The sequence below is a fragment of the Callorhinus ursinus genome, unplaced genomic scaffold (assembly GCF_003265705.2).
Source record: "Callorhinus ursinus isolate GAN/ISIS: 27379988/994484 unplaced genomic scaffold, GSC_fseal_2.0 scaffold7, whole genome shotgun sequence".
NCBI lineage: Eukaryota > Metazoa > Chordata > Mammalia > Carnivora > Otariidae > Callorhinus > Callorhinus ursinus.
This window is the reverse complement of record NW_027397069.1, coordinates 53,991,595-54,231,644: the sequence shown is the minus strand read 5'-3', so window position 1 is coordinate 54,231,644 and position 240,050 is coordinate 53,991,595. Positions and strand designations below refer to the sequence as shown.

Sequence of the window (240,050 nt, the reverse complement as noted above, 5' to 3'; positions counted from 1 at the left end):
GGGAAGCCTGCTTCTCCCTCTCCCACTCCCCCTGCTTGTGTTCCCTCTCTCGCTGTGTCTCTCTCTGTCAAATAAATAAATAAAATCTTAAAAAAAAAATAAAAATCATGATAAACTTTAAATAAAACTGGCAATAAAAAACCAAAAATCAATGACAAAAATAAAAAAGGTAAACATTTATGATACTTCACACACACACGCAGAAACTAGACAATGTTTTATAATTTTAAACTTTTAAATATAAATTAAAAATCTAAATATATAAGTGTATGTATACATACATAGAGACAGTTTAAAAAATATCTTTTTGGGGGCGCCTGGGTGGCTCAGTTGGTTAAGCGACTGCCTTCGGCTCAGGTCATGATCCTGGAGTCCTGGGATCGAGTCCCGCATCGGGCTCCCTGCTCGGCAGGGAGTCTGCTTCTCCCTCTGAACCTCTTCCCTCTCATGCTCTCTATCTTAAATAATAAATAAAAAATAATTTAAAAAAATATCTTTTTGGTGCCTTATGTGTTGCAGGCACTGTGGACTCAAAGCAGGAATGTAGACTGGAAATTTTTTTTAAGATTTATTTATTTATTTTAGAGAGAGAGAGTGAGTGGGGGGGAGGGACAGAGGGAGAGAATCTCAAGCAGACTCCCCGCTGATGGCAAAGTCCAACATGGGGCTCAATCTCATGGCCCTGAGATCATGACCTGAGCTGAAATCAAGAGTTGGTTGCTGAACCAACTGAGCCACCCAGGTGCCCGCCCCAGTAAACTTGAAGTTTATAAACAGTTACATGCCTTTTATACCTACTGCAAGTTCTTGTATATAAGTGTTACATTAAATGCCAGAATTATTATTAAAAAGCAGCATATGATTCTGGGCAGGATCCTTTTGCTCTATAGAACATTGGGACAACTGGTGAACTTTGAAACCTGTGGATGAAACAGCAGTAATGTATCAATGATAATTTCCCAAGTTTTGTTGTTGTATTATGGTTTTGTAGGAAAATCTACTGTTTGAGGAAATATATAACAAACTATTTGAGAGTGATCTGGTTATCGTGTCAACAAGCTACCCTCAAAGGTTTCTGGGGAAAAATAAGTTCTTTGTAGCATTTTTGTAACTTTTCTGTATGTTTGCAATTGTTTCTAAAAAGAAGTTTTTTTTTAAAAACCTACATAGTGAAATAAAGTTCTGTTTCCCATGAACTATCTTAGTACTTTTTTAAAAATATTAAATATTAAATCCCTTCTTTCTCTGATTTTTTTTCCATGAGAGATGTGTGTCATGAGTGCCTGCGTGTGTGTGTGTCCTTGTCTTTTGGGTAATCCTAAACTATTTTCACCTCTATTTACCACCCCAACCGGAAGAGCGAGGGAAGAGGTAGGTCAAGGATTTTCTTTTGTTAGCCACCAGAGGGCACCAGAGGGACGATTAATTCAAGATCTCTAAGGTCCAGAATACGCAACTCTCTAGAGACATATAAATTCATTAAGACAGAGATGTTAAGCTGAACATTTGTAATCAGGTGAGTGCTTGCACACAAAAACAAACTCAGTGATAATAGTTTAAAGTGTGGTAATCACTAATTTAAAATATTCAGCAGGGTACCTAACAATATAATAGAAAATATACTTGAATAAAATGTGTATCTACTTACTGTAAATTTGCTAACACCCTCAAGTTCCCCAAATCTCATGTAAGAGATGTCTGCCTTCTTTTTTCCAACATCTACGTCCCCGGCATAGATCTGTTTTATGCCTGCACCTTTAATTAAAGGTACACACTCATCACATGGGCACTTGGTGACAAAAATCATAGTTCTTTCTTCTGGTTTTATTTCTTGACACCTACAAAAAATTTATAAATATTAGAAAGGTAGCTTCCAAAAGGGGAGTTATATTTTAGAGAAATCCTTAAACACTAAAATTGAGCTGATTTTAAAACAGATTTACATTATAAACAATAATAAACTTTATTCTTGCTGAATTAGTGAATATACAAAATATATAAACTCACAAAATGTTAATATACAATCTGAACATGACAATTGTTATAATTAAAATTCATTTATTTATTCTAAGCAATCAGTAAGATGTTCGGTATTATATTATAAATAAAAACGGGAACAGACAGACACTGAAAGAGAGAGGAGGGAAGGAGAGCAAGAACAATGCTCTCTACATGAAGAACTTTATAATGCCACTGTTAGGGGCTAGAACGAACATCTTCCTTATGCGTTTACCGTGAGAGATTAGACATTAGCTCATCACAAGAGCCAAAAGATCTGACCCTTATCTAGTAGCTACTGGATATTTAATAAATGCTTGTTAAATTGATAAATTAATAATAAAATTCTGCTTTGAGTTACAGTTCCTTTAGCTCCTCCCTGAGATAGGATACTTTAACAAATATTTGCCTCCATACAAATGAAGCAAGTAAATCTGTAACAAAGAGCACAAGGACAAGAACAGAGGAATTGTTTGCTGGGGTAGTGTAGGACCAAGGAATGGCTCTCTTCTGAGGCCACAGGGGTTGCATTTGCCGGTTCTGTGGTTTCCACTGTTCTCAGTCAGCTGTCTTACACCACCTCCAGGCTTCCAGATCCATCTCCCTAGTTCAGACTCATTCTGTTTGCCTAGACCCGGGCAACAGAATTTTATGCATCTGGTCTATTTGAACAATATACCTGCAACCTAAGTGATCAGTAGGGTGGCCATCTCCCTACGGCCTATCAAATGGAGTATAAACTCCAAGTCCTCCCCCATCCAGCCCCAGCCTACTCGCATGTGCTCCATGGTCCAGACTAACTGGAACACTCATGTTCCTAAACACACAAGCATTTTCCTCCTTCAAGATGGTCTTGAAGCATCTGGTGCTATCTGACGCAAGAATGGCTTCCCTTCAAGTAAGCAACTCCAATTGCCACAATCCCACCAGACCTTCAAACCTCAGCTCAAATGCCAGTTTCTCCTTACAGCTTTCCCCTCTCACTGCCCCTCCGTCTGCAGCAGCCCTTGCATTCCCACAGGATTCTGTGTTGGCCTTGCCCAGAGAACCTATCTTCTTAGCTTGAATGCAGCCTTACACTGAGGAGTACTATAAGCTCCTCAAGGACAAAAGCCATGTCTAGCTCAGTTTGAATCCCCTAAGATCACTCCTTTAATAGTAAATGCTGAGAAATGTTTGTGGAAATGATCTAGAGTAACATCAGAAGGGAGGTAGTAATGCCAGTTATAATCTCCAACAAAAACCACATTAAAGCAATTTGGTTCATAATAAAATCTATATATTCATAGATACATGTGCTCTAGATTTAGAAAATAGAAGACATCTCGGGGTGGGGGGATGGGTCAGCCTGGTGATGGGTATTGAGGAGGGCACGTTCTGCATGGAGCACTGGGTGTTATGAACAAACAATCAATCATGGAACACTGCATCAAAAACTAATGATGTAATATATGGTGATTAACATAACAATAAAAAAATTTGGAAGAAAAAAAAAAGAAAATAGAAGACATCTCACAAGATGTCGTTACAAGACCCTAATGACACACTTCAAGCAATTTTATATTGGAGACAAGGAAGACAAGAAAAAAATAGGCTCGCTCAGCAAATTTGAAGGCCCGGAGGACATCTGACAATGGCCTCAGGTCTGGCAGCAAATTCCAGGTATAACCAAAATTATACTTCTGAAAAGAATATTTCTTAGAATTTAAAAAAAAGGAAATAAATTAAGGTAAAAGAAAACTAATTTCAACTAACCCTTGCTATATTTTTTTTTAAAGCCTTGCTACGTTTTCAAGAAAAGACACACAAACGAATTTCATACCTAAATGTCAAGGCATTCTGCTCCGCATGTACAATGTATCTGAATTTCCTTATTTCTCTGTCTTTCTGCTTGTCATCCATGTGTGGGAAGTCAGCATACTCAGATCCGACAGGAAAAGCATTATAACCGCATCCTATGAAGTACATCGCGCCTGTTCCATCACAACTTCTCTGTGATAGTGAGCAAACCAACAAAGGTGAGTTGTCAACACTCTAAAAAAAGGCACCTGGCAGTGTATTTTAAAGCCTCGTATCATACTTTATATAACTAATTCCATTTTCTATGACCAAAAAAAACACAATCTTACATCTTCCTACTGCAGTATGGTCTTGTCAAAGCTAAATTCCAAGAAGGCTGATCATTTCTAATACATAATCTCAAGGCAGTCCTTGGTTTTGGCTGCTAATTAAACATTAACTTGTTTAATTCACAAATTACTTCAGTTGATTCAGACATCTCTCCCCAAATAGGTTATAAAATCCTAGAGAACAGAAACATGTTTTATGTCTCTTTTCTATGCCTTAAAGTACACCTGTTAGAGTGTCCCATACATAACAGGTCCTCAATAATTGTTAATTTTGTATATGCTGTTTTCTACTGGTTAACAAGTCAGAAATTGTAAAAATATTTTGAACATCAAAAACTAATGATGTAATGTATGGTGACTGACATAACATAATAATAAAAAATATTTTGAACAATTTCTACTATTGAACTAAAAATATACTATTGTGATACAGTTGAAAGATAAAAAATGTGCTTTCCTTTTTAAAAATTTTTTAAAAGAATTTTACTTATTTGTTTGAGAGAGACAGAGCAAGAATGAGAGAGAGAGAGAGAGAGAACACAAGCAGGGGGAGGGGCAGTGGGAGAGGGAGGAAACAGATTCCCCACTGAGCAAGGAGACAGACTCTGGCCTAGATCCCAGGACCCTGGGTTCATGACCCGAGCTGACACCCAACTGACTGAGCCACCCAGGTGCCCCTCCACAAAATGTACTTTCCTTTAATCTTCATATTTATTGAGCCTCTATTGTACATTTATATATATATATGTTATATGCATATAATATGTATATATTTATAATGCAACTTTTTACTTAAGTGGCTCTTTTTTAAGTCTCATAGTCAATGGCATATTACATATAATATGAATGCTTTCTCAGTTACTAGAGTGAACTATTTTATAAATCATAAGTGTTTATAGTAATTTGGAATATGCTGTAAACCTCAGTAAATTTCAATATATTATATCTATTCATGTGATAGTTTCAAAAGACTCATTAGTATGGCAACTCGATAAAAATCGTTGTTATGATAAGTCAACAAAAGCTTACAAATAAAATGTTATCTCACTGGTAATAATAATAAATTATTCTTGAGCATTTACTACATGTCAAACATCATGCTGAGTTTTATATGTATTATTTCATTTAATCACTCCTCACAATGACCTTGACAGTAGTACTATTAGTTTTTCCATTTTACAGATAAGGAAACTGAGGCCCAGAAAGATTAAAATTATCTAGGGTCACAATGCTAGCAACATAGCCAGAATTCAAGCCCAGGTTGCTGGACTCCAAACCCATGTCTTTCTACTTCACCATGCTGCCCACTACAGTTAGCCTGACTGGAAACTTAAATTCTTACAAGCACTTGAGAACCAGATGTTAAGTCGAAGACTGCTGCTGGGCATTCATATAAACACAAATGAGAGTTCCAACCATAGGCCAGGCACTGTGCTAGGTGCCAGGAATATAGCTATAAATAAAACAGAGAATCCTTGCCCTCATGAACCTTATAATCTGGAGCTAAGAAATTGTGCATGTAATTTCAACTCTGATGAGTGTCACAAAAAAGTTGCACAGAATGCTATGGGAGTTTTTGGTAGAGGAACTTATTCTGGTAGGTAGTAATAGTTGGGGTAGAGATAAGTAAAGTAGAGTCAGATCTTTTGAAGGTGGAATTCACAGCACTTGGTGGTTGATTATATGTGTGTAGTAACAGGGAACGGGATGGTGACCACTGATGAAGGAATAGGTTAGCAGGGAAGATACTAGATTGTTGGCCAGGTTGAATTTGAGGGGCTACGATACATCCAGGAAAACAGTCAAATTACTTGCTATAAAGTCTAGTGAGGCAAAACCTAGGCTCCCTACTCATCTTTGAGTCAGCCTTACAGTTACTAAGTGTCTCTTGATTCCATGCCCTTCCAACCCACCCCCACAACTCCAATCCTCATCACCTCCTTTTTATTAACTCCCTATTTGCTGTGTAGCCCCACTTCATTCCCCTTATAGTGTAAATCTGGTCAAATCATTTTCCCACTTAAAATATTCTTGGATTGTACTGTCCAATACAGTAGCCACTAGCCACATGTGGTTATTCTGAATTGAGAGGTGCTGTAAGTGTAAACTACACACAGGATTATGAAGAGTTAATAGTCCCCCCAAATGCAGAATATTTTATTAATAGCTTTCATATTGATTACATGTTGAAATAATATTTCTGGACATTTGATTAAATAAAATTATTCTTAAAATTAATTCACCTGTTCCTTTTTATTTTTTTAATGTGGCTCCTAGAAAATTTACAATTATGTGTGTGACTTGCCTTTTATTTCTACTGGTTAGCACTAGAGTATCCCACTGTTAAAAAGATAAAGTTCAAACTCTTTACATGGTATACAAATTTCTTCATGGCCCAGTCTAATTTTTTGCTACTCTACTATAGAGTACAGTACGTAGAGTACATACTATACACCAAATCACTTGAATTTTCCCACATTCTCTCTCATACCCTCTACCTCTGCATATTGTCATCCCAGTCATGCTAGTTTACTCTGCCTGATGCCTTCCTATGCATTCTTCAAGACTAATAAATAGCACCTTACCTCCTCCAAGAATATTTTATTCATTTCTCCAAGCAGCATAGAGATTCTTCCTCCATGCTCTCCCAATGTCATGTTACAATTATCGTTATATGCTAGTGTCTTTTTTGTTCCACAGTCTCCATTAATAGACTAAGGCCAGCAAGAGCAGAAAATGTGGACTTTAACTCCCCACTGCCCACTGTGGCACAGTGCCTACCCTGTGGAAGATGTTTAATAAATGTTTGCTAAATGAATGAATCTATCTAGACAATTGTTGAGGGAATGATCAAACGTTTATAAAATTTAGTAAATGCACCAATACAAAATATTAACCCCATGGGTCAAAAAAAGGTAATGCACTTAAGATCAAACTATGTTTAAACAAAATCAAGATTAAACGTCTAGAGAATTATTTTCAGGGGTGCTTGGCTGCCTCAGTCAGAACAGCACACAACTCTCAATCTTTGGGTCATGAGTTCGAGCCCCACATTGGGTGTAGAGATTTCTTAAGCAAATGAAAACTTAAAAAAAAAAAATTCTTTTCATACTTACAGATTTTCCTTCTGCCCAGATGACTGCTCCAACTCCAGTTTTATGATCCTCTGAAAGATAAATGTCATTTAACTCAGTAAAGATCAATAATTTGTTAGTTTCAGAAATACACTTCCAAAAATAATACATATTATTGAAACATAATTCATAATGTGGCAACAATCCTTGACATCTTAACTAATTATAGAAATAAATACATTTTTTTACTAAATAAATTTATTTAGTAAAAATTTACCACTAAAATAAATATTTTAAGCATGGAATATGGAACTAGGTGCTAAATAACTAGGCAGTGTCACTATCGACCCAGTCACAGATGATCTATATGCAGAGCTCATTAAAATGGCAGTACCCACAGTCAGATCACTTCAAAGCTGTAACTAGAACAGAGTGTAATTTTATAGATTCTCCACTAAGTCAGCTTCTAAAACATTATTGCTAACAGATGATGAAACTGATTTAAAAAGAGATTTCCGAACTAACGAATTTAATGTTACAATAATTCACAACACTCAAATCTGTCTTCTACCATTTTTTTAACAGTATAATCATGGAAAACACATTTCGTGGAAATGTTCTTGCTAAGAAAAAAGTTCAAACTTATAATACAAAAAACAAGTTTTTATGGGCTTTCATATATATATATGAAAGTCCTTTCCCTGACCTTCAGAGTTTACCTGAAGGGGAAAAGCATGCCAACTTAGTGAATGATACTCATTTCTGAATCAAGTGGCAGAAGTTATAAACATGAGATTATAATTTCCCTGCAGAACCAAAACCTCTGCATCAAATAAAGCTGTATTTCTTAAAACCATTAATCTGAAACAGAAAGCTTCAAAAAACCAAAATAGAAATTCTGCATATCAAGGATTGACTTTTTCTTTCTACTAATACAAGGGTAAGTTTCAAATTTCTAAGATAATTATACACTAATTATGAAAACATTATTTATCAAAATCTTAATAAGGGACTGATATAGTTAATTAAGTAGGTACACTTACACAGAGACAGTACCAATCATCTGTGGAACTTACTCTAGGGCATTTTCATATTGGTAAGGATTAAATGAAACTGTAGTTTCACCCTACAATTTCCTAAAAGTTAATCCCCCCCAAGGATAACTTTACCCTACCTAGGCATTAAAAGCGAGTTTGCCTTATAAATAAGTTTTAGAAGTTATGATAACATAATGAAATCCTCCATCTTCAGTTCAAGTAAGCTCGAGTTTTCAAAATTGTATCACAAAGCATCTGTGTAATTTATTTGAAACATTTTTGACCCCGTCATCTCATTTTTACCCTAAAGGTAAAGCAGCTATTTCCTTTTCTAGATGAGAAAACAGGCAAAAGAAATCAAGTTACTAAAATTTAGCTCTCCAGATGGAACCTACCCCTCCCTTTGATGTTAAGAATTTCGTAACAAGGATTTCCCTCTACTGAACTCGCAAGTAGACAGCGGTGAGGGAAGTCCCTGTATTCATGAAATGTATAGCCCGATGTGGGAGGGAGACAGGAAGAAGCAAACACAGAAGCACCTGTGTGCTGTGCTGTGCTAGGAAGGAAATGAGGAATGGAGGGTATGGGAAGGCTTCTTCTAGAGTGGAGATTCATGAAAGAGATTTTGGTGTAAACAAAATTTTGTTCCTTCCAAGACCTTCAGATCACAATATGAAGGGAAAAGAATACAATTATGGCTTTACGCTTATTTCTAAGGCAAGTGGCAGGAGTTAGAAACGTAAGATTATATTTGCCTGAAAAACCAAAACCTTTAAGTAAAATTATCCTTAATACATGTATAAACCTGAAACAAAAAAATGAGACTGAAATAGAAATTCTTCATATTAAGGGCCTATTTTCCCTACCATTGACACAAGTGTTTTTCATGTTACGTTTTTTTAGTCTCAGGAGCCACTTTTCCTGTTTCAGTCTGGGGACAGACTAAAACCTTGTCAGGAGGGGGAAAATGTAATTTTCCATCACTATGTAGCCCTACTGCCTAGCCAAGTTTAGTTACACCAACAGAATATTCTTTACTCTGTCTTTTAAAATCAGAATAAAATTTTATCCATGTTAGATGGAGTAGATGTCACACAGCTCCAAGGCTGGATGACAGATGAGGTAATTTCTCAAGAATCTTTTCATGTCTGTAATTTTTACAGAAATTGCTCCCCCATGATCTGCTCATTCACAAGGTTTTCTCTGTATACCTTTGAAGGAAAGGTCAACTTGTAATCACTGAGCCAAATTCCTGAGACTCTGATCACTGAAAGTCAGAGAACTCTTTATCCCATGGTTCTGGAACACAGGTGTGGTTATTTAGCTCCTGATTCTGTGGTCATTTGTCCGAGTGTGGTCCACAGCCCACTTCCTCAGAATCACTGGATGCTTGCTAAAAGGGAGGCCTCCGGGCTCCCATGGAAATCTCCTGAAGCAATCTCTCCAAAGGAGTCAGGCAGGGCCCAGGAACCCACATTTTTCATGAGCATCCCCTCTGATTCATAGGCATACTACAACTTGAGAATCATCAAGTTATGATTTGAAACGGTTAACTTTTGTGGCTACTCCAACCTACATTCATCATCAATGTCGTGGTTTAGGAGGAAGGCATAATCCTCAGCTTTGGAAAACACGTAGTCTAAGGGAAAAAGAGGACCCCCAAAAAGATAAAAAATCACACTTGAACCAAATAGATAAGAGGCAGTGCCCTCCTCTTTTTTCCCCTCTAGAGTCTAAATGAACATTGTCATTTTTTTGCTACCTCAGAATGTCCTTTAATGACATCTCTGTGGATCCAATTCATCATTCAAAAAGCAATTAATAAGCACCTACTTCTTAGTTACTTTTAGAATTCTGTTGTTAGAGGTTTTGGAATTCATTTTACTCCTATGTATATTTTTAAATAAAATGGATTAATGAAATGGTGTCTTTACCTCTAGAGTGAAATAAAGTCTTCGAAGAAACTGAACAGCGTGAAATTAAAAGTCTGAGTTATTAGGAGCACACCCTATCATGGGGATCTCTACCTTGCTGGATTAGCCTCAGTGTTAAATGAGATACATATATAAATTGCCTGGCTCCGTGCAAGTGTTTTTTGGGACAGCCTGATGTACTTATTTTGTGGCCACACCTGACTAAATATTTAGTGCAAATACTCATACATTTTATTCCACATGTATGTGCTTGATGACAATGTACTGCCTCAGGCCCCTCCGGAGTGCTGTGTAATATACAATATATGTAACCATATTACCTTTCTAAAATCTGACAAATTCTGGACTCCTTTTCATCTGGCTCCAAGAATTTTGGATAAGGGATTGTGGACCATCTACCTTTGGATGTAAAAAGATTTCCTTTATCCATTCAACACACTATGCTTAGTGCTAAGGAAAAACCAATGATGAACACATGGTTCTCTTCCCTGGAAGAGTGGACAGTGGAGCGGAGTGCATGCCAGAGAGTTGCATCCTATTCAAGATTTGGGTTCCAGGCAAAAAGTCATATACAATCAAAAAATTAACCTTGAAAAATCTTTTAAGTTACCCATCAAGTGCAGAAGCACACCTTTAAGTACAAAACTCTGCACAGAAATAAAGAACACAGATGCATATTTGTATCTATACATTACCACACCTTTAAACACTGGAGTCATACGTGGTATGATTCTCCTATGAGAAGCAGGAGGTACTGAGATCAAGTAAAAGAATAGCACATTCCTATCTCACTCTGGAATCAGTTGAATTCTTATTAGCAAAGGGGAATTAGTGAATTATAGCCATAACAGCTATACCCATTTATGTTTCTGTCCTTCCAGAACGGTTTAGAGAAAAATTCTTTATAAAGCTGGTTTTGGCCAAGACACTAATGCCTAGCCCACGATACAACATAATGACATTAAATCAGACTTTTACATAATAGTTGTTTGGAGTCATAAATTTGCGCCTGTAGTAGAACCAAATTCTTTAATAAGAATTGAGTGATTATTAACCCTGCTGAACATCAGAATCCCTTGCAGAACTTTAAAAATACATTAGCTAGGCCACATCGTTATGGACTTAGTTCAGTAGGCCTGGGTTTGAATTTAAGCCTTGGTACTTTTAAGAAAAGTTTTAATGGTGATTCTGATATGCTGTCAGTTGAGAATCTCCATTCTGCTGAAAGTACTTTGATTGTGGTCTTTGATTAGAATGCAGACCAGTGGCATTTGTATGGACCTCTTCTTAAGATTTTCTTTCTTCTCCTTCTTTCTTGGGAAAAGCTAAAAAAAAAATCCTCCATTCACCAAATCTTACTCTACTGCTCCTCCTCCTACATTTTCCCCCCGTATTTCAAAGCTGCATTTAAAAAAGTCATCAAGATTCTACTTTGAAAAATCTTACCTCTGGTAAGGTGTGAAAACATTGTTCTATAATTGGAAATACAGATGTCATCTTTCAACACAAAAAAGAAAATTCCCAAGTAACATTTTCCTTTTTCACATATACCCTCATGCTCAACTTAATAAAGTAAAAATGTCTGATTTCTCAACTTGCTGATTAAAGACATACCAGCAATTGGAAGAATTTGTCAATATGCCTTTACTTTAATGCTGTTACTTTGAATTCATATTTTTATTGTAAAGATTTTTAAAGTTTTTATGAAATACTGAATACATACAAAATATTGAAGAGTTAACTAAAAATTAATGATTTTGCTTCTCTCTCCTTTCTCTTTTTGTCCCATCTCTAGTGGAGGGCTCAGTGATCAATGAGATGACAAAAGCAGGAAGCAGAAGGGTCTAGATAATCAGGCCCTGATTTATAAATGTAGCACTGAATATAAGGCCACAGGAACCCAAATACTGCTCTAAGAGGTGTCTACTCAAGGATCTCACTAACTTCTACACATATAATGACCAGCAAAACTCTACTATCTAAGAGTAAATGAACTCTACGATAGAGGAGATGAATACCATTTTACTTCTGAGACAAATACAACCCAGTCAGCCCCAATTTATGCACTAAGCATATAACTCACCAGTTCGATATGCCAATAACCTGGCCTGAACCATGCAGTGCCTTGCAATTTCTTGTGGCAAACTTTGATTGTGAATTTCATTAATCTGTTCGGTATTACCACAATAAAATCCGTAGTGCTTAAAGTTGGGCACACTGGAAGCTACTGTGGCCAAGAGTAGGATAAGGTCTTTCATGTTCTGCCTTAGATTGCTAAAGTATGGATTTTCACATAGGTTCTCCAAGCCTATAGTCATCAGTATTTGCTTATGCATTTCTTCATTTGAAACCAAAAATAACATTTCATATTCCTTTATTCTTTCTTGTTTACATTCAGAATAAAAGTCAACGTTAGCATCCGGCAATGTTTTTGCAATTTTTTGAATAAAGTCACATTTGTAAGAGGTCTCCTCTACAAACTGCACCATATAACACACCAAAGGCTGAAGTAACACACACACATGGGCCCGACTGTTTGACTTCAATCTTTCCACTGCTTTGGCATCTAACTTGGCATCTTCAGAACTAGAAGCCTCAGCAAGCAAACTTATTTCTGGATCAGCAGGCCAGTATGAAATTCGGTTAACTCCAGCTGAAATATAAAATATGAAAGGCAGTTATCAGACACATGTTGAAATTAAGGGTTTTCTTGACAAGTCCACCATATTATTGTGGTAGATCCAGAGGTCCCAGTCTGATAAATGTTTATTATGAAGTCAATTATAATATAGCCCAAGGGTTGGCAAACTATGGCCCACAGGCCAAATCTGTCCCATTGCCTGTTTTTTTTTTTCCCCAGCTTGCAGGTTAAGAATGGATTTTATAGTTTTAAATAGTTGGAAAAATCAAAAGTAGTATTTTGTGACACATGAAAATTTTATGAAATTCAAATTTCAGTGTCCAGACTCACCCATTCATTGACACAGTCTCTGGTTGCTTTTGCACTACGATGGAGTAGCAGAGTTGAGTACCTGTACGCACACCATATGGCGTGCAAAGCCTGAAAGATCTGCTAACTAGCCCTTTATGGGAAAAGATGCCTGACCCCTAACAAAGCTCAAGGAAGATATTTCTGGAATCAAATCACGGGCATTGCTCAGTGTGGTCCCAAAGCCCAGTGCCAGGACTGGAATTCCCAGTACCGGAATCTTCCAAGTAATCAAATGGCTGCTTTTAGAAATATCATAGCCGTCAACTGATATTGTTGAGAGTTTTGTATTTGAAATAAACAATTCATCAATGCATTAAAAATGTACCTATGCTCTGAATTCTTCCTCTGGGAAGCTATTTAAAAAAAAAAAATCCTAAATAGAAACAAACAAAAACATCATGCATGCATATATCTAGTGCAGCACTGTCTAAAACAGTAAACACATAGGGGTGTCTGGGTAGCTCAGTTAAGTGTCTACCTTTGGCTCAGGTCATAATCATGGGGTCCTGGGATCGAGCCCTCGTGTTGGGCTCCCTGCTCAGCAGGGAGTCTCCTTCTCCCTCTGCTCCTCCACCCTGCTCATTCCTCTCTTGCAAATAAATAAATAAACAGTAAACATAGGAAAAAAACCTAAATGGCCAAAATAATGTGAGGGCAGCAGTTTATGTGTGTGTGTTGGGGGTGGGGAGCAATATCAATTTTTTTAAGCCCACAAAATTAAAGACAAAACAATAAACTAGAATTTTCAATTAATGTGACAGAAGGTTAGCAATCTTTAATATACAAAAAAGATTTTAATTCATTAACAACACATATGAATTGACAAGGTCTCAAGACAGACAAAACAATATGATCAGACAATTTGCAAAAGAGAAAACAAAACTAGATAACAAACAGATAAAAAAAATATTTTGTATTCGAGAGGGAACAATGAGATGCCTTATACAGGGTTAAGCACCCAGATGTTCATCAATTAATTAGTGTTTTACAAAGAGACCCATTTGCTAATATCTCATGCAGTTTCAGCTAGGAGACATTTTTATGATTGTGTCCAGAACGGAAAAGACAGATGGCCCACAGGGTGTCCTGCATTCAAAGTAACAGATGAATTAAAAAGTCTTAGTTGAATAAACCCACATTTCTATCTACTCCCTGCTCCTCCTGACTCTTACTGTAGCTTGGGTTATAAATCAGTTTTGAAGGCCTTAAAGCTAGTATCAGAATGTTTCCTCTGGCTGCATTTCACCTTCCCTCTGTTGGAGTTCTCACAATCCATTTCCTACTCACTGGTGATAGTCCATCTTTCATCTAAGCATCTGGCTTGCTTCTAGCAATCCTGATTTAAGGAGAAGAGGGGATGACTAGTCTTGGAACAGATGTTCATGTAGCAGTGGCAAATGCTACAGCAGGCGTTTTCAAATTTTTTGGTTTCAGACTCTGGTACACTCTTAAAAATTCATGAGAACCCCAAAGATCTCTGTTTATGTAGATTATACCTACTGATATTTACTGTATTAGGAACTTAAAACAAATTTCAAAAAATATTTATTAATTAAAAATAACATCAGAGAATCTACTATACATTAATACAAATAACATGGTTTAATAAAAAATAACTGTATTTTCCAAAACAGCAATGAAAACTAGTTGAAAAGAATGGCACTGTTTTAAATATTTACAAATCTCTTTATTATCTGGCTTAATAGAAGACAGCTGGATTCTCAAATCTGCTCCTGCTTTCAGTCTGTTGTGATACGTTGTTTTTACTGAAGTGTATGAAAAGTATCCAGCCTCACACATGTGTATGGTTAAAAAAGGAGTATTTTAACAGACATTTTAGATAACTGAGTATTTTTCTTTGACACTGCGTAAAAATTTGACTAGGGATAATTTCTTAAAAGTTAGTTACAATGTGGAATCTGAAATATATCAACAAACTTTTTGTATAATTATGTTTAAGTCCATTGGTTTATTGTGCAACAGTCTCTACCAGGCCTGAAAATAGCCTTATCATATCGGTCACAAAAATCAGTTGGTAAAAACTCCTAGTGCTGTTTCAAAAGTAAACAAGGCCCTGCATTCCTTAGCAGAGATAAGGAGCCCAAGAACCCATCCTGTTTATATCAGCTCTAGGTGCATGCCCGTAGCCCCTTCACCTTGTCTGACGGTTACCTCTGCCTCATTATGTTAAAATCTCTGCCCAAGGAGGAGCACAACCCTCATTAACAACGTATAATGTAAGGCTTGTCTCCTTAAAACCAATGCACAACCTTATGCCCGCCTTTGTATATGATGACAAAACCCCCCTTTCTGAATATTCATTCTAAACCTAAATAAAAGGAGCCCATTCACCCAGCTCAGGGAGTCATGGATTTGGAAGTTATTCCCCATGATCTCCTTATTTGCTGCAAACAAAGTTTCCTTCCTTTTGGAGTGACAACTCCACCTGGTGCAGCTCCTATCTGTAACTCACCAAGGCCAACATGAACCCATGTTAGTTCGGTTACAATAACTCAAACAACTGCACACGTAAATGGTTTTCCTTAAGGCAACCTTTATACTTTGTAGCGAAAGTGCTTTAGGTCCACCTCCTACTATTTTTTCACACAGAATATTAAAAAGATGTGTACTCAAGGTTTGGGATTTATTAACATTAATTTTTACTGTTTCATCAAGGGCATTCTTACATGAAACCCTCTTTTTTTTTAATATGTTATTTTTCTTTTTTCTTTTCTTTTTTTAAGATTTTATTTATTTATTTGAGAGAGAGAGAGAATGAGATAGAGAGCATGAGAGGGAAGAGGTTCAGAGAGAGAAGCAGACTCCCCGCTCAGCAGGGAGCCCGACGCGGGACTCGATCCCAGGACTCCAGGATCATGACCTGAGCCGAAGGCAGTCGCTTAACCAACTGAGCCACCCAGGCGCCCTGAAACCCTCTTTTTAACTCCAAGTTTATGGCCATAAAGAGTACAAGGACTACTACTGTCTTGATTCATAATACAGGTAGTTTTACTCACCATTGTTTGGTACTATTAGTATAAATGTACTGTTATTATGAAAATAGTCTGACCTTGTGGACCATCAGGAATCCACAGACCGCACTTTTTGAGAACCACTGTGCTTTAGAAATGCTTCCCTTGTAACTGACCTAATAGTAATTGTTGTATGAGGTTAAACCATGACCCTGAACAAGGTCAAATTTATAAGCCTAACATAACAGCAATTGTATTTATACATGGGCCTAATATTAACATAAAAGCATCTCTATTGTAGGTCCTTCCTGATTTTCCACACTTCATTATTTGCTTTGCAAAGTTCAAATGTCTTAAAGACATCAAGCAGTGCTGAGTTACTTGCACTCCCCTATTTTTCTAATTCTTCCTCATTCTGATTCTCTAATAGGTCTGAGGCTATAGCTTAGCCTCATAGTCAGCTCAGCACGAAACACAGCTATGTTTTATTCATTTTTCTCCTTTGCTCTAGAAGAGATCAATCAACAATGTTTTGGTCCTTTCACATTCTTTTTCTATTATCAATGCCACCATCTCAACCCTATTTCACACCCTGCCTAATGCAAGAGTCTGCTCATCAAGCTCTTAACCTCTTATCTTTCCATGTTCCAATTCAATAACAAATAACTAAAAAGTAATAATAATAAATTTAAGCATGTTAACAATCTGCTCAAAAAGCTTCAGTGGCTCCATATTATCTATAATGGGATTTATAGGTCAATTAACACAAGTGATAAAATGAATATCCAATCCGCACAATTAATTGGTAAAAAAAAAAGAAAGAAAGAAAGAAAGAAATGTCCCCACCACTCAAGTAGGTATCTTCTCTATCCATAATGACAGGGAAGACTATGGAAGCCAGCAGTATCCGGGCTCTACCTGCTTGAAATACCTGTTGCAGGCAGGAGGCTCTAGCCACATGACCATTTCTCCTGGAAGTGCTTCACTTGTGGCTCAAGGGCACTGTCTTTACTATGGATCTGATCACTGCTCTTAAAACTTTCATGTAAATAAAAATCGCCCTTCCTCAAAATAAGTTTAGGAACTCTGGTCTATAAGATAAAGCTCAAAGGCCATACAGTTTTTCAAAGTCCTCCACTTCAGTCCCAACGATCATTATCATCCATCTGCCACTATTCTTTCCAAGAGTAATTCTCCATTTCGAACACTGACCCCCCAGAACCTTGCTTCTCATAAACAGATGTGAGAAGGGGACATGTGCTGTCCCCATAACCTAGGAATGTGTTCTTCCTCCTTTCCATCTGACCCGTCAGGATCCAGCTTAAGCTCCAGCCTTTCATTACATGCCAACCTGCATAGATCACTAGTTCGCCTCTGAATTCATATAACACTTAACAGCCTTTGTCACTCATTTTGGTACTAGATGATGTGTTACATTAAGTTGTAACACAAATAACCCAAGTAGCAAGTTGAGGGAACAGATTAAAACGGCATAAGCCTTTTCTGGGATGCTTGGGTGGCTCAGTCGGTTAAGCGTCTGCCTTCGACTCAGGTCATAGTCCCAGGGTTCTGGAATTGAGCCCCACATCAGGCTCCTTGCTCAGCGAGAAGCCTGCTTCTCCCTCTCCCTTTGCCTGCTGTTCCCCCTGCTTGTGCTCTCTCTGTCTCTCTGTCAAATAAATAAATAAAATCTTAAAACAACAACAACAACCATATAAGCCCTTTTTTTCCCCAGAAGCTCTCCAAACCCCATCTTGGGTTTTTAAGGAGGCCTCATTACATAGGCATGATCGATTAAATTATTGGCCACTGGTAACTGAACTCAAACTCCAGTCTCTCTCTCTTCCCCAGAAGTCTCAGGAGTGAGACTGAAAGCTCCAACCCTCTAATCACCTGGGTGGTTCTGCTGGCAAGCAGGCCCCCATCTGCGGGGTTTTCCAGAAGTCACTTCACTAACACACTCAGGTGTGACTGAAGGGGGCTTGTTAAGAATAACAAAAGACACCTCTATCACTCTCATCACTGAGGAAATTCCAAGGGTTTTAGTTGCTTTGTACCAGGAATGGGATGAAGACCAAATATATAACCCATATTCTAAGTCACAATATCACAGTGCCTATGTAAAAGATGCAATATTTTTAAAATGGGAGAATGGGAAAAAAAAGGGTATTACCTGGGTACAAAATAGAATCATAAGCATAAAGAGCTTTAGTGAGTAGGCTGGTGTAGCAGAGATGGCTAGTTAAACATTAATAATCTGTTCTTCTTCTTCCCAAGTACAGAGCAGTCCCTGGGAGATAGCCGCTCAGCCAGGAGCTACAAGCCCACAGTAGATGTGAACAGAAATGATGCATGTGACTTCCAGGCCAACGTTTTTAGGAGCAGTGTGCCTTCTCTATTCTCTGTCTCAGTCTGCCTCTGGATGCAGAGGACTCAAGGCTCTAGAAGAGGACAGTAGCAACATGACAGAAGATGCCTTCACCCATGAAACAGCCACATGGAGAAAAACCACCTGCTGTTCAGCAACACCTATGTTGGACTATTTACATGGGTGATAAAGGTCTAGTATATTAAGCCACTGAAATTTTATTGTTTGTTATAGCAGCTAGCATTAGTCTATTAATACACGAAGGGTCATCTAATTAGTGACAGGGCTGAGACCAGAATCCATGTTTTTTGACTCTTCTTACAGTGTATCAAACTATATTCTGATATGTATTTATATTTCTAAATGATCTCAGTGGTGTTTAGGCAATTTATCTTGGTTATTCTTAAATACTATTAATCCCCAACCAAGCCTTATCTACACTTACCATTTACAATCATTTTCAAACAAGCAGAACATGGTTTTCTGGAAAAATAAAGATCACAGTTTTTCAGCCTTGACCCATGTTTTATAAGAGCAATTTTTCCAGCATGTAAATCTTCACTAGAACAGTGGAGACCAACAATTTTCGTGTTTTTCACCACCACAAGACCAGTTCTCTTCACCTACATTGAAATACAAAATAATAATGTATTAGTTATAACATCTGTTAAAAAAGAAACAGGCCCCAAATGGAGTCACTTGTGCTAAGTCCACATTATCAGACTGAGACTTAATACCTAATTGCAGTTTTGGCCCCTCCCAGGAATATAACATTAACCAGTCAGACTGTAATTTCCTGCTGAGCTAGTGAGGAAATCCACCTGATAAACTCCTGTAGTCCCCAAAAGGAAGGTCACCTTGCCTGAAACAATCCACTTTTACTAGCAACTTCCTTTTCCTGCCCCTTCTGCCTATAGAAGCCTCCCCTTTTTGCAGCTCTTCAGAGCCCCTCTCTATTTACTAGATGGGAAGCTATATGACTCATGAATCATTGAATAAAGCAATTAGATCTTTAAGTTTACTCAGCTGAATTTTGTTGTTTTGTTTTGTTTTTTTAAACAGATTTGGTGGCAGCATTTGGACCCAAAGGAAAACTGATGGCTTCAGGGACAAGAAACACAAGCATGGTACCTGTGAACCCTTTGAGCTCTCTGTCCTTCTTGCCATATCTAAGGGCCATAGATAAGTTCCTCTTGCTTCTGAGCTCTGCTGTCTTTGCACTGAGCTCCTAATCTGATTGGCTTTCCAGTCCAAAATTCCCCATTTGATTGGAACTCCCATTCCCTGATTTAGCCCCCAGATTCCACATTGTGGAATCCCAGGCTATGGTCCCCATTTCTTGAGGTCTGCTGGTTCAGTCCTCTCCCCAGTCCCAGATTCCATGTTGAGAATTGGTAGTGGTGTGCACAGGGCCTTCTCTTGGCCAGGCTAAGGTAACATCTTTTGATTACTGCTGGTGTGTTAAGGTGAACATGTCTCTATTTTGTGTAGGTAAAGGCTATTGCTAATTGGAATCTTGGGAGACCAAAAGCCACAAAATTAGTGGACGCAGGTTGAGCACTTAAAAGCTATTACAGCGATCGCCACTTAACTCTAAGACTCCTGTGTTAGGATAAGTTGGTCATAGAATGGGTTAGATTGACACTAGGACACCCACCAACCTCAAGAAAATTTTGATGCAACTAGGTACAGGGTAAAACACTGCACAACTCCCAACCCCAACTCAGCAGCATGTCCCTCTCAGGTATTAGTTTGGCTCTGAGAAACCCACTTGGCTTAAAAAAAAAAAGAGGGGCATGACTCAGTTGGTTAAGTATACAACTCTTGGTTTCAGCTCAGGTCATGATCTCAGGGTCGTGAGATCAAGCCCTGCATCGGGGTCCACGCTGAGTGTATAGTCTGCTTGTCCCTCTCCCTCTGCTCTCTCTCTCTCATAAATAAATAAAATCTTTAAAAAAGAGAGAGAGATCTTTAAATTCCAAAACATACCACCTTCTGGCATACTTATGTAAGTCTAAAAATTATAATCCTGGGAGCTATAAATATCTACAAAATGACAAAATCTTACTAAGCCTTTTTGTGTCCTAAGAAGTTGGCTTGGTAACAATCATCAGGTTGGGGGCCCCAAAATATGGCCAGACAGAAATGTGGGTTGTACCTCCTTTACCACTAGCTACGGCTGGATAGAAAATATGGGTTAAACTCCCTTTCTGGCTAGGGCCATACCAAACTGCTATAAGCCCTCAAGTAAATAACAGCCTAGAATGTGATGGACATTAGGAAGTATGGTCCAGTTAGATAAGATCATTCAAAAAGCAAGGGTCCCCAGGGCGCCTGGGTGGCTCAGTTGGTTAAGCGACTGCCTTCAGCTCAGGTCATGATCCTGGAGTCCCAGGGAGCGGGGAGCCTGCTTCTCCCTCTCCCCTCTGCCTGCCACTCCCCCTGCTTGTGCTCTCTCACTCTGTCAGATAAAGAAAATCTTAAAAAAAAAAAAAAAAAGCAAGGGTTCCCAAATCAAACAAACAGAATGGTATATACCTGTTTTAACTGGCATGTAGAAGCCTCCAAAAGGCTTCAAAATTCCAAAATACCTTCATTGAAAGATTTGTTGCAAATCACTTATGAAAAATTAAAGACACAAGAGGCACATAAAACAGGACTATAAAACTGAGGTAACTCCCACCATTATCCTCTAGCCTCCTTTAATTGAAGATTCATTCTAGTAATCCTCTGTCTGAATCTTTCCACTCTGAGGAGACTACAAAACCATAAACAAAAGTCCACCAAGTTAGTGGCCTTATAGACACCCCATATCCAGCCTTGAAGGAGGGTTGACAGGGCTCCGAGGGAGTGTCAGGTAAATTGCTACCTTATTCCCTTAAATGGCCAAGGGAAACTAAAATTAAAATGAATGGAAATCCTTGCCAAATTTTGGTAGATACCAAAGCTATACCCTATTTTACACCTCACCAGGAGTCTGCAGACGGGATCCTAGGAAAAACTGGCTGAAGCCGGCTAAGAGAGAGAACTCTTACCAGAGTCAGTTCTCTGGATATCTGTCTACAGTAACTGGTAGAGACAGAGAGAGAGAAAAGATCTTTTGAACCCTCTTTGGGGATGCCTTTGAGTCCAAGGAGTTATTTAATACTGCCAGGAATATATACTGTTTGTCTCAGCTGAGAATTGACACGATATTTAAAAGGATTTTTTTTAAGTAGCTTGTCCTGTGGTCAGAAGTTGGCCAGATTAAAAGATGATATTCAAAGCCTGATCGGAGTTTTTCTTAGGCATCCTCCCCTAAGCTAAAATAAAAACTATGAACCTAGATGGAAAGAAAAAAACCTTCTCACACTTTTGTGGAAGGATTTACTAAAACATTATAATGATAAGCAGCTCTAAATCTGGAACACAGAAGTCTTTTGATTTCTATCTTAGTTGGAAATATTTTCCTTGATATATAAAAAAGCAAATTGAAGATAATGTAGTTGGATGGGGGGACCAACCTATGATGTCATTTAAGTTACAATCCAATTCCTTGAGAAATTAAAAGCAACTGTTCTTATCTTACAGATCTTTGCAAAACCAGAAATGCCGCTCTAGAAACAATTCAAAGTCCACCTATTCTTTTTACCAATCCCCAAACCTCCCATATTTATCTCAAAAGGCTTATAAGTAGTTTTGGAGGAACTTAATGTTCTCTCCCTGTGCCTTTGAGATGTACATGTTTTACCAGGTCTTCCCCAGGAACTCTAATCTAAAGCATTCCCAATTCCTAAGACTGAAGAAAAAAAACTGTGTGTGGCAGGGTTCGGTGGGGGGGGTGGAGTGGGGGGCCTTTTTATAAATACAAACTGCTACAGAAGCTCCCTTGCCCAAAATTTAGTTCACAGCTTTCATAAAATGCTTGTCAAGGACAAATACAAATCTTAAATGTCTTCTCCACAAATATTATAGAAAAAGCCTTAACCATCTGAACAGGTAAATCTAACTTATTCCAACTGTTCTTTCATAAACCAGTGAGTTTTGCATTATCATACCCATCTCATGGCTAAAATTTTATTTTTATTTTTATTAATTGATTTCTTTTCATGGCTAAAATCTTCAAATGAAAGCTCTAAGGTCTCCGTTTGCATCTCCCTATATGTTTATATGCATCTATGTAAATGTGTTGTAGATGTGTGGTATTTTCTACCTCTGGATAGTATTGCCAAAATTAATTTGTAAAAAAGCTCCATTTAATTGGCTTAAAGAAAATTAAGCACTTAAATGGATTATTCATAAAATTCTCCAAAATATAATAGAAACTAACCCAAATGCGTTTCAGGTTCACATGATCTGGAAAAATATTCAGTATTAAGGCTAATTTAAGCTTGTTGGTTTAATTAAAATAGACATGCCTTTAGAGTTATCAACACTGAATGTAATGCAGGCATACAATTTTATTCTACCTGGCTTTACTAGTCAAAAAAAGTTCATGTTATCTCTGTTACAAAATCTGACAGGTAGAAAAATAACTTGGAATGATGAAATTTCATAAGCAATCTAAATATAATTGTTCGAAATAAGTGAACTAAATAAATGTGAGATAAAAGTTTTTAGGCAAACTTTTTAAATAATTTCCCCAAATCTTATTGGTAACCTGAAACCTTAAAGTTTTGCTAAGTTAAATTAAATGATGGATAGTCACTGAATATCTAGATTATTTCCAATAACATAAAAGACTGAAACAGTAATTACTGAACATAGGTTTATCTACTTTTTGGCTTCCTTTTACAGAGGAACTAAAAATTTTAGGGTTTGTTATTAAACATGTTTTTTGCTACCGTGAAAAATTTACTATGAGAAGGCATATATTTCTAGAAATAAGATTTATAAATTTGCCAAGTCACAGAAAGCTAATGTAAAAGATAATTCACAATGGTTACTTCTTTATTTTTATTAGAAATTAAGGTTTTTAAGGGTTAAACATTCTAATATATTTAATTAAAGCTACTAAAAAAAAAAAACCCTCCATATGCAAGGAGAGTAGGATGTGTATTTCAGTAAAAGAAGGCATTAGGAATTAGGAATGCATTTTTTTTTTGTTGAGGAAAAAGAAAGTAATTTTGTCCTAAAGTGAGATTGGTTATTTCAGAATGGGAAAGGGGAAAGACATAGGACAAAATCTGAAGGGCTACTAAAAGGGTTGTAGAAGATTTGTGGAAAAGGAGTCTTTGGAAAGGAATATTGTGCGTGATCAAGCTGGCTAAGATAAAAATAAATTAAATTAAGGATTTTTTTAAATGAATGTATTTTAATAGCAAAAGTAAGCTGGCACAAAATTAAAATTTAGTTTTCTCTGTTAAAAGGACAAAGTTTTCTTGGACTACTGGTCTGTTCTTGATAAGAGATTGTAAAAGGTTTTTCTTTACCTTTTAAGTAATCTGCTCATAAAACAAAGATTTTGTGTCTTCTCAAAATAATCTTATGTGTTTCATGTTGTCTTCATCAGGTCTTTGATTACTTAAAAAAAAGGATTCTTCGCTATTAAAAGAGCTAATTTTTTTTTTACAACGATTTAACTTTCTGTATTTGCCTTTGAAATCTTTGTCACTATGGTTAAAGTAGATAACTAAGTATCGTTTGACAGTGACCCATGATCCTATCTGACCAAGTGTTTTAAAACTTTTCAATATTTCTGACAAAGCTGGAGGCCTCAAAATCCAATTCACTAAGAAGAGGAGCCAACACTGAGGTACACTGCTTTCTCTCCCAAGATGTGGGATCAAGAACATTTCATTCCATTCCTTCTTCCCTCTCTGACCATCCTTTTTCCTAATTCTTACAGCATGAAGGTCTTTATGATTTGGTCCACATTTTGCCTTGTTCTGGCCTTGAAAGATAATGGTATCTCAGGCCATTACAGAGGGGTTAAATCCAACTTCCAAACAACTGTTGGACCTGCCTCGATGCTGGTGATTCTGCAGTTCTGCCTATCACAAACTTCTCCCTGATTTCCAGTGCCTCAGTTTCTCCGGAACAAACCCTGTCTCATTAACCCCAAACCCAGGGAAACTTGCATCTAAGCTCTGCACAAAGAGAGGGACATGAGGCAAGAGTAACCAGAATAAAAACTGCATGTACAGTCTATAGACTCTGAAATTGTACTGGCTTCCATGGCTGTCACCTTTCCAGTTCTGAGCCACAGACTCAGAAAATTAGCTCCCTTCCCTGGTTAGGAGTGAGTATGAATAAAGCTATGATCAGGAAACTCTCCTTACCTCTTTAAAATACTACAGAATCTGCTGCTTAAAAAAACAGCTGCCCAACAAAATCCTCAGACCCTCTAACCAAAGTTTTCTCTGTAACAGGATGGCCCTTGATTATTTTTTGGCTGAACAAGGAGATGTCTGTGCTGTGACCAACACCACTTGCTGCACATGGATTAAGGCTTGTGGGAAAGTTGAAACTCAACTATAAAACTACTGAACGAGCAACTTGGCTCAAGAAAGTGACTCCTTCAGCAGGGTTTTCCTTTAACTTATTTAATTTTGATTGGTTTGGGTGTTGGGACCACAGCTCCAAATGCACTCTAGATATTGGGGATTACCCTGCTTGTAATAATCCTAGTGGTCTCTCTGGCATGCTGTATTCTCTCAAATACAGCTTTAAATGTGTGTTTGCCGCCACTAACCACCGAACAAATCATCTCCCTAAGACTGGAACATCAGAAAAGGAATGAAGAGAATGACCGGTTTTAAAAATGTGAACCTGAAGTCATGGTCTGTGAATACCACAAAGATTCAGGAAAAAAACACCAAAAACAAAACCAAAACTCATGACCTGTGAATACCACCACAGAGGATCAGCAAAACTGTAAGAATTTTCAGAGCAACAGCCAGGGGTGGGGCTAATGCCTTAAGTTTTGATCACATCTCTCAGGCGTAGGGGTCGGGGCAACTGACAACAGGCCTCATATGGAGTCACTCATGCTAAGCCCACATCATCAGACTGAGACTTAATGCCTAATCTAACTGAGGTTTTGGCCTCTCCCAGGAATATAATCTTAACCAGTCAGACTGGAATTTCCTAGTCAGTTAGTGAGGCAACCCACCTGATAAACTCCTGCAGTCCCACAAAGGAAGGTAACTTTGCCTGAAACAATCCACTTTTTGCTAGACACTTCCTTTTCCCACCCCTTCTGCCTATAGAAGTCTCCCTTTTTTGCAGTGATTCAGAGCTCCTCTCTATTTTCTAGATGGGATGCTGCCTGATTTATGAATCTTTGAATAAAGCAATCAGATCTTTAAATTTACTCAGTTGAACTTTGTTTTTTAACATATCTAATGATTTATATCATAGATTATACTTGATTTATTAATAAAATGAAAAATTTTATATAGTTCTTTATCTGAACATAGTTTGAACAAAAGCACATTTCTCATTAAGTCCAAAAACTTTTCTGAAAGTTTAATGTTGGCTTTATACCAGAAATTTTCTAAATCTAGGCATTCTTAACTGAACAGTGAAGCATTTAATTATCCATTAATTTGTCCGACTGAAAAATAAATACACTTTAACCTAGGAAAGGGCGAGAACCAAGTTGATTTGACTTGTTTCTTACAGCATCCAGTCTGTAACTATTTAGTATTAAGCTTCTACGTGGTAATAATGAAAGAGGTAGAAAATCCTCTGGTTTTATACATGGATAAGGGAAGTCCAAAGAGATCATGTGACCTTCTGAAAGACCCCACAAATGGTAAAAGGCAGAACTAAAGCAGAGGTCATCTTAAATTTTAAAATATTTTAAATACTGACTAAATAAAGATAATTCTCAACTTCTAAAAATTGGCTCTCCCAATTTTTCGCACTATGGCAGTCTAGACTAACGTAGGTAGGTCCCACCTCCCACAAATATATAGATTTACAAAAAATAAAAAAGTTTTAAAGGCATAGTCAAGCTCAAAAGAAGACATCTGCTCAGGTGTTAAAAATGAAGAGAACTCAAAGCCAGAGCAGTAAGCCTGAGCTACCTCAGCAGTATCCCACCCACAGGTAGGGGACTGGGCTGACTCTGCTTCTAAGCCCTGGAGACTGGGGATGGGCTGAGATTCTAAAGAGGTGTTACTTTAAACCTAAAGTGTCCTAACTTACACAGATACTAATCGAAAAAGTTGGTGTGACAATATTAGTATCAGATAAAATAGATAAAAATCAGTTCTATGTAAGGCACAACGTAGTTTATGCCGTTTTCATAGGAAAGGGCTCTGAGGTAAGGAATGTAAACCCAATCTTTGGGTTTGGGACTCATTGTTACAGTATGTGGGGAACTTGGGCTGAGAATAGGGTACCTGTTATTCCCTACTCCCTTTCAAAGGGATTTTATTCTATAGTTATCCCCAATAGGACACATCTTGAAATTATTTTAAAGATCGGACCAGAGCTTTATTAACTAAAACAGTCAAGTTTCAGTTTCAGTTACAAGTATAAATGTTTGCAACTATGGAGAATGATATTTTGTAAAATGCCTAAAACGACAGAATAGAGAAAATTTTATAGAATTCCTTCTCTGAGTTAACCAACCATTTCCTAAACTAGAAGGACATTTAAAAGGAATACAAAAAATCTTTCCTTTACAAACTATACTTCCAAAAATATATCTAAAACATGAAAGATCTATATTGGCTTTTAAAACAAGCTTTAAATTTACTGTGAATTTATAAGCCCTTTCCCCTTCCCATCCCAAAATTTCTTAAGAGTTTTATGTTCCCCAAATACAAAGTATATGTTAGTATTTACTTCTGAATAGTTCCAGTGAGTTTTTCTTTTTAAATTATAACTTTGGAAAAGAATTGATCATGCCTTATCAAGAGATCCCAACATGCTAGAGCTCATTTTATTAAAATGAACCAATTGTGGGGCACCTGGCTGGCTCGTTTGGTGGAGCATGCAACTCTTGATCTTGGGGTTGTGGATTCAAGCCCCACGTTGGGTGTAGACATTACTTTAAAAAAATAAAATGTTTAAAAATAAAGTAAAATAGGGGCGCCTGGGTGGCTCAGATGGTTAAGCGACTGCAGCTTAGGTCATGATCCTGGAGTCCCGGGATTGAGTCCCGCATTGGGCTCCCTGCTGAGCAGGGAGTCAGCTTCTCCCTCTGACCCTCTCATGCTCTCTCTCTCTATTTCATTCTCTCTCTCTCAAATAAATAAATAAAATCTTTAAAAAAAAGTAAAATAAAATAATAAAATAAAATGAACCAATTGTGACAAATGAAAATGGCTGCAATTAAATGATTTTAGCTTTAGGTTTTCTCAGTAGTTAAGCAGACAGAAATAAAGCCAGAAACTGTGGCCACAAAAGACTTTTTTTTATTTTTATTTTTTTAAAGATTTTATTTATTTATTTGACAGAGAGAGACACAGTGAGAGAGGGAACACAAGCAGGGGGAGTGGGAGAGGGAGAAGCAGGCTTCCCGCTGAGCAGGGAGCCCGATGCGGGGCTCCATCCCAGGACCCTGGGATCATGACCTGAGCCCAAGGCAGACGCTTAACGACTGAGCCACCCAGGCGCCCCTTAATTTTTTTTTTTAAGATTTTATTTATTTACTTGACAGAGACAGTGAGAGAGCACAAGCAAGGGGAGTGGCAGGCAGAGGGAGAAGAAGAAGCAGGCTCCCTGCCGAGCAAGGAGACCGATGCGGGACTCGATCCCAGGATTCTGGGATCATGACCTGAGCTGAAGGCAGACGCCTAACCATCTGAGCCACCCAGGTGCCCTCCACAAAAGACTTAAAAAAAAAAAAACTATTCCTAGGGTGCCTGGTGGCTCAGTGGGTTAAGAATCTGCCCTTGGCTGAGGTCATGATCCCGGGGGTCCTGGGATCAAGTCCCACCTTGGGCTCCCCACTCAGGAGGGAGTCTGCTTCTCCCTCTCCCTCTGCAGCTTCCCCTGCTTGTGCCCTCTCTCTGTCAAATAAATAAATAAAATTAAAAAAAAAAACTATTCCTAAAAAAACCTCCGAAGACCCAAAACTATTCCTAATAAGCGGGAAGCATACTCATCAATTTATTATCAGAACAATCTTTTACCCCTCCCTTTCCCCTCAGCACAGGCGCAGAGACAAAACAAACAAACAACAACAAAAAACGAACAACCTTTTAGGCCAACTTTAATTTATCACTTTTTTGTCTAGAGTCCTCTTCACCTCAGAAAATATCTTTTATCTTTCATTTGTTTTTAGCTAAGGCCAAAATGTCAAGTTTGAGACAAAGATTTTTCCATCCCAAACTTAAAACAAAGCAAATAAAAAAGCCTAAGTTGCATTTCATTTTGCACTTCCACTGACTGCAACTCCCAAGAGACTAAATCTTTTTAGTGAATCACTGTTCTGGATCCCGACTGCTTCACTTCACTAACATCTTGGAAAGCCCTCTGTATTATCTTAGTCACAGGGATTTACAGTAAAATGTAAGCAAAAGAGGACAGTCTGTGTTTTGGTAAACAAATTAGTATATTAAGTGGTGAGTCACTATTTTTTTGCCTTCGCCTTTCCTAGAATTAAAAACATCTAAATATTCGGAGACAAATTATTTCTATATTCTTGTTGGGCATTTTAGAGACTCACTCTCAGAACTTATCAGGAGATCTCCAGGAATGCACATCAGAATCACGAAGGTAACTTTTTTCAAAATATACATGTTTTGTCTCCACTAGACACCCAATAAATCAGAATCTCTCTGGAAAACTCAAAAGATTAAAATAACAAGGAAATACTGTGCAATATTAAAAAGAACAAAGTTCATCTTATCAGGTCTGGGTTTGATTTTACCCTTCTTACAAGCTAGTAAATTAGCCTGCTACGGTTCCATGGATGCTGACAGAACACATGAACCTCCGGGCTCAGAGACTACTTGATCATTCACAGCCCGGCAAGCAGTATGAGTACCATGTTTGTGATGTTTCCCTTGCCCACAAGTACCACGGGTGTCATGCAGATGGCCCAGATGGATTCCTGAACAGGAAGCGGGTTGTGTTATAGGAAAGGAACACCAAGCCTGGGGATTGCTGTTTTATCATAGACAGTAAGCAAACCTCCTTTCTGTCCCAGAGGGAGACATTAGCTCAACCCTCAAGGTTGCTTGCTGCAAACACAACTCTGAGAAATGGCCTAGATAAAGAACAGTTAGGGCCTTGCATTCTTCAAACCAGCAGGATGTGCTGGAGTACGAGAGAACCGTGTAAGAGTGTTTTTCAACACATTTATGCAAACTAAAATGGAAATGTATCAAGAGTTAACTCTGAAAGTTAAAAAAAAAAGATGTAGGAGCATATTATAAAATAATCTGGGTTTGTTTTGTTTTTTAGAGGAGAGACATGTATAGTCTTGTAAATACATAGAAAACTTTTAGAAGGATAGGAAGGGTATATAAGAACCTGCCTTGGAAGTGGAAATGGGAAACTTGAGTATAAGAAGGACTTTTAGTCTACTTTATACCATTGATTTTGCTTTGTTATTACAAACACGACTTTTTAAAAATCATAAAAATTCACCTGTTTTTTGTCAGTAGATGTCCTGGCCATCTCTTCATTATCTCCTAAGGGTCCATGCTTTCCCTCTTCCTTTTCCTAATTAAAAGCGGATTAAGGGGAAAAAAAGATTAGTGCACAAAACATAGAATTAACTCAATATTTCCTATTTGAAGGCTGGTTTTCTTGGTTTTGGATCATTCATTTTTTTTTTCCTGATGAAAGTCTGCATTGACTTCACGCTTTGTTCTGGCTCAAGTTCAGACTATTTAAGTTAGTAAATAAGGCCCCTACATACTTTTGCAAAATCAGGCCCCTACATACATTTGCAAAATACAAAAGGACTGAAAGTTGTGGTCAGAAAATAAAATTCTGTAGTTTAAGATTTTGGAGTTGGGCAGTTTTAAGGAGCAGTCCAGAGTGTGGCCATAGCTAAAAAGGGCTAAAGGGGGGTAGGGGTAAATTAACTGGAATTGGGAAGATAAGGAACTATCTGTAGATATGGACTGTGGTAGGCAGAATAGTGGTCCCCCAAAGACTTGCCTGTCTCACTCCCTGGAGACTGTTATGTTACTATGTTACTATGGCAAGATTGTAAATGGAATTAAGTCTGCTAATCATCTGACCTTGAGATGGACCCAATGTAATTACAAAGGTCCTTGTAAGTGAAAGAGAGGCAAATCAGTGCCAGTGTGATGCAACACGAGACTCAGTCTGCCACTGCTGGCTCCAAAGATGGAGGAAGAGCCTTGTCCAAGGCAAGTGGGCAGCCTCGAGAAACTGGAAAAGGCAAGGAAATGGAATCTGCCCCGAGGCTCCAGAAGGAAAACAGCCCTGCTGACACTCTGATTTTAGTCTGGTGAGACCCATTTCAGGGTTCTGACTTCCAGAACTGTAGGACAATAACTGCATATAATATGTGCTTTAAGCCACTGACTTCATGGTAATTTGTTACAGAAGCAAGAGGACACTAACGCATGGAAGTCCACGAGTCTCTTCTAAAAGTAAAACTTGAAGTAGAAAGTTTTGAACCAGGGCAAGATTCCCTCATTTATTGATTCCACAAATATTTACTGAATGCTTGCCATGTGCCAGCCAGAGACCTAGTTGCTCAGGATGCAGCCCTTATCGAGCTTATGACACAGGAAAATGACTATGAAGTGAGCAGATAATTAAGACAGAATGATACAGCAGGCTTCTGGGAGCCCCAAGGTAGGTGGGCTATGTAATAAACTGGAGAAAGTTTCCCCAAAGTGGGAATGGTAAACTTGGTGAATATTGAACTCTCAGTATTATGAAACAAATGCTGGATGCTAGAAAAGGAACAACCTCTAAAAAGTTTACAAGAAAAGCCATGTCCTGGGAATCGCGTTTCTATTCCAGCAGAACAGGAAGTGGAAGAAGTGATGATGCTGGTAGTGGAATGGTGGGAGTGAGATGGTAGTAGTGGTGGTGAGGACGGTAGGAGTGATAATAATAAAGTACCTAAGAGTGTTTCCCAAGCACCAGGCTCGAAACTATCTCATTTAAGCCTCAGAACTTTACAAAGTAGCCCCTATCGTTTCCATTTTAGAAATGAAGACATTGTGGCTGAGAGAGATTAAATAACTGCATAGCAGTCAATGGGAAAGCCAGGACCTGAGCCCCAAGTCCATCATCTTAACCATTATGCTACCCTGCTACTGTTCTGGAAAAGTACAGTGAGTACACAGTGGGAAGAATTGGGAGAGAGGGACAGTACATGATGTGTAAAAAACGAGGCAACAATACACTTATTCTAATTCTTATACTACAGTACCATTCAGGCAATTTTGATATGTTTAACTTAACTAAAAACTATGAACCACTGGAGAGATTATTATTTTAAAACGATGGCCATTTTTAGTAGTGCCGACTTCTATTCTGAAACTTTTAGTTAACTGTGCTTTTCCCAAGTCTCATAAACAATTAGTTTCTCTCCCACTCATTTATCTAGTTTTGGGCTGGATTCTTAAAAATGCTTGGATTTTATACTTAATGTAAACTTTGCTGAACAATCTTCAAAGAGCATCCATACAGTGTAAATATTTGACAACACAGAAAATCTCAGATCTCAGTCATATTTAGAAGTGGTTGTAAGTTAAAATACACTGAGGGGGCGCCTGGGTGGCTCAGATGGTTAAGTATCTGCCTTCGGCTCAGGTCACGATCCCAGGGTCCTGGGATCGAGCCCCACATCAGGCTCCTGGCTCAGTGGGGAGCCTGCTTCTCCCTCTCCCTCTGCCTCTCTCTCTGCTCATGCTCTCTCTCTCTCTCTCTGTATCTCTGTGTCTCAAGTGAATAAATAAAATCTTAAAAAATAAAATAAAATAAAATACACCGAGGTTGGTAAAATGAATGACAATCTAAATGTCCAGTGCTAAGGGAATACACATGGTACATCAATACAATGGACTGTTATGCCAACATTAAAATGATAATAACAAACACATATAGTACATAGTTTGTGCCAGGCACTATCTAAGAGCTTTACAAATACTAACTCAACCACTTTTCATAAAAGCCTCCTGTAGTATGTACCAGTAACATTCCATTTTATGGATGAGGAAGTTGAGAGAGGGAAAGTAACTTACTCAAGATTACACAACAGTAAGAGGTGGAGTCCAGATTTGAACCCAAGCAGGCTAACTCCAAAACCACTGACTACTCTTAAACCATTAGACTAAGTTGCTGCTCCAATGTGTATAATAATATTACAGCATAAGCTTTTTCCTATGTTAAGGGAAAAAGACTAGATCCAGATGTAAATGATCTCAAATAACTCAGAGAGAGAGAGAGAGAAAAGATTGAGAAACTGTACAACAATGTCAGTAGTCGCTAGATAGTGAAATTGTGAAAAAAAATTTTTTCTTCAGTCCATTTTGTAAATAATAGACATACATTAGTTTGGTAACAAATAAAAATGTTTTAAGACAAAAGGTTGGTAAAGTGTCAAAGGCAGTATTTCCAATATAATTACATGTCAAATTGCATCTTAAGAGTTTCTGTGACTTACTTTGTATAGCAAAAGCAGAATAAAGAATTTAAGTGAAACAAACTTAATATTTTAGCTTAAAGAACATTTTTCTTCTCTTAAAAGGAAAAAGATCTTACTCAACCCTGTGAACATAATGTGTAATTAATACTGAATTTATTTAATTTAATACACATCCCTGTTGAAAAAGAACTTAATATCAGCAGAGGATTTATTCTTGATATATAAATATATACACATATATATACACACACATTTAAATATCTAAATATATAAGTGTGTATATATATGAATTAAAATGAGATCAAATCTTCATATTAAAAAAAAAGTGTCTTCAAAATTAGTACTCAATCTCTAAGAAGCCCAGCTTTTTAAATGTGCTTTTAAAAAGTCTTAAATCTCGGGGCACCCGGGTGGCTCAGTCAATTAAACAACTGACTCTTGATTTTGGCTGAGGTCATGATCTCAGGATCATGATCGCAGGTGAGATTGAGCCTCACGTCCACCCTGTGTAGAGCCATGTGACCGGCTCCATGCTCAGTGGGGAGTCTGCTTGAGATTCTCTCTCTCCCTCTCCCTATGCACCATCCCCACTGTCACATGCATGTGTACTCTCTCTCTAATAAATAAATAAAATCTTCTAAGAAAATAAAAAGTCTTAAATTTCTAAGCATTTGCTTCTAATCTGTCTCTTCAAGACAATTTTATCTGCAAAAAAACAAAAACAAACCAAAAAACCCAAACAGTTTGGAAAATCTTCCACTTTCATAAAATAATATTAAGCTACTAAGAGGCAGAAAGAATAAAAGACTTCAAAATCATGAAGGAAATGACGACTTTCTCAAAGTCATTAATAATATATGGAGCCAGGGTGGAGGTTGAGGGAGTGATTAACAGGACGTAAAAATGCAAAACATTTTAAATAATGTTTTACTATTTATTAAATATTTCACATAGTAGCTGAAGAAGAAAACTACTCCAAGAGATATCATTTTATCAGGAAAAGTGAATTCTCTATATACACAAAGACTTTACACCCTTCACAAAAATCAACTCAAAATGAATCATAGACCCAAATGTAAAACGTGAAACTAAAAAACTCCACAAAAAATTACAGAGGAGAAAACCTAGATAATACTCGGTATGGCGATGGCATTTTAGATACACAAAGGAACAATCCAGGAAAGAAATCAGTGATAAACTGGACTTTATTAAAATTGGAAAACTTCTCCTCTAAGATACTGTCAAGAGAATGAGAAGACAAGCAACAGACTGGGAGAAAATGTTTGCAAACACACATCTGATATAAGACTGTTATCCAAAATATACAAAGCTCTTAAAACTTAACAATAAGAAAATAACCTGACTAAAATATGGGCCAAAGACCTTAACAGAAACCTCACCAAAGAAGATATACAGTTGACCAATTAGCATATGAAAAAATGCTGCACATGTCATGAGAGAAATGCAAATTAAAACGAGATACGACTACATGACTATAAGAATGCCCCAAATCCAGAACACTGACAACACCAAATACTGGAGAGGGTGTGAAGCAACAGGAACTCCATTCATTGCTGGTGGGAATGCAAAATGGTACAGACAGTTTGGTAGTTTCACGCAAAACTAAATATACTCTTCATCATACAATCTAGCAATCATGCTCCTTGGTATTTACCCAAAGGAGTTGAAAACTCATGTCCACACAAAAATCTGCATACAGATATTTATAGCAGCTTCATTCATAATTGCAATAATTTGGGAGCAACCAAGATATCATTCAGCAGGTGAATGGATAAATTATGTGTGGTATATCCAGGCAGTGGATCTTACTCAGCACTGAAAAGAAGTGAGTGATCAAGCCATGAAAGGACACGGAAGAACCTTAAATGCATATTGCTAAGTGAGAGAAACCAACCCTAAAAGGCTACGTACTACTGTATGATTCCAACTATATGATGTGCTGGGGAAAGGCAAAATTATGGAGACAGTTAAAAAAAAAAATCAGTGGTTGCCATGGTTGGGAGTGGTGGGGGAAAAATAAATAGGTGAATCACAGAGAATTTTTAGGCAATGAAAATATTCTGTATGATACCATAATGATGGATACATGTCATTATATATTTGAGGTACACAGTATGTACAGCACCAAGACTGAACTATAATGTAAACTATAGTCTTTGGGTGATCATGATGTGTCAATGCAGGTTCATCAACGGTAGCAAATGTACCACTCTGGAGAGGATGTGGTTAATGGTGGAGGCTATTCATGTAGGGGGGAGCAGGGAGTATACAGGAAATCTGTGTACTTTCCCGGAAATTTTGCTGTGAACCTATAAGTGCTTTAAAAAGATAAAGTTCTAATTATTAAAAAGTTAATTCCTTAATTCCCTGTTAAAATTCATCAGTGTAGTCCCTACTTATAAAATCTAAACTCTCTTGCAAGGCATACAATATTTTTTATTTTCTGATTCCTGTATATCTTTCCAAGCTCATCTTCAGTCTCTTCCCTTCACCCAACTTCACCCGCCCCCATGAGGACCACAAGTTCTCTCACTCCTTCAAGCTTTTCCATATGGAGTCCCCTGGCTTGGTAAATATCTACTCATTCTTCATGTCTCAGTGCAAACGGAGCCTCCCTGTGCATCCTTCCCTCACTTCCCCATACAGAACCCGGTTTGCAGTCTTCAGTCTTGGTAGCATCTCTGCTTATTGCATCTTGTTTAAATACCTAACTTTTGTCTCCGTTTAGAAAATAAGAACCAAATCTCTCTTTTTGTATCTCCAATGCCAAGCACACAACCTTATCCACCATAACGAAGATGCCAAAAAGAAAAAAGAAAAAGAGACTGGTTATGAATGACCTCATAAGAGTACAGTTGTGTTTAAGGATTTACAAAAAGTAATTTTGTAGAAAATGTGAAGCAATCTTTCAGCACAATTATTGGCAAGTTGGAAACTTCCATAAGCATATGCAGAATACAAGTACAATTTTGTAAGAGAAAAACAAGCAAAAATCCTATGCTTAAGAAAAGACTGAAGGAAAGTACCAAAATGTTAAAAGTGATGTTGTTAGAATGGTGAAAAGCCATGGGTAATTTTTCCCCCTTTCTCTTCTTCAAAAAATGTCTTAAATGCTTAAACAACTTAATACTCTTCTCCCTATATGGCTTTGGCCCCCTAAAACATTCTAAACTTACTAATCTACCAAACCAACTGGTGAGAACCTAACACCATGCCACTCCAAGCATGGAGGAAAAAGATGAGAAGGTAAGCACCTTGCTGCCCAAGGGTTGGAGAAAGTAAAGATGTAGGCTTTCATGATTATTCTTTCTATATATTCCTAACCTGTTTTGATCACCTCTTTTAGATCCAAAAAAGAGACTATTTACATGGAACAAGAAACCAATTAGCATTCACAGATTACCTATTCCAAGAGTAGATGCTAAGGGGGTATAAATAAGACATGGTAAAATAAGACACAGTAATAAAAATAAGGTAAAATAAGACATGATCTCCATCTTCATGTAATTTACGGTTCAGTGGGAGAAGGGAAAAACTACTCACATGAAACATCAATAGTATACAACTGGGTGATAAATTATGCAATCTAATTGTCCAAATCAACAGATAAATACCATTAATACCTGATAAACATGCACAGTCTGAGAAAGTAACAATTCTATTTTTAGATTAGAAAGATGAGCTATTACAGCTATGTGATATATATATGTGATACAAATATCACACTAAACCACCGAAGTATTTTGCAAATTTTAAGGTTTTTGAGTTTGCTTTTAATGTGACAGAAACTGGAAAAACCAAATTTAAACCACGGCTCAGTGGGAAAAACTAAGGAAACAAAATATACCTGAGATTTTTGTCTTTGGGCTTTTACTGCTGGGAAGAGCTCCATCCAGAGACTGAGCAGAGTGAAAAGGTTGACTTTAGAAAGCCTTGGTATTTGACCTACAAAAGAGAGGGCAGACACTTTAAAATTTTTACTAATGATGAAAATAGGAACTCATGCTCAGTGCCACTTGGGTGCTGCAGCCTTAACTCAGCTGCTTTAGTAGGAGACAGAGAAAAAGGTAAGAGGACAAGGGGAGAATCAAAGGGAAGGAGCCTGGCTCCAACCTCACTTTCGGCGACCTCCTCTGGCACTTTTCAAAGTTGGGCCCTTTCTCCAGCCATCACATGACAAGGAAAAAAAAATGGTACAACTGATACATTTAACTATGGGATAATCCAAAGGAAGTTATGAAAAGTCCTTGCGTCTGATGTTATCGTGGAGCACGCTTTTCTTTAAATTGTGGTGTGGCAAGAAGGGCAGTGCGGTGACCTTCGCGGGGAAGGCAGCTGAAATACAGGAAAGCGTCGTGTGTGGTTAATTCGGAAATCAAGTCAAAAGCACGGAATTTTCAGGCTCAATACCTGAGATTCCAGCTCTAGGTCCTGGGAGGAAAAGTAAAGGGCGGGGGCGTAGGGGTGGGGGGTAAAAGGGAATGAACGCGACTTCAAAAGCAGGTGTTGCCAAGCCAGGGGTTCCTGGTGACCGAGGCGAGAACGCGCCTAGGGCGGGAATGAGACATCTCGGGGCAGAAGTGCGGGCGAAGAGGGGTAAGCAGGGAAAGCGGGAGTTACACGGAGGCAGAGGCTCAGGGCAGAGCGAAAGGCTGGGATGGCAGCAGCAGGGTCCGAGGCACTCACCAGTCATGCTGCCAGTCTGGGTGCTGACTGACCGCCCGGCCCCCGCGCTCTCCAGATTTTGCATCTGCCCTGCTTCTTTCATCCCAAGCCTAGCGGCCTCTGCTGCCCAGAATACCTCTCGCTGCCTGGCATGATCTTAGCCCCAGCGGCTCCACCTCCCGCCTCCTCCCAGCAACTATACGGCAACAGCCAACTGGGCGCAGCCAATGACGTAGGAGCCCGACCGCCACTTCCGGGCGCCTCGTGTGTCGTATTAGCTAGGTGCGGGCGCGGCGGCGCGGGGCTGCCAGTCTAGGGGTGGCTGCGTAGGTAAGAAACTGGGCAATAAATCATTTGAGGCCTGACTTTAACTGTCGATGTTTTTGGCCTGGAAGTCCCAGGTTGTGCGGGCTCTGATACAGAGTGATGAGGCCTGCGCAGACTTGAGAGTTTTGATGACAGAGTGACGGGGAATTGGAATGGAATGCTGCCCCATCTGTCACGGTGGAGATCTTAGAGAAGGGGGAGGTGGAGTTGCAAAGGTAGGACCTGGGCGGTCCAGGTGGTTGTTACCATCAGAGATTGGCCAGCCCTTAGGAACTCAGTGCCAGGCTACCATAGGGACATTCTGCTTCTCATCAAACGTATCACCTCAAGAAGTCCAACTGTAGGGGCACCTGGGTGGCTCAGTCGGACTCTTGGTTTCAACTCAGGTCATGATCTCGTGGTCGGGGGATCGAGCCCCCTGTCGGATTCTGCACTCAGCGTGGAGTCTGTTTCAGATTCTCTCTCTCTCTCTCTCTCTCTCTCAAATAAATAAATAAATAAATAAATAAATAAATAAATAAATAAAGCCTTAAAAAAAAAAAGTCCAACTGTGATTATGAGAAAGGTGGGGGTAGGAGGAAGTAGCAAGTGGCCCCTGGAAAATATGGGGAGTGCCATTTCGACATTGTAGGTTTGTGCCCAGTGCATTTTATTTGATTATTTTGTAAGTGTCCCAGGTATTACTCAAAATGAAGTTCCTCCCCAGTGACTCAGAGCCCAGTTTCCCTCACCAACCCGCTCTGTTCTCACAACTTGGAATACTGACACATACCAAGGCATGAAAACAGCTTTTGTCCTATTCTTTTTTTTTTAAGATTTTATTTATTTATTTGAGAGAGAGAATGAGATAGAACATGAGAGGGCAGGTCAGAGGGAGAAGCTGACTTCCCTGCTGAGCAGGGAACCCGATACGGGACTCGATCCTGAGACTCCAGGATCATGACCTGAGCTGAAGGCAGTTGCTTAACCAACTGAGCCACCCAGGCGCCCCATGAAAACAGCTTTTTGAAAGCAAAAGCTAAACGTTATTAAAAAGGCATCATTTTGTAAAGGACTGAAGTGGTAATCTTTGGTGATAATGGATATGGCTTATAGTTCCTTAATTTTCACTTCTGTATAGTATTTACTGTAGCTATATACCACAATTTATTTTTCCATGTTTGAGCCAAGAAACATTTGGACCATCTCCAGTTCTTTGCTATTGCAAATAATACTGCTATAAACATTTTTGTATGTCTCCTTATGTTTAGGGACTATACTTAGGAGTAGAATTGTTAGGTTGTTATTGTCACGTTTACCAGATAATGCTGAAATTTTTTACAAAGGAATTGGACCAATTTATATAGCTCTACATCACCACTAGCTCTTGGTATTGTCAAACTTATAATGTTTGACAGTTGGGTTGGCATAAAATGATATCCTGTGGTTTTGATTTTCCCTGATTTCTACTTTGGTTGAACATCTTGTATGTTGGTTGGCCATATGTGTATCCTCTATGAAATACCTGTTAACCATTTTTCTCTTTGGTTGTTTCTTATTTCTTATTCATTTGTAAGCGTTCTTTATATATTCTGGATATTCATTCTCAGTTGGGAGTGTGTATGATAAATATCTTCTCCCATTTGCCACTTGCTTTTTCACTTACTTTATTATGCCTTTCAGTGCACAGTGTTTTATTTTAAAGTACCAAACATACCAATAACTCTCTTTAATGGGTTTTATATTTTAGTATCTTTATAAAATGTCTTTCCTACCCAAGGTTATACAAATATTCTTTTGTATTTCCTCTAAATATCATAAGTTTTTCCTTTGACATTTACATACACATGCATGTAGAATTCATTTTTGTGCATGGTCAGAGAAAGGGATCCAATTTTATTTTCCATTTGATAGTCAGTTAACACCATTTCCCCATTGATATGCAATGTCACCTGTGTCATATATCAAATTTCCATACACACATGAGACTGTTTTTGGGCTTTGTATTGCATATCATTTGTTTATTTACCTCCCTCCCCCCAAAAAGGATCTTATTTTCTTCAGGAATATCTTGGCTATTCTTGGCCCTTTAGAATCTAGGTAAATTTAGAATCATATTGTCACATTCCTCAAATATCCCACTGGAATATTGACTGGAAGTGCATTGAATTTATAGATCAATTTGAGATATATAGGCTTCCTGTCCCTGAACATAGTACATGTGTGTGAACATGGCATACTGGGTTTTCTGAAGGTTTCAAAAGGATTTATGATTTTTTCCCACAAAGATTTTACATATATTTTATGATTTAATTCTAGGTTTTTTGTTGGTATTGTAAATGAAAAAAATTTTTTTAAGATTATTTATTTATTTAATTAGAGAGAGACAGCGAGAGACAAGTGGGGGGGGTGGGAGAGGGAGAAGCAGGCTTCTCGCTGAGCAGGAAGCTTGATGTGGGGCTCGATCCCAGGACCCTGGGATCATGACCTGAGCCAAAGGCAGTCACCTAACCAACTGAGCCACCCAGGTGCCCCAAATGAAAAAATTTTTTTAAATAAACTCTACCTGCAACATGGGGCTTGAGCTCACAACCCCAAGATCAAGAGTCACATACTCTACCAACTGAGAAAACCAAGCACCCTGTAAATGAAATCTTTTTAACAAATTATATTTGTATTTGTGGCTAATATATAGAAATGCAAGTAATTTTTATATATTTTATATTGAGCCATCTTGCTAAAATTTCTTATTAATTTTAATACTATTTATTTTTAGTTTCTTTTGTTGTCTAGGTGGAAAGGATATCATCTACAGATAATGACAATTTTACTTATAGTTTTCTAATATTCAAACCTTTAATATTTTATTATCTTACTGCAGTCTAGGATGTCAGAGAAATATTGAATAGAATTTATGGTAACAGGCATTCTTTCTTGTTCCTGATTTAAAAGGAAATGATTTTTTTTTATTTTTGTAAAGGATTTTATTTATTTATTTCTCAGAAAGCGAGAGAGAGAGAGCACACAAGCAGGGGAGTGTCAGGCAGAGGGAGAAGCAGGCTCCCTTCTGAACAAGGAGCCTGATGCGGGACTCAATCCCAGGACCCTGGGATCATGCGTGACCTGAGCCAAAGGCAGTCACTTAACTGACTGAGTCACCCAGGCGCCCCAGGAAATGATTTTAATGTTAAACTTTAAAGTATGGTTTTGCTGTAGGCTTTTGGTAGCTGTCCTTTTTCAGATTATGCAAATTCCCTTCTATTTCTGTTGTTTTTTTTTTTAATCAGATGTTGAACTTTATTAAATGCTCATGTTAGGTGCCTTTTATCCACTTAAGAAAATTCTTTCTCTGCTGGCTTGCTGAGAATTATTATCATGAATGGATGTTGAGTTTTATCAAACATATCTTATGTCTGTTAAGGTGATCCTATAGTTTTCCTCCCTTAGTTAATGTGGTGAATTATACTAATAGATTGCTTGATATTAAATCAACCTCGTCTTCCTTTGGTAGACCCATCGTGGTCATTGTGTGCTACTTTCTTATTCACTGCAGGATTAAATTTGCTAATATTTTAATTTAAGGTTTTTTAATCTATGTTCATCAGTGAGTTTAGTATATAATTTATCATGGTCTTTTTGTTTGGTTTTGATGTCTTGATTAGGCTACCCTCATAAATGAGTTAGGTAGGGTTTCCTATTTTTCTTTTCTCAGGAAGAGTTTGTATAAGATTGAAATTACTTGTTCCTTGAATGTTTATTAAAACTTACTTGGAAACGCCATTTGAGCCTAGTGCTTTGTAAGGTGGAAAGACATTTCACTACTAATTCAGTTCCTTTATGGGTTAAGAGACTATTCAAACTATTTTTTCTCAGTCAATTTTTGGTAAGCTATATTTTTCTTGAATTTTGTTCATTTTATATGTTTTAAAATTAATTGGCACAAATTTATAAACTTTATAATAAAATTTTCTAAATATACAGATTTATGAAATGTTCTCTTACTATCTTAATTTCAAGAACTTCTAGGGGCGCCTGGGTGGCTCAGTCGGTTAAGCGGCTGCCTTTGGCTCAGGTCATGATCCCAGGATGGGATCGAGCCCCACTTTGGGCTCCCTGCTCAGTGGGGAGTCTGCTTCTCCCTCTCCCTCTGCCTACTGCTCTGCCTACTTGTGCTCTCTATCTCTCTTCAGATAAATAAAATCTTAAAAAAAGAACTTTCTAAACTCAAGAACAAGTAAACAATCCAGTTAGAAAATGGGCAAAAGACTTGAATAGTCACTTTATCAAAGAAGGTATAAAATGACAAATAAGCACATGAAAAGATGTTCACCATCATTAACCATTATAGAAGTACAAATTAAAACCATAATAAAAAAAACATAATGCGATATGGCTGCATACATATTAAAATGGCTCAAATAAAAGGTACCGACAGAACCAGATGTTGGCGAGCATGCAGACTGCCGGATTATCTTACGTTGCTGGGGGGAATATAAAATGGCACAGCCACTCTGGAACAGCGTGACGGTTTCTTACAAATGTATGCTTATCGTATCACCCAGCAATCACACTCCTCAGTATTTATACTAGAAAAATGAAAACTTAGGTTTACACAAAATTCTGTACATGAGTGTTCATGGGAGCTTTATTTGTTAATAGTCAAAAACTGGAAACAAACCAACCTTCAGTGAGTGAATAGATGACAAACTAGGGAACATCCTTGCAATGGAATACTACTCAGTAAAAAGGAAGGATACATGTGTCAACTTGGATGAATCTCCAAGACATTGTGTAGAGTGGGAAAACAATCTTAAAGGGTTATGCACTGTATGATTGTATTTATATACCATTCTCAAAGTGAAAGTATTAGTGATGGAGAACAGATCAGTGGTTTCCAAGTGTTATGGTTGGGAAAAGGATACCACTCTTAAGAGGAAACACAAGGAGGGGCTCTGGCTGGCTCAGTAGGCAGAGCCTGCGACTCTTGATCTCGGGTGGTGAGTTCAAAACCCCCTTGGGCAGTAGAGATTACTTACAAAAAAAAAGAAGAAAAAAAAGAGGTAACACAAGAGAGTTTCTTTGTGTTGATAGTCACTCATTTACACATGTGATAAAATTTCATAGAACATACACCTAAAATAAAAAATAGAGCATTAAGGATTACTGAACTCCAAATAAGGTCTATACCTGAATTAATAGTACTGTGCCATGTGTTTCCTGGTTTTCCCAATATACTATGAAAATGTAAGTTATTATCATTGCAGAAACTTGGAGAAAGGTACATGGGAGCTCTCTATTATTTTTGCAACTTGTTTGAGTTTTAAATTCTTTAAAAATAAAAAGATATTGGTATCTATCTTATATATATGCATACATACGTGATTATATATTTAATATATACAATATATTATCTTTCATCTCTGTGAGTAAAATCTACCCTTAGAACAACCATTAGCTTTGTGGCTCAGCTCCTTCTTTTTGGATTGCTGTTTTCATTCCATTTTCAGTCCTGTAGTATTTCAGAGTTGTTTAAATGCTCTGTTCCCTTTACTTTCTTGCTGGTTCAGCCATATTTGATCTAGCATTTTTGGGTGCTCTGTAACAAATTTGTTTGGGCTCTCTTATCTACAGTATAACAGTTCTGCTACAAAGAATAAGGACTAAAGAGGAGTATAAGACAAATGCTACCTAAGTGCTAAGAAATGGACAAGCTCAGTTCAGGTGAGCACAAAAAAAGCCTAGCTTAATCAATAAAATGGTTTTAAAATCAATAAATAATCGATGGAAAGAACATGGACTTTGAGGTCTGATAGACAAATTGACATCTCTAACCACCCAAGCTATTTACTAGTTAACTATGAGTTAGCTGAGACAATGTTAGCTGTGGGTAACAAATACCCACCAAATCTCAGTGGCTTGCCACAACAAATCTTTCCTTCTGGCTCACATCACATGCTACAGCACTGTTCCTGTGGATTGGCTCTGGGATCCAGGCTAAAGGCGCAGCCCTTTGGATATTCTTTTCTCCTGGCAGAAGGAAAAGAGATGGCAGAATTACATGATGACTTATTTAGGGCAAGTCTCATGTCAAGCCAGACACCCATGAGATGGGATGCATAATCCTGTTTCAGGGATGCTGAAAAGGGAGGTACAGCAAATATCCCGATAATAATGCAATATTAGTAAATTGGCTTTACTAATCATGGATCCTTTGCCTGTTACTTCGTGTCTTGTCAGAACAAAGAACTCCATACCCGTTTTCCAGAATCTGCAGTTTTCAACATTTTACCACATTTGTACCATTTTTTGTTATTCTTTCTGTTACATTTGCATACCTCCCCATCCCATTCTTTTTCTGAGTCATTTGAGAGCAGGTTACAGACACTGTGCCCAACCCCCCCTAAAAACTCCAGTATTTATTTCCCCAAAACAAGGACACTCTAACACATGCTAATCCGACAGTCCAAAACAGGAAATAAGTGTTGATCAGTCACTACAAGGCAATCCACAGACACCATTCACATTTTGAAAAGTGTTTCAACATGTGTCATTTCCGTTCTGGTTCAGCATCCAATCCAGATTCACTGAGTTTTGACCCTCGTTATTTTCCTTCAACCTGGAACATTTCCTTGGCCCTTCCCTCAGTCTCACAACATTAAAAGTTTTAAAGGATCTAGGCTTTTCATTCTGTAAGATTCCTCTCCACCAGGATGATTCTGCTGTTTCCTCACAACCAGACTCAGGCCATCCATTCTTGGCAGGAATGCTACAGAAGTGATACTGGGCTCTTTTCCACAGATCCCATGAGGGGGCAGCTCAGTGTTCACATGTCCCAGCCATGGTGATACCAGCCTTGTTCACCTGGCAAGTTAGCGCCTGTCAGGTTTCTAAAGTCACTAGCAAAGTCAGTATTTTTCCCTCTGTAATTGGTCAGTATTTTGTGGAGAGAAATTCCCCCAATTATGCCAATGTCCTATACCCATTAAACCTCCACGTACCAACTTTAGCATCTGTTGGTAATTCCCATATGAATTAACCACCATTGTGACGGCTGTCCAGTGGTGATTTCTTATTTCCACCATTCCTCCAACATATAGTTGTCATTCTAAAATAAGAGTTTTTCCCTCTTCCTCATTCATTCATTCATTCATTCATTCATTCATATGTGTATGGACTTGACTTTCCTGTTTTATTCAATGAGCTGTAATCTGATATCATTTATTTTAGTGCTCAAATTGTCCCGTATTTGATGAAATCCTCAAGTTGTCTCTTTTATCCTTTTGACACACCCCCGTAAGTCTTTGAGCACTTCCTTACATTCTAGTGCAACAAGATGCTTCAGACTCATTTTCTACATTCCCTGCACCAGATGTAGAGCCGACCGTTTCTCCAAAGAGCCCTGGTTCCTCTTAGTGTTTGAAAACTAAGATCTAGGCAGTAAGTGTGCTATGTCATTTCTACTAAACCTTCTGAGAAGCTAGATCTAGAAAATATATGAGTATCTATATACATATACACACATACTCATGTAGCTCTTTCAGTAGCTATCTAAGAGTTCCCATTGGTACCTTCAATTCCAGAGTCCAGCACATCAGGGTTATTTCTAGCCTCTACCTTTGTTGTATTTGTAAATCTCTTCTCAAACAGCAAGAAACCTGGTTCCCATTTTTCTTCTTCTTCTTTTTTTTTTTTCTCTTTTCCTTTCCTTCTCCCCTGCACCCAATTCCCCTAATCTAATTTCTCTAGCACATTGGTTGCCTCTTTGGCTGCCCCACCCCTGTTGCTGCTGCCTCCACAGCCCCTTTGGCCTCCAAGGGAAGGAAAGGGAGGAGAGGGGAGCTGTAAAATGGCTTTTTGACTGAATTATTCAGAGAGGGAGGAAAGAAGACAGGAAGGGAAGGAGGGAGGAAGGGAAGTAAAGTGGTAATAGGTTTATCACAAATTTTCCTGAAGACTAGGGATGCCTGAGTGGCTCAGACAGTTAAGCGTCTACCTTTGGCTCAGGTCATGATCCCGGGGTCCTGGGATCAAGTCCTGCATTGGGCTCGGCAGGGAGCCTGCTTCTCCCTCTGCCGCTCCCCCTGCTTGTTTGCTCTCTCTCTGACAAATAAATAAATAAAATGTAAAATTTTTTTTTCTTGAAGACTAAGTGATCCCAAGTAGCACAGTGCTTGGCAAAGAATAGGTGCTCAATATCATTAATTATTGTCCTTCCCTTCTTTGTGTTTCATTTGCTTATTCTCTATAGAAAACCTGAAACTTATTTTATCCTAGGTCCTATGTTGGGAATATTAGTCCTAGCAGTGTGTTTATTTGGACAGAATCTTCTCAGCAAAACAAGCTGGGGTTCCATGGAGCTGATCATAAAGACATGGTATCTATACTGGATTTGTTGATACTGTTGGTGTTGGCAGAGACCACATACCCAACTTGCAGAAGAAAATGTACCTCACACTCAGTCTTGCTCTCCGACATGGAAGGCACATCATGACCAGTGACTGTCCTGCAGGCCTGGAGAGAAGGTGGCTGCAGGACTGCTAGGGACTGCTGGTGGTCGGTACACCCCTATGGACAGGATTGGCCCTAATTTGGTCATTCCAAGCGAAGATGTGACCATAAACACCACCCTGAATCCAGAAATTAAGGTTTCCCAAACAATTCTCAGAAAGCAGTTCCTGGCAGCACTTCAGCCCAAGGAAGCAAAGAGAAGCCTGAAACAAAATCCAGATGCCCTTCACAGAATATTCGCTTTATTACGGAGGGCAGTGCTGCCGAAGAACAGTGACTTCTCAGGCTTACCGTATATTGTCCCAAATGGTGTCCTCAGAAAAGAAAAGTTGGTGCCACATAGACGAGTGTGCTACAAAGAATGCCCAGGAACCTTGGGAATATCTGTGCTCCCACGAGGTGGGAAGGACTAGCAAGCCCACTGCCCGCTCTGTCCTGAGGCGCTCTGCCACAAGACCACCCAACGGAGATTGGGTAGGTGGGCCCGGCCACCACAGGCCATATCTTCGTCACTCTTGGGTCCCCATTTGTGTGGCGCCCTCTGGACTGGTTTGAGTATTTCTCAATCAGCACCCCTGAAGAGGTTCTGCAATGAGGCGTGTTAGAAATCAACAGAAGACACTAGAGGGACCAAACGGGAGGGAGTAGAGAGGGAGCTGATGGAGTATGAGTAATGGTAACAGTAACAATAGTATCTTACTGTTTACTTTACACATATTATTTACACCTTCCAGCAGCCTTACGAAGTGGGTATCATTATTATTATCGCTACTTAGAGGAACCAAGACATGGAGTAACTTGCCCAAACAGTATTGCTTGAAAGATGTGGGAGCAGGATATAAGTGTATACTACTTCATTTAATACTCCTGACAAGGCTATGATTCAGACTTTCATCCTCTCCGCTTTACAGGTGAGGGAATGAAGGCCCTCGGACCACCAACATCAGTGTCCCTCAGGAGCTTATTAGAAATGCAGAATCGTGGGCCCCACTTCAGACCTATGGAACCAGAAGCCGGACAGAACCGCTGGCCAGGACGAGAGGGCTCCAGCAGGTCTCAAACTTGCACATGCGTAAATGTCACCCAGAGACTATGTTAAAACCCCGGTTCCAGGGGCCAGCTGCCAGAGATTCTGAGTCTCTGGTGTTTAGCAGTAGTATTTTGGCCCTCTGTAGAATTGCCTCTGCCAAGTAGTTTTTGATACCACATTATCTACCAACATTAGCTGATGTTAAAAAGCAAAATTTCCATACTGGTTAAGGCATAAGTATCAAAGTTTTATTTGACTTGGGGTTGACATACTTTTTTAAAGGCCCAGAGAGTAAATATTTTAGGCTTTGGGGACCATTCAGTCTGCCATATGTCATGAAAGCAGCCACAGGCAATACGAATGATTGACTGATACAGCTCAGTTAACTCTCCCCTTCATTTGGCTCATAGCAGAGAACCTCTCGTGATCTCATTAAGACCTAGTTTGGCATGTATTTGAAGAGTGGAGATTTAAATTCTTGGAGAGGAAGGGACTCTTAAGTAAAATAGCTAATACTGTAGGGGAAGAAAAACAATTTTCCTCTACTCTTCTAGGTTCTTGGCTGAGAACCCTCCCACCCCTGTAATAAAAGACAGATTAACGAGAGAAAAACAATTTTAATTATGTATGTAAGGGAGACCCACAAAGATATGAGACTCAAGGCCAGCCAGGCAATTGAGACTTATGTACCATCCTGAGCTAAGGAAAGGAATAGAGGTCTGGTGCTTTAAAGGGGAGAAAGACAATTCACAGGAAGATGAGAGGAGCAAATGTTTGGGAAGCAAATGTTTGCCCTGCCATGCAGGTAAGTCACTCAGATGAAAAAGCTTTCTCTGGTTATAGCTCTCTTCCTCATATGGGCCCCCTTTCTAATTTTTTTAGGTAGTTAAGAAGTAGTAAAAAGCTTTTCCTGAGACTGCTGGGCCTTGATTATCTTCAGCTCAAAGTAATCCACATGCCAAATTAGCACATTCTGGGGGGGCTTATTCTGAACCCCCTCAACACAGTATTCCCGGTTAACTTTCTTCAGGCTGAATCATAACACCTTTTCCACTGGGCTATAAAATCCTGATCCTTTGTCAGTTTCTGCAAGGTAACTTCTCACCTGCAGGTCTACAAATTGACACTGTTTCTATCAAGTATGTGCTATTAATTAAAAAAAATGGTGACAAGTAATCCCCATTTTATCATTTTCCAGGTGTGGAGTAATTTTTGTCATTGGCATTATAAGAAAAAGCCCCGTCCTGTTTGCTGTAAAGATTTTTGTTGAAGACATAGTTTTCTAACTTACAGGAGGTCATCTTGGAGTACCCACGGGATAAATTCTCCTTTCTGCTGTGAATCATGTAACCTTCCTAACCAGACACTGGGAATGAGTTTTGTGTCCTCACTTTATCCCTGGTATAATCTTATTTTATCTACCCTCATTTGTATTTATTTCCTAATTTCTCCATTAACTTAATTTTTATCTTATTTTGGGCATTTTTGTAAATTGCCTTATGTTCTTTTTGGAATACAAATTTATTTAAATAAAGAGTATGTTCAGATTGGAGGATTCTTTAGTTTAATGTGCCTTGAGAAGGAAGAGGAAATGAAGCTGATATTTGCATACTCCAAAAACAATACATATGATGTCCTTGACAACAACCTAAATGTAATATACTCACATTTACATCATCCATCCTATGACAAAAGTTGTCTGTTCTTAGTTGGCATGTGTATCACACATACCTCACCTAAAGGGATCTAAATGATCTAGACAATCTGCGGTATTTCTCTTTTGTTTTGTTTTTCAAACAAAATTCACATTTTATTAGATTGAAATAAACTGTGAAAAATGCCCTCACCTAAAAGCAATATTTTCTGCATTATTCCTAGGTAAACCGCAAAACTTATTTTTGCAATAAGACCCGTTTTCCTGGCTATGTATATAAATCAAGATGACACGATAGATGTTGGTCATGAAAAAAAAAAGAAAATAGGGAAAACCAGACAAATCAATTATCAGTGTCTGTGGACTCAGGTTCTCTCATGCCTGGAAATTAGTGCTTACCATACATCTGCTACAAAGCTGATGGCGCGGTTAGGGTGTGGGCGCAACAAAGGCGCACATGCAGCAGCAACGTGCGGGAGGCAACAATGGCCCGTTCTTCCATTTAACAGTAAAAGTAATTTATGTATTTACATCTCAATGACGAAGACAAAATCTACACTGAAATCCTCTTTAGGTGGGGACACGGTTTCTTACACTATATAAACAACCATTACAGATTTTTAGCAATATACTGAAAACACACTGTACTTGCATTGAAGTCAGACACTTCATTACATTTTATAAATTATTTTCCTCCCCTCTTACCCCCTCCATCCTCAACATTTTTTTCTTCCAAGAACTGATGACTCAAATCCTTGTCATTAGATCAGTGATCATAAATGTCATGCCCCAGATGACTTCAACCCCTCCATTGTGCCTCCTGAAGGAATCACATAGAAATGAAACTCTGCATTTTTAATACTGTCTTCTTGGAGAGCACAGGACATGTGTGAGTTCAGACCATGGCCATTTACAGTGACTTAACAGGTTAGTGGGAGGCCTGTAGGCAAATTTGCCTTCAATGACTAAGTGGCCTGGATGTATCTTACAGCTTTACCTGCTAATAACTAGCAAAAGGCATCCTAAAACATTCTCTTAGACATTTTCAGTGGTTTCTGAATTAGCTTTAGGATGCTCTGACACATTTATATATGTGTCTATCATGAAATCCAGGTCATGTTCTGTATTGAGTTATAGCCACAACTGCAAGACTAGACCTCTGTTCAGTCGATGTTTGGGCTATGTTTTGTGATGCTTACATCCATGCTCCTCAGTCTTCATCCTGGGAAGAAACCACAGGACCTTAAGCATAACAGAAACATTAGGAAAAAATACATAAGTAACAGGTAGATATAGAGCATCATAAATTGTGGACAGAAGCTCTTTATCTTTCCCTCTGTTTGCACTTGAACCTCTGACAATGAGGCTCCACAGAGAGTAAGTCACTTTCTACATGTTGGAATGGTGTTTCTCTGAGATCCCATGTCTTCATGTGAAGGCTTTGAGATGCTGACCTGGGAACTCTCTTGTAGTTACAGAATAATGTCTTCCACCATGAGAACACCGACCTCTTCCACCTTAGAACACTAAACTCAAAGGTTAGTTAAGATTCTAGGTTAACTTAGCAAGTCCTGGAACTTAGCAACTTCCTTAGCAACTTCCCAGAAAGTTTCACTTGAATTTCATGTTTCGTGGCCAAATTTGTGACATCCTCAAACCAAAAATCATAATAAAATTCACTATTTTCCATCAGTTCACTCATAAATGTGACGCCGTAGTCAAGCTGCTGTGAAGATGCCAGACATTTCCTGCTGGGTCCCCACCCCCCCCACCGCCCCCAAAGGGCTCTTGTTAAGATAGGACATTTTTAAGAATGACAAATGAAACCAATGCAATAGAAATCTGTTAATGTACCAGAGAGCCAAATGCTTGACCTTCCATAAAGCTACTACATCCAGCATGTGTGTCATTCTTCATACTGTCTCTAGATAAAACAAATGCTTGCAAGAGCTCCACTTAAATTTTGAAAGCATCGTATCTGCCTGCCTATTGAGGAAGGCCCATTTCCTTCTGTTACTCTACCTTTCTTCACTTCTCCGCAAAAAGGCAGACACTACATCACTACATTGTCAAATCCGAAAAGTAGTGGCAGTGACTGTTGGAGGAAAAAGAACAGTCTTCCCCAGTTGTTCTCAATGCCACAGACAATAAGCCCTGACTTTCCAAGAAGCGCCGAGTGTGTTGATACCTTGGGAATATTCTCTAAAAGCCTGGTGCACAGGGCTTTGATTTTGAGAGGAAACTCACTGTACCTGACCGCATCATTGCTCCATAAGCAGCCCCCGCTGTGTGTGTATATGGAGGCCACCACACATTTTGGACAGGGAGAAAGACTGATTCTAACAAGTGAAAGTTAGTAGGATATGAACTGAGGACAATAATGCTAGCTTACACTGACAGGATTACTGCATGCCCGACGGTGCGAACCAAGTACATTGTATTATTATATAGTATATATACGTTGCAATGAGTATATAATTAAACATTCTATTGTAATAACGGCAATGCACTAGTTTTTAAGAAATCAGTCTCTCGGGACACCTGGGTGGCTCGATCGGTTAAGCATCTGCCTTCGGCTCAGGTCATGATCCCAGGGTCCTGGGATCGAGCCCCAAGTCAGGCTCCCTGCTCCACGGGGAGCCTGCTTCTCCCTCTCCCTTTGCCTCTGCTTGTGCTCTCTCTCGCTATCTCTGTCACTATCTGTCTCTCTCTATCAAATAAATAAATGAAATCTTAAAAAAAAAAGAAATCAGTCTCTCTCCTTGCCCAAAATGTATAGTATCCTCCATAAACACATAGGAACTTTGATCAAGTCCCAGGACATGCCAAGCAGTGTGCTAGGTGCTTTGCATACATTAAAATATGAGTTCATTATCATCCATGGTCTCAGTTGTCATACAGAGTTACAGTTTTTCAGGAGAATCCCCCTCATTGTGAATTAATCAGTCACTTGACTACTTTATTTCATTCAGTCCTTTTTGCAGAAAAAAAACCAAACAAACCAATAAAGCCTTACAAAATTGTCTATGTATAAACACCCAGGAGCAGGTTATATATAAATTAACTTACTCAGCCCAACACATTTTTATTACACACATGTTCCAGGAGGTTTGGACTCGGATGCTTATTTCTTCAGTTTTGTGATTTAAAAAACATCAGTGTGGGTTACAATTACCCAGCAGCTAGGTGGCAGGTGCTTTCCCACCGCAGGGAGGTTGTGCGCAAGACAGCAAGACGGCCTGGCTTCTGGACACCCTGCACACGGCGGCCCCGAGGCTGGACCAGCCTAAACCCTGTTGCTCAGCAACCGTTTCCTGTGTAACTTACCATTGTCTGAATCCTGCCCCAAAGCTCTGTTGAAAGGCTCTCTGGGTTCTTTCCTTTTGCCATATCCCATGGCCTTTCCATTGCCCTCATTCTAGGATCACCAGATTTAACAAATCAAAACACAGTGTCCAGTTAAATTTGAATTTCAGATAAATAATGAGTGATATTTTGAGTATATTAAAGTTATACTAAAATCATCGTTGTTCATCCAAAATTCCAATTGAACTGGGAGTCCTGTATCTCATCTGACAACCCTACTTTATTCTGTTTGTGTTCTCCATGGTGTGTGTGACCCTATGGCCTCCGATCCTCCTCAAATTTGGGTCATCTCATATTTGTCGCTTTTCCTTTCTCTCCTTCTTCTGCCTGCTTCAGTGACTTCTGGAGCCTGCGTTGGGACCATTAGCAGTAACCCTAGGCCTCTCCTTTGATCTCTGTAAGCTTTCTCTTTGGTGAGGGCATTGATTCCTATCACTTAGATCAGTGGTTCCCAAAGTATGATGCCAGAGGAGCGGCAGCACCAGCACCAGCACCAGCCCCTGGAAACTGGACAGAAATGCACATTCTTAGGCTCCAACCCAGATCTACAGAATCAGGTCTTCTGGAGTGGGGCCCAGTAATCTGTATTTTAAGAAGCCCTTCAGTTGTTTCTGATGCAAGCTAAGGTTTGGGAACCATTGGTATAAGTGATGACTTCTATGCTCTGGACTCCCAAATCTTTATTATTGGCCTTGATTTCACACCCAAACTTCCCACTAGCATTTCAAATTGCAGTGTTCTGTGGAATGTTAATATATGAAAGAAAAGGCAAAAATAAGCTGTCTGGTCAAATGGGGTTTACATGGTATTGCAGCATATCTTAAAGGTACTTGACTATCGGGACTTCCTTCCAGGAGGTTGTAGAAAACACAACAGATGGATGGCCTTAGTGCAAACAGAGCAATCAAAATGGACTTCATTATCGTCCCCTGCTAAATCACCTCTACCTCTGACAACCTGTTTCTTTCACAGAGCCCCAGTGTTCTCCTAGTTAAGTAGGCTTAAAATATTGGAGGTATGACCCTTCTTGTATCCAATCAGTCTCTGAGTTTTAGGGACCCAGTCATGATAGTGTTGGAAGGTAGGAGACCAAGAGTGACTCTCAAAGGTCAAACAAGCTGTTGTTGTGGCTTATCAGAGTCAAGCCTCAGGAGGCACCTCTTCACTGGGACCTGGAGAACAGCCCATCCACCCCAAAGGCAATTTTGGCTGATCTCAGCACCGAGCACCCAGCAGAAGTCCGAGGCGACAGGACGACAGCTCCAGGGCTACCCACAGACCCACAGTGACATGAGGTCAAGGAATTAGGGATAGAGCCCAAGACCCCAGGGGCACCTGGGTGGCTCAGTCAGTTAAGTGTCTGCCTTCGATTCAGGTCATGATCCCAGCGTCCTGGGATCAAGCCCTGCATTGGGTCCTCTGCTCAGCGGGGAGTCTGCTTGTCCCTCTTCATCTGCCACTCCCCCCCACTTGTGCATGCTCTCTCTCTCTTTCTCTCCTTCAAATAAATAAATAAATAAAATCTTAAAAAAAAAAAAAGAACCCAAAGACCCCAAGAGGGCCATGAAGAGCTGAGCAGGCCTGTCCTGGAGGAACTGAGGGAGAGGGCAAGGAACCAAACCAGGTATTGAGGTCAAAGAAAAACAGAACATGCTTTGAAGAGCTGAAGACCTGGTGGAGGCGGGGTTACTGAGATGAATAGCCATGGAGAGGCTGGGGCCAGTCTGGCCTGCAGCCAGGAGGATGTCAGCATTGATGGTGGCTGGGCCACACCCACAGGGAGAGGTTCAGGGGACTGAAGGGCGCAGGTACCAGGAAGTCAGTACTGGACCACAGTCTTGAGTTTCTGCCAGAACATAAAAAGACTTCCATATGAGTCCATCACCAAACCCAACTTTAATATCTTTATTCACTATCTTTGTATCTCTTCCTTTATCCTGGGGTAAATACAGTAAAAGGAAAGAAAAGGGCGGGAAGGGGACGTGGGATAGGGTGAGAATGGAAAAGACTGTTGTTGTAAGGGAGATCTTATTGATGATTCAGTCTTGTCTGCACATTAGAACCACCTGGAGAGCTTTTTTTTTTTTTTAAAGATTTTATTTATTTATTCATGAGAGACAGAGAGAGAGAGAGAGGCAGAGGGAGAAGCAGGCTCCCAAGGAGCAGGGAGCCCGATACAGGACTCGATCCCAGGACCCTGGGACCATGACCCGAGCCGACGGCAGACGCCCAACCATCTGAGCCACCCAGGCGCCCGTCGAGAGCTTTCAGAGCTACATCCATGTCCAATCCCCAGAGATCCTGATGCTACAGTTCTAATCTCCGGATCAATGCCGCTCGAATTTTAATGTGCATTGGAATCATCTGAGGATCTTGTTAAAATGGAGAGTCTGATTTAGAAGGTTTGGCGGGGGGCCTGAAAATCTGCATTTCAACAAGATCCTAAGTGATGCTGATACCACCGGCCTGTGGCTCACATTTTTGCAGCACAATCTATAGCAGAGCTGCTCCGAGGGTGGTCTCTAGACCACCAGAATCAGAATCGCCTGGTAACTTGAGAGAAATGCAAGTTCTCGGGCCCCACCCCAGACCCACTGAATCGGAAACTCCGGGGGTGGAGCCCAGTCCCCTGTGCTCGAACAGCCTCTGGTGATTCTGACGCAGGCTGAAGTTTGAGAACCACTCTTGTAGAGAATCTGACCAGCCAGAGGGAGGGGAGCTGATATTTGCTTTAAGGACGAAGTAATGAATTATCGTGCAAGTAAGACAGAAACAAAGATCAGGTTTTATTCTATTTACGTTACAGTTATGAACAAGTATAACCATTATAAGAAAATTAAGACATAACTTTGTAAACTTGAAATCTGCCCGTCTTCACTTTTTAAAAATAATCCTTTTTTTTTTTTTTAATCCCCATATCATCACAAGTACTAGAAATTCTTAGGGACATTTTCGAGACGAGCACACTCCCTGCAAAGATGGGAGAAAGGAAACGTCAAACCGTGGCCTTCCCGGCTGCCCGCGGGGCGGAGCTGGTACGGTCGCCGGAAGCTAAGGCGGCAGCGCCTGGCGCTGGGGCTTGAGAACGGGCAAAGGGATGCTGGCCGCTCTGAGGCCACGATGCTGCTGGGGCTCCTGGCCCCCAGAGGTGCTGCCCCTGGTAATGTCACTGCTCCGGTGTCACGCTCTGCCCCACAAGTGCGCTACGCCTGGGTGACAGTCCATAACTGCTCCCAACTGGACTCCCAGGCTCAGCCTCCCCCAGCCGTGCCCGGTCTGTTCTGCGAGCTCCAGCCCCTGGGGACATCAGTGCCCTCCGCCCCCCCCCCTCCCGTCCCTCCGAGGCCCCTACTTGACTCCCTTCAGCCCTTTTGCTGCTGTTTTGCATCCTCCCTTGTGTTGTCTGGTAGCTCAGATCACACATCGCAGCCATCTGTCCATCTCTGTCCCTCACTGGGGTGCGGATCCCTGTCCCCTCCCTTGTGGCCGGTGTTCAACATACATTGTCTCCCTGGGCAGGAGATGCCAAGGGGAATAAGACATGGCTTGTCTTCAAACCCTGGGACCCAGCCATCTGCCAGGGAACATACTGGGTGCTGTGAGAGAGAGTCACACAAAGCCTTGCGCCACGGCCCGTGCACACTTGGCTCTCCTGGTCCGCCTGGCACTTTTTAGCCCTTATTTACACAGGTGTCGGTTATTCTTTAAAAAGTGTGGGTTGTTTCCCTAAGAAGGGGCCAGGTAGAGTCTGTCTCTGTCACTTCCTTATAGCTTACGCAGAGCAGGGGACACGCTGAGCGCCAGGCCACAGAGCACGCCCTTGCTCACCGACAGACGCTCCCGCGCTCCCAGGACTGGATGCTGACTTCTGAAGGCGGCTCAGAGCCGATCCCATCTATGTAATATTTAAGAATTCAGAATCTTCAGCAAGTTGGCTCACGGGGCGCCTGGGTGGCTCAGTCGGTTGGGCATCTGTCTTTGGCTCAGGTCATGATCTCAGGGTCCTGGGATCGAGCCCCGCATCGGGCTCCCTGCTCAACAGGGAGCCTGCTTCTCCCTCACCCTCTCCCACTCCCCCTGCTTGTGCTCTCTCTCTCTTTCTCTGTGTCAAATAAATAAATTAAAAAAAAAAGTTGGCTCACAGTGAAAAACTGCCTTGCATCTATGTTTATTTAGTCTTTTCAAAGCTCCCCTTAAAACACTCAACCTGCACAACCATGAACATTTATGTCCCCAACGCTTCCACATGCTGGTGAGCGTTACTGTTACATAAGTAGAAATGGTCAGGAGCAGCCGTGTTCAAACATTTAAACATATTGCCCTCTAATGTCCCATTGAGGGCTTGTGCAGGGGACTCTAGGTTCCCAGGTGGTATTGTGCAATAGCTTCTTTGAACATTTCCTCAGAAGTAGAAATGTCACATACAGAAAAGGGAGGAATGTATGTCTCTGTGAGTAACACCACCGTGATATTCTGCACGCCCATCTGATGTAGGTGATTTTATTACCCTGTGAGCGAAATCTGGGTTAGTCTGGATGACACGATTACACATTTCAAACAAGATAGTGCCATTAGAAAGGAGATTGACTTGGACGCCATGACACGGACTTATCTTTCTAGCGCGTTCGGTCATACACTTAGCCTTTGCTTGGTAAATATTTGCCATGTGAATGAATGAAACACAAACCCTTCCCCAAGGCTGATGCCTCACCTAACAAAAGCATTTTGGGCTGCAGACAGCAGAGAGGGTTCAAGAGAACCTTGCAGGGACGCCAGCACATGGAGGGTGTGGGGAGTGGCCCTGGGGAACAGCCTCAATGACACCATCCCTGGGGAGAGGGAGGGGGGCCCAGGACCGAAAACCACACTCTCCAATGATCCCTGACCAGCCACCCTGGGTCTTCCGAGGAACCCCCCTCTTGTTACAGAAGGACGCTCTCTGCTGGGGTAGAGAACAATTTTAGATATGAGAACAATTTTTCAAATATTCTTGACCAAGACCCACAGTAAGAACACATTTTATTTTGTGAACCAGGAAAGACACGGGCTAATATATAGTGGAAACAAGTTTTACAACATAACAGTTCTCCTTACCACACGTGAAGGCCTGGTTTCTCTATTCTGTTCTTGCCCCACTCCTTCCTGTTACAAAAAAAAAAAAAAAAAAAGTGACAGAGTCCACTGATTTCACAGTCCATTAATGAGTGAGGCCAGCATTTCAGAAACAACTGCACAGTGACCTGCAGGAGGGATGGGTTTCAGACCCTCCCCCTCAGGTACCCAGTGGTGAAGGAAGGGGTATCCTCCCCACTCCCACACACCTGGGAACACAGTTAGGTCACAGAGAAGTGGGATATAAATCCCTCTCTTCTGGAATCTCACCGAAAAAGCTCAAAGGAGAGGTCTTTGCTTCTATAGCTCTATTACACTTAAGATACCAGTAAGGTTTTTAACCATGACCTTCCACAGGGAAGAGGCCTCATCTGACTGCCCCACGGACGAACTCCCATGAGCAGATAGACTGCGTGCAGCAACAGCTCCAGCACCTCCTATGAAGGGCCGCCAAGCCAAAGAGTGGCCGGGGCACGAGGCTGGCATGTCCCCCTGTGAGAACCCTGCTGGCTCCAAGTGTTCCTCAGTCCACCAGGTTGCAAAGAGTTCTTGAGGAGGGAGGATGGGGAGATGGTTCTGGGACAAAAGAAGTCAAGGATATGCTGGGTGGGACAGCTTGGGGCCTCTGATGTGATGCGTGCTGTGGTGACTCCACAGAGTCCTTTTTGCGAGTAATCACCAAATACCTGCCATGTACAGTTTGGGGACTGCCGCCCCAAGCGGCCACTATCTACTTGTCCCTCCACTTGGCAGGGACACAAAGCAGACGAAAGACTTCTTCTCTGCTGTCCCAGTTGAGGGCAGGACCAGGGTGTCAGGACCCTTCACGGGGACCTGAAGGCATCACTGTATTTGGTCGGTCAGTGTAAAAGTGACAGACCTTTGTCAGCACGCTGAGTGGACTCTCTATGGATTCACCGTCTGTAGTTTACAACAGAGACTCTGTGCCCTGCCCGCCTCCAGGGGGCGCCATTCATACAGACAGTGGAGTCAATGAGGCCCTTTGGGGGGTGGGCAGCAGCCCTCTGAAAACAGGTCTGTGTTTTAAACTGTAAAACACAAAACAGTGACAGACTTGTTGGTCAGAACGTCGGACACATTCTCTTTCAGCCTTGAGTACATCCATTGACTCCTGTGTTTTGTAGTAAGAGCAGCGACTCAGGGCGGGAATGGGTAAGAATCTAGACTGGCGCTCAGACTCACACCCACCCTGGGACATCGAAGACTCGATTCCGTCACCAGTAAAACAGGAATGATGATAATACGTATCCCACCAAGCTGAGGCAAAAAAGGCACAATAACGATCTTTATAAATGTCATTAGCAGTCACTTTGTAGGGAAGCCAAGCCCTGCAGTTTCTCCCTGCCCTCAGGCTTCGGTGCCCGGGGTGCTGCCTCGAAGCCATGGCACTGGGCAAGCCAGGGGGCAGTCTCAGGGACAAGTGGGCTGCAACACACTTGCTGATAAACAGCAGTTCTGAAAGACGGTATTGTCCCTCAACTCTTATGATTTGTTCTCAGCCAGGAGTGAGGTGGGACCCCTGAACATTGGCCTTTACCCACAATTCCTTTCACTTGCTTCCAAAAAATTCTGCTACCTTATGTAGGCATTAAATAATTTCTTGAATAAAAGCTCTAATTATCCTGGGCTCCTTGTATATGCACCATTACATGTATATCCAGAACATGAAAATACAAATACACCCCTGATCTCAGAGGTGACAATTCTCATGGCAGCATCTCTCTCTGACTCATTAACCAGAAAAGGAGCAATCATATTTCCAAAGTCTAGGAGAACGAAAACTTAGAAAACCTCCCCAGAGCACATTTTGTGTTGTGGGATTTCCCGAGGCTGAAATCAACGTCCTTGAGGGCTATGAGGGAGGTGGTTAAATTGCGTACCTTGGTTTTTTTCAAAAAAAAAAATCATGCTGACCAAGTTGTCGATCAATTTGCAAAATGCCGACCACTCTTCCCAATTCTTCCTAATGGCATCAGTTCCCCACTTGCAGTCCTTCTTTCCCTACAGACCTGTTTTCCCTGAGGTCCCCACGTTGGGGGAGGAAGCCACTTGCTTGGCCATGCTGGTTGATGACGTCTGTACTTTGGTGCTCGGCTCCGTGTAGCCAGCAGTATCTCCTCCTGTGTCCCCCTCCATGTCCCTGCTTCTGCAGAAACTTCTCTGTCTGGACTGTCTGGCCAGCAGCAGGTTCCAGGCCGCTGCTCTGTACTTCTTGGAAATGAGGTTGTAGAGGATCGGGTTGATGGATGCACTCAGATAGAAAAGTTGCAAAGCAACAATGTTAAAGTACTGAGAGAAGTTCATCATCCGAGAATCTTCTGTATTTATGTAAATGATCCTGCCCACGTGAAAAGGCAACCAGCAAACTACAAATGCCAGAACCACCACCACTGCAAAACAAGACACAGGCACCGGAGTTAGCTAAAGCATCCGAAAACAAGCCCCCCCCCCCCGAAACCATCCGAAATAATAAGTAACAACAAACAAAATGAAAAAAAATTTTACCCAGCCAAATCCCACCCCAGGACAACTACCAGGCTGCAAAGAGCACTGACATTTGCTTTAAAACTGCATATATGCGTTATCACGGCTGGACATAAACCAGAAGGAGAAATTGCTACTAACAAGCTGTTCTGGCAGGCTTCCTTCCACAAACCTATTTCAGAGACATGTTCTCTGTATTGCATTGAAAAGAATTCTGCAACAGGTCTGCACAATTTTTTGTTTTGATATGGGCATGGTTCACTTTAGCCTGCAGGATAACTTAAGTTTTTTTTTTTAAAAAAAATTTTAGCCTAATGAGCTCTACCCCATGTTCTCAAAGGTACTATGAGTAATTCACATCTGTGGCATCTAACAGAGACAGGCGTTTGGTTTCCCCATCCTGGATCAGCCCGGCTCACGGATCCAACGGCTTAGCGGACCCAGGCATCCCACCAAATACCACACTCCTCGGGGGCGCCCTGGGGTTACCCAGAACTATCAGAGGACTGGAGATGGTTTTCTCTGGAGACGGGCAGGACCGGCAGGTGGAGGCTGGAGCAAAATGACTTAAGGAATTGTAGCTAGAAGAGGCGTGGGGAGACGAGGGGAAGGAGACGCTGCCTGGACCGCGGGCTGGCGCGTTTGGAACAGAGGTGGCGCCACTTACGCAGGACGCGGACCGTCTGCCGGTGGCCCTTCTCGCGCCCGGAGGCGGCTGGACCTCGCAGCGGGCCCCGGCTCCTCCACAGCTCCCGCCCGATGAGCCCGTAGAGGACGCTGAGGCACAGAAAGGGCAGGAAGAAGTAGGCGGTGGTGACCCACAGCATGACGCGCAGCGCGCCCATCTGAGACGGGCTCGGCCGGCACTCGCGACTGAACAGCGCCGCGGCGGCCGCGACCTCCGCGGCCTCGGGCCCCGACGGCGGGGACAGCGGTGGCGCCAGCGAGGCCCCGAGGGGCGACGGCGGCGGCCAGGTGCGGGGCGAGGGGGTGAGCGGCGCGCTGCCGTTAAGGTCCGGGACCGCGTCGATGCCGGGGTCCTGCTCGACGCCCACCAGAAAGAAGAAGGGCCCTGCGGAGAGCAGCGCCACTGCCCAGAGCGCCGCGATGAGTGCGCGGACGCGGCGCCGGGTGACTAGGACGCGGGCGCGGAGCGGGCGGCAGATGGCGAGGTAGCGCTCGACGCTGAGCGCCGTCATGTGCAGCAGCGTGGCGTAGGTGCAGCCTTCGCCCACGTAGAGCGAGAGGCGGCAGAGCAGCTGCCCGAACACCCAGGGCCGCGAGCGCCAGAGGCGGTACAGGTCGAAGGGGAGCCCGAGCAGGATGAGCAGGTCGGACACGGCCATGCTGCCCAGGTACAGGTTGGTGGTGGTCCGCATGTCCCGGTAGCGCCCGATCAGCAGCACCGTCACCACGTTGCCGCTCACCCCGACGGCGAACAGACCGAGGCACACGGCGGTCACCGGCACCAGCGCCCCCAGGGGAAAGGGCGAGCAGAGGCGCTCGTCACAGGGCAGCGGTGCGCCCTCCGCGCCGTCGCTGCGGTTCCAGGGGCTGCCCATGGACGCGCCGCGCCGGGCGGACGCGAGGACACACGCTCGGCGCCCGTCGGCGCCGTCGCACCCCCGGCTGGCCCCGGGGACCGAGCGCAGGGCCCGGCTGGCGAGGCGCTTCCTCCGGCAGCCCGCGCGCAGCGGCTCAGCGGCTCAGCGGCCCCCGTCCGCACCGCCCGAGCTCTGCGGCGCCGCGCGCGGGGACGCGAGTCTGCAGGGTCCGCTTTGAGGCCCTCCCAAGCGGGCGACGCTCAGTCTCCGCCCCCGGCCGCCGCCCGCCCCACTCCCGCACCCTCTCCTCCGCCCGTCGCGTGCCAGGGAGCTTCCCTCCCCGCTAACTGGAACACGGGAGGCGGCCGCGGCGCACGAGTCCGACCCCGTCCAGGGAAGCGGTTGCTGAACCCCGGTGAGGTGGGTTCCTGACCCCATAGGAGCGCGGGCGCTCTGGCCGCTCGAGTACAGAGGGGGACCTTCTCGGGGACCTCGGCTGGTGGCTGTGTCCAGGCGCTTAGGAAAGGCTGCCCCCGTACTAACAGGAGAGGAGTTTAGACAGGAATCCAGAGTGCCTCCCGGGTCTAGTTACGACTCTACAACCGAGTGATCTTAGACCAGTCCCAGCCGCGCCCAGCCCAGGTCTCCTCTTCTGTAAGTTTTCAAGTAGGAGTGGAGGGACTTGAGCAAGTAATTTCATCCATCCCTTAAAACCCTGAAATCGGTGGGCATGACCATGTCTACTGGTTTTAAAGAACAAGGGTGAATGAAGTATTCACGTGTGTATTTGCGGGCTTACGTGTGTTGTATTGTTCCTATGTACAAAATATTTTATGAACAAAAAAGCAAAGTATTTGCCAACACTAGGAAGAACTAAAATTCTGGGGAAAAGACTAAAACTGATTTATGAGTCAGTTCATTGCGGTCTTAATGACAATAGCTGACCCTTACTGAGTGCTTAGGGTGTGGCCCTTTGCTTTCCATTTAATACTCATGTCCTTGGGAGCTCATTTCACCCCTGAGCAAAGTGGGACTTGCTTGTGATTTTATCTCCTGATAAAATACACACCACACACACAGGAGTCTTGCAATGCCTCGGTGTCCCTGTGGATGAGCTGGTCCTCCAGGGCATCTCAGGCATCGACTCCTGAGGGCGTCCGTCACACCGTATCATTGCCAGGACCTGCCAGCCCTCCTGCATCTCAGCCTCAGTCATCGCCTTTCTGACCTCCACCCCTGGCTTTCTAGCTCACTTTCTCTAATACCTCAACTCCTGCAATCCTCCACGCACCCTGGGACCTCAGATAGGTTGGTCCTCCTACCTTTTCCTTGTCCCTCACCTGCCTCAAGTCCTCAGTTCCCTACTTGACACAATTTAAACTCCCAATAAGCAATCCTAATCACTCCCAGGCAAACACCCTCAATCCTGTGCTCTTTTCTCTGTTGTCATACCGGTCCCCTTGACAAGAACATAACCACACCCCTGGTTAAGTCGAATCTTCTGCCTACTTGTGCACCCTCCCAAATAGCTGTTGAGTTGTCTCACTTGAAATTCACCACCTCTGGCGTGGCTCTTCATTTTTCCTTGGCTATCCTCATACTTACCTATTCCATCCACTCTCCCACCCTCCAGACCACTCTTTTGTGCAGCTTCCTCTCTCCCACCCGCCTCCTCTCTTTCCCGCACCCCCCAGGTGCAGGTGAATGAGTAGGTGGGACTTGTACCTGAAGTCAGCTCTGACTGACTTCTTCCTTCACCTCCTCAAGGACCTCACTCTAGCAATTTTCTCTTGCATCTTCAGAGTTTCTTCCTCTTCTGGATCATTTCCATGTATCCAGAAAAACTCCTCAAAAGAGTGTGTATATTCAGCATCTCCACTTTTTCTCTCTCCCTCCCTTTACCCCCAAACAAAGAAAATGCAATTTTGTCATCTGTTGTTGATCTGATTTTCCCTTGAGCGTTCACTGTCTGGGGAGCAAGAGAAAATTAGCCTGAATAAAGCCTAGTTCAGTTGGAAGAATGGAACCGTCCCTCTGTGTGGTGGTCCGTTCTGGATAGCATGCTTATCTCACAACCTCCTCTTCCTTCCCCGCCTTTCCCTAGGGGAGCCCAGGTGTTTGGGAGGGGAGGTCAGGGAGCTTAAAGATCCTTATGAAATAAAACGGAGGGGATCACCTAGCTTCGTATGGGTTCTTGGGGTGCCCCAGGGTTGGCATTTGCCACATTCCAGTTGCGTGCCCCCTTCTTGCCTGGCCACCAGGTGCTCTGCTAACCCCAGAGGAGAGGTCTGTGGTTAGTGAGTTTGTGGTCCCTTCTTTTTTTGACTCAAGGGATGCTCGCTGGAGTACCTGACACCTTCCCCTTGGCTCTCGCGGCTGCAGTCCCTGAGGTTCTTCCCTTTTCTCCATTCTGCCCCAGAGCTTGGTCTACCCAACCTCTGCTGAAGGCTCCTTGCTCCTTTCCCCACCCACCATGGCAGCCCGCGCCATGCAGGCTCACAAGGGCCACTACACCATCTCCTACTATTCTGTGTACGCGTCCTCCATTCACACACCCCCCTTTTTTGTGGTATCCTCTCTACACTGCTTGTTACCACCTGCCCTACTATTTAGTCTACTTAACTCTTTGTTATCTGCCCTGCCCCTTCCCCTCCCGACACCCCGTTGTCCGGAAGGCTGGGCTGTGATCTGTTGTGTGCCATGCTCTTTCCCTAGTGTCTGGATCAGTGCCTGGTACAAAGTGAGAATTTAATAAATATTTGTTAACTCAGGGAATGGATAAGCTTCTGCAGAACCAGGTACCATTATTTTCTTTACAATTCCCAGTGATTGAGAACAGTACTTTGATTATAGTGGGTGTTCAGCAAGTGTTTGTTGATATCCAGATTCCAGATAGGATACTGATATGGAGAGATGGGTTCACCCCAGGCTTTTCTCCATCATGATGCTGCGACTCAAGCAGGACGTGGTCTGTTGGGCAGATCTGAATCCTTATTATAATGGCCTGGCGGTCCGTGTTTTAGGAAGAAATGGGATGAGCTATCTGGAGAATGACTAAATCTGCTTTCTACTTTGTATTTCTAAGGTTATGCACCAGCTTACTGACTTCATATTTCATCTGATGGGAGGAAGAGGAGGTCATCAGGTGTGTGGACACCTCTCCCCTCTCCCTTATGAGTGTGTCTGCGCCTGGTACTTGTGTCAGGTGAGAACGAGGCCAGGTCTGGCCCTGCTATGGCTGTGTCCCTGGAAGCAAGAGATTGGTATCATCGATAGGCCCTTGGCCCTTGGCTGGAGGCCTCATAGGTTGGCTTTTTGGCGGGCTGGGATGTCCTGACTAAAAAGAAAGCTAACGCTGGTAGTGTGCAAGGCGCTGTCCCAAGTATTTGCATATTTTAACTCATTTACTCTCCAATAACTGTATTATGAGGTGGGTCCTTTCAGTACACCATTTTATTTTATTTTTATTTATTTTATTTTTTTTAAAGATTTTATTTATTTATTCCTGGGACTCCAGGATCATGACCTGAGCCGACGGCAGTCGCCTAACCAACTGAGCCACCCAGGCGCCCCATTTTATTTTATTTTTAAAAGATTTTATTTTTAGGTAATCTCTACACCCAACGTGGTGTACTTACAGCTCCGAGATCAAGAGTGTCATGCTCCACCAACTGAGCCCGCCAGGCGCCCCTCAGTATGTCCCTTTTACAGGAGAGGAAAACAGCACAGGGAAGCTATCTCTGTAAGCAGAGTTACTGTCTGTTTTCACGTCCAGGAGCCACAGCCACTGTGCCCTGAGGCCTCTTGCTGTACACACCACAGCACTACCAGCCTTAGGAATGGTTGACATGTTCTGGATTCTGCTATGAAAGTGTCTTTTAGCTCGTATTCCAGATATGAGCTGGACAAATGGAAGGATACAGAAAGTTTTAAGGAGCATTAGGATACATCCATAACTTGCAATTTACCTGTTGACATTTGTAGAAACTCCACAGGTTTAATACTCCCTTCTCCACAGAAGAGCAGGATGGGAGGCAGAGGTTGAAAGCTGAATGCACACAGCAATTGACCCACATTTCATAACGTTTTGCACCAACATTATATAGTTGGGAAATCTCCCATGACGTTCCAGCTTTTCAGCTTGTCTTGCAACATGGTAAGGTCTGGCAGCTCTGGCCCACATTCCCCAAAGGTGGTGGCAATCCAGGCTGAGCAGGGCCTGCTGTGTTTAGACAGACACCCACTCAGTGGGCACTCCACAGCCTTCATCCCTCACATGGTGGCTCTGTGGGCCCCACACCCAGAGCCTTTGTCACTTAAAGACCTGCTGGCTCCTATAGACGCCACATCCCAGGAAATTGGCACTTTATTTAATAAAATACAGAGATGGCAGAGCTCTGCCCTGGAAGGGGTGCGAACCCCTGGCAGAAAAGGCCGAGGGCCGGCTCTGGCTGGCCCTCATCTCCAGAACCCGACCACCACCTTGACCCCGGGCCTCAGGCTCTCCCAGACTTCTCTCTGCACAGCAGGGACATGGCAGGGAACATTCAGGCAAGACTCTGTGGGCTGCAGAGATTCCGGATATGCCGTGATTGTTGCTGCAGCAATTTTCTCTTGGTCCTAGTTTCTCCTAAGAGAGACAGGCTCCCCCTGGCAATGATTATCAAGGGTGGTGGTGGAAAGAGAACAAGTCCCTGGGAAGGGTGGCCGGGAAGAGGGTGTAGGACTTGGGGAAAACCCTCCTGGAGATTCCAGTACCCCTTTCCCAGCCCCAGTGGCTAGTCCCTGGTCCAGAAGGACCGCCCCGGCTCCCAAGCTCACCCCGGGCCCAGCTGGGCTCCCCCGGCCGTGCCCTCTCTGCCACGCTGTTGTCGGTGGCATCTGCACCATCAGCCACAGGAGCGCACTTAGAGAGCTAAGCCCCTCTGCTTGAAGTGTTGTACCGCCCTCGAAGCTAAGGAGATGCTGAGACATAAGCCACACTTCTCCGGGCTCCTGTAATAGCAAAAATCTCAGCATGTTCATGACGATGAAAAATAAAAAGGGAAAACTATGGATGTTGTTTATGATGCAGCTGGTCTGAATTGCAACATCTGGGAAGACCTGCAAATGCTACCTTAGAGTACTCTGCTCCTGCCTTCCCTTCTTCCAAGTTTTTCAGCACACTGTCTGTCCAGTCAGAATGCCCCATAATGGCCATGTCCATACAGTGAGGAAGAAGTGTCTAAAGTAACAAGGAAAAATTTCTGGGCACCCTCACCCCTATATTCATCTTGTAAGGGGACAGAGTTGTTGGCCGTTTCTACCTCTTAAGGGGGCTGGCTAGCTATAACTTTCTGTCTTAGGAATTAGGCATGAGGGCGCCTGGGTGGCTCTGATGGTTAAGCATCTGCCTTCGGCTCAGGTCATGATCCCAGGGTCCTGGGATTGAGTCCCGCATCGGGCTCCCTGCTCCATGGGAGCCTGCTTCTCCCTCTGCCCCCCCACCCCTCTGTCTGTCTTTCATGAATAAATAAATAAAATCTTTTTAAAAAAAGGAATTAGGCATGAATGTTCTTAATTCTTTCTGCGGAGTGGAATGGAGGTAGAAGGATTCTGTCTTTGGGGGAATCCCTCCATCTTTTGTGCGGGGGTCAGTGTGGAGGTTTTCTTCAGGGAATCCTGCACAGAGTGATGAAGAGTGTGGGGCAGAGCCCACCACTTAGTATGTGGACTTGGGCAAGTGACTTGATGTCTCTGAGCCTGTGACTCTCATCTGTGTAGAGGGACCACCTCCCTGGGTTGTTCCCGTGAGTCAACGTAAAGTCCTTAGCTGGGTGCCTCGCATGCAGTGAGCCCTCTCTGTTAGTTCTTCTTAATCATGATAATAGCATAAAAAAGAGGCTATCTTTGGGTCCAAACGAGCCCCCTATCTACTTTCTTTGGTCAAATCTTATGCCTTCTGGCCCCCATACCTGTGCCCCTGCTGTTAGCTCTCCTTCCATCGCTTTCTGTCGAAAACCCAATCCACTTGCCTTTCAAGAGCCCTCAAAATGTTAGTTTCTAGGTCAAGTTTCCCAAGGCCTTCAGTGTGATGCGAGTGTTGTCTCTGATGCCCTCAGAGCTCTCGTTAGTTCCCTGGTACCCCTGACAGATCGGGTTGAGGCATGGGTGAGCTGACTCTTGCCTCTCATCTTCACCTCCCTGGAGAGCTGTCCCCCGCACCCCCCCCTTCCACCCTCTTGCGTCTGTGCAGGTAGCTGGGGCCGGGCCCATTGCAAACAGGCCAGGTGTGCAGGTGGAGTGCATGGGCAGCACAGGGCAGGGTCTGCTGCCTGAGCCAACAGCCTCCAAAGACCAGTGACCCCTAACACTTCACACATTTGTTTCTTGTTCCCCTAGAGCCTGCCTCGAGTATGGGGGACACTGTAGGGGGGTTATCTCCATTTGGTGGCTCACGGTTGTAGGCATATGACATCTCCATAAGAGCAGGTGCCCCCTTCATCTCTAAGGCAGGGGAAGAGAGAAAATTAAATGCTCCTGCCTGGAAGTGACTGTACCAGCTTCAAGCTGCAAGTCTCTGGCCTCCAAAGCCCCCCTACTGGGATTCTGCACATACTCATCTCCCTGGCCCGCTCATTCCCTGTTGGGCTTGTCAGCAGGGGTGCTGGAGGGCAGGGAAGCGAAGAAGGCACTTGCGCCTTCCTGTTCATGCTCCTTTCAGCGCCATCCCGCGAGGGCCCCGTGCCCTCCCAGCAGCACTGGCTTCAGCCTCCAGCTCCTCTGGGCACAAACAAAAGCCCCACCAGCAGCAGGCAGGCAGCCTCCCATCCTCAGAGGTCTGGTTCCCAGTTCCCAGGGCTCCTCCTCGAACCTCCTAGGTTCTGATACCTGCAACATCTTCCTTTGGCTTCCAGCCCAAAGAGTGGCAGCTTTTTCCAGGTATTTATTACCTCTGTGTCACCTGTTTGCTTTCACGGCCCTCTAACACTTGTTACACCAAGATCCAATGTTAAATGATCCTTATTAAGTATCTAGTGTGAATCTGTTTTCCTGGCTGAACCCTAATGAATAGAGGGACAAATGTCTTTTCTGCTTACCTTTCATTAGCCAGAAGTCACCTGGTCTCTTCCAACCTCAGGTAGGTGGGGAGTGCCCTGAAGGAGGAGAACCAGTATTTGGCCAAGGATCTTGTATTTTGGAATTCAAACCATGTGTTCCAGTAACTAGTGCCGGATAGCAAGATTTCTGACCACTTGGCGGCTTAAGGCAACCATTTGATTGTGCTAATTCTGTGGGTTAGGAATTCAGGAATGGCTTGTCTTTGCTTCCCGTTATCTGGGACCTCAGCTGCAAAGATCCAAAAGCTGGGAGTGGCTCGACAGCTAGGGGCCGGCATCCCCCGAAGTCTCATTCACTCACCTCTCTGGTGCCTGGACCCAGGAGACTTGGAGAGTGGGACGCCTGACGGGAGTGCTTGCGTTATTCTGCACTTTGCTCTTTAACTTCATAATATGCCTTGGTGTTCTTTCTGGATCAGTAAACAGAAGGCTGCTGTATTCTTTTTGCTATAGCATAGCATTCCATCACGTTGAGTGTACGATTTGTTTAATCGTTTTCCCATTGTTGCTCATTTAGGTATTTGTCCAGTCTTTTGCTGTTACAAACAGGTCTGCAATGAATAGTGTCCAGTGTGTCACAAGTGGGTGATTAAATGGGTAGGTTAAATATTTGTCAGTGGACCTGCCTGATCAAAGAGTATGTGCAATGTGTAATATGCCTTCATAGGAATTGTACAACTTAAACTCTGCCAGCGATGTCTTGTTTTTCTACCGTGTTACTGACATAGTGTGTAACCAACATTTTGCAGTTTTGCCAATGATAGTGACAAATGGTTTTTTTGTGTTTTACATTGCATTTCTCTTGTTGTGAGTAAGATTGAGCATCTTGTCATATGTTTGAGTTCTTTGTATTTCCTTTTCTGTGAACTGCTTGAATCCTTTGCCTGTTTTTATGTTGGGTTATTGGTTATTTCATCTTCACGAATGTTTAAGCATTTATTACGTTTTCCTATATTAGAGAGATTAGATAGATTAGCCCTTTCTGGAATATGAATTGCAACTGTTTTTTCCCCAGGTTTGCTATTTCCTTGAACTTTTTAATTGCTATGCAGAAGTTTTTATTTATATGACATTGGAATGATCAATCTTTCCTTTTGTGGATTCTGTATCTTGAGGCATGATTTGAAAGGCTGCTCCCATGCCAGGATTATATAGGAATTCTTTCACATCTTTTATTTAGTGCCATTGTTTCCATTTAAATGTTTGATTCATTTGGAATTCATTCTGGTGTAAGGTGTGGGTGATATGGATCCAACTTTTAATTTCTAGGTGGCTATCCAGTTGTCCCAACATCTGTTGAATTGCTCATTTTTACTCCACCAACTTGAGGTGCCAGCTTTGTCAAATGCTAAATTCCTATGTGTTCTTGAGACTGGACTTTCTGTTCTGTTCCTTTAGTTTTTTTTTTTTTCAGTACTCATAAGTTATTGAGGCATTATAATTTAGTGGGGCTAGTCTCCTCTCATTGCTCTTTTTCAGAGTTTTTCTATTTTTATTTTTCCAAATGAATGGCAGTGCCATACTCTTTTATTTACAGTGGGTTTATAGTATCTTTTAAAACTTGGTGTCCCTTTGGAGCACCTGGGGGGCTCAATCGTTGGGCATCCGCCTTCGGCTCAGGTCATGATCCCAGGGTCCTGGGATTGAGCCCCACATCGGGCTCCCTGCTCCGCGGGAAGCCTGCTTCTCCCTCTCCCACTCCCCCTGCTTGTGTTCCCTCTCTCACTGTGTCTCTCTCTGTCAAATAAATAAATAAAATCTTTAAAAAAATAAAAAAATAAAACTTGGTGTCCTTTTAAAAAAATTCTTAACTATATTTTCATAAACTGTGTACACTCTTTCTGGAAATGTGTGTACTCCTGGGGCTTTTTGCAGTTTTACCCTCTTCACCCTTTGGAGGTCATTCTGAGCCAGATTTGCAGGGATTGGACACCAAATTTTCCACAGCATGATTAAACACTAGATTTCATGCTGGTGTAAGTGGGTCTGAATCAAAGTTAGAGACATTAATTATTAGTATTACTAGAGCACCCAATACATGAATTTTCCTCAAATGTGGTCTTCTAGGTTACTTTTCAGAACATAGGCTGTGAGAAACAAGGCCTTATACTACTATATGTGGACATTCTTCCTGCACAGCAGTTGTCGTTGGTAAACTGTGTAACTGCAAAACATATTTTCTCTAAGACCACTGAATCATCCTACAAATAATGAAGAGTGTCAGAGCTGCTAACTTCGGCCTGGGCAGGCCAAATCATTTAATAATTATCATGGACATCCATAAAAAATTCAACCCACCCACTGAAAGGAGTAGGGACATCCAAGGAGGTCTGGGAAGTTTGAAAATCAGGAAGTGAGAAGTTGGCCCGTGTCTTTAGCAAAATGGATTTAATGATTAGGTCAGTTTATTTTATTGATTTGATGATGTCCAGGATTCTCTGGTCTTGTGCTGTCTGTATATTAGTCTTTAGGTTCATCTTATATTCCCTTTTCAAAAAATTGAGGTGAAATTTACATAAAATTAACCATTTTAAAGAGAAGAATTCAATGGTATTTAGTATGTTCACAATGTTGTGCAACCACGACCTCTGTACAGTTCTAAAACATTTCCAAAATAAAACCCAATACCCAGTAAGCAATTACTCTCCATTTCCTCCTCCCTCCAGCCCCTGGCAACCACTAGTCTTTAGTCTTTGCAGATTTACCTATTCTAGGTAATTCATATGAATAGAATCATACAACATGGGATCTTTTGTGTCTGGTTTCTTTCATTTAGCATAATGTTTTCCAGGTTCATCCACATTGTAGCTATATTCCCTTTTTGAACATGTTAGCTTGTTTCATTCGTGGAAGGGGCAATAAAGGTACTTTCATCCTTGGATGGATGAGTACTTAAGAGAGTTATTTCTGGGGCTGAGTGTAAGTTAAAAATGGAAGTCAAAGTATCAAAAGATGAAACTGTAGAGGAAAGAAATTAGAGCTGCTCATTTAGTTTGTTCCTTCTATCAGATTGTCCTTGTCTGATTTCTGTTCAATCCTTAGAGGGCTGTGGATTGTTTTGGATAGGGGGAAGTGTACAATGCCTGGCTTGCAGAAAGTACTCAATAAATACTATTATAAATGCAATATTATTAATTTGATTTCCTTATTGAATTCAGGATTTGTGGGAGAGACAGCAGAGGATAGTGTGGGGAGGCACTAGACCAGTCACCTGGATTCAAATCTCAGCTCCATCATTTGTTAGCCATGTGACTTTTGGCAGGTGCTTAACTCCTCCATGCTTCAGTTGATATTTAATACAGCAATTAAGAGGATTATATAACTAAGGTAAAGCACTGAACACAATGCCTAGCATAAGCAAACCATTAGGATTTGAATAAATCATGTGGCTTCAAAATCTATTGCTTCAAAGATCTTTTCCTTGGCAAATTTCCCATAGCAAGTATATCTTTTTATTATATAAGATGAAAAACAGTCATTATAGCATCTAAACGTTTGAAGGCTCTACTCTGTACATGGAAGATTTGATGACCATAACTATTAAAATCTTAGTTCTGTCAACTTTTTTGTATTTTCTCCCTTTTAAGAGTATCAGGGAGAGAATCATGAATGAGTAATTTAAGGGATACTATTGAGAGTATATACACTATCTTAAAAAGTATATATGAAAATAGAATTAAAAAAATTTTTTTTAAAGATTTTTGAGAGAGAGCGAGCACACGAGAAGGGGGAGGGTCAGGGGGAGAAGCAGACTCCCCACCGAGCAGGGAGCCCGACACGGGACTTGATCCAGGGACTCCAGGATCATGACCTGAGCCGAAGGCTGTCGCTCAACCAACTGAGCCACCCAGGCGCCCTGAAAATGGAATTTTTAAAAAGTTCTTTAAAAATATAAAGCACTAATTATCATCACCAATATTGATGGTAGGTGGCTAGGTTACAGTATGACTGGTTTTAGGTTTTGGAGAATCATTTTCTTTTGTAATCTGTCTGCCTGATTAAGCCACCACCCACATGGGATCCTTCTATAGAGAATGTTCATGATGGTAAGGACCATTATGCAATCCATGGAGTTCAAACAGGGCATATAAAATTTCTTTTCCAAACTACAGAAAAAAGAAGTGACATGCAACACTGTATCATATTTTCAAGTCTGGATTCATACTTTGTTGCTTCTATGAAGTGATGCCCCTATATTCAAAATATCTCCTCTTCCCCAACCTAACATTTTAAGCTTAATTGTGGTACCTGCAGTTGTGACACTTAGGGATTTACCTGGATTTTTTATTTTTTTTTAAAGATTTATTTGTTTGACAGAGATAGACACAGCGAGAGAGGGAACACAAGCAGGGGGAGTGGGAAGGAGAAGCAGGCTTCCCGCTGAGCAGGGAGCCTGATGCAGGGCTTGATCCCAGGACCCTGGGATCATGACCTGAGCCGAAGGCAGACACTTAACGACTGAGCCACCCAGGCACCCCTGTACCTGGATTTTAAAAAGCAATGTATCCATAGTGTTGGGAAAACTGGAGAGCAACATGCAAAAGAATGAAACTGGACCACTTTGTACACCATACAAAAAAATAAATTCAAAATGGATTAAAGATCTAAATGTGGGACCTGAAACCATAAAAATCCTAGAAAACAGGCAGTAACTTCCTTGACACTGACCATAGCAACTTCTTTCTAGATATGTCTCCTGAGGCAAGGGAAACAAAAGCAAAAATAAACTATTGGGATTACATCAAAATAAGCTTCTGCATAGAGAAGGAAACAATCAAAAAACTAAAGGCAACTTACCGAATGGGATATTTGCAAATTACATATCTGATAAAGAGTTAGCACCTAAAATACACAAAGAACTTATAAAACTCAACACCCAAAAAGTTAATAATCTAATTAAAAAACAGGCACAAGACATGAGCAGACATTTTTCCAAAGAAGGCATATAGATGGCCAATAGAAACATGAAAAGATGCTCAACATCACTGATCACCAGGGAAATGCAAATCAAAGCTACACTGAGATACCACTCCACACTAGTCAGAATGGCTAAAATCAACAACACAAGCAACAAAAGGTGTTGGCAAGGATGTGGAGAAAAAGGAACCCTTTTGCACTGTTGATGGGAATGCAAACCGGTGCAGCTACTCTGGAAAACAGTATGGAGGTTCCTCACAAAGTTAAAAATAGAACTACCCTACACTTCAGCAATCACACTACTAGGTATTTATCTAAAAAATACAAAAGAAAAAAATATATATATACACACATATATATATGATGGGATATTACTCAGCCATAAAAAGAATGAAATCTTGCCATTTGCAACAACACAGATAGAGCTAGAGATATTATGCTGAGCAGAATCAGTAAGAAAAAGACAAATAGCGTACAATTTCACTCATATGGGGAATTTAAGAAACAAATGAGCAAAGGGGAAAAAAAAAAGAGAAGCAAACCAAGAAACAGACTCTCAACTATAGAGAACAAACTGATGGTTACCAGAGGGGAGGTGGTGGGAGGATGGATTAAATAGGTGATGGGGATTAAGAAGTGCACTTGTTATGATGAGCAGCGGCTGATGTATGGAAGTGTTGAATCACGATGTTGTATACCTAAAACTAGTATTACACCGTACATTAACTGGAATTTAAGTACAAACTTAAAAAAAGGGTGCCTGGGTGGCTCAGTTCGTTAAGCGACTGCCTTTGACTCAGGTCATGATCCTGGAGTCCCAGGATCGAGTCCCACATTAGGTTCCCTGCTCAGTCTGGGGAGTCTGCTTCTCCCTCTGACCCTCCCCACCTCACGCTCTAATAAAATCTTTAAAAAAAACTTAAAAAATAAAGGGCAATGTACCCCCTTTGAGATCTGTGGATGGAAATATTAACAGGGGGTAAGTGAGAGGGAACACAGAATTTTCTGGTATGTGTGAGAATTTTCAGGCATGGGCTGAACTTCCTGGCATGGTATTGTAGGTGGACATGCTGAACTTTCAGGCATGGTATTGTAGGTGGACATGCTGAACTTCCTGGTGGAGGGCAGACATGGGGGCAGACAGCAGTGCCCGTAACAGGAAGGTTCTAGGTCCCTGAAGCTGGGAAAAAGAAGGTACTAACTAGGAAACAGATGAATGCAGGAAAGGTATGAAGGTCAGATTTCCTTTCCAGGAGCCATCCTTATTCTTTATACGTGTAAAGGACGCAAGATGTCTAGAGAACTGCATAAAATCAAGTCACTAGGATAAAACTTATTTCATTCTTTAATCTACTGGCTGTTACCTTCTTGAATATGGGTCCTCTCACACTGAAGATCTGAATACTGATTAAAAAAACTATTGTTAAGCCCACTGCAAGAAGGGAGACCTTAACATTTCATTCTCTAAAAGAGGCAGCAAATAATGAGTGTATAGGAATACAATAAACATATCTCAAAAAAGAATGATACAACTTTTATTTTCCATGGATTTTAAAGATACTTTTGCTACATAGTTATGTATTTTTATGAGATTATATTTTTTCATTTGTATGAAGTTCAACCTTATACAATTTTAAGGTGATATGTTTGGTAGTGTATAATCTTTAAAAAGTTTAGAGTTTTTGGAATGTACAGTATATGAGGTAAAATCAAGATTACATTAAAAATTGTTTTCTCCTCTGCACTGATTTTGCAGTGAGGCTCAAATGGCAAGTACACTATTAAATGACATTTACTATCAAAAATAGGAGTTCATTTGAGTTACTATGAAAAACATAAGCCACTGTAACTGCCACAGTGGCATATTTCACCATTTTAGACATTCAACTATATAGAAATCTCTGGGCTATTACACTCAAACTCATTTGTACTGCCAAATGTGGCACTTTTAAGAAGTTTCTAGAAAATAATCGCAATCACTGTTGTTTTGGGGGGAAGTTAGCCTATACATGAAATTAAATTTAAATAAAATGTAAACATACAGTATATTATAGTGACAGATCATTCTTACCACTCGGAAAGGCCAAGTTTATCCGTTTCTTTTTTGAACAAAGGTTACTGTTTTTTCTACAGCACAGATCATTTGACATAAAACAATTACAATACATGCCCATTCTAATATAAGAGAAATTCTTCAGAGATCTTCAAAGCACAAAACATACGTCCTTTTTTCAAAGACTGACAGAAGTGCTTAGTAATCACTAAAATGCTAACCCCAGCAACTAAAAATTAGTGATTCACTATCCTAAAATTCAAATAATAAATTAAAAAGGCTAGTTACAAGTGTTTTACAGATAACAGATGTGATAAAACAAGAATTTTAGATAGTTTCATTACAAACTGTATTATTACTGGCAGTCATCGACATCTATGCAAGATGTACAGTGTGATACTTGACAAAATTCAATCTGATCATCCAATAACTCACAAATGCAAGCTCACAAAACATTAATGAATTATGCAATTGCAAAGTGCTCTAATGCAACATTAACCACATGCAATCAACAATTTGGAACAGTATCCAGACAGACATTACATTAAACATTAGTTTTTCAAGAAAGAAAGCAGCTTGAAGTTTACTGGTGCAAATTAATTTTGTCTTCAGATTTGGTGCCCCAAACAAAAAGGTTAGGTTTGATTATGAATTCTGATGGTGATGGCAGTAGTTGTAGGAGAAGCAGCAAAACTTATGGGAGTTCTTCAAACTTAGCCTATTCCAGATAGATGGAGTGTGTGTGTGTGTGTGTGTGTGTGTGTGTATTTCTACACTTGGTATATATAGTTTATATATATGCCATATATGTATATGCATGTCCTTATACACATACATATGGTTCAGAGGCTCATAAAAACCAAATTAAATAGGTTTGAAATTCAGAGCTGAGTATGATTGCTTTTAAAAAGTATAAAGCCCTCTATTTTTTCCATGTTCTCAAGACCTGAAGAGGTGCTTTTTGAGTAAACATTAAAATATTTTTAGGCCAAGTAAACTGTCTGTGCTTTCTTTAAGTGATTTATCTGTAAATTCATGAATATATACTTGTAATGAAGAACTCCACATTTATCAAATAAGAAGTTTCTTTTTTCATGCATATTCTTTCATCCAGTTTTTGTCTGCTAAGCCCCTCCAGTTATTCATCATAATCCCACTTACCAAATAATTAAGACAAATGAGGAGGTAGAAATATAGCACTAGATTGCTTTCACAGCATCAGACTTTAACATTTTTTTTTTTTATAGCATGTTAGTGTAAATTTTAATCATTCTGAATTTTTCACTAGGTAATATCTTTAGAACAAACAGATCAGGTTGTCACTGTTACACTCATGCTGACTGGTCAAAATATCAATTATATATTGTTGCCTCTTAGAAAATTTGTTTTACAAGAAGGCATATTAAAAAAAAAAAAAAGAAAAGGAAAGGAAAGAAAAAAGTCCCAACCAAACGAAAAACCAAAAATTGCTATTTCTGTGGCTTGCATTCTAATAAGGTGCAGCCTCTACCTAACAATATAAGCATTGAAAATGGCAAAAATGATGTATTATAGTCTCAATGCCAGTGCTAAATGCCACTGTTTTTGTAAAAGCAATACAGAAATAATTTTAGTACATGACAAAATAAAATGTAATACAGTATTAAAAATAAAGTTATATTTTCACTTGATTACAAAGTACTGAATGATAAAGGCAATCAAAATGGAAAAGAAAGCAAACAGCACGAGGATGACGGCGGCACACTGCTCGTCGCTCAGTGCCCGCCGGCTCCTTGTGCTTTCCACAGTGTCTCTGCTGGTGCTGGCTGGTGGGTCAGTCCTCTGAGAGATGAAGAGCACTGTTGTGCTGTAGGGACCTACGAGGTCCTGATGCCCGACAGGGTCTTGGCACTGGCGAATGGCACACACGCGGAAACGATATTCACAGTTCAGCTGAAGGCTTGAATACCGGAAAGAAGAGTCAGGACCCTTGTAAATCTGTTAATAAGATAGTAGAAAAAGAATTATGTATGAAGGATAGGCAGAAAATCTGTTTTACAACTGGCTAGTTTTAGAATTATTTTTGACATGGAAGCTTGTGAGTGCCACTGCTTTTGTCTTTTAAATGGCATTTTAAAAACACCTACCTTGACATCAAAGAGCTTATCTGCTGTATAAGGGCAGGAGAAATTGGAAAAGTGAGGATGTGAGATCTATCCTCACAGAACAAGCAAAATCAGCCCACAGGCATTTCCTTGGTTTTCTCAAATGTAAAGTCGAACTTTTGTGAAACCATTCCATGAAAAGAGAAACTACTTCTAATCACGCTTCTTCATTATATATAAATCTTCGTAAAACTGGTTTCTGTACAATTTCAAATATTTGCTGAAACAGTGAATGAATAAGGGGAGCTTTCTACAGTTGTCTATGGCAAATTATTTTATAAACTTTAAAGAAATCACTTAGAATCAGAGAGTTGGATCTTAAAATCCAACTCCTCTGCCCATCCCTTAGAAAGGAAATAACAAGAATGGAATTCCATGGATTTTCAAGAGTGCTAGTGATTAAGAGGAAATGTATCGGGGCTGGTCACTCCTGGTCCAAGCACTGCTCTGCCAGTTCACACTTCATGTTATCTTAGACCGAGTACCTTTAGTACAATGAGAACAGTTATGTTGTATGGTAATTATGAGAATGAAATAAACTAATACTTGTTAAAGGACTTAACACAGTGCCCAGCACATGGCGACTGTTCAATATATGGAAGCTATGATTTCTGTTAATGAGTCCCTTCCCTCATTCTATAAATGAGAAAACTAAGGCTCATAGTGACTGCTCAATTGAGTTCTTCCAGCTAGTTGGTGGGCTGTAAGTGAGATCAACCCAAACCTGGGCTAGCCTTCTTTCAAGCAATTTTAGCTGCTTCAACTGTATCTGTGTTGTACGTCTAAATTTTTACATACTGGTTGTGCTCTTCAAGGAGCAAGGTTAAGAGCTTTGTCTCACTTTGTGTCTTCAGAACCCAGTATATAACTGATACTTAAGGCAACTAAAGTAGTGAATTATTTTTTTTAGCATTTAAAAAATTTTTTTTAGATTTTATTTATTTGACAGAGAACACAAGCAGCGGGAGTGGCAGAGGGAGAAACAGGCCTCCCGCCGAGCAGGGAGCCTGATATGAAGCTTGATCCCAGGACTCTGGGATCATGACCTGAGCCGAAGGCAGACGTTTAAAGACTCAGCCACCCACACACCCCTAAATTAGTGAATTATTGACTAAGTATAGGTCAAAATGTGTGTCAGTGGATGCTGAAAATATATAAAGGAGCTTTTATTGAAGGAAGTAAGACTTACGATGAAACAAAGAAAATGGTAAATATGCATTAGTTCTGAGGATGCACACAAACGATACAGGGAGTGGGAATGTAGTAATGTTCACATCTGGACCATGGTAAAAGCAGTGATATCAGTAAATTAGAAGACTGTATTAGAAAGCAGTGTGAAAGAGTACACAATGAATCCAAAATAGTAAAAATAAAAAAAATATGTATTTGTCATATGGATGTAATAGGTGATATTTGTCTTTAAAATTTTACTTTCCATTTGTCTTCAAATGGGCATGGTAACCTCAACAAATGGTATGAGGGTGATAGGTGAAGAGATCTGACAGAGGGTAGGAATATGTTCATAACACTAGTTGGAAATTTAGGTCTTATTCCACAGGGGCCACTTTAGGTGTGTGATATTTACAACAGTGTTTAAGGAATCCTGATCATAAAGCTGAATGAGGGACTGAGGGAGTTGGGCACGATAAGGACTCCTGCTGTATGAAAGCACAAGGCTATGAGGCTTTGGTATAGTTTTTATGGATCATTTCTAGAAATGATTTTTATTTGAGTAAGTAGGCAGGCAAAAAAAAAAAATTCTTTCAAGAGTTCAAAGCTTGGGGACCAAAAAAATGTTAGTATTTATGACACTGATGAAGTGAAGAGTTTGGAGAGGAGAGATTGGGAGGGAAGATAATGAGGTCAAGTTTTCAGTTTTGTGTTTCAGATGTTGGAAGGATATCTAAACAGGGAGACATCTTAGATAATTGTAGATATAGGACTGAAGAAAACAGATAAACTTGCTAAAGCTAATTTATAGAAATGTTCATATAGCTAAGTGAAGCTATTCAAAACAAGCCTCAAGCTTGAGATAAGGTGGTTAGGTCTGAGACTGAGAAATACCACCATTTCCACTCCTCCACTTCATACTGACAAGATAAAATTGTTGTGATCTTAGTAAACAGAAAAAGGCAAGTAAAACTCTAATAAATTCATAATTTTTTGGCTTGTAGCTATTGCTCACAGATGACTTAGATAAATTACATATAAATAAAACAAAATGAAAAATAAAACAGCTCTTTATATTTGCTATCAATCAACTATCCATTTATAGGCAGAGTATGGCAAATATCAATTAATGCAGATTTACAATTAAGAAAATGGCAGACAAGAGAGAGTACGGTTTTTATTTTGCATTTTATTTTATTTTTTTCATTTTTCATTTTAATGGAGAAATGCAGACTAAACTTAAGCTTGTGAAGTTTGTGCATGTTTAGCTGGCTAAGAACTTTGAAGTAGTACACCAGCTGCAACAGAATTTTATAGGAAAACTTTTAAAGAAAGTTTAGATTTTTATAAATTGGTATTTGTCCTCATTTTAGTTTTTTTTTTTTAAAGATTGTATTTATGAGAGAGAGAGAGAAAGAGCATGAGCAGGGAGAGGGGCAGAGGGAGAGGGAGAAGCAGGCTTTCCACTGAGCAGGGAGCCCCATGCGGAACTCGATCCCAGGACCCTGGGATCATGACCTGAGCCGAAGGCAGACACTTAACGGACTGAGCCACCCAGGCGCCTTGTCCTTATTTTAGCTTTGTGAGCATGTCATAGCATGAAGAAAATAACAACTATAGAACAGGGGCCAATAAAAATGAAACCAGTATCCTACCTGTTTATCTCTCTCCATATCCACACATTCTAGAAACCTATTTGGTTGGCTAGATTAATTTACCAAGTAGTCATACAAAAATGCAAAATAGTCCTTTTTTATCTTTTAAGGATAAGTGAACATGTTCACTATCAAAGATAACCACTTCTGAAGTTGTCATTACAAAGGAACAAATTCTGTTGAACTATTTCTACTTTCTGTGTATGTTTCACATCCACAATCTGATTTTACACTGAGTAATATACACTATATATATTATTTACAGCAGTTAGTTTAAGAATGATTTTAACAGTATGTTACGTGCAGACTTGTTTGTAGCTTTTAAGGTTTATTTTGCATCTGATTTCATTTAAAAGTGATTATTCATTATGACATATAATAAAAGGCATATCTTGTTATATAATATATATAATATGGCACATACGGTCATATATCATCCTTCTGTAATTTATGGATATATTATTGCAAATACTAATTTCGTAGTGATCAATACATGAAGAGAACAGTAAAAAACCCTGAAAACAACGGAATGTAGACAAACAGCCACATGGCTCTTGTCTATACCATTCCTCTCCTCTATTATTGTTGAGGGAGTTATAAGTGAACTTGGAATTTTAGAGCAGCTCTTAGGTTTACTGTGCATAAGCACCACTTAGAACTTAAAAAAAAAATGAAAACAATCATGGGTCCTGTTCTTAGACATTCAGGTTCATTAGGTCTGCAGGCCACTCAGAGGGGCACTGCTTTTGGGAATCTAAGTTCAGAAGTTTTAAGGAAAAAAAAAAAGTTGTATAGAATCCACCAAGCCACTGTCCTCGTACCCATTCTCTGACACTGCCAACAGTACTGATTTTTGATGGGGTATCAAACTCTCCCTTACCCAATCCTTGTACTTGGAGAAGCTTGCCTCATTACAGAGGAGGCCTCTAAATCCTGAAATAGTCATTGGTTCAGGGATGGCTTTGCAGTCTAAGTGCTTTCTCTTCCCTGAATGTGAATGAGTGAGAATCAATTCCTCACGGCTAAGGGCAGTCACTGAAGACTGTTGAGAAAAACCATGCCCCTGACAACTTCACTGAGCTTCTGAATCAAGCCATCTTGAAGTCTGCTTACCTTCAGGCTTCTCCCTAAGAGGATTTACACTTAATTGTGCTAGTCTGAGTTGGTTTTTATGGTACTTGCAACGTAATGAGCTGTGACACAGAAGTGCCTTAGGTATAGACTCCCAGATGGGATCAGCTTTGAAAATGGCTTTATTGTTCCCCAATATTTTTTTACCTTGTTATACTACTTGAAATGGCATATTGGTAAAAAAGCACTTGCTTTTAAAAATGTATACACTTCCCCGAGGGGATTACAGAACCAGAAGACACTTACCTTGGGTATGAATTTTCCCATGCAAATTAGTCTCTCCTAACGCCAATAAGGTCAGCTATACTTTGTATATGGGAGCTACGATGTGTCAGGGAGGCAAGAGTCAGAAGGAGAGTGTGATTTTAGAGAATGCGGGCAATTTTAGGTGAGGTGCTACAGAACGCGGCACAGGGCAGTGAGAAGGCAGCCAAGAATTTTCTCAAAGCTGACCAAAAAGGGACGAAGAAAGGGAAGAATACAAAGAAATCAATTTGTTTCTACTTTTCCCTTCTATGTCTCTCTAAGTTTGGTCCAGGGTCGTGAGTACTTGTTGCTGCCAGGGGAATTTGTTTCCAGAACCCTAATCCCAGCAACATTATAGGTTAAACAGGTTTTTATAGGCTAGTTTAAGAAACTCAACCACCAACTTATAAGTAATAATCCCTTCTTAAAAACATCAGCCATCCCTACTGCTATGGAATACAGACCTACAGGACCCGGCTTCCTTAACTACACACTTCATTCTTAAGTCTTACTCCAGTCACACTTCAGAGTTTATGGCTCCTTCTCAGCTCACCAGTGCCACCATGTCCCCCTCCTCCCATCCTCACTTAAATGGCACTCCTTTTAGAAAACATTCCAAAGTCCAGCTGGAATAAATCATTCTTTTTTATAAAGTAGGGTTTTATCTTTATTATGATCTTTTGTTTGGCTATATAAAATGTCACGATTATAAAATTTCTGCTTGCTTAATTCTCAACAACTTTTTGAAATCAGAACAGTAACCTATTAATACTGTAGCCCCCCATAATTCTTTATACATGGTATTTAATACATGTGTGCTGAGTATTAAATAAATATTAAGGAAAATATTAAATTCCATGAATGAAACTGAACTCTTAAAAAAACAACCTTCAAACTTTTGGAGTATAACTTGCCAATAAATTGTAAAATTTTATGAACATTTAAGAGATTTAGATGGGGCGCCTGGGTGGCTCAGTCGGCTAAGCGACTGCCTTCGGCTCGGGTTATGATCCTGGAGTCCTGGGATCGAGTTCCGCATCGGGCTCCCTGCTCAGCGAGGAGCCTGCTTCTCCCTCTAACCCTCCCCCCTCATGTACTCTCTCTCTCTCATTCTCACTCTCTCAAAATAAATAAATCTTTAAAAAAAAAGAGAGATTTAGATGAGCAAATGTACTATGAGGTTCTAAGGAAATCAGTATTTTAAATTTTATGGCATGCTTACAATCTTAAGTAAGTGAAAGTGATGACAGGGCTAATTTAGCTTTCAGGTTTTATAAATTAGAATTAGCATTGCTGTTTCATGTAGTGATACGTTTATTAAAATTCATACACTACTCAAATGTGGGGTCCCTATTTCCTTTAAACATGTAATGCAATTACATTTTTTTTTAATATTAATTTTGCTTCCTCCTTGGAAGGAAACCTGCTTATCTGTAAATTATATTCAAACCTGATTATCATGTCAATTTGCAGATGGCTTAATGAAGAAAAACAATCACTGCCAAATTTAATCTCTTTGGAGCCTTTTGTAATTTCACTTAAGAAATAACACTTCCAGGGACGCCTGGGTGGCTCAGTTGGTTAAGTGTTTGCCTTTGGCTCAGGTCATGATCCCAGGGTCCTGGGATCAAGTCCTGCATCGGGCTCCTTGCTCGGCAGGGAGCCTGCTTCTCCCTCTGCCTGCCACTCCCCCAGCTTGTGCTCTCTCTCTCTGACAAATAAATAAAATCCTTAAAAAAAAAAAGAAAAAAGAAATAACACTTCCATACTTAACAAAACTTGAAAGAAAAAATTATATCTATATTGAAAAATCTTCTATTATTAATAGCTATAAAAGCATGAGACTGAAATAAAACAGATCAATGACTGAGTTCCTAGTGGGAAAAGAAAATACAAGATGCACAAAGGAAAACAACCCAGCTTAAAAGCACTCAAAATCAAGAAGGCTGACAGAAATAAGGGACAATCAGATGAAATGCTTATAGAAATTAGGCTTCTGAGTTGCATAAAAACAACTTTATAAAAGATACAGTGAACACTGGTAGCTCCCCACTTGATCTCATTGCTATTCACCCTCTACCAGAAAGCCATCTCTGAAATTTTTCAAGCCAGGTAGGTGACACTTCTGCTAGGCTTCCATAAGGACTATTATCATATTTACAACACTACATTATAATTATGATCATTACTATTATTGTGAAAACTTCCTTAATGTTCTCTGCTTCTACCTGTGTCCCATTCTAGCCAAAATGACCGTGTGTCTGATCTTGTGACTACTCTGGTCAAAATCCGCTACTCATTTTACATGGAGTAAAAAAGTCAAAGTGTGGCCTATAATGCCCTACATGACCTTCATACCATTCATAGATTCTCTTTACCATTAACTACTTGACTTTATCTACTATTTTTCCCATTGCTCACATAACCCCATATTGGCCTCCTTGTTGTTCATTAAATTTAACACTCATGCTCCTACCTCAGGGCCTTTGCACCTATTGCTTCCTCTTCCTGGAACACTGTTGTCCCCATATTCACCTCCTTTGGGTCTCTGATTGTTACCTGACTGCCCTGTATGAAATAGCACTAGCTGTTTCTCCTCCCAAGACTGCCTATTCCTTTTACCCAGTTTTATTTATTCTCCACTTACACTTATCACTATCATATGATATACTAATGTATTTATTTGCTTTTAGTATCTTTTTCTACTGAATATAAGTGCCATAGAAGCAAGAACTTTTTGTTCAGTGTTATATATCCTGAGTGCCTGGCACATAGTTTAATAAATTGTCAAATGAACGAATAATCTGTTAAATATATAGTTCGTACTTAAAAGATTTTGAATCCTGAGATACTGTGTAGTTACTAATCTTTGGAACACAGTAAGTACTAAATAAATGTTTTTGAATTAGGAATATAAAGACAGTCAAATCTTGCATTGCAAGCACATAAAAATGAGAAAGATAAAAATAAGTATCCACAGAATTACATCTTTGCACATACCTGTTTAAAGTCTGAATCTTTTCCCAACATAACTTGAAGACTGTAAATAACTGGATCACCTTTCATTGGCTGTAAACATTCCCATGTAACTTCACAAATGTGATCATTTATTTTCTCTATTTTGGGGGCTGTAGAGAACAAATACAAATAAAATCTGCTTTACTTGATTTTTAACTTGGCACATCACACATACACTTGTTTTAATCAAAATCAACAAACCTTTAAAACTCAGTTATATACCTGAATTTCTGAAATTTACAGAGACATGGTTAATGGTTCATTCTTATTATCTCCAGGCCATATAATCTATAGGTGCTACAATGGCCAGATTGACTAAAAGATCTGTCAAGGTAAGCACTGTTTTCATTGAGTTAAAAAGCCAATAGAGGGGTTATGTCAGTTCTAAAACATTAATGGTGCTCCTAAGAGCATACCTAGCATATGAAATTTTGTAATTTAAGAAATCTCCTAAATTGAAAAATAAGTTGAAAAATACCCCTCATTGCTTGATATAAAATTGCTTCACTCAATGGTAGGGAACAAAGGGTTAAAATCAGCACTATTCATAAGACTAAGAAACATTAAACTGGATGACAAAACAGAAAAAGGACTCAGTAAAACTCCATCAACATTATTAGAAAGATATTAAAGAACAGTCTTGCTAACTGTGGATCTGCTTAACAAATGACACATTCAAGTACACGATCCAGGACATTGTACTAGAAGTCTCTGTGATTTGTCCTCAGTGTGAGGAATGTTAGTGATTTTGGCTAAATATACAAAGTGCAATCCTTGCCAGGGTCATTTTAAAATAAGAACCCCTCTAAAATTAATTTTAAAGATATTTGTATATAGAAATGTGGAATGTGTATGCAAATTTGATTAAAAAATTCAACTTAACTAAGAATGTATTTATGTTTTCCTTAACAGGCAACCTGGCATTCTCCCTGAAATCCAAATGAATGAAATATTAACAACTCAAAATAATTCAAGTTTGTGATTTCTTATAGGGTCATTTGCTGTTGACCCTATAAGAAATGACCAGCAAATGACCCTATAAGAAAACCAGCATTATCTATTCAATTTAGTATTTTTATGTTAGATTATTAAAAAGGTTAGTGACAAAATCCAGTACTTGTCTGAGTATCAGTGTGCTAGATAAAACAGCTTTTATTATTGAGTGAAACTCTCAATAGGTGGGCTTGTCTATATAATTTCTTTTCTATAACTTAAATGTTGGACACATACTGGATGATAAACTGTAGTAACAGCACATAAAGCTATTTGTGAAGATGCACTTAAAATTTATTATTAAAGAAAATAACTTAAGGATGTATAACTTACCTTTCAAGGCAGCTGGGACAGATTTTGGAGTAGTAAAAATATATTCTTGGGAAAGAGGACCTTCCCCTGATTCATTACAAGCTTGAATACAGAATTTATAGGATGTTGACTCATTAAGTCTTTGTACTTTGTATGTATGACATGGACCTCTGTATAAGGATACAAACCTAAAATGGAAATGATCCTTATTAAAAATAAACCTTGACTACTTTATGAAAAATATTTAAAAACTACTAAAAAAGTACAGTTGGGACATTATTTAGAAATATAAGTTACTCTTAGAATTTAATGCCAGGAATGCTTTGTCATTCTAAATAAGTATTTTTTTCATCAGATGATGAAAATCACAGGATTGGTAAATTACCTAATTTGACATGTTTCCTGAAAAATTACTGCTGAATTTTGTGTCCAATCATAGTAACTTTTCAGGCTTCTGGTACAGCTTTGTTTCTGACTGCTATCATTTAATGTCCATACATTTTTTTTAATTAACATATAATGTATTTGTTTCAGGGGTACAGATCTGTGATTCATCAGACTTACACAATTCACAGTGCTCACCATAGCACATACCCTCCCCAATGTCCATCTCCCAGCCACCCCATCCCTCCCACCCCCCACCACTCCATACATTTTTAAAGATACTCAGAATACCATAATTTTCATCAGCGTCTTAGGCATACAATTTATTATATAAAAAAAAGAGAACCCTCAATTTCCAGGCATAATTTTAGCTGATTTGGTGATGTCTTCTAGAGATTTACACAGCAGTATGAAAGAATGTGTAATTAGCCATAAATTATCCACCTGAACTGTTCGATGGAAAGTTTGATATCATATATGTCATATGTTATACATAAGTTAGTTCAATTTCTCCAATATCATATATGTCATACATAAGTTAGTTCAATTTCCCCAATACTTTTGATTGGCTATTTTAAATTTTTTGGAAATTGGGGAATGAGTAATGGAATGAATGCTCACATAGTTCTAATAGTCTGAAAACTGTACTAAGGTTAAAAGTGAAAAAATAGTTAATGACCTGAAGTAACAGTATTTCCAAGAAGCAGTAATTAGATAAGCCCTGCCTTTTTAATCTCCCCATTTTTTTTTTAAAGGATAGGGAACAAAAGACTTTCAACCACTACTGAAAAAGCTGAACAATGACAAAATCTGCAGTCAGCAAAGAGCTGAAATAGCATTCAGACACTATCCCACAGCAAATGAAAACAGTTGTGAAAAATCAAAGGGAAAGAGTATAACTAAAGGTATTATTACAGATTTATTAAATTTAGATAGTAAACTTACAATATCATAGAAAGTTTTAATTTCTTTATTTTCCACAGCCAGTACCTTACAATTCTCTAGATGACAGCTAAATATTAATTAAGCTTAATGTTCTAGCCTACTAACATGATCTATATTAAATGGAATCTTTATTCTATTACATTTCAATCAAACATGAATTAGACCCATTTCCAGTAAACCTTCTTGCATTACCCCAAATGTAAATGCTACAAAGGGGATGAAAATAACTTACAGAATTAATTCACTCAATGATAATAACACGTATTAAAGATAAATAGCTATACCAAAAATCTGTAGCAAGGCAAAGAACCTCTTTTTAGAGATAAGGCTTTACAAAGTGAACATAAAATTCTGCCAAAAACAAAGCCTAATATTCATAAAGGCACAGATTTCAGAAAATGATCAATATTGTTTGCTCTGCATAATGCTTTTACTGGTGATACAGTATGTTTAATTCCGTATGTTGTTATAAATGGTAAGTATTTCTGAGAGTACTTATGTACAAGTACTATGAATATTCCATTACTGAATAATTGGCTAAGATGCAAACACAACACAAAAAACAAAGTTGGAAAACCTTGGGAAAAACTGCTACTAGCATTCTGAATCCATGAGATATACAAATTGTTCTTACAAGCTGAATGAAAAGTAGAAAAGTAAAATTCGGATTCTTAAAATATTAGAAGAGTAACACCTGTGGAGGGTATATGGCATTGTTTACATGGGATATAATGTCAATAAACAACCTCAGATTTGCATGTGAATAATTTATATTACACATATTTTGATTTATAATTAAAAATGATTTAGTGGGATAATATGTGGCATGGATGTAATGAAAATGTAAAAGATGGCAGCAAAGACAAAAACCTGAATAGCAAGGGGACTGGCTAATAATCAGAGACTAACCAAGATCTGACAGTGAGGAACTGAACTGCGCTATGTACTTAGCGCGCAGGACGTGACAGGGGAGTGGAGGAAAGTGAGACATAATCCCTACCCTCAAGGATCTCAGAGGCCTTAAGCCAATCATTTACTGACAAAATTGCCTCTGCTGGAAGTAAGGGTTGACGAACTTTGTTGTAGCAAAAATGATGTTTCTTTTACTATAAGCATGAAGAGAGTAAATGGGTTAAGAGAAGACAGCCAAAGAATAGCCCATTGGCATCCCACTCACAAGTTATAAACAGGAAATCGTCATTGTTATCTTCTGGTGTTTTGAAAATAGCACATTTAAAATTATTTCTTATCAGAATTCTAACCTTGTTTTTGAAAACTTATTTACTTCTGTTTATTAAAATTTATATACTTAAGATCTAAGAAACTATATAAAGAAGCAATTAAGAATACCTACCTTCCGTTCTTATCCTCCATCTGAAGGTGGTACTGAATAGAATCTGTTGACAGTGTTTTTGGGGTTCCTTCTCCCCATTTCAGCTTAAGGTTCTGGTGGCTGAAGGCAACACATTCCAGACGAGGTGGATCAGGAGGGAGGGGCTTAGTTTTTAATTTTATCATATGGCTGAAAGGACCAGCTCCAAGGCTATTCAAGGCTTGAATTCGTATTCTAAGTGCCACATTAAGAAAAAAAATCCAAAAAAAAAAAAAAAAAAGAAAAAGAAAAAAAATCCAGTTATAATTATTCTACTTAAAGTTTCTCTCTGGTTTAGGCAAAAATTAACATAGTTTGTAGAGTGTACCTGTATGTTGTATCTGGTTGCAAATTGTCTATAATATAGCTTGTAACCTTTCCCACGGCCAAGGGCTGTTTATCTCCCAAGTCTATGCTGTAGGCAAGGATTTCCGAACCATGGTCACAAGGCTTTTCCCAGGTTATTGCAAGGCATGTAGAAGGTGAATAAAGGGGATTTTCTATCTCATCATCATTTATTTCTTGAAGACAAGTCACAATAGCAGGAACTGATGGTGGAGTCACACAGGCTACTACTTCACTGAAAGGACCTGCGCCCACAATACTCAGAGCCTACAATTAACAGAGCCCGTAAGTTAACAAAAACATGACCAACAAAATGCTCATAGAACACAAAACTCTGGCTAGAGAAGCAAGGCCCTGACCACCTTTACCTGGACTCTGCAATAATAGGTAGTTGCTGGTGAAAGTCCTTTTAATTCATAACTGAGACCAGGCCCACAGTAACACATCTGCATACTTCCTTCCACGCCTCCCCACTCCAATCGATATTCAGTGACATCGGTTCCATTACTCAAAGGGACCTTTAAATTAAGAAAGGGAAAAGGTCTTAAATCTTGACACTGATAAATGGTTTTTGGGCAAAAACTTTCTTTACCTGAGCATATCAAAAACTGAACTGCTTTTGAATTTCTTTAAAATGTTTAAGTAGAACTAAAACTCTTCAATATTACATTTTTATTCATTAAGGTCAACTGAATGTAAGATTGGTCAAAAAATATAACATTGTTTTCAATTAGAAGTAAAAATATGACTGAATCACTTCAGAAAGAGAATTTTGAGGTAAATATACTTCAAAATAATTCTATTAAGTAATATAAATGTTAAATCATGTAAGGACATTTTCTTTGTTAAATTTCAAAGGAAAGTGAAAATGTAATTATCATTACTGATTATTACTATACACAATAAACACAGTGGAGATAATAAATATGAGAGAAATAGTATTATACTGATTTCTACGAATGTTTATTCTGAACGTTAAACTCACCAGGGGCTAAATATCTCAGTAATGAGACAAAGCCTTTGAAAAAAATACAAAGCACATCATGAACAAGGGACTATATACTTGTGATGCAAATATACCTTACTTAAATGCTTTGAAGAGAAAAAAATTCACTTTTTACCACATGAATTTCACTAGGACTTATTGTCTGCATGACTTAGGAAGTGAAATGAAGAGTATCTCTATTACTTTATATGAACTATTCTAATCATTTAAAGTAAGTCAATGGGAATTACAATACCTCCCAATTTACTTGTGCGCAAGTTGCAGATCTGCATGTAACTTGAGGAGGCTTGCATTGATCTGGTGGTCCAGGGGCTGTAGTAATATCACATTTTTCTGAAAATGGTCCAAACTAGAAAAACAAATATAGCCAATATTTTCATTCTTCACCCACTGATTGCACAGCTCTCCATAAATATTCATAAATTCACATAATAAATAAGTGTATTATCACTCTTCTTCAAGACTAACTGGTCATAATATAATTCTAAAATCATTCACAGAAAGTAAAAAGATTTAATGGTCATGGAAGTCACTGTGGGTTATTTTTAAGTTTTAATATTTACTGTGTTTTCTTCTCCTGCACCTTTTTCCTTCATGAACTGTACCTGTAAGAAGGGCAGGGTAGTAGGGAATTAGGTATGTGGAGTAAGTCAGAAGAAATTATATAAGGAGTGAAGACAAGGATGCCAACTAAACGTATGGGAGATGGTAGCATAAATTATATCTTAACATTCAGAATAGTTTTTTTTAAGATTTTATTTGTTTGAGAGAGAGAGAGAGAGAGAGAGAGAGCGCGCGTGTGCATGACCGAGCACAGGAGGGGGAACAGCAGAGGGAGAGGAGGAAGCAGGCTCTCCGTTGAGCAGGGAGCCCGATGCGGAACTCGATCCCAGGATCATGACCTGAGCTGAAGGCAGATGCTTAACCAACTGAGCTACCCAGGTGCCCCAAAATTTAGAATAGTTTTAAAAAGAGTAAAATGTATATTCTCTGGAAATGCAGGAACCAAATATTTACTTAAGATGATTTTGACAAACTATCAGAATCCTGAAAATACAGATTAAGAACACTAGTATTACAGATGCTATCCCAGGGCGCCTGGGTGGCTCAGTTGGTTGGGAAACTGCGTTTGGCTCAGGTCATGATTCTGGCTAGATAGAGTCCTGCATCGGGCTCCCTGCTCGGCGGGGAGTCTGCTTCTCCCTCTGACCCTACCCCCTCTTGTGCTCTCTTACTCTCTCTCTCAAATAAATAAAATAAAAAATCTTAAAAAAAAAAAATAAAGATGTTATCCCAGTGTACTGAAGCCTTGTGAGGCTGACAAGATAATGACTTCAGACAGGAAACAATGACTTAGGTTAGAAATGCCAACAAAGTATTGACATAAGAAATTTTAAAATAAGTTTACAGATACAGATACTGAACTCAGTTGGAGAACGGGACTAAAATATAGTACAGTTCGCTAAAATATGAAATAATGGGAGAGGAGAGACTTGTCAGTTTAATTTTGTGAAACTGTAATTATAGAATAAGGAAACAGAATGTTACTCAATTGAGGCAAGAAACTACTGCTCTGTCCTTAAGAGAACCTGCTTTAATGCAGAGATGAGATATGTCCTGGTTGAGTGGAAAGGGCTTTGGCTCTGGAGTCTGACAGCCCTGAGTCTGTAGCTTATCTCTGTCACTTACTTGTGTGACTGTGGGCAAGATATTTAGCTTTTCTGAGCCCTAGCCTCCTCCGTTGTAAAATGGAGATATCACCTATTTTGTCCATTTTATGGACTCGTACAGATACATAGATAATACTTTTTAGTTTTTTTATTTTTATTTTTATTTTTTTAAAAGATTTTATCTATCTATTTGACAGAGAGAGACAGGGAACACAAGCAGAGGGAGTGGGAGAGGGAGAAGCAGGCTTCCCGCTGAGCGAGGAGCCTGATGCGGGGCTTGATCCCAGGACCCTGGGATCATGACCTGAGCCAAAGGCAGACGCTTAATGACTGAGCCAACCAGGCGCCCCCACAGATGATACTTTTTAAAAAGTCTCATAAAGCTAGAAATGCTTAAAATAATGAGTTTTTTTCCTTAGGAAATAACGAATTACAATTAGTAGCCAACTGAAAGTAAATGCTGCATATAACCAGTCTTAAAAAACTCGATTACTCTAAGTATTTCATCTTACAGTCTTATTTCTATTCTTAAACTTACTAAGCAAGACCTACTAGCACCACCTGAAAGGCAAACTTCAGCCCAGCTGAAGTCCAGAGTGTCACAAATTATAAGTGGGGCTTGAAAATATTGAGATTCTAGAACAATTAAGTTATTGTATACACTGACCTCTCTTATCGATACAGGCTTACTGAAAACTGTAAAATTTGGGAGCACCTGGGTGGCTCAGTTGATTTCAGCTCAGGTCATGATCTCAGGGTCCTGGGATCGAGCTCCGTGCTCAGCATGCTCTGCTTGTCCTTCTTCCTCTGCCCTCATCCACTCTCTCTCTCTCTCCCTCTGCCCCTTCCCCCGCATGCGCTCTCTCTTTCTCTCTAAAATAAATAAATAAACCTTAAAAAACTCAAAAAACCAAAACAAAAAAACAACTGTAAACTTTGGAATCACATGTTGAAAGTAAAATGGCTAACTTATGAAATACCACTGTGATTATAACTCAACCAGCAGCGTCTTCATACCCCCATTTTGTTAGCTGCGTGCAGTCTGAAGCTGTAAGTCTTTCCAGGAAGAAGATTGCTCACTGTACATTCTACTTCAGAACCTTGGTAAACTTCTCTCGGTTCATCTTTTTCTATAGGAGACATTTCCACACCATAACAGAAAATGGGTGATCCACCATCGACCAGAGGGGGTCCTGAAGGTGGAAAGATTTATGTAGTTTAACAAAAGGAATATATTTAGTACTAACTTAATTAAAATTTATTACCAAAATGGAAATTACCCCATCGTAACTGTATTTCTTTTGCTTTGGGTCTACCCTGTAATCTGGGAGGGAGGCATGGGCCAGGAGGCACAGCTGGAGTCTGCACAAGTAAAGATTCAGATACCTGCCAAAACAAAAGCAATAACAAAACAAAAATGCCCCAACCAAATAATCAGACTGTTTTTGTTAAAGGAAAATAAAATGAACACAAAGACTGTACCAATAATTTGAAATTCTACTTGACTTTCAACTGAAAAGAAATAAAGTTCTAAATAAAATAAAAAGCCCAATTAAATCATTAAAACTCTAAATTATAGAGACAAAGACACATACTATGTGACTATTATACACAAAGAAAGTTACCAGAAAAAAACCCCCAAAACTCTTCTTTCTTTCTATAATTAACAACAACAAAACCTTCAAGACATCCTAATGGACATTATTTTTGATCCTGTCCAAATGGGTCCACAAATCTCTTCTGAGGAAGGATGTTTTAACATTCTGTAAACACTGTGTGCCATGTTTTCAGGAGGTTTAGATTATTTTAGTTACTTTACTGTATACTGTATTTTTAACCTAAATACTAATATGTATATATAATCTTTCCTTTCCTCCTAAAAATAACTAAAAAATCAGGTAAGCTTTTAAGTATTTGGTATTATTTTAGTTTCTATGCTATTTAAAAAATATATATTAAGTTTTATTTTAAAAGACTTCTCTTAAAAATACACACAGTGCCATATTCCTTATCTGCACTGTATTTATTTTCTTTTCAAGGATAAATAAAATATTTGATCACCTTATTCAGAAAGGTATCCTATATAGAACGCTATAATGCTGAATTAGAAAATTAGAGGTTTTTCTGGGGGGCAGTGGATGCTTTTTTTTTATTAAATTATGTTATGTTAATCACCATACATTGTACCATTAGTTTTTGATGTAGTGTTCCATGATTCATTGTTTGCATATAACACCCAGTGCTCTATTCAGTACGTGCCCTCTTTAATACCTATCACCAGGCTAACCCATCCCCCCCCCAGAACCCTCAGTTTGTTTCTCAGAGTGCATAGTCTCTCATGGTTTGTCTTCCCCTCCGATTCCCCCCCCTTCATTTTTCAGTGGATGCTTTATTTAATCCGGGAAGATTTTATTAGATAAAATGAAGCAATTGGATCCCAAGCCTGTGGGCAGGACTTGCACTGTTTCATAATATTCAAATTTTCAACACAATACTTATAAATTCATTTTAAAAAAAGGTACCTTCAAAAAAATGAAGGTACCTTTATTGCATTAAATTCCATTTGAAAAATAGTAACAGTTCTTAATGCTCCACGAACCCATTCTTGGTTAAATTCATTAAAAAAAAAAATCACTCCTCTATTAAAAAATATACCTCTCCAGAACATTACATATATTTCATATATAATCAATGGCACACTGAGTCCATTTTGGTTAGTGTATATCTAATAGTAATTACCAACTTTTCTGCAATAAGTAAATATTAGAATCTGTGTTTAAACAGTAAATGATATTTTATGGATTGTCCTGATACACATCATTTATGAAGCAATCAATCAGTCTACAATTATTTCTATTTCTGTTAGGTATGGTTATTGAACATCATCGTAAAATTTATCTTTATAAATTTTCCCGCAACATTTTTGTGTATTTGTTTTTCCAAAGCTAAAAACCAACCAGACGATACATATTCTCTGAATATGGATTAACAGCCAAGTACTATTTTAAAAATTCTGGTCACTATAAAATTAATCACCTGGGTTATACAAATTACTTTGGATACATTTCAAATTTTGAGGTGGCATCTGGTGATCCCATCTTAATAGACCCAAACTTGAAAAAAAAAATCTACATGTAAGTATTACCGCACTCTGTCCTCCATCACTGATGCAGTAAACTCGTAAACGGTAGAAACAACCTGGATTCAGTCGATCACAAAGATGTTCTCTAGCAGCTCCACTGTATATCATATCCCATTTGTTTCCTGTTAAGGTGAATAATTATGTTCATGTTCAATCAGCTACAAGGTAATGTTTAACGTTCTGGTATCACGGACACGGCAGGTATCCTAGCTTCACTAAGTGGTTATGTAATTTGTTAGAAACAATCTAAGCTTGCTTCGAGTTTCCTGGAGATGATCTAATTTTCTTTATGTTACAGCTTCCTAGACAAATCTGCATGGCTTTGTTGAAATGAAATATCTCTGTAACTCTGTATAAACTTTGGCTTACATTCATAATTTGCTTTTAATTAAGCATTTTAAGTGTGTTTACTGGTCCAGTAATAACATTATAACACACAAAGAGTAGAAAGAACCAATACCATAGGAAGTTTAGCCTTAATTAAAAGACATTCTTATTATTTTGCAGGAAACAGGTCATTGCATAGAAATAAAGACTGTTAAATGTGTGATTCAAAAATAAAGTTCATGAGGTGCAGAGGATATTAATAAAACTAGTATAATATAAGTTAAATTTTACAAGGTATTTTTTCTCTGATACGTCTGGTTATAAATCTAACTGAATAAACCTTCAGAAGACTTTAGATATACTGGAACTGAGCAATGCAAACAAATGAGAAAGGAAATAAAATGTAAATTTAACAATATAGGTGTACAGCAGTCTTACATTTGATTCACTATATTTCTAGAGATTATAACAAAGTGGATCATAACTGGCAAAATACTGCTATAAACAAAGGAAAAAATGAAAAGTGAAAGAAAAGAGATCATATAAAATGTAAAGTCATGAAGAGCAGAGGCAAACTGGTATAAATCAATTTTTTTTTTTTTAAGATTTTATTTATTTGTCAGAGAGAGAGAGAGAGAGAGCACAAGCAGGGGGAGCATCAGGCAGAGGGAGAGGGAGAAGCAGGTTCCCTGCTGGGCAAGGAGCCTGATGTGGAGCTTGATCCCAGGACCCTGAGATCATCACCTGAGCTGAAGGCAGATGCTTAACCGACTGAGCCACCCAGGCATCCCTAAACCTATTAATTTTTAATAGTTATTCTTACCATTAGAACCTTCTGCTATCTCCACTACATACTTATTGATGGCTGCACCGCCATTGTCTTTTGGTGGGTCTATTCAAAAAAGTAAAAGTGGTATTAGGCAACATACATACAATTAAACAGTGACAGAAATCCTAATAAGCAGATTACCAAACCTAAGATTGTTTAAAAAATAAAAAGAATCACCTGCAATGCTTTTTTAATTAATACTAGCATTTTAAATAGTGTATAAACAGGTGTTCAATAAATGTGTTTTATTTTTTTTCAAGTTTTACTTATTTAAGCAATCTCCACACTCAATTGTGGGGCTTGAATTCACGACCCGAGAGATCAAGAGCTGCATGCTCTTCTGACTAAGCTGGCCAGGCACCTCAACAAATGTTTGTTTTAAGTGAATAAGTGATTTTCATTTCTCATGAGAGCTAGGATAACCCAGGTGACTTTAGCTATAATTTGAGTTATCATTCATTTCACGCAGTGCTACCTCTGCTCATAGTCTTACTGCAGATCCCAAGTTCTTCCTGTATCAAATTATGAACTCTGTATTTGTGTGAGTGCAGTGTTCCACAAAAAAGATCCTCAAACAATGAATGATTCTCACATTTCCTACTGAACTTGCTTGAGCTAACAAATGTACCCAACTATCCTAAGAACTATCTTAATATTCAAATCATTTTAATCAAATACAAAAGTAATGATGTACAAATATGCGTATCTTACCCCAAGTTATTTTAAAATTGTGTGAATGTATCTTTCCTTTAACTGAAGGCTTCACAGGTACTCCTGGTTTATCGGGGCATGTAGTAAATTCTACTACTTCACTTGGATTACTTTTACCTTCTGAGTTGTAAGCAATAACCTGTGACATAAAATAACCAAAGACATAAAACAATTAATATTTGATACCTAATGATAATGGCTTAATGAACAAAGTGATAAGAGATAAATAAACTCAATCAAATGATAAAGTAAGTTTTCAGACTGTGATGGCTTGTTTATGTGAGAATTGCTTTTCTTCAACAGGGATTGTGCATATATAAGAATATTTAGGTATAATCCCCCTTTAGAGTCAGTTCTGGGAATACAAGTTAGGGTCTAACATTTTGACACTAACCAAGAGTCATCACAGGAGTAAGCTATAACCCGATGATACTTCATAGACTTTGGGCTTGATTTATGTATTCTTTTACTATTCTTTGGGTTTTAAAAAGACGTCCACAAATTCTTTGAACTTCCTTTATTCAGACAAAGGCAAATTCCTCTTCCCTTTGAATTGTTCTTAATAACTTGCTTCCAATACAATGTAACAGAAATGAGTGTGCGTAGCTTCCCTACAGAGAAACCCATTTGGTGAGGAACTGAAGCTTCTGACCAATAGTCAGAGAGAACTGAGGGCTGACAACCACTTGAGTGAACCTGGAAGCAAATCCTCCAGCCCCAGTCAAGCCTTCAGATGACTGTAGCCCTAGCTGGCATCTTGACTGCAACCTCACATAAACCCTGCATAAGAATCACTCAGCTAAGCCGGTCCTGAATTCCTGTCCCACAGACCCTGTGAGAAACTTAATGCTTGTTTTTTCAAACTATTAAGTTGCACTGCAATAAACATAATTCATATCTAAGTATTTTTATATCTGACTTAGAAATTTTATATATAGATAATATATATAGATATATACATAGATATATAGATTTTATATATATATAGATTCTATTTATATAAATAGAAATATATATTTTTACCTTATCTCTTCTACTGAACTTAAAGCTCCTAAAGTCAAATATCCAACTTGATGTGATTTTCTCTTTTCTAAACCTGCTCCATCTTTGCTCTTCCTCATCAGCAAAAAGTACCATCATCTACCTAGTTGCTCAAGTCAAAAATCTAAGAAACATCCTTAATTCTTCCTTCTCTAAACCTACAACTTAAATCTATTAGCAAATTCTGTCAACTCTACCTCTGCTACTACTACCATGTTAGTCAAGGCTTCTTTTATTCTATCTTTTCTGAATGACTACAATATACTACTAACTAGTTTCTTAGCTTCCACTCCTCTCAACCCTATCCATTTTCTATACAACTGCCAAAGGGACTTTATTACTTATCTTAGAACCTTCCAACAGCTTCTTATTTTACTCAAAATAACATCTAAATTATGGCCTACAATACCCTATGTGATTTCACCCGACTACCTCCACTTTACGGTCTTTTGCATTAGCAGTTATTTCCCCTGCCTAAAATGTTCTTTCTGCTCTTGACATGCTAACTCCTTCTCGTTATTCAGATTTAAGTGTCATTTTCAAAAATACTTCCTTGACTACCCAGACATTCTGTCACCTCACCCTAATTTGATTAATCCACATAGCACTTATCACCATCTGCTATTTGCTTGTTTACTATCCATTCCCCCAACTAGAATATTAGTTATTTTGATTACTGTTGTATTCTTAGTGTTTAGAACCGTGCTTTATTATAGAATAGATGCTCAATAATTATAAGATGAACGGATGATTCATAGACAAGGCCCATTATGATATGACATGATAATATACACAAGGATCTAAGTAAATCTACCCCCAAATAACTCATGCAGCCCATGAGAAACTCAGTAAAATTCAGTTCAATTGTTCAGTTTTGCTCAGGCTTCCTCAGTCCTCCCATGCACTAAAATGGATTTTATTTGCTGCTTTACAAATTGACTACAAAGAGTGGTCAAAACACTTCTCAATGTGGTACAGTGTTTACTTAAACCTAAAACTAAAAGAAACTATTAAAGTAAGAACAGACTCCCTAAAAGCCAGAAAGATCCGCTAACTATATTTTTAAGACTATATATTTTGGCACTCCCTCCTTTTACTTCAGTTAGCCATAAATGTTATAAAGCCATATGGTTATCTCCCCACTCCCACAATTTTATAAATAATCAAAAACATTCATTCAGTTCCCCACCACAGAGGGAGCACTGTGCTAGTAACTCCAGATGTGGTACACTCTTTATCTTCAACAAGTTTTAGAATCTTTATGCAGAAAACAGGCAAGATACTAATCAAAAGATTTAGGCAACAGTCTAATAGAAAGTCTAATAGAAAGATTACTAAGGCATAAAATGGTCCTTTTTTGAAAAGGCGAATAGAAGTGTTATGGGGTCTTCATGCGCAAGAGCAGTAAAAGGGCAAGCTTGGGTAAGAGAGAGAACAGAAAGCCCTGGGTATAGAGCAGAAATGAGTAATAAATAGTGAGCTCTGCTCAGGGAAAAATAATCAACCTGGTGAGATAGCCAGTTCAAGTAAGGAGTGAAAGGCAGTGCATTTTAAAAACTAAATGCGTCAGAATATAAAAAATCTTATGTGAAACTAAGGAAACTGTTTTTTTAGAGGGAAAGCTGTATTTCAGAAAGATTAATCTAGGTATAAAATAGAACTCAGAAGCTAATTAGAAGGTAAGAGAATAGATTGATAACAGCACAGAACAGATTTGGAGATTTAGTGTTCTTCAAAACAAAAATGATAGCTGATAGAAGGCAAAGAGATGATGTATCCGAAGGAGAAAGGGACATAATAAGAACTTAGGACTCACTTGGGCACACTTATATTAGGGCAAAGGAGAAAGGAAGACATCATAAAATGACACTGGACAAGATGAGGAGGAGGAAGGCAACACGTTTATGTACTTTTTCATTGATGCTTATACACTTATATGTATACATATATTCACTTATACACTTATATGTGTATAAGTGAATTTCAAAGATGGAAGATAAGAGAAGTTGATGGATCCAGATACTGACTGATTTCTCTCCACCTGTAAAAAGACCTCAAAAATAAGTAACAAGCTGCAGTGAAAGTATTTAAGGGTTCTCAGCTCAAGGTACTCAGAACTTGATCTTCAGAAATCTTGCTGCTTGAAAAAACACTTTTTAGGAACTTTAGGAAATAAAACATCAGCCTCCTAGTGGCCCAGAGTCATAGGACTGGCCACTAGCCTCTAAAGCCTTTAATAGTAAGAAGTATTATAATTAATAATTATCATTTTAAATTTGGACAACAGGTCTTAGCCCAGCTTCCAATGAACCATTTGATGGAATCAGCATTGTATGCTTGTTAACCACTCTGAATTTGAAACAATTTTAAGAATTTTGGCTGCTTTCTTATGCTTTATTTTCTTTTTCTTTTATCCTTTAAATTTTTTCATTGTTCCAACTTTTTAGTATTTTGAGTGAATTGGATTGTCTGTAGTGTAGAAACTAGAACTTTGGCATTTGGTAAACTTGGTCGTATTAGAATTTTATGTTAATCATATCCTTATTGTTTCTTTACAAACAGTAATACACTATCTAGTCATCGCTTTCTGGGTTATAATATTTTGCTGCTTTTTCTTAGTATCCTAAGATTTCTTTAGTGTTATGACTTTATTTTGATATGGTTTGCTTGAAAGAGGAGTCTGCAATGTCAAACTAGAAAAGAAAGACTGAGACAGCAATAGGATTTAATTCAAAAGCCTCTCACCTGGCACCCCGCGTAAGGCAGATTCAAAATGTCTGAGCCTCTAGAAGACTTCACACAGTCATCATTTTCTATTTCCTAATATTTTTTTCCCCCTCTAGATCAGTGGTTCTCAAATTTCAGCAAGCCTCAGACTCACTTGGAGAGTCTGCTGAAACACAGATTGCTAGGTCTTATCCTGGAATTTTTGATTCAGTAGAACTGAGGGGGCCAGAAAATTTACATTTCTTCTTTTTTTTTTTAAATATTTTATTTACTTATTTGACAGAAAGAGACACAACGAGAGAAGGAACACAAGCAGGGGGAATGCAAGAGGAAGAACTAGGCCCCCCACGGAGCAGGGAGCCCGATACGGGGCTCGATTCCAGGACCCCAGAATCATGACCTGAGCCGAAGGCAGAAGCTCAACGACTGAGCCACCCAGGCGCCCCGCGAAAATTTACATTTCTAACAAGTTCCCAGGTAATGCTGATAGAATGGTCTGGTGATCACACCAGACCAATAGGAACTACTGGTGATAAGAACTTGGGGGTTCTTATGACTATTTAAATTTGTTATTTAGGGGCACCTGAGTGGCTCAGTCGTTAAGCGTCTGCCTTCAGCTCAGGTCATGATCCCAGGGTCTTGGGATCAAGTCCCACATCGGGCTCCCTGCTCAGCGGGAAGCCTGCTTCTCCCTCTCCCATTCCCCCTGCTTGTGTTCCTCTCTTGCTGTGTCTCTGTCAAATAAATAAATAAGATCTTAAAAAAATTTATTATTTAATAAGCCTTTATATAATCCCTTTTTATAAGCCAGTGATTTGTTACAAGGTTGTTTAGAGACACTATTTTCCTATCCCCTCTCTAGTTACTTGGGGGTACTTTTTGTAAAAACCCATTGTCTCCTTGGAGATTCTGATTATATATCCTGTAATTTGAATGTGACTGCCACAGTGAAACAATTTTAAATAAAAATTTATAATTTTTTAAAATAGCGGATCATGAGAAATTTAACTCCTATATGTGTAAATAAGATTTTTGTCTTTATGTGGCAATAACACCATAGTGTTACATGATAGAAGAATTCTAAGAATTTTAATAAACTTACCAAATTATAAAGATCTTAACATTTTCCCCTTAGAAAATGTTAATCATTTTTTTTTTTAAAGATTTTATTTATTTGAGAGAGAGAGAAAGAGAGATAGAGAACACGAGAGGGAAGAGGGTCAGAGGGAGAAGCAGACTCCCCGCTGAGCAGGGAGCCCGATGTGGGACTCGATCCCGGGACTCCAGGATCATGACCTGAGCCGAAGGCAGTCACTTAACCAACTGAGCCACCTAGGCACCCCCTCATTTTCTAATCATTACTGAATAATCATAACAATAATAATTACCGAAGGAAAATATAATCCAACATCATCATAAGAGGAAAACTGAATGAATGTACTTACTCTTAGGTATTTTATAATCTTGTAAATATGAAAACTCTATTTGGAAATTAAAATCACTCAGTGTTATCATAAGTTTTAAAAATGAGGCTAATATATATAACAAAGCATAATAAATATAATTATTATGCTCTCCATAATCAAATTTCTCATTATTAAAAATTTTCTAAGGTTCTCAAGGAATAAAATTTATCTTTGCTTTTTTAATAGTGAAAACAATTTACAGTGGCTTCTATCATTTATTTGAAATGATTTGATTAAACAAGCACTAGGAAAATTCAAATGTTGAATTTATCAACTAATAAGCATCTTGTATTTTTAGAAAAACTTCTCAACAAAAATGTAGGCTGGCTTATATTAACTGGTATATTAACTAATTCAAGCACTGTCTCCAAGAACTAGTAATGTATATTCCTGATCAAGTCAGAGTTAAAATACTCTGAGAATGGAGGCTATACTATGAAAGATACAGAATTTCAGGAATCTCCATAGTAGATGAATTTTCAAAGCTTGCTACTTACTGCTTCAAGTGAGCAAGAACAATTATGTATAGTCTCCACGCCTCAAGCAAGCAATAAATGACATGTAGTCTCTCTGCTTTACACCTGAAATAATTCAGTGTAAAGGCCAAGAGGTGGGTAAAACAAGACAAGTTATCTGTGCTAGGGGATAGGTGGGTTGGCTGGAGGCAGGAAGCATTTGCTTAGTAGGAACTCAAACACCCTGAATAAAACTTTATGGGAGGGGAGGAATTTATTCCACAAACTAAATATAATGAACATAACTGGGGCAAAGTTTCTTGCTGATGATGAAGGGAGCTAGAAATGAGAAAAAGGAGAAAACTAGAATTAACTTGTGGTATTGGATTAAAATTGGAGATGTGGTGTAAACTCATGGTTTAAAAAAACAGATATATATATATATATACAGAAATAGAGATGTAAATGTGTTTGTGCATATAAATTTTGTGTGTCTGTACACACACATAAATGACATTACATACATACATATAGTTCATAGCTCTGTCCACTGAGAGGGTATCCAGGAGTAGCAAAACTGTTACAGCAATTAAAGTATACTTAATTCCCAGATTTTGGCTTCTAAATACCATTGTCCACTAAAAGGACCCAAGTGCTTTGAGAAATAAACTGATCGCAAGGTTGAAAAAGGGAAAGTACAAGATGAGACTGGAATATCATGTGCCAGAGAGGAAAGGCTCAAAGAATGATGGGGGGCACATTTCAACAGGATCTGAAAGCCAGCCTGAAGGGGCTCCTAAATCTGAAGCAATTTGAGTCTCACAATTGATAATCATAGTAACAAGAATAACCCACTCAGTAAATAGGAATCCATGAGTTCATACTAACATAAATGAGAAGAGAAAGCTTTTCTTTATAGTATAATGCCAACTAATAAATGTAGAAGGAATGATAAAATTAAAAAAATCACCACTTGGCAACTATTAATAATAATTGACTCAGGCAAGAATTATCAATGGGTGTTAAAACTAATAAGTGAAAGTTTGACAAAAACCAAGATGTTTACATAGTATTTACAAAATACTTATTACAAAGGAAAAAAGAAAACCTTACAGTGAAGAAACATGGTAGAAATAATCTTCAAGTGACTACCAGTAATGAGACAAACTGAAATTGTGCACCATTTGATATAATGTGCTTAGAAAATAAAAGCATTACTTTTTCAGATATTGCAGACAAAAATGCATATCCTGAATGTGTTTAATAACATCCACATTTTAGAAGATGTTTGTTCACATTATACAAATAAAAGTCCCATAAAACATTAAAATTGATTTGAATTTAAATATATATATACAGTTTGACAATGTTACGTAGTAAGAAAGTAAAGCAGTGAGGATGGGTTAGCCTGGTGATGGGTATTAAAGAGGGCACGTTCTGCGTGGAGCACTGGGTGTTATGCACAAACAATGAATCATGGAACACTACATCAAAAACTAATGATGTAATGTAGGGTGATTAACATAACAGTAAAAAAATTTAAAGAAAAAAATATGTAAGCTGATTAAAAAAAAAGTAAAGCATAGTAATTCTCATTGAAAGGCCAAAACTATTTTAATTTTTAAAATTTTTATGTATTTTTGAGAGTGAGCGAGACAGTGAGCAACTGACCATGAGTGGAGAGAGGCAGAGGGAGAGAGAGAATCCTAAGCAGGCTCCACACCCAGTGCGAGGAGCATGATGCAGGGCTCAGTCTCACAACCCTGTTATCATGACCTGAGTCGAAATCAAGATTTGGAGGCCCAACCGACTGAGCCACCCAGGCGCCCCAAGGCCAAAACTATTTTAGATTTAAAACCAAGGAGTAAGGTTTGTACCTAGCTTTAAAACAACCGGAACAACAACAAGAACAACAAATAAATCTCTTAAGGGCTTTCAAAGCTTACCTTAAATTTATACTTTGTACTACGTCTGAGATTCTTTACTGTGTAAGCAAGATCTTCTCCATCATATTTAGGCTTAAAACCATATCCCTGGAAAGGGAAAATAAGCCTTTCTTAAATGTCTAACAGCAGAAATATGGGGAATAACAAACATGTAAAAAGACCCAGGTCTTTTTCATCTTCTACTGTGTACAAGGTGATTAATGCTCCGTTAAGTGTAATCCTCACCTTGATACTTCTATCTTGAATGGACAGACCCAGAAATGCTAATGAATGTTTGTAGGGGGATGGAGAATTCATTCTCCATAAATACAGTAACCAAGAGAAGATATTTGTGTTGATGGTAAAGTCAGTCAATGGTAACTTCACCATCAGTAAGCATATCTCTAAAAGAATTTCTTAGACAGGTGTTGCAAGAGCTAAACAGAACTATAACCATTTAACATATTTAACTTGCCCTGTGCTTAAGTAAATAAATAAATGGTTGGCTGTGCTGGCAGGTAGGGATGTCACTTAGATATTGGATTGCTATTTATAGCTCCAGGGACAATGCCTCACTACTTTCCCAATGTTATTTTTAAAAGTTGATATATAATTCACGTACTGTAAAATTCCCATTTTAAAGTATGAAATTCAGTCATTTATAGTGTATTCACAAGGTTGTGCAACCATCATTGAATTCCTAATTCTACAATGAAGCCTGTACTTTATTTTTTGGTTACCAGTCACTTCCCCTCTTTTCTCATCCACTAATATACTTTGTCTCTATGGATTTGCCTATATCCATAAGAAATGGAATTACACAGTATGTGGTCTTTTGTGACTGGGTTTACTTCGCATAATGTTTTCAAGGTCCATTCATGTCGTGACATGTGTCAGTACTCCATTCCTTTATATGGCTCAGTGATATTCCACTGTATGGATATATCACACTTTGTTTATCCATTCATCAATTAATGGACATTTGGGTTGTTTCCACTTTCTGGCTATTATGAATAATGCTATGAACATTCATGTATAAATTTCTGTATGAACATGTGTTTTCAATTCTCCTGGCTATATAGCTGGGAGTAGACCATTACTAATTTTGACTCAAATGGCTTTAAAGTAGCTCTGAAAAGCTATGAAACTATATAGAACTAACAGAAGACACTCTAACTCATGTTAGATCTGTTCTAGCTCACAGGAGACAAGCTACTGAACACCTGATTCTGGCAGCACTATATAGTGTCACGTGAAGCTCTTCATACCTTCTGTGGTGCTTGGAAAAGCAGTGTATGAACAAAGCTGGAAAAGATGGGCATATTATTTCCTTATTTTTTTGAGCTGCTTAGGCTAAAAGGCTGTGGTGATCTTCCCCTCTATTTTCCCTAAAACATATATATTTAAAATGCAGTCTATGCTATTTCTAGGCACAAATGTATACAAACACACATAAAAAACAAAACCCCCTCCTACACATCAAGAAAACAAAAGACTGAGTTCTTCCTCACTCCCAATTCCTCCTAAATGATAACCAACCAAGGACTCAAAGGATCTGGGGAAGGATTTAACTATTGTGGCACTATTTACTTTTAAGGACTGATGTTACCTGAAATAGGTTTTAAACACTCTACTTAAAATACATATTCATACTTACTGAAGTTTCTTCCTCCATCTCTAAAATGTAAGAAATTCCTTCATCTGATGGTGTTCCTGAGGGCTTACTCCATTGTAAGGATAACCAAGTAACACCAGCCTTAGTTAATACAGGACTTGCTGGCATAGAAGGGGCACAGCCTGAAGTGTAATATAAGACTTCTTCACTAAAACCACTGTTGAAACAAATGGTTTTTAAGAACGAATGAAAAAGAGTTGTTTTTATAGCTAAAGAACTCAATTTGATAAATGACATTTTTTGAAAGTGATAATTTTTGATAACTAATTATAATCCAAATAATATATTGGAATTAATATTTTTATGATAACCAGATCAGAAACCTAAAAGTGAATTAGTATTCTTTTAAAACTGCAGTTTATGTAACTAACATCTCTTATAGCTTTTACTGGACTAGTAACACATCTTTACTATACCAACATAAACTAAAGCAGAATTTTTAGTGGATAATTTGGACTCTGAATAATTTATATACGTGAAGTTGACTAAATAATATTTACATTCAAATGTTCTTACCTTGTGCCATACTCATTTTTGGCTGACAGTCTAAATTTACAACCCATTGCTGGTGACAGTTTAGTAATTTTAAATTGCTTCTGTAAGCCCATATAACACTGACAAAATTCTCCATTTCCTTTTCCCTAAAAAAAATGGCTGATTATTATATATCATGTACATTATTGTAAAAAGATAAATCCACATTAATTCCTGCTTGATGAATAACATATTAGCTAGTGTACATTAAAAGTCATCTTTGTTACATGAATCATGGATCTCAAGAGAAAGTAGAGCTAACACACATCTTTTAAATGATATTTACTGTTCATTAAATGCAGAATTTACAAAGTAGGTATTTTTGTACACCTTCTTGAACTAAGTACCCTGTTTTAACTGATGGTAAATCTCCGGCTTTAGTAAAATAAACTCTTTCCAGGTATGGACCCCACAATCTCTATGTGGGGAGTGGTAGTAGTGGAAATAGGGTGATCTTTGATATACACAACTGGCAGTGTTTCTTAGTCTATGAAAAGTTCTACACAGTTTTAAGAAAAGGTCCCTAACTAATCCCCAAACCTCCACCTTAACAGCTGCTTACTTATAAAATAAAGATTTTGGAACCACAACTGCCTAGGTTTAACAGTGAAGGAAAATAAGCAGAGAGAAAAACCCAATTACAGGCAAAAGAAAGGGAGAGAGAAAAGTCTGCAGCTCAGGACAACTAAAGAGTTTTAGAAATTTAGGATGCTACATAAAATGGACAAGTTTCTTATTCTCCATCCACTTTTCTTTATTGTGGTTGTAGAGGTAAATTATGGTTTTAGGGTGACTTCTGCTTCAAAGAAAACCTTCAGTCTGTATCTGGCTGCTTTACTACACTTTCCTGTTTTAATGGTGTTCACAGTTTGATTCTACTGAGTTGTCTAAATAGAAAGTTGTATCATCTCTAAATAATGATAATTTTGCCCCCCAGCTCAGCCACTATTTGGCTGTACCTCTTGTTTTAGTTCCAAATCATACTGCATTAATGTTAAATAAAGGTGGGAATAACTGACAACTTTGACTTGTTTCTGCTTTGATTAGAAATGCTTTTATTGTTTAGTGATGGTACTTCACTTAATAAAAAAATAACTATCAGATAAGGAATTATCTTCCTATCCCTAATATGAGTTTTAACTAAGTGCTAAATTTTATCAAATATTTTTTCATAATTTATCAACATGTTTTTTCATCTGAATTACTATGACAGATTTCCTAGTTCTAAATTCTCTTAAAACTTCTGGCATAAAACCTGTTTGTGCCTCATTACTCTTTTAATATAGGCATACTTTGTTTTATTGCACTTCATTTTACTGTGCTTCAAAGATAGTGTTTTTTGAAGTCTAGTTTGTGGCAACCCTGCATCAAGCAGGTCTACTGGTGACAGCATTTGCTCACTTTGTGACTCTGTCACGTTTTGGTAGTTCTTGTAATATTTCAAACTTTTTCATTATATTTGTTACGGATTCATGGAAGAGGCCAAAATATCGACATTAACAGGAGTTTGGCAGAAGTTGATTCCAACCCTCATGGATGACTTTGAGGGTTCCAAGACTTCAGTAGAGGGAATAATAGCAGATGTGGTGGAAACAGCAAGAGAATTAGAATTAGAAGTGGAGCCTGAAGATGTGACTGAATTGCTGCAATCTCACGATAAAACAAGTGGATGAAGGAAGAGTTGCTTCTTATGGATAAGCAAAGAAAGTGGTTTCTTGATATAGAATCTACTCCTGGTGAAGATGGTATGAAGACTGTTGAAACGACAACAAAGGATTTAGAATTTTACATAAACTTAATTGATAAAGCAGCAGCAGGGTTTGAGGGGACTGACTCCAGTTGTGAAAGAAGTTTTAGTGTTGGTAAAATGCTATCAAACAGCATCTCATGTTACAGAGAAATGGTTCATGAAAGGAAGAGTCAACTGATGCAGCAAACTTCATCACTGTCTTATTTTTTTTTTTAAGAAATTGACAAAGTCACCCCAACCTTCAGCAAGCACCACCCTGATCAGCCTGCAGCCATCACCATCAAGGTAAGACCCTCCACCAGCAAAAAGATTATGACTCACTGAAAGCTCAGATGATGGTTAGCATTTTTTAGCAATAAAGTATTTTTAAATTATGGTATGTACATTGTTTTTTTTTAAAAGACAACGCTATTGTACCTTTAATAGACTACAAATACAGTGTGATATATAACTTTTATATGCACTGGGAAACCAAAAAATTCCTATGACTTGCTTTGAGATATTTGCTTTATTATGGTTGGCTGGAACCGAACTTGCAATATCTCCAAGGTATGCGTATATACTGCTGAATTCCCAAATTATCAATGGAATTTCTTCTACTCCCTCTGGCCATTCCTCTTAGCTGTGGTATAAGCAGTACAGCAAGAGAGAACATAATAAATGACAGAAAACAAAATACTAAATAATAAAGCTCAGTATGCTTGCTGTGGTAGGCTGAATAATGGCCCCCAAAGATATCCAAGTCCTAAACCCTGGAACCTATGAATGTTACTCTATTCAGGGACTGTACAGATGTTATTAAGTTAAAGCTCTTTAGATGGAGAGATTATCCTGGATTATCTAAGTGGACCTTAAATGGAATTACAAGTGTCCTTTTTAGAGGGAAAAAGACATGAAGACAAGGGGAAAAAGGCCACATGATAATGGCAGCAGGGGTAGAAAAGGCTATCTGATGCAGCCATGGATTCACGGTAATGACCTAGTAATGACGAGAGCCTCCAGAAGCTGGAAAAGTCAGGAGAATGGATTCTCCTCTAAAGTCCCTGAAAGAAGCATGGCTATAATGACACCCTGATTTTGGCCCAGTGAGAGCCATATTGGATTTCTGGCTTCCGGAATTATAGGAGTGTGTGTATTGTTTTAAACCATTAGGTTTGTGGCAATTTGTTAAAGTAGCCATAGTAAAAAATTACACTTGCTTTTAAGGCTGATGTGGAAAAAAAAATTCCTTCATCAAGGTTAATTACCCAAGTGAAAGCTTTGAGGGGTTTAAGTCAAAAACAAAAAACAAAACATAGGGAGGTCCAGTCTGTAATGTTTTCTAAGAACACCATTAATTCGCTCATGTACCACCAAATCATTCATAATGTTTTTAAAGAGGAAAATACTATTAAAACAAATTATTTCTGCTTGAGGATATATACACACACATAATTTCCCCCTAATTTAAAAGATTCAATTTACTTACCTCATCCCATTCTAAAATAAAGCTTTGGATTTTAGAACCATTGTCACTAGGTGCCTAAAAGAAATACCCCCCCAAAAAAAAAAAAAAAGAGTACAAATTAGTACTTTTGTAAGAGATACTGTGAGGATCGAATCTGAGGAATCAATTGTGTTGCAGATGTTCTCTGTGGCTTAACTCTGGAAAAACTGCACAGAGAATACAGATATACATGTATTACATAACCCCACAATCCTTTTAAACGCAAGGAAAGAAAACAAAGCAAGAGTCTGTTCAAGTTTTTCTGAACACTGAACAATCTCTTGTAGCAAGAATGATCTTAACTTTTATAATCCATTAAAAAAAATCACTTTGCCTTTTGTCTGAAGGTTTTATTAGCTTTAAGTTCCTAGGATCGATCCTGTCATTTTCATTAAAATTCACCTTATAATCTAAAAGTAATACTGTGTGATACACTAGAGAATGAAAGAACCAGGGTGCTTATTAGAAGAACTTCATGAGGTCACACTCACACTGTCTGGATCTTTGCTTCTAGACACAATGTGCCCATTACCTAAGATGGCTCATTCAACAATCTGTTAATCTTCAGTGGTGAAAATTTCAGTCTCCCTTAGCATTTTATTCTAGTATTTAATCACTCCAGAAGTCAAGAATTTCAGCCTTATTTCTACTTGAATTTTCTACCATTTCAACTTGTTTCCTCTTTAGTCCTCACTTTAGATGCAGAACAATGGATCTCTACTCTCCTTATAATAGCTTCATCCATTTGAAGACAACTGACTCTAAGACTCCTTTTATCAAAATTAAATAATCTGAACTTTTAAAATTATTCTCCAGAGAATTCCTATAATTCTCTGGACTCTATCTGGTTTTTATATAATATTGCCAACCATGGTTTTTTTTTTTTTAAGATTTATTTATTTATTTGAGAGAGGGAGTGAAAGAGAGTGAGTGAGTGAGCATGAGTGGGGGAGGGGCAGAGGAGAGGGAGAAGCAGACTCAGCAGGGAGCCTGATGCGGGGACTCAATTCCCGGACTCCAGGATCATAACCTGAGCCGAAGTAGACACTTAACCGACTGAGCCACCCAGGCGCCCCTATTGCCAAGCATGTTAAGAGTAATCAAGAATAGTCAAATTTTTAATAAAGAATCTTTTATACCATGGAGGTCCAAATTATTTGTTGAACAATAACACAGATGTGCTTTAAAATTTTTAAAAATTGTAATTTTTAACTGGTGAACATGACCAGAATTTGCTATGTAAGTTACAGGCGTGGCAGTTAAAAGTGATGACAGTATGGATGGGGCAGAAAAAGAAACCTTGGGAAATTCAACCTTAAACAGCAAAGGAAGAGAATCCCAAGGTAGAGAAGATTTCAAATCTCAGCAAGAAGTGTGTGGTATAAAAATGTATTTCCCCATAATTTATGCCTCCAGATTGCTCTAGTCTAGATGCTAAGGTAGCACATTTGTTTTGCTTAATTTTTTCTACTTTATTTTGTGAGGCTTTTCAAGTCTAAGAAATGGATTCTCCTCAACTCCCTGGAAGAAGCATGGCTATGGTGACACCTTCAACAACCTGTGACCATTTCTCCAAGTTAGAGGGGAAACTATTATGTGTAAAGTGTTTTTTACCTTATCTCATTTAATCCTCAAATCAACTCTTTGTAGTACTATTATCCAAACTATACAAAAGAGGAAATGGAGGCTTTAAGGAACCCAAATAAGTTGCCCCACATCACTCAGTCATTAAGAGTAGAGCAGAGCAGAATTTGCTCTGACACAAAACCAGTGTTCCTACCCAGCAGTATTCCACAAGCTGAGCAACAGGAGGTCTGGTGGATACTAGTAATTATAAGAGGGTAAAAGACCAACTTCAGTTAGCTTTTTATCATCACCGTGCACTGGCAACTCTAAACAATGTCAGTTGATAGAATACTTCTCTCAAGTGCTACCCCATATGCCATCCATACCATGATTCTGACGCCATGTTAACCCCGAAGTAATACTTTCAGATTATATGAGGCAGTAGGGTCAAAGGATCTGATATTTAAGTCATAAACTACATTAAGCCAGTTTTCTTCAATTTTAACATTAAATAGCAACAATAGTTATCATGCTATTATGTTCCAGGCATTGTGCTATGGGCTATACAGATATTATCTGATAATCCTCCCAACAACTCTGAGATATATAATACTATCCCCAGTAACAGTAAAAATGATTATCTCTTTCCCCAACCATGCTATTACTATGCATATACAGGACCATTTCTAGAAGAGCATAAGCCTGGACAACCTGTGTAGGCAACTAAGAGACCTAGGGCCTAAGGGCACTGTTTGTATCTTACAGACTTGTTGGGATATTGTTAAAGACAAATTTCAAAATTCAATGTTATTTTATCTTCAGAGTAAAGAGTAGTACCCTGTTGAAATCCCAAACTACATGAAGGGCACCAGGCTGCTACCTTAACTGCCCTACCAATAAAATGCTACTCTAAGCGACATGAAATAAAATTAGTCATACTTATCACATACAAAAATATATGTATGTACATACTTGTCTGATTTACATGTGCTAACAGTACTTTTTAACTGCATAAAGCATCTAATATCCTCAGAAGAACTTCGGAGTAATAAGCCCCAAACAAGCTTTCAGAAAGAAAGCTAGGCCCTGAGTTTTGCTCTTGGGGTAAGAGTAGATAATTATATCAAGACTAGTAGTTATTTTCTTACTACAAATTAACGGTTGCTAGGAGGGGTAGTACTCCCTTCTAGGGGCTGTTTAAAAATTTTGTTGGGGGTGTTTCCGACCATCACAATAATGGCAGGGGGAGGAAAAGCTGACTTTTATGGGTGGGGATCAAGGATGCTAACAATTTTGCACAGTGTGGGACAATCAATACAAAGAAGAATTTTTCTCTTTCTCTAGGACTTCTGAATGTCCTTCTGGACATTCATGTAGGTGAAATATCTGTTTATAATTATCAGAGCCTAGCACCTAATTCCATTTTACAATGTATTTTTTCTATAGTTTTAAGTTACTGGATTTTTCCAAAATGTACTCTGCAATTTGAGAAAGACTGTACTTAATTTGTTCAGAAATTTACCAAGATTCATGTATCATTTCAGTAATTCATGTCTCCAATGACAGTGCTGTCTGTGCTATCTGAATTATCAATTCTATCTGTGGTGTCTGTCCATTTTATTGTTATCTTCTTGTGCAGCTGGGCACAAACATTTACATATTAGCATACATATTATTCTATTAAAAGAGAGTATTTAATGGAATATTGCTTTAAGATATCATATTTATATTTCTAAAACTATGAGTCTAGTTATTATGAACCTCATTTTATGATAAAATTCAGGATATAAAGGCATTGTAATGAACTTGAGAAGCACTGCTGAGACTCTGTTATCCCATGTCCAGTATAATAAGGACTGCGAATTATATATCAGTCTTCTCTGCTATATTTACATATAGTAAGAGAAACCACTAAGAGTATTATTTCAAGATTTAATACATGTAAAGAAGAACAAATTAGCTTAAAGTTCTTTTTTGTCTCCAAACAAAAACAAATGAAATTTAATACTAGTGGGGGGAGGAGGGAGTAAATGTCCAGTTGGAAAATACTCTAAAGAATACTCTTACCTTCCATTGCAAAGTGAGTGAATTTTTGGTCCGATTGGCTATCCTGGGTGGATTAGGTATGTCAGGTTCACAGCTTAAGGTGGTAAAGCTTTCAGCTTCTGAAGGAGTGCCCTTCATGGAATTGTATTCTGCCTGGACTCTATAGTGATAAAAGAAATAGTTTTAACCAGCAGAATCGTTGTATCCTACCTCCAACAGCCATCAGCCTTTAAGTACTTGGCAAATCAGTAAGGTGCCCTCCAAATGTTCTATCAAGAAAACAAGGGTGGGCACCTGGCTAACTCAGTTGGTAGAATATGTGACTCTTGATCTCTAGGTTGGGATTTCAAGCCCCACGTTGCGTGTAGAAATTACTTAAAAATAAAGTCTTTAAAAGAAAAAAAATATGCGCATCAAAGTAAAGGATGGTTCTTAAAAAAAGAAATATAGGCTAGACCAGTGGCTTTCATCCTTTTTTTTTTCTTGACTGTAACACAAAGTAAGAAATACATCTTAAGTTGTGACAACCGTCTGTGTGATATGTACTTGCTCTCACACACACACACACACACACACACACACACACACAGAAAGGTGTCCTGAAACAATATCCCTAAGGGTAATATAAAGATACCTTCTATACCATTTGATTATTTAATTTAAAAAATGCTGAATATAACTCACAAAATTTCATGATTTAATAATGGTTGCAGTCCACAGTTTGAAAAGTGCTAAAAGTTGGACAATACTTCGGCTTCATCCACAGAAAGTATAACTGAAGACTTAAATAATAGTTTAACAGGAATAATCCCAACCACAAATGGAGGTGACTAACCAAATAGATTAATGAGTCCCAGCTGGGGAGGCTTTAGTATGTAAAATGTTGGTAAATTACAACAGAACTATGCAGAATAAAACAGTATCTATCTAAGTTACCTCTCAGTTAAATGTTGTAAATTTTTTTTTAAGATTTTATTTTTAAGTAATCTCTTCACCCAATGTGGGGCTTAAACTCATAACCCCAAGATCAAGAGTTGCATGCTCCACTGACTGAGCCAACCAGGCACCCCTAAGTGCGAAATTTTTAATTTAATATCCCAAACTCTTTCTAGAACATGATGTAGCAAAAATACGTTAAGTACAAACCAACTATTATTAATGCTTCTGTTCTGGGAAAATTTCAAAAGTGGGGAGTTTTCCATGTGCTAAATTAGATATGCAGACATATTATACTTATTATCTGTATATTCATTCCAATCCCAAGGTCCTACAAACAGGATAACTGACCCTTCAACATAACATTTCAGTTAAATGTTTTTGTTTTTTGGGGAGAATGTGTTGGTAATTGTACCAAAAGGAAAACCAAAGTCCACAAATTCATGTTTTTAATCCAAAATTAATACTTAAATTATATTCCAGGCTTTTAATGAAATTATTAAAAAAAACCCACCTATGCTCTACTCGATCATATTAAGGCAACATGTAGGAACTCCTTACCTTGCATGGTAATCTGTAGCTGGTTTGAGATCATTTAAAGTGACACTTGTTTCTTCTCCTCTGGGGTAAAAAAAAGGAACATTTCATGGTCTGATAAACAAGCATTTCCAGAGGATTTACATTATGTACACTTCAGTTTATGGCGGTTTATGAAATTATACTGCTTTTTACTTTACCAATTGTAACCATATTCAGATTCCACCAATATGGAATTTGTGTAATAAGGTTATGTGCCAAACTTAAGTTATGTACCTGCATACCACTTTAAAACAGAAAGGTGTCCACACAGTGGGTGCAGAGAGGAATTAAGATGGTGGAAGAGTAGGGGGCCCTAAGCTTGCCTCGTCCCTCCCATACAGCTAGATAAATATCAAATCATTCTAAACACCCAAGAAATCAATCTGAGGACTGAGAGAACAAAGCTGCACGTCTACAGGTAGAAAAACGGCCACCTTGTGGAAGGTAGGAGCTGGGGAGAGTTGATTTGGGGAGAGAACAGATGTGGGTGCTGTGGAGGGGCAGAAGACCTGATCATGGAGAGAGGAGTGAGAGAGAGAGAGAGAAAGAAAAAGTGAAGGAGCAGGCAGGGGACTACATAAGAAAAAATCTTCCCCAAAACCAGTGACTGGGAAAAAGAGAGGGGCTGACTATGGCAAATTTTTATAAGCAGCAGAGCTCAAAGTCTTAAGTTTTACAAGTCCGTGCCATTGTTGGGGTTGTGCCTGGCAGGCTTAGCGGTGCTCTGGTGGGGAAGGAGTGCAGAGACCCGGGAACGGGCAGTGTTGTCTGAGGATCCTCTGGGTCACATAGGGAAAAATAGTTCCCCTTTTTGGAGTACATTTGGGAATGGTGGATGGCCGCTCTCGGGGACAAAAGAACTGGCAGCACCAATGTGCATCCCTGTTCACTAGCATGGGAATACAGACACTGGCTGAGGGCAGCAAACCTTGGTGCTGCTTGTTGCTGCACTTTACCATAAACTCTGAACCACTGTGCAGTTGTGCAACTGCGTTTCTGGGACAAACTGGCACTGACCACAGTGTGGCGAGACTCTCCCCCAGAGGATCAGCAAGAGTACATAAAATTGGGAGTTTTGAAACCCAGCCTCATGCCTGAGATAAAACACGGGAGTACTGTGCCACCTGGCAAAGACCCGACAGAAGCTGGGGACACAAGAGGGGTGATTGTTTGCTCTTCTGAGAGGGCTTCCTGAAGATTGGCGGGCACGAACTCCCCAGTCCGGGGAGGAGAGTAGGGCAACACCATTTCCCCCGCACCCATCAGCACTGAGCAACACAGCACCTCCCTGCCCCCATAATGGAGGCTGGAGCTGCTTACACCAACCCCTCCCACCTGCCCGCCCCGCCGGTACCCTGCAGGTGCATCCCTCCAGAAGACCAGCACAAACCCCTCACATGCACCAAGGCTCCTGATCATAGAGTGCTGCAAAGCTTCAGCTCTAGGGGAAGTAGGATCTAGGATCTCATTTCTTTCTTTCTTTTCTCTCTTTCCTTCCTTCCTTCCTTTCTCTTGGACCTAGTTTCTTTTAACAAGCAGACCAAGACATATCTAGTTAAAACGTGCCATATAGTGGACAAGGTCCAAATACCACCCACTGCAGGCAAGGAGAAACTCTGCAGAGGACTGACCTGAGGGAAGGAGCAGCCAAAACAAAACAGCAGAGTACACAGTCTGAAACACCTCTTGAATCACCAGGCCCAAGACAGTATAGGACCTCTTTTTTTTTTTTTTTTTAAACCTCTTCTTAATATAGCCATTACTCTCAGGAGCAGGAGTATAACTAAATCACCCCCAAAAAACAGTGACCTAGACAAAATGACAAGACAGAGGAATTCACCCCAAAAGAAAGAACAGGATGAAGTAACAGCCAGTGACTTAATCAATACAGATATAAATAAGATGCCTGAATAAGAATTTAAAACAACAACAACAAGAATTTAAAACAACAATTATAAGGATACTAGCTGGGCTTGAGAAGGCATAGAAGATACTAGAGAATCCCTTAGTGCAGAGATAAAAGAACTAAAACTTGTCAGGCCAAAATAAAAAATGCTATAACCAAGAGGCAAAACCGACTGGATGCAATGATAACAAGGATGGACGAAGCAGAGGATACAGACATAGAAGATAAAATTATGGAAAATAATGAAGCTGAAGAGGGAAAGAAAGGTATAGGATCACAAATGTAGAGTTAGGGTACTCAGTGGCTCCTTAAAACATAGTAACATTTGATCACAGGAGTCCCAGAAGAAGAAGAAAGAAAAAGGGGCAGAAGGTTTTATTTGAGCAAATTATAGCTGAAAACTTCCTTAATCTGGGGGAAGGAAAAAGACATTGAAATCCAAGAAGCACAGAGAACTCCCATTAAATTCAACAAAAGCCGGCCATTACTAAGGCATATCATAGTCAAATTCACAAAAAACACAGACAAGGAAAGAATCCTAAAAGCAGCAAGGGAAAAAAAGTCCTTAACCTACAAGGGAAGACAGACAGGGTCACAGCAGATCAGGTTTGCAGTGACCTGTCCACAGAAATTTAGCAGGCCAGAAGAGAATGGCAGGATATATTCAACATGCTGAATGGGAAAAAATGCAGCCAAGAATACTTTATCCAGCAAGGCTGTCATTCACAATAGAAGGAGAGATAAACAATTTCCCAGACAAACAAAAACAAAAGGAGTTCGTGACCACTAAACCAACCCTGCAAGAGATATTAAAGAGGACTCCTTGAATGGGGAATAAAAGACCAAAAACAACAAAGTCTACAAAGGAACAGAGAACATCACCAGAAACACCAACTTTACCAATGGCACCTAAATTCCTATCAATAATCACTCTGAATGTAAATGGACTAAATGCTCCAATCAAAAGACAAAGGGTACCAGAATGGATAAAAAAGTAAGATCCATCTATATGCTGCCTACAAGACACTCGTTTTAGACCTAAGACAGCTGCAGATTGAAAGTGAGGGGATGGAGAACCATCTATCATGCTAATGGACACCAAAAAAAAAAAAAAAAAAGCTGGAGTAGCCATATTTATATCAGACAAACTAGATTTTGAACCAAAGACTGTAACAAGAGACGAAGAAGGGCATTGTATCATAATTAAAGGGTCTATTCATCAAGAAGATCTAACATTGTAAATATTTCTGCCCCCAACTTGGGAACACCCAAATATATAAATCAATAACAAACTTAAAGAAACTCATTGATAATACAATAGAAGGGGACTTTAACACCCCACCTTTGTAAGGACAGATCATCTAAGCAGAAGATCAACAAGGAAACAAGGGCTTTGAATGACATACTGGACCAGATGGACTTAACAGACACATTCAGAGCATTTCATCCTAAAGCAGCAGAATACACATTGAAGTGCACATGGAACATTCTTCAGAAAACATCACATACTGGGTCACAAATCAGGCCTCAACTGGTACAAAAAGACTGGGATCATACCATGCATATTTTCAGACCACAATGCTATTAAACTTGAAGTCAACCACAAGAAAAAATTTGGAAAGATCACAAATACATGGAGGTTAAAGAACATCCAATGAAAGAATGAATGGGTTAACTAGAAAATTAAAGAAGATATTAAAAAACTTCAATGAAATGAAATGAAAATGAAAACATGACAGTCCAAAACCTTTGGGACGCAGCAAAGGTGATCCAAAGAGGACCTAAGAGGTTCTTGCAATATAGGCCAGTTTCAATTATTTAAAAATTCATCTTGCACAATTAAATGATAAATAACCTGTGTATTACTGAAAGCAAAACCACCAAATTTTTGCAAGGAGTGTGCCACTTCTGCATTTTGTTAGAATATAAAATGGAATCTTATTTAAAATATTAAAATATTAAGAGTTCAATGAGTAGATCATAAAAAAAGTGAATAATTTGAAGTAAAGTATTTCATTCATGGGCACTATTACATTTTCACATTTTCAAATATAATAGCACACATTTTCTTAAAATAATCATTTGATACAACTATTACTTATATATGTGGCTAAAAAACCCAGCCCATTTTCTACTTCTTTTTTTAAAAAATACTATTCTCTGTTCCTTTTCCTTCAGCCAAGTTTCTCTCCTCTCCACTTTATGGACGCCCCCCGCCACCGCCACTTCTCAAATCAAAACCACTAAATATAAGAAAGAAAACACGTCCCACTGAGGAAAGTACACTTTAATGAATTGGGCAGTTGCAGTAGCAACCTCAGAGACAGACCTTAATTGGTGTAAAGAAGGTGACTAATGTCCCTCTTGAGCTCTCTGATCAGGCTGCAAATGGAGACAAATGCTTCCTCTTAGCAAGCAGCCATATCTAACTAGAAACAGCCATTACCACAAAAAGAAACCTTATGTTGATGGTCCTTTATCACCTATTTACCTGGTAGGTAGCTTTGTCTCTTATAAGAAATATGAACAGAATAAATACAAGAAAATCTCAATAGAGAGAAGGAGACAGGATATTTTTCTAACCTTACGTAACTAGATAATAAATACTGGAGCACTTTCACTTTCCTTTCTTCCTTATTATTAGCTATTCTTTGAAAAGATACCAAGAAGGCTGATGGGTCCAGTGTTCTACGTTAATTATGATCATTCCAATGACTAACCACTTCCTTTACAATCTTCCCAGTGTTTAAATTATTATTAATAATCAACTTTACTCTTTACTTTTCATTAGATAAGCAACTTCTACCTGAGTAAGGATAAAAAATTATTTTACAACTGTCAGTCATAAATGTCACACTTTTAGCCACTGACTCTTTCAAAAGCCTTAGGCTTTTGGTCTATAACAACACTTTTGAACCAAGGAAAGAGAATTATGATAGGTTTTCAAAATATGATTATTAACATACCAACATACAAATGAGGAACAATGGTACTAAATTCATTTTACAATATTTACAACTGCATTTTACAAATACAGTAACAATTACATTTTACAAATTCAATACAACTGACATATTAAGAATTAAATCCAACTCCTTAGAGTAGCATTGCATTTCTTGAGTTTACAATCTAACAGTTCTCTATTTCTGTTCTGGGCTTCTATATACGACAATTTATGTCTCAGGAATATGTGAATAGTGAAACATCTGCTAGGGAGCCTACTGAAAAATAATAAAGCTGAATGTAGCCAATGAAAGCAATTATTCCAAGGGAGTGTAGACAGACATGTACCAGCTGGCATTTGGACTACATAGATTGAAATCAGTATCACTTGTCAATTTACAGATTCAAAATAAAAGCAATGAGAGGGAAAAACAGAACAAAATTAGTATTAAACTCTTTATGATAAACCACTGACTTACATAATGGGAGGAGTAAAACCTAACAAATACTTACACATAAACACTTTTGTATTTCCCATCTTTTCCAGTACTTGAGACCAGAATTTCGTAACTATAGAGCTCTGGTACAGTAGTCTCATTTGTTTCGCCATTAATGAAGCTGGAAGGAGGTGACCAGGTAAGTACTACTGTCCTTGCCTGGATGTCTGAGGCCTGCAAAAACATAATATTTAAAACTCTTTGAAACAACTGTAATGTGTATAATGAACAGTGAAAATCTAATGAGGTTTCAAGATTAAATAAAATATATCTGTATCTACTTACAAAAAATGGCTTACAAATAGAAACCTGTCCATTTGCAGACAAGATATAGTCTGTTTTAAAAGGGCAGATGGGTTCAATAAAAAATCTAAAGACCATTAGGGGCCATTCAAAACTATCAGTGCAAACACCACGTACAGTCAAAAAAGAATGGAAAAAAGTCCACTTGTACCGTATTGAAAAGGTTCATTGCCTCAATTTACAAAGTGTCTTACAATAAGAAAAAGATAAAGATGAGCAAAGGTCATGGACTGACCAAAGAAATATAAATATAAATGGATAATGCAAGAAATGATGTATAAATGCATTCATAATTAAAAAAATGTAAATTAAAACAAGATATCACTTTTCATCCAACAGACTGGATGATTAAAAAGCTAGTAATATCTATCTTGAATTAGACAGAATAAGTGATCTCCACACAAGCATGACATTTTCCCCTTTTCAAAGTTCTCAAAGCCTGGATAAATTTAGAAGGCTATTACTGTATATATTCTGCTTCTGTTAAATCACAGAAATATATTTTACTTACTGTCATACTACCTTAAAAAAGTCTTAGTACTATGTTTCATTTACAGTGGGCTTAAAAATGATTGTTTTAATCAGTGTCCATCTGGCTATTAACCTGTAACTGTGCAAGTTTTTTTTTTTTTTAAACAAACATACTGTTAACATACATATATGTACAACTTTTCGAGTATCTTGATTTTATGAGATTATCCTAACTGTTAAACTGTGAGAATAAGTAAGTAAACAATACTCTGAAGGTAGGTCAGCCAAAAGCATTAACTGGCATCTACTTTTTGAAAGCTTACTTTATCAGGCTTTGTGGGTATTGACTACATCATGCAAAGTATAGGTGGTAGAGATGACCTTAAGTAGGAAGGCAAAATACCTGCCACTAATTTGCTTGGTGATACTGAACTCTCAAACCTTTAGGGTCTCAGGTCTCACCTACAAAAGTGAGTGGCTGAGTGAGATGATTTATTTACCATAACTAACCAAATATAGTATTTTTAAAAGGCTTTTATTTTGGAATAAATTTACAGAAAAGTTGGGAAGATAATAAGCATACAGAGTGCTTATATATCTGTTGCCCAGCTTCCTCTATTGTTAACATCTTACATAATAATGTATTTTTGTCAAAACTAAGAAATTAACAATGGTAGAATACTTTTTTTTTTTTTTTAAGATTTTATTTATTTATTTGACAGAGAGAGATACAGCCAGAGAGGGAACACAAGCAGGGGGAGCGGGAGAGGGAGAAGCAGGCTTCCTGTGGAGCAGGGAGCCTGATGCAGGGCCCGATCCCAGGACCCTGAGATCATGACCTGAGCCAAAAGCAGATGCTTAACGACTGAGCCACCCAGGCGCCCGGAGGATGGTTCTTTCTATCTGGCGAACTTGCCAGGATTATTCCTGGTTTCCCTGTCTCATTCCTTCCAACTTTTCTAACTCTTCAAGGCTCAGAGAAGGTTTTCCTAATTGCTCTATTTAATGTAATTCCCCTCTCTTCAGGAATGCATCACATTACCCTATTTCTGTAAAAGCTCTTTATACTATCACATCTGATTTTGTTTGTATATTTGCTTTCTATTTACTGGTATATAATAGGATATCAATAAATATTTTGATTGGTTGTCATGATGGCAATACTTTGACTGACTGAATGAATAACTATGAAGCTCTTGAAAGAATAAAGTAATGACATAGATTGCTAAGGCACAGCACAGTGAAAAAAACCCTGCCACAGAACAATAGGGTACGTATGATCCCTTTTTCATAAAAAGACAATAGAAAAAATATAGTCTGATGGACGAACTCATACAAATGAAGTGAAACTGGAAACCTAAACTGTTAGGTATGACCAAATCACAGGAGTGGGTAAAAGGAATTTATTTCTACTCACTATATTCATGTATTACTTACATATTTTACCATAAAAGAGTTCACATATAATAAAATAAAAATTCAATCTTAATCACTGGCACATCTATTAGTTTATTTTTATTTATTTTATTTTTCTAAGATTTTATTTATTTATTTGAGAAAGAATGAGAGAGAGAGTGAGAGAGCACGAGAGAGGGAAGGGTCAGAGGAAGAAGCAGAGTCCCTGCTGAGCAGGGAGCCCGATGTAGGACTTGATCCTGGGACTCCAGGATCATGACCTGAGCTGAAGGCAGTCACTTAACCAACTGAGCCACCCAGGCGCCCAATTAGCTTACTTTTAAAATGGAGTGAAGTTATAGCTCTTAAAGCAGAGAAAGAGAAATGACTAATCTGAATAACTGTGACATTTCGGTCTTTCCTTCTAGTTTTTTTTCCTTTTTCTAAAGTCTTTCCTTTATAAGATTGTAATCAGCAGAGAAAAGAGAAATGACTAATCTGAACAACTGTGACATTTCGGTTTTTCCTTCTAGTTTTTTTCCTTTTTCTAAAGTCTTTCCTTTATAAGACTGTAATCACAGTGTCTAAATAGTTTGATCACTAGTGCTTTTCCCTACAAAAGCATCTTTGCATGTTTTTGGTGTTCAAAATCATATTTTTAAGTGGTTAAAATATTCTGTCCAGTAAAAATATCCTAATTTATGAATTCTTTTGTTTTATTTTTATTAATATCAGTGCTGCAAAAAACGTTTTTGTTTGTGTAGCTTTTTATTAAGAAATGGGACCTCATAGTTTCAGAGAAGTTTAATTCTGACTGCTAGTAAAAAATACTTTGGGGTCTTAATGGGTTTAAAAAGTTCAATTTGTATGAGCACTTAAAATTAATCTTTTGTCAAGTCTGATGCATATATTTTTCCTATTAAGATGATAGCCTTTATTTAGGCTATTTAAAAAATAAGCAGAAAATTTTATGTAGCCAGATTTGCTGCCACATCTTTTGCTGATCTTATTTCTTCCATTACATGGATACTTATAAAGGGTTGGGGAATATAAACCTCTTCTATAGTTTAACTCTTGCTGCATCTGGAGTTAACTGAATGTATTTTTTATGGAAATCATATAGATGGATTTTTAAAAAACTGATAATCAGTCATACACACATTATTTATTACATCTTTGTCTCTTCCAATGATTTTCAATGTCATTTAGTATATATTAAATCCTAGTTTAAAAAATGAATTCTTGATTGAATATTTTGCTTCACTGATTAACAAATCTTTTTTATGTTAGATCTACACTGATCCATTACTGGTATCACATTCTTATAGTTTTGTTTTAATTTAAGTAATCTCTACACCCAGTGTGGGGCTTGAATTCACGACCACAAGATCAAGAGTCACGTGCTCTTCTGACTGAGCCAGCCCGGTGCCCCTAATAATAGTTAACTTTTAAGCACGTCCTGAATTAAAATATATCAAAATCCTAATGAGTAATACTTAATATAAATATCAAGAAAGGGGCGCTTGGGTGGCTCAGTTGTTAAGCATCTGCCTTTGGCTGAGGTCATAATCCCAGGGTCCTGGGATGGAGCCCCGCATCAGGCTCCCTGCTCAGTGGGGAGTCAACTTCTCCCTCTTCCACTCCCCCTGCTGTGTTCCCTCTCTCGCTGTGTCTCTATCTGTCAAACAAATAAAAAAATCTTTAAAAAAAAAAAAAAAGTCAAGAAAACACACGCAATACTTACCACTGGTTTGACAATGTTGGAAAGAAGTGCTTCAAAAGCTTTAGTTTCTTCGTCTTTTTCTTCAAAAAAAAAAAAAATTTTTAAAAATGAACTTAAATATAATCATCCCTCTCTCTCCACAATATATCTTCTGAAACTATGTTGGTAATCTGAGATTTTTATTTCCTAGTTTTTACTTTAGTTCATATTCAGCAGTTTGTAGCTCTTCAGGATTCTTCTGCTTCAGTTTCTATTTCCATTTCAACTGTGATCCCTAATTATAATGCCACTATATATATCTGAACCAGTCACTAAGTTTTTCTTATAGAAAGTATATTTTTATTCATAGCTGTAAAAAACACTCTCTGGAATTCTCATTTCCCAATCTCATACCTCTTAACGGTTAATAAGTTAACTGCGTCTTTTTTTTTTTTTTTTAAGATTTACTTATTTATTTGAGAAAGGGAGAGAGAGTGCACGCACAGGGTAGGGGAGAAGGGGCAGAGGGAATCTCAAGCAGACTCCTCGCTGAGTGTGGAGCCAGACATGGGACTTGATCCCACAACCCCAAAGTCACGACATGAGCCAAAACCAAGAGTCGCATGCTCAACTGACTGAGCCACCCAGGCACTCGAGTATATGTGTCTTGGCAGGCCTTAACTGTGGTTTCCAAAATAAAAATGTAATTGACTTGACCATAACTTATATCCGAACTGATATATTTGTAACTTTAGCTTAATTCTTGTGAAACATCAGTACTGAAAAAGATTGATCAGGTCTCAAAAATATGGGTGAACATTTTTGTTAACATAAATGTTAATGTACAAACCATGAAGCTGTTAAAACATTAAAATGGGGCGCCTGGGTGGCTCAGTTGGTTAAGCGACTGCCTTCAGCTCAGGTCATGATCCTGGAGTCCCTGGATCGAGTCCCACATCAGGCTCCCTGCTCAGCAGGGAGTCTGCTTCTCCCTCTGACCCTCTTCCTTCTCGTGCTCTCTGTCTCTCATTCTTTCTCTCTCGAATAAATAAATAAAATCTTTAAAAAAAAAATAAAACATTAAAATGTATTGGTGGGGAATGGAAATTATAAAGAAAAGGAAGCAGTGCTCAGAGTTCATATGGTGCAAGTCACAGGTTAGGAGAAAGGTCCAAGGGAAATAAGGGGATTTTAAGAGAAAAGAACTTCTGAAGAAAGTAATGAAGAACATCATTCCTATAGAGTATATAGATTGGTGAATGACATAATGAGTTGCTTTCAGGCACTCTTATATAAAGAAGTTGGTAGAAATAAAGACTTTCGATAAAAACCAGCACAGCCTTGTCAAAGGGCCCAAAAAGAGAGGAAAATGAATCTGGATGAACTTTACCAGGGTTTCCCTTCAAAGAGAAATTTCTCTTAGCTAATAAAATTGGCAATTTAGGTGAAAGTACTAATTGAGCTTTCCCAAATTGTAAAAAGAAGTACCCTAGTAACAATTTAGGTTCTAAAACTTCTCGCATTTAGAAAGTGTTATTAAAAACAGTTTATCTGGGTATGGTGAAATAACTGAAAGAATATACTTATAGTTGATTAAGTAACAATGAAAAGTACTAACAAGAATAGTTGAGGGTTTTAGTTACCTTCCATTTCTGTATCAATTTGTGCGCCACCTTTCCCTTTCCCTGACTTATTCTTTGCTGATCCTACGTTTACACCACTAGCATTTTGCCCTTTTATAAGCCCATTATGTTCATTTATGGGAGAAGGGCATTTCTGGGGCGATGACGGTGGACTGCTCATTTTATCTTTCTGTGTTCCTTGGCGATCCTTTAATTTTTTCTGCAAACGTTCATATGTTTTACTAGATCTTTCATCTCTAAAGTTGGACCTTCCATGTGTAGAGTGAGCATCTAGGAAGAAACAAAAACATTTTAAAACAGCATTTACTCCAAATATATTTACGATATGAGAAAGGAACAGGAAATAAATCTATCATTACATTATATAAAAACTATTATAAAATATTTCAAAGAATAATTCTGCACAACAAAGCTATTTGTTTCTGCATTTACTGACAGAACCAAGCTTTTTGATTATAATTAAATATATCAAATAAATTTACAGAGACATTTCTTTTCTTCATCTTTTTTCAATTAACTATTAACCTCCACAGAAGCAGCTTGGTGGTATGTTATGAAAATCAGAGGTGGGGTAAGAACTGAATTGAACTGTGTACAGTTCTTTTTCTTTTATTCTTTTGTAATCATCACTTTTAGCATCTCTTTCAACTTCAAACATATAAAGTAGGTAAACAGAAAACCACCACCTGCCTAAATTCCCTTATGACTCAAAAAAAAAAAAACAACAAAACCCCCCACAAAAAACAAAAACAAAAAACAAACCAAATAATCGCTGAAAAATAAAGTTATAGGAGTTAATAAAAAGAAATTAGGACTGCTTACTAAGAACAGAGTCTAGGCACAAAACACTGCATCTCTGGTTATCACAAACTCAAGGCTGTGATTTAGAAGAATGTATTTATTCTAATAAAAGTCACACAGCACTTAATAAAATCAATCAACTTCATAAATATCATTACCTGTCCCAGAGTTTATTTTTATTTTAAATTTAAAATCTGTAATGAGAAATATTTTTTAAAAAGGCTCAAAAATCTCAGTATAGTTTTAACTTATCAGTGTTTTAAGAAAATTAGTACAATATTCTTGAAATTAGTATAATAAGGATATGTACAATAACATTAGAATAAAAAACACAGGAATTTGGGTATCTACGTATAAAAGAATGAGTTTGGACACCTATCTCACATCATATACAAAAATTAAAATAAATCAAACACCTAAATGTAGAAGGTAAAACTATTAAGTACATAGAAAGAAACACAGGTGTAAATATATATGACTTTGGTTTAGATAATAGTTTCTTAGGATACCAAAAGCATAAGCTATCAAAGAAAAATCAGATTTCACCAAATTTTTCTTTTTTGCATTAAAGGATAACACTGAGAAAATAAAAAGACAATGTAAGAGAAAATATCTGTATATCATATATCTGCTAAGGGACTTGAATCCATAATTTATCAAAGCTCTTACAACTCAACAATAAAAAGACAAATAACCCAACTAAAAAAGTGGGTACAGGATCTGAATATACATCTCTCCAAAGAAGATATACAAATAGCTAATAAAGCAAATGAAAAGGTGTTCAACATCAGTAATGAGAAACAAGCACATCAAAACCACAATGAGACACATGTTCACATTCACCAGGATGGCTAGAATCAAAAGACAATATCAAGTTTTAGCAAGTATATGGAGAAATTAGAACCCTCACACATTGCTGGTGGGAATGTAAAATGGTGCAGTCATCGGGGAAAACAGTTTTTACACCTTCTCAAGAAGTTAAACATAGAATTATTATATGAGCCAGCAATTCTACTCTTAGGTATATCTCAGGAGAAGTGAAAACATGTTTACATAAAAACTTGTTTACAACTGTCAAAGCAACATTATTTATTATCCATAATGGATAAAAATGGAAACAACTCAAATGTCCATCAATTAATAAATGGATAAACAAAATTATACTCATATAATGTAATATTTTTCAGCCATAAGAAGGAATGGAGTACTGATCATGCTACATTTTTGAACTAAGCCTTAAAAAAATAGCCCAAATGAAAAAAAAGCTAGACATAAAAGACAACATATTGTATGAATATTTATATCAAGTACACATACTGTGCATATATTTATATGAAAAAGCTAGAATTTCCTTTTCATGAAAGCTGCTACTAGTTATAAAACTACTGTCAATTATTAGGATCTAGTGGTAGATACTTCGGCTTATAAACTCAAACACAGTATGATGACTCTTGTCTTCCGTCACTGGATAGCTAGTTTTTAGATTTGTACCTCTTGTGGATTTGTATTTTTCACTTTCCCTCACAACATTGTGAATCATATGCATGTATTCTAATATCCCCTCTGAATAACAATGGGTTTTAACAATGTGAAATAGCAATAGTTATAACATCTAGTTTTTTCTTATAATTTTCTCAAACACCTTTTTAAAAATAAGTCATAATTAGCAGTAAAGAAAATGGAAGGGTGAGACTGATTTGTAGTATAAACTCTTGTTACTCAAGTTTTCACTGGACCACTGCATGAGCCTCATCTGGGAGTGTCAGAGATGCAGAAACCCAAACCCCACCCAGACCTACAGAATCAATGTGTTACTTGGCCAACAGAAGTTTGAAAAATATATATGATATATGACATAATATATATTTACTACTTATAGGCTGTGCTGTATAGTTAAAATTCTGTATTTAGAGTTATTCTTTAAGTTTACTAAACATTAATGAAAGCTACTGCTAAGCGCAAGTGATAGGTAAGACAGATTTAGTTGTCAGGGGTGTACAGTCAAATAAGGGAGAAAGACATACGAATTAAAAAAAATCAAATTGTGTTAAGTTCTGTGAAAGAAACCGGTTTCAGTGTGAGAGACTAATAAGGTAAGGCCACAGACGGGCTCTCTGAAAGCTGAAATCTAAAGGGGAAAAAAAAAAGGAGCCTTCCACGGAAAAGGGAAAAGAGTATTCCTGGCAGAGAGAACATCATGTGCAGGGCACTGAGGCAAAAAGAACTTGGAGGTTTTGAAAAACTGAAGGGAAGTGGGGTGGGACAAGTGGGACAAAGCAGTCAGAGGCCACAGGGAAGGGCCTTGTTAAGGCCAGTGGGTTGCAAGCAGGGTCAATTTGGGCCCCTACGGGTCATTCGGCAACGTCTGGAGATATTTTTAGTTGTCACAACTGGGTGAGGATAGGGGACGGTGGGTAGGAGCTGTATGCTACTGGCATCTGGTAGGGGATGGCTTCTCCTGAATATCCTACAACGCACAAACACTCATCCATTCCCAAATATCAAGAGTGCAGACGTGGAGAAATCCTGGTCTAGTAGAAGGTTCAGGATTATATTCTAAATGCAATGAAAGTTACTGAAATCTTTTAAATCTGAGAATGGTGTGATTTATATTTTAAATGATTACTCAGGCTAAGCCTGGATGGCTGGGGCAAGAACGACAGCAGAAAACTAACTGGAAGGCAGCTCCTGCTGTAGTTATCCTGACAAGAGCCGATAGGGGACAAGATTTGAGGAGCAGTGGAAAAAAGCAGATAAAATTTAGAAACTTCTGAACATAAAAATGAAATCAACTGATGTAGGGGTTAAAGAAGGAAGAATAAATCTGATCATGTGGTTTTCACTTAAGCAAACTGAGTAGACAGTGGTACCATCTATCAAGATGAAGATGACAGAGAAAAGCAGGTTACATAATTGAGATTTATGTTTTAGAAACAATGTAACTGATATGCACGAGGCATTTAAGTGGTTATCAAGAAGACAGAAATCTAAGTCTGAAGGTCAGAGGTGAGGTTTTGGCTGGAGATACAAATCTGAGAGCTGTCAGTATAGAGATGGTATTTAACCACATAGGAAAGAATAAGATTACTATTTTGTGTATGTGTGGTTGTCTATTCTTCCCAATAATTTATTAACTCCCTGGGGGCCAAGGTTATGTCTTGTTTCCTCCCCCACCTCCCACCTCAGTCCTTTACAGAACCTAGCAACTTTGGTAACTGGCATCACAACCTTAAGGATTTAACAGCAGTATGATTATTCCTGGCTGAAAATGTTCCTCAGAGTCTAGCTGGCAGAACAGAGAAGAAAAGTTCTTGTTTGAACATGTCCCCACTAAATATTGCTGCACAATATAAGTTATTTTCCCTCTTTGATTTTCTGTTTACTTTTTTGCCTTAAGGGGTAATCATGAGGATGAAATACTTAACATAATGCTTGGGTAAGAGAACATGATGGTGATATTGTTATTGTTTTGTCATTTCTTTTATATAAGAGGAGGAAAGCATCTATTACATCCAAGTAAAGAAGAACTCCATAAGACAGGAATATTTTTAGATGTCTTACCTACATCTCCATATACTTGTGAAGATTGATACTGTGGCAAATACTGTGTTGCCATGTCTCCAGCTCCAGTCACTGGTGAGTACATATGGCGTGGTGGAGGGGGCATCATGGTTGGGACAGGAATGAAACCAGGCAGAGGAGGAGGATGTGGGGAACGGTGTATGACTGTGTGACTGCCCGGATGAAACTCTGGTGCCTGAGGAACCACAACAACTCTTCGAACACCATTGTCTTCAATAACCTACAAAATGAACATTGAACATTTTTTCCATAAGATGTAAGCAATTCTTTTGATACCGGTTAGAGTAAGAATTTTTATACCATAATTAATTAAGAAATTTTACAGAATATGAAAAGAATTTATTAAATACACTAAGTACATATGATTTAGTATAGAACAACATGAAGCAGTTTTTGTTATACAATGCAATATAAATCTTAAATCAATGATGAGATTAGCTACATAACAATATAAACAATGAGCCACAATATTAGGTATTTATTTCTTTGTGTTAATGTGCATTTACTGATGCATTAAAAAAGAAGGGAAACTCAAAGGAATTTTTGGTTTAAACACAATGTGGGGGGCGCCTGGGTGGCTCAGTCAATTAAGTGTCTGCCTTCGGCTCAGGTCATGATCTCAGGGTCCTGGGATTGAGCCTCACAATGCGTCTGGCTCCCTGCTCAGGGCAAGTCTGCTTCTCCCTCTCCCTCTGCCCCTTGTCCTCCTTGTGCGCGCATGCTCTCACGGTCTCTCAAATAAATAAATAAAATCTTAAAAAAAACAACAACACAATAGGGTCAGGAATTAATTCCCTTTTCCATATTATGGATAGGGGTGGAGGGAAATAAGCTGTAGAAAGAACACAAACTGTGAAGTAGAAATGGGGAAAAAACTGGATCCAGAATCTGAAGATCAACCATATATTGCATTTAGGTACAAAATTCTTGCGAACATGACCAGGACAATTTTAATAGCTGAAGATCTTTTCAAGGGAGACAAACACCTAATATATTAAGTCCCAGTTAAGGAAAGTATCTGTGGCTTTCAGTTTTAGAAATTATATGTTTTTTAAAGTTTTTATTTTAATTCCAGTTGGTTAACATACAGTGTAATATTAGATTCTGGTGTAAAATATAGTGATTCAACACTTCCATACAACATCCAGTGCTCATTACAACATGTGAACTCCTAATCTCCATCACCTATTTAACCCATCCCCCCATCCACCTCTCCTCTGGTAACCATCAGTGTGTTCTCTATAATTATCTGTTTCTTGGTTTGCCTCTCTGTTCTTTTCCATTTTCATTCGCTCATTTGTTTTGTTTCTTAAATTCCACGTATGAGTGAAGGCATATGGCATTCGTCCTTCTCTACTTACTTCACTTAGCACAATACTCTCTAGCTCCATCCATGTTGTTGCACATGGCAAGATTTCATTCACTTTTATGGCTGAGTAATATTCCATTGTATACATATACCAAACCTTTTTGTCCCTCAGATCTAAGATTAGGGTTCGGTTTAGGGACAGAATAGTTAGGGTTAGGGACAGTGTGAGGATATATGCTTAACCCTAACCCTAACCCTAAAGTTATCCCTCTGGAGAGGTCTCTGAACCGTAGGATAATAGGCACATACCCCCACACAGTCCCTAACCTTAACCATTATTCTAGCCCTAAACTGAACCCTAATCCTAGATATACATTTTTAAATAGGGGTTACACTGCAGGAAAGGAATTCCTAAAATGACAGATTTATTCCCGCTGAACCTCACTGGAGCTGCGAGGATATACAGGAAAGCCCAAAGGGTATAGGATTTTATCTCAAAATTAGGAATCCCTCTATTAAAATAGAGCCCTTAACCTTTTAGACTTAAAAGATTACTATGGAGGTTTAACAAATGGCTAATAATACCTTCTCTTAAGGAAACAGAATATTATTAAAATGTTAAGTGCTAACTTAAAGGCAAATCCTGCTATATTCAGGAAAAACAAATTTTACTATTCTTAAGGACAGCAAATTTTGGGGGTGCCTGGCTGGCTCAGTTGGAAAAACATGCAACTCTTGATCTCACGGTTGTGAGTTCAAGCCCCATGTTGGGGATAGCGATTACATAAATAAATAAACTTAAAAAAATGGAATAGCAGATTTTGTATATAAACATATACATGCTTGGTAAGTATATTAGAAAACACACTTATTTAGGTACAGATAAGCCTAAATTACAACTAAATGATTATTGCTTTAGAAAGATTATAGTTACTATTAAACACCCTATTCAACTATCCTTACCTGCTGGAGTATGAGATGACTTGTCTGTACTAGAAGACCAAATTAATTCAGTTTTTTATATACTAGCTCTAGAACTATAATGCCTTGCTTCCAGCCAAATAAATGCCTCATATTCTGCCTTTCTCCCCATTTAACTCAGTTCTGAATTCAAGCCTCAGACAAGTGCATATAATTGGCAGAAATGAAATATCTGGAGTCCTAGCTAGAGAGAATCTGGAAACTATTTATAGCTTTTCAGCCTCTAACCTACAGGAAGGGACATTAGAAGGAGGTTGGAATGGATTTTTGTAAGCCAAACCACAGTGTCTGTCACAATATACTACTTTCACCTTTATCAACTCTCCAACTCACAAATCTTAAATGACTCCCATTTCTGATAGGATTATAGTCCATACTCTCTGACCTGGCCTTCAGTCTTGTTCCAACCTGTCTTCCTACATGTATTTTTTTCCTACACCAAATCCTGAACTCTTAACTCCAGCCAGGCTGGTATACTAAAAACCTATCTTTATACAAACCTATGCATTTCCATATCTTGGACTTTAGTTTATGACATCTTTCTTTTCACTTTGCCTCCCTTCAATCTACAACTATGCAAATCTCATCTATCCTTCCATATCTAGCTCTAACTTTACCTTCTCTGCTCATTTAAAAAATGACAGAAACATTGGTAATTTAGGCAAGAAAAAAATGTGAGTGATGTCTTTGTGGGACACACATACTAATGGGGCAATGAACACAAAAACAAGAGTAAATTATTTAGCATGTTGCAAGTCGATAAGTATCACGGAAAAAAAAACAGGTAAGGGGGATCAGAAGTATTGTGGGAGTGGGACAGGTTGCAGTATAAAATAGAGTGACCAGGATAGGACTTACTGGCAAAATGAAATCTGAGCAGACTTGAAGTAACTGAATGAATTAGCCATGTAAAAATCTGGAAGAGTGTTCTGGGCAGAGAAAACAGAACAAAGCCCCTAAGAGATAAAAGTAGTTTTAGAAGGAAGCCATTGTGTCTGGTTCAGCATAAGGAAGAAGAAGGTAGAAGCAGGTAAGGTCAAATGGAGTGGCGGGGTCAGGTAGGACCATATGAGCTATTAATAAGCACCTGGACTTCAGCATTTGCATTAGTGAAAGGAGGAACCATCACAGAGTTTTCGGCAAAAAAGTGATATAAGTCACTGGTGCCCAGCCAGGGGTGATTTTGCCCCCTATGAGACATTTGGCAGTATCTAGGGACATTTTTGGTTGTCACAACTGGGGGTGGGTACTACCAGCATCTAGTGGGTAGAGAGGTCAGGGATGCTGCTAAATACCCTACAACACAGAGGACAATTCCCTACAACAAAAATTACTGGGCCTAAAATGTCTGTAGTGCTGAGGTTGAGAAATCCTGACATAACCTTATATTTAACAGGATTACTCTGACTATTGAGTTGAGAATAGACTGTAGGACAAGGGAAAAAACAAACAAATGAACAGGGAAACCAGGAAGCTATTGCAGTATCTAGGCAAGAAATGGTGGCTTGGACCAGTGTGGTAAAAAGAGGTCCACATTCTGCATATATTTAAAGGTAGAACAACAAGATTAGCTGATGATGCCACTGGAGAAGTGAGAAAAAGAAGTTATGGAAGGATGGTATTCTACCAACTGTAAAAGGGGAAGGCTATAGGGCAGAGTAAGTTATTTTGGGGGGAAACATCGGAGTTTTAGGTTCTGGAATGTGAATTTGGTTAAGTCTATAAAACATCTAAGTGGAAACATGAGTAGGCAGTTAGACATACTAGTCTGAAGTTCTAAAAAGATTGGAAAAGGGCAACCAAGTAAGGTAGGAAGAAGACTAAGAGTGTGGAGTCTGGAAGTTTGGTGAAGTGTATCAAGGAGGAAGGATCAACTCTGTCAACTACTACTGAAAGGTCAAGTAAGATGAAGACTAAGAAATGACCACTGAATTTAGCAATGTGGAAGTCACTGCAACTTTGATGACAACAGTTTTGGTGTAAACATAGGGGCAAACCCTAACTGGGTTTAAGAGAGGAAAGTGAGGAGCAGAATTAGAGAGCTAATAGCCCAATTTTAGCAAGTATTCCTGCAGAGGGGGATACGGAAATAAGGTGGTAGCTGGTAGTAGTGGAGTCAAGAAACTAAAAAATGTGTTTTTAGGGCGCCTGGGTGGCTTAGATGGTTAAGCATCTGCCTTTGGCTCAGGTTATGATTCCAGGGTCCTGGGATCAAGACCCGCATTGGGCTCCCTGATCCTTGGGAGCCTGCTTCTCTCTCTGTCCCCCCACCCCCTGTCTCTCATGAATAAATACATAAAAATCTTCAAAAAAATGAATGTGTATACTTTCTTTAAAAAAAATGTGTTGTTTTTAGTGAGAGCAATGACAACATGCTGATACAATAATGAGAATGACCCATCAGACAGTAAGAAATTGATGATGTAGAAGACAGAAAAATGCAGGCAAAAGGGAATGGGATCCAAGACTCCACTGGGAGCACTGGCTCTAGGCAGAAGCAGGAAAGTCTGTCTTCATTCTAGACGAAAAGGAAGTGTGAGCTGACATGAGACTGCAGAGCATGTCACCCCAGATGCTGGTAGAGATTCCAGGGCTATGGGTCTGTGGAAGGTTTGATTGCTTTCCATTGAACCCCATCCTGGGCACCACAATCTTAATGACCTCTCCTTCCTATCATTTCTATTACATTTATTTTGTATCACTTGTTAGGTATTTAAAACACTGTAGTATTTGTTAACTTTCCAAATGCATGTGTCTTACCCTATAACTTAACTGTAAGTTCTTCAACAGACACGTATTAACTATTTAATCCTCACAACAAATAGGTAGTATTATCAACATTTTTCAGATGGGGAAACTAAGGCATACAGATGTTAAGTAAATTGCTAAGGTCACATAGACAGTAAGTGGAGGAGCCAGTATTTGAACTCTTGCACTTTGGTTTTAATTTCATGTCTATCCACTTTGTGGGCACAGAACCCACAGGTACTGGTTTCTCTAGCATTTTTTTAAATGTCACAACACAAGCGAGATCTCAATGGTTAAAAAGAAACACCTAGGGAGCTGAAAGCAACTGCCTTTGGCTCAGGTCATGATCCTGGAGTTCCGGGATCAAGTCCCACATCGGGCTCCCTGCTCAGTGGGGAGTCTGCTTCTCCCTCTGACCCTCCCTCCTCTCATGTGCTCTCTCTCTCTCATTCTCTCTCTCAAATAAATAAAATCTTAAAAAAAAAAAAAAAGAAACAGCTAAATTACTTACGAAATTAAAACCACTTTTCAGTAGAAAAAGAACATTTAAAATACAAAGATAAGCTGGGGGAAGGAAGAATGGGAAGTCATTGTACACAGTTTCAGTTTTGCAAAGAGTTCTGTAGATGGATGTTAGTGAAGGTAGTCCAACAGTGGATATATTTAATGCCACTGAACTGTACATTTAAAGTTACAATGGTAAATTTTTTGTCATGTATATTTTACCACAATTAAAAAAAAAGAAAGCTAGGAAACAGAAAAAAGAAAAAAAGAGCCAGACCTGTACTACTTCAAGTAACCATCTGAGCAGCCAGTAACTTCAGGAGTGAGGCTGGGGGCCTCAAAACTATCCACTAAGTCCAGCTGCTGACAAATGGCTAATCATGTAGACAATGAATTTTATACTAACAGGGTACACCAATGGTGATGATTAAAATAAAATCAGTAAGTTGTGAAAAGAAAAAAAAAGACAAAATATAATCCAAATTAGTCTATGTTAAAAAAAATTAAAACAAAGATAAGACCATAAAATAGAATTAAATAGGGCTATCAGCACAGGTCTACCTAAACACATATGCCACACAATTTCTAATTAGGCAAAGCCCTGTTTTCTCCTTTATTGAACAGAGACATAATTAAAAGGGGCTACAGAAAGAGGAGTTTGTGTTTATATCTCCTGTTGTGTGTTCTCCTCGAGAATATACATTCCATGACAAATCTGTTCTGCTTACCATTTTCTTCCCAACACCTGGAACAACTCCTAGCATAGGGTAGATGCTCAAAGAAAACTGCTGAATCAATGATATGACCAGAAATAAATGTATTCCCATTAGTTCTACTGGAATGCCACATTATTTTCCCCCTTCTTAACAACACCATGCTATTAGAATTCTGTGATTTCCTCAATTCTTACAACCTTTGCTTCTGCCTAACTTTTAGCAACCTACTTCTACAGCCTCACTCTGAACCGAAAACTATTCCCACTTTAAGCTACTAATAATAATATAGGTATTTCTGGTCATTCATTCAACAGATATTTATTTTATATACCTAACTATACATACATACACAATAATGCTGCCCAAAACATCTGACACAGAAGACAGATCAGACTAGTATGCAGAATCTTTGAAAAAAGTACTGACCTCATTGCTGTGTGCTGACATAAAGGCAAAGTGAAATACCAAGTCCAGCTCAAAGGAGTAATCTCAGACTTTTCCTGAAGTTGACATAGCTCCCTTCCCCACATTATGAGATCTACAGTCCCCTTCCTGTTAGGTACCCTCTCATCACCATAACAACCCACATTCCATAAGAAAACAGGGGAGCCTTTAAAGAGAGGCAGAAGGAGAGAACTTTTGATGCTGCTTTTTAGGTGTCCCACCATTCAGGCAGTCTATAATCTTTTCTTGATAAGTCATTAATTTCATCACTAAAATATGAAATGTTATTCTGTGCTGCAATGCTCTTAGGGACTATAAGTTAGTATTATTTGCCAGTAAATTAAGCTCCTTCTATTCCTATCACCATTTGCTTTCTGTGTTTTATAGTTTTTGTTTTTCCATTTGATATCTTAGTTCAGTTGGCACATATTCCTGCTTCTATTGAGGCACGTCAATCTCTCACAAACCTTTTCTTATTAAACTACAAAAATAAAACTCATTAAGCTTATGTCTAAAATTATGTTTGTAATTTTGTAGTTAAAAGGCTACAGGGAAATTTATTATATGTTTACAGAGAGTATCTCTAGGTTATAAACATTCAATGCAATTTTTTTCTACCCTTTTCTTACCCTTTCCACGTTTTCTACATATTCATGATTAGAACAATATACAACTATATTTGAAGTACAGAACTATATTTGTCCTTTACCACTAAATATATTTTCCATTGGCCTGTTTGCAAAATTAATATTCCTTTATGTTTAAGCATCTAGTGAACAGTTTTTCTTTCTGCATATCATTTAAACTAGCTTTAGGTCTATCATATTGGACAGTAACTTAGAGTTTCATGGTTAATAAAAAATGGCTTATTAAAAAATAAAGATTTCTTTTTAAAGATTTTATTTATTTATTTGACAGAGAGAGGGAACACAAGCAGGGGGGAGTGGGAGAGGGAGAAGCAGGCCTCCCCTCTGAGCAGGGGGCTCGATCCCAGAACCTTGGGATCATGACCTGAGCCGAAGGCAGACGCTTAGCTGAGGCACCCAGGCGCCCCAAAAAATAAGGATTTCTAAAAATGATTCATTTTCTGATCCAACAACAAAAGCTATGCAACTAAAAAATTAAGTCTATTTTAAGAGCTACTTTTGTTCAATGTGGTAAAGGGGGTAAAATTGTCCTTAGGAACTCTACCCTTTTGATGGCAAGGGCATTTTACATCTTTGTAACAGCAACCTTCTCTTCAAAACTTAAGTCAACAGAATAGAATCATGCAGGTTCCCATTACTTTTGAGTAGAATGCTAAAATACACAGCAATAAAGTACAAATATTATAAAATAAACAATATTGCAGAACTCTTGAATGAGAATGCAGAGGAAGTACAATACAATACTAGCAATTTTAATATTGAGGGTTTGGATTTTACAAATCTCAAATAAGAAAAACAGAACAAATTACTCCTCTAAAGTTACTGATACCCTGTCCTTGTCTAATGTTACTCTTAAAAATGAAGTTAAAATATATGTATGAGTTAATGATGAGTTAATATCTGAAGTGCTTCTAAATTTAATAGGGACATGCCACTGGTATAAACATTACAAATCTGAAGGTTGTTAGGTCCTAGGTAAATCATGATTTCTTCATATGTTTCTCCTAAAAGTACTTTCATTAAATTTCAATCTGAATCCTAAATTAAGATCTATCTTTGGGACCTTTCACTTTTCTGTCCCAATATGCTCTTAGGTATATAATATGACTATTTCCTCAGTGATAGAGCTTAGGTATATAATATTACTATTTCCCAACACTGGATTTTTATTTTTGCTGTCTTTGCTTGCCTGACCTAACTTTTTAGGATGCATAAATTTGCTGAATCCTATTAGGACGTACTTTATTACACGATAATATGGCAAAAATATTATGTGACCTCCCCCACCCCCTTAGATCACTGCCTTTCACCAAAAGATACACATACATATGGCAAAGGATAGACGTGAGGAAGCCTGTTGCCACGAGGGGAGATAAGTATATAAAAGTCTAAAAGAAGACCATAGATAATAGCTATTCATACGTTTAGTATTTGTGCTACTTGATTCCTGCTGAGCGAAATACAACCTATACTTTATTATATAGCCATCTATGTGTCTTAACATTTGGCTCAACTCCCAGCTTTTAGATTTGCTAAGATAATTATGTTTCCTTATGTGTCAAGTTTTGGACAATTATTAAGTGCTTAGCTATGCCCAGAACCTGATTCTTTTTTTTTAAGATTTTATTTATTTATTTGACAGAGACAGACACAGTGAGAGAGGGAACACAAGTAGGGGGAGAGGGAGAAGCAGGCTTCCCACGGAGCAGGGAGCTCGATGCGGGGCTCCATCCCAGGATCCTGGGATCATGACCTGAGCCGAAGGCAGACACTTAATGACTGAGCCACCCAGGCGCCCCCAGAACCTGATTCTTAAGTATTTTCTAACATGAGAAATTGTGTGTGCTAGGAAATGGGGGGTTATTTCAATAGTGATGTCAAAATGCTAGAATCCAGTCTTACATAGTGGGTATTTAAATTATTTCAATAATGATGAGACTATACATTTTTGTCTCTTGATTACTCCTGTGTATTTGAAAATGATACATTTCCTGGAGACAGTCTTAATCTTAAATTAAGGTAGATAATAGTAGCCCACTAGCCTCACATAATCCTCCCAGTAAGATTACTATTAAAGTTCATTCACTTATTTGACAAATACTTATGAAATATCTACTGTATCTGAGTTACCATAGAATAAAAATAATTAAAAGGCAGCTCCTATCCTCAAGGAACTTAAAATCCCATAAAATCCCACAATTATAATACTAGGTGGCATGTAATATATAACCAAGAGATGGTACAAATAACTTGATCTAGGTCCTCCTCAAGGATGGGTAGACCCTGCTTGTGCTCTATCTTTCTGTCAGATAAATAAATAAAATTAAAAACAAACAAACAAACAAGGAGAGAATCTTTAAAAAAAAAAAAGGCAGAAATGAGCAAATGAGTAACAGCATTAACAAAACCATGGAGAAAGGGAAACATCAAGTGAGCATGTGAATATAGGCATACTTTGTTTTGCTGTGCTTTGCTTTATTGAGCTTTGCAAATACTGCATTTTTTAAAAATTGAAAGTTTGTGGCAACCTTGTGCTGAGCAAGTCTATTGGTGCCATTTTCCAACAGCATTTGCTCATTTGGTGTTTGTGTGTCACATTTTGGTAATCCTCACAATACTTCTCTTTCTTTCTTCTCTCTCTCTCTTTTTTTTTTTTTTTTTTGAGTAGGCTCCATACCCAATGTGGGGCTTGAACTCACGACCTTGAGACTGAATCCCACGTTGTACCAACTGAGCCAGCCAGGCGTCCCTCAAACATTTTCATTATTATTATATTTGTTAAGGTGATCTGTGATGTTATTACTGTATTGTTTTGGGCACCATGAACTGCACCCATATAAGATGGTGGACTTAACTAACAAGTGTTGTGTTCTGACTGCTCCATCAAATGTCCATTCCCCCATCTGTCTCCATCTCCTCAGGTCTATTTCCTGAGACACAACAATACTGAAATTAGGCCATGTGGACTCCTACATATCCTTCAAGACTTGGTTCAAATGTCACTTTTCCAATGAAGCCTATTTTGACTACCCTATTTTAAAATGTAACCAAGGTCGATTTTCTTTCCTTTTCCACCCCCATTGCTTACCACCTAACATACTACATAATTTATCCATGTATTATATGCTTATTGTTTTCTTCTCCCCACAAGAATGTTAACTACAGAGAGACAGATGTCTTTGCCTTTCATTCGCAAATATATCACAATCATCTAGAAGACTGCCTGACATATATGAGCACTCAGTACATATTTGCTGCAGTGCTGAGTACAGAACTGTTAAGAGTTCATAATCTTCTCAGGAGAGAAAAATTACTAAACAGTGTGAGAAATTCATTAAAAGAAAGATATACATAGTGTGCCATGAGAGTCCAAAGGAGAGGCACCTGGAAACATTCAAGGAAAGCTACTTCCAGAAGGTCATGATTGAATGAAATGAGAAGTGTAGGAATCTGCCATAAAAATAAAAGGTACTGATAGATTTGAGAACAGCAGGATACTCTTTAGTTACACTGCAATAAGTTGTCAGTAGCACCAAATACAGAGCTTAGTACAAGGTACATTTAGTACATGTTTGCTGGACTGAACCACACTATAGAAAAGACCAGATATGGTCTTTATGTAAGTGGAGAAAGGTCTGAAGGAGCAACCAAGAAAAGCAGAATCAGGACAGCATTATGTCAAGTAAATTTTGGGTAAATCTTATCAGTGGTGTCAAATGTTTAGGGGGTCACAAAAAGGATAAGGCTGGAATAAAGGCCTTTGAGTTTAGTCCATATCAGAGAACAGATTTAGTAGGATAACACAGAATGCAGACTGTCAGTATGTCAAACAAAAGTAGAGATAGCTTCTGAAAAGCTTACAAATACTTTCAAATGTTATCTTACATGTTATCATCCCATCTTATGGTTAGGACACAGAGACTAAAGGAAGTTGATCTGTCCAAGGCCATGCAGCCAGCAAGGGCTTGAAATAAGATATGGATTCAGCTTTTCTATTTTTTTTTAATTTTTATTTTTTAAATATTTTATTATTTATTTGACAGAATGAGACACAGCGAGAGAGGGAACACATGCAGAGGGAGTGGGAGAGGGAGAAGTAGGCTTCCTGCTGTGAGACATTTTATGAATATGGATGGAACACTGTCTAGGGTCACTTCCAAGCAAATGATTAACTTAAAAAATGTTAGTGTAGGCACCTTTAAACCTTAAGATATTACTTACATTATTCACATATTCAGGGAAATAAAGCTCTAGGATTAATTTTCTATAACAATTCAACACCCAAAGCCAAGGACAAGTGATAATGCTGTCAATTTAATTTTTCCTCCTTTCCAAATATACTGAATGTACTAGAGTATGTGAAACAGATACCAAAGATATACTGTACAGGGTAAGCTTCAGTACTGAAATGGTATTTTTTTTCTGAATTAAACAGTAGTATTATGATCCCTACTATATAGATATAAAAAGAAAAATAACACAAACACATACCTGTGGGGCATATCCAGGAGGCACATAAATAGGAGGCACAGAACCATTTGGGGACATCATTGGAACCTGAGCAGGACCTGAATGGATCACAGAAATGATGTGTTAATCCAGGATTAGTTAGCAAGCTAATGTTGAAAACAATCTGAATTCCACTTTGAATACTTCATCTAAACTAAATGCTCAAATTAACAGTAACTATATTACTATGAAAAGAAATTCAGGTGATTCATCTGTTACAAAACATAAAAATTTATCTTGTAAAGTGCACTGATTGTTCTTTATCTGCAGTTGAGTTTTTTAACCTATCTGATGATCATAATAGTCACCTGGGGAGCTCTTTTAAAACTCTCCTAGAGATTCCTTATTATGCTTACAGTGGGGTCTTGGGTCATTATATTTACTTCACAAAATATCTGGTCAGTCTTATGATTATGCAAGTTAAGAAACACGGGCCTAGAGGAGAATCAACCTAAACTTTGCATATAAAATCAATGAAAGATATAAAAAGCAAAATTCTAAAAACCAATAGAAAAAAAAGTCAAGAGGGAAGAGCAATAAGAAGAAGAGTTAGAAATTTGGGACTTGCTTTGTTAGTGTTCAAAGCCTCTTGTGTAATATGTAAGTCATGTCTGTGGGGGCTTGAGAACAAAGTTAGAAAAATACTATACATGCATATTTAGCTAAGGAACAAGTTTTGTTTCTTAAACCAAAAAGTTCCGGGGGAAAAAAAAAAAAGGAAAATTCAGCTTGTTTTATTCCATGTTTTCTTTCATTTTTACTGTTATCCTTTCCAGATAGCTTTTATAAATATTATCTCATTTATCTTCTCTCTTAACGTTTGTGGGATAAAATAGGCATTTTGGGAAGGTGTGTTTTATTTTTTCTAGTAACTAAAATCTTGCTTTATGTAACTTTTTTTAAAAAAAGCATCTCACCTTCAAATCCTTTTTTCCTTGTAACTTTAGACTACACTGTCCCCTCACCCATTAGTTTTTAATAACTTGAAATTAAACCTTCTCAAGGATCCTCACTCATTTCTTAGGAATAAACGTACCCAAGAGTCTAATGAAGAATGTAATGGGGGAAGAGTTCTTTTTATATGTGGAATTTCAACCTGCAGAGTACACATAATGGATATCAGTTATAAAAGAAAAGAAAGAGGAAAAGCTTAATCATAGAGCAGAAAAGAAATAATTTCACTGGTAACATCATACATACTTCAAGAAACAGAATGAAGAGCATGGAGGTTACAGCAAATCCAGATTACAGCCACCCGCTTTTCAAGGAAGGAGAGGAGTGACAAGCAAGCAAAAAAGTGGTTCGTGGTGGGTGCAGGGGAAAGATGGTGAGACATAGGGAAGGAAAGAGAAAAGAGAATGTAGGAAAAGGTGGGTGCAGGGGGGTAAATGCTAAACAGTGGTAAAGGAAGAAGGGAGGGAATAAAAGAGGATAAAGAAAATACAGGCAAGAAAGGAGGGGAGGGGACAGAGGAGGACAGACAACTGGAAAAAGGGAAGGGTGAAGGAGAAGAAAGAGTGAACAGGGCTGGAACAGAGGAAGAGAAGGGGAGGGGAAGAGAGGTAAGTGGAGGGAGTGAGGAAAGAAAGAAGAGATAGGGAGCGGGAGGGAGAGAATAGGTTAAAGACTCAAGTGGGTATGAGGAAGTAAGGAACTTACGTGTGTGTCTGCGCCGGGGCAGACTACCAAATTATGCTATATATGACTATAAAAATAACTTTTCTTTTTTAAAAAAGATTTTATTTATTTAATTTGACAAAGAGAGCGTGAGCATGAGTGTGGGGGGGCGGTGCAGGCAGAAGGAGAGGAAGAAGCAGACTCCTCACTAAGCAGGAAGCCTGATGCGGGACTCATCCCAGGACCCTGGGATCATGACCTGAGCTAAAGGCAGATGCTTAACCGACTGAGCCACCCAGGCGCCCCTAAAAATAACTTTTCAACAAAATATTCTTCCCATCCCAAACAAGCCCACCAAATACATGAAGTTGTTCAGAATATTTTCTTAAAATAGCTAATTATATACAGCTAATACTAACTGACTATATGCTAGGGCTTTTGTCTTTTTTCTCCTCCTAATCATTCTACAAGTAGGTAAGTATTATTATTATTACTCCCCATTTTCCACACGTGGAAATTAAGGTAGAGAAATTAAGTTTGCCCTAGTAGAAAAAGAATTCAAAACCAGGCAGTTTCATTTAAGGATATAGCTTTACAACATATTTAGTAAACATTAAAATACTATGCATTACTGGCAACTGATGTAATTTGAGGCTCCAAATTCTAAGGAAAATTAAAGCCTTCATTATCTTTAAAAAACAAGAGAGAAAGGAAGAACAAAATTTTCCTACATTTAAGCCAACATTAGCCTATTAATTTACAAAATAAGACTTATGAGGTATTTTATACCTCTAGGCAAGAGAGGATTTATCTAAAACTTACCTTTTAACTTCTCTATGCTGGACTCAATAGAAAATGAGAACAGTTTTAAGAAAATCCTGGTTTACGTCTATTAGCTGGTTTATATAAACCTATAGTAAACTAGCTTTATGAATCCTGAAACTGGCTTAAATATTATTTATAACATGTGAAATTTAGCTGGGAACCAGAAAGAGAATTCATCAAAAATCCTATTTGTAATCTTAGTAAAGGAAATTAATATTTTTGAGCTTCTACTAAATGTGCCAGGGACTATGGTTCCTTTCACATGTTGTCAAATTTAATTCTTACATCAAGTCATCAGAATAGGTTTTTGTTGTTTTTCAGCCACCAGAGTAAAAAATAAGTTATTGCCGATTACATTTAAAATTGCAAAACTACACAGCTGCTCTGGATTGCCCCTCTTTTACTAAAAATATAAATACATAAATACTACATAATTACAATTCAAACCATATACTTTGAAAGCTGCTTTATAGTTTATATTTTAGAACAAAATTCTACTGTATTCTTTAATTATACTTACGTGTGATACTGTAAACAGAACAAACCCAACCTAAAATAAACTATCAGTAAATACATTACTAGTTGCAGTCCAGGAATAATAATTAACTCATTTCCCTAGGAAGTAATCATTTCACTCTAGCAAATAAATTTTCTTATCCTGAGGCAGAAATGGTACATGGTTAATTTTTTTAAAGACAATTCATGGATACCATATTTAATATGTAAAATACTGGTATGAAATAACATCCAACACTGAACACATAAAAGTCCCATTATATAAACATAGTAAATACAATTTAAAAAACTACAGTATTTACAGCACCACTTCAGTTGCTATTTCTGTCTACAGCAGCAAACCCCTAAAACCTTCCATGCTTAATGATGTAAATGTTTGTTTACCCCCTTAGTTTCACCAATACTTTTATTGTTGAATAAAATATTGAAAATACTAAAAGATTAACTACAAATCCTGTAAATGCAGTGGAGGAGAGGAGGTTATTCTGTCCCAGTAAAGAAGCCAAATCTGTTACAAATTGTACCATTAAATGCACATCTGGCACAGGAGTAGCTATATCTGAACAACTGTAGATACACCCAGTAGCTCCTTAATAATCTACATGATCTAAGCAAAATCTACCCCAAAACATAAAGCTATTAAAATCATTTTTAAGGGCATATTTCCTATTCTAAAACCTTGCAGAAGAGCAAACAATTCTTATTCACCAATTGTCTTAAGAAATTTGAGAAGCCCCTCACCTCCATTCCTTAAAAAGGGCCATCAGTAACTTAATAAAGACAATATTTCATCTACTCTAAGTTAAATTCTTTATTTTTTCTTTATTAGCCACGTTCACATTTAAAGAGGGTTTTTTTTGTTGAAATGCAAATTTGAGTTTAAATTCTTAAAATGCAATGGGCTGCTGACGTGCTACACACTCTCTTTATAAGCAAGCTTTCACAATGGCTTCCAAATAATCTGATGCCAATATTCTGATTTTAGTGGTAAAAAGAAAAACCTAGTAAAATAAAGGCGCTTGAAAAGAATACTCCATGGAATATAAAATCAGCCCATCTCCAAATAGAGTCTAATCTTATAACTACATGGCCACGATTTAAAAATATTTTTACTGCCACAGATTTGGCATCTATTAAAAAGATACACACGGCATGACTTTAGATTAATACAATGCTTTCTATGTTTTAAAATAAAAGAATGTTCAAAAACAGTCAGCAAATCTTACCACTCATTTTGTTTTTACAGTAGCAGCAGAGAACAAAATCCAACAAGGAAACAGCGTAGTACACGTTAACAGCTTTAATTGGAGAACGGTTCCGCTTTTTTTTTTTTGCAAAGCAGTGAGAGGAAAAGATCCTTTGACCGAGTCACGTGATGCTTATCACATGACTTGCAGTGACCCGCGGAAAGGGAAGGGGGAAGCAAGCAAACATTCCCCGCTGCCAGGCTGCCAGTGTTTGGGATATAGTAAATGATTGAATGGTTTCTACTGCTGCTGCCTTGAATTTTGTGATCTTTCAGACTTCCTCATGAACTAACCCACAAGCTCATCAAAATACACGCACAGAAATACATATTTGATGTAAAACTGGTTTTTGTTTTCATTTTCCCTCCTATATAACGATAGGCATTACCTTCTAATTCACTTTTTACAGCCTGCTACTTCATTTATAAAGTTTAAGATATATATAACATTTATTAATTTAGAGGATTCGCTTGATAGATGGCATTCTTGCTCATGTCCATAAAATCTTAAAAGACAGGCCACAGTTCAGGATCAGAGCCCTCTACCCAAGCTCCCCTGGAGATCAGGAAAGAGACCAAAGATGTTACAAGTGAGGGGAAGAAGACTCTAAGAACTTTTGGAGGTCTTTTCATTACTTTATGGTGCTATGTAAGCTAAGGAAATTTATTAATAGCTAATACAAATGTATAGGTAATGATAATGATTGTGATATGTTTACAAGTTGCACAGTGGAAAAAAATAAATTTTGGTACCAAAAGATTTAAGTTTTAATAAAAGCTTCAATATTTTTTAGCAAGGCAATTTACTGCTCTACTTTGAGGCTGTTTCCTTTTTTTTTTTTTTTAAGATTTTATTTATTTGACAGAGAGAGCACAAGCAGAGGAAGAGAGAGGGAGAAGCAGGCTCCCTGCTGAGCAAGGGGCCCGATATGGGACTCAATCCCAGTAACCTGGGATCCTGACCCAGGCTGAAGGCAGCCGCTTAACTGACACAGCCACCTAGGCGTCCCTGAGGCTGTTTCCTTATGTAAAAAGGTTAAAATAGTCAACATCGCAGCACTGTTCTGAGAATCAGATTAGATATATATAAAGTACTGAGTATACTGGTTGGCATGACTCAATAAATGATGGCTATTATTATAAATAAAAGTGTGATTGCTGTGTTTTCAAAAATAATAATTATATATCGCAGAGTATGTCCCAGGCACCATTTGGAGTGATTTTCATGTGTTAACTCAGTCCTCACAATAACTGAAGTTGGCATCATTTAGGAGTAGGGAAACTGAAGAAGAATGCATGCAGTTAAGTAACTTGCCAACGGCAAACAATGAGGCAAAGCCAGGATTATCTAATGATAAGGCTATTTTAAAAAAAATATGTAAACCATATTCAAAGCCCCACTCTTCCAAGAATATAGAAAAGAACTAGCAAGAGATATAACCTGGAGCAACAGGTTTCAATAAATACATGTCAGACACCCCAGAGGAGATAATGATGTGGGAAACAAAGGCAGAAGAAAAATTATTAAATTTCCTTACTACCTAGAGCCCACTGACAAGTCCTTGAAACAGGCATAGTGACATTCCTCTAAGGACTCAACCGCCTTGATGTTAATACTTTGCTAAGAGCAAAAGGCAATTCTAATCTGACCACCCCCCCCATCCTGTAAGTCTATTTAAATGTGTAAGAATTCCTTTGGAAACTTCCTTTATCTCTAAACCCTCCAAGATATGTGTTGGCAATCATCTCCCAAGCATATGGCCCACCGATATACACCTGAAGAGTCTCATGACTAAGGTTTTATTAGATGGTAATAAATGACCTTTTCCCAACAACAGGTAGCCCTCTCAAGGTCCTGGACACCTTGCTTCCAAAATTCCTTAGAGACTTACACTATCCCTAACCCCCTCCCAACTTGAAAGTATATAATGGGCCATTCCTCATGACCCCATTGCAGCTCTTTCTGCTCTTTCTGCTGTCTGTCCCCATGCTTTAATAAAATCACCTTTTTGCACCAAAGATGTCTCAAGAATTCTTTCTTGGCCATGGGCTTCGAACCCTAATAACCTCTTTCCTACATCAATAAGACACTAAAGGACCATTCTCCCAAAAGTGGCAAAGGGTAATTGTTAATTTCAAAGTTCCTACAGAAAGGCAAGCCTCCTGAAGAACGAGGCCTGAGAGTAAAGAGTGTCCTGGTCGCAATAGAATCTGCTTGTAAATGCTGAACTCAGCTTCTCAGCTGATCTTCAGTCCTTAAACAAAAAGCAAGCCCCGGCAGCCCGCTTTATTTTCGCTCATGTTCTCACACAGCTATGTTTCCATTTCTTAACTCTTTAATTGATGATTGCCTTCTCAATTCTTTCCACTGTGCTCACTAGAACCTTTCCCCTTATAAATAAATTCCCTTATATCCTCAACCTTTTCACAGAAGACCTGTTTATATATCTCCTTTAAATGAAATCTGGCTCCCCCCAGGACAATTTTTCTAGCAGCCCCTGGGAGCAGAGGATTCCCATTCTCTCCTGAGGCAGTTTCCAGATACCCCAAGGCTGCTTCCAGTTACCACTGTTGTTCCTGTATCACACTCAAGTTTCTTTTTCCTTGAGATCATGTCATATGAGTAGATCACCCTCTACCCCTTTTCATTGCTGCCATGCTCAGTTCTCATTTATTGAGAACTATGGCACCATGTTCACAGTTTTTTCCCCTCTATGCCACTTTTTTTTTTTTAAAGATTTTATTTATTTATTTGACAGAGAGAGATACAGCAAGAGAGGGAACACAAGCAGGGGGAGTGGGAGAGGGAGAAACAGGTGGAGCAGGGAGCCCGATGCGGGGCTCGATCCAGGACCCTGGGATCATGACCTGAGCCGAAGGCAGACGCTTAACGACTGAGCCACCCAGGCGCCCCTCCCCTATCCCACTCTTGTCCATAAGCACAATGACTTCAATGTTCAAAAAATTTAGGCTCAAACTTTCCTGAACTCTTCCATTCTGTTTTTAGTAACCCATGTTCAAAGACACATCCTGGAACTCACTTAGAATTCCACTATCTTCATCTTTGAAATCTCAGACTTTCATGTTTCAGTCTCTGGCTACCACATCTATCTTTCATCTCTTCCATTTCTCTTTCTTCTATAACATCTGTTTTTTCTCATAACGATTTCCCTTTCCTCTTCATTGAACACTGCGTTCATTGCCTGATTTCCTTTCCCATAGAGGTCTTTCTTTTACATCCCCTCCCCACAAAGTCCCCAATTTTAACCAGATAATTCTCTTAGATCTGAACTGTAGAATCAAATGTACTCAGACTGTCATGTTTGTAAATTTAGTTATCTCCAACCTCCAACCTCAGCCATCAGCATTGTTGCTGATGGAATGCTGCTCAGGAATCCTTTCAGAAATTTATTCCTGGTTAATAGCCCATCCTGTTTTCTTGAGTGATTATCAGAGATCTCCACCACCCTTTAAGGACTTCCCCCAACTGACCTCGATCACATATGTCAGCATGAATCTGAACTATTTCAATACTATTTACAAACTTTTCTCACCTCTTTATTCGATCTTCAGAAGAATCACTGTCCCTTCATTAAGTGAAAGCTATCTCTTCGCTTCTATTCTTGATCTGATTTCCATTTCGACTTCCACTAGCTCTTTGCTCTACTGGTTATTTTCTCTATTTTCAACTCTTCTAACAAGATTTAGCTCTCCACCCTCGTTATCCTCAGAGTTGCCGTGGGGTTCTAATGCCCAGAATTAGTGATGTGGTCCACACTTTCAAGAATTCTTCAGTTATAATAAGGACAATGTAAAATAGACATACTTCATGTTTCCTAAAGACCTTGTTAACTCAACAATGTGCATCAAACAATTTTCCCAGAGGAATAAACAAGGAGAAAGGATGCATCAAGAGCGTTACAATTACAGGAATGCATCATGCAGTGAAGAGCATATTCTTCATTTTCCCTTTCTTACCTGATTATATGAGAATTCTAGCAAACTTAAAATGCACCTGCTTTTTATTTTCACAACACTGTCTCAAACATTTTGCAGAGGGTTCTCTTAAATCAATAGCCTGACATGTCACAGCGATTGTTTGGACTGCCTGGTAACATTTTAACACATTAACTATCAGCATTCTTGAACTACTGATTTTCAGGTAGATTTGTAAATACAAGCGCTAGGTGACATTTGGGTGACATTGTTTATATGCACTTATTGGGTACCAGGCACTGGTGTAAGTGCTTTACAGGTATTAACTCATTTAATCTGCATAATATCCCAAGTGGGATATTATTTCCATTTTCTAGGTAAGAAAACTAAGATACAAAGAGATTAAGTAACTTTCAAGGTCTCACAGCTAGTAAGCTATCAAAAGAATTGGGTGGTCTAGCTTTGAAATCTGTGTTCTTCACTTCACCACTACATTATGCTGCCTCTCTTGTTTAGGATATAACAAATATTACAAATTTTATTCAAATGAATGAGAAAACTGCAGAATAATACCAAAATTCACTTGAAGATAAACTACAAATAGAAAAGCACCAAACATTTGGATAGAAGACCCCACACAATACACCTCAAATATCTGCTAGTTACATATAATGATAACAAAGCAAAATGCACCTAAATATATCTCACTGAAACTCTTGTGAAAACTCTAAAAGTTTTTAGTAAGTGAGGGATATCATATGGGAAACAGTGAGTTACTTAATACCTAAACCTGTTCCAAAAGTAACTTGAGGAGATTTAAGAGATACACACAGCAACAAAAAAAGCTAAAAAAAAACCCCTCAAAATAACATAACAAAACCCAAAACGAAATGTTGACAAACTGAAGAAAAGGGAAAATTAATATAGAAAATATAAATAAGGAATAAGGCTGGTCTTAAGCCCTCTAGAGTTGGGCCATAAAATCTCTCTGGTTTGTATGAACTGAAATAAGATTAAAATTAAGACATCAAGGACCACAGTCAAGCTAGTCCTTGTCTTCTGTAGATCAAGTGTCTCAAATTGCCATAGAGCATAGCCCCAATTATTTGGCTTGACAAAAACTAAAGCAGGTATAACCCAATGATGACTTCTGTCATATATAAATTTCAGTAATGCATCAATAAATGTCTAACTTTAAGCAATATACCCTCAAAAACAGTTGCAAAATAAACAGCTAAGATAGTAAGACAGCTGAATCAGCTGACTTGCAAAAAGGGATTGTCAGCTATGAGGCAAATTAAAGTTGGAAGAGTTGACTTTCATTTTATAAACTTCTTTCTGGCAATAAATAAACAAGATCAGTGTTTATTAAGGCTGCACTTAAACTGTAATCAGTCTGGGTCATTTGCATATTAGAAAATTTAAGAAGCAGACTCATTCAACTCAGTGGGTTCAAATCATTAAGACATGAATAGAGTGGGGATGTGAAATATATCTCATTCTACTCCTCTACAAATATATAACCAATTCTTCAAAAGATTGACTATGACTGTGATCCTGACTCTTGCGGCAGTATTAGGGGTACAGGTTCTGGATTAACATCTAAATAACATGTGTTAAGCTCATGCAGCTTAGACTGTAACTGATGCATGTCCATGTAGTCAAGGGACCTAGGAAAGGTCAGTGACATCTGCAACTAATCAAGTTCTCTATGGGAAGACTCCCTTCCTGGGGAGTAACTGACAATGACATATACAAATAATCTCAGGAAGATAAGGGGACCAAAGAATTAGAACCTATAACTTTATGGGCACAAGTCAAACTTTGTTTCTTTTAAATCTCTCTGATTTGCTTGCCCATGTTTTTCCTCTTTCCCTTTTAGGGGCCTTAGTCACCTTGCAGATCTGGCCACATAGCATTTTCTTTTTCTATAATTTCCCTCTTTAGAATATTAAACTAAGGTATCAACTTAATAAAAGTTTTACTTTACATGGCTCATGCCAATAGAAAGCAAATGTGAGGATCATCCTAAAACCAGGTATGTTTTTGGATTGACTGGGTTTGAGAGCAGCTGGATGAAGAGGCTAGATATTAGCTAGAGATTGGGCAACAGAACAGAGATATCTGTGTTCTGATGCAGTATTTCCCAAGTGTTTTGATTTATGTGCCAGTAAAATTTTAAAACAAATTCTGGGGACTCATTAAGGTAATGAGCTTTTTATAAGGCTAAATTATGACATTAAAGGGAAAGAAGGGGGGCGCCTGGATGGCTCAGTTGGTTGAGCAACTGCCTCGGGCTCGGGTTGTGATCCTGGAGTCCCGGGATCGGGTCCCACATCGGGCTCCCTGCTCAGCGGGGAGTCTGCTTCCCTCCCCCCTCTCATTCTCTCTGTCATTCTCTCTCTCAAAAGTAAATAAAATTTAAAAAAAAAAGGGAAAGAAGGAAGAAATTAAGAACAGAAGGAAGTCTAATATATTACCGCATCTTTCACAAAGAATATTTTAACCTCAAAACAGAAGGGACTTCAGAATTTAAAAAAAAGTCTTTAAGTAAATTTAGCCTAATGAAGAGCCGCTACATTATCCTAATTTTTCCCATTTTTTAGACTGGTGAAATGTCCTTAAATCTACAGACAAGGATTTGGGAATAACTCTTAGTAGTAAGAGAAATAAGGATTTGTTTTTGAGGCTGGTTAAGCTCTGGTGATGCAAGAGGGAGAAAATAGAGTAGAGGCAGGATAACCATATTATCACCATCCAATCTAGAACACTCCTAAAAGTGAAAGAACAGCCTAAAAATCATTAGAATTACATAATTTGGAATAATTCCTTATTGATTGACAAATTGCTTTTATTACACTGAAGGACATGAAGAGTTCTATTAAAAATGTTATAAAAATAAAATGCTTTATTAAAAACATGCAAATATATTAAAGAATATTTTATGGACTTCTTTATATTGAATATTTGGATATTAGAGTAGTGTTAACGGAGCAATTACTTAGTACATATCCATGTATTTTAGTCAATCTATGAGCTGTATCTATCTCTTAATTCCGTATCTGTGGTGTATGACTGAAAATTTTTTTTCAATATAGTCTCATTTTTAATTTTTTCATAAAACTGCCTGCAACTGTTATATTTTATGGTTAATAACTTTGAAACTATTGATACCTTCAATTGACTCTTTTCTGTAATATTTTAACACTACAGTATTTATATTCAGAGAATACTCTGATTCTTAGGTGCCATCTGGTAAGCTGGGAGCCAATGCTGCTAAGTAGAGGATATTTTTAATACTATTTTTTTCTTATTGAAATGTGTAAATATTTCACTCCAAATACTTTCAATGGAACTATAATACCTTCAAAATTCTAACAAACAAAACTCACTGAATTGTCTCTATGCTTCTTTTGAATATTTTACCAAATTTAGATTTTTTAAAAAGATTTTATTTATTTATCTGACAGAGAGAGACACAGCGAGAGAGGGAACACAAGCAGGGGGAGTGGGAAAGGGAGAAGCAGGCTTCCCGTGGAGCAGGAAGCCCGATGTGGGGCTCAATCCCAGGACCCTGGGATCATGACCTGAGCCAAAGGTAGACGCTTAGCAACTGAGCCACCCAGGCACCCTAGATTTTTTTTTTAGTTCACTGTTGCCAAAAGGGTTTATTGCAAAATAAAAAAAAGTACTGCCAATATTAAGCAGTTATAGATTTATACAATAAATGACAAAACCATTCAGATCTTTTTCCCCATATATTCTGTGGCAGGGATATTTAGATTTTATTTCCTGCATGTATTTTACATTCATCTAACCTGTATGCTTCCCATTGGTCACCGCCAACCAGTGGCCTCATAATGCCAAGTGGCCAGCAGGGGCAGCAGCATCACATACTTCTTCAGTTGCCACCACTACCAGGAGACTGGAAGATGTTAGCAGACCCTAGCCCTCTATATCTAAGAACACTTTATTTCACTTCTAACTACCTTAATGGCTATCCTTGGACTTGCTTCTGGTAAGGGTCAGAAAAAAGAAACCATTTACTCTGGTTGTTTTTAAGATTTAATCATAGGTTAAAGTGAAAACGAGAGATGGATATACTGCTTGCTAGAGGAAATCATGGCAGAAGCTGGAAATACAAAATGGCAGACAGTCGATTAGATGCATCACAGCTTATATTAATGGAACCACTAATTATACTCTCAAAGTCTGGAACAAATGCTAAACTGGTTAGACAAATGTAAAACTGGGACTGTCCTAGACAAATTGGGACCAATAAAGTCACCCTATTAATAGTAGATGCCTATTTGCTAAAGTCTACAAAACACCTGGTAACATTTGTTCACTTGAGGCAGGCAATTAGCAGAGGACTTGAGTCTAGGAACTTAACAAGTTGGTGATCATAATTTGGGAACAGAATAAGGCAGAGAGTTACAGAAGAAAGAGAAAAGATCAAGGTCATTATTCACTGCTTAGATGTTTAAGGGCTTTTTCCATGAAAATATATTATTCTTTTTTAAGGCTGGATAAAGTAGACTGCTTAAATTAGGGGCCGAAGTAGGATTCAGAATTATGGGTAATTTCATTTATCTGTGTACAGCTAATTGAAAATTTCTATAATTAGATTTGCTAAGCATTTAGATTAGTGATAAGCACACCAAGTAGAAAAAGTCTGAAGAATGACATATCATGGTTAGAATTTATCTTTAGCACTAAGCTAAACTGTATACAGATAAAAAAAACTTGCAGTAGATGTATTTATCAAGTACCTATTTCTAAAGAAGTTATTTTCAGTGTTTTTGTTTAGAAAGCTACAAAGGCTGTGACATTAATGTACATCTATGCTGTGAACACTATTTTTAGTATCAGTCTAATGTGAACAATGATGAATCATTCTTTGTTATTCTAGTAGGAAATAGTGCTTGGGTTTTACTGCAGCACATTAGATTAACTATCTCTCAATAACTGCACACCCACATGCTGACATCACACTGGCAGTGATATGGATCAATGACGCAAATCCTGTCAGGATCAAACATTAAGGCCACAGCGGTTAAAAAAAAAAATGCCCACATGACAGAGCAGACCAGTCATCCAACATGCACAGACTGCATTAAATCAGAATTGCTGATGTTAAAAAGGGTTGTGATAGGTTCTTTTCACATAATTGCTAAGCTTTTTAATTTTAATTATAGATTTCCCACATCATTGACTCTGTATTTATCTTTAAGTTTCCTCACAGCTTCTGTGATTTAAGGTGTGGACCTTTTAAAACACGTCTTAAGGTTCTACCAGCCACATGAGTTATCTGGAAAATGGCCTCTGTAGCCAATCTTTAGACCGATCTTCTGCAGAATATGCCACCATTTATTAAGCTTTTTATATAACATGTTGTGCCTGACAAATAACATTTACATTTAGATTTGCAGCTACACAGAACTACTATATTCTGTGGCCTCACAATTTACTGCTACCTCAGAGTCTCTTTTACACTGTCATCTTCTTTGGGCTTTCACTATTTTTAGTTTTACTGACATCAAAATAATTGCTTTTTTTAATAGATTTTTTTTTTTTTTTTTTTTTACAGACGGATCGGAAAAGATGGTTTATTATGAGTAACTACATATAAGGTTTCAAAATATCTTCTCCCTGCATTAGCCCACCTTGAATTAGAGATCTCCTGTCCCCTAACAGGAACAGAACTTATCTCTGGAGGCTTGCCACAGAATGTTCACATCCTTCTGTATGGTCTTCTGGGAAGAAATTAAGCCTCTACACTTAAACACTAACATTCTTTCTCCTCAAAGACTATCGCTTTCCAGGAGAACTGGAAAGCTGAAGGGAGATGAGAGCTGGAGGTAAGTTTAATAACCTTTTGTTCTATCATCATTAATCTGACATAATCAGACTAACTTGAAAACATGCCAAGGATCCTTTCCCATGCTCTTGGGCACTTGCTTTCATGTTGTTTCCTATGAGAAGTTGTTTTTTTTAAAAGGAAAAGCACAGGTTCTCCCTTATTCTTAGGTTGGTTTGTTTTTTAAAAACTATTAATCAACTGTAAGAAATATTTGGAAGACATAAAAATTACTGAAATAGTTGTCTTTGTGATTCTTTTTGGAGGGTAATCTTTAAATCTAGATTTTTCATAGCAGAAGCCAAATGCTGTTTCATAACTGAAGACACTGCTGTACTTTTTCACTATACATCAACTTTCATCAGGAGAAGACCTGGACTATAAGGTCTTATATCATTTGCTGTTGGCCACTATTTTACCCTACTCATTCCAACCTTCTCAGGGCAAGTCCCCACCAGGTAACATGATCTTAAATGGGAAAAAGGAGATTAAAAACTCACTGTGTTGATGGCTTGCTAAAGACTATGAAGAGAGGATAAAACACCCACAAGAGCAAAGACAGAAATAGAGGCCTCATATCCCTTTCATTCTCTTCAGATTCAAGCATTACCAGACTGGGAAGTAAAAAGTCTTACTTATTAGATCATTTATGATGAGGTTAAGCCGAGAAAGGTAGGAGACAGGGCTTTTCCCAGGCTCTTAGCTTGTGGTCATAAAACATTTTGGAGATATTTAAATTGCAGGTTTGGGACCTTCCTTTTCAACCTTGTCTCTCAGCTATACAGTTTCTCCCCCAAAGCAACCATTCTTTGCTTCTTATAAATCCTTTCAGAGATAGTCTATGCATATAAAAGCAACTATATGTATATTCTTTTAAAAATACAAAGGATAGGGGTACCTGGGTGGCTCAGTTGGTTAAACATCTGCCTTCAGCTCAGGTCATGATCTCAGGGTCCTGGGATCAGCCCAGCATCAGGCTTCTTGCTCAGCGGGGAGTCTGCTTCTCCTTCTCCCCTTGCCACTTCCCCCTGCTCATGTGCCCTCTCTCTCTCTCTCAAATAAATAAATGAAATCTTTATTTAAAAAATACAAATGAGGGCGCCTGGGTGGCTCAGATGGTTAAGCGTCTGCCTTTGGCTCAGGTCATGATCCCAGGGTCCTGGGGTCGAGTCCCGCATCAGGCTCCCTACTCCTTGGGAGCCTGCTTCTCCCTCTGCTTCTCTCTCTCTCTCTCTCTCTCTATCCCTCTGTCTCTCATGAATGAATAAATAAAATCTTTTAAAAAAAATTAAAAAAATTAAAAAAAATAAAAAATACAAATGATAGTATACTATATATACTGTTCTGCACCTTAATAATATAGCTTAGAGATCTTTCCATATTGGTACACATGTAGGGCTGCTTCACTTCTTAATAGCTGCATAGTATTTCACTGTAACAACGTACCATAATTTATTGAACTATTCCCCTATTGATAGGCATTCAAGTTATTTTCAACCTTTTACTATTAAAACAATGCTGAGTATCTTTGTATGAACATCATTTCATAAATGTTTAGTATATCTGTAGTATAAATTATTAGAAGTGGAATTGCTGTATCAAAGAATTTACATTTTCAACATTACCAAATCTGAGTCTGTACTAATTAATATATGTTCTCCTCAACACATCCTTACCAGTAGTTATCAAACTTTTGATATCTGCCAATCTGAAAGGTGAAAACAGTGTCTCAATATAGTTTGGTTTGCATTTTCTTATGAGTTAGGTTGAATATCCATATTAAACATTTAAGAAGACCATTTATTTTTCCTTTTCTGACATCTTGGACTACCATCAGCCCACTGATTCTCAGGCCTGTGGTTTGAACTGAGTTTTACCACCAACTTTTCTGGTTCTCTAGCTTGCAGAAGGCAGATCGTGAAAACTTCTTGGCCTTCATTAACATGTAAGCTAATTGCTATACGAAATCTCTGCTTATATATCCTATGTATATCCTATTGCTTCTGTTTCTCTGGACAATCCTGACTAGTACACATTCCAAGCCGTTCTTATAAGCAAGAGCAATAAAACCAAATGGCATTTTCAACCTTACATGCTCATCATTTCCACCTTTCTACCCAAACCAATTCTTTTTTTCTTCTGTATTATTTAGCATAGTAAAGGGTGCTCTCATTAGCTTTCTGTTCAACTGACTGGGAAAACTGTAAATCATCCTAGTCCATTCTCACCCCCTACACTGAGCCCTCATATCTCATCATTATTACTACTCTTTTTGGTTACTTCCCTGCTTAAAATCCTCAGTGGCTCCCCGTTCCTTTCAGGATAAAACCTAAAAAAATTTTTTAAAGATTTATTATTTATTTGTCAGAGAGAGAGAGAGAGCACAAGCAAGGGGAGTGGCAGGCAGAGGCAGAGGGAGAAACAGGCTCCCCACTGAGCAAGGAGCCCAATATGGCCCTTGATCCCAGGACCCTGGGATTATGATCTGAGCCAAAGGCAGATGCTTAACTGACTGAGTCACCCAGGCATCCCAAAATCTAAAATTTTTGGCATGACATATGAAGGTATTTGTAACAAAGCCTATGTTTCCATTTTTAGTCTCATTTCCAGATACCCCCGTATGTATAATGTTCTCTAATCACTCTTTCTCATCATACCTTTTTGGTCTCCTCTAATGTCTGTGCACTATGCCTCTGTACAGGTGATTCCTTCTGCCTCTAAGATATTTCTCTATTTTTTTCCTCATGGCTAAATTTTCTATTTCTTTACACAACAACTTTTCCTGGAAGCACTCAACGACTATTCCAAGCTGTGTTAGGTTTTCCTTCTCTGGCCTCCCACATATATTTGGGCATACCTAATTCCATCATAGTACATATTTTGCTCTGTTTTAACTGTGGATTACTTGCCCGTTTCCCTTAGTCAGCTGTGAGACAGGGTCTAAGTTTCTCAAATGGCTGTCAAGAATTGAGTTGTCCTTCAGGACAGCAAAAGACATTTAGGGCAAATTCTCTTTCCAGGAAAAGAACACGCATTTAGTTATTCTCTTTTGTGTTCTGGCAAGTGTCTAAGTATGGGAGACTGAGTACAAAAGGGTAAGGAATTCCAATATATTAAGATGCTTAAAAATGTGACAATATCGAAATGATGATCTTTCATTGTAATGATGAAGGGATTTTCCAAAAATGGTGAGAGATTATATGATAAAATGAAGCAGGAGGGGATGTTGAATACAGAGAACTTTGTTGATCCATAGAGAATAAAAACAGGATTTGATTAAAATTTAATCTCTAAAAGTGAATCAACATTTTCAAATGTTAGTGTACAGGTTTTGGGATCAGAATTCTATATTTAAATTATGACTGGCAAACCTCTGGAGACTTAGAGCAATTAATACATTACCTGCAAGAAAATCATCTACCACCACCATTATTATGTTACTGCATGACTCTTATGGTTAATGGCGACGTGTCTGGATGTGCCTTCATATAATACCACAGTCACAGTCCGGGCACAAGCCAAACTTCTGTAGACATAGGAAGGGGCTTTCTAAGAAATGAAATTGTATTGATTGCCATAACAGAGGAAATGAGAATTGTCAGGATGAGTCCTAGATAAGTTCGAAGAGAGAATGATTTTTCCATCTCTCTGTATCTAGGGAAATAGTAAAAATTACATTCAACATGTTGTCATATAAGAAAAGGATGCTTTTGTTTCCTGGGTTACTCTCTGTAGATGGCACAAGCGTTATGTAAATTCATGGTAGTCTCTATAACTTTATATATAAATGTTCTCTGAACATCCTAGCCTTGCCTTATCCCAGCTGTGCTTTGGGCAAAAATTAGAAAGGTTTATGCCTTTGTTAGAATGCTTAATTAACACTTCTCTTGAGTCCAAAATTGTGGTTGTAGCTACTACAAGGTTAAACTAAGGTAAATCTCTGTATTTGTAATTCAGTTGCCCTTCTCACCAGGATATCTTTCTACTGAAGCTAACTTAGAGAGTCTGGTTTTTATTTAATAAGGAAGGTAATCTTTCTAAGACATTCTTTCATAGGGTTAGGAAAATGTATGCAGAACACAAAGTAGGTCTGCAGTAATACTGGTTTCTTTCCCTAGCAGCCCTTCACAAAATGGTTTGGCTAAATAGAGAGGATCCAAACAAATATATCTTCCTCCATAAATACAGTCTGGCTTATACTAATATATTTTTGGGGTTGACAAAATCCTCAACATCTAAAGTTTTTTTGCCCTAGGTTTCTTATATGTCCTTCTGAATGTCAGAATTCTTTAAGTCAGCTCCATATTATATCAAATTTATACATTTCTTCTAGCCCCTTAACTTTCAAAAATTGTCAGACTATTATGTACTTATAAGCTTGGTAGTCCCACGTTTTAGTTTTTACTAATTAAAACATCCACTTATCTGCACCAAAATATATTATATGGTCCACCATTTTCCTTAACGAGCATAAAGCCTCAGCTCTAAAGAAAATAATCTATAAATTTTTAAAAACGAAAGTTGGACTAAATAATTTAAAAGAGGCTAAAACATCACTTATATGATTATTTAAGCAGTTAATATTATAATCAATATTATAACTGATAATTTTGATAGTCAAAATTATCAGATTATATAGAATGTATAAGGAAGAAAAATTCCTGTAACCCTACCATACAGGGAGACAGGCACTTGAAGGAAATGTGCCAAAATTTTTTTGGATGCATATGTATTCATTAAAAGTAGTATTTTTCCTAATTACAAAAAAGCTAATTCTGTTCATATCCTTAATGTATAAAAGATTCAAGTCTTAATTAAATAAAGCCACTAATTAAGAAGAGTTTTTAATGTTCCACTTGGGGAGGTAAAAAGTAAAGAATGGAATGCATCCTTTGAGTGTCCTAACCCCAGGACTGATTTGGGTGCTCCTGCTACAAGCTTCCATAACACCCTTCCTGTTCTTTTCCATCACAGCACTTCTCTCATTATTTTGAATTCCTTAACTATTTGTCTTCCCTAGGAGACTGTAAACTTTGTGAGGGGTGGGGATAAGGTCTATCTTACTTATCACTAAATATTCAGTTTTGCAATAGTTGACTGTACATACTAAATTCATAATAATTTGCTAAATAAAAGAATGAGTTTAAAAAGAACCTCCAAACTATAGTCTAGGGTAAGTAATTTATCAACTCAATTTTCTAAATAATCCACACTACAGTACAATCAGTATTAATGTTTATAATGATTCTCAATTGTTTTCTGTATCTTTTTACCAAGGTTAAATGGGTAAACATTTTCAGTAAAATGACTTGGAAAAAAGCTTTCTGCTTTTCAGTCAATCAGAAAGGTTATTTTTAAAGAACACCCTCTGCTAGGTTCAAGTTTAAAACACACTTTTATGCCTACAGTTATTCACTCTAATATCATCTTCAGCAAAAATATCTTAAAGCCAATTGATGAAGATTTCTTCCCCAAAAGATGAGAAGATAGATATGTGTGTACATGCTCCTGTGTGATTTTTCTAAGAAGAAACAACGTGAACAAAGATATGAAGGTGGTATCAGCAAGAAATATGTAGAGACTAAGGTATCTATTAATCCTGGAATATTTGGAGTGGAAGATTTCTGTAAGTAAAGCTGGAAGTAAAGGTTGGAACCAGGGATGGAGTGCCTAGAAAATTAGGCTAAGGGTTCTAAATTTGGGTCCTAATCAATGTGGGACTAATGTTCTTAAAAGACCATAAAACTACTCAGTTAGGTGTAATACATGCCTAGATGGATTTTCATGACAATTTTTTTATTTTATTTTAAGAATTATTTATTTATTTGACAGAGAGAGAGGCACAGTGAAGACAGGGAACACAAGCAGGGGGAGTGGGAGAGGGAGAAGCAGGCTTCCTGCTGAGCAGGGAGCCCGATGTGGGGCTCGATGTCAGGACCCTGGGATCATGACCTGAGCCGAAGGCAGATGTTTAACCGACTGAGCCACCCAGGCGCCCGTTTCATGACAATTTTTAATCACGTCTGGTTAGGAAGCTCAGTTCTCTAATGTGGCTACAATTTCCCCAGTTCACACGTCTAGTTAGGCAGATTTGATCAAATTGCATTATCTCCATCTCACTTAAGAGGTAATTGCTTCATATAGCTAGTTTTCAACTTATTAGCAAGTGAACTGTCAAGATAGATATTTCAAATCCAGAATGTACTAATTGCTCTCAACTTCTGAATGGTAGTAAGGTTCTGCTATAAATAGTCACCAATGAAAACTGATATGGCCTAAAACGTAGTTACAATACTGTGCACATGCAATGACAAGAAAAGTGGAATGACCTTTTACTATTAATTACTATAAAATATATTTGAAAGGGGATGCCTCTGCCTCTGTCTCTCATGAATAAATAAAATCTTAAAAAATATATATATTTGAATGTATCAAACATTTAAAAATACCTAATGTAATTTAATCATATATATATGTATGTCATATATATATGTCTGACATGGCCTCCTTTGGGCCAAAATCTTGTGATAAAGTTCAAAAATCTAATCTTGTTGCAGGACAAAGAATAAGAATAGAGAGACACCAATCCCAGAGGGACAGGTGAAATGTTGCTGAGCAAAGGTAAATAAATATTTTTTGAGTAAAAAGAAAGAAGGGAGGTAGAAGTTTCTTATATACAGCCTTGTTTTATTTGTTTAAAATGTTATTTTTAATAGGAAGTACATTTACAAGATTCAAAAAATGAAAAATATAAAAAAGTATAGAGAGGAAACTTTCATTCCATCCTTGTTCCCCATTTCATGCACTACCACCCCTTAAATAAACACTATAATTACTTTTGGAAGATCCTTCAAGATTTATTATTATTTTTTGTACTCTGTGACATTTATTCTTTACCTTCCAGTATTGTTTTCAAATAAGCTATGGCCAATGAGAATGTGATCTGTACAATCTCCAGGGTGTGTCTTTAAAGAAAGAGGGTATACCTCAAGTCTCTCCTCTTCCCCTTTTCCACTTTGTCTGGGACGTAGACATGGTGGTGAGCCATCTTGATTCATGCAGATGAGCACAATATCCTAGGGATGGCAGGCCAAGCAAGAAGTAACTTGGGTCCCTGTATTACCTTTGGGGCAGAGAACTCCATAAAAGCATGAACTGCTTACCTGTGAACTATAATTCATGAGAGAAAAAAAGTTCATATTATTTTCCTTAGTTTTCAACTGCTGTGAAACATTAGCACAAATTTAGTGGTTTTAAAAAACACCCATTTATTAGTTCACAGTCCTGTAGTTCAGAAGTCTGGGCATAGTGTGACTGGGTTCTCTGTTAAGGATTCAAAGTAAAAATCAAAATGTTGGCTAGGGTGTGTTCTCATCTGGAGGTTGGAGTCCTCTTCCAAACTCACATGGTTGTGGCAGAATTAGATTCTTGTGGCTGTAGGACTAAGACCCTCATTTCATTGCTGGCTGTCAGCTGGAAGCCACTCTCAGGTTGAGGCCACCCACATTCTTTGCTACATGGCAAATCTCCTTCCCAAATCTCTTACTTCTAGAAGAGCCCAGTCCCTTTTTATGGGCTCATCTGATTAGGTGAGGTTCAGCCCAGATCATCTCTCTTTTCTTGAAAGTCAACTGCACTGCTGACTTTTATAATATAACCTAATTATGGAAGTAAAATTCATCATATTCATGGTCCCAGGGATTACATTTGGTGTGTACAACAGGGGGCACTGACCTTAAGGGCCATCTTAGAATTCTGCCTACCATATCATTTAAACTCTGCCTTCAGGTATCTTCTACACTTTTTTTTCTTTTTTGTAAAAATGAAAATAAATTTTTAATACTTATTTTTTGAAAATTGTGGCTAAAATATAGATCAATTTTTTTCATTGTTCTGTATTTCTATGTTTTCTTTTTTTTAATTTTTTTAAATTTTATTTTATTATGTTGTTAGTCACCATACATTACATCATTAGTTTTTGATGTAGTGTTCCATGATTCATTATTTGAGTGTAACACCCAGTGCTCCATGCAATACGTGCCCTCCTTAATACCTATCACTGGGCTAACCCATCCCCTAACTCCCTCCCCTCTAAAACCCTCAGTTTGTTTCTCAGAGTCCATAGTCTCTCATGGTTCGTCTCCCCCTCCGATTCACCCCTTCATTTTTCCCTTCCTACTATCTTCTTTTTTTTTTTAACATACAAATGTATTGTTTCAGAGGTACAGGTCTGTGATTCATCAGTCTTACACAATACACAGCACTCACCATAGCACATACCCTCCCCAATGTCTATCACCCAGCCACCCCATCCCTCCCACCCCCCACCACTCCAGCAACCCTCAGTTTGTTTCCTGAGATTAAGAATTCCTCATATCAGTGAGATCATATGATATTTGTTTTTCTTTTCTCTGATTGACTTATTTCGCTTAGATAATACCCTCTAGTTCCAACTACATCATTGCAAATGGCAAGATTTCGTTATTTTTTTTAATGGCTGCATAGTATTCCAAGAATATAGATAAAATTAACTATTTAAACTATTTTCAAGTGCACAGCTTAGGGGCATTAAGACTACTGTTGTGCAATAGTTACCACCATTGGGAAAAAAAATAATTACCTCCATCCATCTCTAGAACTTTTGTTATCTTTCAAAACTGAAACTTTGTACTCATTAAACAGTAACTCCTCATTTCCCCCCTGGTCCCCTAGCAATCACCATTCTACTTTCTGTCTCTATGAATCTGACTAAGAGAAATTATACAGCATTTGTCCTCTTGTGACTGGCTTATTTCACTTATATGCTACATTCTTTTGAACTCATATCTTTTTTTTTTTTAAAGATTTTCTTTTATTTGACAGAGAAAGACACAGCAAGAGAGGGAACACAAGCAGGGTGAGTGGGAGAGGGAGAAGCAGGCTTCCCGCTGAGTAGGGAGCCCGATACGGGGCCTGATCCCAGGACCCTGGGATCATGACCTGAGCCAAAGGCAGATGCTTAACGACTGAGCCACCCAGGCGCCCCAAACTCATATCTTAATATATATCAGGGGCGCCTGGGTGGCTCAGTTGGTTAAGCGACTGCCTTCGGCTCAGGTCATGATCCTGGAGTCCCAGGATCGAGTCCTGCATCGGGCTCCCTGCTCAGCAGGGAGTCTGCTTCTCCCTCTGACCCTCCCCCCTCTCATGCTCTCTCTCTCTCTCTATCTCATTCTCTCTCTCAAATAAATAAATAAAATCTTAAAAAAATATATATATATATCAAAAAAGATTGAGGAGGAGTTGCCAGGGATATAGGAAAAAAATCAGGAGAATATGTAAACTATAAAAGAAAAAGTCAAGAGAAGAGTGTTCCGAGGAGGAGGGAATATTATACTGTGTCAAATCCTGAGGGAGAGGTTAAGTTTGATGAGAACCAAGCCCACTCATATCAGCAATACAGATCAGAGGTTGCTGGTGACCTTCACAAAGTGTGACACAGTAATTCTCTAGAGGTATTTTGTGAATCACCATGGTTACTACCCGTTGTGGATTATTTTCCCATGCTATGAGAATTCTGAAGTCAAGCAAAAATGTACAAAGCTAAATGAAATCAATATAGCCCAAACACAATTCCTTTGGCCTCAGTTTTCAAGTCATTTCATGATGAAATGAGATTTTAAAAAAGTATTTCAGGGAAAAATATGGGTAGTACAAAAAAATAAGAGATTACTTATATGTTGCACATAATTATCGACTGAGGTCATTTATTCAATTAACAAATATTTACTGAGTGCCTACATAGTGCCAGGAATAGACTTCATTATAATTACATATTTCCTTGTTTCAGATATTAAAGGTTAAAAATGTTACAATATTAAAGATATTTGAATGTTCAGTAAAGACAGTATGTCTGTTAGGCTAACTTTAACCTAAGCAAATAAGTAATGATGCTAATTCTAACCGAAGGCCAATGAAAATTTGATTCTAATAAAAATCCAATCATATGATGATCCAGAGAAAAGAAAGTATTTGAGATATTAAGATAGCAAAATTTTTCTTCTATAGAAAGCACATTATTTCTAATTTTCTATTACCTGGAATGTAGTAAATACTTTTAAACAAAAAATTAAATGGTCATTTAATTTTAAAAAACCAACCTACCTCTCCCTCATGAAAGCACGTTACCATTTTCTTTTACTTAGACATATTGACTGTACAGCCATTTATATATTAAAAGGTAGCTTTAAAAATCAAACTAAACAGAAACTGTTCTAGATATGTCATTCTGAAGAGTTTAAGATCTGCTTAATGATTCTTTAGCTCTTCTTCTATTTCTGACTCTAATTATTTAAAGCATCCAAATTCATTTTTCATTCTTGCCTTTAAAATTGTCTAATCTTTCCATCATGAGCCAATCTGGTTTTCTTATCTTCCTCATTTTCCACCTCACAATCTACCTTTAATAAGTGGCTTCTTTCCTAAAAGGAAAATCAGGGTCACTTGAAGGAGAGAGAACTGCACCTAAAATAAACATCTTATATCCATATTTCTGTGTATTTAATAAAATACCACTTTGTGAGACCAGTTCAGAGAAGGCATAGATCCTGATAGAATCTTTTTATATTTGTCACTATTTTATATTGGTCACTAACCAATATAAAAAGTATCAGAATGCAACATGTTTATAAACACTGAAAAGTTAATACAAACTATTTGTATTTCTGGGTCTTAATTTCCTTTTGTCATTACCCATTAAAACTTTTTATTTATTTATTTATTTGAGAGAGAGAGAGAATGAGAGAGCGAGCACATGAGAGGGGGGAGGGTCAGAGAGAGAAGCAGACTCCCTGCCGAGCAGGGAGCCCGATGCGGGACTCGATCCAGGGACTCCAGGATCATGACCTGAGCCGAAGGCAGTCGCTTAACGAACTGAGCCACCCAGGCGCCCCCCATTAAAACATTTTTAATCAAGATTTTGTCACATATTTTATCAGAACTCACTAAACTGGTTTAGATTTTCTACTTCCAGGAGAATATAACAGTGATATTTTATTCATTAGGAACATAAACAATCGAGGACAACTGAATTTGCCTATATTTTCCTTTTTGGCATAAATGTTGCAATTTTCTCTTAACTAAGTCATATATAATAAAGTTTCTCTCAAAAAGTAGCACTAAATAGGTTTTAGGGACAACCTGGGACTATTACACAATGTACTCAGGATGAGTCATAGTCATTCACTGAACCTAAGATGGGCTGAATTAATGAATGGATGACCTGCCATGATTCATTTTCACAAACAAGACTCATTAATGTTTCAAAACTAGTATTTTAAGCCTCTCTACTAGAACTGATGTTTTTTTCATCCTGGGGGAGGAATTATAAAGGGCAAAGTCTTTAATATAATAATGTGATTTTCCACCAGTATGAAAAATAGTCACCTATGCTTTAGAGCATTTTCTAAGAGTGGTTAAGATTTTCTAAGTAATACATAAAGGACCTACCTTTCCATGGTTTAGTTTGCTGAACTGTAAAATAATGCATACTCATATGGGAATAAGAATCTACTACATATGGGGAGCGCCTGAGTGGCTCAGTTGGTTAAGCATCTACCTTCGTAGTCCCCGTGGTCTCAGAGTCCTGGGATGGAGACCCACAGCGGGCTCCCTGATCAGCAGGGAGTCTGCTTCTCCCTCCCCCTTTCCTTCTGTGGGCTCTCTCTCTTTCATAAATAAATAAATAAAATCTTAAAAAAGAATCTACTACATATGGTTTCTACTTGAGTTATTTATAATTTACATAGAACCTAAAGAACTTGGTTAAGTTCAGTCAGATTTGTAGAGATGGAAAGTCAATGGGCCAAAGATAGTAAGTGGTCTTATAAAAAAACTCTTGGAATATTGATCTATTATTAAAATATATTTAAAATATAGCATATTAGCAGAGTTAAAAATACCTAAAAACTTGAAAGCTGATGGAAATTTATTGAATCAAATTTGCACTTGCCCAGCCTCATTTCCCATATGTGCAAAATCATGATCAGAATTTAAGTAATCTACCCAAACCTACAGAATCATAAAATTTTAGACTTGGGAAGAACTTTAAAAGGCATCAACTCCAACCATCCACTCAAAAGAAATTAAACCTCTCGAATAGCACCATCAAGTGAAGAGCCAGCATATGCATTACTACCTACAAAGATGGATAAGAACTGATCACTCCTGAGACTTTTTGACAGTTGTTTATTACAAAGTTGTTCCTCATACTGAGCTAAATCTGTTTTCCTATAACTTCCACCCCAATGTTCCTAAAACCCAGGCTGATTTACTCCCAGACCTGTGCTTTTACAACGCACCATTAATTCATTCACATACCTTGTTATTTCTTTGAAGTTCTAATGTTGTGAATTTAGGAAGAAAAGTTATAGGTCCATTCTGTGTGTTTGGTGCACAGAATATGAAACCTCTTTTTATGTTGGAGGAGTCACCTTGGTGCAAGGGTAAAGAACACTGGTCCTATGGGTGCTGATAACTTAGAAGGTGGGGTAGCACAAGATTCTTGTTGCAGAAGTGGCATCTGTGCTGTAAGCAGGTAATAGAGTTCTTCATGATGCTAATTATCCTAACTGTACCAGGATACTGAAAACAATAGACATTTAACTTCTAACAAATTTCAGAGGTATTTTTAATATCAAATGCCTGACATATCCAACAAGAGTCATGGGGGCTGAGGTATAGTTTGTATACATGTCTTGGGGATTCCAGGATATCACAGCAAATCAACTAGGAGTCCTACTTGCATAACCACTCCATCTTCCTCTTTCCTCCGCCACAAATACATTCTGAGAGATGGGCTTTGGGCTTTGATTAGATCTGATGGGCATAAGGGATTCAGACAAGAACACAAAGAAGAACAAGGCCAGGCACTCCAACTTTTAGGGGGCAGAGAATGGACTCTTAGATAAGAGTTGGGATTAATGGGATACAGGGCTTATAGGTATTTAATAAAACACTGTATTTATTAAAGACCTCAAAAATCATCTGGATCAGTTCAGGAGACTTGCTAAAAAATGCTCTGCAAAGGAGATCACAAATATGAAAGAGCAGACTAACTGCAACGAAGATAGACACTTGGTCATACTCACCATGATCCCAGAACACACAGAAAAGGACAGAGTGGAACTTACTGGTTGGGACTAACCTTCCCTTAACTTCAAAAACCCTATAATGGGAGGAAGAGTCAGATGAGGGCATGAGGAGACAAGGTAAAAACAGAAAAGCAGTGATGAACAGCAGCAACATGGAGAGAAGAAAAAAGGGAACAGAAGTGTCAATAATAACTGCCCCAGGAGAAACAGTGCTAATCACTTCTTGAATGAGTTGACAGTAAAAGAAACAAGAGTCAAATAATACCCACTGGGGTTTCCCATGCAGAATGGAAAGCAACATCAGCAGCAACAATGGTGAGAAAATATCAGTAACTACTGAGAAGCTGCTCACAGCCACCTGAAGCAAAAAGGAAAACAGCAGGACTTGGAGGGGGAGCTTGATGTCACATACTAACTCTAGTGGGTGAAGGGCCTCAGAGTCAACACACTCTGAGACTGTTCTGTTACTGGATTTCCCTATGTAAGTAAGGTGAGATACGAGAAAGCAAAGGTTAATACTTCTCAACAAACCTGAATTCACCTTGACACTTTTTCTACACATAGGATTCAGATCGTAAGAAAATAAGCAGAAATCCAGGATGGTCAAATGATCAGATTCCTGGCATTATCTTTGATTCACTATTTACATATTTAAGTTAACATGTCTATGTTACTCTACAATCTCAACTGGTGTTCATATGAACATATGAAGACTCTGAGGCACTAAATACCCCTAAGTATAAAAGTATATTTTTAGTATATAATAGTTAGCAAGGCAAACGAGTATACCAATATACTTAAAAATATTTTAGCATTTAATTTCAATAAATATTGACAGCATGCCTACTAACTTAAAGGCATTATTTTAGCACAGAGAATCAGAAATGGAAAAGAGACAATTACTATCATTAAGGAAACCAAAGAGAAGGAAGCTAATAATCCCTGAACCCTTGACTTAAGCAAGGTTTTACGTACCAAGACAAAGACAGCATCATTGTTCCTGCTCTTATAAAATTCAGAAGGTTGGTGCAAGTGTCTCTTTCAAGTGTTTATTTCATTAAGAATGAAGATTAATAAATTAACTAATTGGCATCCTGTTCACAGGTCTGTTTTGAGGAATAACCATTCATTAGCTCAACTACTCTATGAAATATGCCCATGCACAGATATCGTTGTTAAACTGAAGACTCTCAGCTGGTGTACTCATTCCAAGAATTAACTAAAGAGATCTCAGTTTAATTAACAAGTAATTTTGGAATCAAAGAATCTTTAGTTAGAATACATATTGGAGTTTACCTAATCAATCTTCTTTTCTATGCAAGGATTACTTTCACAGTACCACTCAGCCAGTGCATGAGCACATACAGTGACAGGACTCAGGTACAATAAAGCAATGACTCCATTTTTATGGCGCCATAAATGTTCAACAGTTCTTCCCTGTCAAAATTTGTTTCCCTGCAACTCTTACCTGTTAGTCTAAATTTTGCCTTCTAAAGGTGCAGAGAACAGTATCTTTAAGTCATAGCTGTCTTCCAGGTTAAACATCTTTTCAAGTATTTTTATAGTCTTTTACAAGAATAATTTCTTGACTCTATGCTCTCCTATTACCCTCCCAGGTTCAATCTCTGTCAATACTTCTTTCAAATATGTTAAAAGGATACCATCTAACCAGAGTAATATGCCATCTGTTTTGAACTTATATTTTTGTTTTTGCAGTCTAAGATTTCATTTGTTTTCACATTTGCAAACAAGATTCAATATGTGACTCATATTTAGCTCTAGTTCTACTAAAATAAACAAGTTCTATTCATAAAGTTAAGTCTTCCTTTCTTGCACTGTAATGGATACTGTCGTTTGTTTTGGTGCACAGAATATGAAACCTCTTTTTATGTTGGAGGAGTCACCTTGGTGCAAGGGTAAAGAACACTGGTCCTATGGGTGCTGATAACTTAGAAGGTGGGGTAGCACAAGATTCTTGTTGCAGAAGTGGCATCTGTGCTGTAAGCAGGTAATAGAGTTCTTAGTGAAGAAAGGGCACAGGTATAATCTTGGCACTGATGATGCCTTTCTAATCAGGTTTTACAGCATGGTTTGGGGGCATTGTTTCTGAAGCTTAGCCTTGAGTCTAGTTCTCTAGTCCTCCCAAAGATTCTGTGAGACACAGAATATCATTTTCTGAATCATTCCCAAAAAATTTGAATCAATTACAGGTTTATAAAAGAAAAAGTTCCATGTCCAGCTGGCACAAAGAACTTTCTTCCTGAACCATTTGAAAGAAAGATGCTGACATGATGACCCAGCAATTATGGAATACTTTAGTATATGCATTTCCTATAAACCAGGACATTCTCTGATATAACAACACAACCATCAAAACCAAGAAATTAACACTGATACCTTATTACTATCTGTTAGGGATTGAATTGTATCTCCTAAAAAAGATATGCTTAAGTACCAGTACTTCAGAATACTTTATTTGGGAATGGCGTCACCGCAAATAAAATTAGTTAAGATGAAAGATGAAGTCATGTTGGAGTAGAGTGGCCCCTTAATCCATTATGGTATCCTTATATGAAGATGGGCATGTGAACGCACAGAGAGACAGGGAGAATGCTATGTGACCCTGGAAACAGATTAAAGCAATGCCTTTATGAGCCAAGAAATTACAAGGATTGCTGGTCATCACCAGCAAGTAGGAGAGAGGCATGAATTCTCCCTCAGAAGGATCAATCCTACTATTCCTGTCCTGGCAAAGTTGTCCTAACTCTACTCTGTCTCCCAGCACAGATGGCCGTATCCTACTCAGGCTCCAACTCCCCCTGTTGAGCCTGCTCCACCTCCCCCCCACCACAACCCTCTACGTAGATGTCCTTCTCTCCTTGGCTCCACGTCATCACATACAAGCTCTAACACCCTGTGCTGGACTACCCACTCCACTTTTGTGTATATTCTTTTTTTACTGCATTTGGGCTCTGACTCCCCATACCAGGCCATTCTACCCCTCAGTCCACCATGTGGACTACCTCCTTACCCTGCTTGGGCTCTGATAATCCACACCAGGCTATTCCTCTATGGGGATGCCCTCCTCACCCCACTCTGGTTCTCATTTCCTATGCTAGGCTTGTCTGCCACGTGTGGATGGGGACTTCCTTGGGCTCTGTATCTCCTACTATGCCAGAGGGATACCCTCCTCACCATGCTCAGGATCTGATTCTCCTTGCTGGACCCAACCCCTACCTCCCATGTAGATATCCTCCTTGCCTCAATTTGAGCTCTGACACCTCAAACCAAGTCACCTCCTATCCCATAAATGCCCTCACACTGCTGGGTTCTGACTCTTCTTGATGATTGCCTCTACTGTATGGACACTTTCATCACCTTGCTGGGGCTATGACACCCCATGCCAGGCTGTCACTCTGTGGAGGTCCTCCACACTCAGCAGCAGGCTGTTCTCTGTATGGATGTCTTTTTTACCTGACTCAGGCTTTGACTATCTCCTAAGGACCACCTCCAGCATGTGAATGGTCTGACCCTACTGGAGCGCTAACAACACATGTCAGCCTACCCCTCCCCACAGATGACCTCTCACTTTGTTTGAGCTCTGACTCCTTACATCAGGATGTCTTCACATGTAGGTACTCTCACCTTTTTCTGGCACTGATTCCCTACACTGGGCTGCCCAACCGTACTGGTGACTTCTTTATCCTGCTGAGATTCTTACACCTTACACCAGGCCACCCCTTCTTGATGATACTCTCATTAGCTTGCTTAGACTCTGAGTCCCTATACCAGGACACCTTGCTGTGTGAATTCTCTCCTCACTCTGGGTTCTGACTCTCTGAATTAGGCTCTTCTCCTATGTGATGAACTCCTTACCCAATTTACACTCTGACATCGCACTCTGGAGGACTGCAGCTCATCTCCCCCACTCCTATCAATGCAGTGTTGCTACAGACTAAATGTATTCCCCCCAAACTCATACACTGAAATCCTAATCCCAATGTGATGTTATTAGGAGGTAGGGCCATTGGGAGATGATGAAATCATGGAGTGGAGCCCTCATAAATGGGATTAGTGCTCTTGTAAAAGAAAACCCAGAGGGCTCCCTTGCCCCTTCCTCCAGGATACAGCAAAAAGTCAGTAGTCTACAACCTGAAAGAGTGCTCTCACCAGAACCCAACCATGCTGGCACTGTGATCTTGAACTTCCAGGCTCCAGAATAGTGAAAAATAAATTTCTGTTGTTTATAAGTCACCCAGTCCCTGGTATACTGTTATGGCAACCTTATGAACTATGACAGGTGTCTATATTGTTTTGTACCACCTAATGGCTTTAGGACTGAACTATCATGCAGGAAAGAAGAGGAAGAGTCTCAATATCATCTTAAGAAATTCCTTTTGTGTTTAATAGACAAGAGTCTGTTTCAAAAAGGAACTCTGAGTAATACACATCTGTACATTGCCGGGGCAACTAAATTTCAAACCAAAATGTAAAACTTTGTATTTATTCCTATTAGATTTATCCTGTTGGGTTTTTTTTTTTAAAGATTTTATTTATTTATTTATTTGAGAGAGAGAGAGAGAGAGAGAGAGAGAGAGAGAGAGAGAGAGAGAAAGAAACAGCATGAGAGGGGAAAGGGTCAGAGGGAGAAGCAGGCTCCCCGCTGAGCCGGGAGCCTGATGTGGGACTCGATCCCAGGACTCCGGGATCATGACCTGAGCCGAAGGCAGTTGCTTAACCAACTGAGCCACCCAGGCGCCCTATCCTGTTGGTTTTGACCTATAATTTCAATATATTCTGATCTCTTGAGCTTGATATTTATTGTTATTAATTGTCCTTGGTAACTTTCTGACACCTGAAAATCTTATAAACATGCCATTTGTGTCAAAGCTTTGGACTAAAGAAAGACAGGGGTACCTGGGTGGCTCAGTCAGTTAAGCATCTATCTTTGGTTCAGGTCATGATTTCCTGGGGTAGAGCCCTGAGTCAGGCTCCCTGCTCTGAAAGATGAAGTCCCCACCTGCTCAGTGGGGAATCTGCTTCTCCCTCTCCATCTGCCCCTCCTCCTGCTCGTGCTCTCTCTCTCTCTCAAATAAATAAAACCTTTAAAAAAAAGACTGCTAAAAGAAAGAAAGTCAGTCAAGGAGAGCCCTAGAAGACAAAGTCCTGGATAATACAACATAAGACAAAGCTTTACTGGCAATGGGCCAGTAACCTAATTTCATTTCATCTTAAAGATACATAGGATATATAAAGATATATAAGAAAGTCTGTCAAGTAAGTTTGAGGAAATAAAGAGTGCCAGCTTACACACTTGTCTTTTACTGAATACTGAATGAATGAATGGATGACAAATATAAGGTCTTCACTGTTGTTGAAATGTTAATTGTGAAAGCAATGTTGCAAAATATATCATTAAAATGTAGATCTGGTTAATACATGATCAGCATAATTAGGAGTTACATGTCTGATGCAGGTCTTGGGTTCTATGATTGCACAGATATAAATAGTATGCCCAAAAAGGCATAGTATAATAATCTCTATGATTAATTATGTTCCAAATTCTATATGATGGACACACACACACACCGTATTTACACAAACAAGTGTAAGACAGGATGTAAAAATAATCACTAAATTGATTACTATAACCTGATTGATATAATAGTACATGATAGAGCTGGAACTCAAAGGCAGGTACCATGTGCTTAACTACTCTCCTATTAGGTTAATAAAATTAAACAATCATCAATATTGTTGCTTATCTTCCTAAAATATGTAATTTGAAGGGACCAGAGCATATAAAATTTAGGCACTTCTGGTCTGTATATTCTTTTCACTTTTTTATAACTTTCTTTTGCATAGAGTAGCATGGAATCACAGCAAAGTAGAAGTTCCCTAACAATGCAAAGCCACTAGATATTTAATTATTAAATTCTTATTTAGTCCTACTTATTCTTTTTGAGGAGTCATAAAAGAAAAAAAAAGTGAGCCATACCTGCCTTTCAAGAAGGAGTGTTTTTAGAGAAAACCATTTGCCTACATATATTTCATTTGCTTGGCATGTAGAAAATGGTCAAGAAACATTAGTATTTTCTCTTCCTCATTCAACTTAATTAAACACTCTCTATGTAAAACATATGTAAAACGTAATTTCTGCCCTCATTTATTTCTGTATGGGCATCAAGAAGTAGGTGAGGAGAAAAACTGAAAAAAAGACCTTTTCTGCAAACACTTTACAGAACAGATGATGTCTGAGGGATAGGTACCAATTTATCACCATTAAAAGCCAGCTCTACAACAGGGATCTTAAAGAGTTTACCACATACTCTCTATGAAATATGCTTCCAGGACCTTCCCAGTAACCGAAATTCAGAAAACTTGCCTAATTCTCTATTCTTCATACTTCCCCACAAAACAAAACTAAGAAGGGCAGTCTTTAGCACATATTACAAAAATTTATTAATATTAAACCTGAAGATTTACTCATTCAATATATTTTTACTTTCCTACATACAATTACCAGGCAAGGATGAATTTTCATAATATCTATCATCATACAAAACAATCTGTTGAAATGCTATTAAAGCACTTCACGAAGAAAACATAAAAACATCAAATTGTTAGATCAGTGTCAAAATACCTTTTAACAGAAAAAAGATTCAAGATCATACTTTGATTTCAAAAGAAATAATGTGTTTGTGCTGAAAGCAGTAATGGCTGAGGATGGCAAAAATGAGGTATGGGTCAGAATCATGCAGTATAAATAAACCTAACCAATGAGGAGAATGGCAACTGGAAAGTTGTAAAAGGCAGGGAACTATACTTTTAGATATTTAAGAGTGGTGTAGGATCTAAAAGGACATGAAATAAGGTAAGGAGTAAAGGAAGACAGACATTAGATTCTGGATAAGACTCAGAAAAAATGCCATGGAACAATAAAAAAATGATCAAATCCAATGAACAAAGTATATCCTTTTCATTATACATATGAAACATATTTTGAAAAACAAATATTGAAAAGTCTTGTTTTTGGCTCCTAACTATTTATTTCCTTCTTTTTTTTTTTTTAGGGGTGGAAGAAGAGAGAAGCTCAGCACTGCATTTAGAAGAATATTTGTTCCATTTTACTGGAAGGAAAACAACGCCAATCTTTTTATTTTTATTTCTTAATTAATTTTTTAAATTATGTTCAGTTAGCCAGCATATAGTACATCATAAAGACATCGCCAATCTTTCCAAACTGTAAACTAGATGTTAACTCTCCGGTGTAATCTCCTTCAATGGCTCTTCCTTACCTTTGCAATAAAGTTAAAGTTTTAGTATGACAGTCAAGCCATTTCAAGATCTGTCTACATTTTTAGATTCATCTCCATCTATATCCCCTTTATATAACCTTTTTTTTTTTTAGCAATTCTGATCTCTTTGCAGTTATTCAAAAAAGTTAAGCTATTCTCTCCTTCTGTTGCTTTTGTATACTGTTTCCTCTGTCTAAAATGCTTCCTTGAGATCCTTTTGTCATTTGCTAATGTCCTTAAAGACAGGTCACATATACTTTCCCCTTGACAGATTTTCTTCCTGACATATCACTCTGCATCACGGTAACCCTCCTATGCTTCCACAACACCCTGTGCATATCTCTAGTAGTTCTTTTTATACTGTAATACAATTGTTAATTTCCTCCCTTTCTTCCCTACTACTCTGTGTTTTTGAATGACAGGAACTGTGTCTTAGTTTTCTTTGAATCCCCAATAGCTGGCAGAGTATACCTCAGGAGACACTTAGTAAATTCAAGAAAAAAAAAGTAACAATTTGTCTTTCCAAGAAGTATGTTATAGTAGAAAAAGTATTATATTGAGCTCTGCCCATAACTAGCTATAACTCACAAATTATGAACTTCAATTAAATAAGGGGATCATCTAGATCTCTAAAGTTCCCTGTGATTTCTGTCAACCTAGTTTCTGTTTTATAAATTCTTTGCAGATAATAAAACTCCTTTAAAAAGAATAGTCTTTATTTCAAATATTTACTAATTTACACTGGATTTATCTCAGTTTTCAGGTTTTACTACTGAGGTTTTCTTTATTGGTCACAGTGGCTGTGAAGAGAAAAGTTTTCCTAACTTGATAGCCTTAGAGCCAAGGATCCTATTTTACTCTGAGCCTCACTGGCATATGATTTTCCTCCCTTAAGACTTTGTTATCTGTTGCCTCTGCTTCTATTTCTACTCTTAACTTTTACCTAGTTCTAGAACTAGTTCAGGAAGATGTCTGCCACATAACAGAAACTAGTGATAGCAAAGGGGAAGAAAAGGAGAAGATGAGCTCCAGGAGTCATTAGTCTTTTCTCATCCTGTCTTCTCTTGCTTGGAGTGGGGGCACACCGGTCTTTACAAAAACTTCACCCCAGTCTCTTGTTCACTACTACTCCTTCCACCTTCATCCCATCTTTTAATTTAAAAAAACAAAAACATAAAAAGGAGAGAGCTTTTTATTTTCTTTCAGGTTCCCCTTATCCCATCCTGTGTTTTTAAAAACTCTGCCCAGTAATTTAAAAACAAAGTCTCCACTCCTCTACTCTGTCATTCAGAGAGGAGTCTCCCTTTCCTACAGAAGCAGAGAAATGTGTCCCTGCCTAAAAATACCTTCACATGGTAGTCAATTCCTACTATTAAGAGACTGTTAGTACTACAGGCACATTAAAAATTAGTCTTTTTTTTTTTTTTTGATCCTGACCGAAGGGGTAATTACCACTTAAAAATCAGTTTAATTGATTTTATAAGGGAGGAGATTCACAAATTACAGTTATAAATTAACTTTTAAAATAGAAGTTATTTAAAATTCAAAGTCTGGTTATCCAACTGCAATTAATGGTTTTTATATTTTAAGTCACACTATAACAGTAATGAGGATCCTCATTTGCAGATGTGTTTGAAAAGACCGAGGTTATACTAGTTAAAATGCTTCCATCATAAACAACATTTACTGAAAACAATTTGAAGAAATGTACAAATAAACCTAAGATGTGTGCTCTATTAGAAACTTACATTCTAAGAGCTATCCAGTATAAAAATGGAATTATTTTATAAAAACCTAACTGGCAAGTAAAGACAGGCAAAGTTTACTATACTGCTTATAAATTCTACTACCTGGTTTCTTTTAAGCTCATAATATGTGGACTCTTCCTATTTGTGTTTGTGTGTGAGGTTGCCTTGATACACAGATTTAAACTGACTTAGAGAATAGAAGGCATGTAAGATTTGGATGGCAGGCTAAAAGTTTTAATTTTAATTACTGAGCTAATTCCTTCTCTGGAAGGAGTAAGTTCTATTTCTTTGATTAAATAGATTAGATTGTCCCAGTAAGATGGAAGGGTACCATAAATCCTGGTTTACCTGGGACAATCTTGGCTGATAACAGTTGTTGTAGAGTAGTTGCTATGGTCCTCTTTCATTCTCAGAAGTATCAGTTTGGATGAGAAAGCATATGGTCACCCTACTTAACATGCTCTTTTCAAATTAAAGCAACAACTGTTAGTTAGGTACCCAATATGTGGAAGCCTCAGAACTGAAGGGGATACAAAGAAATGTAAGAAATGGTATTTGCCCTCAAAGTGCTTAGGACTTAGTTGGAAAGACTGAATAAACATTTCAAGTTAAACATACAAAATTTAAATGGCTTAAAAAATATAACTAGAACAAATATTACAAGAAAATGTGTAGTTACTTGTTAAATGAATGGCACAATAATTAGGGGTTTCACAAGACATAACGGTCACTTTCTATTAAACAACACCACTACATCCTTCACCACCATTTACTGAGTGCCTTGTATGAGCTAGGTGCGGTTTAGAGTGCTTTACATGCATTTTAGTTAACCCTCACAATCATTCTAAGAGGTGTAATATTATTCATAAGGAAGGGAATTTTACTGATGAGAAATGTACCTGATAGAGGTTAAGTAATATGCAAAAGTTCTATCTAACTGGTAAGTTAGCAGAGTTGGGATTTAAACTCTGGTTCTCTAATACCAAAGTCAGTGATCTTTTTATTGCTCTTCTCTCTACATAGAGGGTGGTGGTTCTCAACTGTGGGTGCTTTTGCCCCCACCACCCCCCAGGGACATATGGAAACATTTTTGTTTGTTATAAGTGTGGTGGGGGGTGGCTGGTGACTTTACAAAAATTTTTTTTACAGATAAGATCTGAACTCAGTCTTGAAGCATTGGTAGGATTTGGATAGGCTAGGGATGGTAGAGATAAGGGCAGATTATAGATAAGAATAGTCCAGAAAGTACAAGACAGGTTCAAGAAGATAGTGAATAAGCCAACTTAGCAAGACAAAGGGACACAATATTAAAGGGAAAGGGAAAGCAAGACTAGGAAGATGCAATACTTTTTTTTTAAAGACTAAGGAACCTGAACTGGATTCACTGATGATTTCTGATAAGGGGAATGTAAGATTAATCAAGAAACCAGGGAAAAGAGAATAATGAGGATGATACTGGAATAATTAAGTCCTAAGGTATTCAGAGTTTGTGCTTTGGTGTGGTGGTGGCAGTGAGAAAGAAAGGAAGAAACCATAAGATGTAAACTTTAATGTTCCATAAATTTTTGTCATCTCAAAGGATAACAAATTACCATTCTTACCTGTAATGCACTGAAACTGTCCATCTTCTCTTCTTATTGTAAATGCTTCCCCTGGGTTAACTTGTACCAGAATGACCTTAAAATGAGAGAAAGAAATATTAAAATCAAAAAATAAAATAATAGAGCAAATAACAACAATCAAAATAGGGCAAATCAGTATAACAAAATACTAAATGTTGCTAGAATATATGTGAGCTATTTAACCTTATGAAAATGGGACTACACATTTTACACATTTGTTAGAAAGGTATTACTTCACTTTTCTGGAGGTCAGGCTTAAACCAAAAGTAAGGGAATAAAAATATGCAGTGGCACACTTTTATTGGAAAGTTAATAAACTTCACTCTGAAACAAAGATGGAGTCAAACAGAATTTGGCAGATCTATGCTTAGTTCATTATTGCTAAGTGTTTCATTTTATTTATTTATGTATTTATTTAAGATTTTATTTATTTATTTGACAGAGCGAGAGAGACAGCGAGAGAGGGAACACAAGCAGGGGGAGCGGGAGAGGGAGAAGCAGGCTTCCTGTTGAGCAGGGAGCCCAATGCAGGGCTCGATCCCAGGACCCTAGGTTCATGACCTGAGCCGAAGGCAGATGATTAACGACTGAGGCACCCAGGCGCCCCTAAGTATTTCATATTTTTTAAAGATAAATAGAGCTTGAGATGAGCATACCTGAATTAGTAGGACATTTCAAATTATATCTGGGAATATGTTAAATTAATCCCACCTTTTAAAGTAGTTTTCATTATATAGATTATACATTCTAATTTTATGACATCTGAAAAAGAGCAAACTGGCAAAAAAATCTGAAGTCCTTCTATGCTACAATAAACACTGTTAATATTTTGATAAAATTCTTAGTCTTGTTCTTTATGCATAGGCTTAATTTTCCCCCTTAAATATACATATAAGATCTCCAATTTGGTGTCTTTTGAAGTTTAATATTTTAAAAAAAGACTTTTCCATGCTATTAATCACTCCCAAGTACTTCATCAAATGACCATACCATAAACTCCTTCACCATTCTCTTATATAAGGATTTTAGGTAGCTTTCAACTTTTCCATTATTATAAACAACACCAAAGTGAACAATCTGTATGCAGTTTTCTCCTCTTTAATCCATTTCCAGTTAATTTTGAGTGCTGTTTAAGGTGTGTGTGGGGGGTCTAGTTTCATTCTTTTACATGTGAATATCCAATTTTCCCAGCACCACTTATTGAAGAGATTGTCTTTTCTGCATTGAGTGTTCTTGCCTCCCTTGTCAAATGTTAGCTGACCATACACGCATGGGTTTATTTCTGGGCTCTCGATTCTCTTCCATTGGTCTATGTTTCTGTTTTTGTGCCAGAACCATACTGTTTTTACTACAGTTTTATAATATAGCTTGAAATCAGGAAGTGTGATGCCTCCCACTTTGTTATTCTTTTTCAGGACTGCTTTGGATATTCATTTGGGGTCTTATGTGATTCCATATACATTTCCGGAGTGTTTTTTCTACCACTGTAAAAATTGTCATTGGAATTTTGATAGGGACTGCAATGATTCTTAAGATGGCTTTAGGTAGTATGGATATTTTAACAACACTAATTCTTCCAATCCACGAACATGGGCTACCTTTCCATTTATTTGTTTCTTCTTCAATTTCTTTCAATGTTTTGTAGTTTTCAGGGTAGAGATCTTTCATCTCCTTGGTTAATATTTCAGACAAAGATTGAAATATCCTCACTTCGGGCACCTGGGTGGCTCAGTCAGTTGAGCGACTGCCTTTGGCTCAGGTCATGATCCCGGAGTCTGGGGATCGAGTCCCACATTGGGCTCCCTGCTCAGAGGGGAGTCAGCTTCTCCCTCTGACTCTACCCTCTCTTGTGATCTCTCTCTCTAATAAATAAATAAATAAAATCCTCAAAAAAAAAAAAAAAAGACCCTCACTTCAAGGGAAGTAGGTAAGAAGTAGGGTTAATGGAAAACACAAAATAAATTGTTAGAAATGATCCAAATATATTAATAAAATAAATAGAAATGGACAAAGCTTGCATATTAAAAAGAGAAAAAATAAAATTAGATTTAAAAATGTTACAGAGAGGGGTGCCTGGGTGGCTCAGGTTGTGATCTTGGGGTCCTGGAATCGAGTCCCACATCCAGCTACCCACTTAGTGGGGATTCTGCTTCTCCCTCTCCCCCTGTCCCTCCCTCTGCTCATGGTCTCTCTCTCTCTCAAATGAATAAAATCTTTATTTATTTATTTATTTTTTAAAAAGATTTTATTTACTTATTTGAGAGAGAGAATGAGAGATAGAGAGCACGAGAGGGAAGAGGGTCAGAGGGAGAAGCAGACTCCCCGCCGAGCAGGGAGCCCGATGCGGGACTCGATCCCGGGACTCCAGGATCATGACCCAAGCTGAAGGCAGTTGCTTAACCAACTGAGCCACCCAGGCACCCATGAATAAAATCTTTAAAAAAAAAAGCTACAGAGAGAAAATGTCAAACCCACTATTTTGGTGGTCTATTTTTTTTTTTTTTTTAGGTTTTATTTTATTTATTTATTTGAGAGAGAGAGAGAGCACAAGAGAGGGTACGGTCAGAGGGAGAAGCAGACTCCCTGCCAAGCAGGGAGCCCGATATGGGACTCGATCCCGGGACTCCAGGATCATGACTTGAGCTGAAGGCAGTCGCTTAACCAACTGAGCCACCCAGGCACCTTGGGGGTCTATTTTAATACCTTTCTCAGTGATTAACAGAACAAGTAGACAAGAATCATCAAGGATATGCAAGATCTTAACACCACCACCAATAATCTTGGTTTAATGGCCATGTAAAGAATACTGCACCTAACAATTAGAAAATATATATTCTTGGGTGGGAGGATGGGTTAGCCTGGTGATGGGTATTAAAGAGGGTACGTTCTGCGTGGAGCACTGGGTGTTATGCACAAACAATGAATCATGGAACACTACATCACAAACTAATGATGTAATGTATGGTGATTAACAACAATAAAAAATTTAAAGAAAAAAAGAAAATATATATTCTTTTTAAGCACATATGGAATTGACATGAAAATGAAAAGAATGGACTATCGAGAACATCATAAATCAAGTCTTACAAACTTGAAAGAATCAATATTGCATGTCCTCTATTTACAGTTAAATTAGAATCAGTAATTTAAAAATATATTTGCAAATTTTAAAAAGCTTCAGTAATTTGTGGGTTAAGGAAGAAATCATTAACAAAAACACAGAAAATAGCAGGGAAATGTAACCAAAACATTGTACGTTAAACCTGGAATATAGGCAAAATTCTATTTATCAAAAAACAAAGACCTTTAAATACTTGTAACAGAAAAGACTGAAAATTAATAAGTGTCCAAGTAAGTGCAAAAAGGCAGGGTTAACTCAAAGAAAAAAAAAAAAAAAGGAAACAAAATAAGAACAGAAATAATGAATCAGAACACAAGAAACGCTGGAAGATGAGAAAATAGCTTTAATAGAAACCAGAGTGAAGGATAAACAAGAGAAAAAAATTCAAGAGAAAAAAGTAGTCAGTCACCTTTTCTGGCTAGGGAATTCCCCGCCCCCTCTGAAGAAGATTCTTGAACCTTGGGAGATTTTTTGCAAGTAGATGGCTTTAAAATGCATTTTATAAAATCTAGGAACTTATCTCTCTACATAGGTTTTATTTAGGGGGCTAGCTCCTTATTACTCTACCATCTCAAATGTCATCCTTTTAGAAAAATCTTCCCTGACCATCAAATTTCAGGGTATGCTCATATACTTTCTACCATATCGATCTATTTTGTTTTTTTACCTAGCACTTGTCACTAACTGAAATTATTATGTGCAGTTATTTGGTTAGTGGCTTACTGAGCAGTTTCTATTCCACTGGAACAAAAGCCCCCTGAAAGCCAACTTCTTGATTTGTCTTACAAAATGCTATACCCTAGAGCTTGGCTCATAATAGGTTTTCAATAAACTTCTGTTTAATGCATTAAATAGATAAAACAGTGAGGACCGGGAGTCATTCATTCATTTGACAAATATTTATTGAGGTCTTATTACGGGTGAGGCTCTGTTCTAGGTAATGGGTATAAAGTAGTAAACAAAATGGACAAAAGTCTCTGCCTTCATGTTACTGCAGAGAAAGAAAGTTACAGGATTCAAGTTATGCCACTGAGTTATACCAATAAAAAAAATTATTTTTAAGCCTAAAAAAATGCAGGCTGATTAGGAGAAATTCACACACACACCCCGTTGAAAATCACTTCACTTGCCAACAGCACACATCAAACCAGAGCTACTCTTTGTAATAAAGGTGCATGCCTGAATTCTAAGCACACTCAGATTCCTGGCAACTAATCAGGAAGATTTTGTCCAGCTTCAAAATGCAGAATTCACGTATCTTCAAATTACCTAGATTCCTACATCATTTCATATTCATCTGCACAGTGTAAATTTTCCATAATCTTATTATAAACAATAGTACAATGGGATAAGGAAAAGAGAAGAACTATGAATGATAGTTATTCTACCTGAGGTAAAATATTGCCACAAAACTGCATAATCATAATAGCACAGCTTCTTAACATAGATTATCTAATGTGGTGGCCACAGAAATCTTACAAAGTAATTCTCAGAAGTGTGACAGGTGAGGAACCCTCGTAAATTATCCACCATTTTGTGAATCATATCATTGATGCCTCTATTTGCAAAGGGATATATTAGAGAGCAAATTTTACAAATACAGTATCATAAATTGATTACCTAGTACTTTATTGGACTTTAACAATGAAATTCTTCAATATCTTCAAATTTCACAGAAACTAATGATTTGTGCTCTTAGGTTTATACTTCTCCCAAATGCACTGCTGGTCCTTCAATCCCTAACCCCTTTAAGAAATCAAGTTCAGTCTTGACAGTTTCACTATACTCTTCATAAAATGTACTCAAACATGTTTCTCTTCCCTAATCAGTTTCTTTCACCTCTTATTACATGCCTAATAACAGATTTGATGCCATGTACAAGACTCAACTGATAGAATAATTTATCAGCCAGCCAGTTTTCCTTTATCATCCTTTAGTGAAATGCTGGGCACATCTAATGCCTGGTTTGAATTAATAGTGTCAACAGTGGCTGAACAGATAGTTGATAAAAGCAATTACCTGAATATTCACCAATAGGTCAATTTCTAGTATTGTGAGCAGAAACATGTAGAGTAGTGAACATTTTAAGTGTACTCTGAACTTAAATATTCAGTACTACTAATATTTACATGGCTTCTTCAACAAGAAACATATGTTTGAAACATGTTTTTTTTTTAATCCAACTGCTTTTTCAGGCTTGCTCAAGGGTGCCAACTTAATGAGGCTGAGAGTAATAATAAAAGGGAAAATCCTCTGGGCTCTGTATCCTTGAATAATAGTTAACATACCTTTAGCAAGGTAATTTCTCAATCCATGACTGAAGGGTTTCAAAGTAACTCAATACTAATGGGGTTGTTTTGATGACTAAGTGAATGAACATATGTCAAATGCTTAAGACAGTTAATGGACAGTAAGCACTAGCTGTACACGTCAGCTATTGTTACTGTAAGCACTGTATATGTAGCTCTTAGTATTATTATTAATAGTGTAGATCTGGCACTTTAAGGATTTGCCCCCAGCCTAGAAGTTGATCAATTTATACATAAGAGAGATAATATACCCAGAACACAATGTTTAAGAGCTTTCTCCTGAACTGGTCTGGGACCTGCCTGCCTTTCCTTATTTTCTTGTACTGACTCTTTAGACTGCTCTACTCCTCTCAATAGTGTCTCCATAGTCAATAGCTTCCTTCTCACTTCCTGGTCTGTGACTTATTTACTATTCTCTAGCATGACATCTGATTCAGACTTGACTTCTGCTAACTAACATTTTAGTTATTACAGTTAAAGTATTCCTGTAATAAGACCTACAGCAATTTGTACATCCTCCCAGTATAATGCTTTTAGCACATAACTGTATTTGGTTGTTTACATGTCACTTCCACTACATGAACCCTTCATAAGACTTCAATCCATTTATTTTTATAGTTATAGAGGCTATAGAAGTTCAACAAATGTTTGCTGAATTAACTACTGTCCATCTCTAAATAACTCCTAAATTTTTTCCTCTGGCTTTGAGACCAGGGCTAGCTGATAAAACTTTCCGTAATGACAGAATGTTTTATACCCTATTTGGTAGGATACTGTGTAACTACATGTGGCAATACATATGGTCTCTGTGCATACATTAAGTGCTATTGAGCATTTAAAATGTGACTAGAGAAAATGACAGAATTTGTAATCTTATTTACTTTTAATTAGTTTAATTAATTTAAATTAGTGGTTAATGGCTACCATGTCAGACAGTACCATGCTGGATTTGCCAAACTCCAAAATTACTTTTTAAACTACTTTCTGGATTTGCCTTGATAAATTGCAGGCACCTCAACTTATGTCTAAATTTGAATTCGTTATCTGACTTTCCTAGGAAATTAAGCAGAGAAATACATTTCAGCTAAATATACTATCAATTCACAAAAAAGTCTGAATTACACATCAAAGTATTATTAAATTGACTTGATTACAAGAACTTTGAATCAAGCTTTATCCACATTTCACTAGATCCTGCCAGTCTGCAGACTGGCTGATATAACTTTTTTCAGCAAAAGTCTAAATAGAGACTACTGTTTGGAAATAAAAAAAAAAGAACAATTATCAAATTACTAAATGTTTAGCTTTTAGTCTTCTGAAGGATAATAACTGGCAAACTTAATTAAGAATATATGCTTGACACCACCATATAGACAACTGAGATCTGTCACCCATTCACCCACTTAATTCATTTATTTGGTGGATAATTAATGAGCAACTAGTATATGTTAGTTTGTGGAGCTGGGGATACAAGGATGAATCCGTAAGCGAGACAACACAGCAATTATAGTCCTAAGATAGAAGAGTACAGGGTATAATATGTGATAATTAGAAAACACTTATAATTTCTTTTCTGTTTAGGCTCATTTGTCTTCATAATGGCTTTTTAGAAATAAAGGTACTGTGACAGAAAACAAATACAAATTTACAACAAGGCAATTCTATACTGAAATCCTACTTTATGACTAAATAAATGTGTGGTTTTTTTAGGCAAATTATTTAAACTCTGTGAACCCTAATGCCTTCTTTTCGAAAATGCAGTGCTTTTGAAGGATTAAGGGAAACACTTTATGTTAAACTCCCAGCACAGTGCCCGACATACAGCAGACCCTCAAAAATAACAAGTATTTCCTTTAAATCCAGTACAAAGAGAATTCTTTTTTTTTTTTACAAAGAGAATTCTAATTAATCATCTAGACTATGTGGAATACTTCATTTCCTGACAATGATAAAAAAATCAGGTTATGTCCTATACATAAAAATATATAGACAATGTATGCACATATGTGTATTTACAGGCATGTGCACACACATGCACGTACATATATGTACACGCACGCACACATATATATGTACGTACATATGCTAATGATCTGTAACTTCCCCTACTTCAGAATGGCTTGTAAGAAGGTATGTCCTTTATTTTCTTATTAATCCTAGTACAAAGGATCATACTTGCACAAGTATGGCACGTATCCCATTGAACAGATATGTGAGGGTTGGCAACAATTAAATCTTTAGTTTCTAAAGCCACTTCTATTAAAAGTCATATTATAAATTTTTCCCATATTAAATAAAATGAAATTATTCTGAAGGAAGAGTATATGAACTTATTAGTATTAGACTATCATTGTTAATTCAAATTTCCAGATGTCATTATTTGGGTTTGCATGTTCATATATTTTTAATCATTCTACTATTCTTTAAAAACTGGCATTCAAAGTAAGTCTAAGGTAGTGTAACAAATAAGAGTTGTTGAATCACTATGTTGGTACACCTGAAACTAGTGCAACACTGTGTGTCAGTTATACTATAAAAAAAGAAAATACAAAGTAAATCCAAGGTATCAAGACTGCCCAAGGGAATAATTTTAACATCATTAGCTAAAACTTGTGTGTTGTACTTTGTTAACAAAGCATTTTCACACTTATCACTTATTTTATTCATTTTAGGACTGAGTTTAAAATATGATTATTCAAACTGATAATACTTGAACAGTAACATACATTCCTTTAACATAAATACTCCCAGTTTGAACTGCCTACATCTGAAAATGAACTAATTACTTTTCAAAACAGTTTAAAAATGAAAAGCTTACCTTAAATGCTGACAGTCTCCTCATAAAATACGTTTTCTTAAATAATTGCATCAATATACTGAAATCAATTACGTACATTAAAACTCACTCAAGTTTTTATATTGAGATTTAGAATTAAAATAATAAGAAATGTGATTTTGACTTGAATTTCCCTGATGGCTAATGATGATGAACATTTGCATGTGTCTGTTAGCCATTTGTAGGTCTTCTTTTGAGAAGTGTCTGTTCATGTCTTCTGCCCATTTTTTGACTTGGTTATTTGTTTTTTGGGTGTTGAGTTTGAGAAGTTCCTTATAGATCTTGGATATCAGCCCTTTGTCTATAGGGTCATTTGCAAATATCTTCTCCCATTCTGTGAGTTGCCTCTTTGTTTTGTTGCGCAGAAGCTTTTTATCTTGATGAAGCCCCAAAAGTTCATTTTCCCTTTTGTTTCCCTTGTCTTTGGAGATGTATCTTGAAAGAAGTTGCTGTGGCCAATGTCGAAGAGGTTACTATGTTCTCCTCTAGGATTTTGATGGATTCCTGTCTCACATTGAGGTCTTTCATCCATTTTGAGTTTATCTTTGTGTATGGTGTAAGAGAATGTTCGAGTTTCATTCTTCTGTATATAGCTGTCCAATTTTCCCAGCACCATTTATTGAAGAGACTGTCTTTTTTTCATTGCATATTTTTTCCTGCTTTGTTGAAGACTATTTCACCATAGAGTTGAGGGCCTATATCTGGGCTCTCTATTCTGTTCCATTGGTCTATGTCTCTGTTTTTGTGCCAATACCATGCTGTCTTGGTGATCACAGCTTTGTAATATAGCTTGAAATCAGGCAACGTGATGCCCCCAGCTTTGTTTTTCTTGTTCAACATTTACTTGGTGATTCAGGGTCTTTTCTGATTCTACACAAATTTTAGGATTGTTTGTTCCAGCACTGAAAAATGCCGTTGGTATTTTGATCAGGATGGCGTTGAAAGTACAGATTGCTCTGGGCAGCATAGACATTTTAACAATGTTTATTCTTCTGATCCATGAGATACCACCTTACACCAGTTAGAATGGCAAAAATTGACAAGGCAAGAAACAACAAATGTTGGAGAGGTTGCGGAGAAAAGGGAACCCTCTTACACTGTTGGTGGGAATGCAAGTTGGTACAGCCACTTTGGAAAACAGTGTGGAGGTGCCTCAAAAAATTAAAAATAGAGCTACCCTATGACCCAGCAATTGCACTCCTGGGTATTTACCCCAAAGACACAGATGTAGTGAAAAGAAGGGCCATATGCACCCCAATGTTCATAGCAGCAATGTCCACAACAGCCAAACTGTGGAAAGAGCTGAGATGCCCTTCAGTAGATGAATGGATCAAGAAGATGTGGTCCGGAGATGAACCATGAGAGATGATAGACTCTGAAAAACAACCTGAGGGTTCTAGAGGGGAGGGGGGTGGGGGGATGGGTTAGCCTGGTGATGGGTATTAAAGAGGGCACGTTCTGCATGGAGCACGGGGTGTTACGCACAAACAATGAATCATGGAACACTATATCAAAAACTAATGATGTGATGTATGGTGATTAACATAACAACAAAAAAGAAGATGTGGTCCATGTATACAATGGAGTATCACTCAGCCATCAGAAAAGATGAATACCCAACTTTTGCATCGGCATGAATGGGACTGGAGGAGATTATGCTAAGTGAAATAAGTCAAGCAGAGAAAGTCAATTATCATATGGTTTCACTTATTTGTAGAACATAAGGAATAGCATGGAGGACATTAGGAGAAGGAAGGGAAAAACGAAGCGGGGGAATCGGAGGGGGGACAAACCATGAGACTATGGACTCCGAGAAACAAACTGAGGGTTTTAGAGGGGAAGGGGTGGGGTATGGATTAGCCTAGTGATGGGTATTATGGAGGGCATGTATTGCATGGAACAATGGGTATTATAAGCAAACAATGAATCATGGAACACTACATCAAAAACTAATGATATACTGTATGGTGACCAACATAATAAAATAAAATAATAAGAAATATTGAAAACATAAAAGATTTTACAACATAACAGGATCAAGTCAAAAGAAGTTGCTGAAGTAATTCTAAATTTTAAAAGTTTTATGATGACAGTGTTACATGGATGACAAATATTAGGTTATTTTGAACTTAGCAATAAATTATTCACATAGAAATGTGTATATGTATAAAATGTAGTCATTTCAAAATATTAACTAATTAATTAAAATACAATTACTAAGAACACTCTTTAAAGATGAATGCCAATTAGTGCTCACAAAAGAGTTATGTTTCTTTCCAGTGTCTTACAATAGTCTATTTACAATTTATAAATACTATATGTAGATATATATGTAAGGAAGTAGACAGTGTCACTATGCAGGTAATTTAACATACACTTAGAAATGATTTATCTATCAATGCTTTAATTCTGAAACAGACTCTTAATTTAACGAATTTATCAAAGAAAGATTAGCAACAGTCTTATAGTAATAATTTACTTCAAAAAATAATAATTTACTTCCGGATTACTAGCAATCACATTTACATTACATAAACACATATCTAAAATATGCAGATGGGTTTAAAAACATTTTTTAAATATTTTTGAAATACCCATATGCCATAAAATTTACCCTTTAAGGGATACAATCCAGTGGTTTCTAGTACAGAGTTGTACAACCAACACCAAAGTAAATTTTAGAACATTTTCATCATCTTGAAGAAATTTTTACAGACTTTTGTGACAGGCTTCTTTCACTTAGCCTACTTTTGAGGTTCATCCAAATAGCTGCATATACTGAAGTACTTCATTCCAGTTTATGGCCAAATAACGTTCCATTGAATGAATATATTACATTTATCCATTCATCTGTTGATGGACATTTGGATTGTTTCCACCTTTTGGCTATTATGAATAGTGGTGTATAAGTTTTTACATGGACATATGTTTTCATTTCTCTTGAGTATATACCTACGAACAGAACTGCTGGTCATACAGTAACTAAGATTAATTGAGTTAACTGCCAGACTATTCTCCAAAGTGGATTCCCAGTTTACATTCCCACCAACAGTGTATGAGGATTCCAATTTTTCCACATCCTTGACAACACTTGTTATTATCTGACTTTTTGATTCTAGCCATTCTATTGGGCATCTCATTGTGCTTCTGATTTGCATTTCTCTAATGATTAATGATGTGGAACAACTCTTCATATGCTTAATGGCCACATGTATAATTTTTCTGAAGAAATTACCGTTTAAAACATTTGCCCACTTTTTAATTGGGTTGTCATTTTACTGTTACAAGAGTTCTGTATGTATTCTGAATGAGCCCCTTTTCAGATAGGTATAGGATTTGCAAATATTTATGGGCTGTCTTTTCAGTTTCTTGATAGTGCCTCTTGAAATACAACATTTTTCAATTTTGATGAAATATACTATATTTCACTTTTTCTTTTGTGTTGTTAGTATCCTATCTAGGAAACTACTGCCTAATTCATGAAGATATGCCCCTATGTTTAACAGTTTTAAAGTTCAGTGCTTATTTTAGATGCTTGATTTAATTTTTGTATACAGTATGAGGTACACATCCATCTTCATGCTTTTGCATGTGGGTATCCAGTTATCTCAGCACCATTGTTAAAAAGACTTTTTTTTTTTTCCATTGAATCCCACTGAATACTCAGCTGGGATTTTGCCAGGTAATGTGTTGAATCTGGACAATTTAGATGGTGCTGCCATCTTACCACTATTAACTGCCATCTTAACAATGTTCTATGATCATGAGTTTTCTTTCCATTTAAGTCCCCCTTTCAATGGTGCTTTGTAGTTTTCAGTGTACAAGTCTTATACACCTTTTGTTAAATTTCTTCCTACGTATTTTATTTTTTGATACTATTATACATGGAAATGTTTTCTTAATTTCATTTTCAGATTAGTCATTGCTAGTTGAGAAATACAACTGATTCTTCTACAATGAACTTGTATCCTACAACCTTGCTGAACTCATTAATTCTAATAATTTTTAAGTGGATTTTAGGATTTTCTTTTTACAAGATCATGTCACCTGAGAATAAAGAAAGTTTTATTCTTTTTCTAATCTGGATGCCTTTAACTCCTTTACTTGCTTATTTGCCTTAGCTGGAATTTCCAGCATAATACTGAAAAGTAGTGAGAGCAGGACATCCATGTCTTATTCTCAATCTTAGGGAAAAAGCATTCAGTCTTTCACCATTAAATATGTTAGCTGTTGCTTTTTATTTTTAATAGATGCCCTTTATGAGACTGAAGAAATTCCTTTCTGTTTCTAGTTTACTGAGTATTTTTATCATAAAAGGGTTTGAATTTTGTCAAATTCTTCTTCTGAGTCTATCAAATAGATGATCATGTAGTTTTTGCCCCTTTTCTATTACTGATGTATTAGACTGACCGCTTTATGTATGCTAAACCCATTCTGAATTCTTGGACTAAAACCCACTTAGTTGTGGTATATAATCCATTCTATACATTTCTGGGTTTGGGTTGCTAGTATCTTGAAGATCTTGTGTCTATATTCATAAGGAATACTGATCTGTAGTTTTCTTATGTCTCTGGTTTAGGTTGGTGCTAATTCTCCTTTAAACATTTAGTGGTATTCATCAGTGAGGCATCTGGGTCCGGGCTTTCCTTTGTGGAAATTTTTTTGTTATAAATTCAATCTCTTTACTTGCTATAGCTCTATTCAGATTTTTAGTATTTTTCTTAAGTCAATTTGGTAGTTGTATCTTTCTAGGTATTTGTCTAGTTCAGATAGGTTATCTATCTGTTTGCATAATTGTTCACAGTATTCCCTAATAATCCTTTTTGCATCTATAAGATCTGTAGTAATGTCTCTGCTTTCATTCTTGATTTTAGTAAAGTTGAGTCTTCTTTCCAGTCTGTTTAAAGGGTTGTCAATTTTGTGACCTTATCAAAGAGTTACCTTTTGGTTTTGTTGATTTTTCTCTATTTTTCTAGTCTCTATTTCATTTATTTCCACTCTTAACCTTTACTTCCTTTTGCTTGCTTTGGGTTTAGTTTGCCTTTTTTTCTAGTTTCTTAAGGTTGGGTTATTGATTTGAAATCTTTCTTTTTTGTTAACATAGGCTTTCAAAGCTGTAAGTTTCCATCTTAGCACTGCTTTAGCTATATCCCATAAATTTTGGTAGGTTGCTCTTTTGTTTTCATTCATCTGAAAGTATTTTCTAATTTTCCTCGTGATTTCTTTCAGTGGTTATTTAGGAATGTACTGTTTAATTTCCATGTATTTGTTAATTTCCCCAATTCTATTCTGTTATTGAGTTCTAATTTTATTCCATTTTCGTTAGAGAATATACTTTGTATTATTTCTGTCTTTTAAGATTTACTGATACTTGTTTTATGGCCTAGCATATAATCTATTGTGAACAGCAATCCATGTGCACTTGAGAAGATTATAGATTCTGCTGTCGGATGGAGTGTTCTACAGATGTCTGTTAGAGCTGGTAGGTTTACAGTGTTGTTCCAGTCTTCTAATTACTTATCTTCTGCCTAGTTGTTTTATTCATCATTGAAAGTCTGAAGTCTCCAATTACTATTGTTCAATTGTCTATTTCTCTCTTCAATTCTGCCAATTTTTAATTCAGGTATTTTAGGGCTCAGTTGTTAGGTACAGAGTGAACCTTTTACCATTATAAAATGTCCTTGTCTCTAGTAACATATTTTTGTCTTAAAAAGTCTATTTGGGACGTCTGGGTGTCTCAGTCAGTTAAGTGTCTGCCTTCAGCTCAGGTCATGATCCCAGGCTCCTGGGATCGAGTCCCGCATTGGGTTCCCAGCAGGGAACCTGTTTCTCCCTCTCCCCTGGCTCCTCCCCTGTGCTCATGCTCTCTCTCTAACAAATAAATAAAATCTTAAAGAAAAGTCTATTTATCTGATACAAGTACAACCATTCACCTTGCTACAGTTTATATTGTATGTCTTCTTCCATCTTTTAAATTTCAACCTATTTGTGTCTTTGATTTAAAGAGTGTCCCTTATAGATCCAGCACACAGATCGTGGGTTTTTATCCATTATGTCAATCTGTCTTTTCATTGCCATGTTTACTTCATTTAGATTTAATGGAATTTCTGATGAAGTATAGTTTACATCTGCCATTTTGCTCTTTTTCTTCTATGTAATTACGTCTTTTTTGTTCTCCAATTCTTCTATACTGCTTTTTTTTTTTTTTTTTAGTGTTAAACATTTCTCGTGCTCCATTTTAATTCTCTTACTGTTTCTTTTACTACATTTCTTTCTTTTTAATTTTCTTAGTAGATGCCCTGGGGATTACAATTAACTTCTTAATTTATAACAATCGAATTGAGATTAATTCCAGTTTCAATTATATATAAAAACTTTGCTCTTCCATAGTTCAGTTTTTTGCCCCCTCCTTTGTGCTACTGTTTTAATACTATTTACATCCTTATACATTATAAGCCAATCAACATAGTATATAATTATTTATTCCATATGTCTTTTGAATCAGACAGAAGAATTAAAAATAAAATATACTTCCCTATCTTTTGAGCGCACCTATGTAGTTACTTTTACTGGTGCTCTTTATTCCACATGGATTCATTTACTGTCTTGTGAATAGTCTCACTGAATGCAAGCAAAGAGTGTTGAAAAAGCATTCACTAACCATTCCTATAAGTCATTCCTAACCATTTCTGAATTGCTTTATTAGTATCAACTGAATCCCTATTTACCTAGAACCAAATGTTTTCAATTTCTGAATTTAAACTCAACTTCCTTTCTTAACCCAAAGTGACTGAGACTAGGGATCAGAAGACACATTCTAGGGTCAACTCTGCCACTAAGTGTGTAACCTTGGATAAGTTAGTTAATGGTGAACTTTAGTTTTTCCATGTGTAAAAATGTGAATTGTGCTATTTTTTCTATACTCTCTTTCAGTTTGAAAATTCCATAATCTCATCATATTATTTTTCTAAAAAACAAAATTATCAGGTTTTCCCCATTATTTCCACTTCCACAGTTGGTATTCTCTAAATCCTCATTACTTTGTGCCTGGTGGGGTGGCGAGATAAGTCAATCAATGTTGTTTTTTTTTTTTTTTTTTTAGTATTTCCCCACTCCATTCTACTTAATTGTGTAGTTAAGTAGAATAATTTTCCCCAAGGAAAATCATCCCATTGATCTCACTTGTAAACTTTACCGATTACCTATTGCTTATTATCTCAAATCCAAAACTTAGAGCATTTAAAACTCTTTATCAACTATCTTATCTGTAATGTCTAAGCTTACGTCTTTCATTTCAAACATACAGAAAAGTAGAGAGTATTATATCAGTTTCTGGAATCAACCAGATTTACCATGCTGCCAAAGTGCCTCAAATGATCTTTGGAAAGAGACATGTTAAGTTTTACAGATCTTTTTTTTTTTCCTGAACTTGTGATATATCTTTCTTATCACTTTTTTAAAGATTTTATTTATTTATTAGAGAATGAGCAAGAGAGACAGAGAGAAAGACTGAGAGAACGAGTTGGGGGAGGGGCAGAGGGAGAAGTAGACTCCCTGCAGAGCAGGGAGCCCGACATGGGACTCTATCCCAGGACCCCAGGATCATGACCTGAGCTGAAGGCTGACGCTTAACTGACTGAGCCACCTGGGTGCCCCTTATCCTTGTTTTAATATTAATATGCATGCCTGAATCCAGTATTAGTATATACCATCATTTTTGTGAGGTTTTTAGTTTATATCGGTGGCATCATGTTTTACATATATCTTTCTAATTTGCTATTTTACTCAATATTATACTTTTGAGATTTATCCATAGTATAATCCATGCAAAGGTATATTGATATATAATATCCCATTGTAAGAATCCTCCAAATTCCATTCCTCTACTAATGGATATTTATATTATGTCCAGATCTTTTATTATTACAAAACACAATAAACAGTCTTGCAAATGTGCCCTTATACACATGTGTAAGATATTCTGTAGGATAAATATCTAGAAGTATATATGTTAGATTTTAGATATGCACTTTTTCAGCTTTATTAAATATTGTCAGATCGTTCCTCCAAAAAGGTTGTGCCAGCACTGTATAAGGGATTACACTGATCTACAAGCCTTTTTTTTTTTTTTAAGATTTTATTTATTTATTTGAGAGAGAGAGAATGAGAGATAGAGAGCACAAGAGGGAGGAGGGTCAGAAGGGAAGCAGACTCCCCGCTGAGCAGGGAGCCCGATGTGGGACTCGATCCCAGGACTCCAGGATCATGACCTGAGCCGAAGGCAGTTGCTTAACCAACTGAGCCACCCAGGCGCCCCAAGCCTTTCTATACTATCAGATTTCTTAATATTTTACATCCTGACGTTTTAATTTGCATTAAATTATAGCTCCAACCTCTTTTCAAAACATAGCTCCAACCTCCTTTCTTCCCCTAAAGCCTTACTCTCATGAATTACCCCCAAGAAGATGGGGTACTTTGTCTGTATATAGGTAGTATGTGGCCAACTTTGCAGTTAACGTGAAATTCTTTTCTTTATGCAGTAAGTACTCATTACTGTACCAGTTAGGTTAGCCAGCTTTTTTTTTTTTAAAGATTTTATTTATTTATTTGAGACAGAATGAGAGACAGAGAGCACAAGAAGGAAGAGGGTCAGAGAGAGAAGCAGACTCCCTGCTGAGCAGGGAGCCCGATGTGGGACTCGATCCCGGGACTCCAGGATCATGACCTGAGCCGAAGGCAGTCACTTAACCAACTAAGCCACACCAGTTTCAATATTATATAGGTATGAAGACTATTAAATGGCCAATAATATGTTTTATAGACACAAATGAGACATTGGGATTGATGCTTACTAGTTAAATGATAGGTATTTTATTCACACATTTCCTAAAAAGAAGACATAATGGATAATATAGAGCCATGCTGAAACAGAAAAAGAAAAATACTTCCTTCAAGTGTAATTTAGTATTTCCTAGACAATAGTGATGAGAAAAGTTTTTACATCATTTTCAGCCCTTACCCATATACTGGGTTATAATATTGTATATAAATGGGAGGGCAAGAGGTAATACACTAATTGTAAATCATTAGGGCCAGAAATTATATCTTGTACTTAGTATTTCTTATATGACTTAATCCAGTTGTGGTTCCCTCAGTAAATGCCTGTGAAATTGAATTGTATTTCAGTTCCTCAACATGCAGGATTTGTGAACTAACCATCATATCCAATCAATTTTAAATCTAAAGATTTATCATTTTTCATACAACCATGATTCCTACCTATCCATGTGAAGCAAGCAAGAGGAAGATATTTAAGAGACAATTTAAAATATGGAAGAAACTATCAATGGTGACAACAAAATATTTTTTTCTGATTACATTTTCAGGAAGGCAGAAAATGAGGGCAATATGAACCATTACTAAAATAATTACTAAATAACAGAACAACAGTGTGGGTTGGTTAATTTTGAACTCATTAAAATAAATTATTTTCAAAATTGTGTCAGAAAGATGACTCTCCCCATGTCCCTCACCAAAAAAACAAAATCAAAACCAAAAAACCCCAAACTTAGGAAGTGCTCAAGAATGTCCGTAAAGAATTATTTGTGATAGCAAAAACTGGAAACAATCCAAGTTTCCATTAATACTACAATGAAGCAATTAATGTATGTTTATATAATGGAACTATTATGTAGCAAATACCTATACTATAGGTGGTAACATGGATGAATCTCTACATCAATTGTTGAGCAAAAGAAACCAGAGATAAAATAATCATATTGTATAATTCTATTTACATGCAATTCAAAAATAGGTAAAACTAATCTTTGGTTTGAGGAGGAAAACGGAGATATTGCTGGAGAGAGAGGGAGTACTTCTTGGGAAGGGGTAACAAGGGAGCAGTCTCTTGGGGGTGCTGGTACAGCTCTGTTTCTTGACCTGCGGGTGGTTATAGTGACTATATTTTTATTTTTTTAATCAGGCTACACAGAAATGATTTATACACTCTTCCCATATATGCTGACCTTAAATAAAAGCATTCTTAAAACTTTAAACAGTTCAGATAAAGCAAAATTTGTTCTTTCCACGTCTTTCAACTAATCCCTTTCTCCTGAAAAGAACCACTGTTAACAGAGGGGTATGCCAATGTTTATAGCAGCAATGTCCACAACAGCCAAACTGTGGAAAGAGCCAAGATGCCCATCGACAGATGAATGGATAAAGATGTGGTATATATACACAATGGAATATTATGCAGCCATAAAAAGGAATGAGAGCTTGCCATTTGCAATGATGTGGATGGAACTGGAGGGTGTTATGCTGAGTGAAATAAGTCAATCAGAGAAAGACATGTATCATATGACCTCACTGATACAAGGAATTCTTAATCTCAGGAAACAAACTGAGTGTTGCTGGAGTGGTGGGGGGTGGGAGGGATGGGGTGGCTGGGTGATAGACACTGGGTAGGGTATGTGTTATGGTGAGCGCTGTGAATTGTGCAAGACTGTTGAATCACAGATCTGTACTTCTGAAACAAATAATGCAACATATGTTAAGAAAAAAGAAAAAGAAGAAGATAGCAGAAGGGGAAGAATGAAGGGGAGTAAGTCGGAGGGGGAGATGAACCATGAGAGACGATGGACTCTGAAAAACAAACTGAGGGTTCTAGAGGGGAGGAGGGTGGGGGGATGGGTTAGTCTGGTGATGGGTATTAAAGAGGGCACATTCTGCATGGAGCACTGGGTGTTATGCACAAACAATGAATCATGGAACACTACATCAAGAAAAAAAAAACAAACCAGAGGGGTATGTATCTGTTCAGAGCTTTTTTTCCTGTGAGATATATATAAATACATTTATTTATATAAATAATATAAATATATGTACATTTTAAATTGCATGTTTTCTTTTTTTTCAATTGTTAGAGTTTTTTAATTGAAAAAATAATAAATTGACAACATTAAAAAATATTCAAACAATACAAAAGGGTATATGGTAAAATGTAAACTCTTCCTTCTGGGGTCAGTCCCTGTTTATAATATTTTGTATATTTTCTCTGTCATATGTTTATATATGTGTGTATATCTCTCCCATTTTCAAATATTATTTTTTGAAAAACCACACAAATGCAGCATTTCAGGAATATGAATCTTGAGCATTCTATCTGGTGATAAGATTGTATCACAGTACTCAATATATAATCACCATAGTTTATTAGTGAAAGGGAAATGTTATGAGTTGAAAATGTAGACTACAACTTTTATTTGTACATATTTGTAATTTTGGACAAAAAAAATCTTCCTTTAAAAAAATCTTGCTTTATATTAAGCTAATATAAGATCATGAGAAAAACTGTCTTTGTAAGAAGCCTTTTCATTTAATATCTCTTATAGAAGTTTATAGTCAGATTCATTTTAAAGAATTTTCAGAATTCTGTAGATAATTTTCATTTGAATGTCCCTATTTACTCAGCATAGCTTATAAGCTATTCTTTATTTCCTCCTCACTTCAGCCCAAATTATATTTCTTAAAAGTCAACATTTTCTAAGCATCTGCCTTCGGTTCAGGTCATGATCTCAGGGTCCTGGGAGCCCCATTCTGGGCTCCCTGTTCAGCTTGGAGTCTGCTCCCCCCACCCCCCACATGTGCGCTCTCTCTCTCAAAAAAAAAAAAAAAAAGCTAACATTTTCTAAAGGATTCTAAGGCACAGGGGTTGACTAACTATAGTCACTTAACTAGAGGGTTAGGAATTATTCTAACTGTAGAATATCTAGTAGTTAATCTAACAGAATATCAGTTATTTTTAGAACAGAATCCACCAAAATTCCATGACTATTATATTTTACTTAACATATTGTTCCCTTTAGAATTTGAAGACCTAATTTTCACAACAGAATTAAATATATACAGTTCATTAAAATACAAAATATTTAATATCTTGATTTCTCATTTTCTCACATTAGTTTTAATTATATGAAAACATGTTGCTATTTACTTTTCAGATGAAATAACCTGCCAATTTTTCTTTTCTTTTTTTTTTTTTTAAAGATTGTGTTTATTTATTTATTTGAGAGAGAGAATGAGAGAGTAAGTGAATGAGAGAGACAGCATGAGCAGGGGCAGAGGGAGAAGCAGACTCCCCTAGATGCAGGGCCTCGATCCCAAGACTCTGCAATTACGACCTGAGCCAAAGGCAGATGCTTAACTGACGAAGCCACCCAGGCACCCCACCAATTTTTATTTTCATGAAAACAGGAAGAGATATATACTTTAAAAATGAACAAATGAAATGATAGTGGTACTAGTCAGTAATATTATTTTATTGTTTTGTGCCAAATATAAAAATAAATTTTAGTTTATTTACAAACTGTGGAACTCTTTTTGATATTTTATGAAACTTTTTTTCTTTAAATAGACTACCTTAAAATTTACATCCAATTTTTCAGTCTGATTTTATTATATCTTACAACAAGAACCAGTACAATATTTTGCACATAGATACTACATGAATAAGTGAGTTGATTTTTTTTTTTAGTGCAGCATAGCTTAATATCATAGTTAGTTTTTAAAAATATGTACTTATAAAAATGTGATAATATAAGCAGGTTTTCAGATCTATACGTAGTGTATAAGGCTTTTTATATCTCTAGGGGAAAGTTAATAGTTAATACTGAAATTTTAAAAAAGTATTTGACTTTCTATTGTAACATCATAGAAAGTGGCATAGTACAGACATTCAGGAGAAACAAACTCTAATGGGAAAGAAGAGATTGGTTTAATGTTTAAATTCTAACCTTTCCGAAAACCTTTAAGAATGAGGATTTAGCAAAGAGCTATTTTGTTTGCCAGGCAGAGCTACAGGGCAATTAGAAGACTAATTTGGGCCATGAAATTTTTTGGATTAAAGGTCTGATTAGAATTCTGAGGTCCCAAATTACTGTCACAAAGGTGTGAGCTAGTATTTTAGAGTTTCAGTAATCTCACCCCTAAGATTTACTAAATGTTTATCGTTTGGTCAGTAAAGGACTTGACTCAGTATCTGACACAATGCCAGGGCTCAAATGGTAGCTGCTATTATTTTTATTATTTCTACTTAAATATCCCCCAAAGTTCAAATTCAATCAAAGATCTTTCAAACTCTCTCAAATACCAAACCTACTACTTCTGTTTTCCTTATTCTAGAAGATTTTATTATTTTTCCAAATATTCGCAGCTTCTCCCTAGGGCAAGATTTTCCTTCCCCACCTTACTGATGGCATGTTTGGCCATGTGACTTGCAATGAATAATGAAACATGGGTGGAGGTCAGCATATAGTTCACCATCATCTGTGCCATGATACCAGCAACATTCTACACAGAGGCTGGGTCTCAAGTGAAAATTATGTGGAGTATAGCTACGGATGGCCTGTTAAGGACAGGCAGTATGACCAAGAAGCCTTTTGGTAAACTACTGAGGTTTACAGGCATTTGTAACCATGAAATAACTGCCTATCCTGATCGGTAAGATTTATCTTTGTGACAGGGCCTTGTCACCCACCTAAATATTCAAAGAAAGAGTCTGGGGGCGCCTGGGTGGCTCAGTTGGTTAAGCGACTGCCTTCGGCTCAGGTCATGATCCTGGAGTCCCGGGATTGAGTCCTGCATCGGGCTCCCTGCTCGGCGGGGAGTCTGCTTCTCCCTCTGACCCTACCCCCTCTCATGCTCTCTCTCTCTCTCTCTCTCTCTCTCTCTCAAATAAATAAATAAATAAATAAATAAATCTTAAAAAAAAAAAAGAAAAAGAAAAGAAAGAGTCTGGGAAAATTCTTACCCTCTTTCGGTTTTGTTCTATAGCCAGTTGTTCATCAATTCCAGTCAATTCTACCTCCCTAATATTTCTCAAATTGTGCATCAGTAATAGGACCTTAATCCAAGTTTTCTATTTTATCTGCTACTACAATATTTTCTTTCTCCAGGTTTGCTCCCCTTAAACATTTTAATCTGCATTAGTAAGATTAATGTATTTATTTTCTTTTAAATACTTCAAATGCCTATCACAATTTTAAGTGCTTAAACAGTTCTTATTAAACTTGTAAGTGGGGACGCCTGGGTGGCTCAGCTGGTTAGGTGTCTTCCTTCAGCTCAGGTCATGATCCTGAGTCCTGGGATCGGGCCCTGTATTGGGCTCCCTGCTCTGCAGGGAGTCTGCTTTTCCCTCCCTCTGCCTCTTTCCCTGCTTATGCTCGCTCTGTCTCTCTCACTCACTCACTCTCTCTCTCAAATAAATAATCTTTAAAAAAATAAAAAGAAATAAATTAAAAAATAAACTTATAAATGTAATAAAACTCAAATTTTCTTAAACACCTTAATACTGCTTAAATATATACAGACCATCTTGGTAATATCAACACTCATTTCCAAACTTAACACAAAAGTATTAATAAGCATGAGTTTGACTTACTTCACCATTTCTATACTTAAGTCAGAGAAAACTCTAGGCCCAAAAGGCTTCACTGAGTAAGTTCTACCATATATTCAAGGAAGGTATCTGAGTTTTTTTTTTTTTTTTAAGATTCTACATATAAGTGAGATTATACAGTATTTGTCTTTCTCTGACTTAGTTCACTTAGCATAATGCCTTCAATGTCCATCCATCTTGTGGCAAATGGCAGGATTTCCTTCTTTTTTAGGACTGCGTCATATTCTACTGTATGTACATATGTGTGTGTATGTGTACAAACACGCATACCATAACTTCTTTACCCATTCATTCACTGATGGACACTTAGATTGTTTCCATGTCTTGGCTACTGTAAATAATGCTGCAATGAACATGAAGGTGCAGATAACTTTTTGAGTTAGTTATTTCATTTCTTTCAGATGAATACCTAGAAGTAGAATTGCTGATCATATGGTAGTTCTAGTTTCAATTTTCTGAGGAACCCCCAGACTATTTTCCATAGTGGCTGGACATTTACATATCTACCAACAGTGCATAAGAGTTCCCTTTACTCTGTATCCTCACCAACACTTGTTATTTCTTGTCTGCCACAGTTACTAAAACTAGCCAATCCTAAGCTGTCACTCTACCCTACTTTGCCCTTCCTGCAGATAACACCAATAATGGTTTTTGGGCTAGGCTTTTCTCTTGCTCTGCCTCCTGACCAAAACCTGAAGCTTTCCCCATGGTCTGGTATAGCATATTGTGCCCCCTTCTTTTAGGAAATATAAGTAAAAGAATTCTTTCAATGGCATTAGCCTCTCCATGTTACTACCCAGTCACCTTCATATATTAAAAGCCTGCAGATACAAGGGAGAAAATTACAAAATAAAGTAACAAAAAGATTAATGAAATGAAGAAGATTCTGGGGGGAAAAAAAAAGCCCGATAGGCTGAGTTTTGACAGATCTTAACCCAAAGTTTAAATGCATTCAATCCTTTTGGATGATAAATAAGTAGAAATTAGAGAAGGTAAACTTAAATTAGGAAACTGCTGAGCCACATAAGAAACCAAAATACCTGAACTTTTCTTTTGATGGTGGCAACATGAAGAGAGCTGGGAAAATTTCATGGTGCTTGAAGCTCAAATTCCCTAACACAGATGTGGAGGTCCTAACAGAGTTGCACAAGCACTTACACATGCTTTACCTTCTCTATCAAGAAAGGATATAATCTCAAGTTAAGCACATGCCTGAGAAGGTGAAATGGTACAGCCATTTTGGAAAACCGGCTGGTGATTTCTAACAAAGTTAAACACAGCCTTATCATACAATCCAGCAGTCATGCTCTTTGGTATTTACCCAATTGAGTTAAAACTTATGTCCATCCAAAAACCTCCATATGAATGTTTAAAGCAGCTTTATTTATAATTGCTAAAAACTGGAAAGAATCAAGCTGTCCTTCAATAGGTGAATGGATCAACAAACTGGTATATTCATCAATGAAGTATTATCCAATAATAAAAAGGAGATATTAAGCCATAAAAAGAAACTGTCTAGACCATATTGCTAAGTGAAAATAAGTTGGTCTGAAAAGGCTACATACTGTATGAACCCAACTAAATGACATTCTGGAAAAGATAAACATATAGGAACAATAAAAGTGTTAGTGGTTGCCAAGTGGGGGAGGCAGTTGGGGAAAAGGGGATGGAGAAAGGAATGGGTAGAGTACAGGAGGATTTTTAGGGCAGTGAAACTATTCATTATGATAATGTACTGGTGATAAAAGACATTATACATTTGTCAAAACCCAGAGAACTGTATAATACCAAGAGTGAACCTTAATGTAAACTGTAGAACTTTTATCAATACTGGCTCGTTAATTGTAACAAATGTACCACACCAATATAAAACGTTAGTAGGGAAAATTGTGTGGAAGATGTGGTATGAAAGAAATTCTTCACTCAATTTTTCTCTAAATCTAAAACTGCTATAAAAATGAATTATTAATTAAAAAGGGTGAACGAATGGCGATTCTACAAACACAAAAAACAGTTCAGATGTTGCCACTCAGAATGAATGATGTCTATTACAACTTCCCTAAAGGCAATACCAGTAGCAATGATGTCAGGTGGGATTCTTCTTATATAATTTATGAGCCAAAAGACCCATGTATATAATATGACATACTACCAAATATAGAACCAGAAAATATTGATGAAGTGATGATCTAAAGAAAATTAATTTGATCTCAAGAGATGGAACAGAAATCATCCCATAATATATTCCCAAGAAATAGTATAATATTCCCCAAAAAGTCAAGACATGGGACACTCTGTTATCCTGAATTTTTAATATCATGAATGTACATGACACTTCCCTCTGTCAAGATCTTTTAGTTTGTTTCTCTACTACAGGCACCAACCAGGTGGTTATCACATATTCACAGGCAAGCTCTAACTTGGCCATGCTTGGCACACCAGTAAGTTCCTGAGTTAAGACAAAGAACTGCCTGTTGTCAAGTTTGTTAACCTCCCACCTCTGTTACCTATTTTTGTTCAGTTTCTTACATTCAACCAGAACTATCAGTCCACTCTCTTTAGTATGTATCCTTCATAACGATCTCTTAGTTTTTTGACCCACTGCTCATTATAACTATGTCTGTTGATTTAAGACCTGACTCCTGACTGGCATATCTATAGAGTTTCTCAATCTTTTAAACATTTATTGAGTGCTTCAATTCAGATTCAGCAAACATTTACTGAGTTCCTTCCGGTTCATTTCACCCTTATAGCTACAGCCACTCTAAGAAACTATTATTACCTCCATTTTATAGAGAAGCAAACATATTCAGACAAGTTAGGTCACCCAAATCAAACCTACATCTAACAGTCAAGTCCAGCGCTCTTTCTACTCATCTTTCTCTATCAAATTACAACACACTCTGCTAGTTAGAATCTAAGGCTTCACTCCACTTCCTGACCTGTTTTTCAAACCCTACCTAAAAACGTATCCCCTAGATCCACTGATAAGCTCTCCCCACCCCGATCCTCCAAATCCTGCTCTAGTGGATTCTTCTATTCGCAGCTCCTTTCTCTCTATCCATCTACACCACTACTGTAACATGCTAACTCTGGTGCCCTCAAGGTTTCAAGAAAAATTCTACCAATAGAATCTTCTTTTCGGGGAAAGGAGAGAAGTCAGTCAGGAGCATCGTGGTCTTGTTTCAGCCTGTTGTCTTCCCCTTCATAGACTATCAGCTATAGCAACTTTATCAATGAACTGTAATTAATTGCTTAATAGATTCTTTCATGAATTAAGTTATAAAAAACTTGAAACCAGTGACTGCCCTGAGGAAATACTGGTAACTCAAGACACTCTCAGAGCCTCAAAGTAAAATATTGATGAAATATCTGCCACATCCATTATTTTTGCAGGAAAAAAATATATCTTAACAAACTTAACTCTGACCATAAAAAGCAAGTTTAGTGAAATGAACTTGCTGCTAAAAGCTATTTGAGGACATGTGAAAATTAAAACCAAGATATACTTTTCATGCCCTGCTTATACAAACCAGCAAAATTCAGAACCCAAGCCATCTGCTCTTGATTTTTTAATAGCAAAGTTAACAAAGTAGCCTTTTAATCTTGTAAGCAAATCATAATTGTCCACTACAGATGCTAAGTTTGTAAATTAACAAAATATTTTTTTTCTTAATTTCCCAAGGAGGTAGGAATAATTGGTTAGGATCAAAACCTTCGAGTGTGATCTTGAGACTGTCTAAAACTCATTTTGTTTCATCTGCAAAATAGGGACAGGTATATCTACCCCATAGGATTATTGAAAGAATAAGATCATTAAATTCCTAACACAAGGTTTTTTACACAGTGAGCACTCAAAGTGTTCCTTCTTCTCATTATTATTACATCCTTAGTCTTTGTTTCCTCACCTGTAATAGTAAAATCTCTACAGGGCAGTTGTGAGAATTAAACACATTGCTTGGTACATCATAGATATTTATGAAAGCCCATCATTCCCATCCTGTCAGCATTACTGGGGGAATCAGGATTAAAAAACTACAAAACTAAATTTATAAAGCCCTGGGCTGGAGAAAAAAATATACCAGCTCTCAGGAATTACATGTTTGCTTTTGGGAGGGGGAGTCTGTGAGGAGAAAAAAGTAGGAAGAAAAAGAAGACACAGTTTTATTATTGTATAATGTAGACAGTCATTTAATCACATAATTCAGTCATGATTTTATAATGATTTGAAGTAATGATTTATAATAATCATTAAAGTGCAAGGTTAAACTTAGTTAAAAACCAATCAGGGACTAATACATTGTCTAAAGTAAAACAAAAACAACTTCAGTGGCAACTAAAGATACACACAAGATATTTAAACATTAATTAGTGAGAAATTTTAGAAGCAACTTCAAAAACAGTCTCATTATTTCACTGTTTTATGAAACCAAAACATTTTCAACTGGAGTTTAAAAGATGAATTAACAGGAACCTACTATTGTGAAGTTTCATTCTGTTTTAAATTTTGTACTCTTCTGAAAGAAATACATGTGTACAAGACATAAATAAACATTTCAGTTTCCTTACCTGTTGTGTTCCATCTGCACTTACAATAGGGGCAGATAGAAGAGAAATATCACTACTTAAAATCTGAGCTGTATCCAGTAGTGGTGGGTGCTCTGCCATTATCAATAAGACATTAATATACCGGATAACCTTCCAATTCTGAAAAACAAAAATATATAGCCATCTGTGTATACATCCTTAAAAACGTATTAAAATATAATACATTCAAAATTTGTCTCATTCTTTAACCTAAAATGATATTCTTGTGAAAGGAAATTTTACAATACTTAGTCGACTACTTTTTTTCTGTCAACAGAATATTTAAGGAAATACCTTTCTTACAACTTAGCCAACTGTATGTCAGTGTAGACAGGAAACTAAGATATATTAAAACCAATATATTGGGTACCTGGGTGGCTCAGTCAGTTAAGTGTCTGACTTGGTTTCAGCTCAGGTCAGGATCACAGGGTCATGAGATCCTGCCCTGTGTTAGGCTCTGCGCTCAGCAAGGAGTCTGCTTGAGATTCTTTCCCCCTCCTTCTCCTTCCCTCTCTTCTTCTCCCCCACTGCTCCTCCCTGCCTGCTCACACGTTCTCTAAATAAATAAAAATCATAAAAAAAACAATATATGAGCAGCTTCCATTTAAATTCCATGTCTGTCTCTTTATCCCTTCCACCTCTATGCAATATTTGTTTAACCACCACTACTCTAGCTAAATACTAAATAATATTTAGTATGGGACAGGCAATAAAATGCAATGACTAAGTGAGCAAATCTACCACTAATTTTTTTTCTATGAGCAAAGAAGGTGATTATGAAGACCCAATCCCCTCCTCCATCACCTTTATCAGTCTCTAGAAACTACACAAGAATTATGATTTGTCATTGATTCCTCAGACAAAACAATATGGCAGAAAAATTTGCTCAGGACTAGAATAAAAACCTTCAAATTTTAAGTTTTAAGCTCTGACACTGGTCTTCTGTAGTTCTTTTTACTATTCTTTTCTAAGTGACACCTATTTTAAAATAAACCAAATCATTACAGTGATTAAAAGCATATACATTTAGAAATCTTTGACACAGTGTCACTTATATAAAAAGTAAAAGACTTGGTGTAAGCAAATTATGGTATATATACCATATATAACATCAACCAATAAAATGTCAGCTAATTACAAGAAAAGCTGAACATAACTGAGCTCAATCATAAATTTTACCAAGTTTATACTAAAAAGCCAAATTACAAACATTTTTGGATGCTTGTAAGATTCTGAAATTTAGCAGTGTCAAGATATTTAACTTTTGTAAGATTATTAAATTCATGTTATTTATTTTAAAGTCTTGAATCTTTGCAGAAACTCTCATACAGGTTGATTTAACCTAAAAACAAATTTCTATTTCGATATATAAAAATTGCTGTAAGATTTTTAAAAAATATTCAATAGTTATCTACCTCAAGATTTTATACTGAAGACCACGGTATATAATATTTTACTTTTAACTACTTCATAACAATGCACATCATTAAACACTTTATATGTTATAATTACATGCACATATAATATACATATATTTATACTGCTTTTAACATATACATACTTATATATAAACACATAATACACGCAAAACATATATAAAGGGGCAAATCTAACTTCTGGCTTAATCTGTATTGCTGTATTAAAGTCTGATAAAATCAGTGAGAAAAAAGTAAAAAAAAATCAGTGAGTAAATTATGTCAAATAATTTCACTCTGTGAATATGTAAAAAGTTGTAAGACAGGAAAGAGTCAATGCATTATTTTCCCTCTTGCATATCAAAGAAACATTTAGGGAAGCTAACAGGAGTAACCAGAGAAAGTTTACAGATAATTCACTTTGTAAAATTAGTAAATTAAAAAAAAATAACAACCATTGAGTACTTTTTATTTTGTCATTATATTGTTTGTAATATTGTCTTTATATATATATATATATATACATACATGTCTTTAGCTAAAACTGCAACCACCATTAATACTTGAATTTTAGAAAGTAATGAAGATACAACCATAATTTGGTTTCAAGAGGTGAACTGGAAGCTTACAAATACAAACACAAATTTCTTCTGAACCTCTAGTTAATTCCAAGAACAGTATTATTTTAAACTGGATCTGAAGCCACATGCTATGTTTTAACATTATCATCCCACTTAAGGCATTACCTCTAATTTTATTATTTTCAAAGCTCTAACACATCAGAAGTTTATTTATGAATTGCTTTCTTGCACGGATATATCCATCACACTATATGCAAAGGTTTTATTTGAGCTTGCAAATTAGAAACTACAGCCATGCAACTGAAATGATGCATTTGGAAACCTAAAAATTCTTTTACTCCTGTGTAGAGAACACTGTCAGCTTTTCCTTTCAACCAATTTCTTCTAATTCTGTTATTTCTACTTCCTGTATTCTCATCTTGTGACTATAAACACCCACTTGTTTTAAGTTATGCATCTATTTTGTTTTTAATAATGTAATATTTGGTATATATGCAAAAGAGGGGAGGAATGATTTGATGCATTTGCAAATTTTCATGGAATAATACCCCCCATGGCTCATTTCAAACTATCATGGTTTAAAAACTGACCTGAAAATTCCTGATTTTTTTTTTAAAGATTTTATTTACTTATTTGACAAACAGAGACATAGCAAGAGAGGGAACACAAGGAGGGAGAGTGGGAGAGGGAGAAGCAGGCTTCCTGTGGAGCAGGGAGCCCACTGCGGGGCTCGATCCAGGACCCTGGGATCATGACCTGAGCCAAAGGCAGAAGCTTCACGACTGAGCCACCCAGGTGCCCCAAATTCCTGATTTTTAACAATCAATTTTTGTATACAAGATGGTTCCATCATATCACTATTTATATCTAAAATCTACATATCAATATTTAATTATTTGTGTAACAATAATATAACAAAATATTAACATTTGGGAAATCTGGGTGAAGAAAAGCTAAATATCTCTATACCACTCTTGCAACTTTTAAGTCTGAAATTTTAATTAGTGTCAAATTAGACAATATTAAAAAAAATTAACACCAGGTAGAATACAGATCTGAATGTAAAAGGTAAAACAAAAAAGGTTCTAAAAGATAATACACAAGAATATCTTCATAACCATGAGCGAAAGAGTTTTTAGACAGGGTACAGATTATATTTCTTAAATCATAAAGAAAAATGAATACTGAACTTCATTAAAATTAAGAACTACTACTCATTAAGAAATATCTTTAAGAAAAATGAAAAGGCAAGCCATAGACTGAAAGAAGCTATTTTCAACATACATAACTGAAAAACAGCACATATTTCACATTTATACAGGCCCTCCTACAAACTGATTAAAAAAAAAGAGAAAAATGCCAAGAGACTTGAATATGCTCTTCACAAAAGTGGAAATTCAAGAGATCAATAAACATAGGAAAAGATTCTCAAATTCATTAACTACTAGGAAAAAGCTACTTAAAAATCATAATGAAGTATCTTCATATACTCCTTAGGAGTATAAAAATGAAAAAGACGGACAATATTAAGTATCAAGGAGGCTATGGGCAACTGGCACACTCAAATGGAATGAGAGTGGAAATTCATAAAATCACTTTGGAAACTACTTTGATATTTACCAAAGTTGAACATATAAATATTCTATGACCCAGTTATGATTCAGTTACTAGATTCCTAGTCTACCAAAAAAAAAAAATGCATGCACATATGCACCAAAAAAAGTACATGAAGGTATATATAGCAGCACTACTCTTTTCTAGCCCCTAAACTGTAAACAACGTAAATGTCCCTGGACAGTAAATGGTAAATTTTATCTAATTCATCCACTGGACTACTATACAGCAAAGAAAATTAGTGAACTAGTGAAAAGGAAACAACACAAATAAATTTCACAAATACAATGTGAGTGAAAAACAGACAAAATACATACAGTACAACTTTATTTATAGAAAGTTCAAAACAGAATAAAAACCAATCTATGGTGTTAAAAGTCAGGATAGGTGACTGTCTTTGAAGGATGGGAACTTGGAGAGGCATAAAGGCAGTTTCTGGGGTGCTGGTACAGTTCTATGTCTTGACTTGGGAGGCTGTTATGTGATAATTACCACTCTTACCACATAATTATGTGAAAATACCATTATGAATTGAGCTGTATATTGATATTTACATACTTGTGTCTACTTCAAGAAAATTATTTTTAAAAGTTAACACAACCACATGGTCACCTCAATTGATGCAAAAAAAATTTGACAAGATCCAACATCCTTTGATGATAAAAACACTCAACAAACTAGGAACAGAAGGAAACTACCTCAACATGATAAAGGCCATAGGTGAAAAGCCCACAGCTAATAACATCGTGCTCAATGGTAAAAGACTATCAGCTTTTCCTCTAAGACTGGGTACAAAGCAAGGATGCTGACTCTAACCATATCCGTTCACAGTACTGGACGTAGTACTACAAATCCTAGTCAGAGCCATTAGGCATGAAAAACATATAAAAGGTATCTAAATCGGAAAGGAAGAAGTAAAACCATCTCTGTTCACACATGACATGATTTCGTATGTAGAAAAACCTAAAGAGTCCATTAAAAAGCTGTTAGAACTAGTAAATTCAGTAAAAGTGCATAGTAGGAAATGAACACAGAAAAATCAGCTGCATTTCTATATATTAACAATGAACAATCTAAAAAAAGAAATTAAGAAAAAAATTTCATTTAAAGTAGCATCAAAAAGAATAAAATACTAAGGAATAACTTTAACCCCCAAAGTGGAAGATTTGTATACTGAAAACTATAAAAATTTGCTAATAGAAATTTAAAAAGACACAAATAAATGGAAAGATCCTGTGTTCATAGATTAGGAGATTTAATACTGTTAAGAATTCAAGACTTCCCAGGGAGCCTGGGTGGCTCAGTCGTTAAGCTTCTGCCTTTGGCTCAGGTCATAATCCCAGGACCCACATTGGGCTCCCTGCTCAGCAGAGAGCCTGCTTCTCCCTCTCCCACTCCCTATGCTTATGCTCCCTCTCTCGCTGTGTCTCTCTCTGTCAAAATAAATAAAATCTTTAAAAAAAAAAAAAAAGAATTCGAGACTTCCCAAAGCAATCCCTATCAAAATCTCAATGGTTTTTTTTTTTTTTTTTTTTTTTGCAGAAATAGAAAAATTCATTCTAAAATTCCTACGGAATCTCAAGGGATTCCAAATAGTTAAAACAATTTTGAAAAAGAACAAAGTTAGAAGACTCAAACTTCCTGATTTTAAAACATATTGCAAAGCAACAGTAATCAAAACTGTGGTATTGGCATAACAACAGACAAATACACCAATGGAAAAGAATAGAGAGCCCAGAAATAAACTTTCACATGTCTAATCAAATGATCTTCGACAAGGGTGCCAACACCATTTAATGAGGAAAGGACAGTCTGTTTAACAAATGATGAATAGGAAAACTGCATATCCACATGCAAAAGAATGAACTTGGATTCTTTTACCATATACAAAAATTAACTCAAAATGGATTAAACATTAAGTATAAGACCCAAAATGCTCCGGGGCTCCTGGGTGGCTCAGTCGTTAAGCGTCTGCCTTCAGCTCAGGTCATGATCCCAGGGTCCTGGGATCGAGTCCCGCATGGGGCTCCCTGCTCAGCGGGGAGCCTGCTTCTCCCTCTCCCACTCCCCCTGCTTGTGTTCCCTCTCTCACTGTGTCTCTCTCTGTCAGATAAATAAATAAAATCTCTTTAAAAAAAAAAAAAAAGACCCAAAATGCTCCAAGAAAAGACGGAAAAAGATTGGACTTGGCAATGATTTCTTAGATACGACACCTAAAGCAAAGACCACAAAAGCAAAAATAGACATATGGGACTACATCAAACTTGAAAACTTCAGTGCATCAGAGTACACATTCAATGGAGTGAAACTGCAACCTATGGAATGGGGAAAAAATATTTGTAAACTTAGCTCTAACCGCTACAAAATATCATACACTGGGTGCCTTAACCAACAGACATTTATTTCTCACAGTTCTTGAGGCTGGGAAGCCCAAGATCTGGGTCCAAAGGGCTGCCTTCTTGCTGTATCTTCTCATGGCCGAGAGAGGGAGTTTGCGTCTCTCTTACTCTTCTTAGATTATAAGGGCACTAATCCCATCATGGGGGTTCTTCCCTCATGACCTCATCTAAGCCTAATTACTCCCCAAAGGCCCCACTTCTTAATGCCATCACATTTGAGGGGGTAGGGCTTCAATATGAATTTTGGAAGGATACAAACACTGAGTCCAAACATTCTGCCCCTGGCCCACCAAAATCCATGTCTTTCTTGCATGCAAAATACGTTCATTCCAACCCAACAGTCACAAAAGTCTTAACTGGTTTCAACATAAACTTTAAAATCTCATCCAAGTAAGATTCATCCTGAAGCAAATTCCTCTCCAGCTGTGAACCTGTAGAACCAGGTAAGTTACATGCTTCCAAAATACAGTGTGTTTCCAAAATACAATGGTGAGACAGGCACAGTATATTCCATTCCAAAAGGAAGAAAGGGGTAACATATCCCAATCAAGTCCAAAACCTAGCAAGGCAAATTTCTTAAGGCTCAAGAACAATCTCTTTGGTTTCATGCTCTGCCCTCCAGACCCAATGGGGTGGTGGCATCACGCCCACAGACATTCCTGCAGCTTGGTGGAGCCCTGCCCATGTGGTTTTACTGAACAGAGGTCCCATCCTTTGAAACTGAGGGGAGGCAGCCCTGACCCTCTGGCCTCTATACTCTGGACCTGTGTTGGGAGTAGCAGTCCTGATGACAGGAGTCACCTCTGGGGTCCTTCTTCCCTCTTCCTGAAGGACAACACAGGTTCACAGCCTGCCTTCATTCCCTTCCATTTTCTGTTTCATTTAGTCCCAGCTAGCATTGTTTCACTGGTATAATTCCATCTCTCTTCCTGGCTTCTGTTGAGATGCTGATTAGGTACATGGTTCACACCCACACTAAAAGCCTTATCAACCGGCTAGTCAAACATACTCTTAGTATTCTCTTCAGAGTATGCTTTCTCATTTTTTTGCAGTCTGAATAGACTGAACATTTTCCAAGTCTTTAAATTCTGGTCCCTTTTTGCTTAACAAATCCTTCATTTCATTTCTCTCCTCTCACATTTTATTATAAGCAGTGAGAAGGAACCAAGTTACTCCTTCAACACTTTGCTTTAGAAACATCCTCAGCTAAATATTCACTTTTATCACTTTCAAGTTTTATCTTCCATAAAACATTAAAACATGAACACAACTCAGCCAAAATTTTTGCTCTTTTATAAAAAGGATCACCTTTTTTCCACTGTCCAATAACAATGTTCCTCATTCCCATCTGAGACCTCATCAGAATGGCCTTTATCATCCATATTTCTACCAATATTCTGTTCATGATTATTTATGTATTCTTTAAGATGATGAAGGTTTTCTCTCCAGTTCTCTTCGTTTCTTTCTGAGCTCTCACCAGTTGCCATTAGCAATCCCTTAAAAGTAATCTTGGCTTTTTCCAGCATGCACTTCAACACTTTTCCAGCCTCCACCCATTACCCAGTTCCAAAGCTACTTCCACATTTTTAGATATTTATTACAGTAGTACCTTACTAATATGGTCTCCATCAGTTTGGACTGCTAGAACAAACAATATACATTTATTCTTCACAGTTCTGGAGGCTGGTAAGTCCAAGACCAGGGTGCCAGCATGACCAGGTTCTTGGTGAGGACCCTCTTCCTGGCCGGCAGGATCCTTGCTGTATCTCCACATGGCCAAGAGAGAGAAAGTTCTGGTCTCTTCCTCTTCTTATAAGTGCACTAATCCATAATGGGGGCTCCACCCTCATGACTTCATAAACCTCAACAACTCCCAAAGGCTCACCTCCAAACATGATCACATTGGGGATTAGGGCTTCAGTCTTCAGTCCATAACACTATTAGATTTAGATACAGTACTGTACTTTCTTACTCAGTCACTACCATAATTCTGAATCTATATTAGTTTCTTTACTCAAATATTCTGCCAGGTTTTCTTACTCAAACTCCTCATTCACATCCATCCATTCTATTTAAATTTGTTTTATTCTAAGGATGTTGCTGTTAGGCAATAGCCTAGACATAATGAGCTACACCTAGGGTTTAAAACTTCAGCTCTAGTTGTTTAAAAAGTATACAGGAAAATTGGGGAGGGGGTGGGGGGATGGGTTAGCAGGGTGATGGGTATTAAAGAGGGCACGTTCTGCGTGGAGCACTGGGTGTTATGCACAAACAATGAATCATGGAACACTACATCAAAAACTAATGATGTAATGTATGGTGATTAACATAATAAAAAAATTTTAAAAAAAGTATACGGGAAAATGCACAGCAGGATCATACTTGGATTACAGCCATAGTGTAAGTGAGGGATCCACAGGAAAAATATGTACATTTAGATTAAAAAAAAAATCCAATGTATTTTTCTCATCTTTTGATTTGTCTAAATCAATGAAACTTTAAATTATAGGATTCTAAGTCCATATCTAAAATCTATTATATACTCCAAAGAGTTTTAGTACCATATTTAAATCCAGAATTTGGGAGTACTTGAAAGTATACATATGATGGGATGCCTGGGTGGCTCAGTTGGTTAAGTGTCTGCCTTCGGCTCAGGTCATGATCCCAGGGAACTTGGGATCAAGTCCTGCATCGGGCTCCCCACTCGGTGGGGAGCCTGCTTCTCCCTCTTCCTCTGCCTGCCATTCCCCCTGCTTATGCTCGCTCACTCTCTTTCTCTGACAAATAAAATATTTAAAAAAAAAAAGAACCTTTGGGGAAAAAAAGTATACATATGAAAAAACATTAAGTAAAAATATTATAGTAGTAACTGTATTAACATGATGTAATTACAGTAATATTTTCCTCTATTTCCCCAATATTTTTGTAATATGAATATGGTTACACCACTTTCATCAAAATTTAAATTTAAAGATAAACAGCTTGAAAAGCCCTAGGCAACTACAGTCATATTTGGCTTATCAACCATCTCAATGACCTTTTAGGAAATTTCAATGAATTTTGCTTGAACTTGGACTTTATCCAAATTAATATTCATCTAACAAACTAATATCCTAACATGTATTCATGTATTTTTCCAAATTAGACCTCTTTCATTTCTTTTTAATTTTTAGATTTTAAAAAATTTTTTAAACTTGACTATATCAGATTAAAAAAAAAAAGCACTTTAAGTCACCTGCAGTGGAATTTCCTAGGATGAAAGTCATGGGAATCACTCTGTGAAATCATCCTATCATTTCTTATTTGAAACTTAAAATATTTCACAGATTTTATTTAACAATGAGATATTAGATTATTTCTAATCTTTCAACCACACTGATGTTAACTATACTCCAGAAAAATGACTCTTAAAAATAGGTTATTAGTTAAATTTAACTTTGGTTCACCTAAATTTCTATGTCTTAATGTGAGCTTTCATTAAGACATAAAGGACATCTGTTTTCCCCCTTACACTGTCTGATAGCTAACATCTTCATTGCCACTCTTTCATTTTTTTTCTAGTTTTTTAAGTTGTTTCAGGCAGAAGAGTAAACTCAGTCCCTTTCACTTTTTTTTTTTTTTTTAAGATTTTATTTATTTATTTGACAGAAAGACAGCGAGACAGGGAACACAAGCAGGGGGAGTGGGAGCCAAAGGCAGAAGCTTATGAGCGACCCAGGCGCCCCCAGTCCCTTTCACTTTTGACAGGGAACCAAATTCACTACTTTTTTTTTTAAATTAAATTCAATTAGCCAACATATAGTACATCATCACGAATTCACTACTCTTTAATTTAATTTAATTTAATTTGAGAGAGAGAGCTCACTCATGCACTTGAGGGAGGGAGAGGGGCAAAGGGAGAGGCAGAGAGAAGATTCCAAGATTCCAAGCAGGCTCCATGTCCAGCTCAGGGCCTGACATGGGGCTCCATCTCACAACCCGGTGATCATGACCTGAGCTGAAACCAAGAGTTGGACGCTTAACTGACTGAGCCACCCAGGTGCCCCACATCACTCTTAATTTTTAATGTACCCAATGGACATTAGAAAGGTGAATGAATTTATGACAAATAGAAACCAAATGACCATGCTTTAAAAGCATGATTTTTTAAAAGTATGGTCCAGGGTTCACCAATGGCAGTGTGCTCTTGATATGTCCTGAACTAAAAGAAAAATCAATATTCTTTTTACAGATATTTTGGGCAAACGACACACAATTTTTTAGCTTTTATTTCTGTGTAAGACTAAGTGTTACTTACTAGCAACCTGCAGAGTGAGCTCTTATTGGTAATAAAACTTGTTAATAGAATGTATAAAGTAAAATTAATACATTTCAAAAGATTACTTGGGCCTCTAATTCACTACTAAAACATTCAGTTGCCATGCAATACAGTTAGGATTCCCACAATTTGCAGAAGGATACTTCATTATCTGTTTACCTATTATCAGTGCTCTTTTCAATTGTCCTGGTTTTTGCAGTGTCTTCAATTGGTCATGGTTCTCAAGTCCAACAGCTTTTATTTATAAATTCCTATATGTTTAGCTTTATTATTCCCATATTCAATTTAGTTTTTGTTGAAGGTTGATTAACCCAATAGTGTACAATGATGCATATATACATTAATGATATTTTTGGCTTATAACTTTAACCTTGTTCTTTAAGTAGGTGTATTTATAAACCTTCCAATTTGGCTTATATGGTAACATTTTATCAGTGACCTGCTATTTATGAATTTATGTTATCTAAGTAACTTATAACATATTTTTCATGCTAAGTGCAATAACTTATTTTTATACATAGGGCAGTGTTTATATGGCATAATTCAATAATATGTTGAACCATATGAAATTATCATTTCTAAGGTAAAAAATATTAAAATAACATGATTTCATATGGTTTCACCTAATAAAAGCAAATATATATCTTATATATAAAATATATTTCCTTATAAGGTAAGTGACTATACAGATCATTAGCAACAAATTTACTATAACTTATCTTATTTTCTAATTCCTTGTCCACTGGAAAGGTAGAAGTAGAATGGGTAGGATGGGTGGGTCTCAGTCTTTTATCCCACATAAATGAACAGAAGTTTAAAAAAAGAAGGGAGTTGAGAGCCACTACCATCACTCTCCAATGCCAGACACACTAAGTATAACTTAATTTAATTAGGCAGTCAGGAGATATAGCCCCCGTCCTTCCACTATGAAATCACACCTTAATACTAACATGAAAATCTGGTTAAAACAGACTTCAAAGGCAATCCTGATGAAAAAGACATCAAAAAGATATATCTAGTCAGGAAACTATGGGAACTGAGAGCAGGAATTGCTTCCAAGAAATCAACCCCAATCTGTTAAAGGACAGACAGTGTACACATAATTAAGACCAACAATTTTTTTTTAAGTGCCATTGTCTTAAATCCTATTTTACAGTTCTAGCTGATGTTTTCAGAGCACTTGGGTTACCTTTAGAGCCCAAGGTAATTACATCTGTGACAATTCTATTTTCATCTACAAATACTTTATTGCCCTTTTAAAATGTGCTAGCTTATATATTATAGTCACTTTGCTTTTTTAGAATTTCAAATTCTTGGTTACAGGTATCAGAATGACTTTGGATTGAAGACTAAAACCTGTAGTTTCTGAATATTTTCTGACCAAAACTGACACCTTGGCATCTAGCTTCACAACAGAAGGGTATGCACTCCCCTGTAAAAGCTACTTAAGTAGCTTCACCATAACTTCACCATATTTAACATGTTTCCTTCTAAATAGAAAATTTTATCATATCACAAGAAAATCAAGAAACATTTCTGTATTTCCTATAACAAAGATCTGTCTGTAGAACCCAGTGTTTTAACACTGCCCTTTCTGAGATAACCAGATTCTTTGTTTATAAATCCTTTATGCCTGAGTTAAATATTACTGCCTCTAAACACGCTCATCTTCCTTCATCTTATTTTTTACAAAAATTTTCCTTCTTTTTAGTCTACCTTTATTTAGCTCAAGCTGATGACATCCTAGAATTTACCAATAACTTTCTTAAAATATTAGGTTATAATATTGAAAGGGGGTGAGGAATAAAAATATCTAGACAAATGAGACTTGAAAACTATAATTTTACATTTGAAAAAATTGCTTTTATGATAGGTATTCAGAAAATAAAGTACACTAAAATTGTCTTGTTTTGCAGGTATGATTATAAAGGTTGAGAATCACTCATCTACAATTCTTACTTCTTTAACCTATGGTAACAGTTTCTGACTCAATGCTATACTGAAAGTGCTAGTTTTAAATGCACCAATGACTTTAGACACCAAATGGGAAGCTTGTAAGTGAAGGGAGGTGTTATTAAATATTACACAGAAGAAAGAGACATAATCAAGAAGGTATGGCTCTAACAAGGACTAATCATATTGCCAAGTCCAAACCCTCTTATGTTTTATTATTTTTGTTACATCACAAAAGTTATACATTTTATACTTAAGAACATATGTATAGTCATCATTTTTAATTCTTCCTCCTGTCCCTAAATCTAACTTCCTTCCATTTCTACAGCTATCCACTGTGGAAGGTACCCTTTCAGACTTGTTCTCTGCACTTACCTATGTATATATAAGGTTTTCTAGGTTTTTTGGTTGTTACATAAAGCAAATGACATGTATTAGTCAGTATCTTTCTTTTTCATGTGAAATACTGTAATATTTTCTTAAAGAAGTATATTTGTTATCTATTTCATTCTTTTCCAGGCTGCCTAATATTCTACTGCAAGGGCATTCCATAACTTAACTATTCTAATGCTGAACAATGAAACTGCTTCCATTTTTCTCCATACATTTCCCCCTCTTCAAGAAATAACCATGCGATATTCTATATGAACTTATGATAGTATCTCTATACAGAAATAAAACTTCTCTTCAGAAGTATGCACTTCTAAAGTTGATAGATACTGCTGAACTTTTCTCCTCAAAAAGATGAGGCTATTTATACTTTGTTCAATAGTTTATAAATGTATACTTTCCAATTTTACTTGTAATATTAAGGTTGTCCAGTTTTGTTAATTTTATTACAAAGGTTTTTTAAAAATCATATCTCATTGATGTTTTCATTTGAATTTCTCAAAATACTGGCATGGTTGAATAACTCTTCAAAACTTTATAGGCTATCTATACTTCTAATTCTATGAATTTCCTACTTACATTATTTTCTACCAGGTTTTACTTTTCATACTGATTTGAGAGCGCACCTTGTATACTTTGAATATTAGCTTTGTCTATTACATGTCAAATCTGTTATTTGGCAATTCAGTTGCTTGCCTTTTTTAATGGCATCTAAATTTGATGTCTCCTTGACAGGAGAAAGGCTTGCTCTACTCCAAAATGTTTTTAAAAATTCACTTCTAAAACTTTTGCCACTTTATTTACTTATATTTAGTCCATCTACATTTTAGTTTTGATAGTGCCATGAAGTGGGTACCTAATTATCTTTACCTCGACTGGATAGCCAATTGTCCCACACCATTTAGAGTAGCTCTTCCATTACCAGTTTATCACACAAGAAATTCTCCTGTATCCATGGAGTTCCTCCTGAATTCTGTATTCTGTTCCTATGATCAACATGCTCATTCCTACTCCAAATTCTTATTTTTTAAATAACTGTAATTTTATAGTATGTTTTGATTTTTGATAGGTATGCTCACTGTTAAGCTTCTTTTTGAAATTTACTTGGCCATTCTTATATATTTCACCTTCTCAAAACTTGAAATATCAGTTTGTCAAATTCCATTTTAAAATCCTACCATAATCTAATTAGGATTACACTATTTTCTCATTTGGTGAGAACTGCCATTTTTATGGTATTAAGTTATCATTCAGGAATATAGTATGCTCTCCATCCATTCAGATCTTCTTATAGTTTTCTTTATATAGCTGTTGCATATTTCAGAAGGTTCTTAAGTATTATTTATAATTTTAGCTTCTACTTTTTTGTTTTTCATAGCTGGCTACTGCTGGTGTATAAGAAAGCTAATGAATATTCTAAGTTATAGCCATCTGGTTTACTGAAATCTCTTTGTGACTCAAATCATTTTGTGTTGACTATCTTCTATTTTCTAAGTATAATCATATCAACTACAAATACTAACAGTGGTATTTCTCACCTCATCCCCCACACACCCCTTATTTAGAGGTTATTTTTCTTGCTTCTTAATGCATTGGCTGAGACTTCAGGGCAAATGTTCTGTTCCTATCTTTTTATGGAAGTGCTTCTAATATTTCACTATGACATTTAACACAGCCTTCTGACAGAGACCCTTTACTAGGTTATTTCTTGTTAATAGTTACTAGGGACAACTGAATTTCAGAAAATAATATTTTTAGCATCAAAGAGATAATCATACAGTTTTATTCTTTCACCTGTGAATACAGTGAATTATGTCAATATGTTTCCTAATACTGAATCATTATTATACCCCTGGGATTCAACACATTGGGTGGTATGATTAAAAGCTGAGGCTCTGGAGTCAGATGCCTGGGTTCAAACCCCCAAATCACTAACTAGTTGTGTGGTATGTTATTTAACTTCTTTCTACTCCAGCTTCCTCATTTTTAAAATGATGACAATATTATATACCTCAGAGGGCTGTTTTAAGGATTAAGTAAACTGATACACATAAAGTTGTTTGGAACAGCAGTCACAACATAGAAAGTATTTAATATATGTTAATTTATTATTTACTAAGTGCCTTATATTTGCCAGGCATAGGGTACGAAGCATGGCAGGGGGCACCAAACTAAGGCCTGTGAGCCAAATCTGGCCTCCTGCCTGTTTTTGTAAAGTTTTATTGGAACACAGTCATACCCAATGTTTATAACTTATCTATGGCTGTTTTAATGCTCCTACAACACAGCTAAGTAGTTGTAACAGTTCATACAGCCACACATCTTAAAATATTTACTATCTGCTCCTTTATAGAAAAAAAAAATTCCACAGCAGTACTGTTCCAACTCAAGAATTTTATAATCTAATAGTTGAGACAGACAAGAAATATATATGCTATGGTATATGTACACAATCATGATATTGAGGGTATTACAGAAACATGGCAGTTCAGTACTAAATGACAGGAAGGATTCACAAAAGTGAAAAAAAGGCAAGAGAAGAGGTTATTTTATTTACCCTTAATTATTTTTAAATATGCATTTGTTTATATGTCTTTACCTCTCATCCTAGTTTGTGAATTACTAGAAGGAAGGGAGTACAACATTCATCTTTGTGACATTCATATTTTAAGTATGTAGGATGTTTAAAGAATTAACAAATGATAGATGAATAAATGGTGAAAATGGTGAATGGTGAAAAGAAGAATAGGTTATCTAGGTGACAGTGATTAGACCTGTCTGTCAAAGTTCTAGATATAAATATCCTATGGCAAGCAGTTTACTTGCCATGTTAAATGGGCTTTCTTAATCCTTATAACAGCCAATTCTAAAAGATAGATCCTATTATTACCCCTCTTTAAGTGAAGAAACAAAGGCCCACAGAGGTAAAGTAACATGTTCATGTTTATATACAACCAATAAGGGAGGAAGCCAACAAATAAACCTCTATCTACCTAATGTAAAACATATGCTTTCTACTACAAAATTGGGAATAGATATAGTCCAGGACATCAACAGACTATATACTTTGAAACAGAGACCAAAGACATTATAACTGATGCAGCAGAATTGTGGTATGATTTTAAGATCTAAAATTGAGCAATGATTTGAATAAAACTCATGTTTTTAAAAACATTAGCCTGGAAGCAGCCTGAAAGATGGCTTAGAGGGAAACTGTCCCATTTTCTCCAAAGGCTACTCTACCACACATATTAGGCCAATTTTAGCAAGGTTCAAGTAATAGATTAAAAAAATACAATTTCAGGGGCGCCTGGGTAGCGTAGTCAGTTAAGCGTCTGACTCTTGGCTTTGGCTCTGGTCATGGTCTCAGGATCCTGAGATGGAGTCCCATGTCAGGTTCAGCACTCAGTGTGGAGTCTGCTTGGATTCTCTCTCCCTCTGTCCCGCCCTCCTAAAATAAATAAATAAGTCTTTATAAAAAATGTAATTGTTAGCATACAGTGCCATTTGAGGAATAATGATGCACCTACTGATCTGAAGTACTGGAAACAGCTGGTCCCAACACGCAAAAAACTATTAACTAAAGTGTAAGAAGAGAGTATATATGGCAAATGAAAATATTACATGGAAAAAAAATCAAGCCTTAAGAACAAAACTGCAAACTGAGAATGCCTGTCTCAAGCAAATCAAAAAAATCTAGAAAATGAAAACATAATGAAATCACATTATAAATATTTTCATTTTAAAAATGTAAGCAAATCTTAAGAAAAACTGATTCTGACGTAAATGACGACTCCTTCAAGCTCAATCTTTAAAGTAGTTGTTGTACATAACATCTATTTCTGCAAAAGAAAGTATATTATTACTTTTTAAAGAGAAGTCCTAACTGTATTTTAAAATGCACTTGAACACCTGTTTAGAACCCCCAAAGTAGGAAGATTTTATTTTCTCACTGGGGAACTGAATAATAAATCACCTAAATCTTCTAACTTATTCTGTTCAAATATATATTGAGATGTGGATTCTGAAGAAGGAAAACAGAAAATATCTATCAGATATTTGTGATAGAGGCTGATTAATACAATTTCATTTATTAAACTTAGGTAACTTTTATATCAAGGTTTATTTCAAAGTACACATCAAATTTACTTTTTATTTCTAACTAAGCACATAAGAGATCTCAAAAAGTGAGAAAGGAAGAGATACGAAAGTCAATCAGAAGTAACAGTTTCATCTGTAAAATAGAAGTACTACCACATATCAGGCATGTCTGCATAGGATTTAAAAAATTACCAAGTACAGGGCCTAAACACCAATGAAGAGTTCAACAAGTGGATCTTATTACTATACATACAGGGATAGTCTTCCACTTGAAAAAAAAAGAAAACCTTAAGGAATTCAATTTGCATATTTTTATCCCACTCTGGAAAAGACTAGCTGCAGATGCTTGGAATATAAGATCAGTATTCCCTTTCAAAAAGAACAGAGGCACTGGATATGACCACAATGAAAGATTAATAAGAATAGAAAGAAAGCTTTTACATGCATTGTTTGCCAAAAAAGCAGTTAAAACTTTTGAATAAACTAAATGTTTACTGGAAGCACATTTGCAGAACTTTGAAGGATAAAACTTGAACTCATGATTTCTGGTCTTACTAAAAAACAAACAAACAAACAAAAAAACCCCCCAAAACCAAACTTCCAATTGCTTCCAATGATAGCAGCATTAATGTAAGCTCTTATTTTGGTACTTTGTTTTCATGGTTTCCAACATCTCTTTGGGTACTCACAATATTTCTGTGGGGAAAACAGGATAGGTATTATTCTCAATTTTAATGACTGGGAATTTAAGATGGAAAAAAACTAATCTGAGATCATATGGCTAATAAGGGTAAAGTTGGAACTAAGATCCATGGAACTTAATCTCCTAAAAAACAAAACAGCTGGAATGATCCAGCTGTTTCAAGCACTGGCAAAAGGGAGGTTGGAGAGTGAACTGTTAATTTCTCTTTAAAGGAAAATTTAAAAAGCCAAATTTTTATTAGGTAGCAATTCATGGTGGCCAAAATTTAGTTCAAAAGGTTTGTACTGCCTTACAATGTAAGACAGTATATACATTTACAAAGTATGGAAAATGTTAATATAAATAAATTACAAAAATAAACTTAAGTTTTGAAGTTTTGTTTGGTTGGTTTTAATGTTTTTAAGAGGGGAAAAAAAAGAAAACTCACTAATGTTATCTAGGCAGCTCTCCGTCTTATTCATCCTTACTCTTTCCAGCACTTAATACTATCCTTCATATACAGAACATATTTACTAATGCCTTCAAATCAAAAAATGTTCTGTGCCATATTCTTGCTCTCCTGACTGACAAAATGATGTCATTACTCTTTAAATTTTTTTTAAAAAAGATTTTATTTATTTGACAGAGAGATAGCACAGATAGGCAGAGTGGCAGGCAGAGGGAGAGGGAGAAGCAGGCTCTCCGCTGAGCTGGCAGCCCAACGTGGGGCTCGATCCTAGGACCCCGGGATCATAACCTGAGCCGAAGGCAGACGCTTAACCAACTGAGCCACTCAGGCGCCCCGATGTCATTACTCTTGATGACAGAGTAACCCTAGCCAATTCACTCATGCAACCATAACCTGAGGCACCACACTATTCACCTGGTAATGATACATGAAACACAACGTGAAGGAAACAACTGCTTTAGAAACACACATTTTTAAATTTAGAAAATTCAAAGAGCTATTTCATGTAAATGAATTTTCAAAATAACTGATACTTATCCTTTAAATCACCATAACTTATCTTTAAATAGTCTTAATGGAAATATTTTATTTTTTAAAAAAAATTTTTAAGATTTTATTTATTTATTTGAGAGAGAGAGCACAAGTGGAGGGAGGGGCAGAGGGAGAGGGACAAGCCAACTCCCCGCTGAGCAGGGAGCTTGATGTGGGACCCAATCCCAGGGTCCTGGGATCATGACCTGAGCCGAAGATAGACACTTAACTGACTGAGCCACCCAGGCGTCCCTTAATGGAAATATTTTAAAAGAGATTTCTAGGTCTTCTTTGCCTTAATCTGCACATGACACAACCTTTCCTTGATGACTCAAGCTCATCAGTGTAAATATCAATTATTAGACTATTCTGTAATGTTGGGAGAGTCACTATTCAGTGACTCCTCTTGGAGTTATTGAGAGGTGTCTTAACTGTTTATCTCTTCACTAACTCATCCTAGACTACTTTTAAAGACAATGTTTCCTACCGTCAGGTCCCTATTATCACTTATAAGCCACCGGTACCCTGGCCAAAGTTTGTAAAATGCCAGTTTGCAGTTTAAAATATGTAAAACCAGAACAGGCAGTTGATATACTTAACCTTATACAAATTTTAAATCAAGCCATGATGTAACTACTTTCCCTGCTCTAAGGCCTGGCTCAAAGGTTTTTCTTCTTTCACTTCTTAGTTCTGAGACCTAGTCTAGGCTGTTGTTAGAAGTTTGGCCACAAAATAAAAATTACAATAATAGTTATTTCTGCATATTTTATTTTTACTATAACATAGGTAACAAATATAAATGATAATAACAAAATGCGCCAAACATGTAGACAAACGATATAAGGCATCTCACTTTATGTGCTGTAAGGACAATTACCTAGCCCAATTATTAGCCAGGAGTCAGCAAACTAGGTCCACTGGCCAAATCCAGCCCACAGCGAGCTTGTTTTTGTTTGGCCCTTGAGTTAAGAATGATTCTTATATTTATAAAAAATTATTTAAAAAATAAACAAAAAAGAATACTCAGGAGAGACCGCAAGTAAACTGCAAAGCCTAAACTATTTACTATCTGGCACTCTATAGAAAAAGTTTGCCGATTCCTGATCTAAGCTGTAATAAACAAACACATATAAGATATATATAGCTATCCCTTACACATAAAGCTTAAGCTATTAATATGTCAAAGTAGACATATAGTTCTTTCAATGATGAGTTCATAATGACACAGCCAAATTATCTTCTCCAGCCCTGCCTATTCCTTTTGATCATGCCCTGGGGCTTAGCCAAAATCTGGAGGCAACCTTCTTTCTTTCTTCCTCTTAATACTTATCCTTGGATGCTCTCAGACTGGCCTCCCTGCTCCTACTTCAGTCCTGGATGTCAATCTTTTTCGGAATGTCTTTCCTTTTGCTAAGTCCTTCCCAAGCTTCAAGTCTGACTTCTCCCAAATGCCTTCCATGGTCTTCCAGCCCTCAGTGGCCTCACTTTCTTTCAAATTACAGTTCTTGCCACACAATTTAATAACATCATATTTTTGCTAATGATTTTCTGTGTGCGTAGCCTAGTATCCACAACTATTTTCTAAACAACTTGAAGGAAGGAAAGATAACACACTGCTTTAATAATAGCTCATCATCCTCTGAGCACATGTCATCTCCCAACTGTACCTCTCTATCTTGGAGAAAAAATAACCTGAGGACTGGTAATGTGTGATAAGTGATTGGAAATATCAAAAGATAACACCCACAAAGTAACTTGATGGAAAACGATAAGTTACATTGCAAACTTAAGAAAGTGTATGTGAAAGACAAAACTGTAATAGTGGAAGGATAGAAAGATAAGGATCAAGAGATTAAGATATCACTGAATAATACTTTGAAATGCGATCAAAATATTAAGAAAATTATAAAACCTTAAAATATAAGTTAAAAAAACAAAATGTGCCTTTCAACACTATTGGCCATTAATTTCCTTTTAACAAGCAGCTCTAGACATTGATAGCCATAAGGACCTTTTTTTTTTTTTTTTTTGCAATGTGATAACTGAAGGACTAAAAAAGATTCAACGGGATAGACATACACTGTATTCTAACTCTTTAGATTTTCAATATTCTAAATTTATTTGAAGTATGCTAAAGATAGTGAGAAAAAAAATCATCTATCATTTGATTACCTGGCTAATAAAATTGGGGAAATCAGGTACATATCCCTACATCACTCTCAAAGATAACACCTAGACTCATTTTCCTACAAAAATGTACCAAGAATATAAAAAAATTTTTTAGTACTTCATCAAATTGTTCTTATAAAAATATAAGCAAAATATAAGGTGCACAAGACTTCCATGTATGAACATAAAAAAAACACAAATGTTTTAAAACAATCATACATATTACCCATGAGTTTAAAAATACTGCATATTATAAATTAAGTGCTCTTTACCTAAGTAAAGCTACAAAAGACAATGAGAATATTAATCATATATTCCTTCTTTTTGTCCTGGGTTTTATAGTCTCAGTCCTGACCTATCCCTGGCTGGTCAGAGAAGAGGGAAACAGTTTTCTTAATTAGTAATAAAATATGTTTAAAATTATACTCTAGAAATTTTACAACTAAAAACTAATTATTAAATGCATGGTAAAATGAATCAGCTCTCAATTACTCAAATGATGAGGGGAAGTGATGACACAGATGACACCAAATGATAATCCTAACATCAGTTTTTTCAAATGCATATCATTAATTTGGGAGAAGCAAACTGCCTTTATAATTACATCTGACTGAGGCCAGAGTTAACCAGAATGTTTATATTCCCTAAACATTCAATGATTTTGAGGTTTCTAAAGGAGAGACAGAAAGGAAAAAGAGGGAGTTAATTCCAAAGCATACAGGTGGCTATAGTCAACCAGCCTGGGATAAAAAAATTTTTGTCAACCCACATAAGAAAACTGAGAGATGATCTACGAAGAAAAAGAAAAAAACAGTAAAACTTACCGGGACAGTGCTAAAATTTTTAAATCGAATGTTATTTACAAAAATTTTAATGAGATTTTTTTTCCTGTTAAATCATCCTTTCTTCCCACTAACTAGTACTATTAGTGATGACAAGAATTACCAGTGAGCCAAAAAGCTGAAAGCAAATTTTAGGTTCTACGTTATAAAAAATGTGTTAAAAATCCTTTTTATCATTGTTTTCTGTTAAGCCCACCATCTGTCTCAATAGGCACTTTATCTCATTACTTGAGATAAATCAATTCAACCAAGAAAATACTAAAAAGGCAGAGGAGTCATTCCTCTGGGATATTTTTAGGTGATTTAAACAAAACTTACACGATGGCAAGAATTACAGATTTAGCAAATACACAAAAACTAAATATTTCTCCAAATACAAGATCTTAGCCACAAATGTCAATTAGTTGCTGCCTAACATATGGCTCCAACTTCTGAGTGGCATATGTTTAGCACTGGTGCTGGTAATAGCACGGTGGTAAAATAGTATAGTAACAGTTCAACTTTAGTTATTTCATTCTTATAAATCAGAAAAACACTCCAACTTTGGTTTCAGGAACTAAAAACAGAGAGCACAGTAAGAAGTAATTATGTTGCTCGGTTTTAAAAAAGTTCATACTGAACACATATGAGGTTTATACTGCAAAAAGAAAAAATCTTATCAGCTTATTATTCTTAGTTGGAAGATGCTGACACAAAGGTGTGCAAAGAAACTTACATAAAATTTCACAAAAGAAAAACTCTCACGATCCCTAGCACCCCAGTAACCATTACACACCCCCCCCCCCCCCCCCGCAAAACTATCCCAAGGCTTTAAACGCTAACAGTTTGATAGAGGAACGATCAACGACTACTTTAATTAAAACAGCCACCGTTGTGCTCCAGACTGTATGACAAAATAATTTCTTCATTTTCCTTTACCTAACGCATGGCGTCCCTCCACAGCCGTGTCAAAAGTTCAAAGATCCAGGTTGTTAAACAGGGCGAGGACTGCAGCCTCGAGTCAACCTCCTGACTGAACAGGTGGTTAACTCAGCCGGGTAGAGGACCGGCCAGGTACTGGCACCAGCCAAACAGGATCAAACACACAAGGGCGGGTTTTCGAGGTTTTAACCCCAAGATGAACGGGGGAAACTCTCTTCAGAAAAAGCGTTCAAGTTCGGCGGCTGCCCGGCGGCCGAAGCCCAAGGCGCGGCGCGGCTCGGCGATCTTCTCCGGAGGGCTCCGCACTCGACCCCCAAGCCTCCGCGAGCCGCGCCGCGAGCCGTCGGCCGGGGGGGCGGAGGAAAGGCCGCCCGCGCCCCCCGCGCCCCCCGCGCCGCCTCCTCTGGCTGGTGGCGGGGCCGCGGTCGCGCCCCCACAAGCGCCTCCGGGCGAGACTCGGGCCCGGCAGGTAGCCGACAAGTTGACGGGTCCAGTCCCCGGCCCCACTCCCCCCCTTGCCCACAGCGCGCCCAAAGGACGGGGTGGGCCGGGCCCCTCGACGGGCCCGAGCCCCAGTCGGCGCCTCGGCCCCTCGGATCCAGCCTAACGGTTTCCGTGGCGCCTGCTCCGGGATGGGAGTGGGACAGCTCGGTCTCCCCCGCCCTTCCCGAAGGGAGCGCCCGCGCTCTCACCTCCGAGTCACGCCGCTCTGAGGCGGAGGAAGGCGGCTACCCTGGCGCCTCTTCTTCGGGTTCCTGATCGTTCTCGCTCTACCTCAGCGGCAGAGCCAGCTCTCGGGGCCGCTGCGGCCGCCGGCGCACTGACTGGTGGGGTGGTTTTCCGGCAGTGACGGCGCCGCCTCAGCCCCGCTCTTCGCTCCCTCTCCGCGTAGCTCCCGCTTTCTGTTTCACCCGAGGGACCACGAACGCCGCCGCCGCCATGCTTACTACGGAGCCGGGAGGAGGAGCCCGGAGTCGGCGCGCCCAGTGCGGCTGCGCGAGCCTCGCCGACGGCGCCCCCGGCCGGCCCGGACCCCGCGTTCCCGCCCCCCGCCCGAGCCTGCTGCCCCGCGGGTCTTTCCTGGGAGCGCGAGTCGCCCGCCGAGCCCTTGGCGCTGGGCGTCCGAGCGCCCCCTTACCGCTCCCAGGGCGCCCACCGCCCTCCCGGGGCTACAGGCTCTGTCCTGAGGCCTGCCTTCGCCAGCTTCGACTTAGCATCTGCCGCGGCCAGCCAGCGAGCGACACTAGGGAAATGTGGAGTTAATTGACGTTCCTAGGGCCACTCACGCAATTCTCAGTCCAAATTGTAAAAGGCTCTCTCTGAGACGCGCCGGGGTCAGCCTCTTTCTGAAAGCACAAGAACTTAACGCCGGCAGGTGCTTTTAAAGACACTCCCCCAAGGAATAGGAAGCCAAGCGAAGTGGGTTGGATATTTTCCATCCTGAACATTTAGAGCCCCGGATCTCTACGGCAAGCAAAAATATTTAGATAATTACTTCAGTTGAAAACGTGGGGGTTAGTTTCCTGGTCTGTTCCCCAGCCAAATCGCATGAAAACCCATTACCTTAATTTGTACAACAAACAGCACGAAGCTTACCAGTGAACGGAGCAGAGATTCCTTTAAACCTCCAGCAATTGGGGGCGCTGCAATAATTCCTGAGGGCTCGCCAGGGCTGCTTACTTTTGCAGATTCCACTGAAGGTCTTGGGAAGGGGCTAGTCCTTGGGACGGAGAGTCCGACCCCAGTAACTGTCCCTTCAAAAACAGTGATGAATGTAACCAGGCTCCCTGTTCTGGCTTTATATCACTTTATTAATTGTGCTCCGTTTTAAAATAGCAGTATTTTTATTTTAACCCTTCTACAGAAATCCTCTTAAAATCTACTTACTCCTACATTCTTAAAGAGTACAATGGTTAATGAAAGTCTTTGTCCATGATTGACCATCAAATGTGATACCTTGGCCATATGCTGAAGTCCCAGGGGATTGCTGAGGTATATAGGATCCCTACTTTGGTGATCTCTTTTTTTCTCTTTGGAATGTTCTCATCACCTTTTCTAATAATCTGTCACTGCTTCTCATCTCCTCATCTGTCTCTTTATCCACTCTGAGCCTTCCTCTTATCCTTTCTACTCTACTGTTTATTTTTCACTCTTTTTTCTTGATGGCATTTCTCTGGCTCCAGGTGATGATTGATCAGATGTTTATAGCCACAGCCAGCTAACGAGAGAATCCTTTTCTTCCCATCAGTAAATACGACAGTGACTCTATATCAAGTGATATTTTGTGATATTTTTATTGCTGTTCACTATCAAAAGTTCTTTCCCTATGAGAGGTGTTTTCATTCCTTAACTTTCCAGTTTTGGTCCTCTTCCAGACAAAATTGCTGGAAAGCTGATCTCTGAACAACTGAAGCATAACTGTATATTGTTTTAAAATATGAGTATTTATCAGAGTGTGGGCAAGTTGGGTGGCTCCTCCATATTGCTACCCTAGCTCTGTTTGGTCTGAGACTAAGCTAGTGGTTTCCAAACCTAACTCTAAGCTAGTAATTTCCAAAGCTTCCTACTTGGGAGTTTTTTAAAAAGCCAGAATCTTGTAATCTACCCCTCAAGATTTTGCCTGAGTGGGGGAGAGGGAGCAGGAAATGGCATTTTTAAAAAACTGTATTTTTAAAAACTATCCTGGGCATTCCTACATGTATAGGCACAACAAAGAGGAACAGCTGTTTCAAAGGAGACTAAGACATAATTCCAGAATATCACCGAAGTAGATGTAAAGATTGTAGTCAACAATATGCAATGCTGGAAGGTTGAGTCAAGTGAGGACTGGGGAATTTATGTCCTGTGGAGAGAATGAATCATACACATAAATAACCCTAACACAGGCACCAGTATCTCTGGGAATCCAGAAAGGGACAAGAATTTACGTCAGCTTTGAACAAGTCACTTCTCAGTACTTCATTTTTCTTCTCAATAAAATAAGGGTCATTTTCAATCATCTTTCTTAAACTCTCAACAATACTCAACACTTTGACCAATTATTTCTTTAAATATTACCTCTTGTTTGGCCCTATGCTCTTGGCTTTTTTCCCTACACTTCTGAGTACTGTGTCTAATTCCTTTGCAGTTTCCTTTCCTCTCCTTAGCTATTAAATATAGGACTGCCTCACAATTCAGCGTAGATTCTTTTTTGTTTTCATTATAATCTCTTGACCTAAACATCATTATCCACACCAATGGCTTTAGTTATCTACATGTTGATAATTTCCACATAGGTGTCTCTAGCCCAGACCCTTCCCCTAAATTTCAAATCTGATACCAACTGTTTTACTGATATGTTTACTTAATGTCTCACAGCTACAAAGTTTAGTACAACTGAGTTCATAGACTCTTCTTGTTTTCCTTTCTCCTCATCTATCCAGTTGTTCAAATCAAACATGTAATAGTCTTCCCGGATATCTCCTTCACCCTTATTTTCCATATTCATTGTAGCATCAAGTCCTGACAATTTTATCTTCCAAAGCTCTCAAACTGGTGCACTTTTTACCAATTGCCACTAATCCAATCTGGCCTCACTGCATAAATCTAAGCCCTTTCATTCATTTTCCTCTTTGCAACCCAAATGATCTTTCTTTGTTATTTTATTATTATTTTTTTAGAGAGGGAGAGAGAGAGAGAGAATGGGGGAGGGGGAGAGGGAGAGGGAGAGAGAGAATCCTAAGCGGGCTTCACGCCCAGCACAGAGCCTAACGTGGGGCTCAGTTCCACAACCTTGAAATCATGACCTGAGCCAAAATCCAGAGTTGGACACTTAACCGATGAGCTACCCAGGTGCCCCTGCAGTCAAAATGATCTTTCTAAAAACAAGTAAGACTATGTTACTTCCATATAAAACTCTTAAACAGCTTCTTATTATTGTAAGATATGACTAGAATTCTTAAGGTGGCCTACCAGACTGCGTGGGGTCTTGCCTTTTCCAGTCTCATCTCCTACCACTCTCCCCTTGCTTCCTGTATAGAGAAAACTTACTGACCTCCTTTTAGTTTCTCAAATGTGCTGTGATTCCAGCAGCCACAGGCTCTCCGCACATTCCTGTCTTCTCCCTTGTAACCATCTTATCTCTTACTCATGGGAGTAAGGAAAAACATTTCTGACTTCCCAGAGGAGTTCAAGACCCCTTGATGTCAGCTCTCCTACAATGGGTATACCTTCCCCTCTAGGACACCATAGCTTGCAACATTTTGGTATATGTGAATACTAGGTATATTTCCATTGTTCTCTCCAAGAAGAGAAGGACTGTGCCTATTTTTGCTTACACAGTGCCTGGCATGTAGTGGGCCCCCCTAAATACTTCTTAAATGGTTGAATTTGTTCTTGGAAGTCCCTTCTAGGATTCTAGAAGATTGTTGAATCATACAATTAGGAAGGAGATTACTGAGCACTTTTAAGACAGCAATCTTCTGTATGATTAATGGGAAGAGATTCAGGAATATGTTGGGAGACAATTCTCCATAGAACTGTCATGTTTCTGGGGCGCCTGGGTGGCTCAGTTGGTTAAGTGACTGCCTTCAGTTCAGGTCATGATCCTGGAGTCCTGGGATCGAGTCCCACATCGGGCTCCTTGCTCAGCGGGGAGTCTGCTTCTCCCTCTGACCCTCCCCCCTCTCGTGCTCTCTATCTCATTCTCTCTCAAATAAATAAATAAAATCTTAAAAAAAAAACTGTCATGTTTCTGTATGTCTCATGGGCAGAGGCACTAGCAACTTTTGTTCTAGATTATCTGTCTTTTCCAGGATGTTTGTATAACAGACAGCCTTGGAAGGTAGCAATAGTGTCTCCTACTGCAATAGAGGGCACTTTTTTTTTTTTTTAACATCCAGCATGTTAATGTCTCCTTTTGTGGTGAAGGTTGAACAACTTTGTTTGCAACCCATTATAAAAGATTGGGGGAGTTCTAAACTTGGTGTTCCTCAGCTGTGATGCAGACCCATTGCATATATAGCATCCCCTGGGCCACGTCATGTTGCCCCTAGGTGAAAGCTGGGAGACAAAGGAAATGCCATGAACATGAAGCTGGTGCTACTTGCTGTGTTGTATATAATACAGTCTTCTGACCCAGAAGACTCAGGTCTTCTGCTAGCATCCAAGAAACTGTAGCAGGCTAAATTATTAGCTTGCAAGGAGCATAAAATCTCAAACCCGTCACTGCACTTGACAAGATACAGTGGGTTGAAGAGAAAGAAGGAGATAAAGAAGTCAAAGAGCAAGTGGAAACATGTCTTTTAAGAAGTTTGGGGAAAAAGTTTGGTGAGGAAGAGAGATGGGAGAGCAGATCGAGGTGGAAGGGTTGTGCTTACTGAATTCTCTGAGCAACATTGGGGGTTCTAACTCTGGCCAGCGCCAGAGAAAACACTACTGCCATTGCTCTTCTTTCCAGATGGAGAAGTGGTATACATCCATTAGAGGAGAGGGAGGTGAAAACGATTGATCGGGAGGTAGACCAGTTAAAGCAGTCAGAAGCTTTTTCACCCTTTGTCTCTGAGAAGGAGTGTGGTATAAAATGTGTGTGTTGTGGGGGCAGTCAGGTAAATCTGGGCTCGAATCTCAGCTCTACTACTGACTGGTTGGTTAATCTTGGGCACGTTATCCTCGGAGTCATGTCTTCACCTGTAAAATGAGGATAAAATGCCTACTTTGCAGGATTAAATGGCAAAATGCATGGAAAATGCCTGGTATATGTCTGATGCCCAGTAAATAAATGATAGCTATATAATTAGTTGTCCTGGCTAATTGTGACCTGGTGAGGTAAGGGAAGTCCGGAACCTTCCTCAATATTTCCTAAGATAAATGGGAAGGAACTTGGCCATAGTCAGTCTTGCACCAAATTCTTGATTGTGTTGCAGTCTCCATTCCTCGCTTTCCTTTCCAGCCATGCTTTACTCCATGGTTGGAACAGTTCCTTCCTTAAGAGCAAAGGAAACATGGCACAAAATAGGAAGCCACTTGACATTGATCATTGGCCATTCCCACTAGAGGGAATTTCTCACTGGCCATCATTCTCCTCAAACCCCACCCTGTTACTATGTTGCTGTGGATCTTCCCTCTTTTGTGGAGAATCTTCTCCACATTTTTCTAAAATTCTGGGACGCTTTAAAGCCACCTCCCTTTAAAGCTCCCTTTAAAGCTACCTAAGGACAATTCCCAAATTCTTGTTAATTTATTATTATTCAGGGCAATTTGGCTCTTTGTTTTCTGTCCTCATTTTTATCCAGAATAGCCTTGGAAGCTATAGCTTTCTTTTCAAAATAAAAAAGATCCATTTGAGTGACTTGCCACACTAAAGAAGAACTCTGTTCCAGAGAAGTAGTCCTTAAACTTTGGCTTGAATAAAAATCAACCAGGGTGCTTAATTAAGATATAGTGGTTCTACTATGTATCCCCCACACCAAGATTTGGATTCAGGAATCTAGTTTATTAGCACTCCAAGAGATGAGGGTAGTCCGTGGGCCATACTTTGAGCATCTTAGAGCAGCTCAAACAGCATCAACTTTCACAAATAAGATGGTTTCTTTCTCTGTGACATGGAGTTAAATTAGGATTGACTCAATTTTTCAAAAAAACTGCTTCTCTGTGGTTCAAGTCTTTTATATTGTTTGGTCTTTATAGAGAAACCAATTAGGAAAGACCAAGGAATTCTTTAATCACAAAATGATAATCCTAATAGTCCAAATTTGTCAATGTTAATGATATGGTTTCAAAGTAATGCTCCTAGAGACAGTCTTACTTCCATAGAGGGGAAAGTCTTCTCTGGTTACTGACCAGGACTCATTGAATAGGTTCCTGGCCTGGAGGGGCTCTACAAGAATAGACAGATTATAAGGATTTTCTCTAGGTTGAAAAAATAAGGTTTCTATATCTGTCTTTTAGACTGTCAACAGCTCTTTGATGTTTTGTACAGCTTTAGGAGGCTCTGATAGCAGCCCTGGGGTTGAACACACCAGGATCATTATCCAGCATAACCAGATGACATATGAATCAATTTTAAAGACAGAAGAAGGAGATAGGCATCTATAAGGATAATGAGGCCGAAGATGACTTGGGATTTGAAAAAACTATTCCCAAACTACGTTTCTTTCTTTTTTTTCTTCAAAAAACCAAATTTCAAAACCAGAGCAATACATTATCAACATAACAATGAGATTTTAATCTGGAAAAAATAAAATTTAAATGAAGTAGGTAATGAAAAATCAGATAATCTAAATTGTCACCAAACTTAAAGCTATTCCTCAAATTTCAGAACTAAATATTTAAACCAAATTGCATTTTAAAACTAGTAGACAAATTAACTATCTCTGCTATGTGAATATGTTTATATGATAAGTTGCCTTTAATTTTTACACATAGTATATAAGTAAAGCAAGCATCTTTTAGATAAGGAAAATGACTTAGAGTAATGAGAAAAACTAGAGAAATTGTTTATAAATTGAATACTTTTAGTGAAGTAAATAAAATATTAATTTTATTTATTTCAAATTTTTATGTATAAAGTTTTTGAAAACCAAGGCACTTCTGAACTTTGATCTGATTTTTTTCTTTATACTGTACATATAAGATATAAACCCAGCACTATTGAAAAGACAAAAGCTAAAATTAATTACCAATAGTGATTACCATTGCTAAAAGAAAGTAAAATAAAGAAACTCATTTAAAAATAATAGAAGATGACCTTTATCAAATACTCAGCTTTAAATTGTAGAAACTCACGACTTAAAACACAGGAAATTTAAATGCAGTTTATTTTCCCAAGCTACAGCAGACTAAGAATAAAAATAGGGTTGTGGTAGAACTTTCAAAGAATAGCCTCACACTTTTCTCACATCCATAGTCAAATTTCTTCCAGATGATTTCTTCCAATTTCTAAGAATCCCCAGGGATCTGTATAGGTGCACTCCAAGAATTAGTCCTCTGAGCGATTCCATGACATTCATTGTCTTTCTTCTGTCTTCCTCTGGCTTATTGAGGTGTTTTCTTCTATTGTTTCCAAAGCCAACAAAATTCCCTGATGGCAGTGCTCTCTGCAAAGACCACTAATGCCTGACTTGAAGGGCATCCCTGCCTGTACCAAGATACAGTTTTCCATGGACACTATCTCCTGTTGTTCTTGTCTTTGGCTCTCAAATTCCCATGTATATCAGAGTGAACCAGATAAATATAGCATTTGTTTGCAGCTCTAGGACTCAGGCATGAAATCATGGAATAGGCAGCATGTCCCACTAAGCTTTTTCCTCTAACATTGGGCAATTGAATTTGAAGCAAACTTTTCATATATCTCTTCACTTAGGATGAGATTTTTTTCTTCCTCTCTAAATAGGCCTGCTCTACCAGCTCTGTAGACATGCTTAAACATGCTCAAATCCTAGGGCAATGAAATGGTTTGAGCTCAAGCTGTGACCCCAGCTACAAAAACAACGAAGCGCTTCAGATGAGGGACTTGGATTTTAATGAAATGATTTACTATATTAATTTTCTTAGTACTACTGAACACTGATACTACACTCAACATAGAATAAGAGCAAACTCCTTTCTTGTAAGAATCTAAAGCGATAATCCAAATATGCTTCAGAGAGGGGTACATAGCAAAGGAGAGAATAAATCAAGAAACATTTACAGACTACCTTTTATATTGAAGGCTCTGTACAAAGAACAAACGACCTGACCTTAACAAATTTACTTTTTGTGCTGATTATTTCTCTTTTGCTCTCAGCTCCAAGTCCATCCTTTTATACTGTGTTCTGGGATCCTAGGGCTAGGTCTGGAGATGACATTCCCCAGACTCCCTCATCAGCTGCCTTCTCGTCAGAATCTGCCAGTGGAGGCTGGGGTAACTAGAGAGAGACTGGAAAGCAGGTGAAGGAGAGACAGGCCTTGCTTCCTATTTGTAATTCTCGTCAAAAGGTTAAGAGCTACAAAATAGCCTCAGTGTCTTTTGGCATATTTAACAGTGGTTGGGCCACATCCCTTCATGGCTACCTGTGCTACCCAACTGTGCCCCCTTATTAGGGTAATCACTAGCCATGCAACACCTCCTTCAGAGACCTGAGCACTAACTATATGAGGACCCCCTTCCTCCAAGCAACTAGGTTTTTCTTATTTAGCTCTCTGCTCTCTGAAGCCCAGCAGGTGTTAACTACTTCCTCCAGAATCCCCCACTTGCCCCTTCAGTTTTTCAATAGCTATGTGACTAATTCCTTGAATTAAATCCCTCTGTTTGAAATACCTGCATGGTTTCTGATTTCCTGCCTGGATTTTGATTGACAGATTTTAACCAGATAGATTTAAAATACCTGGTGAGGGAGATACACTATACTCAAGCAAAAAGACATCCAGAGATACAACATTTGAAATGAATAGCTCAGATAAAATTTGCCACAGGGGTAAAGAACAAATAATCCAATCAAGAAATGGGCAGAAGTCATGAACAGACATTTTTTCCAAAGAAGACATTGGCCAACAGACACATGAAAAAGTGCTCAACATCACTCGGCACCAGGGAAATCCAAATCAAAACCTCAATGAGATACCACCTCACACCAGTCAGAATGGCTAAAATTAACAAGTCAGGAAATGACAGATGTTGGCGGGGATGCGGAGAAAGGGGAACCCTCCTACACTGTTGGTGGGAATGCAAGCTGGTGCAGCCACTCTGGAAAACAGTATGGAGGTTCCTCAAAAAGTTGAAAATAGAGCTACCATACAATCCGCAATTGCACTACTGGGGATTTACCCCAAAGATACAAATGTAGGGATCCAAAGGGGTACGTGCACCCTGATGTTTATAGCAACAATGACCACAATAGCCAAACTGTGGAAAGAGCCAAGATGTCCATCGACAGATGAATGGATAAAGAAGAAGTGGTATATATACGCAATGGAATATTATGCAGCCATCAAAAAGAATGAGATCTTGCCATTTGCAACGATGTGGATGGAACTGGAGGGTGTTATGCTGAGCGAAATAAGTCAATCAGAGAAAGACATGTATCATATGACCTCACTGATA

General features: G+C 37.8%; 3 protein-coding genes and 1 long non-coding RNA gene across 9 annotated transcripts; 1 reads left to right on the top strand and 3 right to left on the bottom strand.

The window, feature by feature from the left end:
* Nucleotides 1–884: 884 nt before the first annotated feature.
* Nucleotides 885–37,913, bottom strand: CDADC1 (cytidine and dCMP deaminase domain containing 1). Its single transcript, XM_073894312.1, has 9 exons — nt 37,736–37,913; nt 36,897–36,994; nt 30,037–30,111; nt 18,950–19,127; nt 12,256–12,825; nt 7,244–7,293; nt 3,821–3,990; nt 1,649–1,838; nt 885–920 (listed from the first exon to the last, which is right to left on the bottom strand). Exons 1-9 carry the CDS (start codon nt 37,815–37,817, stop codon nt 885–887), a joined length of 1,449 nt encoding a protein of 482 aa, XP_073750413.1. The 5' UTR covers nt 37,818–37,913.
* A 19,752-nt stretch (nt 37,914–57,665) lies between these two features.
* Nucleotides 57,666–61,757, bottom strand: MLNR (motilin receptor). The gene is made up of 2 exons (XM_025874918.2): nt 60,863–61,757; nt 57,666–60,101 (listed from the first exon to the last, which is right to left on the bottom strand). The coding sequence occupies exons 1-2, from the start codon at nt 61,755–61,757 to the stop codon at nt 59,713–59,715; spliced, it is 1,284 nt and encodes a 427-aa protein (XP_025730703.1). The 3' UTR covers nt 57,666–59,712.
* Nucleotides 61,758–75,277: 13,520 nt separating this feature from the next.
* FNDC3A (fibronectin type III domain containing 3A) lies at nt 75,278–231,365 on the bottom strand. Of its 6 annotated transcripts, none has more exons than XM_073894571.1 (26): nt 231,277–231,365; nt 207,588–207,725; nt 180,274–180,349; nt 142,479–142,555; nt 130,618–130,858; nt 126,256–126,525; nt 124,655–124,713; nt 120,758–120,915; nt 115,378–115,437; nt 113,902–114,040; nt 110,251–110,304; nt 107,015–107,139; nt 106,481–106,655; nt 104,845–104,931; nt 97,210–97,348; nt 96,493–96,561; nt 95,346–95,464; nt 93,481–93,586; nt 93,218–93,393; nt 90,766–90,879; nt 89,893–90,042; nt 89,508–89,791; nt 89,162–89,374; nt 86,500–86,666; nt 85,156–85,283; nt 75,278–77,786 (listed from the first exon to the last, which is right to left on the bottom strand). In XM_073894571.1, the coding sequence occupies exons 2-26, from the start codon at nt 207,684–207,686 to the stop codon at nt 77,472–77,474; spliced, it is 3,600 nt and encodes a 1,199-aa protein (XP_073750672.1). In that variant the 5' UTR covers nt 207,687–207,725; nt 231,277–231,365; the 3' UTR covers nt 75,278–77,471. The 6 variants fall into 6 exon arrangements, with proteins under 6 accessions (XP_073750672.1, XP_025730706.1, XP_073750673.1 ...); XM_025874921.2 differs by lacking the exon at nt 231,277–231,365 and adding an exon at nt 230,683–230,977; XM_073894572.1 differs by lacking the exon at nt 231,277–231,365 and adding an exon at nt 229,988–230,121.
* LOC112826700 (uncharacterized) lies at nt 162,020–176,961 on the top strand. The gene is made up of 3 exons (XR_003209015.2): nt 162,020–162,082; nt 163,054–163,117; nt 176,700–176,961. It is a non-coding gene; the product is annotated as an uncharacterized lncRNA (long non-coding RNA).
* Nucleotides 231,366–240,050: the final 8,685 nt, after the last annotated feature.

Excerpts from the sequence above, each read along its gene's own strand:
- MLNR (XM_025874918.2), bottom strand. The coding sequence starts at position 61,757 with ATGGGCAGCCCCTGGAACCGCAGCGACGGCGCGGAGGGCGCACCGCTG. Across the intron at positions 60,102-60,862 it reads GCAGACGGTCCGCGTCCTGC|TGGTGGTGGTTCTGGCATTT; the intron begins GTAAGTGGCGCC and ends CTTGTTTTGCAG.
- FNDC3A (XM_073894571.1), bottom strand. The coding sequence starts at position 207,686 with ATGGCAGAGCACCCACCACTACTGGATACAGCTCAGATTTTAAGTAGT. Across the intron at positions 124,714-126,255 it reads AATTGATACAGAAATGGAAG|AAAAAGACGAAGAAACTAAA; the intron begins GTAACTAAAACC and ends TTTTTTTTGAAG. Across the intron at positions 106,656-107,014 it reads AAAAATGAGTATGGCACAAG|TGGTTTTAGTGAAGAAGTCT; the intron begins GTAAGAACATTT and ends TTGTTTCAACAG.
- CDADC1 (XM_073894312.1), bottom strand. The coding sequence starts at position 37,817 with ATGAAAGAAGCAGGGCAGATGCAAAATCTGGAGAGCGCGGGGGCCGGG. Across the intron at positions 19,128-30,036 it reads CATCTACTGACAAAAAACAG|GTGAAGAGAACTGGTCTTGT; the intron begins GTGAATTTTTAT and ends ATTTCAATGTAG. Across the intron at positions 921-1,648 it reads AGGGTGTTAGCAAATTTACA|GTTTCAAAGTTCACCAGTTG; the intron begins GTAAGTAGATAC and ends TTTCATCCACAG.